The sequence below is a fragment of the Chiloscyllium plagiosum genome, unplaced genomic scaffold (genome assembly GCF_037043375.1).
Source record: "Chiloscyllium plagiosum isolate Xiang-an unplaced genomic scaffold, Cpla_swu_hap1 HiC_scaffold_11, whole genome shotgun sequence".
Taxonomy (NCBI): Eukaryota; Metazoa; Chordata; class Chondrichthyes; order Orectolobiformes; family Hemiscylliidae; genus Chiloscyllium; species Chiloscyllium plagiosum.
Window position 1 is genome coordinate 60,924,127 of NW_028270149.1, and position 288,358 is coordinate 61,212,484.

Here is a 288,358-nt window from a genome sequence, read left to right on the forward strand (position 1 = left end):
CAAGGTAATCTGGAACGCTTCTTGTTCATCACACAACACGCTAAAAACTATAAACTGGAATAGAACAGTAATTATGCTGGAGCAATTGCATACATACAGGAACAAACCTCTAATATGCATTGTTATATCTAAATTAAAACTATCTTTTTAAAGCTAATGCTGTATTGGGTTCCTTAATGGTACATCAACATGAGCTTCATTTAAAATGCTGTGCATTCTACTTTGAAATGCCATCAAGTATCATTGAATAAATATATTACAACTTTAATAGAATTCTGATATGTTTTGTCAGCAGTGTGTCAGGAATTCCACAGGGATATTCACAAAGCATTGACCATCCAGTGTGGTTCATACAGATATGGTGGATGTTTTATTAAAAATATCTTTTCCCCAACAATTTTTTCTCTTCTCTACATCTGGAAGTATTGATTTATGCAGTAGTATCTTGACAAAGTATATTTTATATGTGAATCTAAAAACTTGAGATGGAAAAATTTACACCAATCAGCTAGGTTACTAAGGAGCCAAAATGACTCATTAAAGAGAAAAGGAAAATTTTGAAGTTAAATAATTTTGTTGTATTAGACAAGTGTTTTGCATATAGTGTTGACTTTCTGTGAATGTTTCACCTACTTTTGATCCCACATTATTCTGAACAAAGGGGGTAATGTGGCAGAGAATTCCACAGACTCACCACTCTGGGAGAAGAAATTTCTTAAATGGCCTACCACCATCCTAGGACTGTACTTCCTTGTTCTCAGCTCCCTGGTCTTCGAGAACATCATTCCTGTGTTTACTCTGTCTAGTCCTGTTAGAATTTTGTAGGTTTCCATGAGATAGCCCTCATTCTTCGAAACTCCAGGGAATATAGTCCTAAATAATCCAACCTCTCTTCATATGTCAGTCTTGCCAACCTAGGAAACAATCTGGGAACCATTGTTACCTTCTCTGCATAGAGAGAACATCTTTTTTTTTCAGATAAACAGACCAAGCCTACTCACAAAACTCCAGGTGTAGCCTCACCAATGCCCTGCACAATTGCATGCTTAAAATTATCGAGTTGTTTAACCTAAAACAGTAACAAGTTTGATGCCCAAGACTCAAGGGGTTCACTTATTAGAGGTGCAAAAAAGAAAGAACTGACATCAGGTTCAAGACAATCCTCCAATATAAAAGGGGCCAAAATAATGTGATCATGCAATTGAGCTCTAAGTCTACAAATGTGCAATATTTTGCATAGAAGAAAATGCTGCCATCTTCTGAAATCTGTGCAATCTGTGCAGAGGAATAAAATGCACCTTATACTCATTACTGACTTTAGTTGTAATTTGGCCCATATTTAATATAATGACCCCTGATGTACCTAATACTTCCCAGAGAAGCTTGCACATGGTTCTTTCATGTTGTTATAACCTATCATCTACAGAAACCATCCTCGAACCATATATTATATATTTAGCTATGTTTTCTTTCCGTTACGGGATCCTGTTTGGAGTTGTTATGATGCTATTGTGTAAGGGGATGAGAAAAATATAATATTACACCAAGTGCTGATGTAATGTATGTCAAGCTTGCTCAAGGTGGTTGAGGGGATCTGCAACTCAACATTCAGGCCCTACTGAACAGGAAGATGTTAGTCTAAATTAGCCCCATTTCCTCCATGAAAATGATTCTTTGCAGACCCAGGCCCAACAGCTCCTTTTAACAGCCCAGGTTCCCACGGCAATCGACCAGACAGAATAGAAAATCATTAGGTGCCAACACAGCAGGCTTGTCTAAAAAATGGTTGGTCACAAGTCTATGATTCAGATGCAAGCCACGTAGATTTGAATGGACATGGTAGACAACAGGTTTATCCATTTCCCTGCTCTCTTTGAGACCAAGATTATGAATCCATTAAGCATCCATCATTTCCCTCCATTCACTGGCTCACCTGCCCAAAACTCCCCTAATGGTCCAGAGTCCTAAACTCACATCTTATTCATCTTCTGCCCTATCGCTCTCAATGCTTTGTTTGAGCACATCTAGTACACAAAGGCCCACCTCTGCTCTCCCTTATTCACACTAAACTACTGTATGTCCCAATTCCCTTCCTGGTCTCCATCATAGTGGTACTTTAACAGTTCTCTCTCCCCCCCTTACTTACCTCCCATCTCCAAATCTGTCATTACCTTTCCCATAAGAAAAACAAAAACCTTATCCTCAAGTTGTAAAATGCCTTTTCCACAATTCTGTGTTTAAATTTATCCAATCTAGTTCCTGCCTTCTCACAACATTAAAATAGGCTTTTTAAATCACAAATGAAATGCTATATGACTGTGACAAAATTAAACTAGCCTCCTGATTCTTTTCAAGTTGCCTTCACTCTTTGGCACAACTGGCAAGACCACCTTCCTCCAATGCCTCATCATAGGTTCTCGCTGGATCAAGTTGGAGTAGCAGTGGGTTCATTAGGATTTTTCTAAATATGGAGGGATTGTCTTATAAGAAAAAGCTAAACAAGTTGAGATTCTATTCACTAGAGTTGAGACGAATGAGAGGTGATCTTATTGAAACATATAGGATTCTTAAGGGGCTTGACAGAGTAAATGTTAAGAGATGATCCCTCATGGGAGAGTCTAGGACCAGAAGATACTCTCAGAATGAAGGGTCACCAATTTAAGACTGAAATGATGAGAATTTTAAAAAAAATTCAGAACAAGGAGTGTCTTTGCAACTCCTTGCAACAAAGAGCTGTGGGGGCAGAATTGATGAGTATATTGAAGGTTGAGATAGATAGATCAGTAGAGGTATCTATGGACATGGGAAAAGCAGGAAAGTGGAGGTGTGGAGTGCCAGATCAGCCATGCTCCTAATGAATGGCAGGGCAGGCTCATGGAGCCATACAGCCTACTCCTGTTCCTATTCAGCCTCTTGAGCCTGCTGTGCCATTCAATAAAATCGCCTGAGACTAACATCTAGGTAAAAACAAGGACTGCAGATGCTGGAAAACAGAATCTAGATTAGAGTGGTGCTGGAAAAGCACAGCAGGTCAGGCAGCATCCGAGGAGTCGGAAAATTGACATTTCAGTCAAGAGCCCTTCATCGGGCTTTTGCCCGAAACGTCAATTTTCCTGCTCCTCAGATGCTGCCTGACCTGATTTCCCAGCACCACTCTAATCTAAACTCTGAGACTAACATCTTGTAAACAAGTAACCTTCCAACACCGGTTCTCCCCAAACTGATATTGTTACCTGTGGCCCAAAGGACCCTGTTGATGACTTATTTCTATTACTACATGCTGCACCTCAGGTAATCTCACAAGGCATAGTGGTGCAGGTTAGAATAGCCTACTCCTGTCTCAGTCCTATTCACTATCTGTCCTCGCTGCTGTGCATTAGCTCCCAGTTAAATAGAGACATGATTTAAAGACCATTGTTTTTCAAATCTTCCACTGCTTTTGGCCTTTACTAAAGCTTCTTCCCCACTGTTATCAGACCTTTGAACAGACCTCTCAAAGGTGAATCCTGATCTCTCTCTCTCTCTCTGCACCTTCAGTATCTATAACACTATTCTGTTCTGCTACCTGAAGCAATTTGTATGATATTATGCACCCGGGTAGAGCATGCAACATTTTTCACTGTGTCTCAGTATATGTGACAACAATAAATCAAGTTAAATCTCTGTAAATTCCCTCCAACTCCTGCCGCTTGAGTATGTCTCTGTAATTGTTCCACCATGTCTTCAGCTGCCTCTGCCCAGTATCTACAATCCCACTATAAATCTCTCACCTTATTTTCCCCTCTGAAAGCTGCCTGTTTGAGTGCCACATGTAACTCAGTGTTACACTACGTCTGATAACAATGCCACTTTTTTTGGGGGGGAGGGGAGGGTGTGGATTCTGGACAGAGTGCTACATTAATGCAAGTTGTTGTTGTTATAACCCTTTCTCTTGGGGGACTTGCTGGAGGGCAGCCCTCTTGGCACCTCCCGGCTGCTGTTGAATCGCCTTCCATCCAGGGTAGACCTCCCCCAACCACTGCAGTGTCGCAGCATTCCCTCTGGGGATTCAGCCTTAGATACAGTTTCTGCACTGTCGACCCCTCAGCTCAGCTTGATTCCACCGGCAGCTGGTCTGCCACACGTGGGAGGTGAGCCTGCACTGCTTCGCGCAGTCGGTGTGACAGCTGCAGATGTGGATGGCGGCTGATTGTCCCTAGGCCTCAGGCTCCGTCAGTTCCTTCACTCACAATAATGATTTTCAAATATTGATGGAATATTATATTGGGCAGCATGGTGGCTCAGTGGTTAGCACTGCTGCCTCACAGTGTCAGGGACCCAGGTTCAATTCCTGCCTCGGACAACTGACTGTGTAGAGTTTGCTCATTCTCCCCGTGTCTGCGTGGGTTTCCTTCTGGTGCTCCGTTTTCCTCCCAAAATCCAAAGATGTGCAGGTTAGGTGAATTGGCCATGCTAAATTGCCCGTAGTGTTAGGTGCATTAGTCAGGGGTAAACATAGGTGAATGGGTCTGGGTGGGTTGCTCTTTGGAGGATCGGTGTGGACTTGTTGGGCCGAAGGACCTGTTTCCACAGTGTAGGGAATTTTAAAAAAACATGCAACAGTTAGCTCAGTTGGTTAAGCAGCAAGCAAGCAGGTTAGATTACCATCTACAACATTGGTTTCAATCCACATTAAAGGTCAGAAGATAAATTGGATAGATGTTGCCATTAATATACTGCAATTAGGGCAACTCCAAAATTGCCCACTAAAAGCATGCCATATTCCTAGGTTTTTGTTTATGAACTTTACTCAGGGTAGGGTATTTGAAGTCACTTTTTATTTTAAAAATCGAAAACATACTCTGACAAAATGGCCACAGGAGATTAGATAACCTGGCAAGGGTATTTACGGAACCGACACACTGTTTGACTATTCTCTAAAGACGCACAAACATGCATTCCATTGAAAAATATTAGCTACACATATCCTGAACCAGCAGATGTGTTCCTGAATTTAAACGTCCTTTTTTGAAATAAAAGATATCGGAGGAGAATTAAACCATTCAGCCCATTGAGTTTGCTCTGCCAGTTAATCAGGGCTGATATGTTTCTTAACCACATTCACCCCTTGTTAGCCTTATTAATCAAGAACCTATCTCTCTCTGTCTTAATGATGCTCAAGGACATCTACAGGCTTCAGTGGTAATACACCATCCTCTGACTAAAGAAAGCAATTGCTTTTGCTCAACAAGGTGGATGACTTAATCAATTGGACAATAATTTGGATTAAGTAAAAGAGGATGCACATAAACAAACTAAGAACATCATTAAGGTATTAAGGAATTGCACAATCAAACAAATTGTCCTTTGAGTCTTTAAATAAGAGATGCTATCTGCAGATAAAGACAAAACAGAAAGGCTCTGTTATCTGTGTCTACAAGAAATCTGAAAGCTTTAACATGGCATGATCTACCAACTAATACCATTCCTGAAGAAGAGCTTATGTTCAAAATATCGACTCTCCTGCTCTTCAGATGCTGCCTGACTGGCTGTGCTTTTCCAGTGCCACACTTTTTGACTAGTACCATTTTAGGTTGACCCCTAACTGATCCCTAATCATAAACCCATAAGGAATAGACTTTGTGAACTACAGAAAGTCCATCACATTGAGAAAACTCTGCAAAGAACTTCAGCTATGATTCAAACTCATTTAAACTATACTTCAGGTGCGAAGAAAACCTTGCACAAGGCCTGCAATTTACTTCTTCAAAAACAAGACAACCAAATAAATCATAAGATTGGAAGACCATAAGATGTAGGAACAGAAATAGAGCATTTAGCCCATTGAGTTTGCTCCACTATTCAATGAGATCCTGAATGATTTGATAACCTCCAAATCCACTTTCCTGCCTTTTTACCATTACCCATGATACCCTTAATGGTCAAAAGTCTTTCTCAATCTTGAATATACTTAATGATTCAGCCTTGATAGCTCTCTGCTGTGGGGAATTCCACATAACAAATTCTATCTGATAGAAAAAAGATCCTCCTCATCTCCGAAATAAGTGGCTCACCCTTTATTATGAGATTATGTTGTCTGGTCCAAGACTCCCCACCGGGGAAACAGTATCTCTGTATCTACCTTGTCAAGGCCCCTTATAAACTTTTGTCTTTCAATAAGGTCTTCTTGCATTCTTCTAAATTCCAATGAATACAATCTAAATCTACTCAACCTCTCCTCATAAGAAATCCCTCCATAGCTGGAATCAATCTAGTGAACCTTCTCCTGTCTGCCTTCAATAACAATATGTTTGTTCTTAGATATGTGACCCAAAACTGTTCACAGGATTCCAGCTGTGGTCTGAATAGTGCTTTGTATAGCATTAACAAGACCTCCTTATTTTTATATTCCATTCCCTTTGAAATAAAGGCCAACAGTTAATTTGTCTTCATTATTACCTATTGAGTCTCTATGCTGGCTTTTTTGAAATTCATGTACAAAGATCTCCAAATCCTTTGGTGCTGAAACTTTCTACAGTCTTCCCACATTTAAATAATATTCAGCAGCTCTCATCTTCCTGCCAAAGTGCATAACTTCACATTTTTACACATTGTATTACACCTGCCAAGATTTTGCCCACTCACCTAGCCTGTCTTGATCCCCCCGCAGAGTCCTTGTGGCATCCTCACCACTTCCTTTCCCAACTATTTCTGTGGCATTGCAAAAGTGGCTACAGTATGTTCATTTTTCTTATCTAAGTCAAATATATTGTAAATTAATGTAGTCCTAGTACAGATCCCTGTGACACTGCTAGTTTCAGGCTGCTATCCTAAAAATCCTCGTTTCATCCCAACTATCTATTTTCTAGTAGTTGTCGAATTCTTTGTCCATGCTAATAGACTACCACCAATGCTCTAGTTTCTTATTGTGTTAAGTGACCTTATGTGCGCTACCTTATCAAATGCCTTTTGAAAATGTAAATATATTCCATTTACTGGTTCCCTTTTATCTATCCTGTTTGTAGCTTCTCAAAGAACACTGTAGTAAATTGTTAGGTATGATCTCCTCTTCATGAAACCATGCTGCCTTTGCTTGTTTCTATTATGCATTTGTAAATGTTCTGCTGTTACATGCTTTATTATAGACTCTAGCATTTTCCCAATAACAGATATGAAGGTAACTGGCCTATAGGTATTTGCTTCTGTCTTGTTACCATTCTGATTAATGGTATTACATTGGTAATTTTACAATTATCTGAAACATTTCCGAAATCCAAGATTTTTTGGAATATTACTACAGGTATCTCTACTATGTCCGTCTTTTAAAATTCTGGAATAAAACCCAATATGTCCAAGGGATACATCAGTCCTTAGTCCCATTATTTTTCCTTGTACATTTTTTTCTAATGGTAGTTGTTGTGTTTATTTCCACACATGCCTGTCACCCCACTGGCCCTTTAATTATATTCCATTTTGGAATGCTAATAATATTCTCTACCTTTAAGTCTGAGGCAAAGTATTAACAGCATTCGACACCCTTGCCATTTACTGACACCCCATTTTTGTTTCCCTTGCTTCATTCACTGAGGGGCTGATGTTCACTTTGGCCTGTCTTTTCCTTTGTATATATTTAAAGAAGATCTTACTCTCTGTTGTTATGTGTTTAGCTTGTTTGCCCACATAATTTATTTGCTCCCTCTTAATTATTTTTGTGGTAATCTTTTACTGGCTTTTAAAACTTTCCCAAATCACTAGTTTATCATTAATCTTTGCTGCACTGTATGCTTGTTTTTTTCAATTTGACATGATTTGAATTTCTTAGTTAAACAGAGTTTGTTTATCCCCTTCCTAGAATCCATAGAGATAGGAGCAGAAATTAGGCCATTCAGCCCAATGCGTCTGCTCTGCCATTCAATCATGGCTTATAGGTTTCTCTTGCATCTCCATTCTCCCACTTTCTCCCTGTAACCCTTGATCCCCTTGACAATTAAGAACTTATCTCAGTCTTAAATACACTCAACGACGTGACCACCACAGCCTTCTGTGGCAGTGAATTCCATAGATTCATCACTTTCTGGCTGAAGAACTTTCTCCATATCTCTGTTCTACTTTAAGGCTGTGTACTCAGGTTCTAGCCTTTCCTACCAATGGAAACATCTTCCCAACTTCCACTCTATCCAGACCATTCAGTATTCTGGAAGTTTCAACTGGATCCCCACCCCACCTTCCTTCTAAACTCCATGGAGTATAGACTCAGAGTCCTCAAATGTTCCTCATATGTTAAGTTATTCAATCCTGGGACCATTGCCGTGAACCTCCTTTGAACATGCTCCAGGGCCATGCATCCTTCCTGAGATATGGGACGCAAAACTGCCCACAATTCTTCAAACGTGTCTTGACCAAAGCCTTAGAGAGCCTCAGAAGTACAGTCCGACTTTTATATTCAAGTCCTCTCAAAAGAAATGCCATTACTGCATTTGTCTTACTAACTACTGGCTCAAGCTGCAAGTTTACCTTGAGACAATCCTGGACAAGAACTCTCAGGTCTCTTTCCATTTTAGACTTCCAAATTTTCTCACCATTTAGAAAATAGTCCATGCCTCTTTTCTTCCTACCAAAGTGCATGACTTCACACTTTCCCATGTTGTAATCCATCTGCCACTTCATTGCTTACTCTCCTCAACTGTCCAAATCCTTCTGCAGCTTCCACGCCTCCTTAATGCTACCTGTCCCTCTACTTATCTTGGTAATCGTCAGCAAACTTAGCCAGAATGCCCTCAGTTCCTTCATCTAGATTATTAATGTATAATCCTTCTTCCTCAGTTGAATAAATTATGAATTAATCATTTATTCCTGTATTAGTCCTGCATAACGCTTAACTCACTCCAACTGTACTTTCCTTGCTCTGTCAGTTTGAATGGGTTTCACGTTTGACTTCTGCATCACTGCTTAAATAAACAAACATTTTTCTATTTAAACCCATGAAACACTTGCTGCTGTTTTATACAGTTGTTCACACACTCGGCTTTTAAAATGCACTCACACGTTACTCTCAGAAATTCACTGACTATGGAACAGCTAGGAAGCAGCCAAGAGTTCTCTCTTACCACATCTGTGACACCACCCATTGGAAGTAGTTTACACTGCACTTTAGATAAACTGTTTGATTCTTGAATTACTGTCATTTTCTCATGGATGAACATCCACATCTAATTTGTACGAATGAAAGGTGCTGATAAAATAGGAGCCCAAGAGAGAAAAAATTCAGGCCATTGTGAAAAGCTTTGTGAATCTGTTTCAGTTGCATGAATTGAAGTGAAATGAAATAATAAATATCTTTGATATGCAGTCATTGGGGAACATCATAATGTTTGAACCTTCTTTATGAAAAACATTGTCAAAGAAATCCAATTTTGAATAATATTGCAAATTGTAAACTGAATGTGTTAAAGGAACTCTTCTTCACAACCACAATAGCATTTTCTTCGACACCATTTAGGAACTTAGGCTCATTTATTCACGTAAGGAAATAGCAAAGTCCATTACAAAAATATGATGTGCAGAACAAGCTCATTGGCAGTAACTATCTGAAAATACTTGATGGAATTAGTGAGTCAATACAACTTAAACATTAATTAATCATTGATGAATAGATTTCTGTCAAGTTAATACATGAATTGCTTTTGATAAAAGTCTGCTGCACAATAAATGAATGCACAGGCATCTGCACAGGGAAAGCATTAAAATAAATTTACTTATTACATTGTGCTAAAACATGAAAGTAATGTCTGATTTAATAATAATTCATGAAAGCAGTTAAGAACATCTGTGACTGAACTGCATCTTTCATTCCCATGAAGCTCATTACATAGAAAGAAAATATATTGATGCTAGTAGTACATGACTAGATTTTTTTCAGAGGAAAGGAAGACATCAAAAGGCTCACATGGAAATTAGGGAAAATGTTAACATCTCCCTCCTAGCCTCTTTCTTTGCCCCTCCTGTTGGCCAGAGGAGATTTGATGACAGAGTCAACTGGTAATTTTGCAAAGCACAGCCACAAAAGCTGTGAATGTGTTCAATTTGCCCACATTGAGGTATCCAAGTGACCCACTTACGCAGAAGAGTGTCAATTATTATATTTGGTTGCTCTCTGGAAATTTTGGCAGGGGTTTGAAATGAAGCCTTAATATATGAATTTCCTAGATTCAGCAAACATCAAGTAAACTGAAGGTGAGACTGAACGGCACTGCTCAGGACTGTTTAAAATCAGGAATGCATGCAAGATTTAAGACTCAGTTCTGGATGCTCAATTACCTTCTGGAAACAGTTTACAGAACAATTGTAAGAGATATACTTGGTGAGTTTGGTATTATTTAATAAAAACATCAGTATTAGTGGCTTCTTGGCTACCCTTATTGGAAAGAACATACTGTGAAGGGAATTGCAGATGCAGGTCAGAGTGATTAAATTCAGAAGAGGCACTGCCCAAATAACAGGATGGTCAGATTTGTCCTTTCAAAAATGGAGATTGTCAAGCCTGGTAATCCCACATCAAAGAAACATAGAAAATTGGACCAGGATTCAACCATTCAGTCTTTCGATCCTACTCTGCCATTCAATATGTTCATGATGAGCATCAAACTCATTCTCCTGTTCCCACTTTCTCCTCATACTCTTTGATCCCTTCAGCTCTAAGAACTCAATCTACCTCATCTTTGGAATTATTCAATATTTTGGCTTTAATCTCTTTCTGTAGCAGAGAATTCGACAGGCTCACAGCTCTTTGGGTGAAGGAATTTCTTCTCATCTGAGTCTTAAATGTCTTATCCTATATGCTTAAGCTATGACCACTGGTTCTGGATTCCCTGGCCATCAGGTATATCCTATCTAGTTGTTTTAGGATGAAATGGGTTTTATGAGATCCCCCTCATTCTTCTAAACTGCAGTGACTATATTCCTAACTGATCCTGTCCCTCTTCAGATGTCAATCTCATCACTCCAGGAATCAATCTGGTAAACATTTGTTGCACTCCTTCCATATCTTGAAGATCCTTCCTCAGATATTCCTCAGACAAAACTGCGCAAACTACACCTGATGTGGTCTCGCCATGGACGTATATAATTGCAGCAAGACATCCCTGCTCCTGTACTCAAATCTTCTCGCTATGAAGGCAAACACGTTATTTGCATTCTTCATATCTGCTGCATCTGCATGCTTACTTTCACTGGCTGGTGTACAAAGATGTGCAGATGTCATTGCACATTTCCCCCCCCCCCCCCTTCCCTTTTCCCAATCGATCATCATTCAGCTAACAATCTGCCTTTCTTTGTTTTGGTTACCCTGGTCATTTATTTACATTTTACTTCATCTGCCTTGCATTTGCCCACTCACTCAACTTGACTAAATCATTGTGAGGTATCTTTGCATCTTTCTCTCAGTCCACCTTTGCACCAGCTTTATGTCAGCTGCTAACCTGAAACTATTGCATTTAGATCCCTTATCTAAATCATTATAATATTGTGAGTAGCAATGATCCCTGTGGTACTCCACTAACCTGTGCCTGCCACTTGGAAAAAGACCTGCCTATTCCTAACCTTCCTTTCCTGTCTGCTACTAGTTCTCTTTCCTAGATTATCTAAAAGACTGCCACATCTAGTGGCAATCCACTTCTTGTAGCTATGAAAATCACTACTGTGCTCAATGCTATTGAAAGCGATCAAAAGTCCCACTGTCTGTTGCACATAACAATGTACAATATGGGACAGATGCATCATTTGCCAATGCAGCAGATTATATGAACATCCAATAATCATACTCCCCAGAATCAGAAAGTACTCAATTATATCTCTAGCTGACATCTCATAGGCACAAGGTGTCATCAATTGTGTGACAATACAAGCACTCTCAGATAAACATGAAGTATCAGCCCACAAAGGGTTTCAACATTGTGTTTAACTAGTCTGAAACCACAAGACGGTTACTAACATCCCTGCCAAGATTGTTAGGGAGTGCCTTTGATTCTTTTATGCTGCAACAATCCTGTCTAGGATGGCCTTCTTGTGGCTTGGGGGCCATTCCTCCATTTGCAAGAATCAATTTCTGCCAAATTGCAAATTTGCTCTGAATGACCCAGTAAAAGTCGAGCCTGAATTTTCCTGACCAATAATGCTGAAAAAGTTTGAGTTTACCTCTGAGTTATGATGGGAGAACAGAATAAGTTTTGCTCATTAAAAAGGAGAGACAAAAAGATGTTGAGCTACCTCTAAAGAGTCTTTCCTTTAGTGCAGGATAAAGACAAATGCAGCTGATACTAATGAAATATCTAAATAACAGATGATATGTGTATAGATATGTTTTAAATTTTCAGTTGGAAAACTCTTGAAAATTAAGATGTCTTTTATAATTCCTGCAGTTGACCCACAATGTGATGGTTGGCAAAATGGAGGTAAATTTGAGAAGTTCTTTAAGATGACAATCAATCCACTGAACCCAAATAAATGAAATGAATGTGTGATGTGCAGAATGAAATGTTTGATTAGTAAAATGTGCCATCTTTGGGACACCAATAGTAAATAAGATTCTTTATATCTAAGATTAGAGCTAAGGTGATTAATTTGTGATTCATGATTATGGTCCATAAGGTCAAAATAATTATTGTAAAGTAATGTTGTAGATGAAGAGATGTGACTTTCATCAGTTTGTGATTATCATTTTTGCTGTGCAATTCTGTAATCTCTGGCCCTTAAATATGTCTTTCCTTTACCACTGCTGTCACAGGATGATTTGATATAGAAATGAACTCCAGATTAGAAAAAAAAGAGCAAAAAATAGACCAGATGGTCCCTTGCGTCTGTTTTGTCATTCATTAAGATCGTGGCTGATCTTCAAAAACAAATCCATTTTGCTGCAGGAACTTCAAACCCCTTGATTCCATAGATTTTAAGAATCCATTGATCCCAGTCTCAATGGTGCATCTACAGATACCTCAAGGGAGGAAATTTCAAATATTAAAAACTACTTGCACAAAGAAAGTTCTTCTACTCTTAGTCTAAAATATTACCCTTTTAACTTGAATCTGGGCCCCAGTGCACCACATTCTGTCAGCATGTGCCATTTGAGTTCTCCCAGAATATTATACGTTTCAATGAGTTCACTTCTCGTTCCACTGAATTCCAGACAATATATACCCATTCCACGAAATCTCTCCTCTTTCCTTGCAACATCCAACTATTAATCTGAAAATGATCCATTGATTCCTATTGTATGTGTGTTGCCCTTTAGCTGATCCTTTATACATGCAGATATATCTCTTATACCTCAATGATCCTCTATCTTGTTCAAGAGACCATTGTGTGACACCTGCTTGGAATACATATTTATATTTAAGCACTATGTGCAAAACTTGGAAGACGTAGAAAAATTTGACATTTTCGGGATGAAACCGATTTTTATTAAGGATTGAGGTCATTTGTTTGATGTGTACTATAAATCATTGACTGTTTGTAGAAAAAGTCATGTGACTTTGGAGAAGACAGCCAAGTAAAGCTATTAAGAAAATAAGAAGTGGGAATTATTGCCTCGATTACTTGAAAGCCTGATTTTGAAAACACTGGTATTTCTCTAAGCTAATGCTTTCCTAGCAAATCTTTCTGATTTAGAATTCTGTTTTACAGACCCAGGAGTCAGTGAAGAAGTCACCCTAAAAGTTGTAAAACTGTACTGAACTATATGTCCAAAAGGACATCCCACATGGTTATTAGGCATATTGAGTAACAACCTTGAGACAAATTTCTGACAATCACAATGCTTTAGTGCACTAAAAGTAATTAACATCTTAACACCATAGTTACATACACATACACAAAAAAAGTTGAGTTTATGTGATATTACCCATCATGTTGATCAGGCCTGGTGCATGGGTATTCAGGAAATCTCAACTTGAGGCCATCTTCTGAAGAGTTAACCCCTGTCTGAACTTATGCACTCTTTTTTAACAAAGTTTCAACAAAGAAATGAAACTGGATAGACCCATTGGCATCAGCTGGGGAGTCCAGAAAAGATACCATCAAAAAGCATTAATTTTAACTTCCATTCCTCCCAGCCACTGGAATTCAATCTACCAGTCATATCTTACTGTTATGTGGTTGACTCTCAACTGCCCTCTGGGCATTTAGGAATGGGCAATAAATGCTGGCCTGGCCAGTAACATCCTTGTTGTGTGAATGAATAAACAAAAATTGATTTTTTTCCTGGGCCCATTTTGCTGAATGGCCTGCAGTTAGAGCCTCTTATCTTTTGTCCTATTCTACACAATAGGACATGATGGGTCCACATCCTGGTGGGGACATTCACGCTACAAACGGGCGTTGTTACAGTATAATGTTCCAGACAATACCGCATCTTACAGCTTGCTTTCAGTGAGCTCATTGGCCCTCAGTGATGTGATCAACAGCCTCCTCTAATCAAATTCACTTCCCTATGCTATCAGGCCTCTTCCCTGAAACCCTTTTCTCGGTAGAGGTTTCTGGGAAATTGATAGTGTTACAAAATGCCAGTATTTCAGACTACTTCGTAAGATCTGAAGAAGTGGACTGTGACTAATTTCCAAATATTCAAATCCACAGTGATTACAAGAAGAATGGGACATCTATCAGCTGTCTACAGCTGTCAGAGATTTACCTTACAACACTATTGGGAAGGTAATGGCCAAGTATTATCATTAGACAATTAATCCAGAAACTCAATCAATGTTCTGCGGATCCAAGTTTGAAACTCGCCATGGCAGGTGGTAGAATTTGAATTCAGTTTGAATTAGGAATCAGTTGATGACTATGAAACCATTGCTAAATATCAGACAAACCTGATTTGGCTCACTAATACCCTTCAGGGAAAGAAATCTGCCAGTCTCACTTGGTCTGGCCAACATGTGACTCCAGATGTCCAAAAATGTGATTGACTCTCAATTACCTTCTGAAATGGCCCAGCAAGCCCCTCAGTTGTATCAAATAGTATAAAATTTCAACAAAGAAGTGAAACTGGATGGACCAGTTGGTATCAACCGAGGCCCAGAAAAGATAACAGCAAAAACAGGTCTGTCAATCCTATAAGTGTCAAAATTGTGAAGCTGTCTCTCAGACTAATCAAGCTATGCCCTGGCCTCGTCAAACTCATGGGATCATACCTGACAGACATTAACCCAGACACCAGTAGAACAAGGCCAGCACAGGTGGCAGCACAATGGTATACAATGAGAAGGGAGTTACTGTGGGAGTCCTTGACATTGACTCACGATCCCATGAAGTCTCATTGCTTCAGATTAAACATAGGGTAGGAAATCTCCTGCTGATTATCTGTTGAAATGGTAATCCTTCATATTGAACAACACTTGGAGGAAACACCTAGGATGACAAGGGCACAAAATGGGTGGGAGACTTCAAAGTCCATCACCAAAACAGACTCGTTAGCAGTACTACTAATTGAATTGGCTGGGTCTAAAGGGCATAGCTGCTAGACTGCACTTGCAGCAGGTGATGAGGGAATCAAAAAGAGGGTAGAACTTACTTGACCTCATCCTGACCAATCTGCCAGCTGTCTACGACAGTATCAGTAAGAGTGACTACCGAGCTGTCCTTGTGGAGACAAAGTCCATCCTTCACATTGAGAATATCTTGCATAATAATGTGTAGCACTATCACCATGATAAATGGGGCAGACTTCAAACAGATCTTGCAATTCAAATCCGGGCATCCATGAGGCGCTGTGGACCATCAACAGCAACAGAACTGTACTCCACACAGCCAGAATTGTACTTAAGTATGATTCCTAGAATCATAGCTTCCCTACAGTATGGAAGTAGACCATTCAGCCGATTGATCCTACACTGACCCTCTGAAGACCATCCCACCTAGACCCACCACTCTACCTTGTCCCTATAACCCTACATTTCCCAAGGCTAATCCACCTAGCCTGCACATTCCTGGATAATATGGGCAGTTTAGCATGACCAACTCATCTAATCTGCACATCTTTGGATTGTGGGAGGAAACCAGAGCATTGAGAGGACATCTATGCTGACACAGGAAGAATGTACAAACTCTGCATAGACAATTGCCCAATAGTGGAATCAAACCTGGTCCCTGATGCTGACAGGTAGCAGTGCTAACCACTTAGCCACCATGTCACATGGCATATACCCCATTCAGGGTTTAGATCAGAGTGGTGCTGGAAAAGCACAGCAGATCAGGCAGTATCCAAGGAGCAGGAAAATTGACGTTTAGGGCAAAAGACGTTCATCAGGAATAGCCTTTCCTGCTTCTCGGATGCTGCCTGACCTGCTGTGCTTTTCCAGCACCAGTCTGATCTAAACTCTGGTTTCCAGCATCTGCAGTCCTCACTTTTGCCTATATACCCCATTCAACCATATCCATCAAGCAAGGGGATCAACTCTGATTCAATGGAGTTTGCAGGAGGGATCAGCATCAGCCATACCTAAAAATGAAATGTCAACCTGATGAAGCTACCAAGCAAGACTAATTGTGTGCCAAATATAAGGGCAATATAAGGGCAATTGATTGACAGAGCTAAGCAATGCCACAAACAATGGTTCAGATCTAAGCCTGCAGCCAAGCCACATTCAGTGGTGAGAGAAGGTGGACAACCAAATAACTGACTAGAGGATGAGTCTCCACAAATATCTTCATTCTCAATGTTGGAAAGCCCAGCACATCAGTGCAAAAGATAAGGATGAAACAGCAATCTTCAGCCAGAAGTGCTGAGTGGATTATCTTTTTCAGTCTCTCTGAGCATGACAGATATCTGTCTTCAGAAAAATTGATTCACTCCATGTGATATCAAGAAATGGTTGGAGGACTGGATACTGCAAAAGCTGTGGGCTGTGATAACATTCCAGCAGCAGTGCTAAAGATTTGTGCTCCAAAACGTGCTGCACCCCTTTCCAAGCTCTTCCAATACAGTTGTAACACTGGCATTGGTTCGACACTGTGGAAAACTGTTCAGGTGTGCTCCATGCAAAAAAGGGAGGAAAAATCTAACCCAGTCAATTACACCCCATCAGTCTACTCTCGATAATCAGTAAAGTGATGAAAGGTGGTATCAACAGTACTATCAAGCAGCACCTGCTCAGCAACAACCTGCTCAGTGACATCCAGGTCGGGTTCCACCAGGGCCACTCAGCTCCTGACCTCATTACAGCCTTGGTTCAAACATGGACAAAAGAGCTGAATTCCAGAGGAAAGGGGAGAGTGAAGTTCTGAAGCTGCATTTGACTCACTGTGGCATCAAGGATCCCTAGCAAAACTGGAATCAATAGGTATCAGGGAAAACCTCTCCATTGGTTAGAGTCATATCTGGCATTTAGGAAAATGGTTGTGGTCATTGGAGGTCAGTCATCTCAGCTCCAGGACATCTCTGCAGGAGTTCCTCAAGGTAGTGTCCTCGGCAAAACCACCTTCAGCTGCTTCAATGACCTTAACTCTATCATAAGGTCAGAAGTAGGAATGTTCATTGATGATTGCACAATGTTCAGTGCCATTCTTGGCTCCTCAGATACTGAGGAGTCCATGTTCAAATACAACAGGATCTGGACAATATTCATGCCTGGGCTCACAAATCACAAGTAACATTCACACCACACAAATGCCAGGCAATGGCCATCTCCAATAAGAAACAATCTAACCATTGATCCTTTATATTCAATGGTGTTACATCAATGAATCCGCCAAAATCTTGGGGGTTACCACTGACCAAAATTCATCTGGACTTGCCACATAACCACAATGGCTACAAGAGAAGATCAGAAGTCAGGAACATTACATTATGTAATATTATATTAATGCACCTCCTGATTGTTCCAAACTTGTCCATTTGCTTGAATGAATGCAGCTCCAACAACACCCAAAAAGCTTGACACCATCCAGACAAATAACCATTTGATTGGAAGCACATGTACAAGTATCTACTCCTTCCACGAGCAATGCTCAGTAGCAGCAGTGTGTACTACCTACAAGGTGCACTGCAGGAATTTACCAAAGAACCTTAGATAGCACCTTCCAAACCCATGACCACTTCCATCTAAAAGAATAGGTTCAGCAGATACATGGGAGCACCATAACCGCAATTTTGCCTCCAAACCACTCACAATCCTGACGTGGTATTACCTATATCACTGTTCCTTCACTGTCTCTGGGTCAAAATCCTGAAATTCTTTCCCTTAGAGCATTGTTGGTCTACCTACAGCACATGGACTGTAGTGGTTCAGGGGCAGCTAGGGATGGGCAATAAGTGCTGGCCAGTCAGCAATGCCTAGGCCCCTCAAGTGAATTTAAGAAAGTCTGATCTTTCAGGTAAGGAATTAATCCCAAACCCTGTCTTAACCACTCAAGTTGACATAAAATAACACATCGGATGTTTTGAAGACAACCAGGAAAGTTATCATTGGAACCCATCATGGTATTTATCTCTCAATTAACAATACAAAAATAGATTTTCTTAGCATTATTTCATTGTTTGTAGCAATTTGCTATGATTAGGTTATCTGCTGCTTTTCCTATTTTACAATTATGACTCCATTACAAAAATGTTCTTTGGCTATGAAATACCTTGGGAAATCTTGTGGTCATCAAAGATTAGAACTATGTTACAGCCCTGATGTGAAGGGTGCTTTGGAAATTAAACCCTACTTTTACATGAAACATCTTAAATGTATAAATGACTAAGTTAATCAGCAAGATGATTAATTGGCCTGACTTGAACAATACCTATGATAAAAGAAATTGTCACCAAATTTCATCAATAAACAAGAAAATATAAGTTAAATTATAAATAAACTCATTCTTTAACAAATGCCAAAATGAACATTTAACAAGTATTGTGTAAACATAAACATTCCCTTTAAATCCAAACAGAAAGATATTCGTTCTCAAATAGAACCAACAAGATAGCCAGTTCTGCAGAAATATCATGGGTGGGATATCGAGGCAATAAGAAACACATTCTGTGGATCAGGAATTCAAAGCACAAGAGTGAAATGAAATTACTTTCTCACAGTTGTTTTGGCAATGATATTATATTGCTGTCAATTACAGAGGCTCATAAATTTGGGAGCCAGTCAGGTGGACCTAAGTTTTAGGTTGAGTTAGACATTCTGCTTTTCAGAGTTTTTGAGTGTTGTTTCATTTCCACTCATAGAGACAAAAAGAGAGAGTGAGGAAAAGATACAGAGAGAGAGAGAGAGAGAGAGAGGCCAATCTTGGATTATAAGCTTTTCAGAGGTCTGAATGCAGTTACCTTTTCTCTCAGTTCCATGTCAAACTGCAAGGTGATGCCAAAAGCTGTAATGCAGGATTTTTTTCAACCCAAGATCCCTGGTGTCAGTTTTGGTCACATAAGTATAAAATCCAGCTCATTTAAGAGTTGCATGACCTTGTGTAACTGAAAAACTAAACACCATACGTTCCACTTTTGCTTTATGTCAAACATTAGTTCAAGCTCACCTACACAGCAGGGTTCAAACTTTATATTTTTAATATATATTTACATAAAAAACAGTCCTTATAAAAAATGCCACTGAATTTACTTAAATTCCTTTATAATCTCTCCTATCTTTGTCTTTAGGAGGTCCAAATTTACATTCATCACATTTTTATTACACATGTGTAGGAGCTTTCACAATTTAAAAAAAAATACTATTTTATTCCAAACTTCTGTTTTCCCCTTTTCTTAATAACAGTTTTGTCAATCTTTGCATGTGTCTAAAATTCTCACGCATCTTTAAGCTTATTACCACTCTTGGTAATATGATAAACTTTTATTTCATTTAATACCATCCTTACACACTTTAACTTAAAAAAAAAACATAGTGTTTAGGCCTTTCAGGCAAGACTAGCTGTTGTTGTCTATCTTTGATTGTCTTGAGACCTTTTCAGAAGATGTTTATGAGTTAACTCCATTACTGGGGATCTGGATGTATATTTATGTAAGATTACAAAAGGATGGAAGATTTTGTTCCCTAAAAGATGTTCATGCAACAGGTCAGTTTTTACAATGATCAATGATAGCTTCAGATTCCAGCATTATTAATTGAATTTAAACCTCACTAGCTGGTTGGGGTTTGAATCCATTCCCTATCAGCATTAAAGCAAACCAGGGAGTACTAGTGCAGTGACATTACCATTTTACCCCCATTTATTCCATCCAGCCATAGATTGAGTTTCATTTCTGCGGAGATTTGATTTCTGAATAGAATGAATATTCGTTGAGCATGAAGGAACATTTATTTTATTGTTTGTCATTTCTGATCAACTGTTATCTCTTTATTTAAATTTTCCAATCTATCTTACCCAACTTCCCTTACTGCTTATGCATTTGGCTTTATTTGAATTTAATACTCCAGCTTTGGATATGCATCATTCTTAAACTCAATGTGAATTTCTATCAAATTACAGTCAGTTTTCCCCAGTGGATCAATTACAATGAAATTTCTAATTAACCCTGTCTCATTACATATGATGAAATGGTTACAACATTTTTTAGAAAATCTCACATACATTCATGAATATGTACGGTAGACTGCTTTTGCCCATTTGATTTTCTCAATAGATTAAACTCCTTCCCAATTATTAAATTGCTTTTGATATAATTCTTTTTATTTCTTGATTAATACACTGTCCAATTATATAGTTATTCTTCTGGAATCCTACAAACTATTCTTAACAGTGTATTTTGCCCCTTGCTACTTTTTACCTTCACCTACATTTACGTGATTAGTCACAATAGTATGCAGTCCCACTTACTGCTGTAACATTGCAAGTTCTAACACCAGTTCTAAGGAATGCTTCGATGTGCAAAGATATTATTCAATTTATTTAGTATATTGAAGCCCATGTGTGCAAGGGAAGTATTCTAGATAAACTAATACATTTTAGCGTTGCACAAAAGCCAGGTCCTAAACTTGTGAAAAAAATGAAAATAATTATACTTTTATTTTATGTAGTTAGTTTTTGGCACATGCTTGACTATTTGAATAATCCTTGAAAAGAGCACGAGTGACAACATTACTCTTTGTCATTTGTTGTCACAAAACTTATGCATTGCTGAATTTATTGAAGTTTTCTGTCTCGTACTCATTGGGACAATTTGCAGGAATACTGAGTCATACGCAAGAGGAAGATAACAATTATACTGAATGAGAGATAGTGTTGATTGGTTGGCAGGTGGATCTTATTGGTAGAGCCGTTAATGATTACTGGCATATAGCTGCCACACTTTCATTAAATTTAAACCAGGCAGATTGATTCTGATCGGCCAATGCATGGCATTAGGAAATGAACCAGAGAATGTAGCAGACATCATACCCATCAATGGCTCTCCTCTACCTCATTCTGCCAAACTACTACTAACCATGCCTTGTGTACTTCCTAAAACTCACCGGAGATACCTTACACATATAAATGGCACTCCTATTCATTTCCATTACCACAGGGAAAACAAATTGTGTCTCACAATACATCAAGAGGACAGAAGTTGGTGGGACACATGTTGGTAGCAGTTGTAAAATTGTTTGTGTCCTATAAAAAAAAGATATTGCATTTGACAAAGAAGAGTGGAATGCCCATGTGGGAACATAGAGATTTCCCTTTGTAAAGAACACAGTGAACTCTATTGTGCTGTGCTGTGCTGCTCACCCATTACCACCAATACTAATTCATGTTTAACCTACACAGGTTTTTACTCTTCCTACACCACTAATTCAACTTCTTCTCTCATGGAGACTCCAGCATCATCCAGTGAACATCTGTCTTGAAGAAGCCAGTGGTGGAAATGCTCAGCCTTATTCCTACCTCTGAGTAGGAAGTCAATTAACCCTCATTGAATGCATCTGCGAGGGTTTCACTTGCACATTGTACAAGCTCAGAGATTTTCACCTTGGCGAGTATGCTTTCTACATTAGATTGGGGAGCACAATGTGGTTAGCATAACACAGACCTGATTCTGCATCTGACCAGTGCAAAAATGCTCCAAGTCTCCAGTCAGCAGTGGACTATCAGAGACTACACAAGTGCAGGCAGAATATGGTCCCATGCTCTCAGCCATTGATGACTGTCAAATTGCAGTCACAGGAGCAACAGGCGAAGCCCTCAGTAAACTGGATTGAAAGATGGAAAATATGCCAATGTTATAAGTCAGTTTTTTCATAGATGCATTTATCTGGCTGCCTCCACGGATGGACTAACAACCGTGATGGAAATCTAGGTATTGCACACTCAGTGTCTGCTAGATAGATATGCACACAGGCCTGTATACCATCTCTCTATCCATATATGTTCAGTATCAAAGACAAAGTGACAGGGGATGAGGGACTTTGACCTCACTTCAGATATCTTTTCCTCTCAGGGAGACAGCTTGGCACCCTTAGACAGGAGGAGCTGCACACAAACACCCCTGAATATTTCTCTTAGCTCCCTTCAGAGTCATCTGCTACCTCCACCTCTCATGCCTGTAATGTCAAAGTCATCAAAGCTCTAAGCTGAGTATTGTAACATTGCGCCTGAGCAGGTCTCTCTCAGCAGGCCGAGTACTGCCAGCTGAAATACCCGAGAGGATGACCAGCCAAGTCTTCCAGGTCAACAGGGGCCAACAACAGAGCAGATTCCATGAACCCCAACTGCAGATGTTGGGACTAGTGGGAGGGATAGGAAGAAAGAAGCCTACTGAGGGAACATAGGTGGCATGGCTGACAGGTCATGCACTTCTGTAAATATATATACACATGAAGTCTTAAAATATCTGATCTAGTGCCTTTATCACTGTTAAATTAAGAGATGTTGCACCCAGTTGATGCATGAGCAGCCTTTACAGACATCCCAAGGATGAGTGATGTTGTAATGGTCACATAATGAACATTTCTCACAAACAACTGACTTCTTGACTGAAGATAGCATTAGTTTTCAGGGATCCTTGAAATGTGAGGTCGATAACTTCAGTCAAGGTATTACACTTTAATGTGGCCATCACTAGGACTATAAGTAATGCGCCATGATTGCGGGAGTTCCTGGTGTGCTCACATTTTACAGCTACACCCAAACTCTGAGTGAGATTATGGAATCAGTGATGATCTCCTGTCTCTGCTGGGAAAGGCTCATTCCATCTTTTCAAAGAAACACACAGACATTCAGTGAAGATGGCCCGTGGGTTGGGCTGGAGGCTAACGTGGAGTGGGGATGGTCAGTGGGGTGGAGGCTCATGTGGAGTGGGGACGGTCAGTGGGCTGGAGGGTCACATGGAGTGGGGATGGTCAGTGGGCTGGAGACTCACGTGGAATGGGGACGGTCAGTGGGCTGGAGGCTTACGGGGAGTGGGGACGGTTAGTGGGCTGGAGGCTCACATGGAGTGTGGATGGTCAGTTGGCTGGAATCTCACATGGAGTGGGGACGGTCAGTGGGCTGGAGGCTCACATGGATTGAGGATGGTCAGTGGGCTGGAGGCTCATGGGGAGTGGGAATGGTCAGTGGGCTGGAGTCTCACATGGAGTGAGGATGGTCAGTGGGCTGGAGGCTCATGTGGAGTGTGGACGGTCAGTTGGCTGGAGTCTCACATGAAGTGGGGATGGTCAGTGGGCTGGAGGCTCACGAGGAGTGGAGACGGTCAATGGGCTGGAGGTTCATGGGGAGTGGGGACGGTCAGTGGGCTGGAGGCTCACACGGAGTGGGGACGGTCAGTGGGCTGGAGTCTTACGGAGTGGGGGACGGTCAGTGGGCTGGAGGCTCACGCGGTGAGGGGACGGTCAATAGGCTGGACGCTCACAGGGAGTGGGAACAGTCAGTGGGCTGAAGGCTCACGTGGAGTGGGGATGGTCAGTGGGCTGGAGGCTCATGTGGAGTGGGGACAGTCAGTGGGCTGAAGGCTCACGTGGATTGGGGACGGTCAGTGGGCTGGAGGCTCACATGGAGTGGGGACGGTCAGTGGTTTGGTGTCTCACACGGAGTGGGGACGGTCAGTGGGCTGGAGGCTCACGGGGAGTGGAGACGGTCAGTGGGCTGGAGGTTCACAGGGAGTGGGGACAGTCAGTGGTTTGGAGGCTCACACGGAGTGGGGATGGTCAATGGCTGGAGTCTCATGGAGTGGGGGACAGTCAGTGGGCTGGAGGCTCACGTGGAGTGGGACGGTCAGTGGGCAGGAGGCTCACATGGAGTGGGGACGGCCAGTGGAAAGAAGGTTCACGGGGAGTGGGGACGGTCAGTGGGCTGAAGACTCATGGGGTGTGGGGACGGTCAATGGACAGAAGGTTCACGGTGAGTGGGGATGGTCAATGGGCTGGAGGCACACTGGGTGTGGGAACGATCAGTGGGCTGGAGGCTCACGGGGAGTGGGGATGGTCAGTGGGTTGAAGGCTCAAGGGGATGGGGACAGTCTGTGGGTTGAAGGCTCACGTGGAGTGGGGACGGTCAGTGGGCTGAAGCCTCACGTGGAGTGGGGACGGTCAGTGGGCTGAAGCCTCACGTGGAGTGGGGACGGTCAGTGGCCTGACGGTTCACGTGGAGTGGGGATGGTCAGTGGGCTGAAGGCTCACGGGGAGTGGGGACGGACAGTGGGCTGGAGGCTCATGGGGTGTGGGGACGGTCAGTGGGCTGGAGGCTCACGGGGAGTGTGGACGGTCAGTGGGCTGGAGGCTCACGGGGATTGGGGACGGTCAGTGGGCTGGAGGCTCACGCGGAGTGGTGACAGTCTGTAGTTTGGTGGCTCAAGGGGAGTGGGGACGGTCAGTGGGCTGGAGACTCACACGGAGTGGGACGATCAGTGGTTTGGAGGTTCATGGGGTGTGGGGATGGTCAGTAGGCTGGAGGCTCACGGGTTGTGGGGACGGTCAGTGGGCTGGAGGCTCATGAGGAGTGTGGACGGTCAGTAGGCTGGAGGCTCACGGGGAGTGGGGACGGTCAGTGGGCTGTGGCTCACGGGGAGCGGGGACGGTCAGTGGGCTGGAGGCTCACGTGGAGTGGGGACGGTCAGTGGGCAGGAGGCTCACGGGGAGTGGGGACGGTCAGTGGGCAGGAGCTCACGGGGAGTGGGGACGGTCAGTGGGCAGGAGGCTCACGGGGAGTGGGGACGGTCAGTGGGCAGGAGGCTCACGGGGAGTGGGGACAGTCTGTGGTTTGGAGGCTCACGGGGAGTGGGGACCGTCAGTGGGCAGGAGGCTCACGTGGAGTGGCGACGGTCAGTGGTTTGGAGGATCATTGGAGTGGGGACGGTCAGTAGGTTGGAGGCTCATGGGTAGTGGGGATGGTCAGTGGGCAGGAGGCTCACGGGGAGTGGGGACGGTCAGTGGGCAGGAGGCTCACGTGGAGTGGCGACGGTCAGTAGGCTGGAGGCTCACGTGGAGTGGGGATGGTCAGTGGGCTGGAGGATCATGTGGATTGGGGACAGTCAGTGGGCTGGTGGCTCACGGGGAGTGGGGACGGTCAGTGGTTTGGAGGATCATTGGAGTGGGGGCGGTCAGTAGGTTGGAGGCTCACGGGTAGTGGAGACGGTCAGTGGGCTGGAGGCTCACGGGGTGTGGGGACGGTCAGTGGTTTGGAGGATCATTGGAGTGGGGACGGTCAGTAGGTTGGAGGCTCACGGGTAGTGGAGACAGTCAGTGGGCTGGAGGCTCACGGGGAGTGGGGATGGTCAATGGGCTGGAGGATCATTGGAGTGGGGATGGTCAGTGGGCTGGAGGATCACGTGGATTGGGGACAGTCAGTGGGCTGGTGGCTCACGGGGAGTGGGGATAGTCAGTGGGTTGAAGGCTCAAGGGGATGGGGACAGTGTGTGGGTTGAAGGCTCACGTGGAGTGGGGACGGTCAGTGGGCTGAAGCCTCACGTGGAGTGGGGACGGTCAGTGGGCTGAAGCCTCACGTGGAGTGGGGATGGTCAGTGGGCTGAAGACTCGCGGGGAGTGGGGATGGTCAGTGGGCTGGAGGATCATGTGGATTGGGGACAGTCAGTGGGCTGGTGGCTCACGGGGAGTGGGGACGGTCAGTGGTTTGGAGGATCATTGGAGTGGGGACGGTCAGTAGGTTGGAGGCTCATGGGTAGTGGAGACGGTCAGTGGGCTGGAGGCTCACGGGGTGTGGGGACGGTCAGTGGTTTGGAGGATCATTGGAGTGGGGACGGTCAGTAGGTTGGAGGCTCACGGGTAGTGGAGACAGTCAGTGGGCTGGAGGCTCACGGGGAGTGGGGATGGTCAATGGGCTGGAGGATCATTGGAGTGGGGATGGTCAGTGGGCTGGAGGATCACGTGGATTGGGGACAGTCAGTGGGCTGGTGGCTCACGAGGAGTGGGGATGGTCAGTGGGTTGAAGGCTCAAGGGGATGGGGACAGTGTGTGGGTTGAAGGCTCACGTGGAGTGGGGACGGTCAGTGGGCTGAAGCCTCACGTGGAGTGGGGACGGTCAGTGGGCTGAAGCCTCACGTGGAGTGGGGATGGTCAGTGGGCTGAAGGCTCGTGGGGAGTGGGGACGGTCAGTGGGCTGGAGGCTCAAGGGGTGTGGGGACGGTCAGTGGGCTGGAGGCTCACAGGGAGTGGGGACAGTCAGTGGGCTGGAGGCTCACATGGAGTGGGGACGGTCAGTGGGCTGGAGGCTCAAGGGGAGTGTGGACGGTCAGTGGGCTGGAGGCTCAAGGGGAGTGTGGACGGTCAGTGGGCTGGAGGCTCACGGGGAGTGGGGACGGTCAGTGGGCTGGAGGCTCACGCGGAGTGGTGACAGTCTGTAGTTTGGTGGCTCAAGGGGAGTGGGGACGGTCAGTGGGCTGGAGACTCACACGAAGTGGGACGGTTAGTGGGCTGGAGGCTCACGGGGAGTTGGGATGGTCAGTGGGCTGGAGGCTCATGGGGAGTGGGAATGGTCAGTGGGCTGGAGGCTCACGGTGAGTGGGGTTGGTCAGTAGGCTGGGGGCTCACGTGGATTGGGGACGGTCAGTGGGCTGGAGGCTCATGGGGAGCGGGAACGGTCAGTGGGCTGGTGGCTCACGGGGAGTGGGGTTGGTCAGTGGGGATGGTCAGTGGGCTGGATGCTCACTTGGAGTGGGGATGGTCAGTGGGCTGGAGGCTCGCAGAGAAGAGGGATGGTTTTTGGACTGGGGATGATGAATGCAGTCAGGAGCAATGAGCCTGGTCAGACCATGTGAGGAAGCCACTGGCACTGATCTGTTGCAGGTCCTTTATGGAAATTCTTATCTTTTTAATGTTATTTCTCATTTTTCTAATTTATGCAATGAATAACTCTACGTAATCTATCTTTGTGTCCTTTTTCTCGTTTTGTTCTGAATTATTTATCTTAGATCTGTACCTCGGTACTTTGTATCTAAGTTGACCCAGTGTGGTTCGACATTGTAAACCTTTCACTGTACAATGCCCCTGTATTTCCAAACTTGAGTACTCATGACAATAAAGTGTATTCTATGTTAAAAATTCAAAGTATGCACACATTCGTAAATTAAATAAAAACACTGCTGGCAAACCTAATAAAATTTAATGGTTTAATTCATACACAGAATGCCAAAATTACTTTTTAATGCTACAAATGATGAACTTAAATTGATTATACATATTAAAATAAAGAGGAAAAATTAAGGTATTGTGTTGCAAGTAAGTTCGAAAGCAAAAATTCTGATTTGAACATAAAAAAGTGATATGCAACATTCAAATCATATGATGGTAATGGATGGATCATATTTTATGTTTTAGAGTACTGTATTTGAGTTTTGGAAAGGTCACGATCTAGATCATGGTAGCAAGGAAACATGCAAACTTTGCCCCCCCATTCTAATTTACTGCTATCTCGCCATTTTCAAATGAGGTGGCTTAGTTTTGGGTTGATGTTAACCGTTGCTAATTCAATGATGACTGGAAATTTCAGATGGCAATATGGGCTCCTACACATCTCCACTCCTGCAAACCACTGACTTGCAATGGCCTCTGGATCTCTGCTACAGCCATGTGGCTGACCCTGGAGTAGTCTCCCCTCTAGGGTCATGGCCAGTCAGCAATGGACTTTAAAACATGTATGAATTTGTTTACTCTCCTACATCTGTAACAGTCTCCATCATCAGACTGGTAACTTCTACCTCAGCCAGTGTGTCTGACAATCACTGAATGTTGGAGGCTCTTCCATTGGCACTAGTGTTAAGTCATTGAATCATAAGTGACATCACTTGTTACTCAACTGTCCTTGGATATTGTAAGGTGAAAGTGAGGACTACAGATACTGGAGATCAGAATCAAGATTAGAGTGGTGCTGGAAAAGCACAGCAGGTCAGGCAGCAGGAAAATCGACGTTTCAGGCAAAAGCCCTTCATCAGGAATGAGGATATTGTAAATCTATTGTGGCTCTGTGAAAATGGCTCTACCCCATTTACATGACTTACAAACTCTTGGTCACAGGACAGTAAGATAATGAATAATTCTCCCAATCATTGGCCTGTGGTTTGGAACTAGTTGTTTGTAATTAACTATTTGCCTTTTAAAATTCACAAAGTACCAAAACACATGGTAGCCATCTTCAGTCACCTCTTCAGGAAAACATCCAGTTGTGTCTGACTTCTCTGTTCAGCCATTCAATTAGATCATGAAAAGAAAACAGCTTTTGACTCCATCATCTTACAGAGAAGAACATTCCCATTTTTTCTACATTAGTCTTAATGATTTGCACGAGTTTTATCATACATCCTTTTGTTCCAAAAACAATTTAGCTGTCTTACTCGACATGGGATAAGCCTTTGGATTGAATTACTGGTTGCTTTGATTTCTCTGTAAGTTGGCAAAGTACCATTTTTTGGAATACAAATTCCCAAAGTGATCATGAATCCTCTATTTAAATACTTTTGTAAACACAAAGATAGGAATCAAATGTATTTAGATTGCATTAATTAACAGCTCTGCTAAAAGGACTGAAGGAGAAATTTCATTCAAATGAATTCAATGCTTGCACAATTGTATCCCACAGTGTATTTTCAAAGATCATAGTTAAGGACTAGACATTTATGCTGGACTCTGAATTGGATCAATTATTGAAATATGTAAATTAATATCCAAAACGTACAAATTGTTCAACATATTAGCGTAGGAGCAAGGAACATAGGACATGCTGGAAATGCTAAACAAAGTGGTTCATAACATAATCTACTTGATTAAAGCTGAGATTGCTAAAACAGAATCCTAAAATGAATATACAAATAATTGTAATTCAATCTAAAAATAAATATAGCAAGTGCAAAATATTTGCAGTAGAATTAAAGAAAAGAGTGCAGCCCACCAGCTGAAAACCAAAATTGATCGAGGCATGAAAGGAAAAGCTGTCAAACCTTACATAAACTAAATGACCCAGGGAGAAAGAAAAAGAAATTGAGTCCCTTTAATGGCCACTTCAGAGCCTCATCCCAGCACCACTGATACTAGTGGCTAATCGGGGCCAAGTCACAAAGTCAAGAAATCTCCCTCCTTGATGGACACTCTCTGTTTAATGGATGCACATGCTGATAAAAATGAAGACACCTGGGATAAGGTCCACCTCAGAACTTCAAAATAAACACTCCTTGTCTGGACCCACTCCTCTTATTCCTGGACAAAAGTGGGTACTGCTGATGCTGGAGATTCGAGTCGAGATTAACGTTGTGCTGGAAAAGCACAGCAGGTCAGGCAGCATCTGAGGAGCAGGAAAATTGACATTTCGGGCAAAAACGTCATTGTCATTCCTAAGCCTCAGCCATAGTTCCAGCAGTGGCTGCCACTTTCTCTGATTGCTGACACATTGCACAAGTAACATATCCATCCTACTCCCGGAATTTTATGGGAATTTGCCTGTCAGGAACTGGGAAACCTGTGCCTAATTGAAGAACTGTCCACCATGAAGATTCAATTGTTAATTTATAATCCAAGTGGAGTGATTCCACAGTGACACCTGCTATTACATCTTTGTCCCAGTTTGTAGATCTGATAGACAGCCATGAATGGAAATTTTATCCTATTCCATGCACTCCACAGCTCAATGAATCAAAGTTTCATCTTTTAAACCAATCATTTGTCATTCGAAGTATTTCATTTTCATGTTGGCAAGAATTTTTTTGTAAAAAATAACTAGTACACTAAGGCAATATATCACTTCTCAATTCTGCTAAAAAAATTCTAATGGGATCTTGTCACAACATTCAAATGACAGCAACCTGATTTCAAATGCTTAAACATGCAAATATATAAAGAGGTTAGATCCGGTGGATAAAAGTGGTGCATTGAGCCATGAAAAGAAATACAGGATGAAAGTAAACAACTGGACAAATATATGGTATTCAGTTTAGAGAAATTATTGATCAGAATAATCCAGATCAATAATGTGGCATAGACTAGGTCGCCAAACAATAATTATTCAAATGAAATATCAGCGATAAATCCCCATAATTAATATAAAGGCATAATGTATTACAAATATATTAATACTGTAATAACGTTAGTTTCTTTATGATTTTTCATGTGATCATTTGTTTCATTAGAGCAAAACAATTCATTAAAGCAGTAGGAGAAAGTGAGGACTGTAGATGCTGGAGAGTCAGAAATGAAAAATGTGGCGCTGGAAAAAAAACAGCAGGTCAGATAGCATCTGAGGAGCAGGAGAGTCAATATTCCCGGCATAAGCCCTTCATCAGGAATGCTCACAAAGGTCTTATGCCTGAAATGTCAACTCTCCTCCTCCTCGGATGCTGTCTGACCTGTTGTGCTTTTTCCAGTGCCACACCTTTTGATTGCAATTCATTAAACACAGTCTCGTTTGTGCACCTCCAACATCCATTTTTAAATTATTTGACAACTTTGCAGTCAGCTCTCTCGTCCACAAACTGGAATTTCCTCCTTAAACCTTATGTACTTATCTACTTCATAAAAACTAATTGTTTTACCCAAGCTAATGGTCCTAACAGTGCTTTCCTTAGCTCACATTGAAATTTTGTGTAATTACATTCCAGTGAAGTGACTTGGAGCAGTTTAATACATTAAAGATGCAATATAATGCCTGACATATTTCATCAGCTATGCCATAGTTATAGCACTCTAACTTCTGAGCCATAAGATTGTGCATCCAAATCTAGTCCAAGGAACTGAATACAAAATTGCTTGGCTGACGCTCTAGTGCATACTGGGGAGTTTCTATATTGTCTCAGATGTTGCCTTTCTGGTAAAATGCTATGTCCCTAAATGGATCCTATAGAACTATTTTGAAAAGCAGTTGGTGTTCTCTTCAATATTTGCCATCAGTTATCAAATTTGTGTTATCATTATCACATTGGTATTCCTTGGAATCTGTTGTATGCAATTTGATTTTTGCATTTTCTATATTACAATGAGTTTTTTTTATTGGTTGAAAAATGCTTAAGAAGGTTCTGAGATTGAAAAGGACACTAAATAAATATCAGGGTTTTAAAAAAAATTGAGTTGTTATGATGGGATGAACCAAACATTGCTCAAAAGAACTTTGCTTTTGGTCATTTGTGTACCTGATTTCTTATTTAATGTATTCCATTCTCTGCAGACACATTAGGGATATGTGATGTAGAAATGAGACATTTCCTCAACGTGATATGGGATTATTCAACTTACACACTCCTAGAAAAATCTTGGTCATAACCTGGATCAACTTCTGGAAAAAGTCAGCTGATGGTCTTCTCTAAAAGACACAAGGCCAATATATATCTTGGAGATTGTTTTATATTAAAAGTATCTGCACTAACAATTTTCAGAATCCAGAATATGAGAAAATGTTCTCCTTCCACTATCAGTGAGTACCCTTAACAAAACCTCTTGGTAGTTTGGAAATTTTGTGTGTCACTGTTTATAATTGTAAAACATAACTAAGGGGTTTAGATCATTACATAAATGAATGCAATATTCAGGATCACAGTGATCTCCCTATGGACCTCTAATGGGATGCTCGACCTCGAAAACATTTAATATGATCAACACATTTCACTAAATTATCTTTAAGTTTATGAAGAAATTTAGAAATGTGTTTGATCACAGGTTTTCTCAGGAACAATTCTTAGTTTACAATTATCACTTTCAAATGATTATATATTTTTGAAATACAGGCATAAAATGTATAAAGCCATGCACACTTTATGTATTAACTAGATTCCAAGATAGCAATCCCTTCTAACAGACTAGTACTGATGTGATACATTTGTTCATGTCAGAATACGCAACATATATTGCTCAGACTTAATGCAAAGGGGATGAGGAAATGGGAATAAACAGATTCCATACAAGTAAAATTAAAACAACAAATGACAACATTTCTTCAAATAGGGAGGAGGGCACTAGAAGCAGTCAAATAATTTTGGGATTTGGATGATGAATAAAATTTTGAATCTCAGCTCTCATAAAAATTGCAAATATAAAACTTTTAGACAAATTTGGGAGTTGAGATTGAATGCTGTTCCTAGGTCTCTCCACGTGCTGTGGAATTCTATGCTATTACTGAGTACACTGACTGCAGTGTCACAGCGACCAATGTGATATTCTGCAAATGAATCATAACAGCATAGGCCCCAACTCTTTGAATAATATAAAATATCACATCCAACTTCCTTTAAACTAAACCTCTAAATATTGTTAACTGAACCTTTTTTTAACTTAACTCTAAACTAAAGTTGATTGACAGCATTTTTGGGCTCAGATTTTCTGAAAGTCAGACCAGTCTTTACTCCAGTGTGAGTGTGAATTACACACTGACCCTGGCAGAATCCTTATTGTAGCACAGTCTGAAGGAATTGCACAGAAAATTGAAGATTCTGATGGGCAATTCCCTTACGTCTGGAACACTGCAAAAGTGCTGATTTAAAAGAGAGACTTTGGAGAGTTCTGATATAATTAAGGAAATAGTCAGGAAAGAGTAAGCTATTGAACATCTTATCTAACATTGAGTAACTATTCAACTGACCCCATAACTACCTCACACATCAATAATTACACCTCTCCCCAGACACTTAACACTGACCAGATCCTGATTTGACATCCCTTCTCTCTTTGCAAGACCTGACATCACTTCCCCTGCTTCAGACCCACTCCCCCTACCCCTGCCTTGGATCTGGCATCCCCTATTCCCTCGCAGGTCCGCTACTTCCCTTACCTCAGTGTGGACCTGCTGCTCCCTTTCACTGCTCTGGACCTCCTCCTCCTTTACCCTGCTTCAGACTGGACTGCCCTTTCCTCCAACTACCTACAGCATGTGGACTATAACGGTTCAAGAAGGCAGCTCAACACCACTTCTCAAGGAGCAAGTAGGGACCGGCAGTAAATGCGGGTCAACCAGCAACACCCACGTCCTAGAAGTGAACAAAAAGGATCATACATGATACTCCACCTTGCGCACCGACCCAATTAGAATCCTACTTACTCATCATTTTACCTACTAGCATCCCCCAACCCATTCATTGCCTGAACCCCACACATACTTTATATATTTATTGTTTGACAACAGCTGTCGCAATGGCAGCTCTGTGATTCTGGATCTTTTAAATTTCGGAATTCAGCAACTAACTGCTGTGAATAAGGAGGCCTGGTTTGTTTTCCCATGACAAGTCTGCATTATGAGAGAGCTGTCAGAATGGTAGTGCATTTCCACATTTCTGAAGGAGACCTGATTGGAATCTCTTGTCAGAAATCTCTCCTTTCATAAAAAAGAAGGGTCAGTGTGGCAATCTGCAAGAGGATGCTATGTCTTACAAACTCCAGCCCATTCTACCTGATATAATTCAGATAGTCAAATGTATTTTATTTCTTGTGATATAAAGTAAACCTCTGACCTTGCAGTACGTCTCAAAACTTTGTGTTCTGATTATACACCTTATGTTTCTCTTCCTACCACGCTATGTACTTTTTTGCCACCTGCTTTTACATTTCTGGCTCAGTCGTCTCTGTATGGCTTCTTATATTTTATATTCCCTCTTTGAAACACTCCAGCATTTTTCACAGTTTGTCATCAGTTCTCAGTAACTCATTCCCTGACTGTATTATAGTGTTAAGCTACATCTGCAGTTCATTAGTTTGCAACCTGAACTTGGCACTGTCAATATTCTCTTTTCCCAGGTTCTTCTGTTTGAAATATGAGCTGTTTATGTTTTAGCCTGAGATTCAGGATCTCGCTCATGAATGCCATCTCTGCTAACTGTACATCTTGTCATTTCTCTTATGCTTCCTTTTCGGCATTGTAAGTTCTATCCTGCTCAGCCGTCAGTCTTTCCAGAGCAGCCGCTTGGTTCTCTAACTGGAAATTTCTATCTTGGGACTTTCTGAATACTTTCTTCTTGAGCAGCCTGAACTTTCTAAATTAATACTCTGTCCTTTTCAGTCAAAAACTCTTTGTGCCTTTCAATATTGGTCTTGGAACATTTTAGTGACTGACTGCAACCTATTTATTCGTCTTTGTAAATGATCTCTCATAATAATGGAATTTACCCAGTCCGCAGGTTTTATAACTCTGCAATCACTTGCTTTTCTCCTATTTTTTTTGGAACTCTCAAGGCTTCCTTTTAGCTCTGAAAACATTTCAAGAAAGTGGACCAGACCCTACCTTTGCTAATTGTTTTAAGCAAATATAATGCAGATATGCTGGTTAAACCACTTAATTTTAAACAAAACACTGTATTTACAAGATTACCAAATGAAACACAAACAAAAGAGAACAGAATACTGAATAACTTAACTTATCCAAAAATCCTACAAATTATCCCAATTTAACAATGCTGTTCCCAATAATTGCAACAATCCCCATAACCACCCCTTGGCACAAAAGGAACTCACAGGAGGGAAGTCAGAGAGAGAGAAGGATCAGCTGGACCTGCTTCTTTAGATCCAGCAGCTTCACAACACTGACTGTTTTCAGTGAATAGCCAGACTGCTAAAACCTAAATCAAACCAGAGAAAAGCTGAGCTAGGATACCTGGACACTCCCCTTTCATTGTTGCAGGTTTTTTTGAACTTGAAAACCTTTTCCCTGAGGCAATATCTGTTAGCTATAATCAAATTGGCCTGACAATTCATCCAAGCTCAGACTTTACAGAAAAATAAAGCCAAATACACCATAACCTTGTTAAAGGAGTATCAGCATCACAGCATTCAACTATCTCATCAAAACAATCTGGAAAAACGTGGACTAGATTATTCTTTCTAGGTGGTTTCCAGTGTTGTTCAGTGATGCCTTTTACAGTTCATGGATTACTGAGATTGACTACAGCCCTTTGCAATTGCTTAACCTCACGATAGTGGGACCACCTGTTTCAATGACTTAAAATGTAGTTCTGTCTTTTGCATGCTTTTTTCAATTTGCATAATTTCTTGCTATTGAATCTTAATTACACCATTTTCTGTCAGCAGGACATTGTTCAGTTTGAGGGCTTCCTCAGCAGGACATCTTGGAGAATGATCTTCAATCAAATTTCTGGAAGGATCTTGCTGTATAGTCTGAGCAGGATGAGGCTAATCTGTGAGTAAGCATTAGACTTCAATTTCAGATTTATTTTTTACCACCTTCCTGATCTGAACAGTTGTTTCATTCTTGTTTTGCTTTTGGGAATTGCCACTTCCAAACACTCCATGCAACTTTTTTGTTCCTTATGTCTATTGTAGCCTTATATTATTGTGACCTTTATGTGTACAGATGTTTTGGTTTATTTTATTCCTCATTTGCCCTGATGTTCTGGCTCTTGTAACTCCTTTACCATCTTCACCACTCTCTATTCTGTGTTTCTTATTCCAGAGTTTGAGTTTTCCACAAACACTGCAAACCGGGACTATCCTTATTGGAATTGAGAAGAATGAGGGGGGATCTTATAGAAACATATGAAATTATGAAGGGAATAGATAAGATAAAAGCAAGGAGGTTGTCTACATTGGTGGATGAAACTAGAAATCGGGGATATATCTCAAGGTAAGGGGGAAGCAGACTTTGGACTGAGTTGAGGAGGAACTTCTTCCCCCAAAAGGTTGTGAATCTGTGGAATTTCCTGCCCAGTCAAACAGTTGAGGCTATCTCGTTGAATGTTCTTAAGGCAAAGATAGATATAGGGTTTTGGTGAGTGAGCAGGTAAGTGGAGCTGAGTCCATGAAAAGATCAACCATGATATTATTGAATGGCAGAGCAGGCTCAACGGGGCAGATGGCCTACTCTTGTTCCTATTTGTTATGTTCTTACGTTTGAGACATATGCAAGACATTTTGTTTTTAGCATCCAAACTTGTGTGGTCATCCGCAGCTCTGCGATAACTTTCCCTCTGTCTGCTGTGCCTTCTAAATTACCATTTTACTATATCAATCTTACTGCCTATCACTAATGTCACTGAAGGCCACATTCTTGTTTAATCATCATCTTCATCCATTCACTCGCAACTTCATGTGTGCTGTCAGTGTTAGCAGCCTGTGATATTATGAGCTTGCTCTGTCCAATCCAAATCTCTTTTTGCAATATAGTGCACATGAAGGGAAAAAAAATATAAATTAAGGACCAAGATTTGAAGGTTATAGGTAAGAAAAAGCACTTACTGTATATATTCAGTGTCACTACCATAACAATCAAGAATCACAAGGCTTGGTTATAGTGGTGAAGTCAAGGAACTTTATATTAATTTATACCAAGGCTGCAGCATCAGCAATGCTGCAATGCAGTGTAAGGCACCAAAAGTATGATGTAGAATATTTCCAAGTCAGAGTCTGACAGAAGGTGACAGAAGGTAAATGTGTTCCCATTTTATCACAGTGGGAACATGAGGACATAGGTACCTTAAACTATGGATTTAGCAGGAAGGTTAAGTTTATCTGGAAAATCAGGGACAAGGTTGTGTGTTGTGTATGAGATTGTGGAATGAGGAAAAGTATCCATTTTGTCTGTGAAACAATGGAAAAGCTCAGTCTGGTTGGGAGATATCCATTTTGTCATGGTCTGAGCAAAAGCAATGTGAGGAAATTTCCAAGAGGCAGTACAGTGATGCAGATAGCTACTTAACAGAATTTAAAAGTCAAGATAAATAAAATGTGGAAACAATGCTCTAGTTAAAAATTGGAACTTTTTTTCGAAAGTGAAATACGGCATTGCTATTGTATTGTAGAATATTGTTAATATTCGAAAGTGGAGGAAAAGTAGTTTTTATTTTTCAGTTCTAGGAAGGTGATTTGCTTCTCTTAAATGTAATTTTGCACCATGTGTTCAAACATAATTTTCAAACAAACTGTGTAACTTAAATTAATAAGATAAATCATCTAGGGAGATAACCAATAAAAGTTTTACAAAGCTTAACTTCTATAGCATACAGAAAGATAAACTAAGTACCATAATCAGGTTTTAGTTGCGAAGAGCACTTTGTTACTAGCAGAAGGGCAGTTTACTTTGTAACCATCCAAGATTTCAGAAAAAGTCTTAAAACTATATTAACAGTTTAAGTGGACAAGGTTCTTCTGAAAGTTCAATCAGGAAATGTCAGTGAAGTAATGATTTAGAGATGCCGATGTTGGACTGGGGTGTACAAAGTTAGAAATCACACAACACCAGGTTATAGTCCAACAGGTGTACATCAAGGAGAGACAGTAATAGAAGGACTCACATTTAGTGAATGAAAAAAAAATCTAGTGAATTATGAAAAGGAAATGTTTGTAACTTCAATAGTTAAGTAAATTATAGAGTTAAAATATGTTTGATACTTCACTGGTATTGAGTATCTGTCAAGGATATTGCTGGGAAAAGAACTTTAATTTTTTTATTTAGTGTTTACGTCAAGATCCTTATAAATTGCCATATACGTGATTTCATTGTTCTTTTCTTTTTTGTAATCAACATTTTTTCTTTTATTAAAAGGAGATTGGTAGCTATGTGTAAATATGTTCAGTGTCTGACAACCATAGAAACCAGAGCTTAAGAATATGTTGCTGGAAAAGCGCAGCAGGTCAGGCAGCATCAAAGGAAGAGGAGAATCGACGTTTCGGGCATAAGCCCTTCTTCAGGAATGAGGAGGGTGTGCCAAGCAGGCTAAGATAAAAGGTAGGGAGGAGGGACTTGGGGGAGGGGCGTTGGGAATATGATAAATGGAAGGAGGTTAGGTGAGGGTGATAGGCCGGAGAGGGGGATGGGGGCGGAGAGCTCAGGAAGAAGATTGCAGGTCAAGAAGGCGGTGCTGAGTCTGAGGGTTGGGACTGAGAAAAAGTGGGGGGAGGGGAAATGAGAAAGCTGGAGAAATCTGCATTTATCCCTTGTGGTTGGAGGGTTCCTAGGGGGAAGATGAGGCGCTCTTCCTCCAGGCATCATGTTACCATGGTCTGGCGATGGAGGAGGCCAAGGACCTACATGTCCTTGGCGGAATGGGAGGGGGAGTTAAAGTGTTCAGCCACAGGGCGGTTGAGTTGGTTGGTGCGGGTGTCCCAGAGGTGCTCTCTGAAACGTTCTGCAAGTAGGCGGCCTGTCTCCCCAATGTATAGGAGGCCACATTGGGTGCAGCGGATGCAGTAAATGATGTGTGTGGAGGTGGAGGTGAATTTGTGACGGATATGGAAGGATCCCTTGGGGCCTTGGAGGGAAGTGAGGGGGGAGGTGTGGGCGCAAGTTTTGCATTTCTTGCCATTGCAGGGGAAGGTGCCGGGAGTGGAGGTTGGGTTGGTGGGGGTGTGTGGATCTGACGAGGGAGTCGCGGAGGGAGTGGTCTTTCCGGAACGCTGATAGGGGTGGGGACGGAAATATATCCTTGGTGGTGGGGTCTGTTTGGAGGTGGCAGAAATGACGAAGGAAACCATAGAAACCAAACTGCAAAAATAAAACTCATGATCTATCAGTAAGATTATAAGACCATAAGGTGTGGGACAAGAGCTAGGCCATTCAGCCCATCAAATCTGCTCCACTATTTGATCATGGCTGATGTGTTGCAACCATATTCTCCTGTCTGCGCCCCATAACCCTTGCTCTCCTTATTAATCACAGCAGATTTCACTCTGAGATCTGAATATTAACCTCAGCTGCGATCATAATACTAATAGATTTTAAAAGCTTGAATAGTATTTACAACAAAGGTTTAATACTGCAGTTAAATACTGCAAGTTGAGAAACCTAAAAACTAGAAGGTTACAAACAGCTTTATGTTATTACCAATAAATAACAACATTTAGAAAAAATGCAGGACAAATAATATGACTGCAGTGAACTAACATCAGTGATGGGCAAAACACAACACATGATTAAATGCTTTGGAGAAAAAAAAATACGTTCTTGGGATACAGATTTCATTCAAAATGAACAAGCAAATAAATTGTATTCAATAGGACCTGCAGTCATTGATGTTATAAATTACTGAAATATAAAAGAAGGCACTGACACTTAAAAAAAAGCTCTAACAACTTTTGATAATTACTTCATTCTGAGCGCACAAATAAAACTTGTATAAAAGCATAATTCAACAGAAGAAAGGTACCAGAGACTTTCCTGGGGAAATTGATGATCAAACCAACTCCAATTTGACAAAACCTGCTTCTGGTTTTGTCATCAGAACATATCTATTAAGATAAATAGATATCTCATTAATTTTAAACTCAATACAGAGGAATTGTCATTGTCGTACCAGATCAACTATCATGGCTGAAATAACAATCAAGAATCATAAGTTGGCACGGTGGCTTGGTGGTTAGTGCTGTTGCCTCACAGCGCCAGGATCCCAGGTTTGATTCCAGCCTTGGGCAACTGTCAGTGTGGAGTTTGTACATTCTCCCCATGTCTGTGTGGGTTTCCTCTGGGTACTTCAGTTTCCTCCCACATTCCAAAGATGTGCAGGTCAGGTGAAGTGGCTATGCTAAATTGTCCATAGTTGTTAGGTGCATTAGTCAGAGGGGGGTGGGTTAGTCTTCGGAGGGTTGGTGTGGACTTGTTGGGCTGAAGGGCCTGTTTCCACTCAGTAGGGAATCTAATCTAATCACAAGGCTTGGTTACATGGTGAAGTGGACTTTTGAGCCTATATACATATTTTGACATCAACATCCTTGAGCTTAAAAATGTGTTGCTGGAAAAGTGCAGCAGGTCAGGCAGCATCAAAGGAGAAGGAGAATCGACGTTTCGGGCATAAGCCCTTCTGCAGGAATCTTCCTGAAGAAGGGTTTATGCCTGAAATGTCAATTCTCTTTCTCCTTTGATGCTGCCTGACCTGCTGCGCTTTTCCAGCAACACATTTTTAAGCTCTGATCTCCAGCATCTGCAGTCCTCACTTTCTCCTAATCAACATCCTTGAGGTAGCTAAAGGAGTTCAACTAGTTCTGAAGGAGCAACTGGTCCAGCAACAAATTATTGTTAATCAGCTAGCAAAAGTACATTTGGCAGAAGATTTCATTGCACTTCCTAGACTTATGGACGAACTCAAAAAGAAAACAAGAATCAGTGCGTTTAAGTATGTTGGCATAAGATAATTGTTTCTAACTAACAATAGATAAGAAGTCTGCAAGTTTACAAGAGTTTTGGAAATTGTTTCCATTTCTTTCATTACTGAAGGTGATTGATATGATGAAAATTAACAATGTTTGACAGAATAAGCAAATGTTGAGAACAAGAAAGAACAGTACAACCCACTTGAGGTCATTTAGATAAACCAAATAAGGTTTTGAAACAGCAAAATAATTTCATGAAGTAATTGATGCATCAGATCTAACTTCATTGTCAAATGATGAGCAAACACAAGTTCAAAAACAGCATACAATCCTTTGCCTTCCAAAGAAGAACTATCAGAAGCACAGAAAGAGATAATTGTAAGTAAACGGCAATTCTCTGATACTGCGACTAAAACTATAAAAATAACAAGTTCACCAGGAAGACATCCACAGAGGATAAATGAAAATGTTCAAACTACTCAACAAGGTAAAGTGACGAGTTCACAAATTTCATGACAGATATATCGGCAGATTAACAGTGAAGCTTTGCTTGAACAAAATGGAAATGAGCTGTAGACAAATCTATAGAATACTAACACAGATTCAGGTTTCACGCTCAGAGATGCATCTCGATCCAGTCAAAGAACTGGAGGTGTGACCCTCAGCACTACTGATGCTTGATGTCCCACATGGAGGTGTATGGAGCAAGTGTTGAGCTGAACCTGCGAAGAACTTGTTCTGGCTTCCATGTGTTTTTCTGACAGTTAGCATGCATGGTGTGTTTGGTAAGATCATACCACATAGCTGTTAACAAGACCATTTCACAGGGTAGTGATAAGTGTCATTGAGAACTTGCTACTGCCTAGTGATAATCTTACCACATCACTTGAGAAAAGCTTACAAGATATGACAAGACTAATGTGCATTGAGATGGGGCCCAATTCTCCCATTCATACCACTAAACCCCAAATCACTCAGGGTCTGGTAAGATTCCTTTCGCTCAGTTAAATTGGAGAAAAAGCATTGATTTGTCTCTTCTCATCTTGAGAAAAGTATTTGAAAAATGAATTTAAAGTTCTTAGCTTAAATGGTGAAATGCATTTAATTTCAAATAAATTAATGAAGTGCCAAATATTGACCTAACTCAGGATTATTAGAATAATTGGACAACTATACAGTCTGAAACAAACAGATCTCCTGGATATTGTTACCTATGATCATTTTTGCCACATTTCCTGATAGATCAAACAGTTTATCCGTTGATGTACTGTGCCACGGGCAAGGTCATGGGTTAAGTATTTGGTCTGAATCTGCTGATCTCAAACAACAAGAATGGAAATCTACAACCGTGTTCTCTCACTTAGAGATGGAAGGAGAAATAAATCTCAATTAAACAGTGTTTTCATCTCCAATTAACATCCAGCAAAATCCATTTGGGAACATAGGAATACAAATATCAGTAAACAACAGAGTTACAGTTACAGGGGGCATAGGACCCCCAGATTAAAATAGACATTTACTGTTGAGGCTCATGGGTAACCTATGACCAACTGGTTGAGATACACAGCATTCTTAATACCTTACCCCCAAAATTAATAAATGTTTTCAGAGAGAAGGAGGAAGAAACAATGAAAAATACTTGTCAAAAAGAAAAGAAAATCAATATTTTATTTCTGCCTGTTAAATTGGATGATTGTTCCAGTATTTTCCCTTTAAAATTATGTTGATAAATAAAAGCAATTACGTATTCAAACTCTACAGATGATGTATAGGGTATTGGATGGTTGGCATGCCTTGCACAGCAGTACTTCAATCAAATGGTCCTGATGACATTATAAATCTTAAGAGCAGAGGCTGAGTGCTTTATGAATGATTGTGAATTGACAAGAACAAATTGCTCTCTTATAAAGTTGGGCTCATTCTTGTGCAATCTATTCTAAATAACATTTATCTCCTTATATTTTGTTTGGAAAAAGTAGGAAATGTGATTTAAGAAGTGGAAACCTATATTTGATCCTCTATAGCTAAAAATTATGCATTTTAATACATATATAAACAATGCTTTTGGTAGATTATGCATAGGTGCAGGAAGAAATTTAAGTGTGTAATGTTGCATCATGCAGAGATATATCAATTCCCTTGGGCCACAGGCTGCTACTTACACACCATGTGCAGATTCACTGACAAACACTAAGTAAGCCAAGTATATAGTTCTGCCTCTCTCTCAGAAGTTCTAGCAGTGTGTTAGAAGTGGTGCTAGAATTTCTCCCCAAACAGAGCAGTAAATGAAAATCTGCAGTGAAGTATAATATGATTATTTGCTTTAAATATTGAACATTAAAATATCCTACTTGTCAAAAATGAGCTTTTAAAAAAGTAATGAATTTAATTTCAGAACAGTTTTAAGAATTGTAATTTTGAACATTTTATTTATTAACAGCACTAACTTTCATTTTTGATTTTGTGTTTCTTGATGATCACAGAGATAGGGACTTGCAATGTAGGGCAATGGCTAACGGCATTAATAAACAAAAGATACAGCTGGAGACTTTCATCTCTGTTTTAAGATTCAAAGTTCTCCGAAACCTATCATGGGACTTTCAGTAATGACTATGCATTATTGATGAACTACAGAAGCATAAGACATAGGTGTAACTTTAGCCACTAAAGCATTGGGATGTACCATATGTGTGGTTAATTTTAAAACTGAAAACTTTTAATAGTGTACAATTTTTGGTCCTCTTGCCTGAGGAATGATACCATTGCCATAAAAGGAGTATGGTAGAGGTTCACCAGACTAATTCCTGAATGGTGGGACTGTCCAATGAAAAGAGAGCGGGCTTGCATTGTCTAGAGTTTAGAAGAATGAGAGGTGATCTCTTAGATCTTTGCAAAATTCTTAAGGGAATAATAGATGCCCAAGATAACTTCATACACCATTAAATTCTTTTAGTACCCTTCACATCCTCAAATTTACCCAAAACAAACTGCAGCCAATTAAGTGATTCAGTCATTGAGTGTAGTTAAGACAAAGATAGATAGATTCTTGATTAGTAAGGGGATCAAGAGCTATGGCAAGGCGGCAAGAGATTGGGATTGAGAAACATATAAATCATGATCGAATGGTGGAGCAAGTTTTATGATACTAATTTAGTTCTTATATCTCATGGTTGTAAATATTTGTCAATTTTTATAAATGTTATCTCAACAACATGCAAAATGCAGACAGTAAGTTTCAACAAACAGCAATGGTACACTTAATTAGGTCATCTGCTTTCCCAATGTGCAGTGGAAGATTGAGGTGGTTCCGAAATTCTATGATTTTACTACTGACTCCATTCCCTTGCACTGGCAGTGATCTTAAGATTAAGCTTGTCTGTCCGAAATTCTTGAGACACATGTCATCCCAAGATGAACGTTTGTCCTCCTGTTTGTGCAATCATTAGGATGGTCCATTTCCAGACTCTTTCCCCTTCCCCATCACTATTATTTTCTCAAACACTATAATCTTCTGAGATATCTGTGCTCCACTAACTCTGGTTTCATGTACATACCAAATTATGCTTGCTCCAGCATTAGTGACTAAACCTTCAGCTACCTTGGCTGTAAGCTCCAGAATTCCCTCTGTAAAACTCTCCGTCTTCCAATTGTTTCCGTTTTATAAGGCTACTTCTTAAAACTGACCTTTTTGATCTAGCTTTGACAATAGTTGACCTAATTCCTTCTTGTGTTCCTCATGTCATAAATGGTTATGTGAAGCAGCTTGGCATGTTTCAATACATTAAAAATGCTCTATAACTTATTGTTGACTCTGTCACCAAATAACCCCTGACCTTTCCTTTTAAAAATGTGAAGGAAAGCTTTACATGCACCCAATACTATAACCACAGGACAATATTCCCTTAATGATTCATCAATATCATCCTTCAGGATGTGGTCAAATCCCTGTAATATTACAGAACAATAATTTTGCTTCAAATTGATTCACCTCCTCTACAAAATTTTGAGTCACTACAAGCAATACAAGTATAAATTCATTTTTTCCCCCATTTGTGCTCTAAATACTGTAGATTTGTTTCTTGACTACTTTTGAATTAGTTAATTCACTTCTCTCACACATAATGCAGGAATTTATGAATTTACTTGGTCTTCTTTTGACAGTGGTTTACTGGATAACTTGATCCTTTACTTGGGTCCATTAGTACAGAAAAACACCAAGCACTTTTTGGTAATGTGTATCTGGGCTAGTTGACAATCCTGCACTAAAATTTAACATAAGTAATTTGGCATTTTGCAGCATTTGTGAAACATTACTTCATTCAAATGTGGATACATCGGAATCACGAAGAATTACATTTATTCACAGGTACAAAAGTCATTTCACCCAGTGAATGTATTGGAGCACTAGAATCAATCCCTGATGGAAAAGATGTTGAGATTAATTGTAGCAAACTGTGGAAATGGCTGAAATGTGGAGCACACATAGGGGAAACACAAACTGAGTGCTTAAAATAAGTGGCAAGTACAAAACCATTCCTGTTTGGTTTTTGCAAGGGCTTTATTTCACCAGGTGGGAGTTTACAATTGAGGGAGTAGATGTAAATGCTCTTGAAGGATTGATGAAGACTGTATGAGATGTAATTTTTTTTAAATGACCACCTTTGAATTTTAATTTTATTATTTAACAAATTTTATAATTAACTTGTTTAGGGATGTTATTACATTCCTCTGGAGCTAGAGGGACTTGAACCCAGGCTTCCCAGTCTAGGAGTAGGGATACTACGACTGTATCACAAGAGACCCCTACACTCATCCTTGATTTCCCACCCCTTTTTTTAATTTGGGGGTAGAGGGGTCTAATGGTTGGTACTGCAGGGAAGTTGTTGTGGAGTGCAGCTGTTGGCATCAATAGTAAGAGGGTCCACTCACTATCTCCCATGAATTGGAAACAGCTGCATTCCAAAACAACCTCCCTGCAGTACCAACCAACAGACCCCTCTACCCCAAACCCCTGCAAAACTCATGCTTCTTGATTACCTTTTCTCAGGAGAGTTAGGAAATGACTTGATTTGAGCTACCCTCCTTGGGAGTCAGGATCTGGTGTTCAGTATCAAACCTTATACTTTTCATGGTCTGCAATGTTCTGATAATAACTGAACAAATTCAGTGAGCTATCAGGAGAATACAGCAAATGTTTGGAACACTGCCCAACGCCAAAGGAGTAAAAATGCATATAAAAAAGAAACAAACCTGCTTTCACTACCTCATCTCTGAATTCTTTATACATCATGCCCCCTGTAATATCAAAACCAAGGATAATCCTTTGTATTAACCTTTATACAATTAACTATAGATGTGATTGCTTATATCTCCAAATGAATCGCAGGACATTGAGCCTCTGCATTGCTGATGCTTTAGTCCATTTAGGTTCGTGGGTAATGGACTCCACAAAATTCTGATAATGAGAGAATTTGGCAATGCAAGTGTCATTACCCAGAAAACATAAGGAAAGTTTACTGTGTTGCAATGGGATTCTGCATTTCACAGAGGTGGTATATTAAACTGCCATGCACTGCACTAGAACAACTTTCATATTAATACTAATTAAATGACCTATGTGCAGACTTTCATCTAAATTCTCAGTAAATCAATAAATAAGCTTACAGTGCATAATTTTATCTGTGTTCACTGTGACCTAACAAAATCCAATAAATAATCCATCAAGGACAAGTTGCTTCATTTTTGGCACTCCCCTGTCCCTGCAACCTCCTTCTACAGTTACCTTCCTTTAATCCCTTAGGGTTACAATGATCATCAAAGATGAAGTGTTCAGATCATCGCTTTCCAAAATAAAATTGAACATCACCTCAACAAGGCAAAAGAGAAATAAATTCAATTTAAGTATAAAATTGCTTGAAGATTTACTGAATTGAAAAAAAAACAATTTTCATTTTTGCTGAATTGAGAATTTTAATGGGGAACCAGTTCTATAGCTAATGCAATACTGGTTCTTCCTGATTTTCCAACCATGCCCTAATGGTGCTGGTGACCTGGATGATTGCAGCTAAGATATTTATATCGATATTTCAGGCAAAAGCCCTTCATCAGGAAGCTGAAACATCGATTTTCCTGCTCCTCGGATGCTGCCCGTGATGGTTGCATCCTTGCACAACCCCGGGTTACAGAAAAATCAAGCTTTAGAAACAATACTTAAAGTGTTGGTGATATAATCACGCTACAGCCAACACATGTTTTAAAAGTTTTCACTTCAGAAGGAGTGTCCTCAATTCATCAATCACGTTACGGTGAATTTGCATTGATGAAACACACATTATAGCAGTATGACCTGTACAGGACCTTCAATGATCTCAGGGTGTCCCCAAGTTCTTTAAAGCTCATGAGGTACTTTTGAAATATAATCACTGGTGTAATGCAGGAAACAAAGCTGCCAAATTGCATGAAGCTAAGTGTGATAATGACCTCAGAGTCATAGAGATATACAGCATGGAAACAGACCCTTCGGTCCAACCCGTCCATGCCGACCAGATATCCCAACCCAATCTAGTCCCACCTGCCAGCACCCGGCCCATAGCCCTCCAAACCCTTCCTATTCATATACCCATCCAAATGCCTCTTAAATGTTGTAATTGTACCAGCCTCCACCACTTCCTCTGGCAGTTCATTCCATACCCGTACCACCCTCTGTGTGAAAAGGTTGCCCCTTAGGTCTCTTTTATATCTATCCCCTCTCACTCTAAACCTATGCCCTCTAGTTCTGGACTCCCTGACCCCAGGGAAAAGACTTTGCCTATTTACCTATCCATGCCCCTCATAATTTTGTAACCCTCTATAAGGTCACCCTTCAGTCTCCGACGCTCCAGGGAAAACATCCCCAGCCTGTTCAGCCTCTCCCTATAGCTCAAATCCTCCAACCCTGGCAACATCCTTGTAAATCTTTTCTGAATCTTTTCAAGTTTCGCAACATCTTTCCAATAGGAAGGAGACCAGAATTGCATGCAATATTCCAACAGTGGCCTAACCAATTTCCTGTATAGCCGCAACATGACCTTCTAACTCCTGTACTCAATACTCTGACCAATAAAGGAAAGCATACCAAATGCCTTCTTCACTATTTTATCTACGTGCGACTCCACTTTCAAGGAGCCATGAACCTGCACTCCAAGGTCTCTTTCTTCAACAACACTCCCTAAGACCTGACCATTAAGTGTATAAGTCCTGCTAAGATTTGCTTTCCCAAAATGCAGCACCTTGCATTTATCTGAATTCAACTCCATCTGCCACTTCTCAGCCCATTGGCCCATCTGGTCAAGATCCTGATGTAATCTGAGGTAGCCCTCTTCGCTGTCCACTACACCTCCAATTTCGGTGTCATCTGCAAACTTACTAAATGTACCTCTTATGCTCTCATCCAAATCATTTATGTAAATGACAAAAAGTAGAGGACCCAGCACCGATCTTTGTGGTACTCCACTGGTCACAGACCTCCAGTGTGAAAAACAACCCTCCACCACCATCCTCTGTCTTCTACCTTTGAGTCAGTTCTATATCCAAATGGCTAGTTCTCCTTGTATTCTGTGAGATCTAACCTTGCTAATCATGGGGAACCTTGTCGAACGCCTTACTGAAGTCCATATAGATCACATCTACCGCTCTGCCCTCATCAATCCACTTTGTTACTTCTTCAAAAAACTCAATTAAGTTTGTGAGACATGATTTCCCATGCACAAAGCCATGTTGACTATCCCTATTCAGTCCTTGCCTTTCCAAATTCATGTATGTCCTGTCCCTCAGGATTCCTTCCAACAACTTGCCCACCACCGAAGTCAGGTTCACTGGTCTATAGTTTGCTGGCTTGTCCTTACCACCCTTCTTAAACAGTGGCACCACATTTGCCAACCTCCAGTCTTCCGGCACCTCACCTGTGACTATCAATGATACAAATATCTCAGCAAGAGTTCCACCAATCACTTCTCTAGCTGCTCACAGAGTTCTCGGGTACACCCGATCAGATCCTGGGGATTTATCCACCTTTACCTATTTCAAAACATCCAGCACTTCCTCCTCTGTAATGTGGACATTTTGCAACATGTCACCATCTATTTCCTTACAGTCTATATCTTCCATATCCTTTTCTACAGTAAATACTGATCCAAAATACTCATTTAGTATCTCTCCCATTTTCTGCAGCTCCACATAAAGGCCGTCTTGCTGAACTTTGAGGAGACCTATTCTCTCCCTAGTTACCCTTTTGTCCTTAATGTATTTGTAAAAACCCTTTGGAGTCTCCTTAATTCTATTTGCAAAAACTATCTCATGTCCTTTTTTGCCCTCCTGATTTTCCTCTTAAGTGTACTCCTACTGCCTTTATACTCTTCTAAGGATTCACTCGATCTATCCTGTCTATACCTGACATATGCTTCCTTCTTTTTCTTAACCAAACCCTCAATTTCTTTAGTCACCCAGCATTCCGTATACCTACCAGCCTTTGCTTTCACCCTGACAGGAATATACTTTCTCTGGATTCTTGTTATCTCATTTCTGAAGGCTTCCCATTTTCCAGCCGTCCCTTTACCTGTGCACAGCTTCCCCCAATCAGCTTTTGAAAGTTCTTGTCTAATACCATCAAAATTGGCCTTTCTCCAATTTAGATTCTCCAATTCAACTTTTAGATCTGCTCTATCCTTTTCCATCACTATTTTAAATCTAATAGAATTATGGTCGCTGGCCTCAAAGTGCTCCCACACTGACACCAGTCATCTGCCCTGCCTTATTTCCCAAAAGTAGGTCATGTTTTCCACCTCCTCTAGTAGGTACATCCACATATTGAATCAGAAAATTGTCTTGTACGCACTTAACAAATTCCTCTCCATCTAAACCATTAACACTATGGCAGTCCCAGTCTATGTTTGGAAAGTTAAAATCCCCTACCATAACTACCCTATTATTCTTACAGATAGCCTGAGATCTCCTTACAAGTTTGTTTCTCAATTTCCCTCTGACTATTAGGGGGTCTATAATACAATCCCAATAAGGTGATCATCCCTTTCTTATTTCTCAGTTCCACCCAAATAACTTCCTTGGATGTATTTCCAGGAATATCCTCCCTCAGCACAGCTGTAATGCTATCTCTTATCAAAAGTGCCACACCCTCTCCTCTCTTGCTTTTTTTTCTATCCTTCCTGTAGCATTTGTATCCTGGAACATTAAGCTGCCAGTCCTGCCCATCCCTGAGCCATGTTTCCGTAATTGCTATGATATCCCAGTCCCATGTTCCTAACCATGCCCTGGGTTCATCTGCCTTCCCTGTTAGGCCCCTTGCATTGAAATAAATGCAGTTTAATTTATTAGTCCTATCTTGTCCCTGCTTACCCTGACTGTTTGACTCACTTTTGTTCTCAACTGTACCAGTCTCAGATTGATCTCTTTCCTCACTGTCTCCCTGGGTCCCACCACCCCCCTCACCTTACTAGTTTAAATCCTCCCGAGCAGCTCTAGCAAATCTCCCTGCCAGTATATTAGTCCCCTTCCAATTTAGGTGCAATCTGTCCTTCTTGTACAGGTCACTTCTACCCCAAAAGAGATTCCAATGATCCAAAAATGTGAATCCTTCTCCCATACACCAGCTCATCAGCCATTCATTCATCTGCTCTATTCTCCTATTCCTGCCCTCACTAGCTCGTAGCACTGGGAGTAATCCAGATATTACTACTCTTGAGGACCTCCTTTTTAAATTTCTGCCTAACTCTCTGTAATCTCCCTTCAGAATCTCAACCTTTTCCCTTCCTATGTTATTGGTTCCAATGTGGACAATGACCTCTTGCTGGCCCCTCTCCCCCGTGAGAACATTCTGCACCATCCCTGAGGCATCCTTGATCCTGGCACCAGGGAAACAACACACCATTCTGCTTTTTCACTGCTGGCCACAGAAACCTCTGTCTGTACCTCGGACTAGAGAATCCCCTAACACAATTGATCTCTTGGAAGCCGATGTACCCCTCGTTGCATTAGAGCCAGTCTCAATACCAGAAACTTGTCTGTTCATGCTATGTTCCCCTGAGAATCCATCACCCCCTTTAATTTCCAAAACAGCATACCTGTTTGAAATGGATATATCCACAAAAGACTCCTGCACTAGCTGCCTACCTCTCTTACCTTTCCTGGAGTTAACCCACCTATGTGACTATATCTGAGACTTGCCCCCTTCCTGTTTTGTGATATTGATTAACAGAGAAACATTAATGTCCATGATATCATAGATACCTCCCCTGCTCCCCTTTGAAATAATGAAATAAAATCTAAGAGGGGGGAAACAGGCATCAGTTTAATACTTTGCCTGCAAGATGTCTCCTGAAATAGTGCAGCACACCTCAAAACTGAAGTGGTGTATGATACTTGATTTCCTTTCACTCAATCAACTGAGCTCCTGAAATGAGGCTTGAACCTACAAGCTGAAAACTTGCTAATGTTAATCACAAGTACTCTAATTTCTATGCCATATCTCCCTAGACTACCAACATGCACTCAATAGTTGAGCCATATCAAAGTAGCAAGTTCCCCAGTTTTTGCTGAGCCTCAGCTCCAGTGGTGCAGAGACCATGAACAGCTAACATGCAGACTTTTGGTCTTTCCTGTCACTGCATCCATGTGTGCATCTGGAGATGTTTCTGCTTTGGATGACATGCCTTCCACTGGGGCTGCCTTCTCTGCCACAGGTATCAATTGGCGTGCTCCATTGTGCCATTCTCTGCCTGCGCCCATGCCAAAGTTGACCCAATTATTGTTTCTGATATTACTGCACTTCCTCCTTCTCAGAGGTTCCAAAGTCTGGGTGGATGAGGCCCAGAGCAAGTGGTTGCTCTGCTAGTTTGAGACTTCCTATCCAGATGAACACTTCCACGCCACTACCCCTCCCTATCTTTCTCAGATGTAGCTTCTTCAGAGCAAGTGTTTCTACCTTAATGACTCACAAGCAGTGTACATCCAGAGTGTTTGCACCTTCCCACCCTCTTCTGACATCCTTTGGAAATGCTACCTGTGCACAACTGCATTCCGGCATGGCACAATGATGGTCAGGACTGGCAACGGGGCACTCTGCTCCTTTGAAAAGCTTTAATAATTGAAAAAAACACCTAACTAATCACTTTTAGGTTTATTTTCCATTCACTAACAATGTTAAATAAAAATATTATAAATAGAAGTCAAACTAGAAGCTGGATTTTTGACTAAAAATTTAGTGTGGAGTTTCAAGAAAATTGTGTGCATTGTATTGGTTATTGCTCTGCTATAGAATATTATGAAAAGCTATGAACTGAGCCATAACTTGGGTACAGTCATGACACGGATGTAGCATGTTAAAATACAATGAATACAATATACAATGCACACAATATATTGGCAGAATGTAATTCTGCCCACAACAGTTACTCTCAAGTGAAAGAAGGCTGGAAATTTAAAAAAGACAATTGATATAATCTAATTATTTGCTTTTGCAAAAATAGCTGTGAAGTAAAATCCCACGTTGCGCACACAAGAAATGGATGATGAGAAAGTATGTGAAAAGTTAAGCTGTTAAAAAAACTGTTTGAGTTAATAATTGCTAAATTTTGCGTTAACAAAACCAAAAGAAAGAGCAGCATGATTAAATAGATCAGAGACAGGATTTTAGTGGCAAAATGGGGTTAGAACTGAGGCAGACTACATATAATTTCTTAATGTCTGGCATTCTGCCAATTTCCCAATGGTCTCCTGATGCTCAGTGATTTTATAACAATAGGCAAAGTGGGACCCTGATTCTAATTAAAGACCAATTAAGACTATTACTTAGCTTGTTGTCAGCTTGTTAAGGACCAGTCTGCAAGTTTCGGTTTTGTCAATGCAAAATTTAGCAATTATTAACTGAAACTTTTTAGTTGTGAGAAGGCACAGGATTTACAAGCACTTGGAACAGGTCAGGTAGAGGAAAGTGGTGACTCAGCAGGGAGCCAGTCATAACTTGGTGCACTCAACGAGTTGAGGGGCACATAATCCGACAGGAATACTGCAGCCAGAGGATGGGGGTGGTACAGTAAACCTTCTGGGTGCAGTTGGCTGGAAGCAGGACAACAGATGAATTTAGATCATGATATTCTGATGTAGGAAGCTATTCTGAGCAGGAAAGCAACAGAGACAATATCCACAGCTGTGAATGCAGCTAAGGCTTACCTGGGCTGAAGAGTTTCAGTTATGAAGAGAGATTGAACAAACTGGGGCTGAATTTCTTCATAGCAGAAGAGATTCTGAGGAGATCTGATTGAGATGTATAAAATTATGAAGGACATAGATGGGGTAGACAAGAAGAAATATTTCCCTTTGATGGAGGGATCAATGAGCAAGAGCCAGAGATTTAAGGGAAGGGGCAGAACATTTTGAGGAGATGTGAGAAAAAAAGTGTTGGGAATGTGGAACTCACTGTCTGTAAGGGTGGGGTAGAGACAGAATCCCTCATAACATTTCTGTAGCATTTAGATGTACACCTGCAATGTTGAGGCATACTAAACTATTAGGCAAATGCTGGAAAATGGAATCAGAATAGAATCCATACTGTTTGAAAGCAGGTCATTTGGCCCATTGAATATACACTGACCCTCCGAAGAGTATCCCACCCAGACCCAACTCCTGCCTTATCCATTTAAACCTGCATTTCAGGTTAGCTAATCCACCTAGCCTACACATCCCTGGACACTAATGGGCAACTTGGCATGGCCAATCCACCTAACCTGCACATCTTTGGATTGTGGAGGAAACTGAAGTACCCAGATGAAACCAATGCAAACACAGAGGGAATGTGCAAAATGCACACAGACAGTTGCACAAAGGTGGAATCAGACTGGGTCCTTGGTGCTGAGGCAGCAGTGCTAACCACTGGGCTGCCATGGCATTGACATGATGGGTCAAAGGGCCTTATTCTGTACTGTAGATCACTATGACTCTGTGACACTGTAAGAGAATCAGTGTTACAAAAGACTGGACAAATAGTCATTGATATTTAAGTCTTTGTCAATGGAGACATTAAACCACACAGTCAAAGACACCAACATCACATCTTCAGGCATATCCTGTCTCACCATTAGGACAGATTCATTAGAGGTGGTGGCATAATAGTACACAAATGGGAGGGATTTGTTCTGGTAGTCCTTAACATTGGCTCTAGATTCCCTGAATTTCAATGGCATCAGAGGAAATGTGGGCAACAAAATCTTGTGGTGGTTATCACCAATATCCAATCTTGGGCTGACAAGTGGCAAGTAACATTCGCAACTCACAAATGCCAGGCAATGACCATGGGAGACTGATAGAAAAGGTAAAAGCACATGGATAACTTGGTAAGATGGGTCCAAAATTGGATGAGTAATAGGAAACAGAGTGTGGTGGTATAGCAGAGGGATCAGTGTTGGGTCACTCCAACAGTGAGACACTCTCATTTTATTCTGAACCGTTCCTTGTCCTTTTCCATTGGCATCCTAAATCTTATGATATAACTGTCATGGTTTCCTCAAAGTTCCTGATAATGCCAGACCTACTTGGCTCACCTCATTTCCGTAAACAGATTTATCTGAACCTCTTTCCTTGTTGCATTGGAAACATATTACTATAGAAAATATTTATGTACACATCCAGGCACTCTTCCCCTTCACTGTCTTTTACATAACCACTATTTGGATAATTAAAATCCCCTATTATAATTATCATATACCTTCTACTTATCTCTATAATTTCCTTGTAAATATGTCCCTCTATAACCTTCCCACTAGTTGTTGGTTCAATAGACTACACCAAGCAATATACTTGCCTCTATTTTGTTCCTTTGCTCTAGCCAAATAGATTCCTTCCTTAATCCCTCTGGAACATCCTATTTCAACTCAAAGTGCAGCTTTGGACAGTTGCATAAAGCAATGGGGTTAATGTTGGAGTCTGTGTTAAGCTCCATCTAATCTAATTTTATCATACGGTCATGAATAATGAAATGATGATTCTGGCTCAAGATCCCAAAAGAGATAGATGTGTAATCATAGTCTCCTGATTGTTATTATGCTTAACTAACCGATTTAACTTCATGCTGTGAACTTCATATTGTTAAGACAAATGTCACTTTCTGCTACAACTCACTTGTATTTTGTCCTCTGGTACTGTTAATCAAATATACTCTTATACTCAGTAGAGAAAAGAGGATTTGTAACAGTACTCTACCTCAACCGATAGCTGTTGGTTGTCAGTTCTACACATGTGCAATTCTGGTCTCCTTCTTATTGGAAAGATGTTGTGAAACTTGAAAGGGTTCAGAAAAGATTTACAAGGATGTTGCCAGGGTTGGAGGATTTGAGTTATAGGGAGAGGCTGAACAGGTTTGGGGCTGTTTTCCCTGGAGGTCAGAGGCTGAGGGGTGACCTTATAGAGGTTTACAAAATTATGAGGGGCATGGATAGGGTAAATAGGCAAAGTCTTTTTCCTGGGGTCAGGGAGTCCAGAACTAGAAGGCATAGGTTTAGGGTGAGAGGGGAAAGATATAAAAAGAGACCTATGGGGCAACTTTTTCACACAGAGGGTGGTGCATATATGGAATGAGCTGCCAGCGGAAGTGGTGGAGGCTGGTACAATTGCAACATTTAAGAGGCATTTGGATGGGTATATGAATAGGAAGGGTTTGGAGGGATATGGGTCAGGTGCTGGCAGGTGGGACTAGATTGGCTTGGGATATCTGGTTGGCATGAACAGGTTGGACCGAAGAGTCTGTTTCCATGTTGTACATCTCTATGACTCTGTACAACATTTTTGCATACTTGCTTATCCAGGACACAGGAAGCTTTTTGAAGATTGTACATAAAACAGGATGTGCACTCTTGAGATTGAGAATTTAATTATGTCACCAGCCTGATTCTGTAGTATAATTTGCGGCAAAAAGAAGTGTCAAAGTCTTTTGAGATACCGATGTCATCTGAGCAGTTCATTCTTTTCTGTGACTTTGTTTTGAGAAAACCAAAAGACACAGAAATATGTTTGAGTAGACATCAGGTTTTTGTGGAAAAGTTGCTATTGGTCCTTATTCAGAACCAATCATTACATTGCATAGATGAAAGGCGAACTAAAAAAGGTTCAATACTCTGCTGAGTTGTCATTATGTCAAGATTGATTTATTAAAAAGACTGAAGCGAAGTGTTGAATGACAGTCTGCTGTGGCATCAGGGGACATTTCATCACATTACAACTCGAGCACATTGAGCAAGAGATATTCTTTATAATTTCACCAACAACCTCATCTTCATGCCATGATATTTAACACAAACCCCCAATACAAAGAGTGTGATATATTAAGGATATTTCCGTGCAGCAAAAGTGCATGAAGAGAATACAAATTATCGTTGACCTTGACATCTATGTGCAGATGGCAAAATAAAATCAACTCAGCCACAGAATATGATATTTTATTCTGCAAAGGTGTTTAACAAACAGGATAGATACATCAGGAAAAATGCATTTAACTATGTAACAGGCTTTTAAAAAAAAACATTCATGGGACATGGATATTTCTGACTGGACCAGTATTTATTGCCTGTGGTTAATTGACCTTGAGATGGTGATGGTGAGCTGCCTTCTTGAACGACTATAGTCCATGTGATGTAGGTAGACCCACAATGGCATTAAGGAGGGAATTACAATGATTTTGACCCAATGACATTAAAGGAATGGCAATATATTTTCAAGTCAGGACGGTGCATGGCTTGAAGGGGAACTGGTGTTTCCATGTAACTGCTGCCCTTGCCTTTCTAGGTGAAAGTGTTCACAAATTTGGAAAGTTCTGTCAAGTAAAAGAAGAGAGCAGATAGTAGGGAACCATACATCCACTAATATCATTTATTGTATCCGTTGCTCCCGATGCGGTCTCCTCTACATTGGGGAGACTGGGCACCTCCTAGCAGAGCGCTTTAGGGAACATCTCCGGGACACCCGAACCAGTCAACTACACCGCCTCATGGCCCAACATTTCACTCCCCCTCCCATATCATTGCCCGAAACGTCGATTTCGCTGCTCCTTGGATGCTGCCTGAACTGCTGTGCTCTTCCAGCACCAATAATCCAGAATCCAGTAGGGAACCAAAAGCTAGCTAGTCTAATATCTATCATTGATCTGATTTACATAGAATATTTCCTTTCAAATGTTTTTATTGATTTACAACAGGGTGTCTGATTCACAGTTTCATTTGTCCCTGCCAGCAATTTTGAAATTAATGATTAAGTTTGAAGATTATTCTAACAATCAGATACAACACCTAAGTTTTCATTCACTATTAACAAAATAGCGACTTTTATTAATGATAATGTATTGTGTGTAATGTTGTATAATGCAGTTACAACCTTGAATGTGGTTAAATGATATCAGAAGAAAAGCTCTGAGTATCAGGATGTAAAAGATTGTTCTTGGGCATAGTTCATGAATGCTCCATCTGTCCTAACAAATTCCTGAGTTGTTGTTCTTAGTGTTCACAGTGTATAGATAAAGTAGTAAAGTGTTTAAGTTATCCCTGATGTCTCAAATAATTTGATCATGTATCTTAGATGCAATGTAACTATATATAATCAAAGTTAGTTGCCATGGTCTTGCCAGATGACAGGGCTGCTCTCTTATTAAAAAGAGATGATTGGTAGCGGTTTAACCTGAGGGGACCACAACACAGACAAGGGGAGAGGTTGAGAAGAGAGGGCCTCATGATAACTTCAATTATTTAATGTTCAACAATACAGAGAATTTCTTCTAGCGAAGACATGTTGATGGCATCCTTCCCCACCTGGCATCAGTAGCCTAGACTAATATCGGCTAGGAGGAATCTACCAAAGCTATTCCAGATCCTATCCAATACTACAAGCATGACAACATTCCTGACAGCACCTTATTAGTGGACTAATATATGAAACATTTTGTTATGTGTTCTTATTGTTAGCCAGTTGTTATTTGTGTCTTGCTATTTATGAGGTACACATAAGTGTTCAACATTTGCTGACAAAATGATAGTCAATAGTCAGATGCCTCATGAGTAATATGCGTGTCACTTCATTTCAGTTCTCAATACAGTATTACTGGCATCCCTATGGTATTGCCTATCACACATTTGCCAAGTTACACACGTCAAATGTAAAAGAAACTACAACACACAACAGCTCATGTACCATCAGGCCACTGACCATTCATCACAACTAAGAGAAAATACACATCTGATAACTTCACATCAAAGGCTTGAATGGGACAAGGACACAACCTTAAAGAACAGCACTTTTGATTTGAGCTACACTTGCTCTGGTCAGGTTTGCTGACATCAGCCCATGTAGCTGCCTGGTTTGGTCAGGCGTGTGAGCCCAGTCAGGCTTCACTTCTAACATTAAGAATTCAGCAACAAGCCAGTCTACATATTACTAAGCTTTTCATGAGTTGATCAATATGGAGAATATTCACCTATAACACTTCTGTTCAAGAAGGGGAGTAGAGACAACCCTGGTAATTATAGACCAGTGAGTCTTACTTCAGTTATGGGTAAATTATTGGAAAAGGTTATAAGAGATAGGATTTCTAATGATCTAGAAAAGAGTAAGTTGATTAGGGATAGTCAACATAGTTTTTTGAGTTCTTTGAGAAGGTGACCAAATAGGTGGGCGAGGGTAAACCAGTTGAGGTGGTATACATGGATTTCAGTATGGCGTTTGATAAGGTTCCCCATGGTAAACTATGCATAAAATATGGGAGGCATGGGATGGATTGAGGGTGATTTAGCAGTTTGGATCAGAAAATGGCAAGCTGAAAGGAGACAGATGATGGTGGTTAATGGGAAATGTTCATCCTGGAGTTCAGTTACTAGTGGTGCACCACAAGGATCTGTGTTGGGGCCACTGCTGTTTGTCATTTTTATAAATGATCTGGATGTGGGCATAGAAGGTTAGTACATTTGCGGATGACACAAAGATCGGTAGATAGTGTTGAAGTATGTTGTAGGTTACAAAGGGACATAGATAAGCTGCTGAGCTGGGTTGAGAGGTGGCAAATGGAGTTTAATGTGGAAAAATGCGAGGTGATTCACATTGGAAGGAGAAGCAGGAATGCAGATAGTAGGATTCTTTGTAGTGAAGGTGAATAGGGAGATCTTGGTGTCCATGCACATAGATCTCTGAATGTTGCCACCCAGGTTGATAGGGTTGTTAAGAAGACATATAATGTGTTAGCTTTTATTAGTAGAGGGACTGAGTTTTGGAGCCATGAGGTGATGTGCAGCTGTACAAAATTCTGGTGTGGCCCACTTGGAGTATTGCATACAGTTGTGGACACCGCATTATAGGAAAGATGTGGAAGCTTTGGAAAGAGTTCAGAGGAGATTTAGAGGAATCCTGAAGAAGGGCTCATGCCCGAAACATCGATTCTCCTGCTCCTTGGATGCTGCCTGACCTGCTGCACTTTTTCAGCAGCACACTTTCAGCTCTGATCTCCAGCATCTGCAGTCCTCACTTTCTCCTGCTATGGAGGGAAGGTCTTATGAGAAACGTCTGAGGGACTTGAGGCTGTTTTCATGAGAGAGAAGAAGTTTGAGAAGTGACTTAATTGAGACAGATAAGATAATCAGAGGGTTAGATAGGGAGGACAATGGGAGCCTGTTTCCTCTGATGGTGATAGCTAGTGCAAGGAGACATAGCTTTAATTGAGGGGTAAAAGATATAGGACAGATGTCAGAGGCAGTTTCTTTACCCAGACGTAGTAGGGGCGTGGAAAGGCCTATCTACAACTGTAGTAGGCTTGCCAACTTTAATAGCATTTAAAAGGTCATTGAGTAGATATGTGGACGAGAATGGAATAATATAGGTTAGATGGGCTTCAGATTGGTTTCACAGTTCAGCGCAACATTGAGGGCCGAAGGGCCAGTACTACATTGTAATGTTCTATGTTTTATGTAACACTACAAACTTTGTGCAAAAACATTATTGTTATGGACCAGGCCAGACCACCTCAAAACATTTCGAGAAAGTAGCCCGGACCCTACCTTTGGTAGTTGTTTTAAGCAGGTGTACATTGGACATTCTAGGAGTAATGTAGCTGGCCCAATCACTTGGTTTTAAACAAAACAAAATTTATTTGCAAGATTACCGAATGAAACACAAACAAAAGAGAATAGAATACAGGATAACTTAATTTATCTGAAAACCCAGATTATCCCAATTTAATGATGCTGTTCCAAATACTTGCAACAATTCCCTTTGTGAAAGAAGAAAAATCTAACACAGGTCCTTACAGGAAGAAAGAGATTTCAGAGAGATTCAACATGGAACACTTTCTCCCATGTAAATGTTCCTTGGACTAGCAGCCTCAAAACTGACTGACTGCTTTCTCTGAACAGCCAGACTGCTAAAATGCAAACCAAGCCAGACCAAACCAGAGAAAAGCTGAGCTGGGAGAACAAGCCACTCCCCTTTTATTGTACAGATGTTTATTCTATCCATTCATCATCATATTATGAAGGAACAAAGTGACTGAAGAACTCACCAGTGCTTAAAAGGAGACGTTTACCTTACCACATGCATTTCTCATTTATATGTTTTATGAGCATGAGTTTTCCTGTTTTGGCTGGCATGATTGTGCCAGTAAACATAATTTGTTTGGGCTGCTGTGTTAATGAGTAGTTCTGACATGTTAATGAATGCAAAACATGTCTCTGACCTTGAAGGCCAGGAAACCCAATCCATTCCAAAGGCTTTAGAACCTTAAAAGAAAAACTTCATTGGGAAATTATTATTTTTTTGCCTCCTACCCAATTATATCCTCTGCCAGTCCTTGAGAAAGCTATGGACAAGAATGGAACATTTTACCCATTATTTCTCCAGATTCCTCCAACTCTCCTTTTCATTTTCCTCTGTAAACTAGCATCACAAACAGAAACTACATTGCCTTCAGTTCATGAATTTTGTCCACACAGAAGTCAATATCTTCAAAAAATGTTCACTTTTTAAAGATTGGAATCATTTGGGTATTAAGATTTTATACATATTTGAGTTTTATAATCACAAGAAATTATGTGTATGTGACCTTTTAGTAATTTTATCTTTCAGCAAGTTGAGGGGTGCGTAGGTTAAGTTACTATATTTTACATTAGGATTAAACCTTGGCACAACATCGTGGGCCAAAGGGCCTGTTCCGCACTGTACTTTTCTATATGCAATTCTAAGTATAATTTGCTAGCAACATCTTAGTCAAAAGACATTCTTTGCACTACTTTTAAAAAAAAATGCAATAATACACAAAACAATGGAACAGGTTCATATGGTAAACAATTCTTTCCTCAATAATTTAATCTTCTAAAATTATTCAATTTAGATCCTCACCAAAGTATTTCTGTGCTTATGAGACTAAGCCAATCAATGCTGGAAAACAGAATGCAACTGTGCAGATTGTGCAGACTAAAACTTCATTCACACTGCTCCAAATTCAGACTCAAGCAAATACTTTCCTAGAAGATTTTCTGCATATGCCAGTTTTCAAGTTCTGGAACCAAGATTGACATTTTGTAGGCACTTTTATTTTTTGGGTTCATATGACTTTGCAGATGGAGTTTACATCTAACATTTGGAGTTCAAGGGACACAGTGTTTTGAAAATTAATGCACCTTTTGTTAAATTACTCTTGGTGCCTTCCTGTCACCTTTAAAATGTAAACTGTTATTTTTCTCTTGTGTCATTTCATATATCTGCTTCTATTTGTTTCTCCCCAAGGATTATTTTCATGTAATGGTACAGTTGTCTACTACCCCTTTTATTCTCTTTGTTACCGTGGATCAATAATCCCAAATCAATTATATAAATTCTATTTTGTCCATGCTGATTTCTTTTTTTACATGTTGTTGCATCTATCTTTCAAAATCAATGCATCCTTTGTACTAATATTTGGATGTTTATAAACATGTATCATTTTCCACTGATTTTATTCTGCATCAGAACTCTATATCATGCAGTTTTACAACTTTTTATTTCCTACATTACTTTGGCGCAAATGCTGACAATTCCCTTCATTCACTTTGAATTCCTTTTCTTTTTATCTTTGAATTGCTTCACATTGGATGTGTCTCTATTGCTTCAAAAGTCAATTGGCTTGGCTCTTTGATTACAATTTCACATATCCTATTTGCTTAGCACAAAATGTTAAAACATGAATAAAATAGAACACAAATGCAGGATTATAAGGGTATTGATAAACAAACAGAAAATTAGCATCACTTTATTCTTAAGTGCTTACTTTTTGATGTATTTCTTTGTTTATTCCTACAATTAGTCTGTCTTTATCTGTATTTAGGACTCTTTATTAATATAATTTCAGTAACTTTATGAAATCAAATGTCTGTCCTATTAGATTTCTACTATTGCTATTATTTTCATCACATATATAATTGTATAAATATTTAATGACAAATTGCCAAGTATCTTATTATTGAAAATCTTAAATTATAGATTTCTATTGTCATTTCCTAAAAACAATCACATTATTCCATCAAAATAATTCTAATCAAAGTCTCAAATTATTGAGATAAAAGATCTATTGTGCTCAATTAGGGGAATTTTATGGAGATGATGGGGATCTTACCCACTGGCTAGAGATCTGGCAAGCAACCTGTGTTGCCACCTGAAAGGATGATCTACTAAATCACAATCCTGTCAGACAGGAGAGAGACACAGGATCCAACATTATTGTGGAGACAGTGATCCAATTGAGAAGATCACAATAAGGACTCCGGGTAACTCTTAGTACCCAACCCTCTCCAGTTCAGGCATTAAATGCCTTTTGAACTATGGTTCCCTTTGAGAGACCACAGACAACCTGCCAAGGTCTTTTATTCATTTCCCAATATGGCAGTAAACCTGCCTGAACCTTGGTTAATACTAGCCTTTAAGGATGACGCCGTTAACTGCTCACTAATTGCCCACTTAGGAATGTCAAATGCCAGATGGTTGGGAAGACACCCATGGGTTTTCTGGCCATGGACCTTATTAGGATAATGATGGAAAAATGGTTAGGTCCCCACTCACTGCGTTCCTAACTGGTTAAATGCCTTTCCCATCTTCCAAATGTGCCGAAAGAGGAGGTAAAATTGTTTGAAATTAGCAGTTATCTGTTTATCTATAAATCACTGTCTCCAAATATTCTACAAGTCTCAATTTAGAATTCTAACTCTACTGCATTCAATACATTCTCAATTCCTGATACTCATTTCATTTTCATTCTTTCTGTAAAGGTCCACAAAAGTTATGGTAAAATGTTATAGTGTGCTGCTTGAAAGCACACTTGAAAAAAACTGTGCATTTCAAATTACTTAAAAAAAAAACACATGCATTGGAGAGATTTCAAAAACAAAACAGCAAGACTGATTGAAAATGTAAAATAACTTAGCAACACAAAACTTGGAGCAGAGCTCAGCAACCTTGAAAGAAAACTACAGTGGGAATTCACCCTGGTGATAGATTAAAGATAAAATAAACCAAAATTATTGCTTCAAAGTAAATCCATAGATTAAGACTAGGAGAGATAAATTCAAATGAATGAAATGCAAATTTAGAATCAATAGAAGGAAGAAATTCTTTAATAAAAGAATGATAAATGTCTGGCATCATCTACTATGCAGAGCACTCAAGTAAAACATGAATACCATTTAAAATATGACTGAATATTATAATAGGAGATGAGGAGACCTGAGGGATTAACTCATCCTCCACCATCTCCTCCTCCTCCTTATCCTTTATGTATTTAACTTTGTTTCCCTCTTGGTTACATCTTTACAACCCTAATATCTTTCTTTCATTGATATTAATAACCTAAATATGAGGATATCATTTCCATGAAATATTTTTATACTTCATAGAGATGACAAGATAATTGAAAACTGACAGATCTTGGAGAAAAATGGTTCACGGTGATAACGCTGGAACTAATCGTCAGTTTGCATAGTCATGATTGAACTTAAGAGTAGTATTTACAAACAAGTCTTATCATTTTAGTTAGTTATCTGAAGGATGGTACAAACAAAGTAGATGATGTGGAACTTTGGGGATCAGAAGATACCTTGACATGTCTATGGCCCCGAAATCGACGTTTCGGGCAAAAACCCTTCATCAGGAATAAAGGCAGTGAGCCTGGAGCGTGGAGAGATAAGCTAGAGGAGGGTAGGGGTGGGGAGAAAGTAGCATAAAGTACAATGGGTGAGTGGGGAAGGGGATGAAGGTGATAGGTCAGGGAGGAGAGGGTGGAGTGGATAGGTGGAAAAGGAGATAGGCAGGTAGGACAAGTCCGGATAAGTTATGGGGACAGTGCTGAGCTGGAAGTTTAGAACTAGGGTGAGGTGGGGGAAGGGGAAATTAGGAAACTGTTGAAGTCCACATTGATGCCCTGGGGTTGAAGTGTTCCGAGGCGGAAGATGAAGCATTCTTCTTCCAGGTGAGGTGAGGGAGTGGCGGTGAAGGAGGCCCAGGACCTCCATGTCCTCAGCAGAGTGGGAGGGGGAGTTGAAATGTTGGGCCACGGGGCAGTGTGGTTGATTGGTGCGGGTGTCCCAGAGATGTTCCCTAAAGCGCTCTGCTAGGAGGCGCCCAGTCTCCCCAATGTAGAGGAGACCACATCGGGAGCAACGGATACAATAAATGATATTAGTGAATGTGCAAGTAACATTTGATGGATGTGGAAGGCTCCTTTAGGGCCTTGGATAGAGGTGAGGGAGGAGGTGTGGGCGCAGGTTTTACAGTTCCTGCGATGGCAGGGGAAAGTGCCAGGATGGGAGGGTGGGTCGTAGGGGGGCGTGGACCTGACCAGATCGTCACAGAAGGAACGGTCTTTGCGGAAGGGGGAAAGGGGTGGGGAGGGAAATATATCCCTGGTGGTGGGGTCTGTTTGGAGGTGGCGGAAATGTCGGCGGATGATTTGGTTTATGCGAAGGTTGGTAGGGTGGAAGGTGAGCATCAGGGGCGTTCTGTCCTTGTTACGGTTGGAGGGGTGGAGTCTGAGGGCGGAGGTGCGGGATGTAGACGAGATGCGTTGGAGGGCATCTTTAACCACGTGGGAAGGGAAATTGCGGTCTCTAAAGAAGGAGGCCATCTGGTGTGTTCTGTGGTGGAACTGGTCCTCCTGGGAGCAGATCCGGCAGAGGCAGAGGAATTGGGAATACGGGATGGCATTTTTGCAAGAGGTAGGGTGGGAAGAGGTGTAATCCAGGTAGCTGTGGGAGTCGGTGGGTTTGTAAAAAATGTCAGTGTCAAGTCGGTCGTCATTAATGGAGATGGAGAGGTCCAGGAAGGGGAGGGAGGTGTCAGAGATGGTCCAGGTAAATTTAAGGTCAGGGTGGAATGTGTTGGTGAAGTTGATGAATTGCTCAACCTCTTCGCGGGAGCACGAGGTGGCGCCAATGCAGTCATCAATGTAGCGGAGGAAGAGGTGGGAGTGGTGCCGGTGTAATTACGGAAGATGGACTGTTCTACGTAGCCAACAAAGAGACAGGCATAGCTGGGGCCCATACGTGTGCCCATGGCTACCCCTTTGGTCTGGAGGAAGTGAGAGGATTCAAACTTCCTCTTCCCCCACCTCACCCTAGTTCTAAACTTCCAGCTCAGCACTGTCCCCATGACTTGTCCGGACTTGTCCTACCTACCTATCTTCTTTTCCACCTATCCACTCCACCCTCTCCTCCCTGACCTATCACCTTCATCCCGTCCCCCACTCACCCATTGTGCTCTATGCTACTTTCTCCCCACCCCCACCCTCCTCTAGGTTATCTCTCCACGCTCCAGGCTCACTGCCTTTATTCCTGATGAAGGGCTTTTGCCCGAAACGTCGGTTTCGAAGCTCCTCGGATGCTGCCTGAACTGCTGTGCTCTTCCAGCACCACTAATCCAGAATCTGGTTTCCAGCATCTGCAGTCATTGTTTTTACCCATGTCTGTGGCCCCACAAAGAGTTTTGTTTGTCAGCAGTGAATATCAGAAATTCAGGCAGGCACCACTGACAGATCTTGACCAGTAACAATGAAAGAAATAAAGGCATTACACATCCCAGTCTTCTAAAGCACTCCTGGCAAGTGACATTCCCATATGAAGCATAGATATGAAATTAACCCAATGTTGTCATACCATTGATAATCATTTGCCTGTTCAGTTATCTTTTCATCCACTTGTCTAGTGTAAATCCTGTTGAGGTGTCATCATTGTATACCCTTCAAGAGAATCAACACCTTTGCTACAAACTTTGTAATAACACTTAACACTTACTTTGACACACAGACACAAACAAACACAAACTTTCAGAATCCTATGCTTACGAGAGTTTTGTTTAAATTCTGTTTTTGTCTGATAATGTATCAAATAATAGTTTAAGCAATTGTCTCATTTTCTTTCAATAGGTTGGAGTTTTGGCAGTCTTTCATTCAAACCTCTATCGGAGTTTCTGAAGTTTCATTCCTAAAAGGATTTAGCTTAGTTTCAGCAGTGAGGGGAGTCTGAACTTAAATTACATAATGTGACTTATTCTATTCAATAATATCACATTGATTTCTTTTAAAAGAAACATCATTGTTCATTCTAATCACTCAAACATTGTGTATGGGGTGGCATGATGGCTCAGTGGTTAGTTCTGCTGCATCACAGCGCCAGGGACCTGGGTTCAATTCCAGCCTTGGTCGACTGTGTGGAGTTTGCACATTCTTCCTGCGTCTGCGTGGGTTTCCTCTGGATGCTCTGGCTTTTTTTCACAATCCAAAGATGTACAGGTTAAGTAAATTGACTATGCTACATTGCCCATAGTTTTTGGGTTGTGTAGGAGTAAATATAGAGGAATAGGTTTGAGTGGGATACTCTTCAGAGGGTCAGTGTGGTTGTCGGCTGAAGGGCCTGTTTCCACACTGTAGGGATTCTTCTGCGATATGCAACTACAGTGTCTTTAAATAATAAAATAAAAGTTACCAGAATTATTTGTAGGAGCATTGCACAACAAAGTATGAAAGAGTTACAGAAGAAGATTTGAGGCCAGATGACCAACAGCTTGGTTAATGAGTTAGGCTTTGAGTAGAGTTTCTAACTGTGAGGGGATATATTCTTGAAAGTTCAATCATATGATCTCCAGCCATCCTCCTCACAGTGCCCAGTCTTCACTCACCATTTGAAAGATGAAGAACATTATGTATATCTGATCAGATGTTTATCATTTAGTCAAAAAACATTTGGAGTCATGTAGTACAGGAACAGACATTTCGGACCAACTTGTTCAGGCTGACCAGATATCCTAAACTGATCTAGTCCCATTTGCCCGCATTTGGCTCATATCCCACTAAACTGTTTATATCATATCCCCATCCAGATGCCTTTGAAATGCTGTACCAGCCTTCACCACTTCCTCTGGCAACTCGTTCATACACTGCATGAAAACATTACCCCCTCAGGTCCCTTTTAAATCTTTTCCCTTTCACCTTAAACCTATACTCTCTAGTTTTCCCTACACTGGGAAAAAGACCTTGGCTATTCACCCTATTCCATGCCCCTCATTTTTGCTTTTGTCAGTTATACTTCGATCAGTGAAGAGTTTGCCCCCTAATACTCATTTATTTCAGGTTTGCAATGGCTCTGGATGCCACAGTCTCAAATGTACTTTGATGGCAATGCCTATCTCTCTCACCTCATCTCTAGAATTCAGGTCTTTTGTCCAAGTTTGAACCAAAGCTCTAATAAGGTCAGAAACTGTTTGGCTCTGGCAGAACTTAAACTGGGCTTAACTGAGCAGGTTATGGCTGAGCAGGTGCTACTTGCTACACTGTTGATGACACCTTCCATCACTTTTATAATGATTGAGAGTAGACCAATTGAACATTTATTGGCAGGACTGGACTTGTCCTGCTTTTACAGTATGGGTCATAACTGGGCATTTTTTCACATTGGTGAAAGTGAGGACTGCAGATGCTAGTGATTATAGTCGAGAGTGAGGTGCTGGAAAAGCATCACAGGTCAGGCAGCATCTGACGAGCAAGAGAATCGACGTTTCAGGCAAAAGCCCTTCATCAGGAATGAGGCTGTGAGTCGAGGCGGTGGAAAGATAAATGGAAGCTGGTGGGGCTGGACGGGGGGGGGGGGAGGGGAGGTAGCTGAGAGTGCAATAGGTGGATGGAAGTAGGACTAATGGTGATAGGTTGGAGAGGAGGATGGAGCAGATAGGTGGGAAAAAAGATGGACAGGTAGGACAGGTCATGAGGGTAGAGCTGAGTTGGAAGGTTAGAACTGGTATAAGATGGGGGAAAGGGAAATGAGGAAACTGGTGAAATCCACATTGATCCGTGTGGTTGGAGGATCCCGAGGTGCAAAATGAGGCATTCTTCCTCCAGGTGTCGGGGGGTTAGGGAGTGGTGATGGAAGGGGGCAGGACCTGCATGGCCTTGGCAGAGTGGGAGGGGGTGTTAAAGTGTTCGGCCATAGGGCAGTGGGGTTGATTGTTGCTGGTGTCCCAGAGATGGCCTCTGAAGCACTCTGCGAGTAGGAGTTCTGTCTCCCCAATGTGGAGGAAACTGCATCGGGAGTAAAGGATACAATAAATGACATGTGTGGAAGTTCAGATAATACTCTGATGGATGTTAAAGGCTTCTTTGCGGCTTTGGACGGAAGTGGGGTGTGGGGGGGGGAGATGTGGGCACAGGTTTTGCAATTCCTGTGGTGGCAGGGTAAGGTGCCAGGAGGGGAAGATGGGTTGGTAGGAGGTGTGGACGTGACGAGATAGTTGCGGAGGGAATGGTCTTTACGGAAAGCGGATAGGGGTGGGGAGAGAAATATATCTCTGGTGGTGGAGTCCGTTTGTAGGGGACAGCAATGGCGGAGGATGATGCGATGTATATGGAGGTTGGTGGGGTGGAAGGTTAAGATCAGGGCTGTTCTGTCCTTGTTGAGGTTGGAGGAATGGGGTTCAAGGGCCGAGGTGCGAGAAGTGGATGAGATGCATTGGAGGGCATCACCAACCACTTGAGATGAGGAATTGTGGTCTTGAATGAAGGAGGCCATTTGGTGTGTTCTGTGGTGAAACTGGTCCTCCTGGGAGCAGTGTTTCATGTTGTTGAGTAGATGTCAATTTTGTAACTGTACTGGAACAGCTTGGCTAGGGGAGTGGCAAGTTTTGGAGCACATGTCTTCCTATAACATGAATAACCATTAAAACCACAGCATACCAAGGAGATGAACAAAATGATGATTATTCTGACACCCAATCATTTTTCTTCATGACTATTCCCAGCAGTGTATCAGAGATTAGTCTTCAATTCTAGAGAATTATAATTAGTGTCTTAATGGAAAAAGTGTAGTATAGAGGCAGAGAGATGTAAGGAAGATATTTCAGAGCTTGGAACCTCAGTACTTGCAGACACAGCCACCATTGGATGAATTGCTAAAACAGGAAGGCACAAGAGGTCAGAATTGGATGTGTGCAGATAGCTCTTTGGATTGGAGGGCTGAAGACCATTACTAAGATCGGCATCTTATAAAAGGAATTGTATTTATTTGTTTAACATGATTATTGAACTGCTGTATCATGTAATTGGCAGCAGTTGATACAAATTCTGAAACCTATCAATATGTATAAACATTGTTGACTGATTTTCATTTTAAGGGACCTAATCTGACAAGAATATTAAATTTTTCAGAATTTCATTGCTTTTATGATGCTGCTGATCTTTTATCAAGGTTATGCTGTCCTTGGCTTTTTTTTAAAAGAGAAATTCTAAAAGCAGCCATTCCAAAAGGTCTAGGTTTGAAGGGTTCTAAGGCCAATTTGATCATAGCTAACAGATACTGCCTGAGATAAATGGCTTTCCCGTTAAAAGAAAAACACTTGTCCAATGAAAGGGGACTGGCCAGTTCTCCCAGCTCAGCTTTACTATGATTTGGCTTGGGTTTTAGCAGTCTGGCTGTTCACTGAAAACAGTTAGGAGTTTTGAGGCTGCTGTTCCAAGAAACAGCTTTTATCTGTGTTTCATTTGGTAATCTTGCAAATAAGTTTTGTTTTGTTTAAAACTAAGTGTTTTGACCAGCTGCATTACTCCTGGATTATCCACTATACACCTGCTTAAAACAACTAACAAAGTTAGGATTCAGACTACTTTCTTGAAAAGATTTGAGGGACTCTGGCCTGGTCCTTAACACTTTCTATTGAGGGTGCAGATCAGCACTGGGATGCTGGTATCTCAGTTGGCTGGTATGCAATGCAGATGGATGCCAACAGTGTGGGTTTCATTTCTGCACTGGCCGAGGTTACCATGAGGGACTCTCCTTCTTAACCTCTCCCCTTGCGAGAGGTGTGGTGACCCTTAGGTTAAACCACCACTAGTTGTCTCTCTAACGAGAGAGCAACCCTATGGTCCAGTATGGCTATGGTGACTTTACCATTACAATATCTGCATTGTCAGAATGGCTTTATCAATGAATTCTGTTATTCATAAGCATTTACGTTCTTTCTCATTGTCAGGCAAAACACAAGTGATACAAAATAATATAATCCCTGAAAATGAGGACAAATTTAATCCAATCAGTTATTCATTATCTGCAAATCTTCAGAAGGTCGAGTGCCATGAGGAGCTGACATGAAAGAATATTGTTAACTGGAGTAGATCGGCTATGATCATATTAAATTGCCTCAGAGTCCAAATAGGTTATTCCGGTCCTATTTCGTAAATTCTTATGGATTAGTAAAAAGATGTAGAATCATCAATGGTTTCAGAAAATAACACTTACTCACTAACAATTTGCTCAATCACTGTAGTTTAAATTCTGTCAGAATCAAAGCCATAGATGCAAAGGTAAAATACAGGAAGTAGTCAAAAATTATTGCCCAAGACCTGAAGCAGTATTCAAGTATGAATGGAACAGTGGAAATCTAGCAAAAGCAAGGTCAATGGGCAGCAAAGGGAAAAAATCAGTTCTCCTTGTTTCTCCTACCAATGGAAACATCTTCCCAACATCTACTCTGTCCAGGCCATTCAGTATTCTGCAAGTTTCAATTAGAACCACTGTTCATCCTTATAAACTCCATTCAGTATAAATTCAGAGTGCTCAAACGTTCCTCATATGTTAAGCTTTTCATTCCTGGGACCATTCTCACAAACCTCCTCTGGGCATGCTGCAGGGGCCAGTATATCCTTTCTGAGATATGGGACCCAAAATTGCACACAATACCCCTAAGATGGTCTGACCAGAGCCTTATACAGCCTCAGAAGAACACCCCTGCTTTTATATTCCTCTCAAAATAAATGCCATAATTGCATTTGTCTTCCTAATTAGGAGAGAATCCTGGACAATTTATATGCAAGTTGGAACACAAAGCAGGACAACATAAAATCAACTTTTGTATGTATGAGGACATGTTCACACATCAGATCTTTAAATTACTATTAATTCATCCCAACATGGGATCACATATTAGGAACAGTCTGTGCTTAGCCTTTGTACTCTATACAACTGATCATCTTTATGGACAAATTCCAGTAAAGTTATTGTGGAGAGAAATACTTTCTGGAGAGATACATTTCAGTTTGAAGCTGACCCTACAATTGACAGCATTCATTTTCAACATGGATAATCAAGAGTTCACTGTTGACTGAAGAAATTATACAGTAAAAGAAAAACCTCCTGCAGAGAATTTTGTATTCGGAACAATTTTCCCTAATATCGTAGTTCACTGAGGCAGGTCCCTGCAGTAGATGACACTAAGTCATGCTGTAACTAGGGGCAAATAGTGAGGCAAGTGAAACCACTGCTTGCAATTTCTAAATGAACAATTAAAAAAAAACAATTGAAAACATTTAAAAGATAATTGCTGGAGAATTTTATAAACGTCTCAGAATTTTGAAAGCAGTGCATAAGCAACTCATTGGATCAGAGTCTTAATTGGCAGCTTTTAAAGGGCAGATTGTGGAACAGCTGGTGATCACAGAGACATTTTTATTTCATTACAAGAGAAACAAGGAACCATTTATTTAGTCCTGAAGCCCCTTGAGCAGTTAGTCCTATTGGCAGTGATATGTATTAGAGAGAGGCCGAAGAGAGAGACTGACAAGGCAGTGTTTTGGCTGTCACTGGAAGAGTGCCTTCCTTAAAACTACTTCCTGCCACTTGCAGGGGCAGCCTCAAAATTAGCAAGTGACAAAAGGTCATTATTTCCAAAGAGAGAAAGATCTATCTACCCCTGCCCTGAATATGTTAATAATGCAACACCATCAATCCTCTGGGGAAAACACATTCAATGATTCACAACTTTTACTGAAGAAAGTCCTCCTCATTTTATTACTAAATACTCTAAATGTGTCCTGTCAGGGTGGCAAGTTGTAATCAGTGGAGTGCCATAGTATTAGTGTTAAGGACTCAACTGTTTTCAAAGTATAACAATGACTAAGATGATGGGACTGCCTGCATGGTAGCTAAATTTGCTGATGACATGAAGAGAGATTGGGCAAGTGATTTATCAAGTGAACGTAAAGAGTCTACAAAGTGATGTGTTATTTGTGTGTGTTAAGTGAACAGGCAAAAGTTCGGCAAATAGTGAAAGATGTGGGAAAATGTGAAGTTACTTACTTTGACAGTAAAAAATTAACATCTTATTTCAATAGAGAGACATTGCAGAACTTAATGGTACAGAGAGAATTTGATGTTCTGAGTGCATGTATCAGAAAATACAGTTAGTGTGCAGTTACCGCAAGTGATTAGAAAGGCAAATGGAATATTAATGCTTGCTGCAATGGGAATGAAACATAAAAGTAGGGAAGATTAACTGCAGTATGTAAAGGGCATTGGTGAGTATATAACTTGTGTGCTGTGAAACATTTTGAACTTACTTGAAAACTGATAAAATTGTATTAGAAAAACTTCAATGGTGCTTCACTCACCTCATTCCAGGGATGAAGAGTTTATCTTATGAAGAATAGATTGGGTCACAACCATTGGAGTTTCCAAGAATGAGAGGTGATCTTACTGAAACCTTTGAGATCTTAAGGAGAATTAACAGGGTGATAATCAGGAGGATGTTTTGTCTTTTGTAGACACTGTTTAAGCATTAAGGAGTTGTAAGAAGCTGTTTTTTACCTCCCAAAGGTCATTATGCTATGAAATCTTCTTCCCCAGAAAGCAACGGAAACTAGATCATTAAAGTTATCCAAGGCAGCATTATTTAGAGTTTGATTAGAACTCAAAGATTACAGAGGACAAACAGGACAATAGATTGTGATCATAACCAGATCAATCTTGATCTTATTGTAGAATAGATGAAGCGGGCTCAAAGAACTGAACGGATACCTACTGTTCTGTTCGATGCACCATATCACAGCCCCTTTGGAATCTTGTGTAGTTCAACATACTAGCTTCTCTTTCTTCTAAATGCCAGAGTATGAATCCATTTTACTCAGCCATCCCGTTATAAAGAGTAAATCTTGCTTTTAATACAGCAGCCACATCACTACTAATGCCTGGGGGTGGGGTTGATGGTGTGGGGCTGGTTGTGAAAAGGTGTTAAATTCCTCTTTTATTGGAAAAAGGAAATATCAGTTTGTCATTAACATATTATGAAATAAATCATGATGCCGCTTGCCAATAGCAATAAAAGGTATGTGGAGGATATAGGATTGGAAATTTTAATAACAAGATCATGGAATAATTAGCGAAAACATCAACTGTATGGTTTAAGAAAAGCTGAATCTTGCAAATCTAATTTATTAATTTTCTTTGAAGGGTGTGATAAAGAAGCATGATGGGCTGAAGCTATAAATATTTTACACTTAGGTTTCATTAAAGCCTTTGTTGCAACAGCTCTGGAATGGTTAATATGGAAAATAGAGAAATAACAATTAGAGAGAAAGTACTTGAAAAAGGCTATATCTATATTTGCTTGGCCAAGGTGACTCAAAAGGATGGTGGTACCCAGGTTTTCATCATCTTGGGAGAACATTAGGGGTCACTTAGGTCAGTTTTTTTGAGATCTCTCATTTTTATTGACAGGAATTTGCTGAAAGGATTCTGTGTAACAGTGGCTACCTTTTTAGATGAACAAATGTAACAGGGCCTCCAGGTGCAGATGATAACAGTGTTGGAAGGCTCAGAACAGTGCAAGTTAATTTATCTGGACTCTCCCTAGATGATGAAGTGATTTTGTTACTGAAAGAAACCTTCATGAGAAATACAGGCAAACAAAGGCTTCCTCAACTAAGATATGAACTACAAGCATACTCTGATGTAAGTGACTCAATTTTCTAAGTTTAGCTGAATGTCTTTTAATGTTTTTTAAAGACATGTTGATAGTGGAATAAAAAAAAAGTTTTATTATCATCCCTTAAGTCTTAAGTCCCCTGTTCCACAAAGATAATGGAGATAGTAGATTACAAATTGTACAAGATAAGCCTGAGAAGGCTTTAAACCATATTTTTTATTCATTCATGCAACGTGGACATTACTGACGAGGTCAGCTTTTATCACCCATCTCTAATTGCCCAGAAGGCACTATAGAGTCAACTGGGGTAATATGATTGGGTAAGGACAACAGATTTCTCTCCTTCAAGAATATAAGAGAACTGAGCAGAAAACTGACAAGTGTAATTCAATGTAGAAAAATGCAAACATGTCACAGAGGCTAAAAAGTCAAGAAGGAACAATACTTAACTCGAAAGGAGATAATACACATGGGAAATGATAGACATCTGGCGATCTTGATTCGTTATAAATTGAAGGTATTTTAATGATACAATAGTTTGTGCCTAAGGTTTCAGGATGCAGAAAACGTATTATTAAACAGTGCTATTTGAATAAAACAGAATAATTGTAGATCATATTGTCCTAAATTGTAAAATAGTTGTCACATAAATTAAATTTGGCAGAATGAGAAGCAGTAATGATTTGCCCGTGTAAAGGTCAATCTGCTTCAAAATCAACCCAATGTAAAGCTCAAGATGTTGGAGAATTAGATAAAACTAAATTATGACACGAGTCAAGTGGAAACCTCCAGAGTTTCAGCCCGAGCATCTTTAGCACATCCTCCACTGTCCATATTCAGAGAAACTGTTACTTTCAACAGTTACTTCATCTCTGAAAATACATTTACAGTTGACTTATGATCAGGCTTAATGCCTTAGAGAGAGAGAATGTTTACTTTTATTGAGTCATCAGCTGGTTTAAATTTCTTGTAGTAGGCAAAAACACAGTAAATCTATCCCAATAAGTTAGAAAAATATTTTCTTACTCTTTGATAGGTAATTCTTTTGATTATAAATGGAACACTTTCTGTAGTTCCTTTAAATAATTCAGTATTGTGTATTATTTTGTACAAAGGGTCAGAGTTCTGAAAGTACTAACGTTGAACATTGTATTCAACCCAAACTTATGATGTTCTTTGAATGAAAATTGAGGAGTCCAGCTTTGGATTCCAATAGAATTAGCCATGGTATTTTTGGCGGTTGTTAGTTGTAATACTTATGCCTATGTTAACCAACATAATTTGTGCCTATTTAAAATCATCAAGTAAACTACACAATGTTGTTAAGCTTATTGCCTGTTCTTGGTAAGACTTACTCATGGTTTATCCTTCACCATTATGGACCAAACAGATGATCAGACTTAATATTAAAAGGAAGATTATGGACAGTACTTTACCCCAACCACAAGTTGCTTGCGATTGATTTTGCCTCACACAATACTGCGATCATGGTGAAATTGTTGCAATAAAGCTCAAATTAATAATGGGGTAAAATGATCCAGGAAGAAAAAAAATCAGAAGAAAAGTAAGTTTTCTCTTTCTCAGTCAATACATGTAAAACCTAAAACATTGAAGCATTCTGCCAAATTCAAGGAACAATAGTAACAAAAAAAGGTAGCAAGAAAATAGTAGCAATAGTAGCAAATTCCAGGATAAAGTCTTAACTCAGAACTGTGAGAGATACAGAACAGACAACATGGGCAAATAAAAGATTTTAAAAAACTAGTCACTCAATCGACTTTGGAGAAAGAAGATCCATAAGGCCTGTCCTGATTCAAGGGTTGGCTTGGGAAACGACCATTTCATAGCTTTAGGAATAAAATTAAATATCTGTACAGACAAGGGGGAGAAAACTTTATAACAATACCACAAAAGGCTAGGCTGGGAAGCACAGAAGGTAAAAAGTAACAGTTCCCATTTACAATCAGTGTCAACGCCAGTCTGAGCGTATCCCATGAGGCATGGCTATAATAATGAAGTCAAGGGCCATTAAATTAATTTATGCAGAGGCTGTAGCATTGGGAATGTCATGGAGCAGATTGATGATGACAAAAGGACAATTTGAAAGAGTTACAAGGCAACATATAACAGAAGAATATAATTAATGGACTTTTAAGACTTGTGCTGAATTTTCCAAAAGTATCAATTATGTATCAATTTCGGGAAGTTTTATAGAGGTTTTCTCACCATGAGCTCTAGTGAGTTATCTCAGACAGCTGTCCTCACTACATAGACACAAGACCTTTATATGCATTCACCAGTAGCAGACTTATTCACCATTGCCGTAATATTCCTTGATTTCCATTGCCTACTCTGTACCAGATCAAAACACTGCCAGTCGGGAATAACCTTTCGTTGTGCAGATACTTGGAGGGAAGGAAAAAAGAGCCATTTCTGAAGGTAAATGAAAGTGAAATACCGTGAATGCGGAGATCCAACATAAAAACAGAATGTGCTGGAGAAATTCTGCAAATCTGGCAGCATCAGTGGAGAAAGAAACAGAGTCAACATTTCACGTTTGACATGACTCACCTTCAGAGGATTAGCTCTGTTTCCCTCTCCACTGGTACTGCCACTGAGGCTCTCCAGTACTTTCTCATTCCCTTATTCAATGGTTCTGAAAGTTAATTCAGGGAGTGATATACACAACACTGAAATGGAACAGGTGACAGGGTAGATAATTACTTACAGTACAATGTTAATGCTACCTAAATCAGTCATGTTAAATTGTATTTGATGCTTTTATGAGGATCTAAGTAGTTTTCTTTGAACAATTGGAAAGTGAAAAATATGGCTTTGACCTCTACTACATACAAACCCTGGAACTATTAACTATTTCTTATAAAAGTTGAAGGAAATAACAATCAACAACCTTTAAGCCACCAGACTGATAAACTGACTGGCCTACTTGCATGATGATATGGGCACAGATCTTCAGTTTTGAGCACCTCCATATCTGACACAGATCAGTTAAACATACGCCTACTTAACGCTGGAGGAGGGGTAATCGAGCCGTCTTACCAGGAGCCTGCCCAGCTGAAGCTGTCCAGTTCAAATCAGGAATCCATACAGCCAATGGTAAAGAGGATCAGCGTTAAAATCACACACCCTTTCTTTAAAAGGTTCTGAACAGGTGCTGAGAGACAGTAAATGGGAGGGATGTGTGGTGTCAGAGGGGTGAGGAAGTATAAGGTGCCTGGTGGATGAGGACAATAAGCTGGCAGGGGTGAATGGGTGCTTAGGGTAGGATTGAGGATCAGGTCGGGTCCAAGGGATGACCAATAGGGTGAAGGAGCTGGGTCGTGTCAGGTGTGGGTTAAGGTGGAGGACTGGTGCTAGAAGTCATGAGGGTTCCAGGAGAGTGAAAACAGGTGGGTTGAGAGCAGGATAAAGTGTCAGTGGGAGTGCTTCAATGATTGGGGTGAGGGTGGAGGGCGATCACTGTAAATTTTATTCTTGGCTAGGAGGTAGAGCATGTTTTTCTCCTTCTAACTTTGTCTGGGTAACCATTAAGGTAAGTCAATCAGGACCCTCCACAGTCTTCAAAACTACCTAGAGCTGGGAGCTTTTTCAGACATCAGATAATTGCTCAATAGAAGTTTCAATCAGAAGATCTAGATCATCAAACTTAGTAGGATGAACTTATTTGACCCTACAACTGATGTCTCAAAAGCATGGCTGAAATTGACAGCAGTTTCAAATTATGTTAATGTGAAGGATCCTGGCCCAGACCACCAAATTTATGTTATAATCTGACTAGAGACCAGTAACATTTCTTTGCAGAATTATAGAGATGTACTTTAAAGTCAACAAAGTGTGAGGTACAGTAAACTTATATGGTGAACACACCAGAAGAGTCCACAGGTTTAAACAAACAGTCGTAATCTTTACTTTACTGTTGGAGCAGCAATACAATGTAATATAAATATAGAACATACTTCTAACACTCAGAATTAACATTTGGTAAATATGGATAATAGACTGTGATTGAATACCCCATAATGCAAAAATAACATATTTAATCAAGGCACATTATATTTCACTTTTGCTGAAGCTCCTTCTCAATAGATGCTCCTTCCCCATTGGCTGTTCTTATTCTAATTGATCACTCTTCTTTCCTGTTTCCCATACATACCCTCAAGGGTGGCACTGTGGCTCATTGTCATCTCACAGCGCCAGGGACTCTGGTTCAATCCCAGCCTTGGGTGACTGTCTGTGTGGAGTTTGAATGTTCTCCCTGTGTCTGTACGGATTTCCTCCAGGTGCTCTGGTTTCCTCCCATAGTCCAAAGATGTACAGGTCAGGTGAATTGGCCATGCTAAAATTGCCCATAGTTTTCAGGGATGTTTAGTAGTCTGGGCTGAATGGAGAGCAGTAGGGAAATGGGTCTGGGTGGGTTTCTCTTCAGGGGTTCAGTGTGGACTTGTGGGCTGAAGGACCTGTTTTCACACTGTAGGAATTCTATTTCATTGTGCCAATACTCAATAAAATACATTTCAGTATGTCTCGCAGGCACCATTCCAGCTTCCCACTGACAGCTAGCCTCACCAAACTAAAGCTGTCCCTTGGTTTCTTCAATCTTGCTCAATTGAATTCCGTGAATAATGATTGTCGGATTTTCAACCCTCTCTCAGCTGTACTGAACGATTAGTGGCATATGGCTTCTTTGAACTAAGCATGTTACAATCTCACATAAAGCTGACTTCTACAGCTGTAAAATGCTTACAAAAAGGATTCATCACAACTTGAATAAATGGTTATCCATTTGAAATTCAGAGTAACTTGATAGAAAGACTTGCTGTTAAGAAATGTTCAGCTGCCCGTTAAGAAAAGGATTAGTCAGATTAGTGTCAAATGCATGAATAATAATGACAACTGAGAAGTGATCTGAGGCCATTCAAAAACTTCTTTTTATTCCTTGTTAATTCAGGGCCTGTAGGCTGAATTCAAAGAAAACAGCAGGAGTTTAAACTCAGAAACAACCATCCTTCATAAATATCCAAATACTTCACTTTGAAATAACCAGGTTGCCTCTAGCTTTCTAAAAATGATTTAGCTCAAACTAAGTTATTAGACGAATTTGCTAAACATATAGAAAACCGTCAAACTTGTACGAGACAGCTGCTAACATAAGTTATACTTTGATCACCCCAACAGGACTCTGTGGAATGCGTTGCCCTTCAGCGAGCAACAGCTTATGTCTTGACATGCAGCTTTTCTGTTAGTAAATGTCACTACGAGTCAATAATAGACATTTGTGGATAATCAAAGAAAAATCTTGGTATTACACATACTGTTATAGAGTTGGATTTTCACGTCCTTAGCGTGGTGAAAGTAATACTGAGTGGGTAAATTTAATTGGATGAGAGACACAAAATCAGATTCTGGCTGTCAAGGTAAACTTCAACAATTAAGTTCTCTGGTTCCTTCATTCGCAGGGCAAGTGCCTGTAGGTGGTGAGAAGCCTACCTGAATATATTTGCATCTCTGTAAAAGCATAACTTGCTGGAATTAACTTCTTCTTCTCAATTAAGTTTGCCACAATTGAGAAACTCAATGCAACAGAAACTTAACAACTAATGAAGGAGAATTGTTCATAAAAATCTTTGCTTTCTTTTTAAAGTCTTTTTGGCACTTCTCTTATTATTTTCCTTTTCTGGAATTTTTTATCATTTCTGATCATTAAAGTGGAGTGTGTCCTAAATGTTTTAGACTTACCCTCCTATTTGTGCTGAAAGGATGATTTACAGGTAAACATTGTTGAAATGTTTTAAAATGAAGAAGTATTGTCTTTATATTTTCTCTGAAGGTGTAGGAATTTTTTTCTCCTCCTCTTCATGGTTTTCATGCTCATTTTTAAAGAATATTGATGATGTTTCCTTTTTCAGAAAAATGGCATTGCAATGATTTGATTTAATTTATTTTATTTATTATCATGTGCATTTTATTACAACATGCAGTTAAAAGTTTTGAATGCTGTCACCACTTTCTGCTGTCATCTTAAAACACAGAAAAGATAAACTAAAACATAGAAAATAAAGGCAGAAGAATAAAGAAAAGGTAGCTTTACAGTCCTTCTTGATATGTTCTTCTCCATGGGTGATGGGCCTGGTGGCCAGGCATGAGTCCCTTCACAATGACGCTGTTGCTGAAACACAAGTCACCACTCTTCAGCTCCATCTGGCCTGCACTGATGCCCTCGTCACCATGAGTCCTCCCTGGGACCGCACCAATGCAAATGCCACTGATGTCATTGGGTACCACACTGACCCAAACTCAACTCTGTCACTGCCATGTTACTTCGGGCCCACCTCAACGATGCAGCTGGGTCTCGTACTGGGCCCAAGCTGCCCTCTGCAGCTGCTTCTATGAGTCTGTGCTGGTTGGAGATGCTGCTGGAAGACTTTCTCCCACACCGACACCATGACTGTACTTTGGACCCACCCACTGACTGCCATGGGGCTACACTGGGCCCACCCACAGACAGCCCCAAGAACACACTGGGTCCACTCACTGACTACTACGAGTCCACGCTGCGCCCACTCGCTGGCCATCAGGAGTCTGTGCTGGGCTCTCTCAATGACTGCCATGACTCTGTGCTGGGTTTACTCACTGACCACCATGAGTCTGCACTCGGCCCACTCTGACCATCATGAATCTGCACTGGGCCCGCTCGCTGACCATCATGAGTCTGCACTGGGACCTCTCACTGATTATCATGTGTCTTCACTGGTCCCTCTCGCTGACCGTCATGAGTCTGTACTGGGTCCACCCGCTGACCATCATGAGTCTGCACTGGGACCTCTCAGTGACTATTGTGTGTCTTCACTGAGCCCTCTCACTGATTATCATGTGTCTTCACTGGTTCCTCTTGCTGACCGTCATGAGTCTGCAATGGGCCCTCTCGCTGACCATCATGAGTCTGCACTGGGCACTTTAGCTGACCACCAGGAGTCTGCACTGGGCCGTCATGCTAACTGCAACAAATCCATGCTGGGACTACTTTGCTGCTGCCAATGCTATTGCTGCAACAGAGCTCTTCAACAAGAGATAAATAAAATAGAAGACAAAAGAAAGAACAAAACAGCAAAAAGAGCAGTGAGATTATGTTGGAGCTATACAAATGGAATACTGTGTGTAGTTCTGATCGTTACACTAGAAAGAATGTGATTGCATTAGAGAGGGTGCAGAATAGATTCATCAGAATGTTGCCTGAGCTGGAGTGATTCAGTTATGAAGCGACTTAAGAGGGACTTGGCTTGTTTTCCTTACAGCATATTAGGCTAACAAGGAATGAGATGTACAAAGTTCTCAGGGCATAGGTAGGGTAGATAGGGAGAAATGCTCGCCCTTTGCTGAAGGATCAGTCACAGTAGGAAGGAGAACACAGTTTTAAGATAAGGAGCTGGAGCTTTAGTAGGAATTTGAGCAAAATCGTTTCATCCAGAGGATTTGTGTGCATCTGAATCTCTAACTAAAAGAGTGATAGAGGTGAGAACACTCAAGAAATTAAGAACTATTCAGATAAACACATGAATTAACAAAGCACACAAGGCCCAGGGCCAAGTGGTTGATCATGGGATTAGAATAAATGGATGTTTGATAACCAATGTGGACATGAAGGTTTAAGGATGTCTTTCCAGGCTCTAAATGTCTGTGACTCTTTCTCGCTCTTTCTCTCTACATGCTAGGTATATTCAGATAAAAAAGCCTCAAGCTTTTACTGTTTCCTATTATTACTGCCCCTAATTATAATTTTTGGTGCAATATTCTGTGTGTATTTCTACTTGTTCCTGTCACACCTTCATTATCATTCAGCTCTTCACTCACCTGTCATGTTCCTTTTTGATTTTTTAAACAGCCTATCAACTGACATCCCTTTCTCCACAACTATTTGGTTGATGTGCATGCAATGTGTTTGTTACGTAGGCTGCTGGTATATATTATAGGTATGATACTGAGATAAGATGGTATCATACCGCAAATTTTCAACCAATTTTCTTATGGAGTGAACCCAATGCCTAACTACCACAAATTTGGCTGTCAAGTGGTCTGCATCTGGGGACCTTGCAGGGCAGCAACACACCCAAAGTGCCACATTGGACCTTGGATAAACACCTTCATGATCATAGTCTCTTCCCTTGACTGATGAATGCTGACAATCATGACAAGCTGCCTGGCTTTCTGTCTTTACTAGCAAAGCACTGAGTGATAGGGAAAAGTTCAAAAAGTCAAGACGATGCATAGATGCTGTGAACATCTAGGCAGTCACCAAGTGCATGGGTGCTAAGAAAGTGAGGAAGTAAGCCTGAGATGCTCACTGTCCAGTCCATGGTGTCTGTCCCTTCATGCAAAGTATCCTGGCAACAACATTGCAATGAAAGGTGCTGGTGTGATCCAAAGAGCAACACTGACATGCTGAAGCCCACTGTCAATGGATTGGAACTGTGCCATGATGATGCACGTCAGTAGTAAATGTTAGATGCCAATATCTGTGGATGTGGGTTGTGTGATATTGCATGGACTGAGCGGTTGGTGTCAGGTGTCCAGAAGGGAAAGTGATGAGTTGGAATCACCACATGCCTACTCAGAATTTCATGTCACAAACTCTCAGCATCTAATTTCTATTGGTAGGTGGAAGAATGGGTGTCTGAATACTAATGGGGTGAGATTAGACAGTACTGAAGCTGATTATAAGTGATAGTCTGTATTAGTAGGCTTCTCACTGCTCACCAGTGAGAGTCTCGTCTCAATGTTTGGAATGCATTTGAAAAATGTGACTGGTCTCGACATCAAGGAATGTATTGCGCGGCATTCTCATCTGATTTCCCCAAATTTATACCATAATCCATATCATTCAAGGTCTATGGTGATTCTGTCTCAGGCAAAAGACTTTTAGCAAAACTGCAAAGAATCTCAAACTCAACTGCTTAAACTTCAATGTTCCATTTGCACTTCACAAACAGCCCAGAGACTGATTGTATAACTTTTATATTTTTTAAGATTCCCTTCTTATTTCTAATATATGTGTGTTGCATTATTATTTATTTGTTACTAACAAATAAACTCACTCTTTATTTACATCTAGAAATGCTGTTTAAATTGACTCATTTTAAAACATAAAGTCCTTTGGCCTTGGAGAAATGCATCTTAAACTTGTTGTGTCCAACCAAGGGCAAGAGTGAATAAAGAATGGGAATTACTTCATCCCGGCTCACCTGGGACTTGAACAGTTCAAGGTATTCTGTCTTAAGCATAACAAATTGGGGTTTCTAACCAAAGAACTGGCCACAGCTCTTGTAAATTGTACCAGGGAATGTCAATTTCTTGACAATAACTTTGTTGAATGGTTTTAATGTGTTTAGATGAAATGAGAACTCCAGTGCAGATGTGATTACTGAACTTGCTTCAGTCTGTGGTCAATTGATCATAATAGTGATCTAAGATCAGCTTTTGTCCTTTGTTTTAACAACAATTTTAGTTCAAAAATGATTTCAAGTATAAGAATCAGATAACAGAAGTTAAAATGTGGTAGTCCACATTTACTACTTTCAAAACAGTGGTTAGAAGGAATTCTTAAAAGGGATCCACGCAGGAAATGCCAATTTCTCGCACAATTCCTGACAACACTGAGGGCTGAAAGGCCTGTATTGTGCTTTACTGTTCTGTGTTCTGTGTTCCATGTTCAAAACTCCATTACCTTATCTTGACCCACATGGAGATTTTCCCACTCATCATTTCTCTTTGTGGACCTCCCCTACCTTAAAAATATTTGCCAGAATTTATGAATCACTTCTTCCACTTATGCCATCTTCTCTTTATAGTCATGTCCAGTATCTCAAACTTGACAGTGCTTTGAGATCCCATGCATTCCCTGCCCAACTCCAACAACACCAGTCAAACCCATTAAGATATTTCAGGCATAATATCTCCCATGTTTGGACCTCTGTTGCTAAACTTAACTGTTGAAAATCTCATCAATCACAGTTTTAATATGCCTTCAGTCAGAGGTCCTGAAGCATGTGCTGTTAATTTCTGGCTTTCGATAAGGTATTTTTGAATGTTCCATTACATGACAAGGCAAAATTGTTCACTGACCTAGAACAATGATTCTTGTTCACTGTGTGTCAGACAATATGTTCATTCAGATTAATAGCCATATGAAGTAGTCTAGAATCAACGTAATCAAGACAGCAACACTATCTTTGTTGCAGTGTTGGACAAAATAACAATGACACGACTCAGGTAAAGGCAGAGTCAAGATTAGAGTGGTGCTGGAAAAGCAGAGAGGTGAGGCAGCATCCGAGTAGCTGGAAGATCGACATTTTGGGCAAAAGCCCTTCATCAAGATAAAGACTATTTCTCATAGTATTAACAAAAGAAGACAACATACATATTGCTCATGGTGCTTCCATTCACAGAGGAGAATATGTAAAACATGACACTGCGTAGAAGCTGAAGTATAAATTCCAAGCTTACTGTTCACAGTGAGAGACATTGTTTATTTAAAACATATAATCTAGAGCTCAGTTCTTCATTTTTTAATGTTTAAACTTTAAATGTTAGCTGGATTTATGCTCATCATAGATCATCTTGTCATTCTTACTTCTATAATTTATATTTTATTAGCTTGTTTATCCTTACTTATGTAATTGCACAGTAAACAGATTGCTCATTTAGGCAGGACATCACTTTTCTCTCCCCTGAAATAAACTCACAGCGAAAAACTCTAACTGAAGAAAGGTTCTACAGAATGGTCATCTCATTAAATAGCTTTTGTTTGAGCAAAACCTGGTTTCATCAAGTTGTGGCAGATTGCTTACAAAGTCAGTTGAGGTAAAATGAATATAAACTTCCTTTAAGGAATGCATATATCAGTGAGAATACATTGCATGACTTCATCTTGCCCCAATGCTTCTTGAAAGAGCAAGATCATATGACATTGTATCACTTCCTGCAATAGTGTCTGTTGTCTTATTAGCATATCAGTCAGATTCAACCCCTCATATGACATATTTAAAGGGGTAACCCCAACAGCTTCAGGGCAGATGTCTTTATGAGCTATAATTAACATTGTAATGACCAGACCATGCCAGGACCTCTTTTATCTTATCCACCTCTGCGTGTAAGTTTCTACTAGGCAGAGGAAGTAAAAATATGCCCCAAAGATGTTGGGAGACAAGAGATAGAGTAGTCCTTTTGATAGATCACTTCCCTCCAAATGTGAGAAATTAACTTATTTTCCTTCAATGTTTTTAGATTCTCAGTATCACTCCCTATTCTCTTTGCTCACCGTTTCATTTAATTTCTTTTCTGTGTGTCTACTTATAGAGCTGGGTCAAGCTTGGTTTTCTGAAATACACTCAGTGGTCATGCCCTGCAAATGTTTGGTTTCTCACCTTCTGAACTATAAATGAGACACACATCTTAAGTCAAGGTGTTTTTAACTGGTGGGAAAATGACAGCACTTAACACAATCACAGATGCTCAGATTGTTTTTCGTGTTACAGGTTGCACCACAGCCAAGCTTCTGGTAAATTACTATCTAAGACATAGAAAATAAAATGCATATTTTTAGTACCTACCACTTAAAGTGCTAACACTTCAATAAGGATGAATAATTGGTTGCTTTGTTGGTCTGTTCAGCGAAATAACACAACACTACAAAGGCAAAAAAAAGAATGCCTTTGTATTATATACCTTGGAAAATTAATTAATTTGGTTAATTCATTGTGTATTTTGTGAATTTTTTTACATTGATATCTTTATTTAACAAATATTTTGAATCCATTTATTCAAAAAGGAAATGTTTGTAAAATCCTACCAGTTTGTTTACTTCAAGAAGTTCAAGCATTAAAATACTAAGGGAAGAATCTCATAGGGATGTAGCAACGTGAACTACTGTGGTATACTTACAAGCGCAGCAAGGCTTATCTCAAACTTTGAGATAACCTCGCTCCATCTTTTATGTTTTCCATAAGTGACATGGTGAAATTCTCACCATCCTATGGCTAGTTTCCAAGTTACGGGGACTAATGCTAGTTAAACACCTTGTTAACACAACACATCTGATTTATGTATTCAGCCTTCCATTTTTAGCAAACTTTACAAACAAGCTCAACATTAGGAAAACTCGACAATGAGCATATACTAGGCGGATTCAGCTTGCAGAATCACCTTTGTGTTGCCTGTGGCCCAAATGCAGCTCGGGGTAAGATACACAGGCATCAGCCACACTCACTCCTCCTCCACAGACATTGATGTCGGGCATCTGTCAGCCAACCTTAACTGTCCTGGCACTACTACAATGCACTGGTAGTGTGATCTGTAACATACACTTGCATTGTTGAACCCAGCAATGAGCATTGAAAGGCTGCAGTGGGGACAATTTGTGTACAGGGAGAACATCCAGCTGGCCTTATCTGAGGGATGCTCACTTGATCTTATCACTTGCCTCCTTTAGTAATCCTCCAGGAAGAGGGCTGCCAACCGCTGCACCATCTTGTTCATCGGGGCTTCCAGGTTATTGTCAGTCCATCATGGTGACATCTATCCCTTCTTAACAAATTCTTATGGACATGTTCTTTAACGAGCAAGGCAGCTTCAGAACGCTGGTGCTTACCGGGTGCTCTGTAGCATTTTAAAGACGGTGTGGATGGAAGGGATACCTGTGTTTTGGCAGATATCTGCTGAGTAGCAATTTGTTCCAGGAAGAGCATGTAGTAAGATGGTGCAGAAATCAGTCATGAGAGATGGCATGGGGGCAAGGCAACGAATGACGCGAAAGTGAGGATTGCAAATGCTGGAGATCAGAGTGAAAGAGTGTGGTGCTGGAAAAGTACTGCCAGTCAGGCAGCATCTAAGGAGCAGGAGAGTGGATGTTTCAGGCATAAGGGCTGATGAAGGGCTTATCCCCGAAACTTCGACTCTCCTGTTCCTCAGATGCTGCCTGACTGACTGTACATTTCCAGCAATGAATGAGGTGAGTTTGATGAGGGAGGGTGAGAATTCTTGCTCAGGCTAGTGGCAATAATCTCTCTAAAAAACTCAATGCAACTCTGACTTTGTGAAAAAAATATCAGATTTGGCTCTAATTTATTTTGCATGTCTTAGTCAACACTTGCAATTCATCACTGTCTCTAAACCGTCATGCATGAAGACAGCTAGGTAGAACACTCTGGCGATTATGATTGTGTGGTGATTTTGAAGGACATCAACCAGCAGAGAGACAAGTATCTTGTCAAATATGTCCAACTGAGAACAACACCTTCCTCTCCAGATGGGTAGATGACTACCAGTTCAGGGTGAGTTGTCAAACCTCCAAGGCATTTTACTGAAGATTGATTTGTTTAATTTGTATCTCTGTTTATACCAGTTTGCATAATCATTAAGTTGATAGCATGTACCTACATACAACTATATATCCATTTGGGATAATTTTTTAATATCAGAGATAAATTTGACGTTATGTATGTCACACTTAGTATTTTAACATTCTTTTATAGGATGTGCTCATGCAATCATAATTGGACCATAACTTTTGACCAGAGTATAGAGTACCAAAATACATTTTAACTGGAGTCATTCAGTGTATGACAAACTGATGGCGGCATGCTACTGTTTGTAAACAAATAGATTAGCATGATCTCGGGCACTGAAGTGGCTGTAAAAGTGATATTTGTATATAATAGTGAAATATAATAAACGTCCATTGGATGTTTCAATGCAATGTCCTCATTTCGTATGTTATCCCACATAACATAAGTAGTGCTGATCAAGTAAATATACACTGCTGAAGGCACAATGTATGTCACCCCCACTTACCATTCCACTCCAAGGGACCTAAAATTCCGGCTATAATAAGAAGTGAAAAGAGCTCCGGATGCGGAAATCAGAAACAAAGACAAAAACTGCTGGAAAAGCTCAGCAGGAGTGGCAGCTGCTGTGAGGAGAAATCAGAATTGAAGTTCTGAGGAAGAGTCACTGGACCAGAAACGTTAACTCTGATTTCTCTCCACAGATGCTGTCGGACCTGCTGAACCTTTCCAGCAATTTCTGTTTTTGTTCCGGCTCTAATGTTATTTTACTGAGTCAGTAATTGATTGGATATGGGCGAACAATCCAGGAACCAAGTCCTAAATATGCTGTGAAATTGGTAAATTTGTTTTAACTGGCAACTTATGAACAGACACTCTCAATAAACTGGCAAACATTTATATTTCTAAAATACCAGACGTTTACTGTATTACTGAGATCCTCCACAATGTCTGAGTAGTTAGTTGAGGGTGTGAATTAGAAGGCTATCTGTGGGTAAGTTTTATTTAAGGCAAAATTACATTATTATTTAAGTGACTCGTGCTGTAAGTAAAGTATAACAGTGATGCGTATTACTTAGTGTGTGATTTTACATTGATTACGTGGACCTCTTGATCAACTGGAATATTTGATTAACTGACATACTCCTGAAAAGGTTAATGAAAAGTTTACTGCATCAGGAATTGTCTCCATGAGAGTACAATATTATCATAACAGTCTGTATCTTTTACAAAAGTTCTTTTGGAAATAAAATCTGCCATTTACCCTATCCAGTCTATGTGACATCAGACACAATAAGATTGGTGTTGCCTTGTAACTATCCTCTAGCACAATAGTTGCAATCATCACAGCCTCCAACAGATGGGAAAGAAAAATAAGGATTGTAATTTCAGATTTGACCTACCAATTTATATAACACCTAATTAAGGAATTATTATGACAAAAAACAGTAGATAAAAGATTTTAGGGAATGGAGTTCACCCAACATTTATTGAATTATTTTCTAATCCAATGTATTTGAAAATCTCAAAAAAGACATTGGATCCAGAAATAGAAAATGAATCAAAAGAGAAAGAAAAGTTAAGGTTGTGTAGTATTTAGACAATAGTTGTCATAAAGTAAATAGGTACCATTGGATTTCTGATGAAGGGCTTTTGCCTGAAACATCGATTTTCCTGCTCCTTGGATGCTGCCTGACCTGCTTTGCTTTTCCAGCACCACTCTGATCTAAACTATTGGATATGGATCATCCTTACTGTAATACACCTTGCAAAGAAACAAATCTGATTTATAAAGATTTTAAGTTGGGTTAAACTGTTATGTTAGAAAGGAATAGAAAATTTAGTTCATTTTATAGGAAGAATTCATTTTTTATAGTTTATTTATTTCCATTCAATTTTATTGAGAAAGGTTAATGAGTTAAAACACTACCCAGCTAAAATAATAATGTGAAAAATACATTGGCCCTGTAGCTAAGTGCACACATTGCTAACTGCTAGTAACCTTCTTGATCCTTATCAGCGTACATAGTGATCTCTGTACAACACTGAGCTGCTCAACAACATGATATCTAAGACAAAACTGGCCTCACAAGGCTAGGAGGTTAGTTTAGTAATAGCAAGCAAGCTCTGTGGAGAGATTGGGAGATATTTGGGGGAGAGGGAGATGATAGATAAGACCAGAAGTAGCAGATACCCTGCATCCCAGAAATTTGAAACAGAAGTATTTTGTTTAATACAAGCCTAAAACAGACCATATTGTAATTCATGTACAGTCTACATTTTTCCCAATTCATAAATACCTGATGATTTATTGGTTGGGCAAAGCCCTGCTTCATAGTTTTCCCAATGCTTTGACAAAATAACGATCTCAACCCATACCTCAGACTACTGAGATTATTTCATATAATAATCTACCACAATGATATAATATATTTTATAATTATAAGAGAGAAGAACATCCACATAACTAATACTGTTATGAAGTTGAAGATGTGTATTATACCTTTAAGAGAGAGAGAGAATGCTGTTCTGAAATGAGAGATTAAAAATACCTGTGTATATGACTAGATGGCTGTCCCAGAGTGTACTGGAAAATTGGAAATGTGTAACAATTGGCTGTGAAATGGATACCTGAGTTTGGTGCTGCTTTGACAACAATTAACCAATCAGTTTAGATTATGCCCCAGGATACTAAAACCCAATCAAGTCTGAATTTATTGTTTTGCGAATATCGAACCAATGAGATGATCTGATATTGGGGTTATAAGAATACAGGCATTTTGAAAATTGGTCAGAGAGCAACTGCTGTAGAAAGAGGAACTCCTGGAGAGCTAATTGCCCTCTAACATCTTGCTGTCAAAGAAACTAGAATACACTTTGATCTGGGGACAGGATTCATAGAATCCCTACAGTGTGGAAACAGGCCATTTGCCCCAAACAGTCCACATCGACCCTCCAAAGAGTAACTCACTCAGACCTATTCCACCTACCCTACTACTCTACATTTACTCCTGATAATCCACCCAATCTACACATCTCTGAATACTATGGGCAATTTAGCATGGCCAATTCACCTAACCTGCACATCTTTGCAACTGAGGGAAGAAAACAGAATACCCACAGGAAACCCAAGCAGACACGGGATGAATGCACAAACTCCACACAGATAGTCTCCCAAGGCTGGAATCAAACCCGGGTCCCCGGTGTTGTGAGGCAGCAGTACTAACCACTGAACCATGTGCCACTCTCTATCAAAAGTACCTTTTCTTGTGAAACGTACTTACAGTAAAAAGAAAGAAAATGACACAGGGACATCAGCAGCAGGAAAACTGAAGACAGTGGAAAGGACAAAGACTGTGTGATTTTGAGATTAAGTTAATGTAATTTTAATAAGTGCCTTATTGGAACGGCATATTGCTAGAGTTGGAGTCAGAGAGTAAGCAGTTTAGAGAAAGGGGAGTTTAGATTTGTGAATAGTTTTTTTTCTTTTGTTTAATGTTCACTTTTAGAGTAAGAAAATAAATTGATGTTGTTTTCTGAAAATAGTGGAATTTAGGAGTTCTTTGTCACTCATATTTTAACAGATTATGAGGTAAGGTGAACTTTTCTGGGTGTTTGGTTTAATTTACATAAAAGGTTCACCTCCATGTCGTAACAATTCCATGTTAATAAATTTGATGATAGCTGATTTTATGGAGCTGAGAACAGAGTTTGGGAAAGTAAAATGGCCAATCATATTGGCAAACAGCAATTTAGAATGACAGGGGAAACATTTAAAATGGTGTTCATTTTAAATGTGTAGAGTGTAGAGTTAACATAGTCCATCCAAATGAAAGGATGAACTATATACTAGTTTGACTCCATGGATGAACAAATCTGCAAAGGTTAGAAAATAAGCGAATATTATTTACAAAAAAACAAGAAAGCAGGATAAAAGAGAACATGAAGAGTTTAGGAGAGGAGTGAAAAAAGGAAGGCAAAAAGGGAAAATTAAATTAAATCAAGAGCCATTGAACAAAATAATAAAGTATTTCACAAGCCCATCAATGAAAATCAGGCTGTTTTGAAAATGAGGACCGTTAAGGCACAGGCAGGAGTCCATCACAGGGAACAAAAGAAAGATGGCAGAAATATTAAGTGTCTACTTTATTTCAGTATTCAGTGGGGAGGTAGAAATGTTTGACTTAATTTTGAATGATGAAATGAAGGACCAAGTAAGTGAATTTAAAATAAACAGTGATGCAGTGAACAAAGAAACTCAGGATAAAGCCTCCGGTCTGGTTGGATTGCATCCATGTATTTGAAAAGAATCAAGGGAATAGAGAAGGCCTTCTTACTACATATATTCAATAATTCATAGAACAATGGTGTAGCATCAGAGGACTGGTGATGGATAATATAATTCACATATTTAGGAAGGAGAACAGAACATAACTAAGGAATTGTAAAGCTGTCAACTTAACGTAGGTGGTTGGAAAACTAAATGGAATCCTTACTGAAGGGAAGAATATCTGGAAATTAAAAACATAAAAAAGTAGGTGATTCAGTGGTTACCACTGCTGCCTCAAAGCGCCAAAGACTTGCTTTCGATTCCAACCTTGGACAACCATCGATGTGGAGTTTACATACTCTCCCTGTGTCTGCATGGGCTTCCTCTGAGTGCTCTGGTTTCCTTCCACAATCCCAAAGATGTTCAGGTTAGGTGAATTTGCTATGCTAAATTGTCCAGAGTGTTCAGGGTTGTGTAGGTTAGGTGCATTAGTCAGAGGTAAATGTAAGGGAATGGATCTGGGTGGGTTACTTTATGGAGGGTTGTTATGGAGTTATTGGGTTAAATGGACTTTTCCACACTGTAGGGATTCTATGACTAGTCTGCATGAGTTTCAGAATTGGTAAGTCTTGATTGGCTCACCTTATTGAGATTTTTGAGGAGGAAATAGGAAAAGTAGACTTTAGCATTAATTGTCTGATTAAAGGTCCTCAAATTACAGCAGGATGAGATGGTCACCCATGTATCTGAACTGGCCCTAAATTTCAGCAGAGACCAGCTCCCATCCACCTCCATCCTGCCTGATCAAATGTGTCTCCAGCAAACTTGCCATATGGGAGGGCATTACATTCTGTCCTCAAGAGTACGGCATGTAGTTCTGGTTGCCATATTATTAGAATGAACTTAAAGGCACTGGTGTCAGTGCAGAGAAGATTTAAGACGATTGTACTAGAAATGCCTTGTTACATATATCAAGAAAGGATTACCAGGCTGAATTAATCTCTTTGTTGAAAGCAAAGACTGAAATATGGCCTAGTGATTTGCAGAGGATGCAAAAACAATGAGTTTGTGGAAGCTGGCATTAAAGCAGAAGAATGGCAAAGGTTTTCTTACACATTATTTGCATAAGAATATGTAATGTGGTAACACCAAATTTTACAGGAAGGAATTTCTGACAGTTACTTGAACATTCTGGGCTCCAATTTCTAGATACAATATTTGAATGGTACCAGGACAACAATATTTAACATTCACCAAGAAATCCAACAGGAATTTCAGAAAAAAAATAATTTTGCCACAGAGAGTGGTGGTGGAGCTCCTTATTCACTTCAATTGTTCTTTGTAGCAGCAGAGATGTAGTAAAGGAGAAACTAGACAAACATTTGAAGGTGAAGGGAATTGATGGTTATGACAGTTCATTTAATTGAGAAAAGATGGGAGGAGTCTCAAGTGCAGCAAACACTGATGGCCAACTTGGGCTGAATGGCCTGTTTCTGTGCCATATACGCTATGCAAGGAGAACCAGAGTTGTAATGAGTGCATCCTATACATACATTCCACAATCTAAGAGGATATTCTGATTACCTGCTGCTATGGTTTTAAAACAAAAACAATGACCAGAAGGTGCACTGGAAGAATATCTGCATTACAGCCTGTTGAGCTGTTATCAAGGACAATGGACTGTGCAAAAATGGTCAGTAAGGGCAATAAAAGGTCAATGGAGGAATTTTGTAATCTGTTCAACAGCTCAAGATTAATGAGCTGTAAAATAATATGGCTGCGAAGTTCCACAGAATAACCTTTGAGAAACATAAATGAGCCTAGAAACCAATAAAAAAAACTGACTTTGATTTTTACTGTTCCCTCTTCAGAGAGAACACTTTAGTCATTGATATTCAAATGTTAGGTGCCTGGCATTCATGCATGGTATAGTTATTAGCACAAAATCCACCTGGTGTGGCAGGGTCATAAAGTTCTATTATCCTCCATCAATATATAATGCTGTAGATGACCTGATAGCATGGACTTTATTTAAAGAAATATCAACAATCTACACAGAATGTAGAAGGAGGTTGTGCAGTAGATAATATCGACTTTCAAAAGGCCTTTGCCAAAAAATGTCAAGAATTTATTGTGACATTGTGAAAGTAAAAGCATGTGGAAATAAATGGTAAGTGATAGATTAGATAATAAACTAAAAGGATAGGGAGACAGGAGTAACAGTGAACAAATACTTGTCTGAACAGAGAAAGTCTACAACAGGATCTGCAGACTCAATAATAACACCATAGTTCTTGTAGTTCAATTTACATGATCTGGATATAAAGGAGCATATTGAAGTTTGCCAATACAATAGTCACATTTCATCTTAACCAAATGTCTCAATGTTTGTAACCATCTCAATGCTGGATCTTCCCCTTATTATGTTTTCCTGACAACTGCAGGGCTGGGCTGAGAGGTGGCAAATAGAGTTTATTGGATAAGTGTGAGGTGATTCACTTTGGAAGGAGTAACACAAACCCACCAACATACTAAAACAGCAGATAATGAACTTGAAAGACCCTATACAGACAACAAGCAGAACTAATGTAATTTACAAAATACCTTGCAAGAACTGTAGCAAACACTACATTTGACAAAAAGACAGAAAACTAGTCACCAGGATACATAAATATAAATTAGCCACAAAAAGACATGACCCACCCTCACTAGTATCCTTACATACAGATGATGAAGGACACCACTTCGACAGGGACAACACATCCATTCTAGAACAAGCCAAATAGAGACACACATGAGAATCCCTGGAAGCATGACATCCCAACCGGGAACTCTATTAACAAACATATTGACTTGGATCCCATTTACCAACCCCTGAAAAAAGAACAGGAAATGACATCACCAGAGGAAATGACATAATCAACCCAAGGAAACCTAAATACGTAAATAAAAAGCGGGCCATGCCACCAGTGCTTCATCTGGAGGCTCACAGATAATGTTATCTGGTATGGTGATGAAATGTCTGAAAATGAACCTTACAGCTGTGAGCAAACCTACATCTAAAATTGAAGTGTTCTGTAAAGTGCTCACCCAGTCTGTATGTTCTCTCCCAGTGAAAAGCAGACTGTATTGTAAGCAGCTAATACAATAGACCAGATTGAGTGAGGTGCAGGTAAATCACTTCACCTGGAAGGTGTGTCTGGGTCCTTGGATAATGAGGAGGGAGGAAGTAAATGGGCAGATTTTATACCTTCTGTGACTGTATGGGGAGGTGTTGGAAAAGGAGGAGGAGTGGTTACAGAAGGCTGACGAGAAAGAGGAAGGAAATATGTGTCTGGTTTTGGCATTTCCCTGGAAGTGGCAGAAATAGTGACTTATGATCCTTTGGATGTGCATGCTGATGGGATCACAGGTGAAGACAAGAGGACTCTATTGCTGTTGTGGGAGGGAAGATGGGGGCTGAGGGTAGAAGTGGGGAAAATGGGTTGGACCCACCTGTCAACCAAGGTGGTGGAGAATCTTTGAGGAGGAAGGTAGACATTTCAGAGGTCCGCTTCTAGAAGCTAGCACCATCAAAACATCTGCAATAGAGATGGAGAAACTGGGATAAAGGCATAAAGCCTTTACAAGAAGCAAGGTATGAAGATATATAGTCAAGTGAGAGCCAGTGGATTTGCACTGGAAATTGCTGGCCAGCCTATTCACAGAAGTGGAAACAGAGATGTCTCGGAAGAGAAGGGGGGAGTCAAACATGGACCAGGTGAAGGTGAGAACAGGGTGGAAATTGGAAGCAAAATTGATAAACTTTTCCAATTCCCGATGAGAAAGGGATGCAGCATCAATGATGCCATCAATGTACTGGAGAAAAAAATTGTGGTTGGGTTTTGGAATAGGACTAGAACAAGGAATGATGCTTGTACCTCACCAAGATACAGGTATCACTGGAGCCCATGTGGGTATCCATGGCTGGACATTTGACCTGAAGAAAGTGAGTGGAATTTAAGGAGAAGTTGTTCAGTGTGAGGACAAGCTCTGCTAGGCAGACGAAGGTGGTGGTGGATGGAGATGGTCCAGGCTTTTTTTTAGGAAGGAGTGGAGGATCCTGAGATGATCCTGCTGGGGATTGATGTGTAAAGGGATTATGTGTCCATTGGGAAGAGGAAGCAGCTAGACCTCACAAACTGGAAATTCTGAAACTGACGTGAAACATCAGAAGACTCATGGATGTAATTGAGAAAGGACTGGATGAGGGGAGGAAAAATTGAGTCAAGGTAGGAAGAGGTGAGTTCTGTGTGGCAGGTGCAGGCAGAAGCAATGGGACAGAGCTGCTTGTATGTTTTGGGAAGGCAGGAGAAACAAGACAAAGTGAGATTATTGACCCCTGTGTACACAGTGGCCTGGTGTTCAATAGGGAGGTTAATGTCCAAGGGGAGATAGGAAGAGATATATTAGTGAAACAGTTAGTCTCCACAATATGAATGTCAGTACACCAGACAACAACATTAGCAACTATAGATGCTCCCATGCACACCTTTACGTACTCTTTTTCTGTCTAACTGTTGTTTTCTCTCTGTGCTCCATTTCCACCTATCATTTACTCCTTGACCCCATTCTCATCCTACCTTCAGCAAATATACTAATTTTTTCCTAGCCACAGTCAGTTCTGAAGAAGGGTCATGGAGTCATAGAGAGCTACAGCATGGAAACAGACCCTTCTAGCCCCTACCTGCCAGCACCCGCCCATATCCCCCCAAACTCTTCCTATTCATATACCCATCCAGATGCCTTTTAAATGTTGCAATTGTATCAGCCTCCACCACTTCCTCTGGCAGCTTATTCCATATACGTACCACCTGCTGCGTGAAAAGGTTGCCCCGTAGATCTCTTTTATATTTTTCCCCTCTCACCCTAAACCTATGCCCTGTAGTTCTGGACTCCCCCACCCCAGGGAAAAGACTTTGTCTATTTACCCTAAACACGCCCTTCATGATTTTATAAACCTCTATAAGGTCACACTTCAGCTTCTGACAATCCAGGAAAAAACAGCCCCAGCCTGTTCAGCCTCTCCCTATAGTTCAAATCCTCCAACCCTGGCAACATCCTTGGAAATCTTTTCTGAACCCTTTCAAGTTTCACAACATCTTTCTAATAGGAAGGAAACTATTTTGCTTCCTCTCCACTGATGCTGCCAGACCTGCTGAGCTTTTCCAATAATTTATGTTTCTGCTACTGATTTCCAGCATCTGAACTTCTTTTGGTTTCTTTTTTGTTTTACGCATCGTGTATTACTTGGATTCAAGACGGGCCTGTGGGCAACCTAGCAGTGATAAAGGGCAGCTTGTGGCAGGTTCTATCAAATGTGGGCTGCAAGGCTGCCTGCTGGTCTTGGCGTTTTGTCAGTGCCCTCTCAACCTTGCAAGTCTGGCAGCAACCCATCCTATTGGCAGTAAACGGACTTTACTTGGAAGTCCAGAAGACATTTGATCAGGCGCCGCAAGAATTATTGTGAAAAATAAGAGCTTGTGGTGTAGTAACATATTAGCATGGATAGATATGTAGCTAGCTGTCAGAAATCAAAAAGCATGCATAGATTGGACTTTGTCAGATGGTCTGCAGGGGTCTGTGCTGAGGGGAGAAAGTGAGGACTGCAGATGCTGGAGATCAGAGCTGAAAATGTGTTGCTGGAAAAGCGCAGCAGGTCAGGCAGCATCCAAGGAACAGGAGAATCGACGTTTCGGGCATAAGCCCTTCTTCAGGAAGGCCTTCTTCCTGAAGAAGGGCTTATGCCCGAAACGTCGATTCTCCTGTTCCTTGGATGCTGCCTGACCTGCTGCGCTTTTCCAGCAACAAATTTTCAGCTCTGTGCTGAGGGCTCAACTTTTTACAATTTAAACAAATGACTTTGAAGAGGGAGCAAAGATTTGCAGATGATATCAAAATAATTAAGAAAGAATGTTGGCAAGAAGATATGAGAGTTTTCAGATACATATAGATAGGTTGTGTGAGTGGGCAAAACTCTGGTAGATTGAGTATGATGTGTGGCAAGTTGCATGTGGAAAAGTTGTCGCTTTTGATGAGTAAGTCCAAAACACAGAGGCAACATCAGTGGTTACCCTTTCAGAACAGAAAGAAGGAGCACTTTTTGTTTCTCTCATGGGAACGCTCTGCCTCAACAGGGGATATGGGGGATCATTGAATATCTTTAAATCAGAGGTAGATTGATTCTGCAAAAGTAAGGGAATCAAAAATCTTATCGATGGTTGATGGGAATGTGGAATTCGAAACGCAAATAAATATATCATGATTTTATTGAATGGCGGAACAGGTTTGAGGTACCAAAATGCCTTACTTCTGCTCCTAGCTTGTAAATTCACCCCTGCACTTACACACTTGATATGTTCCTTAAAAGTTTTCATTGGGATTTGGTTGCCTTTGTGGAAAAAGGTTGATGGGCATAATGACAAAATGCAATATACTGCAGATAGGTATGAAATAATTCCTTTTGGGACAAACAATTTGCCAAGGCCGCATGATCTGCAGAGTATGGTTTTGGTGATGTGCTATCTGACAGTGAGCTTCAGAGTTTAGTTCTGGTCCCTTTCCTGCGCAATACTTTTCTTGATGAAAACCATTGGCATGCTCCATGATAGTTCTGTGGCCAGACATCATTTATCAAATGCTAAAATCTTGCTTTGTATTAACAAAACAGCAATGAAGAACCCCAAAACCACTCTAGTATCCAATTATGACATCTTAACGCAATGATAACTAACACTAGGCAATGAATGTCCTGCATTAAGTAGTGCTTGTATTCCCCACGGTTGGTAATGAAAGCATTTATTCTTTCTTTGATTTGATTTAATTTATTGTAGTCACATGTACCTTAGTACAGGGAAAAGCTTTGTTTTGTGAGCAGTACAGACAGGTCATAGCAAACAAGGAATACAGATCATAGGGTGCTTAGACAGAGTGAGGCATACAAGATTACAGCTGCACAGGAGGAGCACAAAGCAAGACCAACATACATAGGTCATTAGAAAATATGTAATCTTGCCCAACTTCAATTGATTGAGCCTTATGAACTCCAGCCTACAAATCTCAAGTAGCCCAGAAGCAAACCAGAAGGGTCCCTCATGCACAGTTGAAAGTCCTGGCAAAGGATCCAATTAAAAATCCAACAAAATTCCCTTCCTGCATACAATTGTGACTTATATCATCATTCTCAACTTGATGAAGTAACCAAGAAGTGAGGGATGTAGAGAAGAGATGAATGGGAGCAACTATAAGGAGTTCCTGGCCAAGCTTCAATATTTTTGGCTGTGATTCAAAATCCTCAAAGAGAAAAGAGAAATGTCATGGAAGCATAAAAGTAGATGTTCCAAACTACTGAAAATTGTTGTGTTATGCAATATGGTAATCTAGCAGAGAAAATGCTTGTGACCTCCAGCTAAGAATCTCACGTTAGGCAACTCTACAAGCAGAACCTTAGACCTCCTCAGAAATATGGATTCAGCATATTGTCAGCATTCATAGAAACAGAACATGTTTTGAGCAAGTCTTGGCTGGAAGCATTAAATTCATACTAGACTGTAATTTCTCCAATCCTGAATGCTTGTGACAAAGTGAAATCTGGATTATAAAAGAATGTTGAATATCTAAATACAAGTGTGTTGAACAGAGTATGTCATTGTAAAACATCTTGTTAACAGCACAACCCACCTCATTAAAATTCAGCCTCCATTTTCTCAAAATTGCCAGACATTGGGAAATCTCAACATGGAGACCATCAGGTATATCTGGCAGACTCAGTTCAACATTTGCTCTGAATGACCTCCATATTGCATATGACCAGGCTACACCTCAGGACATCATCCATAGGCACTAGCCACATGCACCCTTCCTCCATGGAAGCATCAAACAACCCCTTACAGCCACTCTGGCACCACTAGGATAAACAATGGAAGTATAGACTTGCATTGCAAGGGACACTGGCAGCTAGCATTGAAATGCTGTAGCAGAGACACGTTGTATGTAAAGGCACTTGTAACATCTCAGTGTCAGCAGGTCACCGTGCAGTGAGTCAAGGATGTCAAGGATGGGGCTCCCATACTGCAAGTGTCAGTGGGTTGGGGCATTTTTTCCTCAGCCAATTGCAGAGCTGACATTGGGGCACTATGTTCCCACACTCCCTATGCCTAACTTTCTCAATAAGGTGTCAGAATCTGGGAGAGTGGGGGGCTGCAGACACCGCTTTGCTGATGTTTCCTCTGTATTCTCATCCTCAGGGATCCAAGAAGTGGTTTCTTGGGGAGCAGAGGTCACAGGGAGGCTGACAGTCTCTGCAAGATACAAGAGAGAGAAAGCATCATTGCCAGTGGTATGCAATGAATTAGACTGTGACAGTAGTGTTAATGGGAAGGTGGCAGTGGCATACAGTGCAGTTCTTACTTGTTTGATAGGACATGGATATCTCTCATCCTTGGTCTTCTCCTGTGAGGGCAAGGATTCTCTCATCTGTGGTGAGGAGGCCAAACTCCAGCACAGGGGTCTAGATTAGAGTGGTGCTGGAAAAGCACAGCAGGTCAGGCAGCATCCGAGGAACAGGAAAATCGAAGTTTCGAGCAAAAGCCCTTCATCAGGAACAGAGGCAGGGTGCCTGCAGAGTGACACATTTGCTTTCTCAGTGCCTGCCTCCGTAACCAACTCATCCCACATGGACTCCGGACCACCTTTAAACCAGCAGAGTTCAGACCGAACAGGACAAACAGTACAGACTGCAAATTCAAAAACACCAGCAACAGTTTTCCTTCAAGATCCTTTGCTCAGACTCTGCAGGCACCCTGCCTCTATTTTCCTTCAAGATCCTTTGCTCAGACTCTGCAGGCACCCTGCCTCTATTCCTGAATGTCAAAAAGCATTGCCGCGGTGGGGTGGGGGGGAGGATCTGTGAGAATGCTGGTGGCCTTTCCTTGACAGCGGGCCTGGTAGATGGATTCTATAGATGGGAGGTTGGCCATTGTGATTGTCCGGGCCGAGTTCACCACTCTCTGTAACTGTCTCCAATCAGTTGCCATACCAGGTAGTGATACATCCAGACTGAATGCTCTCGATGGCGCACCTATAAAAATTGGCAAGGGTCTTTGCCATCATGCCAAATTTCCTCAGCTACCTGAGGAAGAAGAGACATTATTGGACCTTTTGTATCTAGTGCCTCCACATGAAGCATCCAAGAAAGCTTGTTGTTGATGACCACTTCCTGGAGTTTGACACTCTCCCCTCATTCCACCTTTGTGCTGCTGATGTCTGGGGGGGCATAAGTAACATCCTGCCGAAAGTCAATAATGAGTTTCTTGGTTTTGCGGCATTGAAAGCTAGGTTGTTCTCAGTGCACCATTTTTCCAGATCTTCCACCTCCCGTCTGTAGTCTGTTTCGTTGCCATCTAAGATTCGAATGACTATAGTGGTGTCATCAGCGAACTTGTAAATGGCGTTAGTCTGGTGTTTGGCGACACAGTCGTGGGTATACAGTGAGTAGAGTAGGGGGCTGAGTACGTACCCTTGGGGAGCTCCAGTGTTGAGTGTTAGTGATGATGAAATATTGTCCCCAGTCCTCACTGATTGGTGCCTGTGGGTCAGAAAACTGTGGATCCGGTTGCAGAGAGTGGGGCTTAGTCCGAGATCACTAAGTTTAGTAATCAGTCTTGTGGGATAATAGCGTTGAAGGCTGAACTGTAGTCAATGAGTAAGATTCTTACGTAGCTGTTTTTGGTGTCAAAATGTTCTAGGGAGGAGTGAAGGGCAAGTGATATGGCATCTGACGTGGGATAGTGGGATAGTGGGAGTGGCAGAGCATGAGTCTTGGTGAGAGGTGGGTAATTCCGTAGAGATAGAGTCAGTGTGAGTTAACAGAAAGCAGAGTGTGATACTATCCTGGAAGAGTGGAGAAGGTCAGTTACCTTCTTTCAGCACTGCTGGCCATTCCCCTACATGCTAGAGACAGCACTGATCTGGGTCTGCTGGCATGCCTTGCCCTGCTTTCCTTTGGGTAAAATAAAAAATCATACAACACTGGGTTATAGTCCAACTGGTTTAGTTAAAACTGCAAGCTTTCAGAGCCGCCACTTCTTCCTCAGGAAGCTAGAGAGAGTGAATATATCGGATATTTGGAAGAGTGCAGATCTGCATTCTGAACTTTCACATCTCTGTTGGAGGATCACAATGCTATCTTTCCCCTTTCTACCGTGCTCTCATTCTGTCTTTCGATGAGTAACACAGGTTTGGAATGTCAATGCACATCCAGGTGCGTGGTCATGTTTTAAAGACAGTGCAGTGCTGAACATTATTGTCCTTCAGCAGATACCCGCTGAATGATGAGTTGTTCTTGGAATGGCACATGGTTAAATCAGATGAAAATCAGATGTAGCGGATGCCGTAGAGCTGAGGTAGGTACTTAATGCAGTAGGTTTGATAATATATGATTAGAACTCACTTGGCAAAAGACCTTCCAAAAAATTTAACACTTAGTCATAAAAAAAAGTGAGGCTCAGCCCAACATGGCTAACAAGGCAACATTTTATTGATATTGTATTCAAGCATTAAGCTTAATTAAACTCTCAAGTACTAGACTGGAGCTTGAATTCATAACCAGCTTCGTTAGAGGAGTGATTTATTTGTCAATTTGCAAACGAGTAACAATAAATGCACAACAAAATAGTTCAATTTCACAAAGTAATACTGTACAACTAAGCTTCTAAGAATGATTGGCACAAATTTTAGGTACTGCCTTCATGTTGTAATTCCTGCACATGTTTATTCTCCTGTAGTCAGTAGACCCCTTCCTAAACAAATGAAAACAGGACACCCCCCTTCATGAATCAGGAAAGTTTATTGATATTGCTACCAGAACTACATTTTCATTAAGTCAGGGCAAATGCAAAGCTATTTAAAAGTCAGTCGACATGATTTTAGGATTCTCATCCCCAGTGCATGAGCACTCAACATTTGCTGGCCAAGAGGAAGGTATGGGTAATGTCCAGAGTAATACCAGCTTTGTAAAATTTTCATCAAATCAAGATAATTTTTTTCATGAATCAATATTTACAGGTCTCAAAAGAAACAAACTGACTGGATTCAGGAATGTTTGCAATGTTACGCATAAAACGTCTTTTCTTACCCATGGCCCTCCAACTCTTGATAGCATTTTATAGCTCCCATGTCAATTCATTGCCATACAATGCCTATTCTCCCAATGCATGCTATGTCCAGTACCAATGAACGCTATAGAAGCAAGAGTATGTGTGTAAATGTTCAGCAAGAAAAATAGTTACTTTAAAATCTTTATGGAATGAATCCTATGGTTTCTACAGCCCCATAAGTGTCAATTTAAAAAAAGGCAATTCAAGTATAAGTAACAGATAGTTTAACTAAATCACTGCTCTTTATTAACATTGAGACATTGATAAAACAGATTACAGAATAAGAATTTTTTGCTGTATTGACATTTTAGTGTGGTTAGAAAATATAACGTTATGTTTTTGCAATTTCTTTTATCATGTTCCACCGGGGTATTATTCTGGAAATCAAACCCTACTATTATATAGTTGTAGGATCATAGAAATTACAGCATGGAAACAGACCCTTCAATCCAACTCGTCCAAGCTGACCAGATATCCTAAATAAATCTAGCCCTATTTGCCAGCATTTGGCCCATCTTCTTCTAGACCCTTCCTATTCATATACCCATCCAGTTGCCTTTTCAATGTTGTAATTGTACCATCCTCCACCACTTCTCCTCTCAGCTCATTCCATACATGCACCATTCTTTGTGTGAAAAAGTTGCCACTTTGGTCCCTTTTAAATCTTTCCATTCTCACCTTAAACCTAGTCCTCTAGTGTTGGATATTCCTACACCAGGGAAAAGACCTTGCCTATTTAACCTATTCAAGCTCCTCATGATTTTATAAACCTGCATAAGATCACTCCTCAGCCTTTGATACTCCAGGGAAAATAGTCATAGCCTATTCAGCCTCTTCTTATAGCTCAAATCCTCCAGCCCCAGCAACATCCTTGTAAATCTTTTCTAACCCTTTTCAAGTTTCACAAATCCTCCCTATAACAGGGAGACCAGAACTGAATGCAGTATTCCAAAAGTGGTCTAACCAATGTCTTGTACAGCCACAACATGTCCTCCCAACTCTCATACTCAATGAACGGACCAATAAAGGTAAGCATACCAAACACTATCCTATCAACCTACTTTCCTACTTTCAAGGAGCTATGAACCTGCACTTCAATGTCTCTTTGTTCAGCAACACTCCCCAGGATCTTACCATTAAGTGTATAAGTCCTGCTCTGATTTGCCTTTCCAAAACGCAGCACCTTACATTTATCTAAATTAACCTCTGTCTACCACTCCTCGGCCCATTGGCCAATCTGAACAAGATCCTGTTGTACTCTGAGGTAACCTTTTTCGCTGTCCACTACACCTCCAGTTATGGTATCATCTGCAAACTTACTAACTATACCTCCTACATTCATATTCAGATCATTTCTATAAACGATGAAAAAGCAGTGGACCTAGCTGTGATCCTTGTGGCACACAGACCTTCAGTCTGAAAAGCAAACCTCCACCACCACCCTTTGTCCTCAAGCCAGTTCTGTATCCACATGGCCAGTTCTCCCTGTCTTCCATGTAATCTAACCTTGCTAACCAGTCTACGATGATTCTTGGACTTGTCACAAAAGTGAAAATGTGCTTAAACCTCTGAATTGCCTAATTTTATCTAATTAGCTGATACAGATTAAAAGAATATGCACACTGTTTTGTTTTCACTTAAGTGAAAATAATTATTGAAGTTAAACTGATTTTAACCAATGCCATGAAAGAAACAGAAATTGTTAACTCTTAATGCTATAAATTTAACTCCAACCTTTCCTAAAATATCCATACATATATAAATAGCAAACGAAACATTCCACTAGTATTATCGGTGAGAAAGAGAAGAAACAAATCAGCAAAATGCAGTTTTGGCATCAGTTTGGATTACAGACAATGTTGTTTTTTTCTGCTTTCTTTTGATTCTTTGCCAATGATGCAATGTTGCTGATCCTCTCAATCTCAGTCTTTCATTCACTGGTTGAGACTTTTTCCTTCCAGAGCCTCTGAGGGTGCTTTTCCCCCTTTGCTTTCAACAAGGGAATTTGCAAGGAAATAATGAGTGAGAACAGGGAAAGTTCAGGCACTAATGTGGTCACATGTCCCCTGATTCTCGGGATTGCTCCAGAAATATTGAGTTGTTTTCAGGAGGATAAAAATTCAAAATATGGAAGCCATTCTTAAACCTAAACGGACTCTGCAATTTGCAAAAAGCAGAACAGAGGGTATTCCTGCAGCCAGGCTTTGGACAATCGACTTTCCATTGAAACTGAACAGGCCTGGAACTGCTTGGCCAGGTACTAATGGATACACTGTTTCAGATTGCACTGTTGTTTCCTCCTCCTGTGAACTTGCTTTGTTAGAAGAGTGTTACACAGACTTGGTAGCACCCAGCTCCGTAGAGGGCCAGAGGCATAAAGTGACAAGAACAGCACTTGACCGTGTTCTGTGGCTTACAAATATGGAAAGTGGTACCCTTATTGGATCTTGCTGTCCCTGCCCAATGCTAATACTGGACACAGGCCACAGAACCTTTGAAAAGGGCTCAACGAGGAAGATAAATGGGGCAAACTGAAGCCCAAGCTTCATATACTCTTTGCACCTTCTCCAGAGAACAATTTTTTCAGGCGGCTGAGCTGCACAACAAATCCAGCTCTTTGTACCACATGGTGAGCATCATCAGACTGACCACACCCAGAGAAACCACCTCAGTGAGATGACCCAAAGGCCAGAACAAGTCCTAGAGGAAAGGGGAAGCCCATCTCGATGATTGCAGATCCTGAAACATCAGCCAACCCTCAAAGACAAAGGAACAGCCTGCCCAAGCTCTACTGAATAGGTATTACCAATCTTTTCAGACAAACAGCTCAAATACAGTGGTAAGGATAATGTGTAGCAAAACTTTAGAAGCACGAGTCAAAGAATGATGTTAATGTAGAATTGAAATTGTTTATTTACAGATTTAAGACTGTTTACTGAAGAGTCCTGTGAAGATATTGATAAGGTTTGATAGAATTAAATGAAATACAATAGTAGAGATTGATAAATATTCTTCTTCTTTGATAAAGCATTCAATTAGGTTGTATTGGACTGTCCCCTGACTCTACGCCTCTTTGTCTATCTAGTGTTACAGCATGATACTAAGCAAAAGAAAAACAAAGAACTGCAGATGGTAGAAATCAGAAACAAAAACAGAAGGGTCATTGGATCTGAAACATTAACTCTACTTTGTCTCCACAGATGCTGCCAGACCTGCTGTGTTTTATCAGCAATTTCTGTTTTTGTCAAAACGTAACCGATCTGAGTTAAAAAGGGTTATTGAAAAAACACACACACGAATATAAACACATAGACGCCAACACACACACAGCTATTCTTCCACTTTCCATGATTTAAAGCTGTATATTCTCCCATTTTTAGTACAAAGCTCAAAAAATGCATCTTGTAGGCAGCGATGATCTCTAGGAGCTCCCATGTGTCTCTAATCTCTGCTTTGCAATGGGTTCAAAATACAGCCCATGACCTTCACTTTCCTTTCCACAAAAACTTTTAGATGTGTGTATGTAAAGCGTCTGTTGTTTTATTTCAAATTTCCAGCATTCACAATGTTTTGCTTTCATGCTCTCACACTTCAACATCTCTATTTTTGAAAAGTGCAGTGAAGTATCTCTCAGAAAAAAAGGTTACATACAATTTTAAAAGCTGTGTTACATTAACACAAAAAGTAAACAAATCTCATCTGGATTCAATTACCTCCAGAACCTTCTTGGAAAAAAAAATCAATTCTTTAACCCTTTTTGAGGCTTGCTGAACTTTTTTAGTTATACTTGCCAGCAGCAAGCCCTTGCTTATTAAGTCAGATTTCCTTCTCAGCTCTAATGCATGAGCTTCCAACACGTCTTTTGTTTCATGCTCCTACTCAAATTATGCCCGTTGTTCAACACCCAAATATTGTCAGTTGGCACATCAATATAACTACATACTCATCACAATACAGAATGTTGTGGATCAATGGATGTAGAGTGAAGCAATTGACTTTACTTTCAGAGTTTAGACTGCAAGTTGTAATGTGATATTAGTATATATTTTTCCAGGAGTGCATCTATTTAAAAAAAAGTGTCCATGGTGAAACACACGCATAACTCCAAGGCTGTTGGCCAGGAACAATACCTTCAGGCACAATAGGAGGAGAATACATTAAGGCATGCCCTAAGGGCAAACAAATGTCTCCATACATTATCACGTAATGATCTTGATCTTTTTTTTTATACTTTGATGGGGATTGGGGTGTTGTTGGAAGGGCAAGAATTTCTTGCCCAATCCTACTTGCCCTTGAGCTAAGTGGCATGCAAATCTATTCCTGAGAACAGTGTTAACCACATTGCTATTCATCTGGAGTCACATTTAGGCCAGTCCAGGTAAGGAGGCAGATTTCCTTCCCTAAAAAGAATACAAGTGGACTGGATATTTTTTATGACAATTGGTGACAGTTGTCAAATTCCTCAGTACATCAACTCATTTTATCTGACAGGCAATATTAAAGGAATGTAAATTCACCAGCTGCAGTAGAGGGATTTGAATGTCATAGCTGCAGGACATTAGCCTGGCCCTCTGGATTATCAGCCCAGTAACATCAGCACTGCACTACCATCTCTCCATGCTTTGAAATTCTTTGCTACTAGTATCAACTTCCATTCATTAGATGATATTGGCCCAAGACTTCTGATTGGCACCGAAATTGTTCGAACCAAACCAATCCCATGAAGAAGTACCCACTTACCAGACTGTGCTTTTTATGGCTGGTTCTGATGTTGACGACTTGAGCCTCTGAGTCAACCTCAATGCAAGGCCAGGGAAGAAAAACCACAACCCCCACCGTGACATCGGAGAAACTGGGAACACCCTTTAGAGCATTTTCAGACAACACAGGGACCTGAACCACAAGGAAGTTGAATGAAACTTCTTCAGCACTTTTCAGTTATTCCACAGTTTTTAAAAAATTATTGTTTATTGCTGCTTTTAAATATTTCATGTTATTGTCCAATTATGAAAGTATTTTCTTATATCTTTTAAAAATTATTGACAGCTATTTAATAATTGTAAGGGTAATTTGCTTTATTTAACATTCATTCTTCTTTAATGATTTCTTAATGAATAAGTGCAAACGGGTAAGGCAACTGGGTAAGGGGTAAGGGTGGCATTTGAGTTGCATGGTTGAGTGGCAATGTTTGACATTGGCTAGGATGCATCTGACCAGGTGAGAAAGGATGAGCCATCTTCTTAACTCTCTCGGCTGGTCACAATACGCAAAGGTTTAAAGACATTTTAGCACAAGGTAACAACTTCTTCCAATTAAAACGCAGTTAACAATTTTTACTGTCAACAATAAGGAGCCAATCACAAGCTTTTATTGAGTAAAATAAAGAGAATAGCCTGTTAATTACTGGGAAAAATATTAAAGATGCAATGTCAAGCATACAGTCTTGTGCAGTCACCTGCACACACACAAACTAAAGTTAATTGGGCTCTCAAGCACACAAATGCAAAGCTAAAACAAGGATGGCATAAAAGTACAAAAGATAATTTTTTTATTATACTGTATAAGAGTTCTCTTGATGCCTTTGAGGTCCAAGGTTTTGATTTAAGATAACAGTTCATTTTTGTTTTGGATAGACAAATTATCTTTTAAATTTTCAGCCGTCTGGTGCTCTTTCCATCCAATACTGACAAACAGGGCACCTTGCTTCTTGAGAGATATAGAGCCTTTTCTGAGTTTGTCAAGCAACCTCTCATGTGCCAATAGCAGCTCCTTGAAATAGCAACTTGTTTGAATCTTCTATATCTCATTGGTTTATGTGTTAGAGGCGAAATAATTACAGGTCATATTTAATTTGCACGACATGGTGATTCTCATAGTGGTGTAAACCAAGTGGATGATGAGGTCCTTTTCATGCCTCCCATGAGTTCTGGCTGATTGATTACTATTTTCCCCAAGGGTAATGTAATTTTGGCAAAGACCTTCTTTAGTTTGATCCATTAATTTCATAAAACCTGGTCAACCTATGTGAGTCAGGTGATGCCTCTAGCCATTTTGGTCCATTTTTAAAACCATTTCAGTCCATGAAAGATTCAGGTATTAAATTTTCTTGTAGAATTCAAAACTCAAACATCCAGCTTCGATACCATTGTAACATGTGATAAGAGTGGGTGGTACTAAGAGAGTAGGTTGACAGCTAAGTGGGTAAGGTAACAGGATAGGTCAGGGTTATAATAAACCAGGAGTTAGAGCAGATTTTAAATTCTTAATTCTTCCTGGGTGACTATTCAAGTGAGTAAATTTGAAATCCTTGGAGCCTCTGCCTTCATCTCAGAGATGGAGACATTTTCAGAGGGCTCTGGGTACAAGGCAATTGTTCATCAGAAGTTTAAACTTATTGGGCAGTCAGGCCTGTCGGAACATCCACGTGATCCAAATGAGCAACTCCAGGCTACATTATGCTGCAAAAAGTACCTTTCTTGTACTTTTGTTCTCTTTAAGAAACAGCATATTTGAATTCAAACTAATTTTATTGATAGATGATTTTTATTTCAAAGATACACAGATGTTCCATTTAAGAACTTAAACTTCAACCTCAGAATAAATAGCTGAACATCCGCAAGCCCAATCATTATTTCTTTATTCCAGAAATTTGTTTTTATTTCACCATTTCTTTATCATGGCTGACAGTGAAAGCATATACATCCTTTATCTTCTTATCAATTGGTTTACTTTGATCCAGAGCTTAAAGAAGATTGTCTGACTTTAAGCAATTTACTAAAAGCATTCTTAGAAAGTATTTTGAATAGATTGCAATATTTTAGATACATATGTTGAGGAACACTGACAGGAATATATTTGTATAAAATAAAGAACTACGGATGCTGTCAAGCTGAAACAAAAACAGAAATTGCTGGAGAAACTCAATAAGTCCGGCATCATCTGTGAGGAGAAAGTAGCGTTAACATTTCACCTCCAGAGATTCTTTACTGGAATTGAATTATTAATTCTGCTTTCTTCTAACAGATGCTGCCAGACTTGTTGAGTTTCTCCAGCAATTTCAGAACAAATTGCCCCCGTTTACACAACATATTCTAAATATGACATGCAACTCCTTTAGTGTTGATAAAGCCTGCATGCACACTTCCAATAGAACAGACCTATTCTTGTCTCTTTTTAAGTGTTTGCACTTTAACAGATGGCTCAGAAATCTTCACTGGCAGTTATGGGAGCTTGTTAAAACAGACGGTTTTCATACTTTGTGTGTTTACTTTAGCTCAAACTCACATGCATTCTTAACCTGAAAATGGGCCTAATTAAAAATATTGTGGTGTTGTTTCCTGTGTCAGCTAAATATTAATATGACTGAATATCACCATATATTCCCAACATCTGCTTATCAACAGCGTAGTAAATGAGTGGTGTTAATTTCTGTTATAAACAACCATTTGGTGTCATAAAAGTGAAACACATTTGACTAAACTCACCAATCTCCCTGTCTCACTCACAGTCAAAACATTTTGCCTCTCCTTGAATCCAATTTTGGCTTAAGCTGGAAATTCAGCATTTTGGGGAAATGCAAATCAACCAGCACTTGGCCATTCTTAGAATGTCACTCATTATCATGTGAAAATACTTTTACTAATTTCATGGAACAGCTCCAGTCATACATTGCTTTGAATGCAATAACCTATCTGATGACCTGAAAGACATTTTGAATTCTGAAGTCTTTCAGCCTTAATATCCTAAAAAAAACCTCAGATCTCTTTAGATAAAGTTGCCATAGTCTCACCAGACTTTTGGGTGCTCTCTCATTACGGAGAGATAACTGGTAGCGGTTTAATCTAAAGGTCACCATGCCTTAGGGGAGGAGTGAGGTTGTGAAAAAAAGCCATTGCTGGAAATGATGGTGTCACTCTGCACTGCAAACCAGCTGCCCAGCTACCTGATGAAGGAGCGGCATTCTGAAATCTTGTATTTCCAAACCTATTGGATTATAACCTGATGTTGTGTGAATTGTAACTTTGTCCACTCCAGCCCAACACCGGCACCTCCACATCACAGCCACCAGAGCTAATTGCTTTGAAATTTTTCAGTGCTTATTTTCCACTTTCATTTCTGACTCAGAGTATTAACTAAAATAAAAACATAAAGTGCAGGAGAAACTCAACAAGTCTGGCATCATCTGGCAGAGTTAAACTTTTGAGTCCAATATGAATCTTTTTCAGAATGGAAAGGAGCTGGAAGTGGTCAACCTTCTATGACTTTATGGGAAAGTCCCGTGGAGGGTGGGGTGTGGTTGGAATGGGGGCTGAGAAATTGTTCATAAAAGATGCTCTTTTATGTCGTTGATAGAGTGGGGAGAAGAGTGAATGGAACAGATTATGAAGCCGCTTGGAGCAAAAGACAAGGCAGTGATAATGCTGGTAAGGGAGATATAAAATTGGTATAAATGAGTATTTGAAAAAGAGAAAATGGGTCTTCAGTGCTGTCAGCAAAGTCGGAATGACATAAAGAGGGCACTGCCCGGGGAGCGTGGATGTTGTGTGTAAAACAATGGAGGCCAGAGCTCATGCCCTAAAGTTGATGTACTCAACATTGAATCTGAGAAGCTGTAATGTACTTAAGCAGAAAATGCAGTCTTGTTCCTCCAATTGAGTTTCATTGTAAAAGCTCAGATGGAAATGTTACCATGGAAGCAGATGGCTTATTGAAGCAGAAAGAAATGGGAAGGTCAGTGTCATTTCACTGGATACACTGTAGGTATCCAACAAACCCATCATTGGGTCTTAAACTGGGGAGATCAGTTGTAAGGAGGTCACATTGTGAGCAGCAAACACATTATATTAAATACAAGGTATATTAGGAACCTGCGACTTCATTGTTCTATGAGATCTGAAGCAGTGAGGAGCAAGGAGGTGAATAAGCAAGTGGTCAACCTTCTATGACTTCATGGGAAAGTCCCGTGTAGGGTGAGGTGTGGTTGGAATGGGGGTTGAGAAATTGTTCAGAGTGATGAAGGAGTGGATCAGTGTGTCACAGAGGGAATGATTGCCATGGAATACATGGGAGGAGAAGATTCATTTGCTAGTGGTATCCTGCTAGAGGTGCCAAGAAAGAGAGAGCATGATCCTCTGAATGTGGAGACTGTTGAGGTGAAAAGTGAAGACAAGACCAAAAATACCCATCATTATTCTGAAAGTGGGTAAAGAGAGAGGGCAGAAAATGGGCTGGGCATAGGTGAGAATCCTGTCAACCATGTTGGGGGTGAATCCTTGATTGAAGAAAAAGAGGACATTTTAAAGGCACTCCAATGGAAGATACATCATTGAAGCAGATTGAACGGAGATAGAAAAGATGAGATAAATGGAATGGCATCCTTGCAGGAAGCAGCATGCGAGGAAGTGTCTTTGAGATAATAGTGAAAGCCAATGGGTTTGTAGTGGATTTTGTTGGACATCCTATTCCTAGAAATGGAAATGGGAACTGAAGGATGGGGTGGGAAGTGTTAGAGATGGACAAAGTGAAGATGACACAAAAATTGTAATTGGAAGCAAAAGTCACAAATTTTTCCAATTTCAGTTGTGAGCAGGAAGAAGGGTATTAACTGCTGATTGATCAGCTATTGTTTACCGTCTTTATATCAAAGTTTAATTATTATTAAACAGATGAGGGGCGAGTTAGAGGAGGCGAGTTCTTCACTGTGACCTCAGCCATTGAAGGGCATTGCACCCACACAGTTAGCATCACATTGCTTGGTAAAACAACCACCCAGCCAACTGAGCTGTAGCAATTAAAATCAGATTGCAAAATAATCTATCTGAGAAGCTGATTTAGCTTGTGTCATAGAAATAGATTGAGCATGAGCAAACACTAGCACGATTAATGAGTTCAATAATTAGATATGTGTAGAGTCCAGATGATTTTGCCTTCAGTATTTTGCCTGTAGCATATAAAAAATTAATGCTTTAAAAAATGAACAGGCCCAAAACAAGAAACTAGTAACTGCATAAATCTGTTACACAGCCATTTTTATGATTCCTTTGAACCCATGAAAACAATTGCATCAAATCACCGTCTTCTTAATTAATTAAGTCAAAATGCTTCCAGAAACTACACAAAATGTTTCTAAATATTTATTCATAAATATTACATATAAAATATATCTACATAAATACTAAATTACTTAGAAGTGGTACTTTCTACATATTGAATGATCTCTTCAGATAACAACATGTCATAAATTAGGTTTTTGGTACTCATTTAGAATAGGAAATGAGCTGGGAAACAGAATTCTTCTTCACTGTTTCAACAATGTGCAACCTTTTCCAGTTTATCTGACATTTTAAAATCAGAATTCATTTGATTATTTGTGTATTACTGCAACCAAGTCTGGAGGGGTAAATAAATCCCTGTTTTCTCACTCCTGAGATTGGCATAACAGTTTAGAATTTTTAAAACACTATTTTTTCACGTTCACTTGCATTAAAACTAAATACATAAGTGATCTCCTCAAGTCAATTAGAATTAACAGGAGTTAAATTATTGAAACTCACTCAAATCAAGTATAAAACATATTAAAAAGGTAAAACCCTATTCCAAATCCTGAATAAACATAAACTCCAGCAATTAAGGAAACAGAATGACACATAAGGTGAAGGAATGTGGCACTTAAAAAAACATTCACAGTTCTTCATTAAAAGACTTATGTCGAACTGATGGATTTACCGGAGACTGTTCTGAAATCTTTCCTATAGTTTACAAGATCATGGTTCACAGTTGGTTTTCTCTCAGGCTGATAACTTCCAAGAACCAGGCATCACTTCCAAATTAACAGAGAGTGCTTATGGTTGAGGTTGTTGCAAATTCCTGGATGCTAACCTTACATCAGTAGTAGGGAACTACTAGAATTTATCATAAAATATGTGACAGTTGGATAATAATCTTCTGATTGGGCATACTCAGAATGGATTTATGAACAGGAAAGCATATTTGACAAACCTGTAGTTTTTTGAAGATGTTATGAACAAAATTAATAAAGGATAGCTGACAGACATAGCATACTGAGATTTTCAGAAATCTTTTGATAAAGCCTCCCATGGGAGGTTGGTTAGAAAATTAAATTGGATAGGAGGTAATGTACTGGTATAGATTAATAATTGGCAAACAGAAATTAAACAGACAGCAGGAATAAATGGATCATTCTCACATGGGCTGGTCATGATCAGTGTGGTACCGCAAGGATGTGTTGTTGGATCCAAGCTGTTCACAATATCTTTGGGGAGAAGGTCAGGCAGCATCTAAGGAACAGGAGAATCGACATTTCGGGCATAAGCCCTTCTTCAGGAATGAGGAAAGTGTGTCCAGCAGGCTAAGATAAAAGGTAGGGAGGAGGGACTTGGGGGAGGGGCATTGGAAATGCGATAGGTGGAAGAAGGTCAAGGTGAGGGTGATAGGCCAGAGTGGGGTGGAGGCAGAGAGGTCAGGAAGAAGATTGCAGATTAGGAAGGCGGTGCTGAGTTCGAGGGATTTGACTGAGACAAGGTGGGGGGAGGGGAAATGAGGAAACTGGAGAAATCTGAGTTCATCCCTTGTGGATGGAGGGTTCCTAGGCGGAAGATTCAGGAATGAGGAAAGTGTGTCCAGTAGACTAAGATAAAAGGTAGGGAGGAGGGACTTGGGGGAGGGGCGTTGGAAATGCGATAGGTGGAAGGACCTGCTGCATGACCTGCTGCGCTTTTCCAGCAACACATTTTCAGCTCTGTTCACAATATCTATCAATAATCTGAGAGTGGGGACTAAATGTGATATTTCCAAATTTGAAAATGATACAAAGCTGAATGCGAATGTGTGATGTAAGGAAGATTTAAAAAACACAGTTAGGAGGATTTGGACAGGCTTGGTGAATGGGCAAGAACATGATAGATTGAATATAATGTGGAAAACATGTGAAGTTATTCACTTTGATAGGAGCAACAGATGTGCAGAGTATTTCTTAAATGGTAAGAGGTTGGAAAGAGTAAATGTACAAAGCAAGCAAGGTGATCTTGCCAATAAGTCACTGAGGGCTAACATGAGATGCAGCAGGACATAAGGAAGCTAACAAATGTTAGCCTTCATTGCAAGAGGATTAGAGTAGAGGGGTAGTGAAGCTTTGCTTCAATTGTATAAGAACTTGGTTATACCTCACCTGGAGTACTACTTGTAGTTTTGATGTACTTATCTCAGGGAAGATATTATTACCAGGGATGTAGTGCAATGAGGGTTCACCAGTTCCTGGGATGGCAAGACTGTCTTACAAAAATGGATTGGGCAAACTAAGCCTGTGTTGTCTGAAGTTTAAAAGAATGAAAGGTGGTTCCCAATAAAACTTACAAAATACTTAAATGGATAGACAGGGTATGAATAAATATGCAACATAGAAAGTGTTTCAATATGTGCAAAAGTGGGCTATTGGTATGCAATGGGTCAATCCATTCTTACAAACAGTTTCATGGTCTATTGTCAGTTTTTCTGTTATCCTTTCATAAAGATAGAGGGTTTCAGTTCTCCTATTTGCATAATGCATTTTGGATTTTCCACCATTAGGTGTGGTCAAGAAGATTCATCCCAGACATTTTTGAACATCTCATATTTTGAGCAATACATTCCAGATTATGTATTTTAATATTCAAGTAATTGCCCTACAGATAGCCTTTTCTGGTTCTTCTAGTCAGTCTCTGTCATTCAACAATAAAATGTCATGCATGTGATAGTATGCTATTAGTTGCCATAAATCAGTTATATTTCATACACATGTTTGTAATATTATTTTAAAACTTCTCAAGTTTCAGTTCTTTCTAAAAGTTAACCTAGTAATGGAAGGAAATGCTGCCCAGCCAGCTCACAACTAGTCACAACAGACAGCAGAAAAGCTTGCAACTAGTATAACGAGCAATGGTAAATCAGCACAGAAAATGGAATCTCTGATGTAATCAGCTCCTATTAACACTGTGATTGATAAGAATGCTACGTGAAGTGGAGTAATAGGACAATTCAAAAACCACAGTGCTTTAATCTCTGTGACTTCGTTTCAACTTGTAACACAGAAACTGAGAGACTGTACAGTTTGTATTGATTTTATCATTGCTGATGAAGAAGTGTCCTTTTTTTAAAAAGTTAATCTTCTGTTGAGGAGGGAGATGTATTGATCAGAGAGTTCCCTAATTCTTCCTTGCAACCTGGAGGTGCTTATAAAAATGATAGTTGCACATAGCTGTTTGAAACTGGCTGATCAATAAACAGCCCCTTTTCAAGGTCTGAAGTCTTTTTCTCATTTGTTATTGATTGAACTTAATAATAATTACAGCAATGTTGTTCAGGGTGGTGGTGGAGAGAAAGAGTTGGATATTGTCTGTATGGAGTTGAAAGCTGTCAGCCTTTCCTGTGAATAAAGTTGACGATAGAACAAAATACATAAATGCAGGAAAGGATGCTGACTGAGATGAACAATTGGGGTACTATAATGGGGATTATATGAAGACCAGTAGGGCTGAGGTTTGATAGAGATATGCAGGCTGCTTAGAATGGAATCAAGTATTCCAAGTAATAAAAGACTGCTCTTCCCTCTACAATCTTCAAGTAAACATTGCACGTGATGCATGGGCATATTTGATGGCACTCAATGTTTATTTGGTAATCCACTCCATTAGTTTGCATTTGCTCACAAAAACATTTCGTGCCACCCTGTTAACACCTACAATATATTCAAGCTAATGCTTGTTAAATAGGAAGATTGAACAATTTAAAATAAATTGATTAATGAGGATTAAAATTAGATGCAGAGAAACTTGGTGCAAATGTGTCAACTAATGTGCTACAAGATGATACAAACCCTTAAAACTGAATGGTAGGCACAATAGGTGTTTGATAATTATTTTCCTAATGTTGATTCTTCTGCATATTTCAATGAATGGTTCAGTCATCTTGCATCTTCCAACATAGTGAAAAGAGAAACATCTCCAATATACTCTCTCTAAAATACAACCTGGCACGTTCCCAGAGAAATGTATGACCAATACTTTATTTTCTTAGCTGTTACTGCCATTTGTCCCATAGCCAATTTCCTGTTACCATACATGTACAGGTTTCCCTTTCACCGAGCTGGAGAGCTATTCTCAGGAAAGCTTTATTGCCATTGGGAAATCTTTCCAAATTCTAATTGAACGCATTAAATATTTTATGATCTGTAAGATTTGTGAGGTGAAAATGTCATCCCCGTTTTCAGATTGAACTTTACATCAGCTCAACTCCAATCTGAGGAACCAACTACTTCTTCTATGTCACAATTATTATCTCTGTTTTGTAGTCAGCCACAAAAAACCTCCATATAACATATAACAAAGGACTGTGGATACTGGAGATCTGAAACAAGAGCAAAACTCAGCAGGTCTGGCAGCATCTGTGGGAAGAAAGCAGAGTTAATGTTTCAAGTTGAATGACTTTTTATCAAAACTGTTAACAGTTCAAAAGAAGTAATATTTATGGTGAAAACGAAGTTAAAGGTGAGTGGATATGAGGAGGTGGAGCCCAAAGAGAGACAGATATGAAGAGGGTAGAATTAAAATATTAGCATTTGGTTTATTGTCAACTAGATGTATGAAAAGGGTAGGCAAACAATGAGATTATGGATAGCAGACCTGGACAGACAAAAAGCTCAATAAGTGAAAATAAGAGCAGCAATTAGAAGAGAACGGGTGAGTTGTACTGAAAGTCACCCATATGTTGTAACATGTTACTCAAACCTCGATTGTCTGAGTATCGATTATCCGAATTTTGGATTATCTGAAGAAGATTTCAAGGTCCTGCTAAATTGTTACATCAAAGAAGTAAGTGTATTTGATTTACCTGTACTCAAAAATTATGTTAAGACACTGGCAAAAACAAAAAAAACACAAGCAACTCAAGCATCAGCCTGAATATCTTTTAGGTAACGGTTTGTTGCATAGTCCTTTGCAAAAGTAAGTGTTTTACTGTATTCCTATCACTTTATCAGGCCATTCATGGAAAAAAATGGCCAAGAACGTAAACACATGCGCGAGGCAGTGCTTCTGTCTTTCTATCACGACACTGAGTTTCTGGACACTGCCAAATGTTCTTGCAATCATCGAAGCTGTTTGGGACCTTGTTTAATGTTGTCTCCACCACTCCTTGCCAAATGCTTACTACTGCTGCACTTTTAAAACGTTTTCTCGTGTTATCATTGTTTTATTTTGTTCATCATGTGAAATCTGTGTCCTCTTGCACTCAATACAATAAAATTACAGATTTAAGCAAATTCTCCATTGTTAGATCAGCAACTTCCCTTGTTTAAGTTAAAATTGATTGTCTGAATAATCAATTATCCAAACAAAATAGTGCCCACCCATCTCGTTCGGATAATCAAGCATCCTCTGTAATATAATTTACACTTTGGAGTAAATAACAATGGCTGACTGTGCTAAAGGCAAACCCCATGTCAAAACTGGATCTGGTGTGGAGGTGGATAAAAAGCATGGAAGGATGGAATCAAGTTCTAAACATATTAAACCTGAAGTTGAGTTCTAGAGGCTGCAGTTTCCCCAAACAGAAAATGAGATACATTTCTTTGTGACAGAAATGGTGTGGGAACATGGTGGTGTGTTGAAATAGCAGGCAACTGGAAGCTTAAGGTCATTTTTGCATAATGAACAGAGGTGTTCCGCAAAGTGGTCACCCAGTCTGCGTTTTATCTCCCCAGTGTGTAGGAGACCACACTATGAACAGTGAATACAGTAGATTAGTTGAGTGCAGTGCAGGTAAATCGTTGCTTCACCTCAAAGGTGTGTTTGAGGCCTTGGATGGGAGGAGGTAGGAGGTAAACAGACAACCATTATGTCTTCTGCAATGGCATCATTCGCACACATTTGAGTGTGTGAAGGTATTGAGAATGGGGGAGGAATGGACCTGAGTGACTCACAGGGAAAGGTCCCTGTGGAATGCTGACAAAATCCTTCATGTTGTTCTATGTCTCACTGTCAGTACAGATGCACAATCCTTTCTCAGAAATGCTCAGGAGCGGCAGGTTTTTGGAATTGAGAATTTTTCGAATTTCAGAATAAGTGACAGTTTGATGTTGAAATTTTTAAAAATCTTACCGGAGGAGCAAACTCACTGAGTAAAATGGGCATTGAGAGAGAATGGAGGCCTGTCAGTGCTGGGCCACATGGCCCCACGTTGCATCTGAGTGACATGCATCGAGTTGGTGTCACCTTGGGTTAACTGTTTACATGCCAAACAACCTTGTTAATGAGAAAAAAACTTCACAAAAAAACCTTCATACTTTGAAGCTTTTCGGATTTTGGGATTTCGGATAAAGGATTGTCTACCTGTATATTTCTGAGACATATTAATTATATTATTACTGTAACATAGTGTTATGACACAGGGTAAACTCTCCTGCTTAATTTAAAAGCAGCAACATAGATAGGATTTCTCCCATGCGGTAATCTGTGAAAATTCAATAGGACAAGAACTAATTAAAGTAAAAATAAAAACTTTATTTCTTAAAGTATAACAGAGAATAATTAACTAACAACTATTTACAAGTCCTTCCTCTAACCTATCCTTTACCTTCTTCTTCTACAATACTAGTCCGATAAAACTCAAAATTAAGGTTTACAAAACAAAACTTCTCTCAAAACCAGGCAGCTTTCTGTTTTCTCTGTATTCCTGTCTTCTTTTTCACAAGTTACTGATTGATAAAGATACCTTTAAGAGAGCTATTTTTTGGGCAATATGCAGATGTTGTTGGTTTGGCAGTTCTCCTCTCAACTGTTCACGTTTACCTGATTTTATACCCCTAAAATATTGGATTGTGTCATTGGCTTTTAAGATTGTCAATATACTAAATTCAAACTGGATTGGAGTTTGGTAAGATTCACGGTATAACTTAAACTGATTGGCCTAATTTGAATCTGTTTTGTTGTTTCCAGGCAGCCAGTTAATTTAGCTTTTGACGAAGTGTTACATTGTTACCTTATTGAGAGCATTTGGTGCTGTCAGCTAGGTCTATCAACTTTTAACTCTCTTAAAGGTACAGTGCACCCACATCTTCATAACACTCCCCCCTTAAGAAAAAAATGAGCCATCTTAATGAAAAGATGGATTCATTTCCTTTCTCTACTTTTGAAACACATTACCCTAACATACAAATAACTTTAATATAAACTCACCTTAACTTCTTCCCATAAACCTATATATATAATATATATTAAACATTAAATAAAGACAAATTTCATCTAAACTCTATCAGTTAAATCCGAAATAATAGATCTGCGATTACATTCTTCTGACCTGCAACATGTATGGCTTTTTAATTAAAAGTCTGTAATGTAAGACTCCAATGAAATAGTCTCATACTCTTGTCTTTAAAGCATTCTAAGAATGTAAGCGGATTGTGATCCGTGTTTACAACTGTCTCCAACACATTGTTCGTGACATACACATTAAAATGTGATAAGGCCAGTACCAAACTCAATAGTTCCTTTTCAATTGTGGAGTATTTCCTCTAGTGGATGTTGATCTTCTTTGAAAAGTAACCAACTGGCAGTTCAATCCCATCCTCATCTTTCTGTACGTGTATAGCTCCAACTCCTATGTCACTAGCATTGATGACAACTTTATAAGTTTTTGAAAAGTTTGGTGCAGCTAAAACTGGTTTGGTGGTTAATATGGCTTTCAAGTGGTTGAATGTCCCCTGGCATGGTTCTGTCCACCGAAACTTTGTGTTCTTCTTCAGCAAATCGGTTAATGGTGCCACTACACTGCTGCTGTTTGCAACAAACCTCCAATAGAATCCGCTGAATCCTAAGAATCGAGGTATCTCTTTCTTCGAGGTTGGTCATGGAAATTCCTCAATAGCCTTCGTCTTTGCGTTTTGTGGGATCAACCTTCTATGACCAATTTTGCGAATTCAGTTTTATTTAAGTTTATCACCAGTTTTGCTTCTCATAGTCGTTCAAAGAGCTCTGCCAACTGTATCATGTGATCTTTCGAGGATTTACTAAAGATCACTACATTGTCCAAATAGACTGCACAGTTTGTTAACCCAGCCACAGCTCTGTTCCTGAGTCTTTGGAATGTGGCGGGTGCATTCTTCGTTCCAAAGGGCATCACTTTAAACTGATATAGCCCATTTGGGGTTACAAACGCAGAAATTTCTTTCACCAAATCTGATACAGGTACCTGCCAGTAACCATGCCTTAAGTCCAACTTGGTGATGTAACTGGCTCGCTGACTTTCTCGATACAGTCCTCCAGTCTCCATATTGTATATGAGTCCGATTTTGTAACAGCGTTGACCTTACGATAATCCATGCAGAATTGTTCAGTCCCATCCGGTTTGGGAACTAAGATAATCAGCAAACTCCACTCACTCCTATGTGGTTTGATGATGACCTCATTGAGCATGGTCCCTACCTCCATCTGGACCTGTCTGGCTTTGAAAGGATGAAACCGATAGGGGTGTTGTTTCATTAGAGCAGTATTCCAGACATCTACTTCATGTACAATAGCATTTGTCCTCCCATCTGAATCTTATATATGTGTAGTAACAAATCTTTCAACTGCACTCTATTCTCCTGAGACAGATAGCTTATTGACCTATGCCACTCCTCAAGGACTTCTTCATTTTTCAATCTTTTCTGAGGCACATCAAAATCCACAGCCTCTGGATTTGATTCCTCACTCTGCGGGGCAATAGCTAACACCTGTTTCTCCAGTTCTTTCTCTCTAGTATAATACGGTTTCAACATGTTCACGACATACCTGATACTTTTTTTTCTATCTGGCACCTTTACTAAATAGTTCACCTGACTAAACTTTTTCTCAAATTGTTAGGGACCACTAAACCTGGCTTTGAAGGGATCTCCTATCACTGGTAACAGTACGAACCTGTCATCCCCTCGGGAAAATGTCCAAGTCTCAGGGTTTTATCTGCCACCTGTTTCATTCTATTCTGTGCCCTCTTTAGGTGTTGTTTAGCTAACTCACCTATTCTCTTTAATCACTCCCTCACCTCCGATACATAATCAAAGTGTGAGATCTCTGAGTTTGGTCCTGTCAATCTTTCTTTAATTAATTTCAAAGGGCCTCTCACTTCATGCCTGAAAATTAACTTGAAACGAATGAACTGTGTCGATTCATTTGGGGCATCTCTAATGGCAAACAATATGAAGGGGATATCTTTATGCCAATCATTTGGGTAGTCTTGACAGTATGGTCTCAACGTGGTCTTCAAGGTCTGATGCCACCTTCCTAAAGCTCCCTGGGATTCAGGGTGATACACACTGAATTTAAAGTGCTGTTTACCTAAACTATCCACAACCTCATTAAACAGTCTAGCAGTAAAATTTGACCCTTGATCTGACTGAATCTCTCTGGTAGTCCATACCGTGTGAAGAAAGTTACTAACTCCTCTACCACCTTTTTTGCTTTGATACTCCGTAATGGAATTGTCTCCAGAAATCTGATAAACACACCCATTATGGTTAACAAGTACTGGTTCCCACTTTTAGTTCTCGGGAGAGGGTTTACACAATCAATTATAATCCGCATGAAAGGTTCTTCAAATGTGGGAATTAGCAACAAAGGTGCTGGTTTTATTAACGCCTGTGGCTTACCTACCATTTGGCATGTATGACATGTACGGCAAAAGTTCACCAGATCCTGGTGCATTCCAGGTCAATAAAAAAATTTTTGTACCTTAGCCTGAGTCTTTTATACCCGTTGGTGACCTCCTACAGGTAGTTTATGTGCTACCTGTAACACCTCCTGTCTGTATGCTACCGGCAACACAATCTGGTGCACTTCGGTCCATTTCTTCTCTGCACTAACCTGCTGTGGTCTCCATTTCCATCTTAGGATTTTATCTCATAGATAATAACCCTTCAGAATATTCTCTGCCTCCTTTTCAGAGTAAGCATCCACATATATATCTTTTATTGTCTTGTCTTGCTGTTCAAGTCACTTAGCCTTCCAGATGTAAACACTTCTGTGTGACCCTCTGCCTGTTCAGGTTTTTCCTGCACCATTACATCAAACAGGGTATCTGCTAACCGAACCTCAGCACCTTCATCATTCTCTTTACTTTTCGTTTCAGTTGTGACTTATGATAGTAGGATCTGATGACTACACAGTCTGGGAAAATGCCAGGATATTTCTGTTTTAACTCTTCAGTTTCTTAGTCTTTCTTCGGCTTCTCCACAATAAGGAGAAGCCCACCTTGGATCCTGCCAAATCATTCCCAAGAACAAACTGAATTCCTGGAACTGACACTCTGTCAATCATTCCTACTGTAACTTCCCCAGTCTTGAGTTGACAGTCCAACCTGATCTTACACAGGGGAATGCAAAATTTCTGTCCACCTATCCCTCACATTACCACACTCTCAGCCAACAGATCAGAAATAGTGCATATTCGCTCATCCCTTACCATCAGCAACTGGTTCGATCCTGTATCTCTCAAAATTATAACTTCTTGTCCTCTTCCCCCGTTCTCTCTGAGTAAATTTTACCCACAGAGGCGAATTCTTTGTAGAGATAAGGTACTAACTCCATACCCAACCCCTGCCTAAGCTGTGCACTCCTCTGCAGCTCCTCAGCTCTTCTTGGGGTCTCCTTTACTACCTTCACTAATGCCACTGGCTTAGCTTCTTTTACCACATCTTTTCCCACAGTGCCTTTCTTTAATGATCGGCACTGTGACTTTATGTGTCCCACTTTACCACAGTGAAAACGCCTGAGGCCTTTCACCTCCTTTCCACCCTCTTGGGCTTCTTTTTAATCCTGTGCTAAATTCTTACCAGTGCTCTCTACTCATGATTTAGTAGTGTAGGATCTCCCCTTCTTCCAACTTCATTTCTCACAATTCTGGCCAGAAGCTTGTCTTATGCATCAACATATACTCATCGGATAATTCTATTGCTCTTCTCACTTCCTGAACTTTCTGTTTCTCTACGTGAATTCTTACCAACTCTTGAAGTGAGTTTTAAAACTCTTCGAGCAGAATAATTTCTCTTAGAGTCTCAAAAGACTTATTTATTTTCAAAGTACATACCCATTAAAAAATGACTATGTTTAATTCTTTCAAACTCAACATAAGTCTGACTTGGTTCCTTCTTTGTGTTTCTGAACCGCTGTCTATATACCTCTGGTACCAATTCACAAGCACTTAAAATAGCCTGTTCAATCTCTTCTAATCTCTTGACACCTCAGGGGACAGTGCAGCAAATATCTCACTAGCTCTGCCTACCAGTTTAATCTGAACTAGTATTACTCATAAATCCTCGAACCACTCCATCTGCCTAGCCAATTTTTCAAATGAAATAAAGAAGGCTTCAACATCTTTCTCATCAAAATTTTGCAGAGATTTGACATATTTGCATATATCACTACTTTTTCTTTTAATCTCCATCCTGTTAACTTGACTTTGCTGACTAAGTCCCAACTTTTCAAGTTCAAATTTTCTCTCTTTTTACTCAGCTAAGAACGTCCTCTTTTTCCTCTTTCTCTTCTGTTTCTTTCTCTCTCCCTTTCTTCTGTCTCTCTTTGCTCAGCCAAGAATCTTCTCTCTCTCTCTCTCACTTTTTCCTCTCTCCTCCTCTCTTCTCTCTCTCTTTCCCATTTACTTTCCCTTTCTTTGTTTTCTAACTCCATTTTCCTCAATTGCAATTTAAGTTTTTTCTACCATGACTGCACTTGACTGTTTCTCTAACACACCTAAGTGTTTGAGTAATTCACTGACAATTTCAGTTTTACTTTTGTCCGTGGTTAAACCCAAATCTAACTTCGTTGTTAATTCTAAAAGAATGGCCTTTTTCTTTCCTTCTAAATATTCTTGGCAAATTTGAGAAACATCTTCAAATCCCAGAACCTCTTTAGCAATTTGAAGAGCCATTTTTCTCATTTGTAATTTACTCAATCACAAGTCACTGAAAGTAAACAAATTGCCTCACCTAAGTTTGATTTAAAGATCTAGGACACTAACCTGCTGGTGTTTAAATCTGCTGGGAATTTTCGTACCCCCAAATCTATTCAAATCTGTCTAAACCAGTTCAAATCACAGACCCAAGTCCCCGAACTGTTATGACATGGGATAAACTCTCCTGCTTATTTTAAAACCAGCAACTCAGAAAAGATTTATCCCGTGTGGCAATCTGTGAAAGTTTGATAGGACAAGAACTAGTTAAAGTAAAAATAACAATTTTATTTCTTAAAGTATAACAGAGAATAATTAACTAACAACTATTTACAAGTCCTTCCTCCAACCTATCTTTTACTTTCCCCTTCTACAATACTAGTCCAATAAAACTCCGAATTAAGATTGACAAAATAAAACTTTTTCTCTCAAAACTAGACAGCTTTCAATTTTCTCTGTATTCCTTTCTTCTTTTGACCAAGTGTTACATTGTGTCTTATTGAGAACATTTAGTGCTGTCAGGTAGCTCTACCAGCTTTTAACTCTCTTAAAGGTACAGTACATCCACATCTTCATAACAATAGCATGTGATCTGAGAGTATAAGGGTCTTACATGTCATTTTATTTTTGATCATGTGAAGCCCAATACACTACTGGAAGCAAGTTGTTCTCTGTTGTAATTGAAGGGTCAAACATTAGCCCAGATTCTTATGAGCCTGTGAAAGCAATATTTGTATATACAAGTCAGTTGTAATAAATTTGTGTTGGATTCTTCAGTGCCATGATAGCCATACCAAGTTTCTTATGTTACAGAAAGTAACATAAGCATTGCCACATCAGGAAATAGGCTTATGCCCGAAACATCGATTCTCCTACTCCTTGGATGCTGCCTGACCTGCTGCGCTTTTCCAGCAACACATTTTCAGCAGAGTTCATTATTGGCAAAATAGTTGGTTCCTCCTGTCTAGATGTATCTTTGCTGGGCAGATCTTCCTATTCAGTCGAGAAGTGTCAGTGAAAGGCTGATGTTTCCTTTGCCATTCTTACTCAACAAGGCTCCAGACGTAAGGTGCTGTCCCATGCCGAATTCAACATGAACCAGGAACAGTAAGCTGCATTTTTATAATACTTACAAAATTGGAAATATTGATGCATTTCACAGAATCATAGGGAAAATGAAGGCCAAGTCAAAGTTGGGGGAAACATGAGAGATGGGCAAAAGCTTGGTTAAAGAATTTGGTTTGTATGAAGATAAAGAAAAAGGAAATTGAGAGAGGATTCTAAGATGTGAGATAAAAACAGGAAGGGTGATTGTGGAATTGGGAGATACTTGAGAGACAGGTGAGCTGAAGGAAGATAATAGAAGCAGAAAGAGTTCCAGATAGAAGGTTCCGAGCATGAAGAGGTTGGAACACAAGGATGAGAATTTTAAATTTACAGCATTGTGAGCCTAGGAAGGAATGAAGAAACCAAATGTAGGGATGAAGGAAGAAGTGGGCAACTTAATATGGTTTACGGATATCAGAAGCCAAACATTCAAAATATCTTGTAGTGGAAAATGCAGGATGGGATGCTGGCATAAAGAAATCTTGGAATATTTATCTTTGTGATGGAGTCAGAAAAAGACAGTGAGATTGTGAACATCCTGATTCGGTTCAAGGTCATGGTGGGAAAGAGGGTGCTCTATATGGTGAAGTAAGATATTAGCATTGGGTGAAAAGTCTTCCTTTTTAGTTACCTGGAGGAAATGATGGCTTTTCCAAGATTCAATGTTTAACAGGTCCTATTAGAACAGAAGCAGCTGAGAAGTCAAAAGGATGTAGAAGACAGTGATATCATGTATAAGAAAGTTAACTCTTATAAAGCCAGATGTCATCCGGAGGAGCACGAAGACAGGAAAGGAGGAGTTGCGAAGAATAGGCCCTTAGGGGATTCATTTAATAATAACATGATAAAGATATTGGTCATAATCATTCAAAAAACTCTTTGCATATTACTCTTCCAGTTTTTAGAGGTTGTGTTGCCTTTTTATTTCGCATTCTGGTTGCTTACAAAATTAATTGAGAATCTGGGAGTTTGTTTAATCTGATTATGCTAGCTTTAAAAGTAAAATTTATTCTCCATTTCATGATTACTCTACAAAGTGATGTTCCACTTGTCCTTTTGAAACTAAGACCAAGATTTGTCAGTCTGAAACAGATTTCACTCATTATTTTCAGAACTATTAGGAAGCCCTTGTCAGTTCCATAGGGGACCCCTTCAGGCAATGAATTGGCACCATCAAGCCTTCCCTAAAGATGTTCAGCTGAGGAAGTCTCATCTGCTGAGAGCTGCTTGCCAATTGGAGGCCAGCAGTTCATCATTACTGTCAACAATGAGCAGTAGCAGCTGGTATCCACCAGAGGTCCAGAATACTAAAGGTGCCACAAGACAGGATGTGCATGATGGGGGAGGGAAGAACCAGGGTTTGGTGGCTTTCAGCTGCCAACCCACTTCTCATTGCCAGCCAGTGTTAAAAAAAAGGTCCTATTTGGAAATGAATGGACCAGTCAAAATGGTCCTCCATTTTGAAGAAAACAAGATGGGTCCCTCCAGTGTGTCTCGTTTGCCAGTTTTACTGGTTTGTCCTTCTGGGTGGCTTCTTTAAGGATCGGGTAGTGAGGAACCCCTTCCTGGGAAGCTACTGGAAGACCTAAAGGTTTTACTGGGTACCCTTCGGACATTACAGGGAATCTATGAGATCTATATTTAAACACTGAAAAGCCAGTTAATTGTGCTGAGCTCTAGGAAAACAGTGCAGTTGTCTTATTAATAAGCCAAATTGGTATCCCATCAGCAGCGTCCAGAAATCATCCTGATTCAGATAGGGGAGATGTTACAGCTGCCTGGAGACTTGGTCCAATATGTATCCTATGAGTGTGGTCACCCTGGTTACTGCTGCGATGGGAAGCATAATTTTTGCACTGCAGAAATTCATCAAAGATCCTCTGTCAGCACCTATCAAGCCCGTGACCACTTTCCTCTAGAAGGACAAAGGATAAATTCTCTCCAAGCCATTCACCATCACGACTTGGACATGTAACGCTGTTCTTTCATTCCTGCTTGGTCAAAATCTTGGAATTCCCTCCCGCAGGGCATTGTGGGTCAACCTACAGCACATGAATAGCAGCAATTCAAGAAGGCAGCTCACCACCAGCTTCTCAAGTGATGGGCAGTAACAACTGGCCCAGCTAGCAATGCCCATATCCCAAGAATGAATGATAAAAAAAATCTTGTATATGTATGCTAATCCATTTGCTTTAATTGTTCCCTCATTTCATAAGGCAGCAGGTTCACAGCATAGATGCCTCTGTGGTACAGTGGTAGCATCTCTACTTTGATACCAGAAGGCCTAAGTTTAAGTCTGGCTTGTTCCTGCAGTGTGTTATAACATCTCAGAACAAGTTGATTAGTAACCATCAGTTATGATGTGGAGGTGCTGGTGTTGGACTGGGTGGACAAGGTCAGAAGTTACACAACATCAGGTTATTGTCCAACAGGTTTATTGGAAATCACAAACTCCTTCATCAACAGTGCTCTCAAAACTTGTGATTTCTAATAAACTTGTTGGACTATAACCTGGTGTCATGTAACTTCTGACCTTACCTACATTTATAGAATGGTAACAGCACAGAGGAGGCAATTTAGCCCAATTATGTTTGTGTTGATTCTCTGCAAGAAAAATATATTTGCTGTTATGCCTCACATTTTCAATGATACCTGAAAAATGTACTTTACAGCCAATGTTTTCATTCACTTTTGAAGTTATGAGTATGATCAGCCATTTGGTCAGCAGACCTCAATAGGTGTAACCTCTGGCCCTGAGGTGCTGACTCTGGCTAAAGGCATGGACTGGCCACACCATTGCCAGATTGGGGGTTTGATGGGCTTTCCCAGAAATAAGCTCATAGGTCTTTTGCCTGGTTCTTCAGCTGAGCAGAATAGGCCCCAAAACTTTATTAAGATTCCACCTAAAGATTTGAAATTTGATTGATTGAAGCTAAAATAGCTTTCTTTCTTTTCAAATAACCTTTTCCTTTCTACGTATTATTAATTAAAAGATTTTCAGACTTGAATTTTGACAGTAGGTGGAAACTTACATTCTTCTTTCCTGTCAAGGTGCTTAACTAATTACTTTGTAGTTTGTCCAACAGAGTCAATATCATCCACCCTTCAAATCCCTGCAGACATAGAGCTCACATAGTGTTTCATCGATTTCTTTTATGAACTGGAAGCCAATTATTTAAAGAAAAATGGGGACAAAGCCTGGAATTTGCCATCCACCCCAGTCATCTTCTAAAGATTCTCACTCACAGCGACTGGAATGTTCCAGCCAGCATCCGTCCACTGTACACTGGCTGAAATATGCCCACGTAACCACAGTAGCCTCACTGCAGGTAAAAATGGCTTCACATAAATTCCCTTAGTATATCCTCATCTAGATGTCAGATCACATCTGCAGCCAATAGATGTCCCATGGGTCATATCACTCTCGGTGCTGTAGGAATTGAATTTGAAAGTTACTTAATTGCATGCATTTATCATGCAGAAATCGGTAGCACCCCCCGTGCTCCATAACCCTCAGCAATTGTAGCCCCTGATGAGCCCATGCTGGAAGAGGTCTTACTGGGTTTCCTGCCTTGTGAACTGAGCTGAATTGGATGGTGAATGGACTCCCTGGCTGTTAAATAACCTGTTCCTCCAATTTGTGCTGTGCCTGTCAAAAATACATCATTCTGGGCCAGGACCTTAAACTAATTCTGATTCCAGATTGAAAAAAAACATTCAGCCTTATATCATTTTAAATCACTGCAGATCAATGAAACAGGTGTCCCCCTTTGAGAACTATCAGCAGAATCAAAGCAGGATATAAATCAGTCAGTAATGAGTCTGCTGTTCTCCAAATGAAGTGTCCTCCTGAAAATTCCGAATGACTGCACAATTTATTTTATTTTCACAAAATAAACTTCATGGACTTTGAGTTTTTAAACTCTATTTAACTTACCACAATATTATGAAGCTGCATTGTTTGTGTTCAAACAGAGACAAATTGAAGAGATACACTCCCACTTGCCTTGTATTCATAGCAGTCATGACTTCCCTTTATATTTAAATGGTCTGTGAGGATTAATGGAGACTGTAGACAATGGAAAATTGAAGTAATGAAGACAGACATTAGATTTCACTGAGTGAAACATTATTTTTGAAGAGCTGCATGTTTTATTCATTGTTATTTTATTTATCCTCATTTTCTATGCAGCTGCAGTCTATAGTATATCGAAAATTAATCTTTTAGATCCAGCTGATTCCTTGAATCGATTCATTCTTTATAGCTGATCTTGAGCACCTGATATAAAATGTGAGCCTGTCAAACCTGTCAAATTTGTCTGCACTGGTTGACAAGCAGCTCCAACTGCAGATGGAGTGTGGGGGATGTAAATCCTCAAACACGTGTAAAATGTCAATAGTGGTGGGTTGATGCAAGCTCTTGGTAATTTTCTTTTTAATTGTTCTATTTCAAGGATTTGGTTGCTTGAATAGCAATTACCAATTCTGACAATCGAATGGGAATTGAAAGTGTACAGTTTCTTTCACAGTTTATTTTGAACATGTGCTGAGAGCCAGAAATATTTTGGCCACAAGGAAAACAAGAGCTCATGTGCAAGTTAAATGGCATATTCATTTCCTTCATACTTACACTTGCACGTGTACTTAACACTAAAATGAATTACAGAAGCTGCACCTGTAGACTGAAATAAATACTGCTGGTTCATGACAGCAAAAATAAAAATTGTTTTATTCACCATTGTTTGCTCGTTAATTATGGTGAAGATGTTCATGCAGTGAACTTATTTTCCAAGTTTGTTTATAACAATCATTTGAAGCAATATTACTTTTTCTCTTGAAAATACCTCAGGACTGTAGACATTAGCCAAGACTGTAGGGGTAGCATGGTAGCTCAGTGGTTAGCACTTCTGCCTCACAGCACCAGAAACCTGGGTTTGATTCCAGCTTTGGGCCTGTATGGAGTTTGCACTTTCTCTCCATATCTGTGTGGGTCTCCTCTGGGTGCTCTGGTTCCCTCGAACGTTCCAGTTTAAGTGGATTGGCCATGAGAAACAATGGGGTAGGGAGCGTGGGGGCATGTGGGATGCTCTCGGACACATGGCCTCCTTCCACACTGTAGAGATTCTACGATTAATAAGGATTAGTCATTGTACAAACTGAATAGACAGGCAAATCTGAATCCTAAAGTCACCACCACCGTCATCATCCCATTTTGTGCAGAAGTGCATAATTATTTTTAAACCCTGTCAAATAAAAGAAAACTTATGTTTAAGAATGATTTGGAGATGCCGGTGTTGGACTGGGGTGTACAAAGTTAAAAATCACACAACACCAGGTTATAGTCCAACAGGTTTAATTGGAAGCACACTAGCTTTCAGAGCGTCGCTCCTTCATCAGGTGATAATGTTTATTACCTGATGAAGGAGCGTCGCTCTGAAAGCTAGTGTGCTTCCAATTAAACCTGTTGGACTATGACCTGGTGTTGTGTGATTTTTAACTATGTTTAAGAAGGCAGTACAAGCCTTTGTTTCTACACAATCAATACTAACAACGAATAATTATACAGGAACAATATAACTGTGGGTAATGAACAATACAATTTATGATATTTCAATGGGGTCCAAGTTAAGACAGTGAGGGAGGAAAATGCCTGATTAACTGCCCAGTTATGCTGATTGAGAGTGGACATATCCAGCTCACTCACATCACAGGAAGAAAACAGTAGAAAGATGGAAATAGAGCCACTGGAAAATCAAATTTTTCCCAAAGTTCCTTTGAACATCCAAACTCACCAGCAGTGGATGTTTAAAAGATCATAAACTACAGTCAGGCCAATTATCAACCATCTAGTAGATTCACATAATAATGAAGAGAACAGGCAAATTTCTACCTAAGATGCATGGGCATGAGATTTCAGTCACTCCATAACCTGCTAGTGGAGTTTCAATTTGCAGAAAAAGGATTATCATGTTCCGCTCCACCATCAATCAAAGACAATAAAACCACATTAGTAAAGGGCTCCTGTAGTGCAGTAGCTGTGTCCCTACCTTTGAATAAGACAGTTTGGGTTTAGGTCTCACACACACCAGAAGTGCTTCATACATCTCTGAACGGGCTCATTAGAAAATATCTAAAATCATTTGACAGCCAACAGATATTTTGTAATTAACCTGGTCAGCGTTGTCTGACACACTCCGGAGTAGGTGGGACTTGAACCCAAATCTCCTAGCTCAGAGATAGGGACATTGACACTGTGTCAAAAGAGCTCTGACCTGATCTGGAAATGAGCAAAACTTGATTAACAGCTCTCAAAAAGTAGACAACTGTATAAAAATCTGATTAGAAGTCCATGAATTTTAGGTATTTAATAGTTTCTTTCTACCAATAATAGTAAGTATTCATTTACTGGGAATTAGCAATTTGAATTTTATGTGAATACTTATAATAGAAAAATTGAAAGAAATTTCATAAAATATACAGCAGATTGTAATGTAATGAGAATGCATATGTTAATGATATGATGATGTACACAATGATATAACTCTGATAGTACATGCTAACAAGTCTGTTGGAATAGAGTATGGAATAACTGTACCAGACAATTGTAAGACAAAGATCAGTATTTTGTATAACAGAATGCAAATAAAGCAGTTTATTTGAAATCCAGAGAGTCAGACACTAGTCACTATTAGATGAGGCAGAGATAGATATGCAGCAGACTCAGAGTAGGGACACTCTAGGTTAAGTGGGCAGCCTTTACAGTTCAGGACTCAAGCTGATGCCAAGCCTCTTGATGGACTAAATACAGGAGAATCAGAGAAAAATTGAATCTCTACAGCGTGGAAAAAAGCCTTTTGGCCTATCAAATCCACACTGACCCTCCAAAGAGCATCCCAGACCCAACCTCTTCTCCTATCCCTGTAACCCTGAATTTCCAATGGCTAATCCATTTAACTTGCACATCTTTGGGAGGGCAGAGCAATGCAGGGATGCAGCAATTGAGGTAGATCAATCCATTGTGTCAGCTCAAGCCATATAACAGCCAGCAAATGTCGCGAGAAAACACAGGTAAACATTTCAAGTGTTTTTTTTTTGTTCATTTGCCTCATTGGCCACAGATTGCTGTCAGATCAGTCAATATACCTAGGAACTGTCAATGCTCCATCTACGTTTGCTATCCTTTCTATGTATGTCTAGTAACATTTGGTGAATATGTTGAGGTGTCAAGAGGATGCTTGGCTTGAAAGATTTTGCCTATTATGCCCACTTTGTCTCAGTTTTGATGTGATCCCCATTTTATCTGGCTACAAAATTGCAATGCCTTATCAAATAAAAATGACATGGCCCTAAATTTCTTCCACTTATACTGGGTACAAGCGATATGCAAGTCAGATACAGACTGTCCTGATTAACAGTGGCAATAAAGAAGAGATGTTATTTCGGAGGCCTTTTTATACATTGGAACAGTGAGGAAGCACTTCACGAGAAATTTCCTGAGCTTTCAGTAGGCTATGTTAGTGTAATTCTTGAATTTAATGGACCCTTTGCTGGAATTGCACTTTTTCAAACTTTGTGCTTTTATTTATTGACTAGCTCAGTTAAAGCAGCAATGACTTACTGTCAGAATTATTTTGTTGCAAAAATGGAACTTATGCAAGCTAATAGATCTCCTGCAGCTTTGATTATGGTTAGTCCAGAACCTGTATGTATCGTATGGCATATCTATTCTCTAACAGGGTGACTCAGTGGTTAGTTCTGCTGCCTCACAGTGCCAGGGACCCAGACAATTCCAGTCTCAGGTGACTCCTATCCAGTATCCTGGCTGGAAGGTTATATAGGCAAGATAAATAAAACAACCCACATTAGATTTACTGGAGGGGTATTAGCAGGTTCCAATGTGAAAATAAAACCACCACCTTCATAATTCCATTGTTGAATCACACCATTTAAACTCTGAAATGCCCAATCACCTTTCAAATGCTGATGAATTGATTAGTGACAGATTTATCAAATTGTGTAGTGGATACAAAATGACCATCTAGTGTACAACAACTCCTGGAAAACACACTTTAGAGCAACTGGCAGCTGTCTTTCAACTAGGGGTCAGGTTCACAAAGTGCATTTATGCTAAAGGTCAAGAGACCTGCCTGGGACATACAGTGGGTGAAGAGCAAATACTGTCTGGGGCTGCAAAGATACTAAACATAAGGCAGTTCCCCATTCCCACAACAAAATGGGAAATCATGAGGTTCTTGGAGATGTGCGATTTAACCAAATGTTTGTACCAAACTTCATCACAGCCACACTATTGCCAAACCCACAAAGAAAATAACAATGTACACAAAGCAAAATGCATGAGAAATGCCAGGCAGTTTTTGAAAACTATTTTAATAAGCAAGGCTGTTCTCGGAGTTCCAAATTTCTACCAAGCAGTTAAAGCACTCATCGATCTGAGTGACATCAATCTGCTCTCCTTCAGGAAGCTGAGTCCAGAACAGAGAAATAGGTACTTCTCCAACAAAATTAAACAACATCAGACACAGTACTCCACATTAAAGAAGGAAACCCTCGGTGTATAACTGGCTCTGAAACACTTTGAGATATATGTCCAAAATGAATACAGAGATATGATAGTTTATATTGACCACAACTCATTAACATTTGTGGAGATGTCTAAGGCCCAGAACACCAGGCCTTCTGTAGCCTTGACCGCACATGTTAAAAGTCACTCATATCACCGGCTAATCAAACGTTACTAAATGCATTTGTCCAGAATCTAAACAAACTGGTTCGGACCTCAGGAATATGGTGAACCAACACTGAAGGAATGAATGTATGCATGAATGTTGTTTTTTTTACTTTCATTTCATTTTAATCCTTTTTATAATAAAATGAGAATGGATCTCATTTCATTCATCATTCATGGATAGTGTCATTTTAACAGAGTCTAGCTAAATTAGTTCTCTTTTAAAGCATAAATTCATTAAATCTAAGGGAAAACTATCTACAAGGCATAGATCTTTTGTAAATTGAACCTTGTTGTGACCAAGTAAAAGATGATAAATAAAGGAGACCAGAATCTCTTTTTAGTTATGTATACCATAAAATACCAATTTTGCTTGGTTCTAGCTCTCATGGAGTATTTTTAGCATTAAATAAAAGCACTTCATATATTTCATTATTCTTGAAATATTTTTGATTTTTCATTGATTTGTGGGTTTTTTTCTACTGAATTGTAACATGATGCTTTATTTACGCAGGAGCAGAATCAGCTATGATGGAACAATCTTTGTCATGTTTGATAATGGTCTAAAAATTAATCATTCTTCAGAGATTGATTAACTCTGTGGTTAGTTTATTTAAAACATTGACACATTTTATAAATTGCAAAGCAGACAGTACAGAACATCAACTGGTTTCTGTGTGTGTTGTTGGCAAATTTACACAAAGTACCAGGTAGGGTCAGAACATTATGTACACACAGCACATGGAGATCTTAAAGATGGGCATTCTTATAGTTAACGTATACAAACAACAATCTCAGCTGCTGAATTTACCACAGCAAGAGATATTCTGATCATTATGGTCCAAAGAAATATATGCATATTGTAAATTCCAGGTCCCCATTAGAAAGACAGGCTATGTTTAGAAACCTCCTAAAATTATGTTTAACAATCATCAATTTTATGGGTTCATAATTGTATTTTATTCTGAATTCAACTTTTCTTAATGTATTTGTTAGGTTAGACTTTATCATCAGTATATTTTGGGCATTGGCCCATTTAAAATTAAAATTAAAATGAAGAGGATAAATACAACTTTGAAATAACATAAAAATGATCATAAAAATGTTATTAACATGACTCACTCATCTGAATAGAAAAATAAAATGGTCGACAAAAAGTGTGAAGAAATGATTAGCTTTTCAATTTGTTGTTGGGATGTGAGCTACACTTGCAATAAGGCTTTATTTATTGCTCACCCTTTATTGCCTTGAGAAGGTGTTGCATCATCTTTGCCTTGAGCGGTTGCATTTCTTACAACAGTGGTACCACACTTAGAATTAAGAAATTCTAGAATGCTGAATGGTATCTTATTGAATCAACATTCAATTCTGTGGTCAATGACAACTTTGGAAACAATCAAGACACTTTGATTTCACATAAATAATTAAATGACAGAAACACATTTTAAATTTCTTTCCTACAAAATATGGTTCAATCTCAGTCAACAAGAAGAAATGTTTCAAAAGTTAGATTGATTCATTTTTGTTTGGCGAAGCCATCACATATTAGGGAAGAAAGAAGGTGGAAAGGTAGGATATGCCCAAATTTAATTGGATGTTGTACAAGCTTGAGGGGCTGAATGACTTACTCCAGTTTTTACATGCCTTTGGACAGTTTTCTCTACAGGCTACTCATTCCTCATTACTTCGGAGGATGTTGACAAGGTTACAAATGGTTATTTTGTTTAATTTACAATAATTCAATTAGTTATTTGGCGAGTAATCAAACAGCTAGGTAGCTATTTGATTTCACATTGATTCATACTCCATCTTAAAGGCTTCCCCAAGGAATGACTTATTGAAGAAAACATTTTCATTAATGATATAATGAAAGGTGTCACATGATGCACGTGCTAGTTGCAATACTTTAATAATATAAATTTATTCAGCATTTCATATTTACCTTTTGCTATATATACAGTTGTAGGGTCATAGAGATGTAAAGCATGGAAACAGACTCATGGATCCAACTCATCCATGCCGACCAGATATCCTAACCTAATCTAGTCCCATTTGCCAGCACTTGGCCCATATTTCTCTAAACCCTTCCTATTCATGCACCTATCCAGATGCCTTTTAAATGCTGTAATTGACCCAGCCTTCACTACTTCCTCTGGCAATTCATTCCATACATGCACCACCCTCTGCGTGAAAATGTTTCCCCTGAGATCCTTTTTAATTTTTTCCCCTTTCATTCTAAACTTATGCCCTCTAGTTCTGGACTCCCCCACCCTAGGGAAAAGACCTTATCTTTTTATCCTATCCATGCCCCTCGTGATTTTATAAACCTCTAAAAGATTACCCCTCAGCCTCCGATGTTCCAGGGAAAACAGTCCCAGTCTATTCAGCCTCTCCCTATAGCTCAAATCCTCCAACCCTGGCAACATCCTTGTAAATCTTTTCTGAACCCTTTCAAGTTTCACAACATCCTACCGATAGGAAGGAGATCAAAATTGCGCACAATATTTCAAAAGTGGCCGAATCAATATCCTGTACAGTTGCAACATGATTTCCCAACTCCTATACTCAATACTCTGACCAATAAAGGAAAGTATACCAAACACCTTCTTCACTATCATATCTCTGTGCAACTCTACTTTCAAGCAGCAATGAATCTGCACTCCAAGGTCTCTTTGTTCAGCAAAACTCCCTAGGACCTTACCATTAAGTGTATAAGTCCTTCTCTGATTTTGCTTTTCCAAAATGCAGCACTTCACATTTATCTAATTTAAACTCCATCTGCCAGTCCTCAGCCCATTGACCCATCTGATCAAGATCCCATTGTATTCTGAGGTAACCTTGTTCGCTGTCCAATTTTTGTGTCATCTGCTATATCTCCTATGTTCACATCCAAATCATTTATATACATGACATAAAGTAGCAGACACAGCACCGATCCTTGTGGCACACCACTGGTCACAGGCCACCTGTCTGAAAAGCAACCCTCCACCACCATACTCTGTCTACTACCTTCAAGCCAGTTCTGTATCCAGCTGGCTAATTCTCCCTGTATTCAATGAGATCTAACCTTGTTAACCAGTCTGCTATGTGGAACCATGTGGAACCTTGTGGAATGCCTTACTGAAGTCTGCATAGATCATTTTCAACACTCTGCCCTCATCAATCCTCTTTGTTACTTCTTCAAAAAATTCAATCAAGTTCGTGAGACAAGATCTCCCACGTACAAAGCCCTGTTGACTATCCCTAATCAGTCTTGCCTTTCCAAGTGCATGTAAATGCTGTCCCTCAGGATGTTAGGTTCACCGGCCTATAGATCCCTGGCTTTTCCTTATCACCTTTCTTAAACAGTGGCACCACGATAGCCAACCTCCAGTCTTCCGGCACTTCACCTGTGACTATCAATGATGCAAATATCTCAGCAAGGGGCCCAGCATTCACTTCCCTAGCTTCCCACAGAGTTCTAGGGTACACCTGATCAGGTCCTGGGGATTTATCCACTTTTCTGCATTTATGACATCCAGCACCTCCGCCTCTGTAATATGGAAATTTTTCAAGATGTCACCCTCTATTTCCCAACATTCTATAGTTTCCATGTCCTTCTCCACATTAAACACTGATGCAAAATACTTGTTTAGTGTCTCCCCATCTCCCGTGCCTTGCTGATCTTTGAGGGGCCCTATTCTCTCCCCAGTTACCCTTCTGTCCTTGATATAGTTATAAAAACTCTTTGGATTCTCCTTAACCTTATTTTCCAAAGCTCTCAATTGCCCCTTTTTTGTCCTCCTGATTTCCCTCTTAAGTATAGTCCTACTGCCTTTATACTCTTCTGAGGATTCACTCGATCTATCCTGTCTATAGCTGACATACGCTTCCTTCTTTTTCTTAACCAAAACCTCAATTTCTCTAACCGTCCAGCATTCCCTAGACCTACCAGCCTTTCCTTACACCCTGACTGGAATATACTGCCTCTGGATTCTTGTTATCTCATTTTTGAAGGCTTCCCATTTTCCAGCCATCCCTTTACCTGTAAACTTGTGAAAGTTCTTGCCTACTACCATTAAAATTGGCCTTCCTCCAATTCAGAACTTCTACTTCTAGATCCAGTCTATCTTTTTTCATTACTTTTTTAAACTAATAGAATTATGGTTGCTGGCCCCAAAGTCCTCCTCCACTGATACATCAGTCACTTGCCCTGCCTTATTTCCCAAGAGTACGTCAAGTTTTGCAGCTTCTCTTGTAGGTACATCCACATACTGAATCAGAAAATCTTCCTGTACACACTTCGCCAATTCTTTTCCATCTAAACCTTTAACATAATGGCATTCCCAGTCTATGCTTGGCAAGTTGAAATCCCTTACCATAACCACCCTATTATTTTTAGAAATAACTGAGATCTCCTTATAAATTTGTTCCTCAATTTCCCGTTGAGTATTTGGGGTGGGGTGGGGGGTCTATAATACAATCCCAATAAGGTGATCATCCCTTTCCCATTTCTCAGTTCCACCTAAATAAGTTTCCTGTATGTATTCCCAAGGAATATCCTCCCTAAGTACAACCATATTTCTATCTCTTATCAAAACGCCACTCCCCCTCCTCTCTTGCCTCCCTTTCTATCCTTCCTATTGCATTTGTATCTTCAAACATTAAGCTGCCAGTCCTGTCCATCCCTCAGCCATGTTTCTGTAATTGCCATGATATTCCAGTCCCATGTTCCCAACCATGCCCTGACTTTATCTGCCTTCCCTGTTAAGCCTCTTGCATTTAAATAAATGCAGTTTAGTTTATTAGCCCTACCTTGTTCTCTACTTTGTTCCTGCTGCCCTGACTGTTTGACACACTCCCTTTCTCAACTGTACCAGTCTCAGATTGATCTCTTTCCTCACCATTTTCCTGGGTACCACCCCCATTCTAGTTTAAATCCTCATGGGCAACTCTAGCAAATCTCCCTGCCAGTATATCAGTCCCCTTCCAATTCAGGTGCAATCTGTCCTTGTACAGGTTACTTCTACCCAGAAGAGATTCCAATGATCCAAAAATGTGAACCCTTCTCCCCTGCTCCAGCTCCTCAGCCACACTTTCAACTGATCTATCCTCCTATTCCTACCCTCACTAGCTTGGAGCACTAGGAGTAATCCAGATATTACTACCCTAGAGGCCCTCTTTTTTAAATTCCAGATTGACTTTCTATATTCTCCCTTCAGAATCTCATCCTTTTCCCTTCCTATGTCATTAGCTCCAACGTGTACAATGACCTCCTGTTGGCCCCTTCCCCCTTTGAGAATATTCTGCACTCTCATTGAGATATCCTTGATCCTGGCACCAGAAAGTAACACACCATTCTGAGTTTTCGCTGCCAGCCACAGAAACGTCTGTCTGTGCTTCTGACTAAAGAGTTCCCTATCTCAAAGTCATAGAGATGCAGAGTTTAAATGGAAGATAAATATTTTTGAAGCATCCAAATTTATTGTAATCATAAAAGTTGCTAAATACACTGTTGAATTAAAACAAAGGAGCAAATGTGCACTTTTGTACTATCAAATGCTGGAAAAAATTATGTTTATGGAGATTTTACACTTCATAAATACTGTTAATCTTTTTTGTACAGACTGAGGTCATATGCAAACTCCATTAAATGATCTGACAAGAATTATCTGAGTATATATCGAGGCAGAAATTGGCCTCTTGATGCATTCAGCCGCCTAATGCTCAAACATAAGGTTAAAAATGCCTGTGCACTTCTCTGACCGCTAATGTCAGGGCATCATTTTGCTGAACAAATGGATTTGTTCACCTGCATTCACCTGACAAAATCTGACAGTAGAGAGAACAAGCAGACCATAATGTAAATCAGTGTGCAAAACTAAACTGATACTTGGGTTGCTGTTTTCCATCCCAAGCCTTCACCCTGTTTGAACTTCAAACAATTAAGCACAATGTTAAATGACAAGAAAGACCAACCTGTTTGCTCCCCAACCCCCTCCAAGGGGACTATTCACTTTCATGATTTGCTGGGACATTTGCTGAGCTTTTTGTTCAACTACTGTTGCAGTATACTTAGTTTTGAAGATTTTCTACAGATTTAAAATGTGTGAGAAATATTCTGGCTAGTGCTGACTCACATTTATACATTTAAACATATGTGCTGAAACAACTTGCTTGTCAATGTTGGGCTGATGGGGGTTTATGGAAAGGGAATGGTAATAGGCCTTTTCCTTGGAGTTGAACATGTCTGAGAGAATGAATAGTGATCATCCAGAGCATGACAAACCATTGGAAGGAGGAGGAGGAGGAGGAGGAGGGAAGACAGCCTCTCAGTTGGGCTCTCCACCCATTGATGCTCTTCATCAGGGAGCAATTCTGGTGCCTCAGCTTCAGTGAGGAGAAATGCTTGAGATGCATTTGTTGCAAAAATGTTACTACTGTTAACCTTAACGCTGGGAAAGAAAAGCGTTGCCTATGGTTATCATCTTTTATCCTTTATGCATGTGGTTCCTTTCAGGATCATTGTGTACTGTATACCACTGCATAAAAGATATAATTTAAGATCTTTATACACAGAAAAAAAAAACTTCCGCTCATTCCTTGTTGCCAGAGTTAAGTGGGTGAAGTGAACATGAATGTTTACATGGATTATGGACTGCTCCAGCTTGATGCATATAAATCTCTACTAGTATATGGGTTTCCATTCACTTCATGTGAAATCAGCAACTCTTATGAATTGAATAAAATCATAATCCATCCATTTGTAGAGATTGGCAACAACAGGAGTCTAACATGCAGGTGAACACCTGTTATTCTTGGCAATAGTCATGATTTCTTCACACTGCAGTCACCCTATATGCTAGTTTATTTTGACGCACCACAGAAAATCAAGAGTTGTCTGCCTACTGGGGACTTGACACTGGCAAAGTCACTATGCACATAGGACAGTGTGTAGTTTTACAAAGAGAACCAGCAGTGTCACAAGTATCTTTATAGAGTATACTTCAGGCATACTGTCCACTGCATAGACAGAGCTGCAAGAGTCCTACAGCACTCAACTGAGCAATTGTGACCGTCCACTACATACTGTATTGCATTATAATTATGAAGGAACAGCCCCTCCCACCACCTATCAGGCCAGAAGCTGAGGACCAAGAACAGGACCATCTAGGGGACAAAGAGAAGAAAGAGGGTGAAGTGGAGAGTGGATGAAAAGAAAGGCAGTAGGCACACAAAGAGGCTATTTTGCCCATTAGGTGATATGGTCTACACCTGCCTAAAGCTTTAAGAGACGTCATAGAGGAATATAAATGGGCAGAAGGTATACATTCAGATTCCTGATGGAATTTTAGGTTTTTGCAGTTAAATTCTCAGAGTCTTTCAGATGAGTTGACTTCCCTTATCTTCATAGTCGGGAATCTGTTTCTCATTCATTAACATATTGTTACAATTGAAGTTGGTGGAGTATAGTTTTCCTCTCTAGTTCCAGCACTGCAATGGTCACAACATTAATTTAAACACTTTAAAGTTTTTTTTAAATTAAATTTTAATTGTGGCCAATTATATATTTTATCTTTATTAGCTCTAGAATAAAATATCTCATTAACCAGCTTCTTTAATAAATGACAAAATTAGTGATTTAATATAAAATAAACCTGATTTTAAAAAGATGTAAATTACATTAACACATACTTTGTGAGTTGCTGCATTTTGGAAAGGCAAATCAGGGCAGGACTTATACATGTAATATAACATAGAACATAGAACGTTAGCCCTATGGCCCTCGATGTTGCGCCAATTTGTGAAAATAATCTGATGACCATCTAACCTACACCGTTCCATTATTATCTAAATGTATGTCCAATATCCATTTAAATGCCTTTAACATCGGATCTTCCTTCCATACCAGGCAACATCCTAATAAATCTTCCTTGAATCCTTTCCGAAGCTTCCACATTCTTCCTATAATGTGGTGACCACAATTGCATATAATACTCCAGGCGCCCCTTACCTGTGTCTTGTACAGTTGAAGCATGACCTCATGGCTCTTAAACCCAATCCCCTAACATATGCCTTCTTAACAACCCTATCAACCTGGGTGGCAACTTTCAAGGATTCATGCACTGGGACACCGAGAGCTCTCTGTTCATCTACACTACCAAGAATTTTACCATTGGCCCAGTACTCTGCATTTTTCTTATCTATTCCGAAGTGAACTACCTTACACCTTTCCGCATTAAACTTCATACGCCACTACTCAGCCCAGTTCTGCATCTTATTATGTCCCTCTGTAACCTACATCTTTCAGCACTATCCACAACTCTGCCTACCTTAGTGTCATGCACAAATTACTAACCCATCCTGCTACATCCACATCCAGATCATTTATAAAAATGACAAACAGCAGTGGCCCCAAAACAGATCCGTGTGGCACACCACTGGTAACTGAGTTCCAGGATGAATATTTCACATCAACCACCACCCTATGTCTTCTTTCACCTCGCCAATTTCAGACTCAAACTGCTAAATCACCTTCCATCCTGAAATTTTGTGCAATCTCCTACCATGGGGAACCTTATCAAATGCTTTAAGTCCATATACACCACATTGATCGCTTTACCTTCATCCACCTGTTTTGTCACTTTCTCGATTAACTCAATAAGGTTTGTGAGACACGACCTACCCTTCACAAATCAGTGCTGTCTATCCCTAATCAAAGTATTCCTTTCCAGATGATTATAAATCCTATCTCTTATTTCCTTTTCCAACACCTTCGCCACAACTGAAGTAAGACTCACTGGCCTATAATTACCGCAGCTGTCCCGACTCCCCTTCTTAAACAAGGGAACGACATTTACTATCCTCCAGTCTTCTGGCACTACTGTTGACAATGATGACATAAAGATCGAAACCAAAGGCTCTGCAATCTCCTCCCTGGCTTCCCAGAGAATCTGAGTCGCAGGTAGACAGGATAGTGAAGAAGGCGTTTTGTATGCTTTCCTTTATTGGTCAGAGTATTGAGTGCATGAATTGTGAGGTCATATTGCAGCTATATAGGACATTGGTTAGGCCACTTATGGAATATTATTTGCAATTCTGGTCTCCCTCCTACAGGAAGAATGTTGTGAAACTTGAAAGAATTCAGAAAAGATTTAGAAAGATGTTGCTGGGACTGGAGGGTTTGAGCTATAGGGAGAGGCTGAATAGGCTGTTTTCCCTGGAGCGTCGGAGGCTGAGGCATGACCTTATAGAGGTTTATAAAATCATGAGGGGCATGGATAGGGTCTTTTCCTCGGTGTGGGGAAGTCCAGAACTAGAGTGCATAAGTTTAGGGTGAGGGGGAAAGACTTAAAAGGGATCTAAGGGGCAGCTTTTTCACATAGAGGGTGGTGCTTGAAGGAATGAGCTGCAGAGAAAATAGTGGAGGCTGGTACAATCTCAACACTTTAAAGGCATCTGGAAAGGTATATGAATTGGAAGGGTTTAGAGGGATATGGGTCAAGTGTTGCGAACTGGGACTAGATTAATTTAGTCAGCATGGAGAAGTTGAACCGAAGGGTCTATTTCCTTGCTGTACGTCTCTATGACTCTAAAATATAAATATGTGCCCTTCTAAACAACAACATTGTGGGAAAAGATTTGCTAACCCACGATAGGCCCACAAAAGCAAAATTGGCCAAACTGTACCAGAACACCCAGAATTCCCGAGCAGCTCACAAGCTGAATCAGACGGCACGCAGACAAGACAATACACTTTAAGCTCCCATGGACATGACAGAGCACCACAGATATCTCAAAGCCCTAAGGGCAGTTTCACAACCCAGCAATAATCTCATGTCTTCACAAGCAAACCTTGCAGTTTTGGAGATTGAAAAATTAACAGCACCTCTGCTGATGTTGACATTTTCTCTTTAAATGAATCCATATTTGACCTCTACTCCAAACTGAGGATCACCGAGCTGGAATCTTTGGGGTTTCCGAGTGCATTTTTCTGCATTAAAATTTAGGAATATATTTTTAAAAATTCAGTACAGTTCAAACTATTTATACCAAAACTATCACAGTCAATGTAAGGCTAGTTGAAAAGCCTTATTACTCCTTTACTTTCTGCACTTTTCAGCAATGTGTCTTTATAGTTGCTGTTCTAAGTGTTTTTAATGCACGTATTGTATGATGTGGTGGTGCATGTGTTGGAAAGGGGTGGACAAAGTCAGAAGTCACATGACACCAAGTGATAGTCCAAAAGGTTTATTTGAAGTCACAAGCTTTTGGAATGCTGCTCCTTCATCAGGTGAAGAGCTGCACTCAAAAAAAATGCTGGTTTTGCTCCACAGATTCTGCCAGATCTGCTAAGATTTTCCAGCAATTTGTTTGTGTAGCCTCATTTCATGCTCCTTCTAGCATATCATTCTTCTGCAAACCTGTGAATGCTTCTTAAGTCAATACTCCTGTACCACTGTTTTTTAATCCCCATCTCTAAGCCTCTTAAGAAACTCCAACTAGGAATGTTGAGCTACTGTTCCTGTGGGTGGAGTGAGGTTGGATACAATTTAAAACAGCCCTGGTTTGCTTGGCACCAACTGGTCAAATAATTCCAGAGTAATAGCATTCACCACAATGAAATGTCCCCATTCACTTGTCCACCCTTCTCATCTTTCCCCTTTGACTGGACCATCAAGACAAAAATAAAAGACATTTCTGCCCATTGTTAAAATACATGTAATCATTACATAATGCATACAAAATAAGCTAATCACCCTTTTATATTCCTGGAGTTGTTCTCCCGTGTGCCATTAACTCTCTCAGTGGTCATCCAAGGTTCTCCCTCCATGCCTGCAGCATGGTGACGTACACTCATTAAGCTTCAACTCAGGAAGCTGCAGAGGGCCTCAGAGCATAACTTCAAACAACCCAGGAAGCTGCAGAGGGCCTCAGAAGGTAACCTCAAACAACTCAGGAAGCTGCAGATGATCCAGAGTCAATCTACACCATCTTGGTCAGGGCTGCAGAGTTCAGGGTAGGCTGCAGCATTTGGAGTAGGCTGGCTGACAGACAATAGCAGGTCAAATTGCATTGACAGTGGTGGGAGCAGGAATGCTGCCATTCTGAGAGCAACTTTGTGCTCCTCGCAGAGTAGTGTCTCAACCTTTTGAATGATTCACTACTGTTCTTCACAGCACAAAGCAACCAGTGCCCAGACCATTGGTAGAAGTTGCTCAAGTTGCATTATGGAAAGTGTCAATGGCTTTCACTTTCTACTACATGGTGGGTCCCACAATAAGGCTGATAGACCTGATCACTTCTTTCATGCTAAAAAAGAAAGGTTCCAAAGCTCTACATAAAGCCCTGTGACATGTTGGTGCAGGGATCCTTCAATGAATGCAGACTTTCTGACAGAATTCCAGTCCATCTATTCCACCAACATGCAGTGCAGTGTCTAAAAATCTAGGTGCATGTTCCCTTACATGACGAACAAATGCTGCAACAATCACAACCCAGACTACTATCAGGAACCAACCCTTGCTTTCTTGTGGCTGCTATGTACTATCCCCTTTAAGAAAAGATGCAGACTGCCTTTAAGCAATACATGTGGCATTGGACTCCTGCTGACATTGCAGTCGTTCAGCAGTGCAGACAGTATTAGGGGCTCACAAAAATCAAAAAATAAAATCAACACTAATAAAGCTGGCAGCCTCCAACACAGTGAAATCATGTAAGTTGATCACTTATCTCAATCTTGATGCCTGTTTTCAGCATCAAGCTAGTTTATCTCATAAATATTTACTGATGGGGAATGAACTTTCAGAAACAAATCGCCAAATCCCCATGATCTTCAAACTGGTCCATATTTCTCCAAAATCTCTGATAGATGAGGAGGAAATCTATCCCACAGCCATGAAGAGAATTGAATGCAGTCTACAAACTGATCAGCATGGAACTGCAAATGAATGCTGAAAATTCAAAGGCAGATCATAAGGGATTCACAATCATTCACCATGAGAGCTCTGTTAGGTATTCACAGCATTAACACATGTCCTGTTGGATAACTGTTCCATCGGGGAATGCTTATCCCATTAATTTACTGCCAGTAATGTGTACATCCCTGGTGTTAATGGGAGGTTGCTCCCTAGTCAGTACAATACTACTGGGAAAAAAGAAGAGAACAAATAAATGCTGATGAAAATAACAATCTCAAGACTGCACCAAGCATCCAACATCAGGTTAATTTAAAAAAATATATAATTGCATGATTTTAAAAATGAATATGATCTCAAGAGAATGACGCATGTACGTCAATGTCATTAAAATGCAGAGCACATTTAATTCTGTAACATCTAATTTGGCCACCATTCTTTTTTCTCCTTTGGAGTTTTAATTCAGTCATGAGATTATCCCCAGCATGAGGTTTTATTATAATGATTTTATTATGAATGCAGATTTTCCCTGCAAACATGATTTCTGTTTAAATTAAATCCAAATTTATTGTGCTGAAGTGGTTTCTGAAGTTTTTTGATTCATTCCTTACATGGTTTGGATACAAAAAAAGCAATTCCTATATTTGCCAGTAGATGGCAATCTTAACCGCTAGTTTGGTGGTATCGCAATTAGCCTTTCGGAAAGCTTTCCTGCTTTTTTTTGTTGTTTAAATAATTTCAATTTGCACAGCACCAATATAAATCTATCAATATTAGATATTGAATACAACACTGGATGATTGAGGTTTAAGTGAGAAATCCAAGTGTGCATATGTTTAGAGTGAGAGGGGAAAGATATAAAAGAGACCTAAGGGGCAACTTTTTCACACAGAGGGTAGTACGTGTATGGAATGAGCTGCCAGAGGAATGTGCTGCCAGGCTGGTACAATTGCAACATTTAAGAGGCATTTGGATGGGTATATGAATAGGAAGGGTTTGGAGGGATATGGGCCAGGTGCTGGCAGGTAGGACTAGATTGGGTTGGGATATCTGGTCAGCATGGATGGGTTGGACCGAAGGGTCTGTTTCCGTGCTGTACATCTCTAAGTCAAGTTGGCAAATGAACTTTCAGGGTTTATGGATTGTATTTCACTCTGGGACATCATCTCCTACCCTGGAGATTCTCTGTGATACCTATTAGAATCAAAACCCAGCAGTGAACTTATTTCAATTTGAATTATTTTCAATTGGTGTTCAGAAGGTATGGGATTACCTCATGGACATCAACATTTATTTTAAAAAAATCAGTCTTTGCATAGATTAAGATTCAGCTCTGGATGTACCAACTGACTGACTGCATTATTCACTTCGGGTCAGGCAACATTCACTGAACATAGTATTTGCTATTGTTTCTGTCACTAGGCAATTGAGCAAAACTGCTATCTGGGGTCTAAATGTTTTCTTGCAGTTAAGCCAAAATTGAGAGAAAAAAAGAAAGCTTACGATACATCTGCTTTCAAATATTCTGCATGGGTAACCTGAATCTGACATGGGGATAGAGGCTCTCTAGTTACAAAGCTATGTTTTCAAAACTATAATACCATAGAAACAAGTAGCAGCAGCAGGAAGCAGCTTTCAAAAAAAACTTTTAAGTTGACGCTTAGTTGAAACTCTTAATTCATGGATTATCCTCAATTTACATTTGTCTGACCTAGTTTGGTTGGAAGATTTAAAGTTTTCTCCAACTTTCTCTGCAAGCTGATGAAGTAGTTTTGATATTCTAGCTTGAAAATGACATTGAGCTTTGTCATGCTCTATTGCCTGTATGTCCTTTCCTTACCCCTGCAAAGCAGAGAGGCATATTTCCCCATAACATTACATTTTGTTTAAGATGTGCTGCTTTGTAGTTGTGTGGCAGATCAACAGGCAACAGGAAGTCCAATTCAAGAAGAGGAGGTTGGCTAATGCTCCACTCATGATCAAGATCCAGAAAATTAGATGAAGAACATGTTTTATTTTAAAAGACACCAACAGCATTAATAAAGCAACCAGTCATCTTAAAGCACTTGAAAGCTGATGAAGTACTTCTGAAGTGTTGCCACTATTCCACTGAAGGAAACATAGCAGCTAATTTGTTCACTGCATGGTCCCACTAATAGCAATGTGATAATGACCAGATAATCTGTTTTATTTTATGATGTTGATTGAGGGATGAACATTAATCAAGACATTGGGGTAACTCCTCTGTTCTCCATCAAAGTACGGGATCTCTTACATCCATCTGAGTGAACTCATAGGGTCTTGGTTTTAATATCTCTTTTGATACACAGTCGCTCAGACAGTGCTATACTCCCTCATTACTGAACTGCGGTGTCATCATTCTTGTGGTCAAGTCTTTGCATTGGGACTGGAACTTAGAAACTTCTGATGTAAAGGTTAAAATACAATCAAAAACTGAAGACTGTGGATGCTGGAAACCTGAAACTAAAATCAGAAATTACTGGAAAAGCTCACCAGCCTTTAAGCATCTGGGGAGAGAAAGCAGAGTTAATGGTTCACATCCAGTAACCCTGCTTCTTGAGAATACAATCAACTGAGCCATGATTGACCATGAGTCTGGTCTTCCAGTTCTGGTACTCCTGCCATTGAGCAATGACTTACTTCTTCTTCATTGTATGTTTTGGAATCTCTCAGCTCAGATATTTTTCAGATGAAAGATTTAAATCAGTGAATCTATCACTTCTATTTGATATATGTATATTTATTGTTGAATAAATCAAATGTTTTTTGCATGTACCTATGCTTATTTAATATGCGTGAAAATAGGATTACTTTTATCTGAAAAATAAGTCTTTCTGTAAGCTGAAAATTATTTAAATAATTAATAATTATTATATTTTAATGCCAGTTTAATAATTAAGTCTTTGGTTTCAATGTATAGATCGTCTTTGAGACCAGCAGACAAATCTAAACTACAGTAAAACTCACTTAGACATATCCTCTCTTAGAGCTTCGAAGAACTTGGAGCTTCAAATAATTCAAAATAGGTAAAAATAAACTCATCCACCCAAACCTCATAAAAACGCAGAGTTGCAGTGATACATCAATGTGTCATGTTATTGTGGGGGATACCATATAAATGATGGTTTCCCTTTTGTGATTCTCCCAGTTCAACACCAGGAGAGATGCTAAGTAGATGTTCAGTGAATGAAGGGAGGGAAAACCAATGAAAGAGCCATCTAATTTCATTCTGATGTATTTTCAACAACTGGTTGCAATGTTAAATGAGAGGACAGCTTGGATCGACCATTGCATGGAATCGTATGGCCACCTAAACAGTGTGGGGAGTGATGAGAAATATGCCAGAATTACACACAAATTCCTGTAAGGCCTGTATTGCAATTGAGAACAAATTGCTACATCGTTCAACATTTTTCTAAGCGTTGAGGTGACATTTTCATGAAACAGCAATGAGTTACCTACGAAGGAGGATTTTTGCTTGTTAATGACCTTATTAACCACAGGCATCGCTTTGTTAATATGCAGCTTCCAAACAAACACCCGCTGCAAACAAATTGGACGTCGGGAATTCTCAATAGAGTGGCAGACAGAGTGGATACCTAGCAACTTTAGCTCATCACTTGCCCCAAAGGACCTCCATGCTGGACACCAACATCTCAAGGTGCGCTCCATGAACACCAAACTCACACCCCGTTTCCATGGTCATTTACGTTCGACATGTGCCAGTTTCTAATAGCCTTGATGGCACATCTCCAATCCACCTTCAGGACACTTATGGACTTGAATGCTGCATCTTAGGCTGCAATAGCCACTATCATTCCGATGCAAGAACACTTTGTGTTCAGGGACATGAGTCAAGTTCATGGATTGGGACAGACTAGATCTCTGGGCTCTTTGTTTTCTCTCTTAGCATTCACTCACCTTGAGACTACCTGAATGCTCACAGCATCCCTGTTTTGCCTTGTCTTTTGGTACTTTGCCCCTCAGCCAGAGATATCAGACTCACAGTTCTGCTGTATTGGTGTACAGTTTAGCAGCAACACTTGGCAAGAAGCTTGTCATAGCTGTCAATAATCCTCAAAGTCAAGGTCAATAGCCTTCAGTTAGGGTGTCCCAGGACAGAAAGTCAAGGGTGGCCTGCGGTACCAGTCCAGGAGCTTGAAAATAGTTAGTCAGCCACTAAGGGCAGTCAGTGAAGATTCTCTTCTAGTAAGGGATGAGGAAATGAATGTCAGTCAGTTTACTAGGCGCTTTGACTCTATCTGTCCACTTCTGGGCTATTTTCCTCCTGGAATGAGAGAGAGGCCAGTAGTAAAGGAGGCAGCACAGCTGTTACTTTTGGTGCAGATAGTGGGATGCCCTGAGTGAGCAAATAATTAATGGGCTGCCCTGAGTGAGCGAATATGTAAGTGACACAGAGAGCATGCAGGGTTGGTGGTGGCAGGGGTTGGTGTAAGTGACAGCAAGTGAGAGAAAATGTTGCATGATGGATACAGTAGCATACAGAATCATAAATCATATAACATGGAAAGGTATTGAAGAGAAGAATGGAATGGAAGACGTCACTGACCTTCTTCCTATAGTGCTGGATATTTAACCAAATGGCTGGGACTGCACTGACCATGAAGGCGACCGCGGGCAGGGTCTGGAGTCATAGCCTCCATTGCCAGCCCTGGGGGAAGAGGACATTGGACCTTGCCTAGCAGGAGCTCCAAGTCCCTGCCCGCTAAGTGGGTTTCCAATATTCCCTCGTCTACTATGTCTGGGGCAAGTAATAGGAATGGTGCAGTGAGCTCCAGACTCAGAAGTGTTTAAAGCGTTTAAAGACCTTTTAAAGACATCATCAGTGTCAGGAATTCTGTTTGACTCCAGGATATCCTGACAGTGGCAAGTTGTATTGGGCATAGCAAGGGGTAGAATGGAGTGAGAATGAGATGACGGGGGTGCCATGGAAGCAGGATAGGTTGTTAATGAGGCGAGCTTGGTGAGCTGTAATGAGAAAACCCAAGGTCTCATGGACAAGTGCCCTCTGTGAAACATGACAAAAATGACATTTGGCCAAAAAATGTAAATTTCAGCTGATTGACCTGTTCACTCAGTGAAATTTAAGTCATTGGACTGGGGACCATAAGGCCATAAGATCATAGGTGCAGAAATTAGGCCATTCAGCCCATCAAGTCTGCTCCGCCATTCAATCATGGCTGATAAGTTTCTTAACCTCATTTTCCCATTTTCTCCCCATAACCCTTGATGCTCAAAAACCTATCTATCTCAATCTTAAATGACCTGCCCTCCACAGCCTTCTGTGGCAGGAAATTCCATAGATTCATCACTCTCTGGCTGAAAAGGTTTCTCCTTATCTCCCTTCAAAAAGGTCTTCCCTTTATTCTAAGGCCATGCCCTCATGTTCTAGTCTCTCCTACTAGGAACAGGAAGTATACACAAATATATTGCAATAAATATACAAATGTCTCCGGAGATTAATTCAAGTAATTCTCTTTAAAGCTGAGTTTTTATTTGAAATTAACATTGGAAATAATTGTTTATGTGCTTACAGAAGGGATTAACTATCCATGTATTTCTCTATGGTTAAGCCTTGACCAGAACAGCATTGCAAAGATATGTAAGCAAGGCTGTGATTCTTCTTGAAGTGCTTGAAGTGCTGGAACATTTCATTGCGTGTGTATTGTCAACTCACAGTTTGCTTGTCACCATCGCAGCTGCTAATGATTCCTCTAGTATCTAAGCAATATGGGTGCAGTCTGAACTTGAACATGATATTTGATCAAACAAAGTTGCAACACAATGTAACTAGGCTCCAAAATCATAGAAATTGTTTTGGGATGTTCTTAGAATAATTCAAAATGAAGATGATCTTCAACACCAGTGCTTTGATACTTTACCATGGAAATTTTCCTTTGGGTAATAGGAAAAGCAACAACAAGCACATTGGACTGAGAGAAAAAATTTTAATCTTAACTTTACACCATTATATGCTTATCCATATCTCTACACCTCCTCATGCCATGTAACCTTTCCCAACCAATGAATGTAACATTCCCCTGCCAAATGCATCGATAGGGCAGACTATCACCAGGTCACCACTAATACAATTCATACTCCTTGGGAGACTAACAGCAGTTATCCAGGGTGATTCAATTCTCTTCCTGAAAGGAATAGTTTCTGTCTTAGCTTTATACCAATAGAAAGCCATTTTGTGATGACAAGCTCCATAAGGGTAGGACTGGAATTCTAGTGCAACAATTCAAACAAAGGCACTATGATTATTATGTTTTAAAACACTCATATTTGTCATCTTCCTCAAAGGCTTCATGCATTTTCACATGAATAGTCATGTCACTGCTCCATTTTGTGATTGTTTGCCTACTTCTGTTTTAACCTTCAGTCATTAGGTAGATTAGCCTTGCTAACTTGCCCAAAGTGTCCAGCAATGCGCAAGCTAGATGGATTCGCCATGGGAATTGCCGAGTTATAAAGATAGGATCGGCAGGTGGATCTGGGTGGCATGCTCTATGCAGGAATGGTGTGGACTCAAGGGCCAAATGACCTGCTTCCACACTATAGGCATTGTGTGATTCTATGACATCTGTATTTATAGGTCCATGTAGGACAAAGGAGTCAATATTCCTATTTGCCCATTACAATGGGAGTACAAACTACGATGACAGCAAGGATGCTGATTAACCAAAAAAGCAGCTTGCTTTAAACACTGAATAATTGTATTGACTATTTCTTAGTGAGTTTTGAGAAGATTTGTAGCTCAGGTTGAGGTTTTGGATGTAGGCTTGCTCGCTGAGCTGCAAGGTTCATTTTCAGATGTTTCAATACCCTACTCGGTAACATCTTCAGTGGGCCTCAGGTGAAGCAAAGCTGAAAATTCCTGCTTTCTATTTATATGTTTGGGTTTCTTTGGGCTGGTGATGTCATTGCCTGTGGTGATGTTATTTCCTGTGGTGAAGTCACTTCCTTTTCCATTTCTCAGGGGGTGGTAGATGGGGTCTAACTCGATGAGTTTGCTGTTGGAGTTCCAGTTGGAATGCCATGCTTCTAGGAATTCTTGTGCGTGTCTTTGTTTGGCTTGTCCTAGGAAGGATGTGTTGTCCCAGTTGAAATGGTGTCCTTCCTCATCTGTATGTAAGGATACTAGTGAGAGAGGGTCATGTCTATTTGTGGCTAGTTGGTGTTCATGCATCCTGGTGGATAGTTTTCTGCCTATTTATCCAATGAAGTGTTTGTCACAGTCCTTGCACAGTATTTTGTAAACAACATTAGTTTTGCTCGTTGTCTGTATATAAGGAAGGACACCATTTCAACTGGGACAACACATCCATCCTAAGACAAGCCAAACAAAGACACGCACGAGAATTCTTAGAAACATAGCATTCCAACCGGAACTCTATCAGCAAACACATCGAGTTAGACCCCATCTACCACCCCATGAGAAAAGGAACAGAAAGTGACTTCACCACAGGAAATGACATCACCAACCCAAAGAAACCCAAACATCTAAATATAAAGCAGGAATTTTCAGCATTGCTTCACCTGAGGCCCACTGAAGATGTTACCTAGTACGGTAACAAAACATCTGGAAATGAACCTTGCAACTCAGCAAGCAAACCTACATCCAATATATTGATTTCTCACAGTGCTTGATAATGTTTCCACGGTTGGAGGATTTGAGCTATAGGGAAAAGTTGAATAGGCTGGGGCTGTATTCCCTGGAGCATGGGGGTTGAGGGGTGACCTAATAGAGGTTTCTAAATCATGAAGGGCATGGATAGGATAAATAAACAAAGTCTCTTCCCTGGGGTGGGGGAGTCCAGAATTAGAGCGCCTAGGTTTAGGGTGAGAAGGGAAAGATATAAAAGAGATCGAAGGGACAACTGTTTCACACAGAGGGAGATACATATATGGAATGAGCTGCCAGAGAAAGTGGTGGAGGCTGGTACAATTGCAACATTTAAAAGGCATCTGGTTGGGTATACGAATAGGAAGGGTTTGGAGGGATATAGGCCAAGTGCTGGCAAGTGGGACTGGATTGGGTTGAGATATCTGGTCAGCATGGACGAGTTGGACTGAAGGGTCTGTTTCCATGCTCTATATCTCTATGACTCTATGACTAGTTTTTTTCACAGATTGAAAATTCCTGCTCACATTTGTTGCATGTTGCTATTCACATCTTCTAAGTGAATTCTTTACCAATTATGGGATGCAGTGAGAGTATGTGAGAGTAGACATGTACTGGTCTGACAAGAAGAGTCTTGTGGATTAAATATAATGCAGTTTATTGCTTCGGACATTACTACAAAGGTTGCTGGTAGGAGCAGAAGAAGGTCATTATCCTCTTCAAGCCTGGTCCCACAGACCTAGCCATGTTCTATCTCCCATAAGATCCTAATTTACTTTCTCAGTAAGCCCACATGATATCATCCTACTTGATGGTATTTAATGAACTCAATCTGGTATTACCCTTTTCACAGACTCGTATACAACAATGATTGGTGTATGTAACAAGACAGAAGGGGAATCCACCTGAGTAGCACAGAATCTCAGTCAATTCATTTCAGCACAGTCAATTCAAATTCACACCATTTAAATTGATTATGTAATTTTTCCAACATTCAAAATTTGTAATCACAAAGTATTTATATAGCAGCATTTGTTCTTGTTACTAAAGATTAACAAAACCTTATTCCAGCTTCTCTGGGATGGACCCTCACAAATTATGATAATACAACTGTTTCACCCTTAAATCCGGAGCAATTAGTCCCTAATGCAGATACAAACGGTGTTCTTATAATTAGATAATTATGAACTTCACACATGATGATAAAAGAATGATAAATTGATGGGCTTGGTACATATTCTATGCTTGATTTTTGTGCATTTCTGTGTATTTATTTGGTCCAGTAAATGCTTGAGATAACACCTACATTCTTTGACTTCCACTCTTTTAAAAAAAAACTTACCCTGCCTCCAACGTTCAAGTCAGCAAGCTTTCATCAGTAATTTATGTGCTGGAAAGCTTCCATATTATATGGGTAAAGTTCAGCACATCCCACATATCTGACTTTGATGGTGAAGTGATGGATAACTCTAGATTTTGCTTGAGCCTTATTCACTAATGGCAGCACCCACATTCTCCCACAGCCAGAAGATTCAGAAATACAAACACATCAATTAATATTTAATCAATATTATGCCTTAAAGTATGCTTTCACAACAGCTTTGTTGTTAACTACAATAAATTCCTTTAACCTAATGGTTTTCAGCAGAGATATATATTTATTTCTACCCTGCTATTAACAATCATTGGGAGTAGCATATGTCTGTAATAAATAGCTTATATACATGAGCTAAGCTAATGAACCCACCAATATATATTGGTCAAGATTTTAGGCAACATCAGCAACAAATTGTATTCATAGATAGCCTTTAATTTCACAATTAAACACCCTAACATACTTCAATGATGCATTATTGCACAAAGTGTAAACTGCAGTATTATAATTCGGAGATGCTGGTGTTGGACTGGGGTGTACAAAGTTAAAAATCACACAACATCACCTGATGAAGGAACGTCGTTCTGTAAGCTAGTGTGCTTCCAATTAAACCTGTTGGACTATAACCTGGTGTTGTTTGATTTTTAACTTTGCAGTATTATAGATTCATGGAACAGTTAAAGCACAAGAGATCATTTGGTCCATTATATCTGTGACATGTCTTTTAAATAGCAACTCAGCTGTTCCCCTCCCCTAGCTTTGCCCCATACTTCAGGTGTTTATTTCTATGACTCCAGACCCACAGCAACGTGACTGACTCTGAAGTGGCTGAGCAAGCCACTCAAGGGCATTTAAGGATGGGCAAAAATTGTTGGCATCACCAGGAATGATCATATTCCATTCAAGAATGACTTGAGAAAAACTCACAGATCTTATCTGCATTCTTCTGTAAAGCCTTCACATCCAGACCAAATGATTAGCTCAATGATCAAAAACATGATCACTGAGATAGGTTTTAAGGAAAACCTTGAGGGAGAAAAGTAAGGTTGAGGGACAGGGAATTTTAGTGAGAGAATCTTCTTTTTAATGCACTTGTGGGAGATGGGTGTCGTTGGCTGGACCAATAGTTATTGCTTGCCCCAATGGAGTTCCATAACTTAGGAGCAAGGTAGCTGAAGTGCAGTCATCATTGGCGGAGCAGTGAAAATTAGGGATGCTCAAAGTTCCAGCATTGGAAGATTACAGGTATCTTGGACAGCTAGAGGAGATTTCAAAGATAGGGAAGTGTGGAGCCATAGAAGGATTTGAAAAAAAATGAGAATTTTCAAATTGAAGCACTGCTTAAATATGAATTACTATCATGGGTGTAAGAGTCATCTGTGAACCAGAGTTGCTGGCAGTCTGGCAGTAAAGTTTAGGATGATTTTGTTGTCCATTGCTCTCTGTGGACCAACACCAGTGGACTCAACAATTACACCCTGCACTGTTAGTGCAACCTACTTCTTTATTTCTCAGTCAATGAGTTTGACACTACAGCACAAAATTACATTAGGTTACAACACAAAGCTGCCTCAGACTAACTATTGAGACTTAGGTATTAGCCACACTGGTGAGGGATAGCTGACCAGTCTTTAGTCACTTAGCTCGATGTTCTTCTTCTCTGAATTCTGAGTTCCAGGTTCTGCTTCTGAAATGGTTGTTGCTAACGTACTAATGTCATCAAAACACTTACTTAGATACGTTATCTTTGATCTTCCAGAGAGTTCAATTCCCACCCATGACTCTGAGATCATTGATCGGAGGATCTTCCAGATGAGATACGTCTGTTTCATTGCCTTCTTTTCTTTAATTTAATAGTCTGGATAACCACAAAGGTCAAGCAGCCCTTATCAACAGGTGCAGTGTGTAGTTATGCCTTCCACAGTAGGCTCTTGATCCTGTGAAGTTTGCCACTTTTTCCCATCGAGCTGATAGAGACTTAGTTGTTAAACATTTTGGTACAGTGTAGGAATTAAGATTCAACCATACAGCTACAACTTTCAGTTTTAAGAGGGTACAATCTAAGAATCTGGCCTTAAGTCTGAAGGTACTAAGAAAATGGCAACAGGTTTCAGCAGTATAAGAACAGAGGCAGGAACAAAGTCGGGCAATCTTCTACAGGAATGGAATAGGCAGTATGAATAATGGGCAAATATGACACTAAAATTATATTCTAACCGCCGATGTGTTACCATGGAGAATGCACCGGGGAACAGTTACCCCAAAGCATTTGTTTGAATTCAAAGTAGAAAATGTGTTGCTGGAAAAGCGCAGCAGGTCAGGCAGCATTCCAAGGAGCAGGAGAATCGACGTTTCGGGCATGAGCCCTTCCTGAAGAAGGCTCATGCTCGAAACGTCAATTCTTCTGCTCCTTGGATGCTGCCTGACCTGCTGCGCTTTTCCAGCAACACATTTTCAGCTCTGATCTCCAGCATCTGCAGTCCTCACTTTCTCCTAGATGATTTTAACCTACTGCGAATCCTCTTGCAAGGATGCCTTCCTTGAAGAAGCTCTCTTCCTCCCTCTACAAGAATTTCAGTGAGTCCCTCTCTCACTGCACATCCCAGGTCATCTCCTCTGCCCAGAAGCTCTTCAGCCACGTTCTCAAACAGAACAACACCGTTTCTGCAGTCGCCACTTCCGACCCCTGGGTTGCCGTCGCCGCAGCCACTTCCGACCCCAGTGATATCACTCACCTGCACAACGATCATGCCGCATGTGTCTCCACCCCACGTCAATCTCCGTCACCACGCCTAACCCCGCCCCCATGCCAATCTCCGTCCCCACGCCGAACCCCACCCCTTCCCCGATCTCCGTCCCCACCCCGATTCCCACCCCCACGCCTAATCCCACCCGCACTCCCATCTCCAGCCCTAGCCCTGCCGTGATTTCACCATCCCTCCACAACTACCCCTCTCTGAGGAGAAAGATCAGTCCTCGGCAGAGGCCTCACCTTCATTTCCCTCCGCTCTCGGATTAACAAGTTCAACACGCTGCAAGACATCGAACAATTCTTCCGCCGCCTTCGCCTCCGCGCCTACTTCTTCAACCAGGATTCTCGCCCACCCTCTGACGACCCCTTCTCCCGCCTCCAACACACCCCATCCACCTGGACACCCCGTGCTGGCCTCTTACCTGCACTCGATCTCTTCAAATCCAACTGCTGCCGCGACATTAACCGTCTCAACCTCTCCACCCCTCTCACCCACTCCAACCTCTCACCCTCGGAACGTGCAGCCCTCCACTCCCTCCATTCCAACCCCAACCTCACTATCAAACCGGCAGACAAGGGAGGCGCGGTAGTAGTTTGGCGCACCGACCTTTACACCGCTGAGGCTAAACGCCAGCTTGTGGACACCTCCTCCTACTGCCCCCTTGACCATGACCCCACCTCCCACCACCAAACCATCATCTCCCAGACCATTCATAACCTCATCACCTCAGGGGATCTCCCATCCACCGCCTCCAACCTCATAGTCCCACAACCCCGCACCGCCCGTTTCTACCGCCTACCCAAAATCCACAAACCTGACTGCCCCGGCCGACCATTCCTGAAGAAGGACTCATGTCCGAAACGTCGATTCTCCTGTTCCTTGGATGCTGCCTGACCTGCTGCGCTTTTTCAGCAACATATTTTCAGCTCTGATCTCCAGCATCTGCAGTCCTCACTTTCTCCTTGAATTCAAAGTAGGCAAGTCCACTCTGATTCATCAAGATGTGCCATGTGGAATGCAATGGGCAATAGTGTCCCTGAAGATTTTGTTAAATTGACATAGCACAATAGCTGGACAATGTTCTTTTACAGAGGATAAGGTTCTACAGCTAAAAGTGGCAAAACCTCAACTGGAATCCACATACAAAATAATTAGTATCATTTCTCATGCTGTATAAATTATTATTCTTTTTGAAATTTGAGATTCTTGAGTTTATCCCAATGAGTGCAAGACTAAAAGGCTTTGACAGCATGTCTTTTTTTTATCAGAAATACTAAGTGGAAGGTCTTTTAAATGACAGTGGGGAACTCTAGGAAGAACCTTTTGGAGACAATGGAGAGCTCAGCCATGAGCTGAAAATATCTCAGGATCCCCTCATTGTCAGTTTGACAATGCTCACTGCATCTTGTGGCACTTAGGCAATCAACAGGACAACAGTGAATCAAGGGTCCTGGGGACAGAGGTCCCACACTCTGAGAGCTACCAGCCAATCAAGGGCTGACAGCTCTTTTGTACTCAGTGGCGCCATGAGGGATGTGGTGGCTGCAGCATGTTATATACTCACCTGTAGCATCACATTGAGGACAGACCAAACGTGGATGAATAATGACATGAAGGTTGTGAACAATGGGGAGGAAGATCAATAGCAAGGGTGGGTGGTTTTCAGCATACATCTCATCCCTGGTCTCTCAACTAGGCACTGAGTGCCTTGCATGAGGGAACCTCCCATCCAGCCTTTAGCACACTTCTCATGTTTTCTGCAGGGCGAGACTTCCAACCACCACTAGGTTAATACCAACAGTGATAGGGTGAGGGCCTTAAGTGGGCATTCATTACCCACCTGAGGGCTTCAATTGACAACTGAATGGGTAAACAATTCAAGGATTTTCCACCATGGACTTAGTTGTGGGGAAGGTGGGCAGGTGGTGGGATTCTCCAGTCACCCTCCTGAATAAATGCTTTCCCACTGCCAAACTGACCATGGGGGAGGCCACATAATCCCATCTTTAATGTGGTATGACTGAAAAGCTGGGAAGAGCTTGGAACTTAATTTTGAAGGTCACATGTGCAGCATAAAGTAAAAATATGTCATAAAGCAGATTCATTTGCGTTAGTTAATGGATAAGTACATTTCCTTGAACTTGTTGTGTTAGACTAAACATTACTCAACAAGCAACAATGTTAATCTTGGTTTGTTTGTTAAAGTAAAAGCCTTAAAATAATAAGTCCTGTACTTTGATCATTTGTATGTTTGTTGGGGAATTCTTTAATTAAAAGTTATCATTCTTTCCTGGAATACTGACAATGTGGAGATTAATGCAATTTAAAATGATGTCAATAACATGCAAAGGGTATAGGAGAATTGGGGTGGGACAAGATTAAACCATCAGGAAATGCAAGAGGTAACCGTGCAGGAATTGGAAAAGAAGGTTTTGTTGGCATTTCTCTAGCAATGATTAGATGAATAAGAAAGAGCTAGTTGTGAGTGTGACAGGAGCTTGAAAGTCCTTGGGCAGAAGTGAGAATCTGATCAGAGTTTCAAGCATATAGCTCTAGGAAAGATGGATGCAAAATATAGGTGGCAACACACATTACAGAATTTTGGAGAGGGAATGCAAGTTGGAGAATGGATGGTAGGTTGCAAGGACAGTAAAGTAAAGAGTTTTTTCCAAGAGAATTGATGGTGGTACACTGAAGAACATCACTGAACCTGAGGAGTAAGAACCATCAGCAATTCAATTAGTGTGGGAGCTAGAAATGGAATTTGGATGATCAGAGCTTGAGAGGAACTTTGTTGGAGATGCAGGTATGCTTCATGGGAAAGATAAGCTCGCAATGGAAATAGGAGTGAAGCTAATGGAAGAAGCTTATTCAAGCCAAACGCCATGGTGTATCTTAGAGGAAGTTTAACTCAGTGGGTGAGTGAAAGGGAGGGAAATGACAGGAACAAATTAAGTGTAGAAATTGCTCAAGAAACCCACCAGGTCTGGCAGCATCTGCGGAAAGAGAAACTGAGTTAATGTTTTGAATCCAATATAATTCTTGTTCAGAATTAACAGTAACTAAGAAATGATGGTATTAATGCTGATGGTAGGGTCTGAGGAGGTGAGGGGGTAAAGGCTGGGATGGATAGATGAGCTGGAGAGAGACAGGAAGAGATAAAAGAATCGGAAGACAAAGGTATTGTTGATAGTAAACCAGGGAAGAAAAGAAACTAGATTAGTGATAATGGTGGCTGAGTAGGTGGAAATGGGTTGGCTGTGCTGAAAGCAACCCATGTCATGACACCACGTGGCATGCATGTGTGTGATAAACATGGAAGGAGGTGTTCATGATCTAAAATTGTTAATCTCATTGCTGAGTTCTGAAGGCTGTAGACTGGCAGATGAAATAGATTATTACTTGCTGAATTCATTGCCTGCTCTGCTGAACCAGCACTTTAATCTTTATGATTGTGATTGTCTCATGGATATTAAAATGGGTCAATGATTAAAAACTTTGCTGAAGAAAGCAATGGTAGAATCATCTTTGTTCAAAGAGCTGCTGGAACTGGAGATGCTTTGTTGTAGACATGGCTGAAGCTAAGCCTGATACTTTGATCACTCACATCACTCCCTGGTACAGAGCAGCAATGCCACATATTGTGTGAAATGTGGAAACTGATGTGTTTTCAGATGATATCACTGAGTCACAACAACAGCCACACAATGTTTTATGTATAGATTAAAAATACACTGACAAACGAATCATCTTTGTGTGTTTAACCTGACCACTCATCACAATGCAAGAAAAGCTGAGAAAATTGCAGTTGTGCTACTGAAGTGTCACAGGGCAATTGATATCATATCTTTCTGATCTCCATTTACGAATGGAAGGGTCAGGTTTTGGTCTGAGCAGATTTATCTCAGAAAGCTTAGAGGTTAAGGGTAATCCCATTATGTACGGCATTAAGGAAGATTCACCCAATGGTATTAATTAACCTTCCAACTTAGACAATCACATTTCCTACATAACTATTACATGCAGACCCTCTCAGAGTGGAAAATGTAGAGAAGCTGTAGAATAATTAAAAAATCATTTATTCAACTACAAATTAGCATAATTTATCATGGGAAGAAAATTACTTTGCTTTATTGAAAGTGTATGTTACCTTTAAAAGCTTCTTTTTAACCATAGTGAGTGAAACTCAGAGTTTGCTTTGTTCAATCTGAACCTGATGAAATCTTAATCATGATTTGTGGACTTCTCTTAATTATGAAACTGGGCATAAGCATGAAATACAAAAATTAATTAAACATACTTTTAAAATAATTAGCCCTAATTTAAAATTAGAGTGAAGGGTGAGCCTGACGTGGGAAGTGAGAGTGTCAGGTTCAGTATTGGTGTAAGGTCTAAGTCATTTTAACTTCCAGGATTCATTTTGATATAACAAACTGACAGTCTACTTGAAACCAGCATTAAAGGTGTCAGGCCAATAGGTGAGTGTGGCAGGATGCCTTGTTTAGTCCCTGGCAATCAGGTAAGTGGTGATGTGGGTGGAAGGTATCCCCTGTTGATGGTCAAAGCCCTATGCTTTCTTACTGAATCCAGAGGAGCACTTCTGTGCAGGCTGATTTTGAAAGTACATCTTACGTTTCACTGCGTTTCTTGGTCTACTGTGACTTTCCATGAAGTTCCCATGACAACTCCACTGTCAAGCAGCAACATAAAATTATATTAATGTGGATCCTAAATTTGCATGTTAATGGATCTTCACCTTTTGAACGTCAGGAGTCATCATATCAGCCATTACGTTGTAACACAAGCCTTGGAAGTAGGATGCAGCCTCTCTTTTAACACTTGCAGAACCCATGCCATATTCTCATCAGACAGAGGATATAAGGAGCCAAAATCATCTCTTTTTCAACCTTGCTTTGTTGCATTGTGTCTCACAGTTAATATGTCTGCCTGGCTTTAAGCAATATAATCATGATATCATCACTGCATTACAGCATGTGACCTGAGGGGATGAGGATCTCATACTCCATTTTACCTTCGATCATTTGAAATATGACACCCGACAGGAAGCATATTCCTCTGTGGTAATTAATCGCATTAGGTTAACTCTTGATACTTACATGCTTGAAGATTGGAATATTTGTTGGTTGTAATAAGTGTTTGTTGGATTCTTCAATATCAAGACCCAGTTTCTTATGTTACAGGAAATAAGATGAGCCTTGCTGTATCAAATAAAACATCCTGTTAGAGGCAAACTCACATCATACTTCTGGAAGGTTTTCTCATGGTCACTACATTGCAATAAATATTTTACAGTCAGAGAATTGCACTCACATCAAATCCCTTTTAGTTCTGAGTTATTTTACATAAATATAATATTGCACATGTTGAAAATATATTAAGTTGGAACAAGATCCTGGCCATTGTAAGTCCATCTACAGCACATGGACTGTGGCAGCTTAAGAAGGCAGCTCACCACTACCTTCTCAAGGGCAAGTGGGGATGGGGAATAAATGCTGGACCATCCGGCAATGCCAACTATGTGTGAATGATTACAAATAGTTTTAAAAATTACTTAAAGTAACCACAGTGGAAAATAAAATTGGCAACTCTGATCAATAAACAAAGTAACCACATGTAAGTATATTCTAACTAATCAGAAATTTATATCCAATTTATGTAAATAAATTTCCAGGATCATACTACAGATGTACAATTAACATTGCTAATAATTTAGAAAGTACATGTTTAATCTTATAAATAATACAATGAAACAATGAAAGCAGTTGAGGGCTGTTATAATAATTGTTTCTCCCATGTCCCCAGTTTTGTTAATGTAAAAATTAATTATCAACTATAAAGATGAAAATTTCCTAAATTGTTCCCTACAGAGAGCTGAATATGTACTCACGAATATTGTATTACCTGTATTAGCTCTTTGTTGCTGTCTTTATGGTTAATAAAATCATGCAGGTGCTATTTCTTCACTGAGCAATATAAACCAATATGATATACTGTTCTGGTAAGCTTATAGACAAGCAACTTTTGAGTATGGACAGAATGAAAGAAAATTGTCAGATTAACTTAGACCATATTATTTGTGCATCAACAGCAAAACCAGTGGATCCTATTCAAACGACATACAGGATTTAGAGAGACATGAATCTTTAAATCTCTAACATTGAGCTTCCTCAATGGGGGGGGGGGTGGTGTTGATGATCTAGTGATATTATCATGAGACTCTTAAGCTAGAGACGCAGGTACTGTCCTGCAAAACCCAGGTTCAAATCCTGCCATGGCAGATGGGGTGGAATTTGAATCCAATAAAAATCTGGGAATAATTGTCCAATGATGACCATGAAATTATTGCCCATTCTCAGGAGAAAATCCCAACTGGTTCATTAATGTCCTTTAGGGAAGGAAATCTGTCATCCTTACCCAGTCCAGACCCACAGCAGTGTGACTGACTCCTAACTGCCCTCTGCGCAATAAATGCTGGCCTGGCCAACGACATTCACATCCTCCGAATGAATACATTATTTTTTTTTAAAAATTGCCATCTGAAATGTGTATAGACATGTCAAATATCAGGGAAGATTGGATATCATCATCCCAACTTCACAGCTACTGCATATATTATGCTCCTTGAAATTGTGTATGAGGCAGAAGCAGTGATTTTATCCAGGCATATAATGGTTCTCAGGGGACCGAGGGTCAGTGTCACAGAATGCATTCCCCAAAATACTACTATAAATGCCAGAATCCAATAAACTATATCAGAATTTGAATTATTCAATTGCCACAACCTTGATAACTATCCTAATATTCTCCCCCTAGCTTCAGAATAGTTTGCCCTTGATGTCAAGAATCAAAATTAATATGTTCTCAAGAGGTAATATAGTATCTAAACTAGGCCAAGTACTTAATCTCAATGGAACATCTTTAATTTGCCAAAGGTGCTTATAAGATTGTTACTATCACTGGCAGTCCAGCAACTGAGATAAAGTGACAAACATTGTGTTGTTCTGTATAATAAGTCAAGGAGGATAGAATTAATCTAGTGATGGAATTGGAAAGTAAAGTGGGTTGAGCAAATTCCTTGGAGTGACAGAATTCAGTTTGTGATCAGCTAAGAACATAACCTCTCTCCATTTCCCTAAACTATCATAATAACTGCAAAGCAGAGACTGTTGCCTATTTCACAAGTATATATGCTACTCCATTTTTAAGTGGAGCGTGTCATGTCGGGCATGAGAATAGTCTGCAGGTTCAAAGTTAGTTTGCTAATGCTGAAGATTGTAATGATTTTGCTCTAAAAGCACAATACATACATTTGACTTTATTTCGGCAACATCTCACGGAAGAATTTGGCAACCAATTGAGAATTCCAAACGCGTACAGTTATAGTAAAATATTGACACAAAATGCAAGAAAATCTCAAGAGGTTGGAGACAGTGGTCAGAGTTTTACTGACAAATGAAACATCCTACTATTGGTATGAAATGAATGATCCAAAGCATGTACTATTGGACACCAAAATTGTGATGGTTATTTTACCACTCATGCCCAGTTAAGATTGATGGTTTGCCTTTCAGAATTGATCAGCTCTCAGACTTGATCAGCTCCCAGAATGGATCAGCTCTGTGGTATCAGCAGTGACACTGATAGGGGTGAGTGCTACAGAGGCTCCTCCATGTTGAAGACATGCATAACAATGTTTCTATGTATGCCTGGCCCTAGCTGCCAGACTCCAGTTAGCATGAGGGCAGCACTGGTGAACACTCCAGCAACAGTTGTCCAAGCACTGGACACACCTATTACCATGAGTGGCCCCACTGTGAGGCATGGAGCATTAGGAAAGTAAGGCACCACCGAAGGAAGCTACTGAGAGGCTGTCACGATGTTTGTATTGCCCTCACATAATGCTAGGGGAGACTGTTCCAATGCTGACAGGGCCTACAAATTGGCAGTAAATAGTTCAGTTGAGGGGACACATTGGCTGTCTCCTTCTGGTTGGTATACAAACGGTTGCCATACTTGTTGCTGCTAAGATGCCATGGTAGAGGGAAAACTTTGGTCATCCCAACCAATTCCTTCTTCCAGCCTCGTAAAATATCAGGAATATTTCTGATTGGTGAACAAGTTAGAGATATGACAGATATTAAACCACAAGAAGCAGGGAAAAAGCAAGTAAAAAGTTTAAGAACAATACACCTGATAGAGAAAGGCAGGAATGTATAAGTACGGAAGGGATACTGATGCAAAGCATAAAGTAAAGGCATAAGAAACAAAAGATGCATTGAGAGAAAGCAAGAGTAAATGGCAACAATTGGATCATGTCAAACATGTAATTTCTAAAAGATTGGGAGCAATGGTAATTAGCTCAAAAGTTATTGAACTTTCTAGGTTATTATGTAAAGAATGTTCCCCTCCCTGGTGAGGCATGAGTAATGGTGAGAAAGTGCGATAGTATGGTAGGAATGAAAACAACTGCCATGAAAAATTTCCTCAACTATCCCTCAAACTGTAAGTGGTTAACTCAAAATTTGTCATTCAGCATCGACTGCTTTATTTCCATGTGTCTGCATCTGATTAAACCCTGATTCATGTTCTTTATAGGCTATGTCTAACTCTCCGCACCTTCACTGAGAAAGTAGATGTGCAAGTTTCCAATATTAAAATCTGAACAGGTACCAGGCAGCTGCAGCTCCCCGAATCTTTGTCCCAGACATCACATGACTGCTCTCCTGACAACATCTTCCTTGACACTTCACATGAGTTAACATCAGCCTCAGTACATGGCCATTCTCACTCTCTGATTCACTCACACATCAAGTTGTATCCTACATTTTTTGGCTTAGTGCCTATTGTGTTTTCTTTCAGAGGATTTTTCACCCTGAGACTTGTGAGCATTTTCACTGTATCTTACCAAACTCACCTCATTAGCTACTTGCATCTCTCCTGTCCTATTCTATTACCATCTTACCATCTGCCATTCTTGGAAAAACTTGCCATTTAGCGGATCTCTGTCAGAAGGTCAGCATCTCTGGCACCTGTGCCATGTTTAAAAGGCCACTTATGTACCTAGATGAACATTGAGATTCTAAAACTGTCCTGCTCGGTGGTGGACATATATTGTGAAGATGCCAGGGAAGGGGAAGATGGTGCTGCATTCTCCTACAAAAATTACACTGTGCCAGTGGGTGGCATGGTGCACCGGAGTGCTTCCTCTTCCTGGAGGACCAGCAGAGGATGCCACACACCACATTCTGGAAGCCTGGTCAAAGTTTGCCACCCAGGTCATTGCCACCTGCAGGCTTGAAGGAATCGTCAGCTCAGCCGTAAGAAGGTTGTTGACCTTCTCCATTCCACCAGCACAAGTGCCACATCTTGTCTCTGCCACCTCTTCTAATGCATCCAGCTCTAGCCAAGGGTCTTTCTCTGCCACTCTTGTCCACATGCACTGACACTAGCCATGATAGCATTTACTTTCATCTCACTCAATCCCTCCCTTCCTGTCATTACAGGAGAGGACAGCCCACAGTGGGACACAAAAGGACCCAGATAGGTGGAGAGTTGCACAATATCTGACTTTTCACTCCTTATGAGGAGAGAATCTTGTCACTCACGGCAGGAGTCTGGCACTGCTCCAGGGGCTGCTGAGGCATCTCTGTCCTGCCAAGCAAGTAGCACTCTTCATTCCACTGCACTTCTCACAGTAGCCCTACCAGCAGTCTCATTCAGTGTAGAACACGTTTAACCATGGACCATAGTGTCTTCCCTCTCTTGGATCTTGCAGGTATCAGCAGGATGTCTCTGACCTCAGCCTGCTTAGCTGAATACTTGTCTTGACCTCTTGACCTCAGCAGACAAGAATACCAAGGCCTCAGGGGAAGCATCAACAATGCTGCCTCCTGCACCACCAGCTCAGAAACTGACACCCTGATGGAAATGTTAGACTTAGAACTTTTGGGAGCACAATCTGGAGAGTACCTCACTACAACAGGAAGTCATGCCCGAGGCCTGTTGTAAATTAAGCACCTGCTCATCCCAGGCAGGAGAGGAGCCTGTGATGTCAGCTACTAGGAAACATTGTCCACATGCACAAGGAGAAACAGGAGAGTGGACAGGTATGTGAGAAGTAAGGGTCCTCATGGCCCACAGGCTGCAGGACTGCAACTATACTCTGGGGACATAGCCCTTCCCAAGCATGAAATCATCTGGTTGCCACGATGGACGAGTTAGTGGCTGCCTTGGAGAGCCTGATCTAGACCGTCAGGTTTTGCTGGAGGGGCACATAAACCTGCACTCCATAGCCCCAGTCACTGGTCTTCAGGATTGGCTGAATGGCTGAACAGACTTAAGGGCCAACTGGCCCCTTCCTGTTCATATTTCTTATCATTTTAATTCTGCTCCTAAATCTATGGCCCTTAAATGCCAGGAATTATTTGGTAATTATGTCTTAGTGACACTGTGAATGCAATAAGAAGCTATTTCTAGTGCCTGCATCACATTTATTGAACTGAAATTGTACAAAGTGTTACGGACACAAAATCATCCAGCAAAGAAGGTGATTTAGCCCACCTTGCCTGTACCATTTCTTTAAAAGAACTATCCAATTAGATCTAACCCTCTGCTCTGAGACTGATAGCCTTGAATGTTAAGAAAAGCATTGACTAAATCAAGCACTGTTTGAGATTATGTTACAGAGTCCTGGAGTGATACAGCATGGAACAGACCCTTCAGCCCAACTCATCCATACTGACCACGTTTCCTCAACTGAAATAGACCCATTTGCCTGCATTTCACCCATTTCCCTCTTAACCTTTCCTATTCATGTACCTGTCCAAAGGTCTCTTAAATGTTGTAATTGTACTTGCCTCTACCTCTTCCTCTGGCAGCTCATTCCATATAAGCACCACCCTCTGTTCAAAAAAGTTGTCTCTCAGGTCCTTTTTAAATCTTTCCCCTCTCAACTTAAACCTATGCCCTCTCATTGTGGACTCCCTAACCCTGGGAAAAAGATCTTGGCTATTCAATTTATCTTTGTCCTTGTGATTTCAGAAACTTCAGCCTCCTATGTTCCAGGGAAAAAAGTAAAACCTATCCAACCTCTCCTCATAACTCAAACCCTTGGTAACATCATTGAAAATTCAATTTTCACCCTTTCCAACTTAATGATGTCCCTTTTATAGCAGAGTGAACAGGATTGTATGCAGTACTCCAAATATGTCCTTACCTATGTCTTGTATATGCCATTCCAAACCCTGTACTCAGTGCTCTGACAGATGAAGGCAAGCATGCTGAATGCCTTTTTCAGCATCCTATCTACCTGTGATGCCACTTTCAAGGAACAATGTTCCTGTACCTCTTAGTCTCTCTGTTTGAAAACACTCCCTAGGGCCTCACCATTAACTGTATAAGTCCTGCTCTGGTCTGCCTTGCCAAAATGCAACACTTTACATTTATCCAAATTAAACTCCATCTGCCATGTCTTGGCACACTGGCCAGTTGATGAAGATCTTAGATAATTTTCACTGTCCACTGTACCAATTTTTGTGTCATCAGCAAACTTCCTATCCATTCCTCCTATATTCTCATCCAAATCATTTATATAAATGATGACTAACAGTGGACCCAGTACTAAATCTTACGACACACTGCTGGTCACAGGTCTCCAGTCTAAACAACAAATCTCTACCATTACCCTCTGTCTCCTATCAACAAGCCAATTTTGTATCCAATTGGCTAGTTTTCTCTGGATCCCATATGGTCTAACCTTACTAACCAGTCTACCATGCAGAACCCTGTCAAAGGTCTTGCTAAAGTTCATATATACAATGTCTACTATCCCTCCTTCATCTATCTTCTTGGTCACCTCCAGTTAATACAAAATTAATGGCTGTCTACAAGTAAATGAAATCATTATAAACTGGTAAGCAGTATAATGGTAAATATAATTGCCCAAAAATACTCAGTAGTGTCAAAGCAATAGCTCTCGCAATACTTTTACAAGCTGAAACCAGGACAACTGCAGTATTGTGCACAAAATGAGACACAAAATTTCTTTGAATATTTTTTAATAATCTACTTAATGCAGTTCAAATGAAAAGGACACGGCATCATTAAGCTTCTTACAAGACCATGCTAAGTAAGTTTACTTCAGTCATAACTTCACAATCTGTCAAGGAAACTTAACACTTAGGAACAATAATGTCATCACTGGTAGAATGATGTTCATAACTGCTCACATTATAATAACTTGTGAATTGGAAAGGTACATCTTCTCTTGAATTTTACATCTTTATTGGAATATCTCCTCTGTTGCTGATATCTTGTACTCAAACTGAGGAGTACTAACTGTACCTTCAGAAAGTTTTTGACAAAATACTGCAACATGAGATAGAGCAAAGCAAACTTAAACAGAGAACAATTAACAGCTGCTTGAGATCCTCTTTCAGATACTGCTAGTATTTTACCATTGACAGGTGATGACTCCCTAATGAAGTTGGGATGTGTGTATATTTGTAAGACGAGTAATCTGTAATTGCTTGCAGGAGAAATTAGAAATATTCTGTTCTTTGTTACTTTCAAGGTTGCATTGTTTTCTTTTTGAACATGGGTGAATATTTGGAGTTCACAGGCTGTAGGAGTTTGGCAGGCGGTAAATACTGGCAGTATAAGAATGGGTGGTCTTTTAGCACATTTTTAACATCTCTATCTCTGAATCAAAAGCTCCAGCTTTAAGCCCCTCTCCAGAACAAAACCAGATGGAATATCAACTTGTCAGTCCTCCAAAATATACTAATTGTAGGTGGTAAGAATGCAAGAGATTCCTGGTTGGTTACGAAATGGAAACTGGTTGGAGCCTTTGTCCTCACTACTCATATTCGCATGCTACAAAATACTTGTAAAAGTACAAGTTGTCACTGGAACTCTGATTTTTAAAATCTATCTTTAACATATTTTGAAAGTAATAATCTCAAGGGGAAATGTTCATTTTAAGAGTCTTGTTTTTAACATAAAACCTCAAGCCCCAACATCAGTTATTCTTTGAAGTGACATAACAAATTGATATGAGCTGCACAACGCAAACACAATGCAGCGGATTATCAAGAAATGAAAGGTTGTCTTCAACAAAAAAATGAACAAACATGTTAATACCAAGAATCAAATGGAAATATTTCATTTTAGTTTTATAGAACCTACGAGAATAACTTATTTATTGGTAAAGTTTCTCAAGATCTCATGCTTTAGTTAATTGAAGTGTTGGTACTTAAATTGGAGACAGGAAGATCATACTAACAAATAGGAGTTGGAAATAACACCTTGGTGGGATCCAATGAAATATTTCCCAGTAAGCCATGTGAATGACATGCAACTATGTGAGGATGTGTAGATTTGAACCTCTGCACAAAAGCCCAGTTCTTAATAAATTTAACTGAGTTAGGCATACCCAAGTGGTCTAATTGGGCATTTGCATGAAAAGAATTGTACACAAATGCTTTAGGAAGTTTTGAAGGTGATCAGTAATACCTTAGCCAAGAAAATGGGCTGCTTGGGAATGTGATAGGAGATCTCAGAAAAGACAAGAGGGTTTGTTGAATTGTGTGGTGACTGTTTCCAATACTAGTATCTCCCTGGTTAATACCTTTGATTAGTTTTAGAGGATCCTCTAGAGATGATGTCAAACCATTAGAGGAATTCACTGAATGAATGAATATGATGGAATGGAGGGATTTACAAGAAGATTTAATCATGACCATACATACCTATAGGATGAGGTCAGCTATCTAGAATTCCATTGCAAGACAACAGATTTGATTTTAAGGAAAAATAATAATGCCTTTGAAAAGCTTCACAATTGTATGTACACAAGTTACTTGGTAGAACAGGCCAAGGAAACTGACGTTTGAGGATTATGCCCATGTACCTACTCTATTGAATTGTGTCAGGTCTGGATTTGGTGCAGGAATACCCAATAAAACATCAATGTAATTGTCTGGAACAGAAGGATATTGCCCTACTGGGAGCAATAACATTGCTGTTACATTTATCTGTATTGTACAGTTTAACCCCAGTCCCCTGTTTCTGTGGAAGATGCAGGAGTACATTTAGAAGCATAAAATGATTACAGCTCAAAAGAAGGTGATTCAGTCTGTCATGCCCTTGTTGGCTCTCTGCAAAAGCATGCCCAGTCCCAAATCCTTGCCCTTTCCCTGTAGCTTTTCTACATTTTCTATATTATCCAATTTTCTATTCAAGGTCTCAGTTAAATTTTCTTCAAAGACATTCTCAGACAGTGCATTCCAGATTCCAATCACTCACTTTATCAGAAAGCTCTTCCTCATGTTGTGATTTGGGCACACAGTCAGATTCTATTGAAGTGAATGAGACAGAGATGGAAGTATCAATAGCTGCATGTTGGGTGATGGGTTTTGGAGCTTGAGTGGTGACTCGAGTTACAGTGGTGTATCTGCGAGGTTGAGAACTACATGGACAGTACATTCACACTGCAGTGTAGTGTTATGTAGGAAGGGAGGTAGAGCAGGAACCCCCTGAGAACCTGCTCACTAATTGGTTCTGGATACTGATGGTGGAGATATTTCCTCAGAGCAGTGCATCAAGCACCAAACCTGTAACACCATGAGTGGCCCAGCTGTATACAAGGGAAGGAAAATGAGTGAAAGAACAGTGGTGATAATGAATTCACCGGCTAAAGGATCAACCAGGCATTTCTGGGGCTGTAAATGTGACTTCAGGAATAATATGCTGCCTCCTTAGTTCCAGGATCAAGGATGGCATAGAGCAGCAGTAAGAGATTCTTTGGTGAGAGGGTGAACAGGCAGTTGCCATGGTCCATGTTTCTCCCAGTGCCGCAAGCAAGTGAGTACAGAAATCGAAGGATAAGGCAGATGATTGTGTAGCTGGATAGATGGTACAGGAGAGTGGGCAATAGATTCCTGGGATATCAGGATTAGCTCTGGGGAGGTGATATTTGTATAAGCTGGATTGTTTGTACCTGATCCGAGCTGTTCATGCTGGGTGTTTTTCTAATGCTGTTGTCAGATCAACAAAGTAGGAAACCGTGTTAGCATGTAAGATAAGGATGCACATAACACCAGGAGATATAGATAACATGAGAACAGAGAATATTAAGTTAGTAGAATCATAGAGAAGTGCAGCATGGAAACAGACCCTTCGGTCAACCCGACCATGCCGACCAAATATCCCAATCCAATCTAGTCCCACCTGGCCCATATCCCTCCAAATCCTTCCTATTCATTTACCCAACCAAATGCCTCTTATATGTTGCAATTGTACCAGCCTCCACCACTTCCTCTGGCAGCTCATTCCATACACATACCAGCCTCTGTGTGAAAATGTTGCCCCGTAGGTCTCTTTTATATCTTTCCCCTCTCACCCTAAACCTATGCCCTCTAGTTCTGGACTCCCCCACTCCAAGGAAAATACTTTGCCTATTTACCATATCCATGCCCCTCATAATTTTGTAAACCTCTGTAAGGCCACCCCGCAGTGTCCGACGCTCCAGGGAAAACAGCCCCAGCCTGTTCAGCCTCTCCCTATAACTCAAATCCTCCAACCCTGGCAATATCCTTGTGAATCTTTTCTGAACCCTTTCAAGTTTCACAACTTGGGCAGCATTGTGGCACAGTGGTTAGCACTGCTGCCTCCCAATGCCAGAGACCTGGGTTCAATTCCCACCTCAGGCAACTGTCTGTGTGGAGTTTCCACATTCTCCCTGTGTCTGCGTGGGTTTCCTCCAGGTGCTCTGGTTTCCTCCCACAGTCCAAAAAAAAAATGTGCAGGTAAATTGGCCATGCTAAACTGCCCATAGTATAAGGTAAAGGGGTAAATGTAGGGGAATGGGTCTGGGTGGGTTGCTCTTCAGAGGGTGGGTGTGGACTTGTTGGGCCGAAGGGCCCGTTTCCACACTGTGAGTAATCTAATCTAAGTAATATAATCTACTCTAACATCTTTCCGATAGGAAGGAGACCAGAATTGCATGCAATATTCCAACAGTGGCCTAACCAATGTCCTGTACATCCACAACATGACCTCTCAACTTCTGTACTCAATACTCTGACCAATAAAGGAAAGCATACCAAACACCTTCTTCACTATCCTATCTGCCTGTGATTCCACTTTCGAGGAGCTATGAACCTGCACTCCAAAGTCTCTTTGTTCAGCAACACTCCCTAGGACCTTACCATTAAGTGTATAAGTCCTGCTAAGATTTGCTTTCCGAAAATGCAGCACCTCACATTTATCTGAATTAAACTCCATCTGCCACTTCTCAGCCCATTGATCCATCTGGTCAAGATCCTGTTGTAATCTGAGGTAATCCTTTTCGCTGTCCACTACACCTCCAATTTGGTGTCATCTGCAAACTTACTAACTGTACTTCTTACGCTAGCATTCAAATCATTTATGTAAAAGACAAAAAGTAGAGGACCCAGCACCAATCCTTGTGGCACTCCACTGGTCACAAGCCTGCAGTCTGAAAAACAACTCTCCCCCACCACCCTCTATCTTCTACCTTGGAGCCAGTTCTGTATCCAAATGGCTAGTTCTCCCTGTATTCCATGAGATCTAACCTTGCCAGACAGTCTCCCATGGGGAACCTTGTCGAACCCCTTACTGAAGTCAATGTAGATCACATCTACTGCTCTGCCCTCATCAATCTTCTTTGTTACTTCATCAAAAAACAGGAAACATGAGACATGATTTCCCACACACAAAACCATGTTGACTCTCCCTAATCAGTCCTTGCCTTTCCAAATACATGTACATCCTGTCCCTTAGGATTCCCTCCAACAACTTGCCCACCACCGACGACAGACTCACTGGTCTATAGTTCCCTGGCTTGTCCTTACCACCCTTCTTAAACAGTGGCACCACGTTAGCCAACCTCCAGTCTTCTGGCACCTCACCTGTGACTATCGATGATACAAATATCTCAGCAAGAGGCCCAGCAATCAATACTCTACCTTCCCACAGAGTTCTCGGATACACCTGATCAGGTCCTGGGAATTTATCCATTTTTACCCGTTTCAAGACATCCAGCACTTCCTCCTCTGTAATGTGGACATTTTGCAAGATGTCGCCATCTATTTCCCTACAGTCTATATCTTCCATATCCTTTTCCACAGTTAGTACTGATGCAAAATATTCATTTAGCATCTCCCCCATTTTCTGTGGCTCCACACAAAGGCCGCCTTGCTGATCTTTGAGGGACACTATTCTCTCCTTAGTTACCCTTTTGTCCTTAACATATTTGTAAAAACCCTTTGGATTCTCCTTTACTCTATTTGCCAAAGCTATCCCTTGTCCCCTTTTTGCCCTCCTGATTTCCCTCTTAAGTATACTCCTACTTCCTTTATACTCTTCTAAGGATTTACTCGATCTATCCTGTCCATACCTTACATTTGCTTCCTTCTTTTTCTTAACCAAACTCTCAATTCCTTTAGTCATCCAGCATTCCCTATACCTACCAGCCTTTCCTTTCACCTTGACAGGAATATATTTTCTCTGGATTCTTGTTGTCTCATTTCTGAAGGCTTCCCACTTTACCTGCGAACATCTGCCCCCAATCAGCTTTCGAAACGTTCTTGCCTAATACCATCAAAATTGGCCTTCCTCCAATTTAGAACTTCAACTTTTAGATCTGGTCTATCCTTTTCCATCATTATTTTAAATCTAATAGAATTATGGTCGCTGGCCCCAAAGTGCTCCCCCATTGACACCTCAGTCACCTGCCCTGCCTTATTTCCCAAGAGTAGGTCATGTTTTGCACCTTTTCTAGTAGGTACATCCACATACTGAATCAGAAAATTACCTTGTACACACTTAACAAATTCCTCTCCATCTAAACCCTTAAACTATGTTTGGAAAGTTAAAATCTCCTACCATAACCACCCTACTATTCTTACAGATAACTGAGATCTCCTTACAAGCTTGTTTCTCAATTTCCCTCTGACTATTAGGGGGTCTATAACACAATCCCAGTAAGGTTATCATCCCTTTCTTATTTTTCAGTTCCACCCAAATAACCTCCTTGGATGTATTTCCAGGAATATCCTCCCTCAGCATAGCTATAATGCTATCCCTTATCAAAAATGCCACTCCACCTCCTCTCTTGCCTCCCTTTCTATCCTTCCTGTAGCATTTGTATCCTGAAACATTAAGCTCCCAGTCCTGCCCATCCCTGAGCCATGTTTCTGTAATTTCTATGATATCCCAGTCCCATGTTCCTAACCATGCCCTGAATTCATCTGCCTTCCCTATTAGGCCACTTGCATTGACATAAGTGCAGTTTAATTTATTAGTCCTACCTTGTCCCTGCCTGCCCTGACTGTTTGACTCACCTCTGTTCTCAACTGTATCAGTCTCAAATTGAACTCTTTCCTCACTATCTCCCTGGGTCCTACCCCCCACCTTACTAGTTTAAATCCTCCCGAGCAACTCTAGCAAATTTTCCTGCCAGTATATTAGTCCCCTTCCAATTTAGGTGCAATCCGTCCTTCTTGTCCAGGTCACTTCTATCCCTAGAGATTCAATGATCCAAAGATGTGAATCCTTCTCCCATACACCAGCTCCTCATCCATGCATTTATCTGCTTTATCCTCCTATTTCTGTCCTCAATAGCTCATAGCACCAGGAGTAATCCAGATATTACTCCTGTTGAGGACCTCCTTTTTAAATTTCTGCCTAGCTCCCTGTAATCTCCTTCAGAATCTCAACCTTTTCCCTTCCTATGTCGTTGGCCCCTCTCCCCCGTGAGAACATTCTGCACCCTCTCTGAGACATCCTTGATCCTGGCACCAGGGAAGCAACAAACCATTCTGCTTTTTCGCTGCTGGCCATAGGGACGTCTGTCTGTACCTCAGATTAGAGAATCCCCTAACACAATTTATCTCTTGGAACCCGACGTACCTCTCGTTGCATTAGAGCCAGTCTCAATATCAGAAACTTGGCTGTTCGTGCTACGTTCCCCTGTGAATCCATCACCCCCTACATTTTCCAAAACAGCATACCTGTTTGAAATGGGTATATCCACAAAAGACTCCTGCACTAGCTGCCTGCCTCTCTTACCTTCCCTGGAGTTAACCCACCTATGTGACTGTACCTGAGACTTTCCCCCCTTCCTATACCTTCCATCCATCACATACTGTTGCTGTTGAAAATTCCTCATTGCTTCTAATTGTCTCTCCAACTGATCCATTCCATCTGATAAGATTAACAACCAACAGCATTTATGGCAGATATAATCTACAGTAACCCTTAAACTCTCTTTCAACTCCCACATCTGACAAGAAGCACATATCACTCTATTAAAGACCATTTTTGCTCCTTCACAATCTACAGACCCAGAAATTAACACCATTGTATTCCCCTACAAGCACTGCCCCAGGTTAAATTAATAGTAATGTCTTATATTTTAAGTTTAATCAAGAGACATATCTCCAAAAACATATAATCAAGAAAGAATCCACTCTACTCACTACTGCAGATTCTCTGTAGGTGACACATAAAACAACGATTAACTTATCTGATTCTGTGCTGTGAACTTTGCCCAACAGCTCCTCTAAGATCAGTTGTGAATTTCACTATTTGTTAATTTTCCCAGATGCACTCCGATGTCCGATACATGAATTCAAACAGCAAAGGTAGTAACTGTGCAGGTTCTCTCTCTCTCCTGCAACAACCTCACCATGTGCTTCCTTTGTCTGTTCTTTTCCCTTTTAAAACTGCTGTTGTTTTGACTTTTTTATTCCAAAGTTCCAAAACAATGCAACGGCATAGAAAACAGTAATTTGCTCCTGAAATTTGATGAAATCACCTCCAGCACCTAAAATACCTCAAAAAAGGAGCAGCTGTTACATCCAGAAATTTTTCCCGTCCTCCATCTTGGATTACCCAGAATCCCCTCAGCCTGTAGAACACAGAACATAGAACTACTTCAGCCCATGATGATGTATTTAACATGATGCAAATTAAATTCATCCCTCTGACCACCCTTGGTCCATATCCTTCCATTCCTTGCATAAATGTCCTTTAAATGCCCCGATTGTATCTGCCTCCACCACCACCCCTGGCAGAGCGTTTCAGAGTCCTACCAATCTCTGTGGAAAAAAAACTTGCCCCTGACATCTCCTTTGAACTTTCCTTCTCTCACCTCATACGCATGCCTTCTAATTTTAGTCATTTTAACTCTGGGAAAGATTCTGACCGTTGACCCTATCTGCATACAAAGGACTTCTATCAAGTCTCCCCATCAGCCTCTGCTGCTCCAGAGAAAACAACCGGAGTTTTTCTAACCTTTCCTTGTAACTGATACCCTCTAATCTAGGTAAACCTCCTCTGCACCCTCTCCAAAGGCTTTATATCCTTCCTGTAATGTGGCAACCAAAATTGAAAACAATACTCAAAATTTGTCTGAACCAAAGTCTTATAAAGTTGCAATGTGACATCCTGAGTCTCATACTCAGTTTCCTGACTAATAAAGACAAGCATGCCATACGCCTTCTAGTAGGTGGTCACTCTTCTTGTGTGAGAATTCATGGAGAGAGTTCAATGAGATTGGTCAGTTACAGGTACAAATTGCCAAGTGGAAGTGAGATGTTGTGACTGTAACTGTGACATGACACAAGGAAAGGCAGTTCTAGCATTAACATATTCCTGGTTACACAGTGTTCAGCAAAGATAGGAAAGCAAAAAAAGGAGACAGTGTGGCAGGAATGCTCATTGTAATAGAGCAGAAAGGGGATGTCCCAGAGAGTTTGAGGAGAGGGAGGATTTGGCAAGAACTAAGGAACAGAAGGTATTCAACTACATTGCTTGGTGTAATTTAGAGACCACCTAGAGGAACAAGTCTAGAAGGAAATTATAGAAAGGTGCAAAGATAATCGTTATACTGGAGGATTTCAATTATTCAAGTATAAAAATATGCAAGTGGATCAAGTTGAGCAAATGTCAGTGGGGAGCATTCAGGGAACAATGATCATTACATCATAAAGTTTAGGTTGAGAGTGGACAAGTCAAAGGACAATTCAGATTAATGTTAAATTACTGGGGTCCGTTAACTTTAATGGGGCAAGAGTAAAGCTAGGCTGAATAGACTGGAACTGAAGGTTGGTGAGAAAAGCTGTTGCTGAATAATGAGCTACCTTTAAAGAAGGGATTGTTTGGGCACAGCTAGTTATATTTCAGATACGGTGCCATGTACATTGTGAAGTGTGTTTTCAGTTGAAGCAAAGGCAAAAAGTGTTGATCTGAGCTCAACATTGTATTTCTTTATTTTTCTACTTTGTTCCTATGTTTTGTACCTAGGTAACTTTGTTCTTTAGATGGCACCAGGAAAGGCCCCTTTGCATTCTTTTCACTGTACTCTCTGTACTTGAGTACTTGTGACAATAAAACCTAATTCTATTTCTAATTAAGATGCCTTCAAAAATACTATTTTGTCAAAAGTGTGTTTAGATTGTTTGTCACAGTAGAAGTCTTATAACGTAAAATCTTGGTATGAAAACAGAAAATTCAATGTTTTTTTAAACATGGATCAGTAAAATCTCAATCTCAGTTCTCATGCATATTATTAAATAAATAATATATTCAATATACATGTTTTTAATTTTATGAGAATGGTAACACTTGAATTGACTACACCAATGTTGCCCCTTGGGATGTGGCATGCTTTTTGACACCAGGGTTCTGAAAGGGACTGATCTGTTTCTATAAGAAGGGCAGCAGCTTGACTGAAGAGCAATATGAATTAAAACAGAAGGCCTTTAGTTGATCTTTCTAGCTGGAATGCTTTAGGAGATTATCTTTGTGAGACGAGACTCTTAGAAATGCAAAATTAACTAATCTGCAAATGAGCACAAGCATAAGCCTTGCAAAACAAGCAGATCACCTAACTGCAGGATTCAAGGAGAGCCTTATTTTGACATTGACAATATCATCAGATGAAGCAAAATCATAAAATCTCAGCTGAGATGTCAAAAAGGAATGACCCAATGGATTAGCTGGAACAGTCTAAGGATAGAGAAGAAGTAGAGAAGAAGCAAGTAACATCCTGCGCTGCCTCGTTACAGTTCAACTTTTGGCTTATTGAAAGGGTAAAAAGAGACATGTTCTCTGGGGTTTGTTGCTGCAGGTGAGTGAACACAGTGTTAGCCTGGTCAGCTACATTTAATACCTGGTGAACTTGTGCAGGTGATTATGTCATTTTCTTTTTAAGGCAACTGGGAACGTACTGTATTACAATTTAAAAATAGAATTTCTGTATTGCAGGACTTGTTAAATAAATCCAACAACTAATTAAACAGAATAACCTGTTCTTTGCTACCATGGCCAATCCTAAATTGAGAAGCGGAATTTTCCCAAGTGAAGCACCTTAAGACATTTTTCAAGATTAAATACATGACCAAGATGTTCTTCACAGGAAAAATCAGTTAAGCTGCACTAGACTCCTCTCCCCTGTCCATTGAAGCAAAAGTACCAATGAAACCAATTTACAACTTCAATCTGTTCTGCTCATGGACAAAGGCATGTAACAAGATAAAATTTAAAACCTAGATGGCATGTGTATGAATAGTCTCTGCAAACAGAAGACAGGAAATTATAGGCCGGTGAGCCTGGCCTCGGTCATTAGTAAGATTTTAGAGTCCATCATTTAGGATGAGATTGTGGAGTATTTGGAAGTGCATGGTAAAATCAAGACAAGTCAGCATGGCTTTGTCAAAGGGAGGTCATGCCTGAGAAATCTGTTGGAATTCTTTGAGGAGGAAATGAGCAAGTTAAACAAAGGAGAGCCAGTGGAAGTGATCCAATTAGATTTCCAGAAGGCCTTTGACAAAGTGCTGCACATAAAGCTGCTAAATAAGATAAGAACCTTTATGGTGTTAGGGACAAGGTACTGACATCGCTGACTAGCAAAAAGCAGAGAGGAAGGGATAAAGATGTCTTTTTCAGGATGGCAGCTGGTGACTAATGGATTTCCGCAAGGTCAGTGTGGACTACAACTATTCATGTTATCCACTAATGATCTGGATGAAGGTACTGAAGGCATTGTTGTTAAGTTTGCAAATAACACAAGATACATGAAGGGATAGGTAATGTTGAGGATGCTGTTAGGCTGCAGAAGGACTCGGACAGGCTAGGAGAGTTGACAAAGAAGAGCCAGATGGAATACATTGTGGGAAAGTGAGAGGTTAGGCATTTTGGCTGGAAAACTGGAGGGGCAGGCTATTTACTAAATGGGGAAAAGTTTTGGAAATCAGAAGCAGTAAGGGAGTTGAGAGTCTTAGATCAGGATTCTCTTAATGTTAACATGCAGGTTCAGTTGGCAGTTAGGAAGGCAAATGCAATGTTAGCATTCATTTCAAGACAGCTAAAATACAGCAGCAAAGATGTACTGCTGAGGCTGTATAAGGATCTGGTCAGACCGCATTTGGAATATTGTAAACAGTTTTGGGTCCTGCATTTAGAGGGAGTCCAGAGGAGGTTTACAAGAATGATCCTGGGAATGAGAAGCTTGTCATATGATGAGTAGTTGAGGACTCTGGGTCTGCACAGGATGAAATTTATAAAGATGAGGGAGGATCTGACTTAAACTTACAGAATACTTTCAGACTTGATGAGCCAAATGGCCTAATTCTGTTCATCTATCTTATGGGTCTAACATATCATGAGTTAGTGTGATCTTAGTCTTAGAAAATTACATTAAATGCCATTTTTTCAGAACATGTTATCCCAGGACTCTTTTACAGGACAGAAAATAAACAAAAAGATAGTTAAAAGAAAGGATGAGATATATTGAGTTATATCAGGAGAAATAATCAGAATAATATGGGAACTTCCCATCATTTCCTTTATGGTCTGATTTTGCAACAGGACTAATAGTGAGTTGATCAGTCTTCAAGTTATTGAATAATAAGTTAGATAACAATTTCCAGAGTCCACATATAAGCAATTAAACATGGAATCAGGAAATTACTGTGTAAATTGCACTGCTCCTCTACATGAAGGCCTACATGGAGACCTAGCCATATGTCTCAGAGTAAAGTTGTGGTACTTAGCCATTGGATACCCACTAAAACACCTTCAGCTGCTTCATAAATGCCTGTTAAAAAAATAAAAATAAAGCGTGGAGGCTGGAAATCAGAAATAAAAAAAAAGAAATTGCTGCAAAACCTCAGTAGGTCTTTCAGCATCTGTGGAGAGAAATCAGAGTTAACCTTTCAAGTCCAGTATCACTTCCGCAGATTTGCCAGACCTGCTGAGCTTTTCCAGCAATTTCTGTTTTTGTTCATAAATATCTTACCCTTCAACTAATGTCAGAAGTGGGGATGTATACTGATGATGCACAATGTTCAGCAACATTCATGACTTCTTAGTTATTGAAAGAGGCAGAAAACATCCTTCAAAGTGAAAAATCACACAACACCAGGTTATAGTCCAACAGGTTTAATTGGAAGGACACAAGCTTTTGGAGCGCCGCTCTTTCATCAGGTGATTGTCAACCACCTGATGAAGGAGTGTCACTCCAAAAGCTAGTGTGCTTCCAATCAAACCTGTTGGACTATAACCTGGTGTTGTGTGATTTTTCACTTTGTACACCCCAGTCCAACACCGGCATCCTCAAATCATAACTCCTTCAAAGTGGGCATCCTTTGAAGAGACTTTGCAGTGGTCCAACTTTGGTTAGAGATAAAATCACTGCAGATGCTGGAATCCAAGGTAGACAGGCAGAAGGCTGGGAGAACACAGCAAGCCAGGCAGCATCAGAAGGTGGAGAAGTTGACATTTCGTGTGGAACCCTTCTTCAGGATTGAAGAAATTTGCATCCATTTGCAGCAAGATCTCGCCAATATCCAGTCTTGGACTGATCAGTAATGAGTAACATTCATATTACACAAGTAGCAGTATTTCCAACAAGAGAAATTCTAATCATCTCTCTTTAATATTCAATGGCATTACCATGGGTGAATCCCCACTATCAAATTTCTATCAAACCATTGACCAGAAATTTGATTGTCATATAAATGCCAAATAAATCTGAGACAATTGACTCACTCATGATTTCTTAAAGCCTGTCCAACCTTTACAATTAAGGCATCAGTCAGGAGTGTAATGGAATATTCTCCACTTGCCTAGATGATTGCAGCTCTAATAACACTCTCAGGAAGCTCAGCACCATTCATGATAAAGTAGCCCATTTGATTTGCACACCATCTGCCACCTTTAATGATCATCACCCTCAGCATCACCACACAATGGCAACAGCATGTACCATCTACAAGATGCAATGGAACAACTCATCATGACTCTTTTGAAAGCATCTTCTAAACCTGAGACCTCTATTACCCAGAAGGACAAAGACAGCTGATGCGTGGGAGCATAGTACCTGGAGGTTTCCCCTCCAAGCCATGCACTATGACTTGGAACCATACTGCCATAATGTCCTGTTGGATCAAACTCCTGGAACTTTCTTCCCAACAGCACTATGGATTTACTTCCTACTTATTGATTACAGTGGTTTAAGAAGGAAGCTCATTCTTGTCTTCTCAAGAGCAATTGAGGATGGGTAATGAATGCCGGTGATTTCCATATCTCATGTATGCATTAATAAACAAAAAATCAGAAAATATTAGTGTTTGTCCACTCAAGTGCAAGTGAATTTTCAACTGTATAAGAAATCTGAATTACCCACTAAACAGCCACTCTGGCACTGAAAATGTAATTTTCCAAAGGTAGAATTTTATTCAGCAAGATTTCAATAATTAGTAACGACTTCAAAACTACTCTTTTCCCTACTTTGGCTGTTTGTTTTCTCTTGCTATCATCTTTTCTTATTTATTTGTAAATGATTATGCAGCAAATTAAATATTCTAGCTTATGCTTCTTGATTGAAACTCTGCAAGTGAGAATGTAAGATGATTTGTGTGTTCTTTCTGTGTGACGTATCATTGGAGTTCCAAAACAGAATCTACGCATGTATGTACTTATCTGGGACAAATTGTGCCTGATACCATATATTGGAAGGTTACTGCATGAGTAGTGATCATCAGCATTGTCATTTGGAGCCAGTTAATACATTTTCTTAAATTTGCAAGGTTATACACATGTCCAGTAATAGGAAGGATTCCTCATGCCAGCACTGTTTAAGGTCATGATCATTATAAACTTGCAAGTTAATTGCTGTTTGCTATTATTTTCCACATTTGGTGTTTCCTCGAGTTGTTCCCAGTGTTGGAATTCTATAGGGCAATGTTGTGGCAGGTACTGAAAATGTTTTTGCTGACTTCAAAGGTTTTGCATAAAAATCCCAGACATGTAGGCATTCCCTTTGGAACGTTACATGATTGAAGGACAGATAGGACAAGCTGCTGGGAGAGGGAGGTAGGCAAGAGGGGGAAGGGATTCAGTGAAAAGAAATATCTGCCCACAGTGTGCAAGGAATAATTCTCCTACCTGAGCTCAGTAAGGAACACCACGTGTTTAAGAGACCATGTCCTCACTGAAATCTGCTAACTGTTGCAGTCAAAGCTTCAACACAGAGCAGGGGAAGTTTAGCATTGCCTGGGGCTGTGAAGTTCATTGTAACAATATGCTTTAATGTGACTGGCTTCTTCTAAGCTGCAGCTGTAGGTATTTACAACATCTCACAATTTGTCATCTACTGCTTTCTGGGGAAAGTCAATAAAAGCTTCTTACACAAAAGGAGCTAACTACATTTAAGTTGCATTTTTCAAAGAGTGCTATGATAGTCCCAAGGTGACATTCCTCAAATTGTTACCATTCTAGATGGGATACCTCGAACTGTTAGACTTCTGAGTAAAGAGGGGTGAACTGGCTCCCCTTCATTATTCACCACCCTATAACTAGTCTGAACAAAACAAATTTTCAAAGGTATCCTGGCCTTGTGGATATCTTTCGCACAGATCCAAATGAACTTATCTTTACAGAAGGAGACAATTTAATTCTTGAATTAGCGGGAACAGTGAGTTTAGTAATTACCAAATTCAAGAAGAAAATGGCAAAACTACAGATGTACACATAAGTGAGATCTGAGTCCAAAATCAAAGATATCTGGATCATTCTCCGAGCTGTATGTGAAAGAGCAGATAGATAAATGTTGTGGTCATTGCAGTGGTTTTCACCAGCGGCTTTAACGTTGGTAGTCGAACGATTCTTGTCTTCATAGATTGATTGAAATTCTTTTATTTTCATTCCTCTTGGCTGCAGGGCAATGGTAGTAAGTGGCAGCTCTCAGAGTTGTGACCCTCAAAGCACACCAGTCTGCACACTAGGACGTCAGCCAACTAACACACATAGACTCGTGTTGAAGTTAGTTTTAAATGCTTTTGGCATATTCCCAGAAATCCAGAACACAACAATTGTGCAAGAGGTGGCTTTTGCACAATTAGGATATGGATCAGCCCGTTTGCTCTTTCTTCCTGTTATATTTCTCTCTCTGATTTAAGTTTTCCAAACAACAGAAGCAGGCTCTAATATTTTATGGATCCTGCAGTGTACTTCATCAGTCAGTGACTGAATGCACATGCGGTTATTTTTGGCTGTAGAAGACTTCTTTCAAAATACAAGATTTTTTGAAGTTAAAAAATTACAATGTCCAGGGAACTTGATGGTTTTGATCCTTTGCCATGATGAAAGAAGCTGGTGGAACAGTGCTCAGCCTCAAGAGGATTTCAGACTTCCCCATGGTGCCAGGTGCCACTGAATGCCAGTAAAAGGTTTCCATATACACAATGTTAACTCTGTCTTATATTTGTAAGTCAAACAGATTGATACCCAATTTCCCAGCAGCAGGGATGATCCAGTCATTCTCTAATAGAATCGTCCTCGACCTCAGCTGGAGTTTTCAGTATAGCTCTGGACACTACATTATAGGAAGGATGTGACCACATTGCAAAGAGTGCAGAAGCAGTTTATGAGAACAGTTCCAAGGATGAAAAAACAACGTTCATCAAGATAGACTGAAGAAGTTGGCACTGTTCTTGGAGATAAGAAGGTTAAAAAGAGAATTGTCAGTGATTGTAAAAATCATGACTAGGCTGGATAGAGTAGGTAGGGAGAAATATTTACTGTTTATAAAAGAAACAAGAAAGCATAGATTTAAAATGATCTGCAAAACAAGCAAGGGTGAAGCAAGGAAAACCTTTTCACTCAGTGAGAAGTTAGGATATGGTGGAGGCAAGTTCAGTTGAGGCATTTAAAACAGCGTTGGATGATTATTGGGATAAACATAACCTGCAAGGACATGGAGAAAATGCTGGTGGTTGGCTCTAGGTAGATGCTCATTTGAAGAGCCAGTACAGGCAGCATGGGCTGAATGATCTCGTTCTGTACTGTAACATTCCTGTAATTGTGTGATTCTGTGATACTGTGCCAGATACATATGAGACACCACAACAAACCAAAGGGCAGTTACTGGGTGACAAGAACACTCTACTGATGACACTGTTGATGACCTGATTGCACAACTTGTGTATAAATATGCAGAGTACGCACAATGAGAGCCATGATGCCACACAAATGTGATAGAACTGGAAGCTTCTTTTTCCAAACAATATATTCATTGCCTGGACCACAATGGAGAAACCCTGCAGTAATCATTCAATTCCAATCCAATATATATATATGAACTCATGCCATTTTGAAAATAAAGTTTAACTGGTTATACTTATGCATTCCATTCATACCTGTATTCTGTATCTTGTTCTGTTATAGAAGTCCAACATAGTTTTACCTCAATATCTGTAGAATGGCTAGTGGAAGGCAACTGTTTTTCTTTAGCCACAATGCAATTCCAGTTTATAAGGTGCATGTTTGCTTTAAGTAGTATAGAACATCATTAAGTGGTGCTAACTACTACTCAAGATATTGACCCCCACTGATAGTTCCAGCTAACCGCCAGCATGGTTAATGCTAGAGTCATAGGGTCATAGAGATGTCCAACATGGAAACAGACCCTTCAGTCCAACCCATCCATGCCGACCAGATATCACAACCCAATCTAGTCCTACCTGCCAGCACCCGGCCCATATCCCTCCAAACCCTTCCTATTCATATACCCAACAAAATGCCTCTTAAATGTTGCAATTGTACCAGCCTCCACCACATCCTCTGGCAGCTCATTCCATATACGTACCACCCTCTGCGTGAAAACGTTGCCCTTTAGGTCTCTTTTATATCTTTCTCCTCTCACCCTAAACTTATGCCCTCTAGTTCTGGACTCCCCGATCCCAGGGAAATGACTTTGCCTATTTATCCTATCCATGCCCCTCATAATTTTGTAAACCTCTATAAGGTCACCCCTCAGCCTCCGACGCTCCTGGGAAAACAGCCCCAGCCTGTTCAGCCTCTCCCTGCAACTCAGATCCTCCAACCCTGGCAACATTCTTGTAAATCTTTTCTGAACCCTTTCAAGTTTCACAACATCTTTCCAATAGGAAGGAGACCAGAATTGCATGCAATATTCCAACAGTGGCCTAACCAATGTCCTGTACAGCCACAACATGACCTCCCAACTCCTGTACTCAATAATCTGACCAATAAAGGAAAGCATACCAAATGCCTTCTTCACTATCCTATCTACCTGTGACTCCACTTTCAAGGAGCTATGAACCTGCACTCCAAGGTCTCTTTGTTCAGCAACACTCCCGAGGACCTTACCATTAAGTGTATAAGTCCCGCTAAGATTTGCTTTCCCAAATGCAGCACCTCACATTTATCTGAATTAAACTCTATCTGCCACTTCTCAGCCCATTGGTCCATCTGGTCAACACCCTGTTGTAATCTGAGGTAACCCTCTTCGCTGTCCACTACACCTCCAATTTTAGTGTAATCTGCAAACATACTAACTGTACCTCTTATGCTCACATCCAAATCATTTATGTAAATGACAAAAAGTAGAGGACCCAGCACCGATCCTTGTGGCACTCCACTGGTCACAGGCCTCCAGTCTGAAAAACAACCCTCCACCACCACCCTCTGTCTTCTACCTTTGAGCCAGTTCTGTATCCAAATGGCTAGTTCTTCCTGTATTACATGAGATCTAACCTTGTTAATCAGTCTCCCATGGGGAACCTTGTTGTACACCTTACTGAAGTCCATATAGATCACATCTACTGCTCTGTCCTCATCAATCTTCTTTGTTACTTCATCAAAAAACTCAATCAAGTTTGTGAGACATGATTTCCCACGCACAAAGCCATGTTGACTATCCCAAATCAGTCCTTGCCTTTCCAAATACATGTACATCCTGTCCCTCAGGATTCCCTCCAACAAATTGCCCACCACCGAGGTCAGGCTCACTGGTCTATAGTTCCCTGGCTTGTCCTTACTACCCTTCTTAAACAGTGGCACCACATTTGACAACCTCCAGTCTTCTGGCACCTCCCCTGTGACTATCGATGATACAAATATCTCAGCAAGAGGCCCAGCAATCAATTCTCTAGCTTCCCACAGAGTTTTGGGTACACCTGATCAGGTCCTGGGGATTTATCCACCTTTATGCGTTTCAAGGCATCCAGCACTACCTCCTCTGTAATCTGGACATTTTGCAAGATATCACCATCTATTTCCCTACAGTCTATATCTTCCATATCCTTTTCCACAGTAAATACTGATGCAAAATATTCATTTCGTATCTCCCCCATTTTCTGTGGCTCCACACAAAAGCCGCCTTGCTGATGTTTGAGGGGCCTTATTCTCTCCCTAGTTACCCTGTTGTCCTTAATATATTTGTAAAACCCCTTTGGATTCTCCTTAATTGTATTTGCCAAAGCTATTTCATGTCCCCGTTTTGCCCTCCTGATTTCCCTCTTAAGTATACTCCTACTTTCTTTATACTCTTCTAAGGATTCACTCGATCTATCCTGACTGTACCTAACATATGCTTCCTTCTTTTTCTTAACCAAACCCTCAATTTCTTTAGTCATCTAGCTTTCCCTATACCTACCAGCCTTCCCTTTCACCCTGACAGGAATATACTTTCTCTGGATTCTTGTTATCTCATTTCTGAAGGCTTCCCATTTTCCAGCTGTCCCTTTACCTGCAAACATCTGCCTCCAATCAGCTTTCGAAAGTTGTTGCCTAATACCATCAAAATTGGCCTTTCTCCAATTTAGAACTTCAATTTTTAGATCTGGTCTATCCTTTTCCATCATTATTTTAAATCTAATGGAATTATGGTCACTGGCCCCAAAGTGCTCCCCCACTGACACCTCAGTCACCTGCCCTGCCTTATTTCCCAAGAGTAGGTCAAGTTTTGCACCTTTTCTAGTAGGTACATCCACATACTTAATCAGAAAATTGTCTTGTACACACTTAAGAAATTCCTCTCCATCTCAACCTTTAACATTATGGCAGTTCCAGTTGATATTTGGAAAGTTAAAAATCCCCTACCATAATCACCCTATTATTCTTACAGATAGCTGATATCTCCTTACAAGTTTGTTTCTCAATTTCCCTCTGACTACTGGGGGGTCTATAATACAATTCCAATAAGGTGATCATCCCTTTCTTATTTCTCAGTTCCACCAAAATAACTTCCCTGGATGTATTTCCGGGAATATCCTCCCTTAACACAGCTGTAATGCTATCCCTTATCAAAAATGCCACTCCACCTCCTCTCTTGCCTCCCTTTCTATCCTTCCTGTAGCATTTGTATCCTGAAACATTAAGCTCCCAGTCCTGCCCATCCCTGAGCCATGTTTCCATAATTGTTATGATATCCCAGTCCCATGTTCCTAACCATGCCCTGAGTTCATCTGCCTTCCCTCTTAGGCCCCTTGCATTAAAATAATTGCAGTTTAATTTATTAGTCCTACCTTGTCCCTGCCTGCCCTGACTGTTTGACTCACACCTGTTCTCAGCTGTAACCATCTCAGATCGATCTCTTTCCCCACTATCTCCCTGGGTCCTACCTCCACACTTTACTTGTTAAATCCTCCCAAGCAGTTCTAGCAAATTTCCCTGCCAGTATATTAGTCCCCTTCCAATTTGGTGCAATCCGTCCTTCTTGTACAGGTCACTTCTACCCCAAAAGAGATTCCAATGATCCAAAAATGTGAATCCTTCTCCCATACAGCAGCTCCTCATCCATGTATTCATCTGCTCTATCCTCCTATTCCTGTCCTCACTAGCTCATAGAACTGGGAGTAATCCAGATATTACTACCCTTGAGGACCTCCTTTTTAAAATTCTACCTAACTCTCTGTAATCTCCCTTCAGCGTCTCAACCTTTTCCCTTCCAATGTCATTGGTTCCAATGTGGATAATGACCTCCTGCCGGCTCCTCTCCCCTGTGAGAACATTCTGCACCCTCTCTGAGACATAGCTGGATGTTGAAATCATTAAAATATTCAGGTTGAGACCTCCATGACCATTTTCAGATGCTATTTAGTTTAGCCCCCTGCATGTCTTTATAAGGATTCTTCAATCTCTTGCATTAAAAATAATGAGACATTACTTGCTTTTTCTAAGCAGGACCAAGACACCTTGCAAAAAAAGGTGTTACACACATTTCATTCTCTAAATGTATCACGACAAATGTGATTAACTTTAAATGTACTTCATTGGCAGCAAAATGCTTTAAGACATCTGCTGGTCATGAAAAGCACAAAATAAGTGCAACTTTTTTTCACTGCAAATTGCTATCACTGAACAGCTTACTGCAATTGACAGAAAGTCCGTGGGCAAGTGGATGTTTCCTGCTTAGTGAGTCGTTCTTACTTACCATTGACTACAATATTAAGGTCATTTTCTTTTTACCTTTGATAATGCTAGGTGGACATTTTAAAAATTTGTGTATATATTTTAGTTTCATATTTGAAAATGAGTATCATTGAATAATATATTGAATTATCTAGCAGCATTTGTCAATCTTCCATGGAATTGCTATTGTGAAATATGCCTGTAATACCATTTTGCAACAAAACATCATTGTATTGCCTCTATTCTGCTATTTGATATTGAGATTCTTCAAGTCTACCAAGTCCAATTGATGCTAAGTATACAAAATTTCCAATCAACTGCAGATAATCCTTTAGTGAGTGAACTGAGGTCACAGTTTAATTGCTCTCTAGGATGTAAATCAGAATAGATGAAAGATCTGGTTTTCTTTCTTTTATATGTGCAATTGCTAAGGTTATTTTTAATTAATAGGCTGTACACATTTCCAACCATATTTCTGTAAGTTATGTTCTGTTAGTGGAGAGCTGCCTCTGAGAATTCCACATGACCAGTTGCTTTTCTTCACGTTTCTTTGAAAAGATTTGCACATAAGTCAGTCAGCTGCAAGAAATATCCTAATTAAATGTGACAGAGTTAACACACAGTAAATATGCTGTAATAGATGAGAAGTTCATGAATGGGAACCATATTTATTGCATTATATAATTTAATCTTTACTATTGCCTCTTTACTGTAGCTCAGATTTTGCCCCCTCTTTTTATCCTCTTCAGCTTTTTGGTTTTATTTTGGAAACTCTCAATTGAACATGATCTATAATCACAAGGCACAGATGTGCGATCTGCTGTCAGCCATGTGTTGTTGCTGCCTTTGATATGGCCACTGGGACATACATATCATTGGCAGAGGATAACGTGTCTACTGATTGCTCATTCTTATTGTTCTTAATTCTGTGCCTCTCTGATAGTCCCTCTGTGAGGAATTGTTAATGAGAAAAATAAATTTAATTGGCTGTCTTTTCACTTGGAACTGTATGGACTTGGAGAGACGAGGCGCTAACGCAATGTGTTCCATTAAAGCATCTCAGACAATGCCCACCTCCGGGAGCAGCTGAATCTTCTTATAAAACATTGTTATATTTAAAACTCAATGGAAATAGAAGTCAGATTGTTAGCATTTCCTGCTGTTTTATCTCAATTAAATCAAACTGATATATTCCATCTTTTTCTTTGTTATTGCATTGTTTCCCTGATGCTGACAGTTCAAGAAACAATCAATATGAATAACCAAGACATCTCTACAGTGAACAAACTAAATAATCTGCTAATAGATTCAAAATTATACACAAGTTACTCTTTACTGTTCAGTTTAGAACAAAACCACATTTCCTCGGAAATATTTTATTGTCTCATGTAAAATAAACTAACAGCAGCAATTATGTTCTTTTAGTCAATCAACAAATCAACATGACAATAGATGCAAAACCTGTGATACTTCCCAACTGTATTTTCTAATGGATTTTGTTTGGACTGTTGTATGCTTCAAGTTTATATTTAACATGTTATTTAGATCAGATTTAATTTTGATGGAAATGTGAAATGTATCTTGTAAATAGAAGAGTTGGCAAGTTCATTTTGTGATTTTACAAATGTACATCATGGTCAGAAATACTTTGCACAGTCGAATGGTTTAATGGTTATGGTTAGGAGATTACAATAAGTATCGCAATGTAGCAATGATATTAGCAGTCATGTTGTCACATTATTCGTAAGATATAGAGCAGTAATTTTCAATTTCCATCATTTGATTTTAATACCCACAAGCTTTCATGGACTAACATGGTTTTCAAAGGACAAATGCTGACCTAAAATGGCTACAACATTGAGACAAGTGAAGGAAACCAGTATGAGCTAACATTACCATTTATCTGAAGACAGTAAAGCCAAGTGACTCATCAGAGGAACAATTGGTTCAGACTTGGCAATTTACAAATAAACACAAATTCAACAGCTGCTTTTGAACAGTATAGAAGAAAAGGGGGAAAAAAACCCATGAATTTGTATCAAAAGCTGAAATTTTATTTTTTTCTCTCTCTCTCTCACTTCTCCAACCAACACTAAACTACCTCATGCCCACCTTCCCTGTCACCCACAGAAGACAGCAACCAGTGAAATAAGCAAATTGTGAAACAAGCATTCTCTGAGAACTGAAAAGATAGCTGATAGATTTAATTATGCTGAGGATATGAGGGGTGTAATTATGGCCCAGTGGTTAGCACCGCGACCTCACAGCGCCAGGGGCCCAGGTTCAATTTCACCCTCAGGTGACTGTGTGGAGTTTGCACGTTTCCCCCTGTCTATGTTGGTTTCCTTGAGGTGATCTGGTTTCCTCCCACACTCCAAAGATGTGCAGGTTAATTGGATTGACCATGCTAAATTGTCCATAGTGTGTAGGCTAGGTGGATTAGTCATGGACAATTCAGGGTTACAGGAAGAGGGATGGGTCTGGGTGGGATGCTCTTTGCCAGTGTGGACTCAATAGGTGAATGGCCTGCTTCCATACTGTAGGGATTCTAGGAAGTAAGTTACTGTGGTGGCAGTTAAAGATTCAACATCTCAAGGACTCAAAGGAATTTCAAATTGTGTACTTCCATTCTTCTGGTCTATTCCAGACATTATTTTCCCTTTAAAAGCATTATCTGTACTTCTGTATATGTTTGATATCGCATTTTAGTATTTTTTTGAGCATGGTCGGTAATATAATTCACTTTCATTCCTTTCAAGAAAACCTTGTAATTAGCTATTTCATTTTTGATCTAGTTGACTACATCATTAATTAATATGTGATATAGCTGCATTCTAAAAATAAATATCACCCATTCTCGCCTGATTGTAATAATGTACACAAGCCTGAGAAAAGAGATGCAATAAACTGTAAAAGAGAGAAATGTATTTAAATTAAATGTACTGTAATGCAATTGAAGAAGTTTTGAAGAAAAATTCTGGATATTATTGTATATCTTAGTCACTCATAGGTAAAGGCAAACTTCCCAACCCAGAACAGGGCAGAGGTTACCCAACGTGATCTAAATAGAACTGATAGTGAAGAAGGCGCTCGGTATGCTTGCCTTTATTGGTCAGAGTATTGAGTATGGGAGTTGAGAGGTCATGTTGTGGCTATACAGGACATTGGTTAGGCTACTGTTGGAATATAGCATGCAATTCTGGTCTCCTTCCTATCGGAAAGATGTTGTGAAACTTGAAAGGGTTCAGAAAAGATTTATAAGGATGTTGCCAGGGTTGGAGGATTTGAACTATAGGGAGAGGCTGAACAGGCTGGGGCTGTTTTCCCTGGAATGTCGGAGGCTGACAGATGAACTTATAGAGGTTTATGGAATTATGAGGGGCATGGATAGGATAAATAGACAAAGTATTTTCCCTGGGATCGGGGAGTCCAGAACTAGAGGGCATAGGTTTAGGGTGAGAGGGGAAAGATATAAAAGAGACAACTTTTTCACACAGTGGGTGGTACGTGTATGGAATGAGCTGCCAGAGGATGTGGTGGAGGCTGGTGTAATTGCAACATTTAAGAGGCATTTGGATGGGTATATGAATAGGAAGGGTTTGGAGGGATATGGGCCGGGTGCTGGCAGGTGGGACTAGATTGGGTTGGGATATCTGGTCGGTGTGGACAGGCTGGACCAAAGGGTCCGTTTCCATGCTAGACATCTCTATGACTCTATGACTCTAAACTACTCTGGTGAAACAGAATTGTGAATGATTTTCTACATTATCAATCATTGTTGTCCTCATATCAGGTCTGAGTATCCAAGCTCAACAAATGAACAAAATTTTAAAAAAGTACCATGCTGTCCATCCTGATATGGGAAAAAAACTTAGAAAATACTGGGGAACTCCCAGTAGGTCAGCAAGATCTGTGAAGTGAGAATCAAAGTTTACGTTTCAAGTTGATGATCCTCTGTCAGAGTTGAAAAGGTGTTAAAAATTTAGTAGATTTAAAGCAAGCAGGAGACAGTGAAGTTGGCAAGGGAGAAAAGAACAAAAGAGAACAGCTGTAAATTGTGGAAAAGCAGGAGGGAATCAATAAACAAAGGGTAATGGTGCACGTCAGAAACTGGTTGAGATGGGGCAGGTAAAGAAACAAAACATCAGTTGAGTGGAACTATGAAGATTGATAGGTAAATCATTGCAAACATTTAAAGCAGTGGTTATAGTCCTTCTAGACTCCACGCTGAGCTTTGCAATTTCAAATCTGATTGTGATTTGGATATTAATTTAAAGATTAGCTTGAATTAAAGGATTGAAAAGTGAAGTTTTCAGGATGCAAAATTAATTAACTGAAATAGTGGCTGTCAGTTGTGCTAATTGTAGTACTGATACGAATTAATTTTCCGAATCATATTACCATTCTGAATTAGATACTCCCTTGGGGACAGGGACTGTTGAATATTTGGTGTGCTCCAAATAATTATTCATGACCATTTATAGAAAAACGATGAAAAAGTTTGTACTTATTTCACAGCTTTCATGCCAGGATGTTCCAAAATACTTCAGTATAAAGTATAGGAAAAAGTGACATATAATGTTTCTACCAGTAAGGTTCTTTAATCAACAATGTGATAAATGGCCAGCTATTCTATCTTGGGTGGAAGTGGTAATATGAATTTTCTTGAAATTAACTGGAAGTGTACAGATAGGACATTGATTAAAATCTCATTTGGGAGATGACACCTAATTGTGCTAAGTTCTCTCAGCAAATTCATATATATTATCCCCATGTCATTTTTCCCATTCTTTATATCCACCACTGTGCATAGGAGTATTATTATGATGAGGCTAAATTGCATGCCCAAATCTGGAACACAGCTTGATTCCTCAACCTTACAACTTAGAAATGAGCTCAGTACATAATATTCAATTCTGACAAAGTATTATCTTCTTAACTAATGCTTTTAATTTGTAAATATATTGACAATGAATCTGCAGTATATGACTAAATAATACATCATTGTTTGAGAATATGCACTTGCAAGAATACATCATAACCTAGTTACATTTATCTAATTCTCCTAAGGAATTCAAACTCTACATCCACTTAAATGGAATTGATAATAAGCAAACTTGCAGCATTGTTGCCACAATATCTTTAGTTTTTCCCTGAAGTTGTCCAGGAAATGTCATCAATGGATAACAGGATGTACAGTTCAAGTGCGACATCAAGTATGTTGTTCCTTTAATGCATGTTTTAAAATGCAGAATTTGGACCCAATGGTTTAAATTTACCTGTGGACCAAAGTCTTTCTACAATTTCCATGCATGGAAAAATATGTTAGATAAATAAATCTCGAACACAGAATATTTCACTGGAGCTGGCGATTGTGAAGAAAAGCTTTATGTTACTTCAGGAGTAAAATCAAACAGAATAAAATCTGCTGTAACAATAGATTGCAATTCCTCAGTATTTGATTATGAGGCAAGTGACATATTGCATCATGACACTCTGTGAAACTTCATGTGCCCTGCATGTAGCATGACTTGCTGCTTGATTACACAATTCTCCATGAAAATAATCTTCCACGTGGTAAAAAGGCTCGTTTCTAAGTGGATTTACACCACATCAAAAGACTTGCTCCAGTTATTGAATGCAATTACAAAGAGGAGCCGGCTGATTGTTCAATCAGCACATGTTGTGTTCCCTCATGCATAAACTTTCTTTTCTTATTGTCATGCAGTCACTAAATTACTGGAGTCTTTTGTTCTCATTTTCTTCATGCAACTGTCTCTTAAATATACACACAATCTGATTTAATCTCATACTGCAATACATAACCTCACAATATAAAATGTTTCTTCTGCTCCTCATTCTAAACTTTTATCATTTTGTCTGTGTGCCCTTGTTCTGGACACTTACAATCTATTTGTGTGTGTTCAGTAGCATCACTTTAACCATCTCTGTAAATTTAGTATGTTTTCCTGTTTTCACAAAAACAGCTCCAATTGTTCAAGAGTTTTTGAGTTGTCTGTGTGTGGTAATCCCTCGGAACAAAGGTGAAGCTCACTCGTGGTAAAAGCCTACACATAGTGTCTTTTAAGATGGGAAGGCATTTGTATTGCGGTTACCACACTTCCAAATAATTGAGATACTTTAGCAATCTGACTACCTAATATCAGCATTTATAAACTAATAATCAACCTGTGTGGTGGCATTATGAAACATCTTCCAAGACCATTAAGTACTCCACTTGAACTCAGATGTTCTAACCCTGAGATAGAGCTCCTACCACTACACCACAAGTTTCCATTCTTCCCTTGTACTTAAATTTTCAGATTAAAGACAGCATCTCAGTGAATCTATGTCGTGTACTTACTAAAATCATAACATTTGTCCCATTGTATGGAAGCTTTGGTTTAACTAAGGTTTCTCAAATATATTCAATATTACATCTTAACTTTAATACAATATGCAATTATTCCATTAGATTTTTAAAGGCTATATCCATTTACTTTGCCACTTTGAATGTTTTGAGACGGAACCCCAATGCATTCCATATACCAACATTTTCAAGGCAAAGAATTCAACTTGACTTGATTCAATCACTTACCTAATGGATGAATAATTTCTAACTGGCTACCTAAAACAGGATTTATTGGGTCCAAATTGGACAAAGTGTAATAAAAAAGAATATGAATGAAGATCAATGCAGAACCGTTAGGTGTCACTACAGGGAAAACCAGAAATACTGTGGGTGCTGGACCACAGAGGTGGTCAGACTAGGGAGAGCTGGTCTAGGGTGGCACAACCTGTATTTCATTGAAGCTTCTTTTTGTACCTGAGAATAATTTACTGGGTTCTCATTCTTCAAATGTATACATCATCTTTTTTGGGGTAGCATGGTGGTTCGGTGGTTAGCACTGCTGCCTCACAGCGCTAGGGACCTGGGTTCGATTCCAGCCTTAGGTGACACACTGTGTGGAGTTTGCACGTTCTTCCCGTGTCTACATGGGTTTCCTTTCATAATCCAATGGTATGCAGGCCAGGTGAATTGGCCAAGCTAAATTGTCAATGTGTAGGTTAGTTGCATTATTCAGGGAAAATATAGGGTAATGGGTCTTGGTGGGATACTCTTCGGAGGGGTGGTGTGGACTTGTTGTGTCAAAGGGCCTGTTTCCACACTGTCAGAATTCTAACTTTCTCTAGCTCAATACTTAAATAACTGAACAGAAGGGCCTGAAGAAGGGCCTGTGCCCGAAACGTCGAATCTCCTGTTCCCTGGATGCTGCCTGACCTGCTGTGCTGTTCCAGCAATAAAGTTTCAACTTTGATCTCCAGCATCTGCAGACCTCACTTTCTCCTCCTAACTGAACAGAACCAATTCTTGAAATAAAACTATGGGAACATTACCGATTCTGAGAATCTGCCCTTAACCTCGACTCACTATTTCTTCCCATGCTATCAAAATTTAATCCAATTTTTCCCAAGGCACATTTACCATAATTTTTTCCAATAGTCTCATGTATGATAGCTTATGAAAGGTTTTTTGAGAATTCATAAATATTACCCTCCACTGCATTTCTGCCATTCCGTTTTATCTACTAGTTTATCAAAACATTGTAACAGGCTTGTCAAGTTCAATCTTACTTTCTAAAACCTATGTTGGCGAACTCTAATTATTTTCGCTTTATCTAGATATTAGCAATTTTATCTTCAATTAAAATTAAAATTTTGCTCATCCCACATGTTAAACTAAACTGAACTGTCATTATTGGGTCATCTCTGCTTTAGAGTAAAGAGGAAGTTTGCCAAAAAATATGTGGGCGGCACGGTGGCACAGTGGTTAGCACTGCTGCCTCACAGTGCCAGAGACCCGGGTTCAATTCCCGACTCAGGCGACTGACTGTGTGGAGTTTGCACATTCTCCTCGTGTCTGCGTGGGTTTCCTCTGGGTGCTCCGGTTTCCTCCCACAGTCACAAAGATGTGCGGGTCAGGTGAATTGGCAATGCTAAATTGCCCGTAGTGTTAGGTTAAAGGGGTAAATGTAGGGGTATGGGTGGGTTGCGCTTCGGTGGGTCGGTGTGGACTTGTTGGGCCGAAGGGCCTGTTTCCACACTGTAAGTAATCTAATCTAATCTCCAGCTTCCTCTCTAAAAGTGATATGTTAACTGAGCATAAATGTTTTAAGTCTATATGTTGATTCACCAAATATGACCATGAAAGGTGTATAATAGTGGTTCTGGAAAATTATATTATTATAGAATTAGAATGCACAGGAAGAGGCTATTTGGCCCATCAGCTTGTGCCAGCCAATAAAAAACTTCATCCTAATTTCAAATTTTATATCTATAGCCCTGTACGCTACAACACTTCAAATAGCTAACCATGTATTTCTTAAACATGATTAGTGTTTCTGCCACCATCAACTCTAATGGTGAGTTCAAGTTCCTCATCATCAATTTTCCCACTCAGCTTTTCTCACTCTTCTCCCACCAATCCTTCTACCAATTACATTAAAATCTACACTCCTCGATTACTGATTTCTCTGTGAAGGGAAATACATTTTTCTATCCATTCTTGTGGATGTGAACATCCGTGATGCTATATAAAGGACCTGCCTTCAGACAAAGAACACAATAAGAAGAATTAAGTACAACCTCCTTTTTTTATTCTATGCTTTGGCTGTGAAAGCAAGTTTCTTCCCTGTACTTTCTGCATTACCTTATCTACTGGTCGGCTTCAGGGATTTATGGATATGTCCCAAGGTTCATGAGTTCCACTGCACTATCAGAATCCTATTATATATTGAGCATCTCCTTGCTTTTATTGTTTTCTCTACGTGCATAACCTCACATTTTTCCAGATTGAATTCAATTGTCACTTTTCTGCTCAACTGGCCAGTGCATTGAAATTACACTGCAATCTAAGGCTTACTTCCTCATTATAAACAATGCAGTCAATTTTTGTATAATACAAAAATTGTTTAATTGCAAAACGGTTACAGTGCAGAAGGAAGCTATTCAGTTACATCTGCCTCATAATGATTCTGCATCTCTCTGAATGAGTATTCTAACTTTGTGCCATTCTCCTGCCTTTTACCCAGATTTATGAATATTGTTTCAAGTTAAATAGTCATTTAATACTACCTGTAATGCCTGAATCATCTCTCCCCATTCAAATGCCCTGGGACTGTTTGACTGCCTCTTGGCTGTACCTGACTTATTATCCTGCAGCCAGGGCCAGAGACAGAAAACTTAGGCTCCTGTCCATGCCCCTCTCCCCTGACCCCTGACCCCAGTTCAAATTCAGTGGACCCTGTACAGCCCCAGGGATTGGACTTTGACTGCAGCATAAATGCTGATAAATTAGCTCCTTGAGGAGTTCCTTACATTTTAATATAATCCACAAAACTTCAGACCACAATTACAGTGCAGTGTTGGGGTCATGCAATGAAGTGGCATTGTTCCTAGTTCAAGTGATGGCCACACAAACATATCCAAATAGATTGGAGAAATAAAACCCCAGTTTGCATACTGCAAGAAAGTGACCTTTAAAAATATTAATATCCATTGCTTCAGTACAAATCATCACAGTGTTCGCAAACCAATCTATTGAAGAATGCTAAGTGATAGCTAGTGTCCTGCTACAGATGAACTCATGATTTAATTAAACAGCTGTTTAAATTGCTGAATGGTCTTTTGTCTTCCCTGTGTTCCTTCTTTGTTCTATTTTAACAACTGTGCACTCATACAAGAGAAAGAAAATTGTATCTTTCATAATGTTGCATGTCATAAATAAAATATGTGTTGTCTTTTATAATTATCCTTGCATAATAAATATTATGAATGGTTAATTTTCAGGACTTATTTTCCTTTGCTTCGTACTAAAGATTAGAAGCTTTCAGGTTAAATTCAACTTTGCTGAGCACCCCACCCTTAATTGTTTTATAGCATTCAACAACAAATTGCAGGTGAAGTTGATGGCTGAATCCCGTTGCCCTGCCAGTGAATAAGTACAACTCAAACTTAATGACCAGAATCACATACAAAAAAAAATCCATGATACAGATGTAATCATGCTCCTATAATAGTTTTAAAGCAGATAAACTTTCACAGAATTGGTATAGGGGTACAGTTGCTCAGTGTTAGCACTGCTGCCTCACAGCATCAGGGACCTGGGTTTGATTCCACTCTCAGACAACTGTCTGTGTGGAGTTTGAACGTTCTCCTTGTGTCTGTGTGAGTTTTCTCCAGATGCTCCGGTTTCCTCCCACAGTCCAAATATGTATAGGTTAGGTGGATTGGCCATGCTAAATAGCCTATAGTGTGCAGGTTATGTGGGTTAGCCATGGGAAAAGTGAAAATTACAGAAATAGGTTAGTGGTGTGCATCTGGGTGGAATGTTCTTTGGAGAGTGGGTGTGATTCAGTGAGCTGAATGGTCTGCTTCTGTACTGTAGGCATTCTGTGCAAGATTTGATTAGAAGAATTGTCATTCAGCTGTGCAACATCCCATACTTTTATTAATTGCTCCACAAAAATGTAGCAATTTATACATAAATCCTTTCATAGTGTAACAACTGTCTTCTCATTGCTTATTCTCCTGCTTCACGTCCAACTCATCCATGCTGACCAGATATCCTAAATAAATCTAGTCCCATTTGCCAGCACTTAGCCCATATCCCTCGAAATCCTTCCTATTCATATACCCATCCAGATGCCTTTTAAATGTTGCAATTGTACCAGCCTCCACCACTTCTTCTGGCAGCTCATTCCAAACACGCACCACTCTCTGTGTGAAAGAGTTGCCCTGAAGGTCCTTTTTAAATCTTTCCCCCCTCACCTTAAACCTATGCCCTCTAGTTTTGGACACCCCCACCTCAGGGAAAAATCTTTTTCTATTCACCCTATCCAAGGCCCTCGTGCTTTTATAAACCACCAATAAGTCACCCCTCAGCCTCTGACACTCCAGGGAATATCGCCCTAGCCTATTCAGCCTCTCCCTATAGCTCAAATTCTCCAACCCTGGCAACATTCTTGTAAATCTTTTCTGCACCCTTGCAAGTTTCACAACATCCTTCCAATAGCATGGAGAGCAGAATTACATGCAGTATCCCAAAGGTGGCCTAACCAATGTTATGTACAGACACAGCATGACCTGCCAACTCCAATGCATTGACCAATAACGATAAGCATACCAAGCACCTTCTTCACTATCCTATCTAACTGCAACTCTACTTTCAAGGAGCTGTGAACTTGCGCTCCAAAGTCTCTTTGTTCAGCAATAATCCCTGATTAAGTGTATAAGTCCTGCCCTGATTTGCCTTATCAAAATGCAGCACCTCACATTTATCCTAATTAAACTCCATCTGCCACTCCTTGGCTCATTGTCCCTTTTAATCAAGATCTTGTTGTACTCTGAGGTAACCTTTTTGCTGTCCACTACACTCAAATTTTGGCATCATCCGCAAACTTACTAACCATACCTCCTATGTTCACATCCAAATCATTTATATAAATAAAGTAAAGTAGTGGACACAGCAGCGACCCTTGTAGCACACCACTGGTCACAGACCTTCAGTCTGAAAAGCAACTCTCCACTACTACCCTTTGTCTTCTACCTTCGAGCTTTTTCTGTATCCAATTAGCTATTTCTCCCCATATTCCATGAATATAACCTTGCTAACCTGTCTACCATGAGTAACCTTGTCGAACCCCTTACTGAAGTCCATATGAATCATGTCCACCTCTCTGCCCTCAATCCTCTTGGTTAATTCTTCAAAAACCTCAATGAAGTTAGTGAAACATGATTTCCCATGCACAAAGCCATGTTGGCTATCCCTAATCAGTCCTTGCCTTTCCAAATACATGTACATCCTGTTCCTCAGGATTCCCACCAACAACTTGCCTGCCGCTGATGTCAGACTCACTGGTCTCTAGTTCCCTGCCTTATCCTCACCACCGTTCTTAAATAGTGACACCACATTAGCCAATTTCCAGTCCTCCAGTATCTCACCTGTGGCTATCAATGATGCAAATATCTCAGTAAGGGGCTGAGCAATCAGTTCCCTGGCTTCCCACAGAGTTCTAGAGTACATCTGATCAGGACCTGGGAATTTATCCACTTTTATGTGCTTTAAGCATCCAGCACCTCATCCTCTGTAAAATGGACATTTTTAAAGATGTTGCTATTTATTTCCCCACATTCTCTATCTTCCACATCCTTCTCCACAGTCAACACTGATGCAAAATACTTGTTTAGTATCTCCCCCATCTCCTGCGGCTCCACACATAGGCTGCCTTGCTGACCTTTGAGGGGTCCTATTCTCTCCCTGGTTCTACTTTTGCCCTTAAAGTAGTTATAGAATCTCTGTGAGTTTGCTTTAACCCTATTTGCCAAAGCTATCTCATGTCCCCTTTTTGCTCTCCTGATTTCCCTTTTAAGTATACTCCTACTGCCTTTATACTCTTTTGGGATTTACATGATGTCTGTTGTATGTATCTCACATATGGTTCCCTCTTATTCTTGACCAAACCCTCAATTTCTCTCGTCATCCAGCATTCCCTTCACCTACCTTCCCCATCACCCTAACAGGAGCATATTGTCTCTGGACTCTCATTGTCTCATTTTTGAAGGCTTCCCATTTTCCAGCCATCCCTTTATCTGCGAACATCTGCCACCAAACAGCTTTTGAAAGATCTTGCCTAAAACCGTCAAAATTAGCTTTCCTCCAATTTAGAACTTTAACTTTTAGATCCGGTCTAACCTTTTCCCTCACTATTTTAAAACTAATAGAATTATGGTTGCTGGCCCCAATCTGCTACCCATGTAAGGGAGAGAGACCCAGGGAGATACCTGCCTTGTCTTATTTCCCAAGAGTAGGTCAAGTTTTGCACCTTCTCTAGTAGTTACATCCACATACTGAATCAGAAAATTGTCTTGTACACACTTAACAAATTCCTCTCCAACTAAATCCTTAACACTATGGCAGTCCCAGTATATGTTTGATAAGTTAAAATCCCCTACCATATTCATACAGGCAACTGGGACCTCATTAAAAATCTGTTTCTCAATGTCCTGGTGACTACTGGGGAGTCTATATTATGATCCAAATAAGGTGATCATGCCTTTCTTATTTCTCAGTTCCACCGAAATAACTTTTCTGGACATATTCTCAGTAATATTCTCCACCAGTATAGCTGTAATGTTATCTTGAATCAAAAACGCCACTCTCCCTCCTCGCTTGCCCTCGTCTCTATCCTCCCTATAACATCTATATCCTGGAATACTAAGCTGCCAGTCCTATCCATTCCTGAACCACATACTGTAATCGCTATGATATCCCAGTCCCATGTTCACAACTATGCCTTGAGTTCATCTGCCTTGCCTATTAAGCCTCTTTCCTTGAAAGGAATGCAGTTTAATTTATTAGTCCTACCTCCTTCTCTGTTGTGTCCCTATATGCCCTGACTGACTTGCTCCTTTTCCCAACTGCATTCAATCTCAGACAGATCTTTTTCCTCACTATCTCCCTGGGTCTCTCTCCCTTACTAGTTTAAACCCTCCAGTTCACCTATATCAGGCATTCTTTCTATTCTGTGTTCTGTAGTGAGCCGAATAAGCTCTCCATTCATGACACCATAATTTGCAAAATGTGATTGTTTTCAGCAGCTCTTGAAATTTATTATATTAATTTATGTGCAACATACGTATACGTTCTTTGCACATAATCAAATGTCCTTAAAAATAGAAAATATTGTGCAAATTGCCACCTTTTTATAAATGTACATAGAACTGGTACAGAAATTTAAATGCTTGCATCCAAACCAAGAATGTGAATCAGAGAGTTACACCAACTGTTTTTGTTAATTGGATACTATATAGTGAAGGAAGAAGTTTAGTCTATCTAAGGGTTAGCAGATAGAAAAGTATTTGTGCATCATAAATTGGTAATTTGGCAAATTGGTACATTTTATATAAAATTGCCATTTAATACTTAATAGAGCAGGTATTGATAAAATATTAATACAGAAGTAAATTTAGTTTTACATATTACTCAATAGCTGTAAGCTTAAGTACAATTGGCTAATTAAACATTTTGTCATAGCTCCCTAATAATTTTGGTTTTAGCTAGGACAGTAGAATTAAGTATAATCACACTGAATTCCATTCTATGCTGTTCAAGTTTAGTGAAGACAGCAGTAGATGTGATCTATATGGACTTCGACAAGGCAAGTAAGGCATTCGACAAGGTTCCCCATAGGAGACTGATTAACAAGGTTAGATCTCATGGAATACAGGGAGAACTAGCCATTTGGATACAGAACTGGCTCAAAGGCAAAAGACAGATGGTGGTGGTGGAGGGTTGTTTTTCAGACTGGAGGCCTGTGACCTGTGGAGTGCCACAAGGATTGGTGCTGGGTCCTCTACTTGTTGTCATTTACATAAATGATTTGGATGCAAGCATAAGAGGTATAGTTAGTAAGTTTGCGGATGACACCAAAATTGGAGGTGTAGTGGACAGCGAAGAGGGTTACCTCAGATTACAACAGGATCTTGACCAAATGGGCCAATGGGCTGAGAAGTGGCAGATGGAGTTTAATTCAAATAAATGCGAGGTGCTGCATTTTGGGAAAGCACATCTTAGCAGGACTTATACACTTAATGGTAAGATCCTAGGGAGTGTTGCTGAACAAAGAGACCTTGGAGTGCAGGTTCATAGTTCCTTGAAAGTGGAGTCACAGGTAGATAGGATAGTGAAGAAGGCTTTTGGTATGCTTTCCTTTATTGGTCAGAGTATTGAGTACAGGAGTTGAGAGGTCATTCTGCAGCTGTACAGGACATTGGTTAGGCTACTGTTGGAATATTGCATACAATTCTGGTCTCCCTCCTATCAGAAAGATGTTGTGAAACCTTGAAATGTTTCAGAAAAGATTAACAAGGATGTTGCCATGGTTGGAGGGTTTGAGCTACAGGGAGAGGCTGAACAGGCTGGGGCTGTTTTCCCTGGAGCGTTGGAGGCTGAGGGGTGACCTTATAGAGGTTTACAAAATTATGAGGGGCATGGATAGGGTGAACAGACAAAGTCTTTTCCCTGGGGTCGGGGAGTCCAGAACTAGAAGGCATAGGTTTAGGGTGAGAGGGGAAAGATATAAAAAAGACCTATGGGGCAACCTTTTTAGGCAGAGGGTGGTATTTGTATGGAATGAGCTGCCAGAGGATGTGGTGGAGGCTGGTACAATTACAACATTTAAGAGGCATTTGGATTGGTATATGAATAGGAAGGGTTTGGAGGGATATGGGCTGGGTGCTGGCAGATGGGTCTAGATTGGGTGGGATACCTGGTCGGCATGGACGGGTTGGACCGAAGGGTCTGTTTCCATACTGTACATCTCTATGACTCTATGAATGCACTTCTTCTATGTAATTAATCTAACAGATCCTGGGTCTTCCCCTTACCTAATCGAGCAGGTCCAGATTCTTCCCTTCTCTGACTTCTGTATGTCTGTTTTTGGACATGTGCCATCATTGAATATTTATTTTTAGCCCAATCACTCTCATTGTCACACTTCTATCCTCACACCCTCTCTATCCTTGTGGAACAATGGTAGGGCACCTTCCAACTCAAAAGCCTCCATTTTCAATGAATCATCCTTGGCCTTTTCTGTCACCTCCGGCTTCACACTCCCACCAAACAGGTCTTTCCTTCTCCTTCCTTTTAAGTTTCCTAAAAGGACTACTTCCTCAGAGAGAGCTTTGTCCACAACTCAGAGAATGCAGAGAAGGATGAAATGTGGACTTTTGCATGGTAGTGTTAGGCTTCTCACTTTTCCGAACCTTTTGAGATCCTTGATCAACTTAGTGTACTGCCTCCGAAACCCGACTGCTGCCATTTCCATCCACACCTGCTGGCTTTAAGATGAGCTTCCTCTCGTCCTTGAAAAGTATTAATTCACTGCAGTCCCATGGCAGGATTTCAAGGTAAGAATGAAAAACTTAGGGACCACTCTTCCCAAGCCTCACCTGCATTTTTGTGTTTGCTGCAACCTCAAATATTAAGCCCTGTGGAATCACTGTAATGCACATTGTGATACCTTTAAGAAAAAGTCCTATGTTTAACAGAACCAATGCATCATTTGCAGACTGCCCCCCCTGACTGATCAGGGTGTCTGAAGGTGTGATTTTAATGCTGTAGCTCAGTTAAAGGCCTTTACCTCAGGCTGCTACTTATTCAAATAGGACCCTGGTACACTAATGGTCTGGGTGTTTTGGCAGCTCTAAATTAAAAAAGAAGTGATTCCACAGTTAATTTTTAATTTCACAAGATAGATCTTCAGCAACTTGAGAGCATTAGACCAGAACCTTTCTAATGAAATAGGGCATTGAGCAATAAGCATTGTATCTGACTGACACTGAGAAATGAATCAAGTTACTATATTTTGACAATTTAACGTATTTATTAAAAACCTGAGAGTAATTTCAAACTCAGATATAGGTGGCAGGGCGACAGAATGCTAAGCATTTTAAATAAGACAGCAACATCTCACAAAACCTCCCCGACTCCTTGCTTTCTTGGAGGCTGGGTAAGGGTTGAGTGAGAAACCCACTTTCAGAAGGCAGGCCATATGTTGGAATCTTTGAAAGTGGCTCTGTAACTCCTGTAAATCTCAGCAAAACTGTCAGATAAAAGGACATGAGGAAGCCTGGATTCACTAGGTTAGTGTGTGCACAGAACTGCTTCTTAGCCAGGAGGGACAGGAAAATCTCCTCCAGGCTGGACAAGCTCACTGTGTAGTTGTGAATATCTAGTTCCCACATTTCCTAATATAACATTTAAGTTGGAGATTAATGTGTTAATTGTAAGATAACTGGAAAAGTCTGGTTAAGAAATTGATAATCAGCCTTAATGAAAAGACGAATAAAAGAAGTTTATGTTGAAAGGTAACCTGTGCCTATTCTGCCAGGAGTGGTTGCCATCAAACCAGATCACGCCAGTGTGGTCCCAGGTTGCCACTTAGGTTAAAGAACACACACCCCTTTGTGGGAATGTCCAGCTATGTAGGAAGAAGGTCAATGTCTTTCTCCACTTTGCCAGTGTAGATGCCACTACCTCCTCTCTGACATCTCATACACCATCTATCTCTGCTACTATACCCAGTTCTCACCAAGACTTATGCTCTATCTCTCTCACTATTGCCTGAAATGTCTTCCCCACTCACTCTCAATCATCCCAAACCCTGGTACCACCAACCCGTCGTGCCATTTGCACTGCTTAATAACTTGTTCAGGACTCCTTCCCATTTGCGCCAACAGTAATTGCTGCATCCCTAACTTTCATCTCTCATAATACTCTCTCATTCCATGAGGAAACAGACCACAACAAGATAGAATGAGTCATTCAACTCCTCACTCCTAATGAGAAAAGGATCCTGACTTGACTGCCCTGAGCAGGGCTTGGACTGATATCAGAGACTAGCCTTGACTTATTGTGCTGGGAAACCGTGAGCGAATGCTTAGCCCCCTTTACTTGACTGAGCTCTGCTGACAACTATGACAAGCTTTCTTCTTTGTGTCTCTGCTAAATGGCGTGCAAGACAACATTAGTATGAGTTTGGTATCTCTGACTGAGGGGGGCAGAGTGCAGGAAGCAAAGGCAAAGCAATGTAAGTCAAGGATGCTGTGAGAATCTGCTTAGACTCAGAATGAGTAAGCTTTATGACAGTGAGCAAAAAGCCTGGAGGTCCAGTCCAGTCCACTCCATGAGCTGTGTGCATGTTCCTGAATGCATACAACATTACAATGATAGTTGTTGGTGTAGCCCGAGGTGCAGCATTGAAGTACAGTAGCATAAGTAGGTAAGAGGTGCACAATGGGAGTTTTTACAGACTGGTGCATCTCGGATGCCAATGTCTGTGGACATGGAGTGTGTGTGGCCGGTGGTCATGGACCATGCCCTCAAATGTTGTTGCCTGGTTTCTTACATGGATGTCATTTGGAGGAGGTGAAGAACAGAATTGGATAAATTTCTGGCGTACCTGGTAAATTGAAGTGCTTTCCCAGATTTTTCCCTCCACCCAAAACACCATTTTTTAATTTATTGTTTTCTGTCCTTATGTGTGTGTGAGGGACGTTTAGAAGTGAGTTAGAGTTTCACCTGGTAGCGTTATATATCTGACATTCATTATTGTTTATCTGTGGTTAGTGTTGACCCTTTTGCCTCTACAGGGTGTCAACTGATGTGCTGGACAAAGAGACACTCAAACTAAAGTCTACTGTGACTTAGTGTTTATTAGTACTCAAATCACTTAAAATATATAGGCAAATAATACTTAATAATTTTGCATTTATGTCATTCTTCTCGCTTGTCATATGTTACACTAAATTGCAACTCATGGCTTGCACATAGATATTACCCTTCTGAGTGTACTGGCCAGGTTCAGTCCAAAGGGCTGTTGTCTTCCTGAGTTCCAAACTTAGGGTCTTCTTTTTCATGATGGTTGATCCTGGTTGTTGCTACCAATGTCTCCAATGTTCATTCTTTTTATGTCTTTTTCCAATCTTCCAGCATGTTCAATGACATACCTCTGTCCAAGACCCTCATGATTTTAAGATCATCCATCCAAAGGTTATATAAACAGAATACTTCTGCTCCATTGTATGCCTATTAGTCCTTATTATGCAACCTTTGCTAAAGCTTGAATGACAGAGATCACCATGTGTCTGTTTCAGTCAAAAGTATGTTTCATTTCTCCTTTCTGCATTTATATGTGATTATATGTGAGGTTGGCTTATTTTCCCATCATGCTTTGCAGGGGTTTAGTTATTAGCCATACAACTACATTAGAATTGTTTATTTAATGAAAATATATTGTCACCTTATTAAGGATGGCAACTTGTTTCATGTTTTCTGTCAGGCTGCATCTATCATCAAGTATACAAAGAATAACATTTTCAATTTTTGTGATGACTCTGGATTTAGCAGAGCATAATTTCCAGTCGACAATCCCAGGGAGGCATGACAGGAAACAATGTCATAAATTATTCACATTGGGGAGTTGAAGCTCTGTGGTAATTGGGATAATTCCTCTCTTGCATTCCAAAATCTCACCCCAGGCAAATACCAGAATTGTTAGTTTCAGTTTGTGACAGCAAGTTAGCATTTAAATGGAAGGAAGCATTTATTACATAAATGCCACCAACTAGGTGGAGCAATGAGCATCAATACACGGGAATGTACCAATATCACTATGCAGCGACAAAGCAGCAGCAGCAGTTCGTCATAAATATGATGATGCCAATATAATCACACTGTATGGATGCACACTGGGATCATGGCTAATAGAGACTTCTCTTCATTCTGAACATCAAATTTCTTCCCACCACCCCTCTAACCTACCACATGGACTGAAACAGTATGAAGAGCCGGAAGGGAGTATGAGGAGTGGCCGCAGTGGCACATGGGATTGGGCATCACCTGTAAAAACTAAAACGTGGGCCAGTCTGCACTGGCGTCATTGCATACAAGATGTAAAGACATCAGCATAGCACGGTGGCTCAGTGGTTAGGACTGCTGTCTCATAATGCCAGCGAGCCATGTTTAATTCCAGTCTCATGGTGGACTGTGTGGAGTTTGCATGTCCCCCCCGTGTCTATGTGGGTTTCCTCTGGGTGTTCCAGTTTCCTCCCACAGTCCAAAGATGTGCAGATTTAGTGGTTTGGCCATGCTAAATTGCCCATAGTGACCAAGGATGTGCAGGCTAGGTGGATTAGCCATGGGAAATGTAGGGATACAGGGATAGTGTAGGGGGAGTGGGTCTGGATGCTCTTTGAAGGGTTGGTGTGGACTCAATAGGCTGAATGGCCTGCTTCCACACTATTGGGATTCTATGATTCTATGATGGAGCAGGACAGGTGCAGATGATTCCTGAAGTTTGTTGCAACCAGCTGATATCACCAGCCTACCTGAGCCCTCCCATATGCAGTATCATGAAATCAGGCATTTTGTCATTCTGCATAATTACTCCATACATGGAAATCCTTGAACAACTTATGTTTTGTTTTCTCATTGCTGACTACTTTTATTCCACGTGTCTGGAATTTTCCAGTGCTGAGGATGAGATATTTATAGATCCCAATTAGTTCAATATTCTTGACATTAAATGCAATTATAAATCATGTCTTACTTCATTATTCTCTTTTGTACAGTTTTAATTAGCATTACTAACATTAGGTGAGAACACACCATCTACTGAACGAAATGGGACTTTGAGAAATAACAACTATTTTTTTCAGAAACTCATGGCAAAATGCTTCATATTTTAATTCATAATGAAGGAAGTTCCTGCCTCTGCTGACCCACATGCAGTGCAATTAAAACAGTTATCTCCTGAATCCAGTACTCATTATTTCCTGACATTTGTTGAGTCTCATGAAACATGAGGCCTGAGAATCTTAGTTGTGCTTTTGACATGCATTTTGAGGCATGCAGCCTTAGTCAACAACTTACCTCCTAAGAATGGTTTGGTTCCACACTAGTTGATGGGGTTAAAACCAGAGGTGGGCAGATGGGGAACTGATTTGCGAAATTAAACATTTTTAACTTCTTACTTATTTCTAATCCACCTGTTTTTGGGATTTAAAATTCCCCGCCGTATGTCCATATGGTGCAGCCCGACATTTCATTTGTAATCAGATTCAACTCTGTACAAGGGTAAACAAAACTCAGTCAATAGAGTAGACTTAGTCTGTTTGATTAATTTTATTTGTTCAATCTTTCAGTTCTTCTTCAAATTTTGCATCTATTCCCATTGAGCATTTTGTTAAATGTAAGTTAGAAATGGGTGAACACTATGTAATGAGTGGACAATACTAAAAGTTATATATGGCATTATTAAAGACTTCAAAACGGTATTAGATTGAGTACATTCTATTTGTGGTTTTTATGTTAGGCTACTTGTTGTAGATTTGAGGCCTGGATTAATTATCAAGATAATATTAATTCAAATCCTACCAAGCTAGCCTGAATATTTGAATTCTGCATTTTATTTTTGGAAAAAGTAAAATTGTATCAGTTGAAATGATCATGAAGCTGTCTGTCATATACATGAACACATTTACCACTGTCATTAAAAAAAAAACTTGCTGTCCTCATTCAATCTGGTTCAAATGTGTCTCCATTTCCTTGCTTGAACAAAGACTCACCAATGACCTCAAGAAAGCAAGTTAGATGTACAAAAATCCTATGAAGAACAAATTGGACTTCAGAATTTCAAGAATGCAACTCATTATCTAAGAAGGCATTTTTAAAAAATGTCAACACCGAGTCTAGTAGCAGGAGGTAACAGTTTTCACTAATTCATGGAGAATCTCTGCTGGATCTAGTTCACAAGAAACAGCAATTTGACATTCTTGCTCAGATAACTATACAACATGTTGGAGGAAGGGACTTGAACTTCACTGAAACTGGAGTATTAGAGCCATGTCTCTCAATCCAACAGGCCATTCTACTGGCTGACTAATAAAATGACATGTTTTGTTTATAGGCAAAAGTGAGGACTGCAGTTGCTGGAGATTAGAGTCGAGAGTGTGGTGCTGGAAAAGCACAGCAGATCAAGTAGCATCCAAGGAGCAGGTGAATTGACATTTCAGGTAAAAGCCCTTCATGAGGAATGTTTTTAATCAATATATCTCTCTTTCCCATGTGCCAACATGATGCAGTTTGTCTTTTGATAAAGATACAATGTCATCAATCTCCTGGCAGTAGCACACAGTAATCTTGTAGCAAGTTAACAGTTGAATCATATCACACACACAAATATTGCCTGCAATTCAAAACTCTAACATACAATACAGTCGAATAATTTGATTCAATCAACTAGTCAGAATAGGTCAAGCAATTTATTTAAACCAATTTCACTTGCCCCAATATAAGAACTGGTGATCACAACACCCATTTTAGTCAGTATGTGTCCCTTTCTTAAAACCATTTTAGTCTATGAATGGTCTCAGAAATAAAAATCAGACATTATAAATTAAGAATTGATAGCCTATTTTTACCACTATCATGAGAGTGAGAAGATTATTATTTAGTAAGTGCTGCCTGATAGGATTGCCAACAATCCCTTTCTTCAGATTGCTGATGATTGAGAATATACTGATAGGGTGGTAATTGTCTGGGCTAAATTATTCCTGCTTTTTGTGCCCAAATCAAACCTGAGAAATTTTCGACATTGTTGGATAAATGCCAGTATGGCAGCTGTATTGCAACAGTTAGGTGGGGAGTGCAGTTAATTCTGGAGCACAATTCTTTAGTACTGTTGCTGTAATTTTGTCAGCGTCTATAGCTTTTTATTGTCCATTGCCTTCAGTGATTTTTGATATCTTGTGGAGTGGATCAAATTGGCTGAAGACTGACATTTATGATGCTGGGGACCATTCACTGGCATTTCTGGATGAATGCTTCAGCCTAATCTTTTTCACTGATGTGCTGGGCATCCCACAATTGGGAATTGGAATATTTATGGAGTCCCACCCTCCTGTTATTTGTTTAAATGTTAATCACCATTCAAGACTTGATGTCACAGAACTGCGAAGTTCAGATCTGATCTCGCATGATTTCATAACTTCAGCTGTTGTATTTGGTTTATGCTGCATAGCATGCAAGTAATCCTGTATCATATTTAAGTTGATGTCTGACCGCCTGGTGCCAGTCTTGGCGTAAACGTCTGCGCTGTTCATTGAACCAGCGCTGCTTCCCTTACTTGAGGATATTGTCAGACTGAGAGTAGGTTGGACCATAATTGTGAATGCAAATTAAGTTTGAATACAATTCTACTGCTGCTGATGATTCACATCGCCTCAAGTTTACCCAATTTCGAGTTAATATTTTCAAAGTCTTTTCCAATTATCAAGTGCCATATGACACAAAGAAGGCATCCTCAACATGAAGGCAAACTTCATCTCCACAGGGATTTTGAGGTGGTCACTCTAACCAATACTGTCAAAGACAGGTGCATCTGTGACAGGTTCATTGGTGAAGATCAGAGTAAGTATATTTTTGCTCTCATTGGTTCGCTCACCAACTGCCTCAAATGCAGTGTAGCTGCATTAACCTTAAGAATTGGCTAGTTAAGTCAGTATTGGTGTTGCTGGTTATGTTCATTAATCTATCCAGAGTACATTCTGTCTCCTTGATACTCTAAATACTATCTGCAATTAGTGTTCACCATGGATGAGTTAGGCAGTTGCATTTTCTCGTCTGTGTGACAACTCCATTTATGCTGGTACAAGACCACAGATTAGGGAAAATGATATTTTCAGGGTCAGCAGCTCTGCTGTTGACTTTCCTAATGCCTAGGTGATGACATGAAAACAATGGCTTTGTGCTTTTATCACTGGACTGTTAATCCAGTGAGACCTAAGTGATGTTCTAGGGAATTCTGGTTTCCCTCCTATAGGAAGGATGTTGTGAAACTTGAAAGGGTTCCGACAAGATTTACAAGGATGTTGCCAGGGTTGGAGGGTTTGAGGAAGATGGAGAGGTTGAATAGGCTGGGGCCATTTTCCCTGGAGTGTCGGAGGCTGAAAGGTGACCGTATAGAGGTTTATAAAATTATGAGGGCATGGATAACGCAAATAGACAATATGTTTTCCCTGGAGTGCAAGAGTCCAGAACTAGAGGGCATAGGTTTAGGGTGAGAGGGGAAAAATATAAAAGGGACCTAAGGGACAACTTTTTCACACAAAGTGTGTTGCATACATGGAATGAGTTGCCAGAAGAAGTGGTGGATGCTGGTACAATTACAAAATTTTAAAGGCATCTGGATGGGTAAATGAACAGGAAGGGTTTAAAAGGATATGGGCCAAGTGCTGGGAAGTGGGACTAGATCTATTTAGAATATCTGGTCAGTTTGGATGAGTTGGAATGGAGTGTCCATTTCCGTGCTGTACATCTCTATGACTCTATGACTCTGAACACGTTTGTCCTCTGAATCAAGTATTGGGAATGAAATACTTAGCATCAGCTGAGATCAGATATAAAACATCAGCCTGGCAAAAGGGAGGTGCACAAGAAAGAGATAACAGGACTGGGATTACATTTGGACTTAGATGCAATGACTGCAAGAGAGACAGACATCTGTAGAATTTAAATAATTTGGGATTTTGAAGTGAGTGTAGACTGTTTGACAAGCTGTCTGCTTTTACAAATCATGAAGTTATTTGATTGTAGAACCATCAAACATGATTTGGTTAAACTGACTGAAATTTACTCATTTTGACCAGGTAAAAGTGACTCTAAAACCTTGTATTCTACTTATCTTCTAATGTTCAAATTTTCAAAATCTGTGCAACGTAGTTAGGAAAATAAATCAAGTGGACTTATAGAATTCGTGTGTCTAGGCTTGGTATTGGCAGAAGTAGATAAGGGTGGAGTTGTCTGATTGAGACAGATGATCCTTATTCATTTTCTTTAGAATTTATACAAATCAACACACTAGCCATCTACTGAAACATTGTCTGAATATGTATACATCACAAGGAGATTTGTTGCACAGATGGGGATTAATGGCTTTGAATGCAAACATAGGCTCTTACGAAATGAAGGACTAGATAGGATTTTGTTCTCTGCCCTCACTGACAGAAAGATCTACACTGTCATATTCTAGTATAGTTTTTTCTTCATTACTCAGTTGACATCCAAACTTTAAGACAAGTTCAATTGGTTTTGAACAGAAAATAACTTCAGGTTTTGTATTTATTTTGTCTACCACAAATTTAAAAGCTAACATAATTTATATTGCAGATCCTTCCAACTTAACAACTACCAATGTTAGACTGCAGAAGTGGATTGCCTTTTGCCTTTCTGATACCAGTTTTCAGTGATTTTGTTAGATGAAACTGGAAGTTTATTCAGATGCAGTAAAACAGGTCATCAATCAATGCAGCAAGTTATATGGCTAACTTGGCAGTACATGTAACTGGATTTGTTTCAGCAAGCTCCCATATTGGATCAAACAATTACATAAATAATAATCAAAGTTTGAACACCCTGCAAATCTTGAACAGCAACAATGAACATGATGGATAAGAAAATAGTCACTATCTGTACATCAAAAAAAAATTATTTTAAGAAAGTCATACCTCAAAATGCTGACATTTTTTGATGCCAATAAGGCTTTAATTTACTGCAGATATTTCATTGTGGCTAAAAGTATGCATCACTAAGTCTTAAATTCAACTGGTCTTGTGAAACTAAAGAAGAGATTTTAAACTGTCAGTATAATTTGGGTAAATGCTAGAAATAGGGAATGTGGTGGGCAGCTTTGCCACCTGTCATTATCTTTGTAAGATCCAATGGGTTTACATTGTCAAGCTGACCCAACTGTTTGTGTTGGAAATGCAAAGGAGAGCAGGATATTCTGCTGGGTTGAGGCCTGTTCATAGTGTACATGTCCTTTGTAAAAGGAGGTTACATTAACTTCTTTTGAGATTGCTATATTGTACCATAGTAAAGAACTGAATGAATGAAATGGGTCAGAATCCAATGCCCAGGTTTAGGTACTTATTTAGAGTTCATAGTTGAATAGATAACGGGGATGGGCAAACATTTTCTTTCCAGTGTTTCCAGTAGACATTAGAAACAATTCTTTTTGGAGTTTAATTCTGAGTTCAGCACAGAATGTCATGAAAAAGTTGCATTGAAATACTTATAACCTCACATTACCCCAGTTTAAAAGTATTTGTGAGCACCTTCCTACTTCCGCTGTCTGCACAGAACCTGAGCCAATATGAAAATGGGAAGGAATCAAGTTGGGAAATGATAATGTATCCTCCCATGGAAATTTAATTCAGCTGCCTGGGACAGGGGAGATAAAATTCCCTAAATCTTGTAACCACAAATAATGACAAGTTGATTTCCAGCATATGATGCTGTGCAGATTTTATTTTCATAGTGTACACAGTTGAGAAATTGCTGTACCCATCTACTACTTTTCCTTGTATGTCATCATGACTGTGTGAGTTAGACTGTCATTCTTCCTTGGAAGAGCCATCTTTTTCTCCAGTTAAATATAAGAAAATCCAAAGACATTAACGCAGATTTCCTGATCAGGGCAAAATACACAAAGGAATTTCTGATCCTGAACAGAGTTTTAAAAAATACTCACTGACGACTTGATGAATAAAGATTCCTGAATAGGAGTCTCCAGTTACAAAACTGTCAAGAAATCCTCCAATGCAGCAGTGAAAGGAATCAGCATGGAATCCATACATTATTTACAGCACTCACTGCTGTATTCTATTGTTTAAATGTTCAGTGAGCACCATGAAAGCAACTATTGAAAGAGAAGTATGTAAGATAAGCGAGGGTGTAGGGTAGGAGGTGGCATGCTGGGCCCAGTTGGGCGAGGTGAATGGTGCCAGGTGAGTGAGCTGGGAAGGGTACCAGGTCAGTGAGGGGATACAGTGACAGGTGGGGGAGGTGCTGATGTCGTGGTATTAAGGGGCTAGGAGGTGATGGCATTACTGGAACTGTCTGATTAATAAGAATGAAACCAAGTATACACAGTCCCACAGTAATCCAGAGACCCTTATTGATTTTCTGGGAACATGGCAGATGGTAAAATTTGAATTCAATGAATAAATGTGGAAATTAAAAAAAAGAGCAAGTCTGGTGCTAATGAAGACACCATTTCCAATTGGGGTAAGTGACGGTTTGTTGGAGGGGTGTGTGTGTATGGACAGGTGGAGATATTCGTGGGTTGTGTTGGTGAGGATTGAATGACCAGATGTTTCAGAATTGATTATCTTGCCAGGGCAAGGTCTGGAATTTCTCGTTCAGCCTTTGCCATACACATAAAGGTTCATCCATCATTTCTGTTCCCTCCTTAATTATGGTCTTAATCTGAACCAGTCTGTTTGAATATCTTTTTTAAATGCAACCGTGAGTTAAGATTCTGAATGGTCATTCAATTTCTACTTTCACAATGTCTTCCCATCTCAGTCCAACTGCTTCTAAAATGCTCATCCATGCTTTTGTCAACTCCAGAGTTGACTATTCCAATGCTTCCTTACTCAATTTCCATCCTTCACTCACATAAATTGTAGCTCATTCAAACTATGCTTTCTTCACCTTGTCCAACACATCCCACATAGCCCCATGCTTCACTGACCTGTATTATTGTGATTAGTTTTGATGATACATGTAGGAAGCCATCTCTAACATTCATTTGTGTTAACAGAGTTGTACTATTGTGAGTTATCGGTATATAATTAAAATGTTACTCAATAAAAATTGCAAGTTAATTTCTTATTAACTGCAAGTATTGCATGTAGAAGCAGTGCTACATTGCACAAAATTGTTCCCTTAGAAAAATAATTTCAAAAATCAATATAATATTAATTATTTCAATATTCTTATTAAGTTTAATGTAAAAACAAATGATATAAGAAGTGAATAATATCTTCAAGTTTTTGTGCATTTTAAGTGCAATAAAAAAGTCTTGCAATGGTAACTTGGAGCTTACTGTTTTCAACTAACCCTACATAAAGACATTAAATGAAGATTTACTTAGCAGTAGTACAGATAGTAGAAACTAAGATGTCGAGATTAGAGTGAGGAGTAAGAAAGTAAACGTTTCGGGCAAAAACCCTTCATCAGGAATGAGGCTGGGAGCCTCCGTGGTGGAGAGATAAATGGGAGGGGTTGGGGTTGGAGAGAAGATAGCGAAGAGTGCAATAGGTGGATGGAGGTGGGAATGAAAGTGATAGGTCAGAGAGGAGGGTGGAGCAGATAGGTAGGAAGAAAGATTGGCAGTTAGGACAGGTCATGAGGGTGGTGTTGAGCTAGCAGGTTGGAACTGGGGTAAGGTGGGGGGGAGGGGACCTGCTGTGCTTTTCCAGCACCACTCTAATCTTGACTCTGACCTCCAGCATCTGCAGTTCTCACTTTCGCCTAGAAACTGAAATATTTCATTGACTGTTATGATATGGTAGGATGAGCACTATTTAGTAATTAATCTCTTTCAAACTTATTTTTATTCTTTTACCAGCAACCGTTTTTGCAAATGACAAAGTCTTAAATTTGTCATGAAAGTACACACTGCTTAGGATGTTTGAAGCATTAGTTCCTGTTGAATATAATAACATTTTCATTTAAGCAATAAGATTTAGTGAGTGGAATGAATGGTTTGTGTATCTGTGGATGTGGTTTAAAGTAGACAGTGGCAAACAGCTAGATACAATATTCCCTCTGAAGAAGATTGTTTTTATCCATCTGTTCCTTCCTAAGACAACAGTCCCTCTTGCTAATTGAAGCAGAAAGTAGTGGTAAAGGAGTTGACAGCTTCAGACTCCACCCTCACAGCTGCTGTAAGGAGGGACTGAAAGCAGCTTTAAAGATGATAGATGGAAAGTTACAGAACCAGCCGTGTAACTTACCGATGGCTAAAGATTTAAACAAAACCTGCCGTTCAATCAGAGCAAAAAACACAGAATTTTAAAACTAAACAAAAGCAAAACAAAGAAGCTCAGCTGCTGCAAATCCGAAATTGTCAGAAAAACTCAACAGGTCTGGGAGCATCTATGGAGAGAAAGCAGAGTTAATATTTCGGGTGCAGTAACCCTTCGTCAGAGCCATTGTGTCACTGGATCTGAAATATTAACTCTTGATTCTTCAAGCAATTCCTGATTTTGTTACTGAATTCTAAAATACAGGATTCTGATCTCACATCTCCAAGTATATGACAGTCGAACATTCTTCATTGTATCTGCTTCCGACAAAGGACTTTCACATAGCAATCTATGTCAAACACATAGTATTAAAGGAAACAAAAATCCAGTTTTGTTTAGTGATTAACAATCTGTTTTTGCTTAAATTGTATTTAACTATTGGAACAAGGGTGAAACAAACAATATTTTTAATAAGTGGTGAAAAATGCTCATGTATCAATATTCCTTTTCAGCTGTGATAATTTGTTGCAGCTTCTTACAAACTGACCACCAGACCCAACCAGGTAAAAGCTTAGTCTCAAAGGTAACAAGTCTCATTAAAACAGGATCTTTTGGACAGCACATTTGCATACATGCAGAAACTTTAGCATGTGAAACTGTAATGAAAAATGTTTCACAATTGGAATGATATGGGTCAAATATGTGTTTAGAAATAGCTGTGATAAAACTAAAATTGCATTAAACAACAATAAAAACTTGCATTCATTTAGCAATCTAATATTGAAAAGATGTCTTGTGGCGAATGGAAATGTAATCAAACAAAATTTGACATCAAGCCACATTGTAATGTATTAGGATTGATGATCAAAAGCCTGATGGAAGAGTGAAGAGCTGAGATTGAAGGTGCAAGAATGTCTGGGAGGGAATTCCAGAGTGAAAAGCCGAGGAAACTGAAAGCACAGTCAATGGAGTTGACTAGAGATTCAAACCGAGGAATAAAACAGAATTGAAGAAGTGTAAAAATCAAAAATGGCTGGTGAGATGGAGGAGTTTACGGAGATAGGGTGGGCAAAGACCATCAAGGGATCTAAAATCAAGGATGAAAAATTTAAAATTAAAGCATTGTCAGAACAGGAAACAATGCAGATAAATGAGCAAATCGCTAACTGATGATTAGTATTTGGTGCAATTTGAAAATAAAGGGGTACAATTGCATCTTAAATTCTAGTTTTTAAATCAGAGCTTGGTTTACTCACCATATAGAATTCAATTGAGGTAAAACCTATGCTTGCTGGCTGCAATTAAGTCAATTCCTGACAGTATCACCACATTATTTTTCCCCATGCTCCTGTCATTAGTCAGCCAACACATCCTTCCTTGTGACAGACTGTCTTGCAACATCAATTGAGAAACAAAGAAAGACTCTAACTGTATTGTAACTGACTCAAACTGATTGTATGATGCTTGACTGTCAGCCTAACAATTTTCAATATTTTTATACCCAGTAAAGAGAAATGTTCAGAGAAAATGACAATTTTTTTTTCAATTTACCTATAATTCTCCCCCAGCGTTGGCAAAGTTAGTAAAAGTATTCTATTTTCCAACCAACTTTTATTTTAACTGTGAAATAAATCTAAAAGCAAGACGTTCCAGCCTCCCAGAAGGACATCAATTAGGGGCTGATCACATATGAACTTGACAATCATAGAAAGGTTTTTGACCTTTACTTTTCCACTCAGTGTTAAACAAAAAAGAAAAGGTAAAGTAATTAGAATTTGTCACTATATTTCCACAGAGATAATTCTATTCCTGATTTTCTACAATCTGTTGAACCGGTTCATAAATGCAGCTCCGGAGTATTTTCAGGTTCTCTTGTGGCAGCTGGAAGGACATAAATTGTGCATTCATGTGTGATTTGTAAAATAATCATGTAATTTGCCTATAATCAGAGACAGACTTGTGTATTTCAAAATTAATTCAAGGTAGCAATGCTTGGGTGCAACACACTGTGATCTTTAAAATAGAAAATTTTTGCTCACTTTCTGAAAATTAAACGAAAATTAACTTTGTCTTCTGTTGCATTGTGTCTGAATTTGAAAAGCGAACATTGACAATGTCATCCAAACCTGTGACTACTATCACTTAGACAGTCAAGAATAGCCGATGTATGAGAACATCAAGACCACCAGCAATTTCCCCTCCAAGACACACCATCCTGACTTGGAACAATATCATTGTTGCAGAGTTAAAAACCTGGAACCTAATTCCTAATAGCACCACATGTGTCGCTACCCCCCCCCCAAGGATTGCAGCAGTTCAAGAAGGTAGTTCACCGCCATCTTCATCAGGGTTATTAAGGATTGACAATAAATGCTAGCTTGACAGCAATGGCCATATTCCATTTATGAATAAGAAAACAATTTTTTGTACCATCTTCTGTCAAAAGATAGGATAACCTTCCTCATCACGTAAGCTCCGAGACGGTGGGAGTTCCAACCAATAGCCTATCAAGTGACTGAGTAGCACAAGATGTCTTTCCCCTTCCTAAAATGAAATAACACAGTGGCTTCTTGTTGGTTCTCCGGCCAGTAGCTGAGACCTCTATTATTTTCATGCTAATTACAATGATCTAATAATAAGTTGCTTGGTGGGCATTGACTTACTCCATGGGCGAGTAAACATTCAATAAGTATGAAGCAGACTTTACAGTAAGTAATGCATTTCTGTGTGTGCAGATTGCAGACCAAAACAGACTGACAGCCAGAAAAAATTGTATCATTCTAACAAATAACAATGGAGTATTAAAGGAGAAGACTCAAAAAGGCAAGGTACACATCCAATAGTTTGACAATTGCCCATTGATTCATAACTTATATCACTGTGAAAACCTTCATCTAGACTGACTGTTGTTGACAGTCAACTATAACATAACACTTACATAAAGGCTTGTTGTAGAATACTGGGAGAGAAGGGTTGACAATGTTTTTCTATCCAAGACTAGTGTCAATACACATTGCTCAGTCAAATGCTGATATATTTGAAGTAATTCAAACAGTTGGATATTTTTTCTTCAGAAATTACCGAACAATGTTTATGTTACTCATCACTGAAGCAGGTAGTTCTGTACACCTACTGAATGTTATTACTGTGAACACATAGGACTGTTAGCAGGTAGCTTGACAAAATTTGATGTCTCTCTTTTGATGAGATGTAGACAATTTCACGAAGCAGGTGAGTAAAGAAACACAAGAAAAAAATGTCCATTGAACACAAAGTGTTCCTTTAACCATGCTGTATTCCTGAAATCCTTTTATGAACCAGAAATTGTGATATTTTTCCTTTCTTAAGCCTAATATCCATGTTGATGCTTTAAATTTTTATCCAACTATATTTAGATATGAACTAATAATTATGCCAATGCACTTACAGGACCTTGGAGTCAAAAAGTATGGTGCTGGAAGAACACAGCAGGTCAGGCAGCATCCTGACCAGGAGAGTTGACATTTCAGGCATAAGCCCTTCATCAGGAATGTGGAGGGGGAAGAGGGTTGAGATGTAAATAGGGAGGTTGGAGGTGCGGCTGGGGGAAAGGTAGGTGGGATGATGATAGGCCTAATATCTCTATCTAATAAGACAATTTGGTTTGATGTGTGGAGAGGAGGGAACCAATAGGAACATCTCATGATTTGAATTGGTTATGATATCCTTTGAACATGTCTTGTGCTTCCTAAATATTTAAGAACAGGCACTGAAAATAATTCAACGAAAAGACCAGATACAAACCAGCAAATGTTTCGTGTTTTGGCAAAATGTGACAGTAACCCAGGCAAGATGCCAAGTCCATCTTCCATTTCTTAAATCACAGCCTCTTTGATGTGATTATATGTATCAGTTTATTGGAAAATCTGAAATTGGTGTGTGTATGACAAGAGTTCAGTTTGAGTCAAAATATTTTTGACTACAAAGCATTCTGAATGTTTCATAGTCAATCGCATGGGACTGCTAAGTCACAAGTTGCTTGAGATCCATTATTTAGCAGCCACTTCTTGCTACCACAGGGGCTTTCTTCACTTCAGTGCCCTATATCATGGAAACAATAAATACCCAAAATCTGATGCAAATACAAATGATTCCAGCAGATATCCAAACTGATCTAACAACTTTGTGGGTAGATAATTCCTTGAATGCATTAATAACTTGCTAAATATGCAACCACATTATTTCCCTACACAAATAACAAATCCTTTATGTCCAACTCTATTTTGATTTAGTCCCTCCCCTCCCCTTCACTGTTTTGATCACACAGCAGTGTTTGTCACTGGCCACCCAGGTGTTTTCCTTTCTTCCTGGTGGTGGAATTTGAATAAAGATTCGTGCATTTTGTGTCTTTCATTGTGTTTCACACCTGCACACACACACACCATGGGTGTTGGGGAAAAAAATAAGCACTACCACACTCAGGTGGTAGTGTGGGGGTTAAAAAAAAAGAAAAAAAAACAAATCCTTTATCCATGTCTATTGCAAACCAAGCTGCTGCATACTCCTACCTGTGCTGATTCATTTAAGATTGGCACCTGCACTACTCTTTCAACCTTGTCAGAATGGCTAGTGTTTATATCACACCTGGATGGGATGCTGTGAGGGCGAGTGAGTGTTGGGTGGACATTTCCCATGGCCATAATGGACACAGAATTGTTTTTTAACCACTTAGGCATCAAGATTTATAAGGAAAGAAATTCTTGCAGCAAGGATCCACACTGTAAACCAATGCTGTTTGATTCACTGTTTACAGAAATAACTGAGGACAAATCCAGCATGCTATGCTAGGAAGATTTTCCGCATGAATTTTCACTCCACATTTCCCAAATGAGTTTTAACGTGCAAACAGTAAAATACATAAGTCAACTTTTATATGCTCACAGTGTTATAAACCAATAAAATAAAGTGTATGCTAAGGACATACAAAACACAGCAGCAAAACTTTGCTGCTCGTTGCTACTTCTGGTAAAATCAAAGCTGAATTGTTTTGAAACATATTTATAATTTTACATGAAATAGCAAACAAAGGAAATCTTGCAATTTTTTTGCTAAGTCTGTGACAACACTTGTGGACAGAAATCAGAGAAAATCTTACATATCATTCCCCAAATGAATGCCATCTGTTCCATCAAGTTGTTTGTTCATTACATAAAGTTAAGAAAGGGTACATCAACAAAACATGCTTCTGATTAGCATGTGAGGGATAATCTGTATATCAATAATGTTCTCACTTATAGTTAAAACTTGCATCTAATACTTATTTGCGTGTAATTCTAATCTAATCCTTATCCTTAAAATCTCAGTTTTGACATGCAATGCAACTATATCATGAAGAATTCTGTCACTTGACCATATTGCACATTTTGGTTAAACCAGTAACTTCTTGCGGGAGATTTTATGGAGATGTTGGGGCTCTTGTCTGTTCACTGGAAAGTCGACCTCCTTTGGCAAGGCCCGAGCTATGAAATGGCCATCCATGATCCTTCTCTGAGAGCAATGACCCGGCCCTACTCAGAGCTGCTAACCAATTAGAGTCATTTGATCAACAGGCTGGAGGAGCCTGGTTCCTATAAGAACTTAGAGGAGAAAGTGAGGACTGCAGATGCTGGAGAGCAGATCTGACAATGTGTTGCCGGAAAAGCGCAGCAGGTCAGGCAGCATCCAAGGAACAGGAGAATCGACGTTTCGGGCATAAGCCCTTCTTCAGGAATGAGGAAAGTGTGTCCAGCAGGCTAAGATAAAAGGTAGGGAGGAGGGACTTGGGAGAGGGGCGTTGGAGATGCGATAGGTGAAAGGAGGTCAAGGTGAGGGTGATAGGCCGAAGTGGGGTGGGGGCGGAGAGGTCAGGAAGAAGATTGCAGGTTAGGAAGGCGGTGCTGAGTTCGATGGATTTGACTGAGACAAGGTGGGGGGAGGGGAAATGAGGAAACTGGAGAAACCCGAGCTCATCCCTTGTGGTTGGAGGGTTCCTAGGTGGAAGATGAGGTGCTCTTCCTCCAACCGTCGTGTTGCTATGGTCTGGCGATAGCAACACAACGGTTGGAGGAAGAGCACCTCATCTTCCGCCTAGGAACCCTCCAACCACAAGGGATGAACTCAGATTTCTCCAGTTTCCTCATTTCCCCTCCCCCCACCTTGTCTCAGTCAAATCCCTTGAACTCAGCACGCCTTCCTAACCTGCAATCTTCTTCCTGACCTCTCCGCCCCCACCCCACTCTGGTCTATCACCCTCACCTTGACCTCCTTCCACCTATTGTATCTCCAACGCCCCTCCCCCAAGTCCCTCCTCGCTATCTTTTATCTTAGCCTGCTGGACACACTTTCCTCATTCCTGAAGAAGGGCTTATGCCCAAAACGTAGATTCTCCTGTTCCTTGGATGCTGCCTGACCTGCTGCGCTTTTCCAGCAACACATTTTCAGCTCCGAGAAGAACTTAATCTTACAACAACATAATCAACCCACTATTAATGTACCCTCTAATCATAGTGTTGCTACTTCCCCAGCTGAGATTTATTTACTATGGACACTAACCATTCAAGAAAAAACCCACCTAATGACACGCCAGGGAACTATAGACCAGTGAGCCTGACCTCGGTGGTGGGCAAGTTGTTGGAGGGAATCCTGAGGGACAGGATGTACATGAATTTGGAAAGGCAAGGACTGATTAGGGATAGTCAACATGGCTTTGTGCATAGGAAATCATGTCTCACAAACTTGATTGAGTTTTTTGAAGAAGTAACAAAGAAGATTGATGAGGGCAGAGCAGTAGATGTGATCTATTTGGACTTCAGTAAGGCGTTCGACAAGGTACCTCATGGGAGACTGATTAGCAAGGTTAGATCTCATGGAATACAGGGAGAACTAGCCATTTGGATACAGAACTGGCTCAAAGGTAGAAGACAGAGGGTGGTGGTGGAGGGTTGTTTTTCAGAGTGGAGGCCTGTGACCAGTGGATTGGTGCTGAGCCCTCTACTTTTTGTCATTTGCATAAAAGATTTGTATGATGACACCAAAATTGGAAGTGTAGTGGACAGCAAAGAGGGTTAACTCAGATTACAACAGGTTCTGGACCAAATGGGCCAATGGGCTGAGAAGTGGCAGATGGAGTTTAATTCAGATAAATGCGAGGTGCTGCATTTTGGGAAAGCAAATCCTAGCAGGACTTATACACTTAATGGTAAGGTCCTAGGGAGTGTTGCTGAACAAAGAGACCTTGGAATGCAGGTTCATAGCTCCTTGAAAGTGGAGTTGCAGGTAGATAGGATAGTGAAGAAGGTGTTTGGTATGCTTTCCTTTATTGGTCAGAGTATTGAGTACAGGAGTTGGGAGGTCATGTTGCGGCTGTACAGGACATTGGTTAGGCCACTGTTGGAATATTGCATGCAATTCTGGTCTCTTTCCTATTGGAAAGATGTTGTGAAATTTTAAAGGGTTCAGAAAAGATTTACAAGGATTTTGCCAGGGTTGGAGGATTTGAGCTACAGGGAGAGGCTGAACAGGATGGCGCTGGACTCTTCTGGGTGTAGTCTTTACGGCTCAGTTGAAAGATATCTAATTCAAATGACTTTGTTTTGTCATTAGGAATTTCAACGTTCCCGTTCACAATCTAAGGTTCGAGACTCAGAACCTGAACAAACTAGATTGACAGAATGTAATCCCTAAAGACGAAAAGATCCTGAAATCCAATGTAATCAAAAAGATTTAAACATATTCAGTCACTAAACAGTGGTCATGTGCACAATTATTTTATTCAGGGCTAAGCTTCAATTGTATTTTCTTTGACGTTAGCTGTTTCATTAAGCTTTGTCAGCTTGGAGGCTGAGGGGTGACCTTATAGAGGTTTACAAAATTATGAGGGGCATGGATAGGATAAATAGACAAAGTCTTTTCCCTGGGGTCGGGGAGTCCAGAACTAGAGGGCATAGGTTTAGGGTGAGAGGGGAAAGATATAAAAGAGACCTAATGGGCAACCTTTTCACGCAGAGGGTGTTACGTATATGGAATGAGCTGCCAGAGGATGTGGTGAAGGCTGGTACAATTGCAACATTTCAGACGCATTTGGTTGGGTATATGAATTGGAAGAGTTTGGAGAGATATGGGCTGGGTGCTGGCAGATGGGACTAGATCGGGTTGTGATATCTGGTCGGCATGGACAGGTTGGACTGAAGGGTCTGTTTCCATGCTGTACATCTCTATGACTCTATAATGCCAGCATTAAAAACAAGTTTCTCACCCTTATGTACATCTGATAAATGTATCCTTACAACTTAGGTGGCATTAGGCACTGGTTTGAAGACTGAAAATGGCTGCTCAAAGAAGGTTTGTGTTTGACAATATCACATAAGAGCCTGATCAAAAACATCACAATAAGTTTTGATGACAGACAAGACTGCCTAAACTAGGCTTAGAAAAGCTGACAAAGCTTAATGAAACAGCTAACATCAAAGAAAATACAATTGAAGCTTAGCCCTGAACAAAATAATTGTGCACATGACCACTGTTTAGTGACTGAATATGTTTAAATCTTTTTGATTACATTGGATTTCAGGATCTTTTCGTCTTTAGGGATTACATTCTGTCAATCTAGTTTGTTCAGGTTCTGAGTCTCGAACTTTAGATTGTGAACGGGAATGTTGAAATTCCTAATGACAAAACAAAGTAATTTGAATTAGATATCTTTCAACTGAGTCGTAAAGACTACACCCAGAAGTGTCCAGTTTAAATCACCTTACACAGTAGCAACAAAAGTAAGTCAACCAAATGTGCACAAAAGTGTACTGAGCATGTCACATCCATAATGTTTCTTGTGCTACATACATCACTATAAAATATTATCCCATGAAGCATCTGAATTTGATCTCATCCTGAAATGAATGTGGAGCATGTATATGTACATTTGAAATCTGCCCTTACATTTCCATTGCTAACAAACTGTGACAGAGGTGCTCCTGTGTAACTTTGGTTAACTTCAATGGAAAGGAAACCTTGCAGAAAGTACACAAGACAGTTGTTTGATACCTTGACAAACGTATAAATTTAGCTACTATACACCAGAGTCTCAATTCTGAGGGATTGGATGCCCAGTAGTTGGATGCCCAGACCATTCACTCTAAATTCACAAGAAGCATGCACAACACACTGTGATTTATCTTTCAACAGTTTTATTTTTGTTTTAATTCATGTAAAGGGTCAAGCAATGCACTATAGAGTCCAGAAAGTCTCTTAGTGTGAACGCCTTAAAGCGACAAAGGTTCCATCCTTCTAGCTGATGAATTCTGCAGAGATTTAACAGAACAAATCTTCAAGTGCCTCTTTTTCTTCTGAAATATATTACCTGCTGTTCTTCTGCTCAGAAGATTTTCAAACTGCTGGTGGACTTTCCATCTACCTCCACAAGGTCTCATCCTTTTCCAGTTTATATTCCTTGTTGTGAAATGCCCAATCGCTTGAGCAATCAAACAGACATTCATGCAAAGTAATACATCTGACTACCAAACTCCAAACTGAGAACAGCATGCACCAGGGCTGGAAAAAAACTAACCATTCAAGTAAAAGAGACACGCATTTGTGGTCTGTCGCTAGTTACTGCCCACTTCTGTCTTTGCTTTGAATCCCATCCCAGCTTATTCTTGAATATGCTGTTATGTCAGCCAAGCAATAACAAGAACATATTTCTGTATAGCACATTTGACATCGTAAAACCTCCCATTATGTTTCTCAGGAAATATTAGAACAGACTGCTAAAATTGTAGTCAAAAATGTTGGTTTTGAAGAGTTGTTTAGAATAAGAGAGAATGTTAGGGTGGCAAACAGCTTAGAGAGGTAAGTTCAGAGTTTAGGGCCACGGCAGATGAATACTTGGTCAACAATGGTGGAACAAATAAAATTGGGATGTGTGAGAGGGCAACATTAGAGATATGTTTGGAGGTTTGGAGGACTAGAGGAAGTAAGGAGGAACTCGATCATAGAGGAACTTAAAAGCGGGGATGCAAATTTTAAAATGAGGTGTTCCTTAATGATGAGAGAATGTAGATCAATAAACATGAGAGTGATAAGTGAATGGGTTGTGGACAGCAGAGTTTTTGATTACTTCATGTTTACAGAGGGTAGACCCTGACTGGATGATGGGGGAGGGGATTAAAATAATAAAGTTCAGAGGTAACAAAGACATAGGTGAGGGGTTTAGCACCAAATGTACTACGACAGGGCAGAGTTGGTAATGTTGCTGAGATGGAAATAGACAGTTTTAATGTTAACACAGACATATGATCATAAACTCCTCTGGAGTCACATATGACACCAAGGTCTGAATTTAACAGGTGGGTGTTGCATAGGGAGGAATACTATGAGGTGATATGTTGCTTGTGCCCCTGGAAGAAAGATTGGTTATGAAACAAACAACTTTTAAAAAAAAGCTGCCCCACAGCAATATTACATTGTGGATTATGTTAAAAGGCAGAGAATGGATTTCCATTGTGAAAAGAGGGTCCTGTCATTAGGAGCTGCCAACAAATCTGATTAACCAGCATTCAGAATTCAGTAGCTGGCACTTTTGATGCTGCCATGTGGTGTAGAGAGCAATGATCTCAGAGGACCCAGACTGAGGTGGATCCAGGATCATTTTTTTGTGGAGTAGGATCAGAGGGGAGCAGAGAGTTATAGGGGAGGGTTTGAAGGCTAGTCAGGAAAGCAAAAAATGCAACTTACAATCTTGAGGCTTGCTTTCGATAGGCACATCACCCCACCCCACCGCTCTCCCCTCCCCCCCCCACTTCCCACTTCCTTCTTTTGGTGAAATTTGGTGAAAAGACAGCCACTTTTATCTGCTTCTACCACCCAGCATAATGAACCAGGAGGTAGCAGAATGAGGCCTTTCATTCTCTGTCCTACCGTATAGCTACTGTTGGGAGGCTTATTGATCAATCCCTCTGGTGTCTTCTTGCCTTTTTTTTTAACTCCACACATATGAGTTCTACACCTTCCAATCCAAAGTCAATTTTTGCCATTGTCCTTGTTTCATCTTGTACTAACACAGCCACCCCAGCACTCATGAATAATCTTTTTAATAATGTAGTCCTGAATTTGGAAAATTACAGTCAAAAGTTTGCACACATAGGAAAGAAACGATAAGCAAGACCTGGACTACATCCTGAATTGGCTAACAAGTAGCAAGTAACATTCAGGTCACACAAGTGCCAGCCAGTTACAATCACCAGAAAGGGAGATTCAAATCATCATCCCTCAATGACCAATGGCATCACCATTGTGGGATATCAACATTGAGGGTTACCTTTGGTCAGAAATATAACTGAACACATATTAGTATTAAGGCGACAAGAGTAAATCAGAGGCTAGGAATCTGAAGCAAGTAATTCACATGTCAACTCCCCAGAACCTGTTCACTACTTAAAATTCTCAAAACGGAACTCAGAGTGGGTACCTCCTGGCTCCAAGCGGTGCTTTATCCAAAGGATTTCCATGTTGGACACCAGGCACCAACATCTCAGGGCACATACCACAAGCATCCCACACCCACAGACATTGGCATCGGACTTGTAAAACTTTTAAAACCCTCATGGCACATCTCTGTTCCACTAATGGTCTGAATGTTAATGCTCCACCATGGGATGAAACAACAACTATTATTGCAAAGCTATTGTGAGGTGATTTTGTACTCAGGAACAGAGATCCAGCTCATAAACTGAACTAGATTACATCTCAGGGTGGTTTGCTTGCTCTGATTGTGCTCATTTACTTGTTTTGCCTTTTTGCGCTTTGCTCCCTCAGCCAGATATCAGTCTCACTGTATAGCTTTATTCTCTTGCTGTTTAGATTAGATTAGATTACTTACAGTGTAGAAACAGGCCCTTCGGGCCCAACAAGTCCACACCGCTCCGCCGAAGCGCAACCCACCCATTCCCCTACATTTACCCCTTACCTAACACTACGGGCAATTTAGCATGGCCAATTCACCTAACCCGCACATCTTTGGACTGCAGACGCAAAGGTAAGAAGCTTGTCTTGGTTGTCAGCATTCCTCAATCAAGTGAAAAAAGGCAGGGTTTGGTCAGTGGTACTTCTACAATAAGTCACAGGAAACATCCAATACCAATTCAGGGGAGTGAAGAAGTCAGCCAATTGGTCAGGGCAGTCAGAGTCAGGATCCTCACCATGCAACAAATGAGGAGCCATGTTTCAGGTACCATACCTTATAGAACACAGAACATAGAACATTACAGCACATGTCTTGACTTTCTATCGGTAGGCAACGCAGTGGGCATGTAGGGTTTGTCGTGTGGGGTTAGGGTGGGGGCTAGAAAAGATGTTGCATGCAGTAGTGAGATTGGTAGAGTGTGCCCCATGGTGGGAGATAAGTGCAGTAGCAGAATAGAGTGAGTGTGAGGTATCGGATAAAAGATGTTGCCACTTGCACTGGGAGAATGGAGAAGGTCATTGACCTTCTTCCTACACTGCTAGGCATTCCTTCAGATGGCTGAGACCACAGAGACCTCACAAATAACCTCAGACTAGGCTGGCATGATCTGGTGTTGTCACCTTCTCCGGCTTTCCTTGGATGAAGAGGACATTCCTTCTGCAAGCCACCCCAGGTATTGGGACCTCCAGGTCCTTATTCACAAAATGGGGCACCAACTTCCCCAAGTCAACTATGTCAGGAACTGCCCAGAGAGTCTCCAGACTGACAGTGCTTGTTCTGGTGGTCAGTGGCCATTGAAGGTAACCCGTGATATCAGTTCACTCCAGGATGTCCTGGCAATGCCGCATTGAAGTAACTATGCCAAGTGGATGAATGCAGCTAGAATTAGACATGAGAGGTACCATAGAAGCATGGTACATAGTTAAAGAGGCAAGTTTGTTAAATTGTTTAGCAAAAGCTCATTAGGTATTCGGAAGAAAAAACCTTCCATGAAGCTCAATGAAATTGAAACTTGATCAAAAAAAAAGGATTCAGCTCATTCGTTCGAACCAAGTATAATAATGAGATTGCTTCTTAAAAATGTTTTGTGGATATGAGACTATTTCTTCCATCTCTCCTCCTTTCTCTTTATGCAGCTTATCACACTCTGCCTGACCTCTCTTCATTCTCTCATTCAAGTTCAATTTCCAGAGGAATCCCGACTAGACATCCATGTGTGGAAGTAATTAATTTTAGTGCAAGTCTTTCAATCAACTGCCTAACATCATATCTTCTTGCTCTGCAATTTAGATACCTATCTCCTAGCTATTTATATAACTGGCATTTAACGCAAGTCCCTTCAGAGGTTTTTACACAAGACATGGATGTCACTTTCAAACTGTGAAGCAGTAGAGTCCAATTTCTCCCTGAAAGCATCTTTTATGTTTCCAATGCGCAGTGGAAAAAAACTAAATGCTTCTGTGTTTTGTCATTACTTTACATTAATTGCAGACTGGATTGCACTGACTGAGCACATTTTCTATCTAATTACTTCAATGTTTTAAAATCATGATTTATAGCTGTTCACTTCTTGTCCAAAAAAACTGCATGATGCTATAGAGCACACAAAGCACTCGTCTTTAATGGCAGATCAGCATCAAAAATGAAAATGTATGTAAGCATAATGAACCAACATTATTAAATACAAAGCAACTAGACACTAATAGTTAACTCCTCAATTTCATGGTTTTGAATTCTGGCAGTGTAGAGACTCATTTTATTTCTAACAACTATGCGTGGGATGCTTTTTTGCAATTCTCAGGAGATGGGAGTTGGTAGGTGAGGCACCTTACTTTATAGTGAATCCAACCATCCATCAATCTTTCCTGGCACTAAATATGCTTTCTGCTTGCTGAGGCATAAATATCAGTAGCATGAGAAGTGATCCTTAATTCTCCTTCGCTTGAGGTCACCTTCACCCTTCAGAACAGCTATGTTGATAGCAGAAGCTTTGTTCCTTGTTATTTAATGCAACAGCATTTCATACAAGTTCAATTTCCATAGCCCACTTTGCCCATTGGATTCCTTTTAGCATCGCAAGGAGCTAACTCACAGCTTAAAAATTGTCCTCCCAAGAGGACTGGAGAAAATTGAACACAATAATAAAAAAAAAACAAGATTCTAATAACTTATTGTTTTAGCTATGAGAAGGACTTTTTGAAGAAGTTTTTTCTCCTATTTATAATGGAACAGTGATGGTTACATACACTTCAAGGAAATACTGCACACTTGAGGAAGTTAGACAAATAGGAGTGTTCAATGCCAATACGACCTGAAGAATACTCCAGCATTTTCTTCTCCCTGTCACTGGATCTGGTATTCAAGATATTCATGCAAATATCTTGGAGCACATTGGATCCGAATCTATATTGTCTCTTTCCTCAAAGGTACCTTTCTTTTACAAGCTGTTTCCTCAGAGTTAAACATATGAAATGTTGCAATTTAAAATCTCTGACATGAAAGCCACTCACAGTGTGACATAGGATTTAGCTTGACCAAAATGGAAGAATTCAGGATATATATTGTCTGTTCAATAACACCATTAGATCAGTATAAATTCACAAAAATTATAAATTAACAAATTGAATAAAACAGATCTTTGACCTTAGGCTCTGTGACACAGTAATAGTGTCCCCAGTCTGTGAGCCAGAAGGCAAGGATTCAAATCCCACCTATTCCAGAAGTATGGCACAGTACATCTAAATAGATTGATTAAAAACAAATCTAGATTCTGGACCTTCTATGATTGGCAATCACAAAATGAATATACTTTACCCCATATTGAAAAATGAAAAAGAGTCACAATACAAATTGTGTATTGCGTATTTATTTTGTTTTATTTGCCATGTCCACACAGTTATGACCAAAAATTTATGGAAACCAAGAGACATTCCTTTTTTTAAAACAACAGACAATGAACAATCTGAATTTTAACAAGGTAAACTCAAGGGGTAAGGAGAGTTTCTTCCTTAGCTATCTCTCTGCTTCCAGTAGAGGGAAAAGAAGCTGCTGCTGGCTAGGATGGTGAAGAGGAGAGTAGTCCTTTCTCCTAATGACTGCCAAAGGTGATCATGCCATATGACCAGTATGGACAGAAATTGCAGCCTGTGTCAGTGCTGTCTCTTAGGCAAAAAGGTCTAAAGGGTAAAAGTCAATGGTCTTCTGTGCTCTGCATGTTCCACTACCACTCCCTGCTACCACGCATTCACAATGCTACCACTAAGTAGAAATCGCCACCGTGCATGTATCTATCCAAGGCTGATGGAACAAAGCTCTCAGTACTGTATGTACTACTTCTACTCAGGGCTCACTTCCAACTCACCCTTCCAATCTACAGACCTTCATGCCCTTGGTACTTCCTATTCACTCAGTGTGACACCTCACCACTTCTCCTACACATGAATGATAACTAACCTCTTTTACATCCATTTCTATAATACTCAATCCCTCGCTGTGTCTTATTGCAGGAAAAACTGACTATGACATAAGTTACTTTTAGTACAAACAACCCACTTTCACCCATTTTCAGGCCTGTCATGATATTACATAGTTTGCTTTCATTATCTTTCAGATGCATTCAGATTTTCTTTTCTCCTGTCCCGACCTAGTAGTCATAATTCCCTTGCTTACTACCCCTTTCATATCCCTTTCTCTCTGTGCTCCAATACCTCCTATCTGTTCACTTCTCTCTTTCTACACTTTTCTTCTAATCTCAGTTTCCGCATGAAAACAGTTTTTCCTGGCTGCTATGACTTCTGATGAAGAGTCACCTGACTCAAAATGTTAATTCTGCCTTCTTCCATAAATGCTGCCAGACCTGCTAAGTTTCACCAACAATTTTGTTTCTGCATGCATGAATCCTTGATTGCCAGAATGTGACAAGTGGAGTCCTTCAGGTATGTATACTGCAGCCTCAACTTCTTACAAATTATATCATTGACATTGATGAGGGTAGCTAAAGCATGGTAACTAGATTTGCAAATGACACCAAAATAGGTATGAAACTATTTTGTTTAGAAGATACAAGTTTGCATGCATATATATATAGGTTGAAGGAATGGGTAGTTATATTGCAGATGGAGTATTATGTGGAAAAATGCGAAGTTAGCTGGAAGAATAAATATGTATAATACAATTTAAATGGAGAATGACTTTGAATTCCAAGGTGCAGAGGGATTTAGGAATACAATGCATACGCCACAAAACGTTAGTATAGTATGCAGGGATAGCACGTGATAAAGAAGGATAATGGGCTACTATTGTTTAGAACAAAAGGAATGGAATACAGAAATAAGAACACTAAGCTTCAATTGTACAAGGCCTTGCTGAAAGCAAATCTTGAATACGACATAGAATTTTGTTTTCCTTATCTAAGGAAGGATATAAATACATTGAAGTCAGTCCAAGGGATAGATTGGACAGGTTGGGTGTATTTCTACTTGTCCTTAAAAGAATAATAGATAAAATGTGTAATATGCTGAATGATCTTGAAAAGTGATTTCCTTTTCTGGATGAATTCAGAACGAGGGGGATTGTTTTAAAAGGACAGCTCCTTTAGGACAGGGAGAGGATTGTGCAACTTTGAAATGCTGTTGCTCAGAAGGTGGAGCAGTGCCATTAACCAATTTGAAGGCAGAGGTAGCTGGTTTTTTGGTGGCCAAAGAAATCAAAGATTATTGGTGAGACATGAGAAGGTAGAATTTGAAACAGGAACAGATTGACAAAGATCTTACTGAATGACAGAGCAGTCTTGAGAGGCTGAAGGATTTACTTCTGCTCCTTTTTCATTTGTAAGAGAGCACACTTAGAACATAGAACAATACAGCGCAGAACAGGCCCTTCGGCCCTCAGTGTTGCGCCAACCTGTGAACCATTCTCAGCTTGTCCCCCTATACTATCCCATCATCATCCATGTGCTTATCTAAGGAATGTTTAAATCTCGCTAATGTGGCTGCGTTAACTACATTGGCAGGTAGAGCATTCCACGCCCTTACCACTCTCTGAGTAAAGAACCTGCCTCTGACATCTGTCTTAAATCTATCACCCGTCAATTTGTAGTTATGCCCCCTCTTAAAAGCTGACGTCATCATCCTAGGAAAAAGACTTTCACTGTCTTCCCAAAGACTTTCACAGTCATCTTGTATGTCTCTATCAAATCCCCTCTTAGCCTTCTTCTTTCCAATGAGAACAGACCCAAGTCTCTCAGCCTTTCCTCATAAGACCTTCCCTCCAGACCAGGCAACATCCTGGTAAATATCCTCTGCACCTTTTCCAATGCATCCACACCCTTCCCGAAATATGGCGACCAGAACTGTACACAATATTCCAAGTATGGCCGCAATAGTATTTTGTATAGTTGCAGCATGATATTGCGGCTCCGGAACTCAATCCCTCTACCAATGAAACCTAACACACTGTATGCCTTCTTAACAGCACTATTAATCTGGGTGGCAACTTCCAGGGATCTATGTACATGAACTCCAAGATCCCTCTGCACATTCACATTACCAAGAATCTTTCCATTGACCCAGTACTCTGCTTCCTGTTCTTCTTCCCAAAGTGCATCACCTCACATTTAGCTGTATTGAACTTCATTCGCCACCTCTAAGCCTAATTCTGCAGTTTATCCAAGTCCCCCTGCAACTTGTAACATTCTTCCATACTGTCCATTATTCCACTGACTTTAGTGTCACCTGCAAATTTACTAATCCATCCAACTATGCCTGCGTCTTAAGTCATTTATAAAAATGACAAACAACAGTGTGCCCAAAACAGATCCTTGTGGCGCACCACTAGTAACTGGACTCCAGGCTGAATATTTTTCATCAACCACTACTCGTTGCCTTCTTTCAGAAAACCAGTTTCTAATCCAAACTGCTAAATCACCCTCAATCCCATGCCTCTGCATTTTCTCCATCAGCCTACAATGTGGAACCTTATCAAGGGCTTTACTGAAGTCCATGTATACTACGTCAACTGCCCTACCCTCATCTACATGCTTGGTCACCTTCTCCAAAAACTCAGTGAGGTTTGTGAGACATGACCTGCCCTTGATGAAACCATGTTGACTATCTGAAATCAAGTTGTTGCTTTCTAGATGATTATAAATTTTACCTCTTATAATCCTTTCCAAAACCTTTCCTACAACAGAAGTAAGGCTTACTGGTCTATTATTACCTGGTCCATCTTTACTGCCCTTGTTGAACTAGGGCTCAACATTTGCAATCCTCCAGTCCTCTGGTATTAAACTTGTAGACAATGACGACTCAAATATCAAAGCCATAGGCTCTGCTATCTCCTCCCTAGCTTCCCAGAGAATCCTTGGATAAATCCCACCCGGCCCAGCGGACTTGTCTACTTTCACTCCTTCTAGGATTTATAACACCTGTTCGTAACTAATCTTGATCCTTTCTAGTCTAATATCTCGTATCTCATTCTTTTCCTCTACAATATTCTTCTTTTCCTGAGTGAAAACTGATGTGAAATGTTCATTTAGTGCCTCTCCGATCTCCAAAGGGTCCACATCAACTTTCCACTTCTATCTTTGATTGGCCCTATTCCTACCCTAATCATCCTTTTATTCCTCACATACCGATAGAAAGCTTTAGGGTTCTCCTTTATTCTATTTGCTAAAGACTGCTCGTGTCCTCTCTTTGCTCTTCTTAACTCTCTCTTTAAATCCCTTCTGGCTTACCTGTAACTCTCCATCGCCTCATCTGAACCACGGTTCCCTTACCTTATCATTTCCTCCCTGCCTGACAGGGACATACCTATCAAAGACACACAATATTTGTTCCTTAAACCAGATCCACATTTCCATTGTCTGCATCCCCTGCATTTTGCCACCCCATTCTATGCATTCTAATTCTTGCCTAATCGCATTATAGTTGCCCTTGCCTCATCAATAACTCTTGACCTATAGCATGTACCTATCCCTTTCCAAGGCTGAACTAAACGTAACTGAATGATGGTCACTCTCTCCAAAGTGCTCACCTACAACTAAATCAAACACCTGGCCTGGTTCATTACCAAGCACCAGATCCAGTGTGCCCTCCCCTCTTGTTGGCCCTTCGACATACTGTGTCAGGAAACCCTCCTATACACATTGGACAAAAGCTGATCCATCCAACGTACTAGTTATAGCATTTCCAGTTAATGCTGGGGAAGTTAAAGTCCCCCATAATGACCACCCTGTTCCTTTCACTCCTACCCAGAATAATTTTGCCAATCCTCTCTTCCACCTCCTTGGAACTCTGTGGAGGCCTACGAAAAACTCCAAGCAGCGTGACCTCTCCTCTCCCGTTTCTAATCTCAGCCCGCACTACTCTAGTAGACGAGTCCTCGTCAAAAGTTTTTTCAGCCACTGTTATACTATCCTTGACTAACAAGGCCACACCTCCCCCTCTTTTACTGCCTTGCTCGTTCTTTATGAAAGATCTAAACCCTGGAATCTGCAACATCCATTCCTCACCCTGCTCTATCCATGTTATCAAAATGGCCACAATATCAAAGTCTCAGGTACCTATTCATGCTGCAAGCTCGCCTACCTTATTTCCGATACTTCTGGCATTGAAGTCGACACACTTCAAACCAGCTTGCTGTATGCCAGCACATTCCTGTGACGGTGAAATCCTGCCCCTGTCCTCCCTATTCTCAACCTCCTGTGCACTGCAACTACACCTCAGGTTCCCATCCCCCTGCTGAGTTAGTTTAAACCCACCACAATAGTACCAGCAAATTTCCCACCGAGGGTATTAGTACCCCACTGGTTCAAGTGAAGACTGTCCTGTTTGTATAGGTCCCACCTTCCCCAGAATGAGGCCCAATTATCCAAGTACCTGAAACCATCCCTCCTGCACCATCCTTGCAGCCACGTGTTCTGCTGATATCTCTCCCTATTCCTTGCCTCGCTATCATGTGGCACGAGTAACAATCCAGAGATAACAACTCTGTTTGCTCTAGCTCTCAGCTTCCACCTTAGCTCCCTAAAATCCTGCCTTACATCCATATCTCTCTTTCTACCTATGTCGTTGGTATCTACATAGACCACAACTTGAGGCTGGTCACCCTCTCCCTTCAGGACCCCAAAGATACAATCCAAGACATCACGGACTCTGGCACCTGGGGGACAACACACCAGCTGTGAGTCTCGTTTGTTCCCAACAAACCTTCTCTCTGAACCTCTAACTATTGAGTCCCCAATGACTAACACTCTCCTCTTTTCCCTCCTTCCCTTCTGTGCAACAGGGACAGGCTCTGGGCCAGAGACCTGGGCCCCACTGCATATCCCTGGTCGGCCATCCCCCACAAAAGTATCCAAAATGGTATACATGTTTTTCAAGGGAATGACCACAGGAGATCCCTTCACTGACTTCTTTTCCCCCTTCGAACAGTCACCCAGCTTTCTTCGTGCCTAGGAGTAACTACTTCCCTGAAACTCTTATCTATCACAGCCTCTGCCTCCTGAATGATCCGAAGTTCATCCAGCTCCTGCTCCAGTTCCCAAACATGGTCTTGGAGGAGCGAGAGTTGGATGCCCTTCCTGCAGATGTACTTGGATGGGACACTAATGGCATCCCTCACCTCAAACATCATGCAGGAGGAACATTCCTCTCCCTGCACTGCCATCCCTGCTAGTCCCCTTATCATAAAGTAAAAAAAATAGACACTTACCTGATGTGTCCCTGGTCTTTAAGGTTAGAGGAGGTGGTTGGGTGGGAGGCCCTACAAAGGTAGGGTCTTGGGTTTAGAAAACACTGACTTATATAGCTGGACAGAAATAAACAGAAGTCTCTCCTTTCCCAGAAATCCCTGCTGTCTGATTTCAAATATAAAAGTGCTAATCAGTGACTCACCGCATCCGGCAGGCCCCTGGATGAAGCTCCTGCCCTTTGAGCTGCTGCTGCTGAAAAACAGAAATGGAAGACTCCCGCACTCGAGGTAAGTTTTTAAAGGTGGCCTTCATTGGTTGATAGTGCAAAACTACATTAGCATTGCCTTGATTTTGGGCTTATGTCTCAGGAATGCCTCTTTCTGTTACAGAGGTAAGGCTGCCAACACTGTTTAGGCGAGACAAGATTTCTTAAACTTCCATCCAAAGGGTTAGCAACGAACACAGTCCCACAAAACACATTAGCCTCTGAGCTATTTAATGATCTGAGGAGCTTGTATTGGCTGAAAAATAAGACTCTTGGGGTAAAGGTTGGGGAGCTACAGATAGTGAGGAGGATTGTCAACAGATACAGCAGGATGTGGAGACTTGGGTGGAGAAATGGCAGATAGAATTTAACCTGGTCACATGTGAGCTGATACATTTTGGAACACCTAATGTAGGAGGGAAGTATACAGTAAATGTCAGAATCTTTACTAGCATCAAAAAACAGAGGGTTCTGGGCATATAGGTTCACAGTTCCCCAAACGTGGCAACCCAAGTGGAAAAGCTGGCATATGGCATACTGGTCTTCATTGGTTGCACCATGGAGTATAAAAATTAGCAAGCCATGTTGCAGTTGTATAGATCTTTAAGTTGGAATATTGTATACAGTTCTGCTCACCACACTATCATAAGGATGTGGAGTCGTTGGAGAGGGTATGGAAACGGTTTACCAGGATGTTGCCTGGTTTGGTGGGTATTCTCTATGAGGAGAGATGGGACAAAGTTGGTTTGCTTTCACTTGATTGTTGAAGGATTAGGGGTGACCTGATAGATGTCTACAAAATTATGACATGCATGAATAGAATAAATTGTTGGAATCGTTTTCTTAGGGTCGAAATGTCAATTACGAGGGAAAATAGATTTACAGTAAAAGGGCAAGAGGCAAGTTTTTTTTCCACACAGAGGATGGTAAGGATCTGGAATGTGTTGCCAGATGAAGTGGTGGAATTGGATACAATAACAATGTTTAAAAGGCATCTTGGCAAATACATGTATAGACAGCGAGTAGCGGGGTATGGACAGCATAGAGACAAAGAGGTTTTTAGTTTAGAAAGGTATCATGTGTCGGTGCAGTGTTGGTTGGTCAAAAGGCCTGTTCCTGTGCTGTACAGTTCTTGGTTCTTTGTTCATTTGATTGGAAGTCCCATCTCAGAAACTTGCTGTGTAGTCCCAGAAAAAGCAACAGTTGCTATGACTGCGACTAGCAATACTCATCAGATTCTATATCACGTTAGAATTCAGGACGTCCAGCGCTGGACAGGCTATACGAGGATTCCCATGGTGGGATGAAAAGTTGCGGCCCTAGGAGTTGTTGAGGATAGGAACAGGTCAGAGGGGACTGGGATCCAGGAGCCCAGAAAGGAATCCAGTAAAATGTGTCAGTGATACAAACTGGTCCGAATTATCTGCAGTACTTTCAAATAAATAATTATTATGAACTGGAGTTCATTTCCAATTATTACTGTTTCTGTCTCTGAGATGGTGGTGGCAAGGCCAACTGACGAATATAACAGACGCCTGCCCACAATCTGATGGTTGCACACCACAATATTCTTTCCTGTACTTCACATTGAATATATTTCTATTATCTGCATTGTTTATTACTCTGATATTTTCCCTGCAATATTTTTCCTGTGTCGCTATCAGTATTCTTGTCACACTTAGGTATAAAGTAGTTATAAATTTTAGGCCCAGCAGTACTTCTGATGGTTCAACAATTTGACTTTGCAATTTACATTTTCATTCTGTGCATTTAACACTTATTTTGCAGTCTCCCTTAATGGTTTCAGATCAATCTGCTGGTGGTTGATGTTAGAATCATCAGCTGGAGCCCGGGGGAGGCTTTATATAAAAAGAAAGTGGCAAGTTTATTGTCAGCCTTGTCAGGTTAACCAGTACATGGTTTAGTAATCACTCTGGAAGCTAGAGTCAAAAGGAGAATACCACGGGACTTTTTTTGAGCAGTCAAGTTGGCATTTGATAACCATTGTACAATTAGACTTTTCCCTTTGCTTCAATGCTTATTGAATATTTCACAAGTAAAAGTATGTGCATTGCTGCACAATGCTGTTCAATTGGACTGTATTCCTCCACTATATATTGCAACAAAAAGACCAATTCGATTCATTGAATGTCCACTGATCATTCTGTCTCAATAAAATAGGCTTGAACCACATGTTAGCACTTGACAAGAGTAATAGCATTTTTATTGAGCAGTAAAGGTCACAATTAATAAGATGCTTGTGTTGATGTCTCTCAATGAATGTCAGAGAAGCAGATCAGATGCAATTGGACAGCTTCAATATCCCTTGGGTACTGTCTAATATGTTCATCTTAATGACAAAATGAAGATTTATGCAGTTCTCCAAGGTGAGTCTCATCTGTATTTTTGTTGTCATGAAGTAAACTATTTTTCTCGATGGAGGGAAAGGAGATGAAATGTAAGCAGAAATTCATAGATGGTTAATGGGTACACAAGTTAGAAGGATTTTTCATCTAATGGGGAGGGAGGAGGGGGGACGGGGTGGCTGTTCATGCTTGGGTATGTCAAAAGAGGTGAAAATTGAGCACCAACTTCATTGTCCACAAGGGATTTCTTCATGTCATTCTCAATTTAGGTAGTTCAACAAAAACAGGATGAAAATGTTTAATAATAAAAACAAACGTCTTCACTTTGGCTTTCCTCTTCAGGTATACTAAATTATATATTATCATGGAATTGGACAGCAAGGTGTACCATCTTTCTCGGAAGCATGATGTGACACGCTTTTAAACTTAAAATTTGGGACTGGGCATTTCACTGCATGCAATGTTCGACAGACTTGTTTGGGCATGCTTCATTTCAAACTATTGGGCCCACAAAGATGCTGAAATGCTGACTAATTACAATGGAGTGAGGGCAAGAGGACCCAGATGAATGACTAAACCAACAGTTGATGTCCTTTATCAACAGTAAAGATCAAGAAAGCAAAGAAATAAAGAGAAAAGCAAGACAAAATACCAACTTAAAGTTGGTTTTAGGATGCCCACAAACAATAAATTGAAGGGAACTTCACAATTTAACTGTTATTGGCAAGGAAGGTTGATTAGGTCATCAACAATAATTGCATGAAATAAAGGGTATTTGTGCAGTTAACTGGTGGATTTCACTTTCTGCGGTGAACTTCATAGATAAAGTATAAATACTGTGGCTTCATGAAAATCATGGAGTGATAAGCACACCCACCATTTTTATGAAGCTAACAGGGAGAGGCATAAATGATCCAGCAATTTCTAGCAATTCAAAATTCCTGGCTTACATCTTACTTGCCATAAGGGTCTGATTGATTTATACAACAATAACAAGGTACTACTTCTCAGCAAATTCTGGACTGAAGTTTGAGTTCAATCTGGTCTCCTGAAAGGAAAATAGAACTAAAAATCACAAACTTATATCATAGACTCAATACATATTACCTCTTTCAAAATATCAATGGTCATGTTTTCTTGCTCATTGTCAGAGGTATATTTGTTCCAAAGGCATTAACAATGTCAATTTCTACAACCCACTTTGCATCCGTTTTTTAGACCTCACTCTTCGTCAGTGCTGCCCTCATCTACCCGGGCCCTAAGCTTTCCCCTTATATTGGTACTTCTTTACCTCTGTATCTCTCTGTGCCAATTAAACATGCACCTTAAAACATACTTTTTTGGCCAAACCATTGTTTGCTTCTGCCAGTATCTCTGGCTGCCAAGGTGTTGGAAGTTTTGATTACGCTTCTGTGAAACACCATTGTTACAATGAATCATCCACATTGCTGTTATTGTTAATGCTACCTATATTATGAATAGAAATTTGTAAATATTGGAAGATATTTCTTTGAATAGGTAATATAGTTTGGAAAATATATTGCAATGAACCATTACAAAGGAAAGCAAAACTGTAGCTTAACTGAAGGGAAGTGCAATTTTTCAGGTGTGAAAGTAACATTTCACTAATGCATGAAAAGATCAAAATGGAGAAAAATATTTCAAAATTAGCTAATTATTTTTCTACAGAATTGACTTATATAATTGTTATAGCATAGAAGGAAGCTATTCCTGCACTGGCTCTTTGAACAAGCATCATTACCTCATGTCAATCACCTACTCTTTCCCCCATTTCCTTACAAACAATTTCTATCCAAATAACTGTACAATGCCTTCATGAATGCATTTTTTGAAATCTGTATGGGCTTGTGCTATTCTATTTACATAAAATGGCTTTACCAGCTGTAAAACTAGTTTCATTCCAGATCCACCCACTGATCTGCTGTTTGGTATGAATATATTTTATGTACAAATATATTTTACTGTCACATGTCATAATTTTATATTCTATGTGGCACTATTCTAATGTCAGTATGATTTTGGTTTTCCAAATGGCACGTCAGAACAACTCGAATCAAATCCACACTATATCATCAAAATGCATGGAGTTTCTCAAAGGTGTGGCTGCTGTTTTCCTCGTGTGATTTGAAAGCGATGATCATAGCAATGAACATGCTGTTGAGACAGGCTGTCATGTTAATTTACAGCACTGGACTCAAAACAACATCATTTTTACACAAGAAAAAATCTCCAGAGTTCTAATTTAATTTCCTCCAATGTTAGCAGTTCTTTTTCAGGTTATCCATCTTGGTTTTGAGCTAATTTAGCCCAACTTTGATGAGATCTGTCTCTTTGCCAAGTTTCCAGATAGTTCATTAAAACCTGCCTTTTTGTCAATGTTGTTGGACTTTAATTAGTTTTTTCGCTTCTTGCTCTGAACAAAAATAAAGTTAATTAGCACAATATTCTTAATCATAAATGAGTAGACAATTTTTGATTGGAAATCACAAAGTTTGTCCTTCACTATCTCCTGCAAACTTCTACAAACTTTAAAATATAAAATCTAACTTCAGTCTAAATCGTAATGCATTTCCTCTGACAGAAACAGAAAACATAGGAGCTGGAGTAGACCAGATGATGTCTTCAGTCTGCACCAACATTTAATAACAACATAGATGATCTTCTGTCTAAGCTCCATTTTCTGTATAATAACATAAAGAAGTATAAAACTGAAAGGGTCTTTCAGCCAACCAATATATTTTCTCCAATGGAACATGCACAATGTTATTTTTTTCAATTATTTAAAGCAACTATTGTAACGTACAGCTCTTAAAGTATGTATTTTATTTCGAGATTTCCTGTACAGCAAGAGCCGTTTTGTGTCAAATTTAAACTGTAGCATTTTGAACAACAATAGAATGAATAGAAATTTGTAATGTTTTTCAAAGGAGTATCTTAAAGCCTACCTTGACTTTTTAAAGTTCTGTCATGGGATGTGAGCTCTGTTGCAAGTGGTTTTGATTCCATTTTGAATACTACTTGAATCTCTCTTCAGATAACTTTGGGTAGCACAGTATCTCAATGGTTAGCATTGCTGCCTCACAACACCAGCGACCCAGATTCGATTTCAACCTTAGGTGAGTGTATGGAGTGTGTACATTCTCCCTTTGTTTGCATGGGTTTCCACCAGATGCTCCAGTTTTCGCTGTAACTATGAATAACTTAGGTCTGATCTAACTTTGGCATTTGCCTTCAAAACTCTTTTACTTTAATATAGTACATTCTACATTTCTAGATAAACATAGCTCTTTCTTCACGGAAGGAAAACCAGTAACACTTGTGAATGATCCATACTGGTCTCATCTTGTATTAAATCAAAATAGTGCTGCAGTATGACCAGCATGTTCATTTCCAAGCAGAACTGTTTTTTTACAAGAGCAACAGTTCAGAGGTTATTTTGTTTGCTTGGTTCCATGGTTCTGAACTGGAGAGGAACTTCCAGTGGGAGGGGAAGGATCCAGTTGTCATGGTCCACGTAAGTAACAATACATGCAGGAATAGCAAAAGGTTCTGATTAGAAAGTATGAGAAGCTAGAAGTTAAGTTAAAAAGCAAAATCTTAAGGAGAATAACTTCAAAGACTGGTATGGGAGAAACAGATTTTGATTTGTGGGGACTGGCACTGCTATGTGGAAGGAACATGGGTTCAGTAATAGGACCTGTATTTTTGTGGGTCAATAACTTGGCTAGTACTTAAACTAAGTGGTATTGGTAAGGGATCAAGTTAATTAAAGAGTGAGAACAATATAGCAACAATTAATAGCCTGAATAAGACAGGAAGGGACAATTAGCATATGATTTTAAGAATGTATAACAGATTGGGAAAGTTGTGAAAATATGAAATAAAATAAGAAAGGAAGGGTTAATAACAGTTCATACACATGCATACAGCATTAACGTTAGTATCTAGATGACTCAACTGGAAGTAAAAATATATGTTTAATTGCCATCAGGAAGACATGACTGCAGGGTGAACACCGCTGGGAACTGAATGTTCAAAGACATTTAGCATTTAGGAAGGAGAAAGGAAAAAGGAAAACGGGTGGGATGGTATTGCTAATAAAGTTTCAGACCAGGTTATTAGCAAGAGAGGATCTTTGATTAGAATAATAGAATCCCAGCCCATTGAGCTCACATTGACCCTCTGAAAAGCATCTCCATTATCCCTGTAAACCTGCATTCACCACAGCTAACCCACCTAGCCTGTAAATCACTGAACACTATGGGCAATTTAATCAGGCAAATCCACCTAACCTGCACATCTTTAACTGTAGGGGAAACCGGGGCACCTAAATGAAACCAGAAGATTGGATGATCAAATGTGAAATCAGTTTTGTTGAAATAGGAAATACCAAAAAGCAGTAAACATTACTAGGAGTGGCCTTATACACCATCAAACAGTAGGTGCATGTAACAAGGATAATACAATAATCATGGGGGACTACAATCCACATTGCAGGAAAGATGGTAGCAAAGTAGGATATTCCAACAGGAGCTCCTCTACTTCACCAGTTTCTTTTCCTATGTTTTCTTTTTCTTCTTCTCTTTTCCAGATTTTCTCCAGCCCAACTCCAACCCCATACCCCCCCAAACCAACGTTTACATTCTTAAACTTTCCCAGAGGGAATGGAGAATCGATGAGGCGAATCTGAGTCCAGGCGTGGGAGATGATTCAGAGACCATGCTGGCACAGGAGAAGAGTCCTGGAGGCGAGTCGTGGACCACAGGCTGATGTGGGGGACAATCCAAGCCCAGGCCGGCCTGAGAGATACATCCTGGAGGTGAGTCACGGGCTGGAGGCCAGTGCAGAGAGGCAGCGAGGCTGCGAGTTCTGAAGCTCAGTGGGCACGGACTGTAATTTGAGTATTTTTTAAAGATACTTTTTATTCTTATTCTGGACTTTGAGTAATTCAAGTACTTTTTAAAACTTTGTATGCGAGAGTATTTTTTAACTCTTTCAATTCTGTAACAAACACTTAAATATTGCTGGGACACCCACACCCACCAACCACCAACCACCCCCCAACCAATGTCATCTACTGCACCTGTTGCACCACGTGTGGTCTCCTCTACATTGGGAAGACAGGACGCCTTCTTGCGGACCATTTCAGAGAATATCTCTGGGACACCCGCACCCACCAACCCCACCGCCCCAAGACTGAACATTTTAACTCCCCCACCCACTCCGTCAAGGACATGCAAGTCCTGGGTCTCCTCCACCCTCAAACCATTACAACGCCTGGAGGAGGAATGCCTCATATTCTGCCTTGAGACCCTGCAACCACACAGGATAAATGTGGATTTCAACAGCTTCCTCATTTCCCCTTCCCCCATATTATCCCAGTCCCAAGCCTCCCAACTTGGCACCACCCTTGGACCCATACATCACTGCCCCCTCTGACCTATCACCTTCTCCCTCACCTTCATTGCTTTCTCAGCTACCTTCCCCCAACCCCACCCCTCTCCCATTTATCTCTTAGCCCCGACCCACAAGTCTCATTCCTGCTGAACAGCTTATGCCTGAAACGTTGACTGTCCTGCTCCTCAGATGCTGCCTGACCTGCTGTGGTTTTCCAGCACCACACTCTCAACTTAAGTATCTGCATCTAGGTATCCTGTACCAAAGATGGCGACATTATAACATTTTCACTGCACTCATTCAACGATAAAGATTATCCTATTCTATTTCAAAGAGAGGTTGAAACTAATTAGAGTTACTTTGTGCAGAAGAAGTTCCTGAAATATATACATGATGGCTTTCAGGAACAAAGTTTTGAGGTACCAGTCAGAGAATGGATATTTGACATCTAGTTTTGTGTAAATAAGGAGAGTAATTAATAAAATTCAAATCAGACTTGAAAGGTTAATTTTGTTTCTCTCTTTACAGATGCTACTAAACCTGCTAAGTTTCTCTAACATCTTCTGTTTTTATTTCAGCAATTTGATTTTATCTAATTAGTAATCTCCTTGTAAAGGAACCTTCAGAGAACAAAGACCATAATCTGGTAGATGGTTGTGTTAAGTTTGCAGCTGATACAGTCCAATTGGAAATTTAAATTTAAATTGTACGGGACATTGGTTCAGCTAGTTTTGGAATACTGCATGTAATTCTGGTCTCCCTGCTATAGGAAGGATGTTGTGAAACTGGAAAAGGTTGCACAATGGCACAGTGATTAGCACTGCTGCCTCACAGTGCCAGAGACTCGGGTTCAATTCCCGCCTCAGGCGACTGACTGTGTGGAGTTTGCACATTCTCCCCGTGTCTGCGTGGGTTTCCTCTGGGTGCTCCGGTTTCCTCCCACAGTCCAAAGATGTGCAGGTCAGGTGAATTGGCCATGCTAAATTGCTCGTAGTGTTAGGTAAGGGGTAAATGTAGGGGTGGGTTGCACTTCGGCGGGGCGGTGTGGACTTGTTGGGCCGAAGGGCCTGTTTCCACACTGTAAGTAATCTAATCTAATCTAATCTAATCAAAACATTTACAAGAATGTTGCCAAGGTTAGAGGGTTTGGGTTGTAAGGAGAAGCTGAATAGGCTGGAGCTGTTTTCTCAGGAGTCTCAGATACTGAAGGGTTTGTAAAATCATGAGAGATTTGGATAGGGTGAATAGCCGAGGTCTTTTCCCTCAGGTGGGTGAGTCCAAAACTAGGGGGAGTAGGTTTAAAGTGAGATGGGAAGGATTTAAAAAGGACCTAGAAGGAGACTTTTTCATGCGGAGGGTGGTGCGTGTGTGGAATGAAATGCCAGAGGAAGTGGTGGAGCCTGGTAAAATTACAACACTTAAAAGGCATCTGGATGGGTACATGAATAAGGAAGACATGGGCTAAATGTTTGCAAGTGGGTCTAGATTAATTTAGGATATCTGGTTGGCATGGACGAGTTGGACCAAAGGGTCTGTTTCCGTGTTGTACATCTCTATGACTCTATAACTAGCAGAATAGTTACTGGGGAAACCAATGATTTGAGTGCATTTAGATTTACGGAAGCTTTTAGGTATGGCCCCAAGTAAGAAATTACTAAGCAAAATTAGAACCATGGGATCGGGGGAATATCCTTGCATGGATTGAAAACAGGTTAATGGTGAGAAAAACAGGAGTAGGAATAAATGTCATTTTCAGAGAGGCAAACTGTCACTAAAGGGGTTTGAATCAGTGTTTGGCCTCCAACTATTCACAACTGATATCAGTGATTTGGATGTGGGGACCAAAAGTTAAAGTCTAGATATTCTGGACAGGCAAATACATAGACTAGAGCTAGGTATTGCACTGTGTTTGGTGAAACTTTGTTGTTCTCTCTTTTCAGTATCTATTGATATATATCAATACTCCAGCTATGGTCTCGCTGAAACTCTATATAATTGCAGTAAGGCACGCAAGCCTTCTGAAGATACACAAAGTCAACACACCAGGATGTCCCATCGTATCAGGCAATGGGACCCTGTGTGAGAACCTCTCTGGCTATGTCAAAGGCATCTTGAAACCCATTGTACAGGGGACCCCCAGCATCTGTCATGATACCACAGATATCTTACAGAAACTCAGCATCCACAGACCAGTTGAACCAAGAACATTCCTCATCAATGGACGTGTCAACACTCTACGTCAACATCCCCCACGATGACTGCATTGCGGTAACAGACTCAGGACTCAATACCTACAACTGCCAATCTCTAAGCACCATCCTACAACTCATCTGCTTCATCCTTGACCACAACATTTTCACCTTTGACAACCAGTTCATCATCCAGACACATGGAACAGCCATGGGGACCAAATTTTCACCCCAATATGCCAACATTTTCAAGAACAGCTTCAAACAAGGCTTCTTTTCTGTGCAGGACCTCCAACCAACACGATACAGCAGGTATATTGATGGCATTTTCTTCCTCTGGACCCATGGCGAGGAGTCACTGAAACAGCTACACAGTGATATCAACGAGTTTCATCCCACCATCAAACTCACCATGGACTACACTTTAATATCTGTCTCATTCTTAGTCAAATGCATCTCCATCAAGGATGGCACCTCCGTACCTCACTCTACCGCAAACCCACAGATAAGCTCATGATGCTAGAATTCTCTAGCTTTCACCCTAAACATATTAAAACAGCCATCCTCTATGGACAAGCCCTACGCATACATAGGACCTGTTCAGATGAGGAGCGATGTGACAGACACTTGAAGGTACTGAAGAACACCCTGATAAGAACAGTGTATGATGCTCAACTTATCGACCTCAAGTTCCAACACGACATAGCAAGAAACTGTAATGACCTCCTCAGGAGACAGACATGGGATGCAACCGATAGGGTACCCTTCGTTGTCCAGTATTTCCCAGGAGAGGAGAAACTACTCCATGTTTTTTTCAGCCTGCAACACCTTATTGGTGAGGATAAGCACCTCACCAAGACCTTCCTCACATCTCCACTTCTCGCCTTTAAACAGCCACCAAACCTTAAACAGATTATTGTTTGCAGCAAACTGCCCAGCTTTCAGGTCAACAACACTGTATAACCCTGACACGGCAGACACTGCAAGACATGTCAGAGTGTCAACACGGACTCCACCATAACACGTGGGGATGTCGCCCACCATGTACACAGCAGGTACTCATGTGACTCGGCCAACATTGTCTATTTCGTATGCTGCAAGCAAGGATGCCCTGAGGCATGGTACATTGGCGAGACCAAACAGATGCTATGACAACTGCACAACAATCACCAGGCAAGGGTGTTCCCTCCCAGTCGGGGAACACTTCAGTGGTCTTGTACATTCGACTTTGGACTTTCGGGTGACCATCCTCCAAGGCGAACTTCGGGACAAGCAACAACACAAAGTGGCCGAGCAGAGGCTAATAGCCAAGTTCAATACTCATGGGATGGCCTCAACAGGGACCTTGGGTTCATCTCAAACTAGAGGTGACCCCACTACACTATATACTCCCTTACACACACACAAGCACACGCACACATATACACACCTCCTACATACTCACACACTAACGTAGACCCTCTCTCTTAGGCAAACTCTCTCTCATACGCACACACATACACCCCCACACTCACAACCTCTCACAGACTTATGTCCCATCACACTCACACACATACATACACACACCCTCTCACATGCACTCACTCACATTCACACACTCACTCTTTTTCTCCTGCACACACACATATATGTTTATTGGGTGAATCTGTATTTGCAGAATTATATTTTGTTTTCCTCAAAAACATGTATAACCTACTGTCAAACCATGCAAGATTCTGTAAATCACACTTTAGAAATAGAACCAATTGACTTAAGATGGGGAACACATACAGATTTTAACCTCACACTTTAATGCATTGTCTGAGCTGAGATGACACATTGTGTTAGAAAACCTGAAGTTATCTTGAGAATGTGATTTAAAAGGAGTTCTGGAATTTACAAATGAACAAAGTAAAACTAGCAAAACCATTCTAAAAGATGAAAGACTTAATCTAAATTTGTTTAATATTTTTCAGCCGCATGACACTATAACCTTTTGCTATAAATTCTGCGTCTTCTGGTCCTGGTCCACAACCACCCGATGAAGAAGCAACGCTTCGAAAGTTTGTACCTCCAAATAAACATGTTGAACTGTAACCTGGTGTTGCGTGCTTTTTAACTTTGTGCACTCCCACCCAACAAAAGCTCCTCCAAATCAAAATTATAATTGCAGTAAGATATCTTTACTCCTATACACAAAATCTCTTGTAATAAAGGCTGACATACAATTCGCCTTCTAAATTACTTGATGTATTAGCTTGTTAACCTTCAGTGACAAATGAGCAAGAGTACCCAAGTCATTTTAAATTTCAATGCTTCCAGCCACTTACCATTTCATAAATATTTCTTATTTTTGACTATCCACCCTAGGTGACAATCTCAATTCCTTCACATTGTATTCTTTCTGCCAATTTCCAACCACTCATTTAGCCTCTGCAAATCCCTTTGAAGCTTCCCCTCACCAATCATGCTGTCAACAAATTTTGTGTTATCTGCAAACTTGGAAATATTACATATAACCCCTTTCAATTACTTTGTTGGCGGGGGTGAGGGGGGGTGGGGGGGCGGGGTGAGGAGAGAAATTGAGCTGAATTGTGCTGCCAAACTATTGTAAACTAGTCCATTGAATTCATGAAATAAACTATTTGTCAGATTTTCCTTCCTGTTCTCAAATGTGAAAATAGATTCCTATTGAGATCAATGCATAAGTCATAGTAGTGTTGTAAAATAATACCAAAGTGTTCTTCTTGAGAATATTTTCGAAACATTGAATTCACTTTCCCTTCTTTACAACAATACATTAAAAGCCCAAATAAATATTACTATAACATTTGCAGCTTTCTTCAGATTTTAACAAACAAGAAAAGTTTTTGTAGCAGAGAATGCTATGAGGGAAATTGCCCTTACATATATTTGTAAAGTGATGACAGCAATTTTCCTAAACTCATTTTTTTTGTTCCACAACATAATGCATTACACAGTAGTAAAATTGTATTGTATTTCTGCAATTTGTCAATCATGTTAAAGTTAAATGCTTTAAGCAAACAAATATACAGATAGTGGCTACATCAATATATTAAAAACACTTCAGTATCTTCAAGTTACATTTTAAAGATGCAACTTTCTGTCAATTGAGAAACACCAGTAACACAAAATTGTTTTAAACCTCTTGTCAAGGTCTTGGAGCTCAATGACAACTTGTCAGCTCTTTAATAAATGTCTATCAGACAAACGTTAAGGTATATAAATAAAAAGGAGTGGGTTCTGTAAAAGTACCAGTTAATTTTAATACTAGACAAGTCCAGTCTTCCCACACTCAAACCTCAGTAAGGGTTGTCAATATCTCTTCACAAACGTTCTGTGCTCAGACTCAGATGGTACAGCTGCAATCAGTTTCCTTTTGACATTACCAGCGCAATCATGAGATAGAGTCACAGAGTTGTACAGCATGGAATAAAATCATTTTGTCCAATTTGTTCACACTGACCACAGAGTCACAGAGTCATAGAGATGTACAGCATGGAAACAGACCCTTGGTCCAACCCTTTGACCAACAAGATATCACAACCCAATCTAGTCCCACCTGCTAGCACCCGGCCCATATCCCTCCAAACCCTTCCTATTCATATACCCATCCAAATGCCTCTTAAACGTTGCAATTGTACCAGCCTCCACCACATCCTCTGGCAGCTCATTCCATACACGTACCACCTTCTGTGTGAAAACATTGCTCCTTAGGTCTCTTTTATATCTTTCCCCTCTCACCCTAAACCTATGCCCTCTAATTCTGGACTCCCTCACCCCAGGGAAAAGACTTTGTCTGTTTACCCTATCCATGACCCTCATAATTTTGTAAACCTCTATAAGGTCACCCCTCAGCCTCCAATGCTCCAGGGAAAACAGCCCCAGCCTGTTCAGCCTCTCCCTATAGCTCAAATCCTCCAACCGTGGCAACATCCTTGTAAGTCTTTTCTGAACCTTTTCAAGTTTCACAACATCTTTCTGATAGGAAGGAGACCAGAATTGCATGCAATATTCCAACAGTGGCCTAACCAATGTCCTGTACAGCCACAACACGACCTCCCAACTCCTGTACTCAATACTCTGACCAATAAAAGAAAGCATACCAAATGCCTTCTTCACTATCCTATATATCTGTGACTCTCCCTAGGACCTTACCATTAAGTGTATAAGTCCTGCTAAGATTTGCTTTCCCAAAATGCAGCACCTCGCATTTATCTGAATTAAACTCCATCTGCCACTTCTCAGCCCATTGGCCCATCTAGTCAAGATCCTGTTGTAATCTGAGGTAACCCTCTTCGCTGTCCACTACACCTCCAATTTTGGCATCATCTGCAAACTTACTAACTGTACCTCTTATGCTTGCATCCAAATCATTTATGCAAATGAGAAAAAGTAGAGGACCCAGCACCGATCCTTGTGGCACTCCACTGGTCACAGGCCTCCAGTCTGAAAAACAACCCTCCACCGCCACCCTCTGTCTTCTACCTTTGAGCCAGTTCTGTATCCAAATGGCTAGTTCTCCCTGTATTCGATGAGATCTAACCTTGCTAATCGGTCTCCCATGGGGAACCTTGTCGAACCCCTTACTGAAGTCCATCTAGATCACATCTACCGCTCTGTCCTCATCAAGCCTTTTTGTTACCTCCACAAAAAACTCAATCAAGTTTGTGAGACATGATTTCCCATGCACAAAGCTATGTTGACTCTCCCTAATCATTCTTTGCCTTTCCAAATACATGTACATCCTGTCCCTCAGGATTCCCTCCAACAACTTGCCCACCACTGACATCAAGCTCATTGGTCTATAGTTCTCTAGCTTGTTCTTAACACCCTTCTTAAACAGTGGCACCACGTTAGCCAACCTCCAGTCTTCCGGCACCTCACCTGTGACTATCGATGATATAAATATATCAGCAAGAGGCCCAGCAATCACTTCTCTAGCTTCCCACGGAGTTCTCGGGTACACCTGATCAGGTCCTGGGGATTTATCCACCTTTATGCATTTCAAGACATTCAGCACTTTCTCCTCTGTAATTTGGACATTTTGCAAGGTGTCATCATTTATTTCCCTACAGTCTATATCTTCCATATACTTTTCCACAGTAAATACTGATGCAAAATACTTGTTTAGTATCTCCCCCATTTTCTGCGGCTCCACGCAAAGGCCACCTTGCTATTTTGAGGGGCCCTATTTTGTCCCTAGTTACTCTTTTGTCCTTATCGTATTTGTAAAATCCCTTTGGATTCTCCTTAATTCTATTTGCAAAAGCTATCCCTTGTCCCTTTTTTGTCCTCCTGATTTCCCTCTTAAGTATACTCCTACTTTCTTTGTATTTTTCTAAGGATTCACTCGATCTATCTTGTCTATACCTTACATATGCTTTCTTCTTTTTCTTAACTAAATCCTCAATTTCTTTAGTTATCCAGCATTCCCTATACCTACCAGCCTTTCCTTTCACCCTGACAGGAATATACTTTCTCTGGATTCTCGTTATCTCATTTCTGAAGGCTTCCCATTTTCCAGCTATACCTTTACCCTGTGAACATTTGCCCCCAATCAGCTTTCGAAAGTTCTTGCCGAATACCATCAAAATTGGCCTTTCTCCAATTTAGAACTTCCACTTTTAGATCTGTTCTATGCTTTTCCATCACTATTTTAAATCTAATAGAATTATGGTCGCTGGCCCCAAAATGCTCCCCCACTAACACCTCAGTCATCTGCCCTGTCTTATTTCCCAAGAGTAGGTCAAGTTTTGCACCTTCCTTAGTAGGTACATCCACATACTGAATCAGAAAATTGTCTTGTACACACTTAACAAATTCCTCTCCATCTAAACACTTAACACCCTAAGGCAGTCCCAGTCTATGTTTGGAAAGTTAAAATCCCCTATCATAACCACTCTATTATTCTTACAGATAACTGAGATCTCATTACAAATTTGTTTCTCAATTTCCTTCTGACTATTAGGGGTCTATAATACAATCCCAATAAGGTGGTCATCTCTTTCTTATTTCTCAGTTCCACCCAAATAACTTCCTTGGATGTATTTCCAGGAATATCCTCCCTAAGCACAGCTGTAATGCTATCCCTTATCAAAAATGGCAGTCCCTCTCTTCTCTTGCCTCCCTTTCTATCCTTCCTGTAGCACTTGTATCCTGGAACATTAAGCTGCCAGTCCTGCCATCCCTGAGCCACATTTCTGTAATTGCTATGATATCCCAGTCCAATGTTCTTAACCATGTCCTGAGTTCATCTGCCTTCCCTGTTTGGCCTCTTGCATTGAAATAAATGCAGTTTAGTTTATTAGTCCTATCTTACCCTTGCCTGTCCTGACTATTTGACTCGCTACTGTTCTCAACTGTATCAGTCTCAGATTGACCTCTTTCCTCACTATCTCCCTGGGTCCCACCCCCCCACCTTACTAGTTTAAATTCTCCTGAGCAACTCTAGCAAATTTCCCTGCCAGTATATTAGACCCCTTCCAATTTAGGTGCAATCCGTCCTTCTTGTACAGGTCTCTTCTACCCCAAAAGAGATTCCAATGATCCAAAAATTTGAATCCTTCCCCCATATAGCTGCTTCTCAGTCACGCATCTATCTGCTTTGTCCTCCTATTCCTGCCCTCACTAGCTCGTAGCACCAGGAGTAATCCAGATATTACTACCCTCGAGAACCTCCTTTTTAAATTCCTGCCTAACTCTCTGTAATGTCCCTTCAGAATCTCAACCTTTTCCCTTCCTATGTCTCCCTCTCCCCCGTGAGAACATTCTGCACCCCCTCTGAGCCATCCTTGATCCTGGCACCAGGGAAGCAACGCACCATTCAGATTTTTCGCTGCTGGCCACCGAAATATCTGTCTATACCTCCGACTAGAGAATCCCCTAACACAATTGATTTCTTGGAACCCGATGTACCCCTCACTGCATTTGCGCCAATCTCAATACCAGAAACTTGGCTGTTTGTGCTACGTTCCCCTGAGAATCCATCACCCCCTATATTTTCCAAAACAGCATACTTGTTTGAAATAGGTATAGTCACAAAAGACTTCTGCACTAGCTGCCTACCTCTCCATAGATCCTAACTTAATCTAGTTCCATTTACCAGCATTTGGCCCATATCCCTCTAAATCCTGCCTATTCATGTACTTATCCAGATGCCTTTCAAATGTTCTAATTGTACCAGTGTCCACCACTTCTTCTGGCAGCTCATTCCATATACGCACGACCCACTGTGTGAAAAAGTTTCCTCTTAAAACCCTTTTAAATCTTTACCCTCTCACCTTGAACCTAAGCCCTCTAGTTTTGGTTTCCCCTATCTTAGGAAAAAGACGTTGTCTATTTATCCTATCCATGCCCCTCATGATTTTATAAAACACCATAAGGTCACTCCTCAGCTTCCAATACTTCAGGGAAAACAGACCAGCTTATTCAATCTCTCCCAGAAGCTCAAATCCTCCACCCTGGCAACATCCTTGTAAATCTTTTCTCATCTCTTTCAAGTTTAACAACATCTTTCCTATAGCAGAGACACCCCAGAATTGATTGCAGTATTCTAAAGTGGTGTGGTCAACATCCCGTACAGCCATAACATGACATCCCAACTCATATAAGTCAATGCACTGCCCAATAAGGGCAAGTATCCCAAATGCCTTCTTTACTATCCTGCCTACCTGTGACTCCACTTTGAAGGAACTATGAACCTGCAATCCAAGGTCTCTTTGTTCAGCAATCCATCCTGGGACCCGACCATTCAGTGTATAAATCCTGCCCTAATTTGTCTTACTAAAATACAACACCTCATATTTATCTGAAGTAAAGTTCATCTGCCACTCCTTGACCCATCGGTCTATTCAATCAATGCCTCATTGTACTCTGAGATAATCTTCTTCACCATCCACAACACTGTTGAGTATTTTGACCAATCAAATTGCATCAGGAACATAGGAACATTTGCCTTTAAAATAAAAATAAAATTAGGGGTGAGACTACCTTCTTAGAATTTTTTGAGGGTGGCTGGTCTGATTCATAACAATGAACTCTGACCAGCTAGCTCAGAGCCAGTCCCTGAAACTATACACCTGTAAGCCTTTGGTTGTGGGTAAATTGAGAGCGGTGATTATAAAAGATAGGATTCATAGACATTTAGAGAGGCAACAATTGATTAGGGATAGTCAGCATTGTTTTGTATGAAGAAAATCATATCTCACAACCTTGATTGAGTTTTTTGAGAAAGTTACCAAAAAGGCTGATCATGGCTGAGCAGTAGATATTGTTTATTTGGATTTAGTAAAGCCTTGACATGGCTCCGCATGGTCGACTAATTAGTAAAGTTAGGTCACATAGGAATCAAGGTGAGCTTGCCAATTGAATATATAATGGGCTGAATGGCAGGAGATAGAGAATAATGATGGAGGAATGTTTTTCGGACTGGAGGCCTGTGACTAGCGGTGTTCCATAGGGATCTGCTCTGGATCCTCTTTTGTTTGTCATTTATGTAAATGATTTGGATGAGACTAAAGAAGGCATGGTTAGTACGTTTGTGGATGATACCAAAATTGTAGACAGTAAAGAAGATTTTCTAAGATTTCAAAGGAAACTTGATCAAATGCGTCAAGGGACTGAAAAATGGCAAGTGGATAAATGCGAGGTATTGCATTTTGGTACAACAAACAGGGGTAGAGTTTATACAATTAATGGTAGGGCCTTGGGTAGTTGTAGAACAGATAGACCTGGGGTGCAAATACATAATTCTTTAAAGTTAAAGCATGGTTAAAAAGGCATTTTGCACACTTGCCTTCATTGCTCAGTCCTTTGAGTAGAGGAGTTGAGATGTTATGTTGAGATTATACAGGACATTGATGAGGCCTGTTCTGGAATACCGTGCTCAATTCTGGTTGCCCAGTTATAGGAAGGATATTATTAAGCTAGAGAAAGACTTACTAGGATATTGCCAGTTTGAGTTATAAAGAAAGGCTGGATAGACTGGGACTTTTTTCATTGGAGTATAAGAGGTTGAGAAGTGATATGATAGAACTTTATAAAATGATGAAAGGTATAGATAGAGTTGATGGTAATTGTCTTTTCCCTAAGATCGGGAATTTCAAGCCGAGGGGCCGCATTTTTAAAACAAGACGAGAGAGATTTAAAAGAGACATGAGGCAAATTTTTTACACAAAGTGTGGTTCAGGTGTGGAATGAATGTCCTGAGGAAGTGGTGGATGTGGGTACAATTACAATGTTTAAAAGACATTTGGATAGATAGGTGAATAGGAAAAGTTTAGAGGGATATGGGCCAGGAGTAGGCAAGTGGGACTAGGTGTTGGAAGTGATTTCCTCTCATTCCAGGAGCAGTATTTACTGTTTTGTAAACTGCTGCATTGTTTTGGTTGATTGGGGAAGAAAGATCAAAACAACTGCACTTCTAAAGGAGGAAGACAGACAAAAGGTAGCGAGGGAGAGAGAGAAAGAAACCTACACTGCTAATTGACACAGCAGTGAATCTGCACAGTTACTGCCTTTACTGATTGAGATCATGTACCTCTGGATATCAGAGTGCGTCTAGGAAAAATTAACAGACAGTGAAATTCACAACAGACCTCGCAGGAACCTATGTGGGAGGTCTCACAGCACAGCACACCCGCATCCACCACTTCCTTGGGACATTCATTCTACACATGAACCACCCTTTGTGTAAAAGGTTGGCCTCATGTCTTTTTAAAATCTCACTCCACTTGTTTTAAAATGCCACCTCTAGGCTTGGAATTTCCTATTTTAGGGAAAAGACAACTACCATCAACTCTATCTACACCTTTCAACATTTTATAAACTTCTATGTCCGGGAGCAGTAGGATACAGAGCAGAGGTGACTTTGGTGACCAGGTGGTTGCCGGCAAGGTAAGGACATATTATAAATACTTACCTTCGAAGCCCGCAGTTTTTTTCCTGTCCAGGAGCAGCGGGAGACAGAGCGGAGGTGCTGTTGGGACCAGGAGGCTGCCGGGAAGGTAAGGACTTAGTGTATATTTGGGCAGCGGCTAAACCCGATATACCACATGTGTAGTATCTCCCTCCACTGCCCCCCCCTCCTCTAACCAGAAGAAAAGGACTCTGCAAGGTAAGGTTTTTTCTTTTCTTTTATATGTTTAAGTGCATATCAAGTTTGGTATTAGTTAGTTGAGTTAAAGTTAAGGCTTACAATGGTAGGGGTCCTCAGACCTGTGGCATGTGCCTCTTGCTTGAGGTGGGAGGTCAGGGCCATGGTTGACATTGCTGACTCTTACATTTACAAGAAGTATGTCCAGCTGCAGCTCTTGTTTGACCGCATGATGGATCTAGAGCTGCGGATGGACTCACTGTGGAGCATCTGCGATGCTGAGGAGGTTGTGAAAAACACGTTTAGTGAATTGGTCACGCGCAGATTAAAATTGCTGAGGGAGACAGTGAATGGGTGACCAACAGGCAGAGAAAGAGTAGGAAGGTAGTGTGGTCATCTCTATCCCCAGGTATATCGTTTTGGATACTGTTGGGAGAGATGGCTCACCAGGGGAGGGCAGCAGTTGCCAGGATCAAGGCACCCCATGGCAGGCTCTGCTGTTCAGAAGGGCAGGAAAAAAGACTCATTGGGCCATAGTCATAGGGGATTCTATATTAAGTGGAGTGGATAGATGGTTCTGTGGCCTCCCAGATGCTTGGGTCAGGGATGTCACCAATCAGTTACAGAACATTCTGAAAAGAGTGGGTTGTTGTGGTGCATATAGGCACCAATGATATAAGTAAAAAACAAGATGAGATCCTGAAAGCAGACTTCAGGGAGCTAGGAGAGAAGTTAAAGAGGAGGACCTCAAAGATAGTGATCTCAGGATTGCTACCAGTGCCACATGCTAGCCGGGGTAGAAATGAAAGGATAGGCAGGATGAACTCATGGCTTGAGGGATGGTATAGGAGGGGGGGTTCAAATTGTGACCGGTTCTGGGGAAAGTGTGACTATTATAAATTGGATGGTCTATACCTGAACCAGACTGCAGCTAATGTCCTTCGGGGAGTTCTTGCTACTGCTGTTGGGGAAGGCTTAAACTAATGTGGCAGGGGGCTGGGAACCAGAAGAGAGGATTAGTAGACAGTGAGGTGAAAACTAGAGACTATAAGGAACAGGATCATGAAGTTAGCATTACCAAGGGGAAGAGTAGGCAGACAGCAGATAAACACAAAGGATCTGGTGCTGTGGAGTGCATTTACTTTAGTGCAAGGAGTATAGTGGGTAAGGCAAACAAAACTAGGGCTTGGATTGGTGCCTGGGAGTATGATGTTATTGCAATCACAGAGACTTTGTTGAAGGAAGGGCTTGATTGGCAACTATATGTTCCAGGATATAGATGCTTCAGACAGGATAGGGAGGGAAGTAAAAGGAGGGGAGGAGTTGCATTTCTGGTCAGGGATGATATCGCGGCTGTGCTAAATGAGGACACTATGGAGCGCTTGAGCAGTGAAGCATTATGGGTGGAGCTGAGAAATAAAAAAGGTGCAGTTACATTTTTGGGGCTGTACTACAGGCCTCCCAACAGTGAGTGTAGAAGAATAAATAGGTAAACAGATTATGGAAAGATGTAGAGGCAATAGAATGGTGGTGATGGGAGATTTTAATTTTCCCAACATTGACTGGGATATACTTAGTGTCAGAGATCTGGATGGGGCAGAATTTGTAAGGAGCATCCAGGAGGGTTTTCTAGAGCAGTATGTCAGTAGTCTAACTAGGGAAGGGGCTATCTTGGACCTGGTGTTGGTGAATGAGCCAGGTAGATGTTGCTGTGGGAGATTTCTTTGGGAATAGTGACCATAATTCTGTAAGTTTTAGAGTACTTGTAGACAAAGTTGAGAGTTGTCCTGAGGGAACAGTACTAAACTGAGCCAAGGCTAACTATATCAAAATTTGGCAGGAGCTGAGAAATGTGGATTGGGGGCAGCTATTTGAAGGAAAGTCCACATTTGGTATGTAGGTTGAAGATAGTGCAGGATAGTCATGTCCCTTTGAAAGCAAGGGATAGAAAAGGCAAGATTCTTGAACCGTGAATGACAGGAGAAATTGTGTGACTAGCCAAGAGGAAAAGGGAAGCATACATAAGGTCCAGGCAGCTAAGAACAGAACAGGCTTTGGAGAAATATCGGGAAAGTAGGACCAATCTTAAACGAGGGCTCAAGTGGGTTAAAAGGTGTCATGAAATAACTTTAGCAAGCAGAATTAGGGAGAATCCCAAGGCCTTGCATTCATATGTAAGAAGCAAGAGGGTAACTAGTGAAAGGGTTGGTCCACTAAAGGATAAGGAAGGAAGATTGTGTGTCAAGCCTGAGGAAATGGGTGAGATTTTCAATGATTATTTTGCATCAGTGTTCACTGAGGAGAGGGACATGATGAATACTGTGATTAAGGATAGAAGCTTGTTTACTCTGGATCATGTTGACATAAAGGGAGAGGATGAGTTGGGTACACTAAAGGATATTAAGATGGACAAATCCCCAGGACTGGATGGGATCTATCCCAGGTTGCTGAGGGAGGTGAGAAAGGAAATAGCTGGGGCCTTGACAGATGTCTTTGTAACAGCCTTAAACACAGGTAAGGTGCCAGAGGACTGGAGAGTTTCTAATATTGTCGCCCTGTACGAGAAGGGTAGTAGGGATATTCCAGGTAACTACAGACCAGTGAGCCTGATGTCAGTGGTGGGAAAGTTGCTGGAGAAGGTACTAAGGGATATGATCTATTTATATTTGGAAGAGAATGGGCTTATCAGTGATAGGCAGCATGTTTTTGTGCGGGGGAGATCATGCCTTACCAATTTAATAGAGCTCTTTGAGGAAGTGAGCAAGTTGATAGATAAAGGAAGGGCTGCAGATGTCATATACATGGACTTTAATAAGGCATTTGATACGGTTCCCCATGGTAAACAAATAGAGAAAGTGAAGTCACATGATGTGCAGGGTGTTCTAGCTAGATGGATAAAGAACTGGTTGAGCAACAGGAGACAGAGAGTAGTAATTGAAGGGAGTTGCTTGAAACGGAGAAACATGATCAGTGATGTTCCACAGGGATCAGTGCTGGGGCTACTGTTCTTTACAATATACATAAATGATCTGGAAGAGGGCATTGCTGGTCTGATCAGTAAATTTGCATAAAGATTGGTGGAGAACAGAAAGCATAGGGGATTGTCAAAGATTATAGGAGAATATAAATAGACTGGAGAGTTGGGCAGAAAAGTGGCAGATAGAGGTCAATCTGGGGAGATATGGTAGGTCTGGGCATTTTGGAATGTCTAATTCTAGAGCAAACGGTAACATAAACAGAAGAGCCTTGGGAAAATTTGATGAGCAGAGAGATCTGGGAGTTCATGTCCATTGTACCCTGAAGGTGGCTGCACAGGTGGATACAGTGGTCAAGAAGTTATGGTATGCTTGCCTTCATCGGATGGGGTATTGAATATGGTCATGTTAAAATTGTACAAGATTTTGGTTCGGCCGCATTTAGAATACTATGCACAGTTCTGGTTGCCACATTACCAAAAGGATGTGGACACTTTGGAGAGGGCACAGAGAAGGTTTACAAGGATGTTGCCTGGTATGTAAGGTGCTTGCTATGAAGAGAAGTTGCATAGGTTAGGATTGTTTTCATTAGAAAAAAGGAGACTGAAGGGGGACCCGATTGAGGTCTACAAGATCGTGAAGGGTATAAACAGGGTGGATAGAGATAAGGCTTTTCCCAGGGTGAGGGATTCAATAACAAGAGGTCACACATTCAAGGTGACAGGACAAAAGGTTAAGGGGGATACATGCGGAAAGTCCTTTACACAGAAGGTGCTGGGTGTCTGGAATGCATTGCCAGCGGAGGTAGCAGAGGCAGGCACGGTAGATTCATTTAAGGTGCGTTTGGACAGATGCATGTGTAGATGGGGACCAGAGGGATACAGATGCTTAGGAATTAGGTGATAGGTGTAGGCAGTGGATTTAGATCGGCACAGGCTGAGAAAGTGGAAGAGTCTGTTCCTGGGCTGTAATCTTTCTTTGTTCTTTGTTTTTTAGCACAGTCAGAACAGTGCATAGTTTCTAACATGTAACCTTATTGTAAGTCTACAGTAGTGAGAAGAGTGGGTTCTTTCTTGATTATATGTTTTATTGAGATCTGTCTCTTGATAAAATTTTAAACAAGTATAAATCATAAGTACTGAGTTAGCTTGCAGAACTTTTTTTTAGAGCAATAAATCATATTTTCTGAGTCTATAGATTGTGAAGGAGCAAGGATGACCTTTACTGGAGTGATATGCTTGTCCTGTCAAATGAGGGAATTTAGGGAAAGTTTCCACTTTACTGATGATTGTGTCTGCAGGTAGTGTCTTTGGTTGCGAATCCTATCAAACCGCATAGATCGGTTGGATTGGCAGTTTGAGGCAATGAGAAATTTACAAGAGCCATGGGATGTGATACATGGCAATTATAGGAAGTGAGAAAAACTGCAGATACTGTCAGTTAGATGGGTTTACTCCAGGAAAGATAGGAGAGGAAGGTAGATAGTGCAGGAGTCTTCTGTGGCTATCCCCATTTCAAAAAAGCATGCTGTTTTGGAAATTGGAGTGGGTGATGGACTCTCAGGAGAATGTAGCATGAACAACCAAGTTTCTGGTATTGAGACTGACTCAATTTAATGGTTGGATTCCAAGCAATTGATTATGATAGATGACTCTCTAGACAGAGGCACAGACAGGCATTCCTGCAGCCAGCAGTAAAAAATCAGAATGATGAGTTGTTTCCTATTGCCAGGATCAAGGATATCTCAGAGCGGGTGCAGAATGTTCTCAAAGGGGAGAGGGACCAGAAGGAGGTAATTATACACATTGGAACTAATGATATAGGAAGGGAAAAAGGATGAGATTCTGAAGGCAGTATATAAGAAGTTAGGCAGGAATTTAAAAAGGAGATTCTTGAGGGTAGTAATATCTGGATTACTCCTGATGTTACAAGCTAGTGAGGGTAGGAATAGGAGGATAGAGCAGAAGAATGTGTGGCTGAGGAGCTGGTGGAGGGAAGGAAGGTTAACATTTAACATGTGCAAATAGGGCGGGTTGCACCTGAATTGGAAGGGGACTAATATACTGGCAGGGAAATTTGCTAGAGCTGCTCAGGAGGATTTAAACTAGTAAGATGGAGGGGTGGGTGGGACCCAGGGAAATAATGAGGAGAGAGAATAATCTGAGACTAGTAGAGTTGGGAAAAGGATTGAGTCAAACAGTCAGGGTAAGCAGGAACAAAGCAGAGAGTGAGGTAAGATTGATAAATTAAACTGCATTTACTTCAATGCAAGAAGCCTAACAGGGAAGGCAGATGAACTCAGGGCATGGTTAGGAACATGGGACTGGGATATCATAGCAATTATAGAAATGTGGTTCAGGGATAGACAGGACTGGCAGCTTAATGTTCCAGGATACAAATGTTATAGGAAGGATTGAAAGGGGGATGGGGAGGGGGGCAAGAGAAGAGGGGAGTGGCATTTTAGATAAGGGTTAGTAATACTGCTGTACATACGGAGGACATTCCTGGAAATACATCCAGGGAAGTTATATGGGTGAAACTGAGAAGTAAGAAAGGGATAATCACCTTATTGGGATTATATTATAGATCCTCCCAATAGTTTTTGGGAAATTGAGAAACAAATTTGTAAGGAGATCTTAGTTATCTGTAAGAATAATAGGGTGGTTATGGTAGGGGATTTTAACTTTCCAAACATAGATTGGGACTGCCATAGTGTTAAGGGTTTAGATGGAGAGAAATTTGTTAAGTGTGTACAAGAAACATTTCTGATTCAGTATATGGATATACCTATTAGAAAAGGTGCAAAACATGATATACTCTTGAGATATAAGGCAGGGCAGATGACTGAGGTTCTGGATCAGTGGTGCTGGAAGAGCACAGCAATTCAGGCAGCATCCAACGAGCAGCGAAATCGACGTTTCGGGCAAAAGCCCTTCATCAGGAATGCTGCTCGTTGGATGCTGCCTGAATTGCTGTGCTCTTCCAGCACCACTGATCCAAGAATCTGGTTTCCAGCATCTGCAGTTATTGTTTTTACCCAGGTGACTGAGGTGTCAATGGGAGAGCACTTTGAGGCCAGCGACCATAATTTTATTAGATTTAAAACAGTGCTGGAAAAGCATAGACCAGATCTAAAAGTTTAAGTTCTAATTTGGAGGAAGGCTAATTTTGACATATTAGGCAAGAACTTTCAAAAGTTGATTGGGGGTAGATGTTCACAGGTAAAGGGATAGCTGGAAAATGGGAAGCCTTCTAAAACGATATAACGAGGGTCCAGCGACAGTATATTCCTATTTCAGTGAAAGGCAAGGCTGGTAAGTGTAGGGAATTCTGAATGATTAGAGAAATTGAGGTTTTGGTTAAGAAGAAGAAGGAAACATTTGTCAGGTATAGACAGGATAGATCGAGTGAATCCTTAGAAGAGTATAAAGGCAGTAGGAGTATACTTAAGAAGAAAATCAGGAGGTCAATAAGTAGACATGAGATAGCTTTGGTGAATAGGGTTAAGGAAAATCCAAAGGGATTTTATAAATATATTAAGTACAAAAGTATAACTAGGGAGAGAAAAGGGCCCCTCAAAGATCAGCAAAGCAACATATGTGTGGAGCTGCAGGAGATAGGGAGATACTAAATGAGGAATTTGCATCAGTGTTTACCATGGAGAAGGACATGGAAGATGTAGAATGTAGGGAAATAGATGGTGACATCTTGGAAAATGTTCATATAACAGAGGAGGAGGTGCTGGATGTCTTGAAGTGCATAAAAGAGAATAAATCCCCAGGATCCGATCAGGTGTACCCTTGAACTCTCTGGCGAGCTCATAAAGTGATTGCTGGGCCGCTTACTGAGATATTTGTATCATTGATAGCCACAGGTGAGGTACTGGAAGACTGGAGGTTAGCTAAAGTGATGCCACTATTGAAAAAAGGTCATAAGGATAAGCCAGGGAACTATAGACCAGGAGTGGGCAAGTTGTTGGAGGGAATCCTGAGGGACAGGATGTACATGTATTTGGAAAGGCAAGAACTGATTAAGGATAGTCAGCATAGCATTGTGCATGGGAAATCATGTCTCAAACTTGATTGAGTTTCGTGAAAAAGTAACAAAGAGGATTCATGAGTGCAGCGCAGTAGATGTGATCTATATGGACATCTGTAAGGTGTTCCACAAGATTCCTCATGGTAGACTGGTTAGCAAGGTTAGATCTCACGGAATACAGGGAGAACTAACCATTTGGATACAGAGCTGGCTCAAAGGTAGAAGACAGAGGGTGATGTTGGAGGGTTGATTTTCAGACTGGAGGCCTGTGACCAGTGGTGTGCCACCAGGATCGGTGCTGATCGCACTGCTTTTTGTCATTTACATAAATGATTTGGATGTGACCATGAGAGGTATAGTTAGTAAGTTTGTAGATATCACCAAAATTGGAGGTTTAGTGGACAGTGAAGTAGGTTACCTCAGAGTACAGCAGAATCTTGATCAGATGGACCAATGGCCTGTGGAGTGGCAATCAACTTCTCAAAGTTCTTGCCTAGTATCATCAAAATTGGACTTCCTCTGATGTAGACTTTTAACGTTTAGGTCTGGTCAAACTTTTTCCATCAATATTTAAAAACTAATAGAATTATGTTCACTGGCTCTAAAGTGCTCCCCCACTGACATCTCAGTCACCTGCCCTGCCTTATTTCCCAAGAGTAGGTCAAGATTTGCATCTTCACTTGTAGGTACATCTACATAATGTTATGGACTAAGCCAGACCACTCAAGCCATTCTTAAGCAGGCAGCTCAGACCATAACTTTGCAATTTGTTTCAGAAAGTGTTCAGTGAAAATTACCTGGGTTACGTTAGCTAGGTTGACTACTAGATTTTAAAACAGACAAATACTTATTCACAAAATTACACAATGAAACACAAAGAACCAAAGAAAGCACCCCTACAGAACTCAACCTATCCAATTAGACTGAATTATGCTGTTCTGAATATACACAACAATAAGCAAAATCCCTTTAAAAACCAGTATAAATGGAACACATACTTACAAGTTGACGTTGAAGGTCAGAAAGAGAGAGAGAGAGAGTTTCCACACAGCTCCTTGTTGAACACCTTACCAGGTCAAACTGAACTAAAAGTACTCAGTCTAGCTAAAGAGCTGACCACTCCCTTTCCTTTATACAGGTCACTTCTAAAACATGTCAACTTTGGCCTGAAGTCTCATCTGTTTACATATAAACAAAAGGCCTCTCAAAATCCTTTTCATCTCTGTACCAAACCAGAGATGATCGGAGACCAGCCCAATTTATTGCCCCTCTGAAAAACATCATGGACAGTCACTTCTTGAGCCAAGGAACACCTTTTTTAAAAAAGGGACTAGCTTTGTGACAATAAAATATCAGAAAATGTTCTTGCACACACTTAACAAATTCCTTTCCATCTAAACCCTTAACACTATGGCAGTCACAGTCTATGTTGAGAAAATTAAAATCCCCTCCCATAACCACCCTATTATTCTTACAGATTACTGAAATCTCCTTACAAATTTGTTTCTCAATTTCCCACTGACTATTGTGGAGTCAATAGTACAATCCCAACATCCCTTTCTTATGTTTCAGTTCCATTCAAATAACTTCCCTGGATGTATTCCTATGTATGTCCTCCCTAAGTACAACAGTAAAACTATCTCTTATCAAAAATGCCACTCCCCCTCCTCTCTTGCTCCTGTTCCTATCCTTCCTATAGCAACTATACCCTGGAACCCTACCAGCCCTGTCCTCCCTGTGCCACATTTCTGTAATTGCTGTGATATCCCAGTTCCATGTTCCCAACCATGCTCTGCCTTACCTGTTATGCCTCTTGCATTGAAGTAAATGCAGTTTAATTTAACAGTCTTACATCCTTCTCTGCTGTGTTCCTGCCTGCCCTGACTAGTTGACTTACTCCTTTTCCCAACTGTATCAGTCTCTAACTGCTCTCATTCCTCACTATCTCCCTTGGTCCCCCTCCACCCACCTCCCCCACCTTACTAATTTAAACTCTTCTGAGCACATCTCGCAAATCTCCCTGCCAGTATATTCGTCCCCTTCCAATTCAAGTGCAACCTATCCTTCTTGTACATGTCACTTCTACTCCAGAAGAGTTTCCAGTGATCCAAAAATGTGAACCCTTCTCCCCTGCACCAACTCCTCAGCCATGCATTCATCTGCTTTATCGTGCTATTCCTACCCTCCCTAGCCTGTGGTGCTGGGAGTAATCCAGATATTGCTACCCTCAAGGACCTTCTTTTTCAATTCCTGCTTAACTTCCTGTTCCAACTTGTAAACAAACCTCAAGCTGTTTACATTACTACAGACTGCTCTTCACCTTCTCATTCGATCTCTCCCTTGAAAGAAATCAGGAGAAAAGATATCTCTTTAAAGCCACAGCATCATCACACCACATACTGTGCGCGTGTAAATAAAAGGTGAGTTGGTGATGGGAAATTGGCTTCGGTGGAATTATGTCATCCTCACAACATTTAAGAAGCACTTTAATGTGCACTTGCGATACCAAGGCATACAAGGCTATGGGCCATGTGTGAGAAAATGGAATTAGAATAGCGTGGTGCTTGTTTTTGACTGGCACAGACCCGATTTGCCAAAAGAGCATTTTCTTGTCCTGTAGACCTCTATGACTCTAAAATCCCACTGAAATGCATGTAAACACAACGTACATCCAGATTCTTGAGACCAGTTTGAAAATATCTCTTTAAAATGAAAGTAAAAATCATGTTTTCCCTTTCCGGACACAAAATACAAAGTTTAAAGTTGAAATTATAAGTTGTTCTGAATATCTTGCAGAAGTATTTTCAAATATATAAATTACCTAGCAATTTTATGCAGGAATTAAAAGGTGTCAGTTAGGGCAAGAACTCATGAAATTCTGGCAGTTCACATTTTCTGTGACTTTTCGGTTATCAGAAGACCTTTATAGTGTAATGTGGCCTAATGTGCCACAACTATGCATATCCATTTGGCTGGGGTAATATAGGACTTTGTTAAACTCTCTGCCAGCACGTCTTACTCAAGTGATGCAGTTATAGATTGTAATAATGAGTTATAGTTTTATTATTCAAATATCATGCAAGTGCACACATCACCAGATGGCTTAGCCATCCTTTTTTCAAAAGTTGATTCTGAAGAACTCACATTATTTTTCAAATGTTTAGTGATAATGAAGGTTTTTATCACCATGTAATATATTTGAACAACCACTGACCTTAATGCCTTTTGAATTACCACAAGTTAAAACCGCTGGAGAAGTGGCTCCTAGTTGGACTGCTTAAATGTTAACTCATTTATGTTAAATATTTCACTAGAAAAAGGAATTAGCGATTTCGTAATCTTCTGCCAACATCTTATTCATATTAAATAACACACTCATACAATCCCCCCAGAAAGTGTAATGTCTTCTCATGAATCATATTTTTAAAGAAATAACAATGAATTTGCTTAAAACTCATGCTTTTTAAACATCACTCTCTAATCTTTGAATACTGCCTATGTTCAAGTACAACTGGTGATCAAATCTTAAGTATTACAAGTACCTCCAGCCAAAGCATCAAGTGATTAATCATTCTCAGCTTCTCCAACGGTCAGTACCACAATCTAGGACAATACCAGCCAATTCAGTTTACTCCCCTCAAATCTTACATGCATCATTATGTAGTGGTTCATGGCACTAAAACTGTCAAAGATGATGGACACTGACATTTCATTTGCACACCAGAATTAGCCAACCTCTTGCATAAGTCAATCAACCTATTCAGGAATATTATGACATTTCTTTGGAGTAGGTGGAACTTGGACTTAGGCCTCCTGGCTCAAAGGTAGGGACACTACCACTATGCCACAACAGCCTCACCCAAATGAGATTTAGACAGTAGATTTGGATCGGCTCAGGCTTGGAGGCTGACGGGCCCATTCCTGGGCTGAAAATTTTCTTTGTTCTTTGTTCAATGGCATCTATCTCAGAGGATGAAAAGCTATCCAGGGTTGTCTTATCTCCAAAATGCACAGGAAATCTGTCCTGATCAATTTTTGTTCATCAAGCCACTATTTTTTACTTATACTATGCCTCCCAATTATCAAATAAGCTATGGAACGAGACCTCAACAGAAATCATTGGGAGGGAGTTGGACAACATTCAATTCTGAAAACGTGTTGCTGGAAAAGCGCAGCAGGTCAGGCAGCATCCAAGGAGCAGGAGAATCGATGTTTCCGGCATGAACCCTTCTTCAGGAATGAGGAGAGTGTGCCAAGCAGGCTAAGATAGAAGGTAGGGAGGAGGGACTTGGGAGAGGGGCATTGGAAATGCGATAGGTGGAAGGAGGTTAAGGTGAGGGTGATAGGCCGGAGTGGGGTTGGGGCGGAGAAGTCAGGAAGAAGATTGCAGGTTAGGAAGGTGGTGCTGAGTTCGAGGGTTGGGACTGAGACAAGGTGGGGGGAGGGGACATGAGGAAACTGGAGAAATCTGAGTTCATCCCTTGTGGTTGGAGGGTTCCTAGGCGGAAGATGAGGCGCTCTTCCTCCAGCCGTCATGTTGTTATGGTCTGGCGATGGAGGAGTCCAAGGACCTGCATGTCCTTGGTGGAGTGGGAGGGGGAGTTGAAGTGTTGAGCCACGGGGTGGTTGGGTTGGTTGGTCCGGGTGTCCCAGAGGTGTTCTCTGAAACGTTCCGCAAGTAGGCGGCCTGTCTCCCCAATATAGAGGAGGCCACATCGGGTGCAGCGGATGCAGTAAATGATGTGTGTGGAGCTGCAGGTGAATTTGTGGTGGATATGGAAGGATCCCTTTGGAGCCTTGCAGGGAAGTAAGGGGGGAGGTGTGGGCGCAAGATATGCATTTCTTGTGGTTGCAGGGGAAGGTGCCGGGAGTGGAGGTTGGGTTGGTGGGGAGTGTGGACCTGACGAGGGAGTCACGAAGGAAGTGGTCTTTTCAGAATGCTGATAGGGGAGGAGAGGGAAATATATCCCTGGTAGTGGGGTCTATTCGGAGGTGGCGGAAATTACGATGGATGATATGATGTATATGGAGGTTGGTGGGGTGGTCGGTGAGGTCGAGTGAGGTTCTGTCCTGGTGGCAGTTGGAGGGGCGGGGCTCAAGGGCGGGAACAACCATTTGGGTTGTTCGGTATTGGAATGGGTCCTCCTGGGAGCAGATGCGGTGGAGACGAAGGAATTGGGAATATGGGATGGCGTTTTTACAGGGGGCAGGGTAGGAAGAAGTGTAGTCTAGGTAGCTGTGGGAGTCGGTCGGTTTATAGTAAATGTCCATGTTGATTTGGCTGTCCGAGATAGAAATGGAGAGGTCTAGGAAGGGGAGGGACGAGTCTGAGACGGTCCAGGTAAATTTGAGGTCGGGGTGGAAGGTGCTGGTAAAGTGGATGAATTGTTCAACCTCCTCGTGGGAGCACGAGGCAGCGCCGATACAGTCCAATACCGAACAACCCAGATGGCCTCCTTCTTCAAAGACCACAATTTTCCCCCAAACGTGATCGACGATGCTCTCCACTGCATCTCCTCCACTTCCCGCTCCTCCGCCCTTGAGCCCTGCCCCTCCAATCACCACCAGGACAGAACCCCACTGGTCCTCACCTACCACCTCACCAACCTCCATATACATCATATCATCCGTCGTCATTTCCGCCACCTCCAGACGGACCCTACCACCAGGGATATATTTCCCTCCCCTCCCCTATCAGCGTTCTGAAATGACCACTCCCTCCGTGACTCCCTTGTCAGGTCCACACTCCCCTCCAACCCAACCTCCACTCCCGGCACCTTCCCCTGCAACCGCAAGAAATGCATAACTTGCGCCCACACCTCCCCCCTTACTTCCCTCCAAGGCCCCAAGCTTTCCTTCCAGATCCGCCACAAATTCACTTACACCTCCACACACATCATTTACTGCATCCGCTGCGCCCGATGTGGCCTCCTCTATATTGGGGAGACAGACCGCCTACTTGCGGAACGTTTCAGAGAACACCTCTGGGACACCCGGACCAACCAACCCAACCACCCCGTGGCTCAACACTTCAACTCCCCCTCCCACTCCACCAAGGACATGCAGGTCCTTGGACTCCTCCATCGCCAGACTATAGCAACATGACGGCTGGAGGAAGAGCGCCTCATCTTCCGCCTAGGAACCCTCCAACCACAAGGGATGAACTCAGATTTCTCCAGTTTCCTCATTTCCCCTCCCCCCACCTTGTCTCAGTCCCAACCCTCGAACTCAGCACCACCTTCCTAACCTGCAATCTTCTTCCTGACCTCTCCGCCCCCATACCCACTCCGGCTTATCACCCTCACCTTAACCTCCTTCCACCTATCGCATTTCCAATGCCCCTCCCCCAAGTCCCTCCTACCTACCTTTTATCTTAGCCTGCTTGCCACACTCTCCACATTCCTGAAGAAGGGCTCATGCCCGAAACTTCGATTCTCCTGCACCTTGGATGCTGCCTGACCTGCTGCGCTTTTCCAGCAACACATTTTCAGCTCTGGTTTCCAGCATCTGCAGTCTTCACTTTCTCCTACAACATTCAATTCTGGAAATATGCAGAACTTGTAAAGTGGGAGTAAAGGCCAAATCACAGCAATGACAGAAATCATGGTTAGACAAAGGAAAATGGTATTGGAAGTTGATGTCAATTAATGCAGGTATGGAACATTATTGCAAGAGTGTCACTTGTAGTATCTTTGGCCCAAACCTCTTCAGTTATTTTCAAATATATTCCCATTACTGGTGCACCAAAATCAAAAAATATATCGCCACAAGAATGCCGGTATCTAGCGGCCTAGCACATTTTTTAAAATAATAAAATGTCATAGAGTATTTCACATGAGTGTGATCAGACAAAATTTTACATTGAGGCATGGTTAAAGGATGGTATGGTTAAGGGACTCACTTTAAAGGAACATCTTACAAAGAGGAGATTGAGTCAGAGATACTGAGATGGAGAATTCCAAAACATATGGCTTGGTGGGGTGAAGGAAGTCGAGTGAGCCCAAATGGACAAAATTCAAAATACACAAACCTACTTTCACAAAACCTGAGGGATGAGTTGTGAATGGTGCAAGACAGTAAAAATTAGATTCCCTACAGTGTGTAAACAGGCCCTTCAGCCCAACTATTCTACACCAACCCTCTGAAGAGTAACCCATGCAGACCCATTTCCTTCTGACTAATGCACCTAACACTATGGGCAATTTAGCATGGCCAATTCACCTGACATGCACAGCTTTGGACTGTGGGAGGAAACCCACATAGACATGGGGAGAACATGTAAACTCCTCACAGACAGTCACTTGAGGTGGGAATTGAACCTGGGACTCTGGTGCTGTGAGACAAGAGTGCTAACCACTGAGCCAGCAAAGAATAAGGATAAATAACAAGGGCATTTAGTGCATATGAAGATTGAATAGTCGGAGGAAAAAAGCTGCAAAAGAGCAGTACAAAACTCATGCTTTTAATAACTGAAATTTAATCTAGGTTTCAATTTGATCAACTGCAAGTCAGTTGCAGTTAATTGTAGCAGGACACTGGTTTGGTGTTAATTAGATGCTGTATAGTTGGGAGCTGACAGATGAGTGTAAAGCTGCTTTATATCTAATAGATACAGAAAAGGAAACAGCTTTGTGCACATTGCAGAGTGAGAATGCAACCTTCTAAATTAGGAATTTGATGAGTGATAATAAGATGCAGTGAGAGTAGGAGATGCTAAGTAGATTAGCTGCTATTAAACGCAAGTAATATAAATGTTCAAACACAGCAATATAAGTAAACGTGAAAATGACAGCATAGGAAGGGACAGTGATGTGTCTTTCGTGCCAGATGTGGACATTTTGGGTACCAGATGTTGGCTCAGGTAAACAAGGCTCCATAAAATGTTACTAAATCACATTGCTCAAGCTGATAATCTCAGAATTTGAGAAAGGTATCGTCAGGTTAGAAGACAGGCTTTTGGACCAAGCATTTCTGAGGATAAACAGGTCAGTTAAGAAATAGGAAACAGAGCACAGAAGCACCACCACCATAGTCCGAGAGAATGATAGGACTGCTCTCTCATTAGAGAGTGATGACAGGTGCTGGTTTAACCTAAGGTCACCATGCCTCATGTAAGGGAGAAATTGAGAAGGAAAGTCCTACATGGTAATCTCCGGCAGAGTAGGAACTGAACTCCATGCTGTTTGTATTCCTAACCAGCTGTCCAGCTAATTAATCTAACCAACTTCCTCTAGAGAGTAGAGGAGGAAACATGAATAACTTGGATTGGTACACCACCATTGACATAGCGATGTGACAGAATCTCATTATCATAGAATCCCTACAGTGTGGGAGCAGGCCATTTGACCCCTCAAGTCCACAGTAATGAGTATCTCACCCAGACCCATTTCTCTACCCTATTATTATACATTTTCTCTGACCAATCTACATAGCCTACACACCCTTGAACACTACCAGCAATTTAGCATGGTCAATTCACCTAACCTGCACATGTTTGGACTTTGGGAGGAAACTGGAGCACCTGGAGGAAACCCGCACAGACACAGGGAGAATCTGCAAACTCCACACAGACTGTTGCCCGAGGCTGGAATCAAACCTGGGTCCCTGACGCTGTAAGGTAGCAGTGCTAACCACTGAGCCACTGTGCCACCCTGAGCTACACTTTGACCTAGAAGAATTACAGTAAGAAAAACTTGTTTTTTTTCTAATTTATCTGGAATCTGCAAACATTTTAAAATGTTCAAACAGAATTTTCTAAGATCTTGTATCAATTGCAAAAGGATCACTGTATTGATGATGGATAAAAAGAAAGCCTGGTCCTCGTGACTGAGCAAACCTTGATCTGGAACAGGAAGGAAGTTAGAATATGAAAGCCATTTGTCCAGCCACTACAAAGAATCTCCTGCAATCAAGGAGGTAGGAGAGCTGGAAGAATAAGGTGATCAGCACGTGGAGGCAGGCATAAAGAAAAAGCAAAAGAGAAATACTGGAAAATCTTAGCAGGTCTGGCAGCATCTGTAAGGAGAGAAAAGAGCTGATGTTTCGAGTCTAACTGACCCTTTGTCAAAGCTAGTCTTTTATCAAGTTATTTATAAAGAGAAAGCACATGGAGACAGAAAGAGGGACCGCTTTTTGTGAGTAAAATAATTGCTCTCAAGAGTTGTTTTTTTTTCCCATTTGGTGAAACATCAGACATGGGCTCTTTGACCATATGTGTGACCTGGCTTTACAGATACAAATCCTGGAAAGCTGTTAGAATAGCTCAGAGTTTCTAAATTGCTGAGTGTTTTCCTGGCATTGATCAAATGATGAACCTCATAGGTATTATTGATCAGTCGAAAAAAAACACCTCTGGAAAGCTACACCATCATGATTTGAGGGAGAGAGGGCTGGCAGAGTTTGACTCGCTGACAATAATACTTATGAAGCTTGAAGCCAAAAGCTCCTGTTGGATTGAACGCTAGCCAAATTCTGCATAAATAAAAATCAGAACATTGTGGAACTATGTAGTTATATAGTGCCACTTGTGCAGAAAGTGATGAGGGTCCTTGTATGTTTGTGTAAGATGTATCTTTATAGTATCAACTATTTAAAGTGAAATTTAAACCAAAAGAACTGCAGATGCTGGAAATCAGAAACACAAACAGGAATTGCTGGAACAGCTCAGCAGGTATGGCAGCATCTTGAATAGAATAGAATAGAATAGAATAGAATCTCTTCAGTGTGGAAACAGGCCCTTCAGCCTAACAAGTCCACAATGAGCCTCCAAAGAGTAACCCACCAAGACCCATTCCCCCATATTTACCCCTGACTAATGCACCTAACCTACACAACCCTGGACACTATGTGCAATTTAGAATGGCCAATTCACCTAACCTGCATATCTTTTGGATTGTGGGAGGAAACCAGAGCACCCGGAGAAAACCCACATAGTAACGGGTAGAATGTGCAAACTCTACACAGACAGTCACCCGAGGCTAGAATTAAATCTGGATCCCTGGCCTTGTGAGGCCTTGAGTGCCAACCACCGAGCCACCGTGTCACCCTTGTGGAGAGAAATCAGAGTTAATATTTTGGGTCCAGTAACCCTTCCTCAGAACAGTTGTCTTTCCCTGATTAACTGAATTTTTTTTTGTGGTGATCAGTTTTTTTTAATTCACTCTCAGGATGTAGGCATCACTGGATAGCCAGCATTTATTATCCATCCCTAGAGGTCCTTCAGAGGGTAGTTTAGAGTGAATCGCATTGCTGTGGCTCTGGAGTCATATGTGGGCCAGTTCAGGTGAGGATGGCCGATTTCCTTCCTTGAAGAACTTGAGTGAGTCCGATTGGTTCTTCTGACAATTGGCAATGGTTTCACGGTCAGCAGCAGATTCTTAATTCCATTATCTGCTACTGTGGAATTCAAACCCAGGTTCCGAGAACATTAGTCGAGTTTCTGGATTAACAGTCTAGTGATAATCCCACTAATAATATCAGTAGGCCATTGGGCCCCTGATTATAGTGAGTTATAGTGATTGAGGAGTCAATTAGCTAACAGGTGGTGGAGGGGAAAAGGTGGTGCACTGGACTGAAGGCAACAGTGAGATTACTTTAAAGGAGAAATTGCAAAGCTACAGACTAACTAAGTTCAATTTAAAAAAGAAAGTAGTAAACTACCAGTCATTTTGGAATGCAGAATTAATAAGAAGATTAGACAGGCGTACCAATTATACAGAAGAAAACAATAAGATCAAAATAATGAGAAGGACCGAAGGAAGAGTAAAATATTTTGCTTGTAAATCAGTAAGAAGATATTGGTTAAAATGAATTGAGACTCTTGGTTGGAGAAGACTGTAAACTTTTGGATTGTAAGGAAAAAAATGACAAAAGTATGCAATAAGTTCCTTCTATCAGTCTTTATTAAAGAGAAAGATATCATAAAGAAGGTGAATCCTGAAGTGGTCAAGAGTAAGATGAATATTGTAATGACTTATAAAAAGAAGCTGTTATTTAAGCTAAAGGAAGACAGAGTACCAGAGTCTGATAGGATACTTTCTTGGATAATGACAGAAATAAAAAAAGGAAATTGCAGAGGCCTGACAGGGTGAATTCTCACAAGTGTTCTGCTGCTGAAAACTCAGATGGGGACTTTGGTGGGATGGCATACAGAAAAAAAATCATAGATGTGGACATCTATTGTCAAACGGAAAAGTGTGGTGCTGGAAAAGCACAGCAGGTCAGGCAGCATCCGAGGAGCAGGGGAATCGACGTTTCGCACATAAGCCCTTCGTTGTGAACATTCCTGGTGAAAGGCTTATGCCTGAAACTCTACTGTCCTGCTCCTCGGATGATGCCTGACCTGCTGTGCTTTTCCAGTGCCACATTTCTCGACTCTGCTCTCCTACAACTGCAGTCCTCACTTTCTCCATATTGTCAAACCTTCTGTGAAACCTCTGGTTACTGAGGAGAGATATGAGGTGTCCAAACCCAATGTTGCTCAAGGCTTTGTGTCGTGCTTAGAACTTGTCCTTTCCAAGTTGGAGCTGATGATCAACTCAGTGAGAGTATTTGCAAGCCCAATAATGGCAAATTGTCTGAAGACCAATATCATAATCTCCATTGCAGAACAATAAAAGCCACATAGTTTGAATGCTACAGTGGAAGTTCAGACTGAAATCAGGAAATCATAGGTTGGTTGCACATACCTGCAGCAAGCTGTCATACTGATTCATACTGATACTATAATTAGGGGGACAGATAGTATCCTTTGCAAACCGGATTGGGAGTCTCGCATGGTGTGTTGCCTGCCCGGTGCCAGGGTGCGGGACATCTCCGACCGGCTTGAAAGGATATTGGAGCAGAAGGGGAGGATCCAGTTGTTGTGGTCCACGTTGGGACCAACAACATAGGCAAAGCTAGGGTGAAGGACCTGTTTGGGGCTTATCGAGCACTAGGAAGGAAATTGAAGTACAGGTCCTCAAGGGTCATAATCTCCGGATTACTGCCTGAGCCACGTGCCAATTGGCATGGAGGTAAGAAAATTAGGGAAGTAAACACATGGCTAAGGGATTGGTGTGGGAAAGAGGGATTCCACTTCATGGGACATTGGCATCAGTTTTGGAACCAGGGGGATCTGTACCGTTGGGACGGTCTCCACCTGAACCAATCAGGTACCAATGTTCTAGTGAAGAGGATAAATAGGATGGTCAGTAGGACGTTAAACTTCTGAGTTGGGGGGAAGGGGAAGTGAAGGCGACAGGGAGTATGGAGTTAAATGGAAAGATAAGCAGCAAGATAGCATGTGTGCAGGCGGATTTAAACTTGAGGCAGACTGGGAATGCAGCAAAAAGGAAGGATATCTTAGGACATCTTATGACTTCCAATATCTCTAATGATAAGAAAGTTAGTATTAAGGCACTTTACCTGAATGCTCGTAGCATTCATAACAAAGATGAACTAATGGCACAGATTATTGTGAATGATTATGATGTGGTAGGCATCACAGAGATGTGGTTGCAGGGGGGTCAGGACTGGCAGTTAAACATCCAAGGATTTTCAACTTATCGAAAAGACAGGGAGGCGGCAGAGGGGGTGGGGTTGCCTTGTTAGTTAAGAACAAAATTAAATCTATGGCACTGAATGACATAGCGTCGGATGATGTGGAGTTTGTGTGGGTGGAATTGAGGAACCACAAAGGCAAAAAAACCATAATGGGAGTTATGTACAGACCTCCTAACAGTGGTCAGGACCAGGGGCGCAACATGTACCGGGAAATGGAGAAAGGCAATGTCAGAAAGGCAATGTCACGGTGATCATGGGAGACTTCAATATGCAGGTGGACTGGGTAAATAGTGGATCCAAAGAAAGGGAATTCATGGAATGCTTACAGGATGGGTTTTTGGAACAGCTTGTCATGGAGCCCACAAGGGAGCAGGCTATTCTGGACCTTTTGCTATGTAATGAACCAGACTTTATAAAAAATCTTAAAGTAAAGGAACACTTAGGAAGCAGCGATCATAATATGGTAGAGTTCAGTCTGCAGTTTGAAAGAGAGAAGGCAAAATCGGATGTAATGGTGTTACAGTTAAATAAAGGTAATTATGAGGGCATGAGAGAGGAACTGACGAAAATAGACTGGAAGCAGAGCATAGCAGGGAAGACAGTACAACAAAAATGGCAGGAGTTTGTGGGTATAATTGAGGACACTGTACAGAGGTTCATCCCCAAGAGAAAAAAGATTATCCGGGGTGGGATTAGACATCCTTGGCTGACAAAGGAAGTCAGGAAATGTATTAAAGAAAAAGAGAGATCCTATAAAGTGGCCAAGAGCACTCGGAAATCAGAAGATTGGGAAGGCTACAACAACAAACAGAGGATAACAAAGACATAAGTAAGGAAGGAGAGGATCAAATATGAAGGTAGGCTTTAATATTAGAAATGATAGTAAAAGTTTCTTTCAATACATAAGAAACAAACGACAGGCAAAAGTAGACATTGGGCCACTTCAAACTGATGCTGGAAGCCTAGTGATGTGAGATAAGGAAATGGCTGGAGAACTTAATAAGTACTTTGCACGAGGCAGCGCCGATACAGTCATCGATGTAGCGGAGGAAAAGGTGGGGGGTGGTGCCAGTGTAGCTGCAGAAGATGGACTGTTCCACATATCCTACGAAGAGGCAGGCACAGCTGGGGCCCATGCAGGTGCCCATGGCTAATCCTTTGGTTTGGAGGAAGTGGGAGGATTGGAAAGAGAAGTTGTTCAGGGTGAGGACCAGTTCAGTCAGTCGAAGGAGGGTGTCAGTGGAAGGGTACTGGTTGGTACGGCGGGAAAGGAAGAAGCGGAGGGCTTTGAGTCCTTCGTGATGGGGGATGGAGGTGTACAGGGACTGGATGTCCATGGTGAAGATAAGGTGTTGGGAACCGGGGAAGCAAAAATCATGAAGAGGTGGAGGGTGTGGGTGGTGTCCTGAACGTAGGTAGGGAGTTCTTGGACTAAGGGGGACAGGACCGTGTCGAGGTATGCAGAGATGAGTTCGGTGGGGCAGGAGCAGGCTGAGACAATGGGTCGGCCGGGGCAGTCAGGTTTGTGGATTTTGGGCAGGAGGTAGAAACGGGCGGTGCGGGGTTGTGGGACTATGAGGTTGGAGGCAGTGGATGGGAGATCCCCGGAGATGATGAGGTTATGGATGGTCTGGGAGATGATGGTTTGGTGGTGGGAGGTGGGGTCAAGGTCAAGTGGGCAGTAGGAGGAGGTGTCCGCGAGCTGGCGTTTAGCCTCAGGGGTGTAAAGGTTGGTGCGACAACCTGGCACCACCCCCCACCTTTTCCTCCGCTACATCGATGACTGTATCGGTGCCGCCTCATGCTCCCACGAGGAGGTTGAACAGTTCATCCACTTTACCAACACCTTCCATCCCGACCTCAAATTCACCTGGACCGTCTCAGTCTCCTCCCTCCCCTTCCTAGACCTTTCCATTTCTATCTCGGGCGACTGAATCAACACGGACATAAACTATAAGCCGACCGACTCCCACAGCTACCTAGACTACACCTCCTCCCACCCTGCCCCCTGTAAAAACGCCATCCCATATTCCCAATTCCTTCGTCTCTGCCGAATCTGCTCCCAGGAGGACCAGTTCCAAAACCGTACAATCCAGATGGCCTCCTTCTTCAAAGACCGCAATTTCCCGCTCAGACGTGGTCGACGATGTCCTCCACCGCATCTCCTCCACTTCCCGCTCCTCCGCCCTTGAGTCCTGCCCCTCCAACCGCCACCAGGACAGAACCCCACTGGTCCTCACCTACCACCCCACCAACCTCCATATACAGCGTATCATCCGCCGTCATTTCCACCACCTCCAAACAGACCCCACCATCAGGGATATATTTCCCTCCCCTCCTCTATCAGCGTTCTGAAAAGACCACTCCCACCATGACTCCCTCGTCAGGTACACACCCCCCACCAACCCAACCTCCACACCCGGCACCTTCCCCTGCAACCGCAAGAAATGCAAAATTTGCGCCCACACCTCCCCCCTTACTTCCCTCCAAAGTCCCAAGGGATACTTCCATATCCGCCACAAATTCACCTGCTCCTCCACACACATCATTTATTGCATCCGCTGCGCCCGATGTGGCCTCCTCTATATTGGGGAGACAGGCCGCCTACTTGCGGAACATTTCAGAGAACACCTCTGGGACACCTGGACCAACCAACCCAACCACCCCGTGGCTCAACACTTCAACTTCCCCTCCCACTCCAGCAAGGACATGCAGGTCCTTGGTCTCCTCCATCGCCAGATCATAGCAACACGACGGCTGGAGGAAGAGTGCCTCATCTTCCGCCTAGGAACCCTCTAACCACAAGGGATGAACTCAGATTTCTCCAGTTTCCTCATTTCCCCTCCCTCCACCTTGAACTCAGCACCGCCTTCCTCACCTGCAATCTTTTTCCTGACCTCTCCGCCCCCACCCCCACTCCGGCTTATCACCCTCACCTTGACCTCCTTCCACCTATCGCATTTCCAACACCCCTCCCCCAAGTCCCTCCTCCCTACCTTTTATCTTAGCCTGCTGGACACACTTTCCTCATTCCTGAAGAAGGGCTTATGCCCGAAACGTCGATTCTCCTGTTCCTTGGATGCTGCCTGACCTGCTGCGCTTTTCCAGCAAAACATTTTCAGCTCTGATCTCCAGCATCTGCAGTCCTCACTTTCTCCTGCAGAAGGATCTAGACAATTTGGGAGTGTGGTGATGGAATTCAATGTGATGGAATTCAATGTGAGCAAATGTGAGGTCTTGCACTTTGGAAAAAAGAATACAAGCAAGGACTACTTTCTAAACGGTGAGAAAATTCATAATCCAAAGTACAAAGGGATCTGGGAGTGCTCGTCGATGATTCTCTAAAGATAAACATGCAAGTTGAGTCCGTGATTAAGAAAGCGAATGCAATGTTGTCATTTATCTCAAGAGGGTTGGAATATAAAAGCACCATTGTGCTATTGAGACTTTATAAAGCTCTGGTTAGGCACCATTTGGAGTACTGTGTCCAGTTTTGGTCCCCACACCTCAGGAAGGATATACTGGCACTGGGGTGTGTCCAGCGGAGATTCATACGGATGATCCCTGGAATGGTAGGTCTAACATACGAGGAACGGCTGAGGATCCTGGGATTGTATTCATTGGAGTTTAGAAGATTAAGGGGAGATCTAATATAAACTTACAAGATAATACATGGCTTGGAAAGGGTGGACGCTAGGAAATTGTTTCTGTTAGGCGAGGAGACGAGGACCCGTGGACACAGCCTTAGAATTAGAGGGGTAAATTCAGAACAGAAATGCGGAGACATTTCTTCAGCCAGAGAGTGGTGGGCCTGTGGAATTCATTGCCGCAGAGTGCAGTGGAGGCCAGGACGCTGAATGTCTTCAAGGCAGAAATTGATAAATTCTTGATGTCACAAGGAATTAAGGGCTATGGGGAGAACGCGGGTAAGTGGAGTTGAAATGCCCATCAGCCATGATTGAATGGCGGAGTGGACTCGATGGGCTGAATGGCCTTACTTCCACTCCTATGTCTTATGGTCTTATGTCTTATGGTCTTATGCTTGTGGATATCAATGATCGAATCAGCTGACTGGATTTTATAGGAATGCAGCCCTGTGTGCTGTTGCATATTATGAGGGTGGCTGAGGCATTGACATGGGAATGGAAGTTATTCCAGGAAGAATGAAGCTGCTGTTTTCTCTGTCACAAGAAGACAGCATTGATTCTCCCACCACAATGCCTGAGCCCTTTCTATTGCTTGTCTGTCAGTGAGCCCAGACTGCTGCCTATACTGACAATGTGCAATACACAGTTGTGTATTTTATTATCAGAGCTGCTGCTCAAGAATGTCATCTATATACTGCCCCACTGTAAGTCAGCTGTGTTCCATCAGCCTTGTTGCATCGATCAGTCAATTTTTGTAATGGAATAGTGTTACAAATTACTGGGGTTGTTTGCTGGAAATCAAGCTCCACTATTCCCATAGTCTTCACAAACATTCAAGGTTATATTGAACTTCCAAAATTCTCCAATTTACCTGTCTTTTAGATCCAGATCAACAGAAAGCACTGACCAGGTTTTGTACTTAATAATAATTCTTATTTATTATAAATGAATAAATTCTAGTTATAGGTAAACAACTATAAACTGTTGATGTATAATTTTACTGGTTAAAACTTTAACTTCTTTATAAAGCTCCATCTACACACACATGCAGGTGTGGACAGATACAAAACAAATTGACATCATGGGTGGAGGAAAAATCTGGGAATAGTCCCATTTCACAGGTTTCACTGAAATGAAATCTTTAGCTTGCCAGGACTTGCTGATCCTCAATCTCTCTCCTCACAATACTTTCACTTGTTTCCAGGAGGCACAGAGCAACTGGTTCACAACTTACAAAGTCTCTGACTTATTGGTCAAAAGCCACTCCTTAAAGCAACCAGTGAGCAAAAATAAATAGACTTTCAATAGGCTTTAGGTATATTTTACTGCAGAGGAAAGACAGCATCTTCCTTTCTGGAGATCTAAAAGCTGTTTAGCTACTGTGAGCCAATCACATTGTTGTTGGCAGATAGAAAGCCTTTGTCATCAACAATTAGTCATCACTCAATAAACCAATCAACTTCTTGTTGCCAGCTGAATTTTCTTTCATACAGACTCCCTGGTTCCAGCATATTTGCAATAACCTCTTCCCACTGTGAACAGCAGTACTATGAGTGTTGTTAACCTGCTTTTTAAAAAGTGCAGTAGTGACTTCCATAAACCTTGTTTATTTTAAATCTGTCCTTTTCCCATTTCAGTCCTCAGTCAAAAATACCGAAAAATAAAAAAGATTCAGTTGGTAAATGTTGGATAGTTTGATTGATGAATGTTAGTTTGCAAAGGTTGTTTTGAGGTGGCTTTTATGCTTTGTGTAGTAGCATGATTCTTGTTGACAGCTGGAGTCATGAGTGAAGTTGCAGCCAGTCTTCTCGTGTGGTGATTCACATGCTGATGAAGCAGAGGACTGGTGCAAAATGAAAGGATCATGATTACTACCAGTATAATGGGCACTGACATGTAGAATGCACTGAGTATGGACACAGCCCAGATTGATTCAGTTCGGCTAGGGGGTGTCGCGTTAGCAAAAGATGAAACACTTTGTGCTTATGCCAAAATATCTGAATTTAAATGCCTAGAAGCAACATGTATTGTAGCAAATGGACTCTGTACAATGGCAAAACCATCTATCCAGGTGAGGTAATATTTATGCTCAATCTACTTCTCTCTTCGAACAGAGCAGGCAATAAATTCTCCCTTTTTGTGTACAGAACATCAGTTGTATCCCTGATACAACAATGATGGTGAACTGTGGAGTTGTTGGATATATGTGGAAGGAAACAGATATGAAGACATTCTGGTCACAGTCATATTTAATTCCACTGGAGATATCGTCTTCATTTTGCTTTGAGGCTCACACCGCAAATACTTAAAAATAATGCAAGAGGTGTAAATATATGGCTTACTTGTAAAACAGATGGCTAGCTGCGAGTGTAAATGTATTCAGCATTCAGAAGCCTGTGGTGACGCTATGTAATGCACGCAGAAGGCGGTCACGTGACATTCCGTATCGAGCCCGGAAGAGTGCGAGGCGGTCACGTGACATTCCGTTTCGCGCCCGGAAGAGTGCGAGGAGGTCACGTGATGCTCTGTTTCGCGGGCAAAAGAAGGTCACGTGGGGTCGGACATCCGGGAATGCGAGGAAGCGGAGAATGGAGTCAGATCAACAGCCAATCAGAAGATAATTCTACCTCAGTGTTTGTATGACGTTTTTTATTGTATAAAAGACTGGGTCAGGGACAGAACGGGGTCTTACTTTTTGAACTGGCACACTTTGTAGTTTGTCAGGGACAAAAAGGTTTAGACCCAGAGCTCTGAATGCTTTGTTCACTTACTGTTTAAAATAAATTAAGAGTGTGAGACCGAATATCTTCTCCTATTGCTTCATTTAAAAGAACACGCAGGACTTGGCTCACACATAGAAGAAAGTAAGTTGGTAGATTGAGCCAAAGTCCATCAGAGGCTATCATATTTTGATCTGACTTAATCTCATTTAAACTGAAATATGTGATTGAAATTTGTAGAAATTGTCAAACCAGTAGAAACATAAATAGTTGAAGTACAGAATGCTAACGATTGAAGATAAAAGCTACTGGCTCCATTTTTTTCATTGCAAACATACAGAACTACTGGTAAAACACTTCGGAGCCAACAAAATGTTGTAAATGGGATGTAACTGCTAAACAAACATTTTTAACAGCTATGTTTTGCTTTGATGTTCATTCCAAACTCAGGAAAAGCTGTACACTCACAGAAATCTACAGACACTGCGATTGAGAACAGAGAAACAAGATATTTTATAAATGCTACTTTAGTTATCTTTAAGTCGATTAAAACTTGACAGAGAATACAAACTGACATTGATTGGCAGTATTTGCTTTTGAAATGCAGAGAACTAAGCAGACATGTTTACCTTATGGTTTGACAGATGGAATTGCTCAATTCGCTGAGTGACAGTTTCTAAAAGTCAGTAAATGAGAGACTAGAACTGTTTAGTGTCATATGACAAAGGATCATTAAAAATCTTGCAACATCTGCAAGGAATGGAACATCACTTAAAGAAGTTTTAAACATATGCATGTTGTAATGTTGTGGTTTGCACAAAATATTTGACAGCTCATTGAATGATTATAGTGTAAGTGTAACTAGGCAGTATGATCCTGTCAATGAAACATCCTATCCAGCTTGGAAAGAAAAGATAGACAAACTGTTGCAAACATGTATTCTGTGCCTAAGCTGGACAGCCTGGTCTGCTGCTTGATGATACAATTGGTAGCAGGCTGACCACGCACTGGGTAATTATACGTAAGAATTATTTTGAATCATTTATGACTAATGTGTGCAGTGCTAATGGGTGCAGTGTATTATTCTAATCTACTAAATGCATTAATTTTATTTTAGTTTGAATGTCATCTCATTAGCCCATATTTTCTGATGGCTATTTATTATACCTGTGTGAATAGGAGTTATACATGGGGACCCTATAGAATTTCCATCCTAGCAGAATCTGAAGGAATTAACCAGGAAATTGAAGATTCTGCTGGGAAATTCTTACTTCTGAAATTCCTCTGAAAGTATTCACTTAAATTGGAAATTTCCAATGAAATTAATCATTACTCAGGAAAAGGTATTTCATCAAGCATATACTTTAACTCTGAGTCATACATATTTGCACAATTTCAATTACCTCTCCCCTAGAAACGAACACAATACCTCTCCCTCCCCCTCCACCATCGTAGATCTTTACATCCCTCATGACCTGTCCCCACTACTGTCACTTCTCTCACCTTGTAACATACTCCATTCTCTTACTCCCCCCTGCCTCCCACCATCCCCCTACCCTGGACCAGACCGGACCTGACCCAACCACACCGCTGCCAGACCTGACCAGACACTCACTCCCCCCATCCCCCATCTGATCCAATGTATCTCACCTTCTCTGACCTGCCTGTCCCTTAGCAGGCATTATACCCCCTTGGCATCTTATCACCTTCCTACCTGGCATATTTTCTTCTGCCCAGCTGGCACCCTAACCTTGACACATTTGGCATCCTTCTCCTGGCATATTACCACCCATTCCCTAATGATACCCTCTTTACCAGGCACCAAGTACCATACTTGCATGGCATCAACCACCAACACATTTAGTACTCTAACCCTTCATTTATTATCCTTCCCCAGTTGGCATGTCATGCAGCCGACACCCTCCTCACTGGGCACCCTATGCCTTCGACCATTCTGAACTCTACTCTCCCAGCACCCTTATATCACATATATCTTAAATGCATACAATTTTCACAGCAACTGTCACCTTTAAATTTCAGAATATGGCAGCTGACTGCTATGAGAAATGGGCATGGTTTGCCTTCTTCTGACAGTTCTATACTGAATGGCAGAATGATAGTATGGTACTGTACTTCTGAGGGAGCCCTCAGCAGAATCTCCTGTCAGAAATGCACATTTTCTTTCTTTTGTTAAAAAGAGGACTGTGAATTTTTCACT